This window comes from Chlorocebus sabaeus, chromosome 2 (assembly GCF_047675955.1).
Source record: "Chlorocebus sabaeus isolate Y175 chromosome 2, mChlSab1.0.hap1, whole genome shotgun sequence".
NCBI lineage: Eukaryota > Metazoa > Chordata > Mammalia > Primates > Cercopithecidae > Chlorocebus > Chlorocebus sabaeus.
Window position 1 is genome coordinate 39,432,157 of NC_132905.1, and position 241,443 is coordinate 39,673,599.

The 241,443-nt window shown below is 45.9% G+C and overlaps 6 protein-coding genes and 1 pseudogene across 13 annotated transcripts; 3 read left to right on the top strand and 4 right to left on the bottom strand.

Annotated features, from left to right (window-relative positions):
* Positions 1 to 1,436: 1,436 nt before the first annotated feature.
* CBFA2T2 (CBFA2/RUNX1 partner transcriptional co-repressor 2) lies at positions 1,437 to 163,638 on the top strand. 5 transcript variants are annotated; one of them, XM_008021011.3, is made up of 11 exons: positions 1,437 to 1,655; positions 118,248 to 118,391; positions 122,390 to 122,631; positions 131,052 to 131,141; positions 134,727 to 134,908; positions 136,363 to 136,616; positions 140,243 to 140,328; positions 141,950 to 142,145; positions 150,010 to 150,078; positions 154,422 to 154,612; positions 157,917 to 163,638. In XM_008021011.3, the coding sequence occupies exons 1-11, from the start codon at positions 1,622 to 1,624 to the stop codon at positions 158,214 to 158,216; spliced, it is 1,788 nt and encodes a 595-aa protein (XP_008019202.1). In that variant the 5' UTR covers positions 1,437 to 1,621; the 3' UTR covers positions 158,217 to 163,638. The 5 variants fall into 5 exon arrangements, with proteins under 5 accessions (XP_008019202.1, XP_072864036.1, XP_072864028.1 ...); XM_073007927.1 differs by lacking the exon at positions 1,437 to 1,655 and adding an exon at positions 13,739 to 13,936 and having other exon boundaries at positions 154,425 to 154,612; XM_073007926.1 differs by lacking the exon at positions 1,437 to 1,655 and adding an exon at positions 13,742 to 13,936.
* LOC103248576 (large ribosomal subunit protein mL51 pseudogene) lies at positions 24,086 to 24,817 on the bottom strand (annotated as a pseudogene).
* Positions 163,639 to 170,991: 7,353 nt separating the features above from the next.
* Positions 170,992 to 189,403, bottom strand: NECAB3 (N-terminal EF-hand calcium binding protein 3). Of its 3 annotated transcripts, XM_008021107.3 has the most exons (13): positions 187,986 to 188,230; positions 186,161 to 186,185; positions 184,456 to 184,564; positions 183,460 to 183,485; positions 183,148 to 183,245; positions 174,140 to 174,276; positions 173,766 to 173,884; positions 173,535 to 173,614; positions 173,379 to 173,432; positions 172,629 to 172,741; positions 172,383 to 172,460; positions 171,847 to 171,938; positions 170,992 to 171,761 (listed from the first exon to the last, which is right to left on the bottom strand). In XM_008021107.3, the coding sequence occupies exons 1-13, from the start codon at positions 188,130 to 188,132 to the stop codon at positions 171,733 to 171,735; spliced, it is 1,107 nt and encodes a 368-aa protein (XP_008019298.1). In that variant the 5' UTR covers positions 188,133 to 188,230; the 3' UTR covers positions 170,992 to 171,732. The 3 variants fall into 3 exon arrangements, with proteins under 3 accessions (XP_008019298.1, XP_008019287.1, XP_072864057.1); XM_008021096.3 differs by having other exon boundaries at positions 173,379 to 173,614; positions 187,986 to 188,233; XM_073007956.1 differs by lacking the exons at positions 170,992 to 171,761; positions 171,847 to 171,938; positions 172,383 to 172,460; ... (3 more) ...; positions 173,766 to 173,884; positions 174,140 to 174,276 and having other exon boundaries at positions 183,162 to 183,245; positions 184,456 to 184,709; positions 187,986 to 189,403.
* C2H20orf144 (chromosome 2 C20orf144 homolog) lies at positions 176,182 to 177,938 on the top strand. Its single transcript, XM_008021073.3, has 2 exons — positions 176,182 to 176,374; positions 177,411 to 177,938. The coding sequence occupies exons 1-2, from the start codon at positions 176,249 to 176,251 to the stop codon at positions 177,669 to 177,671; spliced, it is 387 nt and encodes a 128-aa protein (XP_008019264.1). The 5' UTR covers positions 176,182 to 176,248; the 3' UTR covers positions 177,672 to 177,938.
* On the top strand, positions 180,747 to 182,326 carry ACTL10 (actin like 10). The gene has a single exon (XM_008021062.3). It carries the CDS (start codon positions 180,837 to 180,839, stop codon positions 182,037 to 182,039), a length of 1,203 nt encoding a protein of 400 aa, XP_008019253.1. The 5' UTR covers positions 180,747 to 180,836; the 3' UTR covers positions 182,040 to 182,326.
* Positions 189,404 to 189,464: 61 nt separating the features above from the next.
* E2F1 (E2F transcription factor 1) lies at positions 189,465 to 201,440 on the bottom strand. Its single transcript, XM_008021122.3, has 7 exons — positions 201,027 to 201,440; positions 194,445 to 194,535; positions 193,874 to 194,093; positions 191,989 to 192,141; positions 191,206 to 191,320; positions 190,888 to 191,110; positions 189,465 to 190,763 (listed from the first exon to the last, which is right to left on the bottom strand). The coding sequence occupies exons 1-7, from the start codon at positions 201,285 to 201,287 to the stop codon at positions 190,516 to 190,518; spliced, it is 1,311 nt and encodes a 436-aa protein (XP_008019313.3). The 5' UTR covers positions 201,288 to 201,440; the 3' UTR covers positions 189,465 to 190,515.
* A 13,618-nt stretch (positions 201,441 to 215,058) lies between these two features.
* Positions 215,059 to 235,287, bottom strand: PXMP4 (peroxisomal membrane protein 4). Of its 2 annotated transcripts, XM_008021146.3 has the most exons (4): positions 235,052 to 235,287; positions 227,526 to 227,588; positions 223,139 to 223,337; positions 215,059 to 219,598 (listed from the first exon to the last, which is right to left on the bottom strand). In XM_008021146.3, exons 1-4 carry the CDS (start codon positions 235,162 to 235,164, stop codon positions 219,335 to 219,337), a joined length of 639 nt encoding a protein of 212 aa, XP_008019337.1. In that variant the 5' UTR covers positions 235,165 to 235,287; the 3' UTR covers positions 215,059 to 219,334. The 2 variants fall into 2 exon arrangements, with proteins under 2 accessions (XP_008019337.1, XP_037838798.2); XM_037982870.2 differs by lacking the exon at positions 235,052 to 235,287 and having other exon boundaries at positions 223,139 to 223,422; positions 227,526 to 227,567.
* Positions 235,288 to 241,443: the final 6,156 nt, after the last annotated feature.

The window sequence follows — 241,443 nt, forward strand, 5'->3', positions numbered from 1 at the left end:
CCATGTTGTCCAGGCTGGTCTCGAACTCCTGACCTCAGGTGATCCACCCACCTCCGCCTCCCAAAGTGCTGGGATTACAGGTGTGAGTCACTGGGCCTGGCCAACAAAAGAGTATTTAACAGATATTTATGGGGTACCAACTCTGTCACAGACACTGGAGATAGAATAGTGAACAAACAACAAAAAATTTTATGAAATTTGAGGTCCGTAGAAGCAGATAGACAGCAATCCAAGAATGAGGGAAGTAAATGCAAAATGGCAAATGGGATATATACCATTAAGAGAAAGTACATGATTTTACAGACTGATTATGTAAATCCCCTTCTTCTAATTCTCCTTTGAACCAGTTTTTTCATCTCATTGGTTCCCTTCTTAACTAATAAGTAAAATCATTGATATGTGTTTATTCTACTTTGCATAAGAACCTCGTGTTTTTTAAACTGTTTGAAAAATAATAATAATAATTTATTTTTGAGACAGAGTCTCGCTGTAGTGGCATGATCTCGACTTACCACAACCTCTGTCTCCCGGTTCAAGCGATTCTCCTGCCTTAGCCGCCGGAGTAGCTGGGACTAAAGGCACGCGCCACCACCCCCAGCTAATTTTTTTTTTTTTTTAGTAGAGACGGGGTTTCACCTTACCGGCCATACTGGTCTTCAAACTCCTAACCTCGTGATCCTCCCATCTCGGCCTCCCAAAGTGCTAAAATTACAGGCTTGAGCCACCGCGTCCGGCCCTAATTTTTGTATTTTTAGTAGAGACAGCGTTTGGCCAGGCTAGTCTCGAAGTTCTGACCTCAGGTAATCCACCCTCCTCGGCCTCCCAAAGTGTTAGGATTATAGGCCTGAGCCACCGTGCCCGGCCTATTTTTTATTTGTTTATTTATTTATTTATTTTAATAGAGACGCTAGTCTCAAATTCCCGAGCTCAAGTGATTCTCCTTTCTTAGCCTCCCAAAATGCTAGGATAACAGGCGTGGGCCACCGCGCCCGGCCAACAGTTATTAATATTATGATGATGAAATTTTAGGCACTTAGAACACTTTAGGCCAAAAACACTTTGGCTCGCTCAAAGGCATGCGCAAAAGCCATCAGGCCTGTACCTGGAGAACTCAGGTGAGACGTTGCCACTCGTTGTAATCCCTCCCTCTACGACTCCGCCCCCGAGCCCCGCTACCCTGCCCACACCGGGAAGCCTGGAGCTAGAAAGTGGGCCGTGCGCGTGACGGGCGCGCGTGACGCCGAGGGGGCAGGGCTGAGAAGCAGGCTGCGTCGGGATTCGGCGGTCGGTTCCCGCGGAAGGGGCGGGTCAGGTTAGGGGGCGGGGCTTAATGGGAGCTGGTCTCAGGGCCGGGCTTCCGCGTGCGTTGGCCTGGCGGCGAGAGCGCGCGGCGGGGGCGTGCCCGGCGGGCGGGGCGGGGCCAGTCGGGGGCGGGGCGGCGCGCGGCCTAACGGCGGCGGCGGCGGTTACAGCAGCGGTGGTAGTCCCTGGTTAGCTCGGCGGCTGCAGATCTCGCGGCGACGCCTGCGAGGGACCCCGGCCGCGGGTAGAGGCGGGCGGTGCCTGCGAGGGACCCGTGTTGCGGGTCGAGGCGGGCAGCGCGCGGTGGCGGCACTCGGCGATGGTAGGCGTCCCTGGAGCGGCCGCCTTCCAGCGTAAGTGGGGCGTGAATGCGGGCGGCCGAGGGGGGCGTGTGAGGGCCTGCGGCTCCAGAAGCACGGTGATTCCGAGTGCCTCGGGCGCGAGGCCGGGAGTGGAAACTGAGGCCTGAAGCGGGGCGGTGGATCCAAGGTCATGCAGCGGGGCGGGCCTTCCCGGGCTCCTGAGGCCACCCCGTCGCTTCCTGCGCCGCCCGAAGAGCTCGGGGTTCACGGCGTGAGGGAAACTGGGGCCCTCGGCCTCGGAGCCTAGGCCGGGCCGGCGTCCATGGGACTTGCCGGCAGACCAGAATCATTTTGTTCTCCCGGCGCTGGGGCCGCAAAGTCCGGCTCTTGAGGGAAATACTACACCCGCCCGATGTTGAGGGTTGGAGGAGACGAGAATGGCCCCTTAGAGGGCCTGTTTGAACGCAGGCTCAGGGGTTGGCTGCCTGGGTTTACATCCAGGCTTCCCCATTTACAGGTAGTGACCTTGGCTCTCTCTCCCGGTGCCTCAGTTCCCCCATCTGCAAAATGGGAGTGTGGAGCGGGTTCCCTCCCTCCCCCAGGGTTCTTGGGTTTCGTGAGGCCAGTAAAACGCTTGACACCGACGCTGGCGCACACACAATTGTGAAAACTGTCATTATTGTAATCATCTTTTATTAATCTGATCCAGTGTGCACCGCACTTGGAGAAGTCCGAAATTAGGCTCCAGCCGTGTATTTAAGATTTTATTTTGTTGTCTGTTAGTCCTGTTCCATGATCTAATTGTTATTCTTACTTCCATTTAGCCATTCCAGCATTTATTTAGTGTTCCTCGATGTGTGAGATCCTTGGGGGAAAGGTGGCTTCTCTGAATAAGAACAATAAAATTTTAATTGTTTGTCATTACTGTAATGATAATAGCCAACATTTTTTTGAGCACCATTTTGCATTCTATTCACTTAATATTTATTAAATCATCTATTATACTAAGTTTAAAAATACCATTCCAGGCCCTGGGAATACAACAATAAACAAGATAGACTGAACTGGGGTTAGTTAGGAGAGGGGAGAGACATAGTAAATGAGGAAACAGATAAACATATTTTGCATTTTTTAATTGTTTAATCTTGGTGACATCCTAAGTAAGACATTATTTGAGGATGCCCATTTTGCAGAGGATGAAACTGAGTAACAGATGGTACTCTGAGTACTAGTCTCAGAGCTGATGTCTTTAAATACGTGAAAGGGAGGCTTTAAGCCTTTTTTTTTTTTTTTTTGCATCCATTAAATGTTGGATTGAAGATAGAAAAAGTAGATACACCCAGCTTACAGTTACTGCTTTTGATGGTTTGATCCATTCCTCATGAAATTTCCAACTAAAGAGGCAGATAGTGATTACACTTCTAGGCCTGCAAAGGTGCAGTGTCTCTGTAAAATGAAAGGACTTTTTTTTTTTTTTTTTGAGACGGAATCTTGCTCTGTCGCCCAGACTGGAGTGCAGGGAAGTGATCTCGGCTCACTGCAACCTCCGCCTCCTGGGTTCAAGCTGTTCTTCTGTCTCAGCCTCCCAAGTAGCTGGGACTACAGGCGTGAGCCACCACGCCCGTCCTAGGTATGTTTTATAACATACAAAAATAGACATTTTACAGAAGGATGAGCTAAACTAAATGAAAGTTGCAGTTCCAATATTGTCTTTCCACACCCAGTGGTGAAATTTAACAATACCTCTTGGGGTGGAGATCATTGATCTTGTAGTAGTACCTTCTCAATCCATTAGGTTTATTGCTCTGATGAAAATCTAGCTTATTCGGTAGAAGTAAAATGTAATGGCTGGGCACGGTGACTCACGACTGTAATCCCAGCATTTGGAAGGCCGAGGTGGGCAGATTGTCTGAGGTTAGGAGTTTGAGACCAGCCTGGCCAACATGGTGAAACCCCATCTCTACTACAAATACAAAAAGAAGCTGGCTGTGGTGGCGGGGGCCTGTAGTACCAGCTACTCAGGAGGCTGAGGCAGGAGAATAGCTTGAAGCCAGGAGGCAGAGGTGGCCGTGAGCTGAGATCCCACCATTGCACTCCAGCCTGGGCAACAAGAGCAAAACTCCATCTCAAAAACAAAAAACAAAAAAACCCGGCCATGGTGGCTCATGCCTGTAATCCCAGCACTTTGGGAGGCTGAGGTAGACGGATCACGAGGTCAGGAGATCAAGACCAGGCTGGCCAACATTGTGAAACCCCATCTCTACTAGAAATACAAAAAAATTAGCCAGGCGTGGTGGCGTGTTCCTGTAGTCCCAGCTACTTGGGAGGCTGAGGCAGGAGAATTGCTTGAAAGAAACCGCGGAGGTTGCAGTGCACCGAGATCACGCCACTGCACTCCAGCCTGGGTAACGCAGCGAGACTCTGTCTCAAAAAAAAAATAAAATAAAATGTAATGGTTAAAATTGAAATTCTAAACTTTTGAAATTTAATTCTAGAGTTGTGTTGAGGTTAAAATCCTGGGGACCAATCCTAACAAGTTTTGAGACTTTAGGCTCATTACTTAACCTTCTTGTGCACGTCATTTTCCTCATCTGAAAAATGGAGATAAAATTTCTACCCCATTTGCAGGTTTATTATGATGCTTAATATATGTTAATATATGTAAATTGCTTAAAACTGCTTGACACATTCTGTTCTGGTGGTTGTTAGTGGCTGAGGGTATACCATCTGACTTAAGGTCTCAGTCTAGGAGGGCCCTGCACAAGTCAACAGGTAATGATAAAATGCTTTAAGTGCTTTAAGCATAAGGCTTTTGGGAAGGCAGAGGAGGCATAACTAATTGTTCCTTGAGAGTCCAGGTAAGGTCCAGCTACGGGGGTGACATTTGAACCAGGCTTTAAAGGAGAAGGGAGGCTTTTCCCAGGAGGAGGAAGGGTGAACTCTACTGGCTGAAGGTAGTTGAGGGCTTGTTGAGTAGTTCATCAGATCTGGACCTACAGGGAACCTGATTGAAACTTGTATACCTTGTTAATAGTGAATTCTGGCTGGAGTTGTTCCTGATAGGGGCCAGATGGCCAAGAAGCCTGTTCCAGAACTTTTCACAGTACCACAGGCCTTTCCTTCTCTCTGTGGCATGTACCTCATTCTGCCTTCTTAGTTATCTAAGAATATAAGCTTCTGAAATATAAACTCCTTGAGTGTTATGACAATGTTTGCATTTTTGTAATTTTATTTTGCCTAGTAAGGTAAGTGGGAAGTTCATTAGTGTTGAGAAAGGTGTATTGGACCTTCAAGAAAGTCTAAACAGTTACAGTTACAAGTGGAATGGTAAATGACCATATTTACTAGTGAAAAACTCGATTACAAATGTTTTGTGGTAGATAGGACCTGTGCATTACTATTCAAAAGGGGTGAGAATGATTGTGTTGGGTATCCCTTTCCTTATCTGGCACTTATCCATTAGGATTACAGAAGAGATCGGAAAGTGCACCAGAAAGACTTGTCTGACGTTGAGTAGGTACATTTCGTTTGCTCTTCTAGGTCTACTTTACATCCTTTTTCACCCTATCCTGTGCCCTGGGAAGCTGACTTACCTACATGGACTACATCAATGAGCTTCCTTCCCCTTTGAGGTTATGACATTTATTTTCCTGCCCCGGTCTTGTGGGTATTGCCCTTAGCTGACTCTGTCCCTTGATTGAAGGTCACTACTCCTCTAAATGTGGTCCTCTCGGCCGGGTGCGGTGGCTCATGCCTGTAATCCCAGCACTTTGGGAGGCCGAGTCGGGCAGATCACCTGAGGTCGATAGTTTAAGACCAGCCTGACCAAAATGGAGAAACCACGTCTCTACTAAAAATACAAAATTAGCTGGGCATGGTGGCGCATGCCTGTAGTCCCAGCTACTCAGGAGGCTGAGGCAGGAGAATTGCTTGAACCTGGGAGGCGGAGGTTACGGTGAGCAGATTTTGCGCCATTGCACTCCAGCCTGGGTGACAAGAGCGAAACCCTGTCTCCAAAAACAAAAAAAGAATGTGGTCCTCTCTATGTGACACCGTCCATGTAGGTTTTGGAAAGTTTTTGTTCCCTTTGTTCGTTGGGCCTAGAGATCTAGAGATGCTCTCATTAGTCCCAGGGTATTACAGCTATCCCTTGTGATTATCTTGTACCCTGCTCACATATTTTTCTAGTTCCATTATTAAACCCTCCTTGAATTAACCTTATTGGAGTATGCCATGTTTCCTGCTGGGACCGTGACTGTGTTTGAAGCGTGTATGTATGTGTGTATGTTTGTGTGTGTGTGTGTGTGTGTGTGTGTGTGTGTGTGTATATATTTTTTTTTTTTGGAGACAGGGTTTCACTCTTGTTGCTAGGCTGGAGTGCAGTGGCGTGATCTGGGCTCACTACAAACTCTGCTTCACAGGTTCAAGCGATTCTCCTGCCTTAGCCTCCTGAGTAGCTGGGACTACAGGCGTATGCCACCATGCCCAGCTAATTTTTGTATTTTTAGTAGAGATGGGGTTTCACCATGTTGGCCAGGCTGGTCTCGATCACTTGACCTCGTGATCTGTCCACCTTGGCCTCCCAAAGTGCTGGGATTACAGGTGTGAGCCACCACACCCAGCTTATTTTTATTTTTTTATAGAGACAGCATCTTGCTGTATTTCCCATGCTGGTCTCTAATTACTGGGTTCCAACAATTCTCCTGCCTTGGCCTTCCAAAATGCTGGGATTGCAGACGTGAGCCATTGAGTCCAGTCCTTTTTTGACTTTTGAGTAAGTTTATCCTAGTTTGGAACCAGTTAGTTTTCTTTTTATCTTATTGTAGTTTCAAAATTTTTGTTTATATATTAATTTTGAGACCAGGTTATGAGACCAACTTTTGCATTTTTGGTAGAGGCAGGGTTTCGTCATGTTGCCCAGGCTGGTCTAGAACTCCTGGGCTCAAGTGATCCACGTGCCTCAGCCTCCCAGCATGCTGGGATTATAGGCATGGGCCACCGCGCCTGGCCTAGTTAACTTTTTTTTTTTTTTTTTTTTTTTTTTTTTTTTGAGATGGAGTTTCCCTTTTGTTTCCCAGGCTGGAGTGCAGTGGCGCAATCTTGGCTCACTGCAACCGCCACCTCCCAGGTTCTAGCGATTCTCCTGCCTCAGCTTCCCAAGTCGCTGGGTTTACAGGTGTGTGTCACCACACCTGGCTAATTTTTGAAGTTTTTTTTTTTTTTTGAGATGGAGTTTCGCTTTGTCGCCCAAGCTGGAGTGCAGTGGCGTGATCTAGGCTCACTGTAAGCTCTGCTTCCTGGGTTCATTCCATTCTCCTGCCTCAGCCTCTTCCAAGTAGCTGGGACTACTACAGGCACCCGCCATCACGCCCAGCTAATTTTTTGTATTTTTAGTAGAGACAGGGTTTCACCGTGGTCTCGGTCTCCTGACCTCGTGATCTGCCTGCCTCAGCCTCCCAAAGTGCTAGGATTACAAGTGTGAGCCACTGCGCCCAGCCTAATTTTTGTATTTTTAGTGGAGATGGGATTTCACCATGTTGGCCAGTCTGGTCTCGAACTCCTGACCTCAGGTGATCCACCTTCCTTGGCCTCCCAAAGTGCTGGGAGTACAGGCGTGAGCCACCGCGCCCACCCGGCCTAGTTTTCTTATATACAGATTCAGACAGCAGAGAGGTCGGCAGTGATGGTGGTGCCACTCAGCTGTAGTCCCAGTTACTCGGAAGGCTGAGGTGGGAGGATCACTTGAGCCCAAGCAGTGGAAGCTGCAGTGATAGTGCCACTGCACTCCAGCCTGGGTGACAGAGAGAGACCCTGTCTCAAAATAATAAAAAATAATGATGGCCAGGCACAGTGGCTCACACCTGTAACCCCAGCACTTTGGGAGGCTAAGGCGGGTGGATCACCTCAGGTCAGGAGTTCGAGGCCAGCCTGGCCAACATGGCAAAACCTCGTCTCTTCTAAAAATACAAAAATTAGCCAGGTGTGGTGGCGGGTGCCTATCATCCCAGCTACTCAGGAGGCTGAGGCAGGAGAATCGCTTGAACCCAGGAGGCGGAAGGTTACAGTGAGCTGAGATCACGCCACTTCATTCCAGCCCGGGCAAAAGAGTGAAATTCTGTCTAGAAAGAAAAAACAAATAATAAGCAGATAAGCAGAGAGATTGACTTTAAGCTTGTTCTCAAGTGTTAAATGTTGTATAGGTTATGTGAGTCTAGACTTTTAGGCAGGAAGAATGGTTTAAATGATAGTGCTTAATGAATGAGTGCAGCACTGAGATCAAGGTGAGTTAATTTACTAAGTTCACACCTCTTCCAGGGTAATGAAAATAGGAGGAAGAGATGGGGAAGTAAGGTTTCTCACCTGCCAGTTTTGTTCTCATTCCTTAGTTTTAGAGTATTGTTTTGAATCTCATAGAAAGTGACCATTCTTTTGTAAAGATTTACTTCAAATTCCTGAAAGCTTGGAGGCTAATGAGGAAGAATCACTCTAGTTATTGTTTACGCTTTGGTAAGATTACCAAGGAAGGGGTCTCATAATGCTGTACTAATAGTTTACATGTGTGACATGAACTAGTGTTTGTACATGTGACAGACCCTGTTTCTGGATTTTATTAAGGCTGGTTAAGTAGCTTTTTGCTTCTGTCTCTGGTTTCTGTCTCTGGCCCCTTGAGGGCCTTGAGGCTATCTGAAATTTTAGGGGCTGGGGTACCATAACTTGAACTTTTGAGATGAGTCAATAAGCAGATATGTCAGCCAAGTATGACTTTAAGTATAGTTGAATTCTTTTAGGAAAAAGTCTTAGCTAGATTTTCTGCTGGGCATTTTTTATGTATAATCAATCATCTCGTTTAATTATAGATCAAACTTAGAAGAGAGTATCTCTATTTTACTGATAAATCCTGGGCGACAGAGCGAGACTCCATCTCAGAAAAAAAATAAAAAGAAAAAAGAAATAAGAAATAATTTAATTGTCCAAGATCACACAGTTAATAAGTAGTAGATTCACTCTTCCTAACTAGTTTAATCTTTTTTTTTTTTTTTTTTTTTTTTTTTTTGAGACGGAGTCTTGCTCTGTCGCCCAGGCTGGAGTGCAGTGGCCGGATCTCAGATCACTGCAAGCTCCGCCTCCCGGGTTCATGCCATTCTCCTGCCTCAGCCTCCCGAGTAGCTGGGACTACAGGTGCCCGCCACCTCGCCCGGCTATTTTTTTTGTAGTTTTATTAGAGACGGGGTTTCACTGTGTTAGCCAGGATGGTCTCGATCTTCTGACCTCGTGATCCGCCCGTCTCGGCCTCCCAAAGTGCTGGGATTACAGGCTTGAGCCACCGCGCCCGGCCAACTAGTTTAATCTTGGTGTCAAGTTCATTCATTATACATTGAGTGTCCAAGAACCTTTTTTTTTTTTTTTTGGAGACAGTCTCTGTTGCCCAGGCTGAGTACAGTGGTATGATCTCTGCTCACTGAAACCTCCACCTCCTGGGTTCAAGCAGTTCTCTGCCTCAGCCTCCTGAGCAACTGGGACTACAGGCGCCCGCCACCATGCCTGGCTAATTTTTACATTTTTAGTAAAGATGGGGTTTCACCATCTTGGCCAGGCTGGTCTTGAACTCCTGACCTTGTGATCTACCTGCCTCTGCCTCCCAAAGTGCTGGGATTACAGGCGTGAGCCACCACACCCAGTTAAAAACCCACTTTTTTTTTTAACCCTCTATCGCATGGCTTCTTTTTGCTAGACTAGGGGTTTTTAGACATGTGTTCTAGAGGAGCCCAGAGCTTCCTGAAGATAATTGGTTTCCCATAATCTTTCTTCAACTTTCTTTCCTTAACAACTCTTATTTTAAAAAAGTCCAGGTTGGGTGCGGTGGCTCACGTCTGTAATTCAAGCACTTTGGGAGGCTGAGGATTGCGGATCAGCTGAGGTCGGGAGCTCGAGACCAGCCTGACCAACATGGAGAAACCCTGTCTCTAATAAAAATACAAAATTAGCCAGCCATGGTGGCGCATGCGTGTAATCCCAGCTACTTGGGAGGCTGAGGTGGGAGAATCACTTGAACCTGGGAGGCAGAGGTTGTAGTGAGCCAAGATCGAGCCACTACACTTCAGCCTGGGCGACAGAGCAAGACTCTGTCTCAAAGAAAGTCCAAATAAGTGGGATATGATTTAAAGACAGCTATACGAGACCTTGTTCAGGGGTATGCTAAGTTGGCCTTAGAGATGAATTAAAAAAGGCAACAGAAACTCTCAGCAGTCTTTAACAATTCATCCCATATGTTTCCTGATCTTAGCAGTGAAGCAGATGATGGCAGTGAACATCAAAAGCCCAAGAAATGTCCATGCTAATTTTGCATGGCTCGATGAGGAGCTGTCAAATATGGATCATCAAATATAGTATAGACTATGCAATGAAGCTTTACTTTGCAATGTGGCTCTTTAAGGTTTGATTTTACCCTCCTATTTTGTGTTGTAATTAAATGCAGAAATCGAAATACAAATTCAGAATAACCCAGAGCTTGGTATCCTTCTGTCTGAATTTATAGCTTTGGAGTTGGCTAGACCTTTCAATCAAATTAGCTGATGGTGACAAATATGTAATCTGACCTCTGTAGCAGCTCCAGTGAAATGTTAATATCAGGCATAGCACAGCTCCCTTGATACACTACTTTGACCTTTTCCTCTCTTACAAATGTTTCCCTTATTTCTTTGTTAATTTAGCCATCTCCATGCAGAGGTCATGCCTGCTTTTAATTTTTCAAAGGCACATGAGAACAGACTTTTAAACAACACAGATTTATTCATTTTGGCCTTATATCCCTAGAGCTAAACTATCTTTATGTCTGGGACTAAAGGTAGAAGTAGCTGAGATGAGGGAAATTCAGAATGGTGAGGGAAAAGTACCGGGAGAGGTGATGGTTTTAGCTCTTGCATTCCCCAGCCAATTGCTTAAATTAAGCTCCCCATTAATTTTCCCTTGTTAAGTTGGTCTGGCTAAGTAATTGAAGCTATATTCTTAGCCCTTTTTTTTTTTTTTTTTTTTTTGAGACGGAGTCTCACTCTGTCTCTAGGCTGGAGTGCAGTGGTGTGATCTTGGCTCACTACAACCTCCACCTCCCTGGTTTAAGTGATTCTCCTCCTGCAGACTCCTCAGTACCTGGGATTACAGACGTGTGCCACCACACTCAGCTAATTTTTGTATTTTTAGTAGAGACGAGTTTCACTATGTTGGCCAGGATGGTCTTGATTTCCTGACCTTGTGATGTGCCTGCCTCAGCTTCCCAAAGTGTTTGAATTACAGGCGTGAGCCACTGCGGCTGGCCAGCCCTTAAATATATGACATCTATAAATATAATACTACAAGGTGCTTTAGAAAAACAAACATATGGCCGGGCGCGGTGGCTCAAGCCTGTAATCCCAGCACTTTGGGAGGCCGAGACGGGCGGATCACGAGGTCAGGAGATCGAGACCATCCTGGCTAACACGGTGAAACCCCGTCTCTACTAAAAAGTACAAAAAACTAGCCGGGCGAGGTGGCGGCGCCTGTAGTCCCAGCTACTCGGGAGGCTGAGGCAGGAGAATGGCGTAAACCCGGGAGGCGGAGCTTGCAGTGAGCTGAGATCCGGCCACTGCACTCCAGCCTGGGTGACAGAGCCAGACTCCGTCTCAAAAAAAAAAAAAAAAGAAAAGAAAAACAAACATATTCAAGGATCTTCCTGCCTCAGCCTCCCAAGTAGATGGGACCAGAGGTACGTGCCACCATGCTCTACTAAACATAAAGTTTTTTTTGTTTGTTTGTTTGGTTTTTGTTTTTGTTTTTTTTTTGAGACGGAGTCTCGCTCTGTCACCCAGGCTGTAGTGCAGTGGCACTATCTCGGCTTACTGCAACCTCCACCTCCCAGATTAAAGTGATTCTCCTGCCTCAGCCTCCCAAGTAGCTGGGACTACCGGCGCGTGCTACCGCGCCTGGCTAATTTTTTGTATTTTTAGTAAAGATGGGGTTTCATCATGTTAGCCAGGACGGTCTCGATCTCCTGACCTCATGATCTGCCCGCCTCAGCCTCCCAAAGTGCTGGGATTATAGGTGTGAGCCACCGCGCCCGGCCTGTTTGGTTTTTTTTTTTGAGACGGAGTTTCACTCTGTCAGCCAGGCTGGAGTGCAGTGGCATGATCGCAGTTCACTGCAACCTCTGCCTCTCAGGTTCAAGCAATTCTATTGCTGCAGCCTCCCCAGTAGCTCGGATTACAGGCATGTACCACCACACCTGGCTAATTTTTAGTATTTTTAGTAGAGATAGGGTTTCACCATGTTGGCCAGGCTAGTCTGGAACTCCTGACCTCAGGTGATTTGCCTGCGTCAGCCTCACAAAGTGCTGGGATTACAGGCATGAGCCACTGTGCCTGACCTAATTATAAAATTTTATTTAATTTTTTATTTTGTAGAGATGGGTCTCACTTTGTTGCCCAGGTTGATCTCAAACTCCTGGGCTCAAGTTATTCTCCCACCTCAAGCTCCAAAAGTACTGGGATCACAGGCGGGAGCCACCTTATGGGGCAGTAGCTGGGATTATAGACACATGTCAGCTAATTTTTGTTGTTGTGTCTATCAGTCCTTCCTTACTTATTAGTTAATATTCTTCTGCAAAACATGTTCTTATCTTTATATATATTAATATGGATTTATGGATTCTTATTTTAATAATCTGTTACTGTCATTATTTGTTGTGTTCACATTGTTCAGATTTGGCCAGTGAGATCCCCTTCAAGCTGGCTTTTGTGTCGTTTTGACATGTTTCCACATTTTTTAACTGCTTTTTTTGACACACAAAAAAGGTGTTGTAGGCTTAGCTTCTGCTCTTCTTACCCTCTTCTTGGAATCGGCCATTTCTCCAAACTGTTTCTCTCCTAATTCCTTTCAGTGGAGAAAATTATTTAGAAATCAAAATTTGGGTGCTGTGTGTGCTCATTGCTATTGGAGTATTGTTTTTTAGAACCTCTTAATGGACAGAGCTAGGAAATACATACACACACGTACATATACACACATATTAAAATATATATATCTAAATTTCTTTCTTTTTTTTGAGACGGAGTCTCCCTCTGTCGCCCAGGCTGGAGTGCAGTGGCGCGATCTCAGCTCACTGCAAGCTCCGCCTCCCGGGTTTACGCCATTCTCCTGCCTCAGCTTCCAAAGTACCTGGGACTACAGGCGCCCACCACCTCGCCCGGCTAGTTTTTTGTATTTTTTAGTAGAGACGGGGTTTCACCATGTTAGCCAGGATGGTCTCGATCTTCTGACCTCGTGATCTGCCCATCTTGGCCTCCCAAAGTGCTGGGATTACAGGCTTGAGCCACGACGCCTGGCCTTCTTTCTTCTTTTTTTTTTTGAGACGTAGTCTCACCCTGTCGCCTAGGCTGGAGTACAGTGGCGCAATCTCGGCTCACTGCAACCTCCGCCTCTCGGGTTCAAGCGATTCTCCTGCCTCAGTCTCCTGACTAGCTGGGATTACAGGTGCCCGCCACCAGGCCCAGCTAATTTTTGTATTTTTGTTAGAGACAGGGTTTCGGCATGTTGACCAGGCTGGTCTCAAACTCCTGACCTCGTGATCCACCCGCCTTGACCTCCCAAAGTGCTGGGATTACAGGTGTGAGCCCCCAGCCTGGCAAATTTATTTCTATTGTAACTATAATAAAAACCATGAGTTCATACTAATACCTTTAATTCTGGTCCAATACCACAAAGTTCATTTAGGGAGAAAGTCATTTGTAACCTTTTCTCTTTTTTTTCTTTTTTTTTTTTTGTGACAGAGTCTTGCTCTGTCACCCAGGCTGGAGTGCAGTGGCTTGATCTCGGCTCACTGCAACATCTACCTCCGGGGTTTAAGCGATTCTCCTGCCTCAGCCTCCCGAATAGCTGGGACTTGAGGCGCATACCACCACGTCTGGCTAATTTTTGTGTTTTTAGTAGAGATGGGGTTTAGCCATTTTGGCCAGGCTGGTCTTGAACTCCTGACCTCGTGATCCGCCCTCCTCGGCCTCCCAAAGTGCTGGGATTACAGGCGTGAGCCACCACATCTGGCCATTTCGTATGTATTTTTAGGAAAAAATTTATTGTATAAAACTAGATACAGTGAAAAATATTCATTTTGTATGATTTATTTATTTATCTCTTTTTCTTGATGCTTCTGTCTTGGAAGAGTCTCACAATAACTTGAAATTCTTTTTAAATTTTTTGTTTGTGACAGGGTCTTACTATGTTGCCCAGGTTGGTCTCGAACTCCTGGCCCAAGCGAACCTCCTGCCTCGATCTTGCAGAGTACTGGGATTCAGGCATATGCCATTGTGAGTGGCTGAGTGTAATTTATATGCAATCAAATTTACTTTTTTTTTTTTTCCTTTTTGTCACTGGGTAGAGAAAAAAACTTGCTCTTTCTCAGGGCATAGTTCTATTAGTTTTATATTATTAGTATGCAGTTGTGATCATCAATCAATCCAGATAGAGATAATTTTCATTCTTCCCATAAGTTTTCTCACACCTCTTTCTTCTTACCTAGTCTTTGGAAGCTACTAGTTTATACTGGATTTTGTCACTCATAGTTTTTTGGGGGTTTTTGTTTGCTTGTTTCTCTACTTTTTCTTTTCTGTAATGTCATATACATAGAATCATACAGTATGTAACCTTTGTGTCTGATGTGTTTCACTTACCATAATGCTTTTGAGATTCATCCACGTTGTGTCATGTATCTGTAGTTTATTCCTTTTTATTGCTGAGTCACGTTATGTTATGGACATTTGAATTTTTTCCCATTTTGATGATTATGAATAAAGCTTTAATATTCATATACAGTTCTGCATGTGGACATATGTTTTTATCTCTCTTGGATAAATACCTAGGCATGGGATTGCTGGGTTCTATGGTAATTTCATATTTAACTTTTTTTTTTTTTTAAGATGGACTCTTGCTCTGTCACTTAGGCTGGAATGCAGTGGCATGGCTCACGGCAACCTATGCCTCCTGAGCAAATTCTCCTGCCTCAGCCTACTGAGTAGCTGGGATTACAGGTGTGCACCACCACCTGTGGCTAATTTTTGTATTTTTAGTAGAGATGGGGTTTCACCATATTGGTCAGACTGGTCTCGAACTCCTGACCTCAGGTGATCCACCCACTTTGGCCTCCAAAAGTGCTGGGATGTAAGCCACCACGCCCAACCTATACTTAACTTTTTTAGAAACTGCCAAAGTGTTTTCCAAAATGGCTATACCATACCATTTTGCATTTCCACCAGTAATGTATGACAGTTTCACTTTCTTGTTGGTTATTTTTGTTTTGTTTTGTTTCAGAATTATTAAGGAAGCACTGTATCTGGGCAGAATCAATTTTGGTCATCTCATTTCTGCAATGAAAGGAATACTCTCTGTTACTTGCTTTAGAAGAATGTAGGGTCCCTTGCTATTTATACTCAGTTGGGGTTAGTGCAGTTCTTATTTACACATCATTTGCAGAAATAATAGTAACTACTGTTTGTGTATCAGAACAATTTTCACATATCTAATTTTTTTTTTTTTTTTTGAGACGGAGTCTTGCTCAGTTGCCCAGGCTAGAGTGTGGTGGCGCCATCTCGGCTCACTGCAAGCTCTGCCTCCTGGGTTCATGCCATTCTCCTGCCTCAGCCTCCCGAGTAGCTGAGACTACAGGCTCCTGCCACTATGCCTGGCTAATTTTTTTGTATTTTTAGTAGAGACGGGGTTTCACCATGTTAGCCAGAATGGTCTCCGTCTCCTGACCTCGTGATCCGCCCGTCTCGGCCTCCCAAAGTGCTGGGATTACAGGCGGAAGCCACCGCGCCCGGCCCACATATCTAATTTTTATAGCAATTAAGTAAGGTATCTAGTAGTGTCTTCATCCTCTTAACTTGTATAAGGAGATTGGTTCCAGTAATCAGGTGATTTACTCTCTGTCACACGGCTAGAATGTGAGAGTATGGCTTTTTGGATTTGGAGCTGTGAGGGGACATTCTGTCTCTGTTTTAAGTAGAGGTGTAATAGAGGAAGATATGGGTGTCATTCTAATCGTTTCTTTTATATCCAATTCATAAGCAGTGCAGTCTTGAACAATTCATATTTGGATTTTGAGTTAATTTCATCTTTTTGAAATGGGATAGCCATCCCTCACCTGTGTACTTGAAAAGGTGAGAATCAGTTGAGGAACTGTTAACGATGTTTTGAACACTGTATGTTACCTCATGATTAATTTTATAGTACTCTCCATTTGTAGTGGTTTCCATAGTTGTTTATGGGAACAAGTTTGCGGAAAAAAAAAGGTTGAATAGAAATAGAAGGGGTTGGCCAGGCACCGTGGCTCACGCCTGTAATCCCAGCACTTTGGGAGGCCGAGGTGGGCAAATCACCTGAGGTCAGGAGTTTGAGACTAGCCTCAACATGGAGAAACCCTGTCTCTACTAAAAATACAAAACTAGCCAGGCGTGGTGGTGCATGCCTGTAATCCCAGCTACTCGGGAGACTGAGGCAGGAGAAATTGCTTGAACCTGGGAGATGGAGGTTGGGGTGAACCAAGATTGCGCCATTGCACTCTAGTCTGGGCAACAAGAGCGAAACTCTGTCTCAAAAAAAAAAAAGAAAGAAATGGAAGAGGTCGGGTGTGGTGGCTTAGGTTTGTAATCCCAACACCTCGGGAGGCTGAGGTGCATGGATCACTTGAGATCAGGAGTTCAAGACCAGCCTGGCCAGCATGGGGAAACCCCGTCTCTACTATAACTATGAAAATTGGCCAGACTGGCCGGGCGCAGTGGCTCACGCCTGTAATCCCAGCACTTTGGGAGGCCGAGGCTGGCGGATCACGAGGTCAGGAGATTGAGACCATTATGGCTAAAATGGTGAAATCCCGTCTCTACTAAAACTACAAAAAATTAGCTGGGCATGGTGGCAGGTGCCTGTAGTCCCAGCTACTCGGGAGGCTGAGGCAGGAGAATGGTGTGAACCCGGGAGGCAGAGCTTGCAGTGAGTTGAGATGCGCCACTGCACTCCAGCCTGGGTGACAGAGTGAGACTCCATCTCAAAAAAAGAAAAAAAAAAAAAAAAATTAGCCAGACTGGTTGCATATGCCTGTAATCCTAGCTACTAGGGAGGCTAAGGCAGGAGAATTGCTTGAACCCAGAAGGTGGAGGTTGTGGTGAGCTGAAATTGCATCACTGCACTCCAACCTAGGGGACAAAGTGAGACTGTCTCAAAAAAAAAAAAAAAAAAAGAAAGAAAGAAATAGAAGGGGCTGTGGTGGCTCAAGCCTATAATCCCAGCATTTGTAGAGGCCAAGGTGGGAAAATTGCTTGAGTCCAGGAGTTTGAGACCATGCTGGGCCAACACAGACCCTGTCTCTACAAGATAATAATAGTAGTAATAATAATATAAATTAATACAAAAAAGAAGAGAAACAATTTAATACAAGAGCTGAATAGCAAAATGACCAGTGCTACTGCAGTACACACAGAGACACAGGACCCCTCTTTTCTCTTTTCTCTTTTTTTTTTTTTTGAGACAGTCTCATTGTCGCCCAGACTGGAGTGCAATGGCGTGATCTCGGCTCACTGCATCCTCCACCTCCCGGGTTCAAGCGATTCTCCTACCTCAGCCTCCCACGTAGCTGGGATTACAGATGCATGCCACCATGCCCGGCTAATTTTTGTATTTTTTAGTTGAGACTGGGTTTCACCATGTTGGCCAGGCTGGTCTCGAACTCCTGACCTCAGGTGATCCACCCACCTCGGCCTCCCAAAGTGCAGGGATTACAGGCGTGAGCCACTGCACCTGGCCAGGGCCCCTCTTTTTTCATATTTGCTTTGTTTTATGTGAGTGATACATGAACACATTGAAAAAAATTAAACAATGCAGATAAAATAAAAATCCCCTTCCTACGCTAAGAGAAACCATTCATTAACAACTGTGTTGTGGAGCTGTTAGATGCAGGGATTGCACTAAGTGCCATAGGCCTGCCAAGGTATGTAAGATTCAGTCCCTGTCCTCAATGATTTTCCAGTTTTCCTTCTGTGCCCTAACAGCTTGTTGATAGCTCTTTTTAAACAGATGTTTTAAGTTTAGATAGTGATTAACCATCTTTTCCTCTTGTAGTTGATGCCATTGAGTGAGAGTTCTGTTGGGAAATAGTGAAACAAGGATTCTGATTCAATCAATGGAGGCAGGGAATTTCTGAGGAAGGAGATGGGATGCCATCCATGCCTCAGAGCCACTGAGCACTTAGCTGCAGCTGTGGACAGCAATGCTTGGCTGGCTGTGCGTTTTCTGTAGGTCTCTAAATAGTTCATGCTAATTTTGTGGATGTTGGACTCTGAGGAATGATGTGGTCGATGGGGAGAATGTCCATAAAAACTGTTAACTAGTAAGTAGCCATTTGGAGTACTAAAATCAATTTCTGATTATGTGAATGTCCCTTTTTTGTGGATTATTTTAGCTTACTTGCCAGTTGAGTTTCTTGGTGTTATACCCTGTTAGTTAAATTCAATATTTCATTTATTTAAGGGCCTGATATTTGTATTCTATTAGAAAGACAAACAGCTGATTATACTAGAAGGTGGGCTGTAATGAATTCTCATTACGGTGACTAAAATTTATTGATTTTCCTTTTTTTTTTTTTTTGAGACGGAGTCTTGCTCTGTAGCCCGGGCTGGAGTGCAGTGGCCGGATCTCAGCTCACTGCAAGCTCCGCCTCCCAGGTTTACGCCATTCTCCTGCCTCAGCCTCCTGAGTAGCTGGGACTACAGGCGCCCGCCACCTTGCCCGGCTAGTTTTTTATATTTTTAGTAGAGACGGGGTTTCACGTTGTTAGCCAGGATGGTCTCGATCTCCTGACCTCGTGATCCGCCCGTCTCGGCCTCCCAAAGTGCTGGGATTACAGGCTTGAGCCACCGCGCCTGGCAAATTTATTGATTTTCTAGGATATTCTTGATTTCAGATATTTACTTTGACAAACATTTATTGAATTCCTTGTATCAGATCCTGGGGGACATAAAGAGAGTTCTAAGGTCCTGAAGGACTATGTAGTCCAGTAAGGGAGATAGATTGATAGCTTCAGTACCAAATGCTAAGCAGTGTTAATGGCAAGTAACATCCCACCAAGGATGGGCATCTGACCTATGTGTAAGTATGCATGTGTGGCTGTGTTTCAAAAAAGGCTTCTTAGAGAAAAAGATACCTGTTTTGAGCCAATCTGTTTTTCCTAACAACTTAAAAAAATAATGGACTGGCTGTGTATTTACCTAATTTAACATTTGAAATGAACAAATAATATTTATTGAAGTTTCTCTCACCTCTGCGCCAGCCAGTCTTTTCCCTTTCCTGGAAGCAACTACCATTACCATTTTTTTCTGGACCCTTTCGATACATTCCTGTAGGCCATATAATGTCAGTACATAAAGAACTTCCTCATTTTGCATTGTATTTCATTGTATGAATGCACCATACTTTCCCCCCTATTGCTGATGGACATTTACCTTTCAATCCTTTGCTATTGCAAACAATGCTGCATAACCTTGTAGAAATTGTCTTTTCATAGATCTGTGGAATAAATTCCTAGAAGTAGAATTGCTGTGGTTAAGGGATTTGCATATTTGTGTAATTTTGGTAGATGTTGCCAGAATACCCTCTGGAGATGTATATCAGCTTTTGTACTCCTATCAGCAAAGTGTGACCCAAGTGAAGAATGGGTAGGAGATGGGTGAAGTTGAGGTTGGGTCAGGTTTATGAGTATGAGGGGGACTAAAAGTGGTTATGTATTATTGAAGCGTGAAGTGCTGGGTAAAGAGTAGCAGGAAAAGAGTAGGAAGGAGACAGGGGCCAGGTCCCTTTGCCTTGTGTTGTTTTTGTTTGTTTGATAGCCTCTCACTCTGTCGCCCAGGCTGGAGTGGCGCAATCTCAGCCCACTGCAACCTCCGCCTCCTGGGTTCAAGCGATTCTCCTGCGTCAGCCTCCCGAGTACAGGCATGCGCCACCACACCTGGCTAATTTTTGTGTTTCTGGTAGAGACGGAATTTCACCATGTTGCTCAGGCTGGTGTCGAACTCCTGGGCTCAAGTGATCCACCCACTTTGGCCTCCCAAAGTGCTGGGACTACAGGCGTGAGCCACTGCGCCCTGCCCGCCTTTGTTTTTATACTTGGATTTTTTTTTTTTTTTTTTAGCTTTTAAGTTGAGGTGCAGATTTGTTACATAGGTAAACTTGTGTCATGGAGGTTTGTTGTACAGATTATTTCCTCACCCAGGTATTAGCCTAGTTCCTGTTAGTTATTTTTCCTGATCCTCTCCCTCCTCCCACCCTCCACCTTCCCATAGGCTCCGCTCTGGTGTGTTTTGTTCCCGTCTTATATGTCTGTGTGTTCTCATCATGTAGCTTCTACTTATAAGTGAAAACATGCAGTACTTGCGTTTCTTTTCCCATGTTAGTTTGCTGAGGATAATGGCCTCCAGCTCCATCCATGTCCCTGCTGCAAAGGACGTGATCTTTTTCTTTTTTATGGCTGCATTTATAAGACAAGAGGGGTTTATTTAAACTTCTGTTATCAGAAGTAGGAAATTGGGATCCTATTAGGGCTTAACTTAATTGGTTTGACTTCAGCTTTTTAGCTTGGAGGCTGCTGAAGAGTTAATTTATTGTATGAGAGTTTGGTCGTATGTGGAGCACAAACTTACTTTTTTTTTTTAAATTAGTTTATTTATTTATTTTGAGATGGAGTCTCACTCTGTCGTCCAGGCTGGAGTGCAGTGGCACGATCTCGGCTCACTGTAAACTCTGCCTCCCGGGTTCACGCCATTCTTCTGCCTCAGCCTCCTGAGTAGCTGGGACTACAGGCACCCGCCACCATGCTTGGCTAATTTTTTGTATTTTTAGTAGAGATGGCGTTTCACCGTGTTAGCCAGGATGGTCTCGTTCTCCTGACCTCGTGATCCACCCCCCTCGGCCTCCCAAAGTGCTGGGATTACAGGTGTGAGCCACCGCGCCTGGTCACATTTTCTTAATCTAGTCTATCATTGATGGACATTTGGGTTGGTTCCAAGTCTTTGCTATTGTGAATAGTGCTGCAATAAACATACCTGTGCATATGTCTTTATAGTTGGATGATATATAATCCTTTGTGGGTATATACCCAGTAATGGAATCACTGAGTCAAATGGTATTTCTAGTTCTAGATCCTTGAGGAATCGCCACACTGTCTTCCACAAGGTTGAACTAGTTTACACTCCCACCAACAGTGTAAAAGCGTTCCTGTTTCTCCACATCCTCTCCAGCATCTGTCGTTTCCTGACTTTTTAATGATCGCTGTTCTAACTGGTGTGAGATGATATCTCATTGTGGTTTTGATTTGCATTTCTCTAATGACCAGTGATGATGAGCATTTTTTCATGTATCTGTTGGCTGCATAAATGTCTTCTTTTGAAAAGTGTCTGTTCCCATCCTTCGCCCACGTTTTGATGGGGTTGTTTGCTTTTTTCCTTATAAATTTGTTTAAGTTCTTTGTAACAGATTCTGGATATATTAGCCCTTTGTCAGATGAGTAGATTGCAGAAATTTTCTCCCATTCTGTAGGTTGCCTGTTCACTCTGATGGTAGTTTCTTTTGCTCTGCAGAAGCTCTTTAGTTTAATTAGATCCCATTTGTCAATTTTGGCTTTTGTTGCCATTGCTTTTGGTGTTTTAGTCATGAAGTCCTTGCCCATACCTATGTCCTGAATGGTATTGCCTAGGTTTTCTCCTAGGGTTTTTATGGTTTTAGGTCTAACATTTAAGTCTTTAATTCGTCTTGAATTAGTTTTTGTGTAAGGTGTAAGGAAGGGATCCAGTTTCAGCTTTCTACATGTTGCTAGCCGGTTTTCCCAGCACCATTTATTAAATAGGGAATCCTTTCCCCATTTCTTGTTTTTGTCAGTTTTGTCGAAGATCAGATGGTTGTAGATGTCTGGTGTTGTTTCTGAGGCCTCTGTTCTTTTCCATTGGCCTATATATCTGTTTTGGTACCAGTACCACACTGTTTGAACAAAACTCTTAAAAAAAAAAGAAAAAGGTTTATGTAAAGAGAAAAGTAACAGAAAAAAGACTGTCTTTTAAAAAGGATTACAGATGTGAGCCATCACGCCCGGCCATAAACTTTTTATTAAACAGACAAAATGCATAAATCATAAATGTACAACTCAGTGAATTTTCACAAAATGATCATATCTTTGTAGCTACTATGTATGCAGTTCAAGAAATAAAACATTAGGGCATGGTGGTGCATGCCTGTAGTCCCAGCTACTCAGGAGGCTGAGGTAGGAAGATCACTTGAGCCCAGGAGTTCTGAGGATGCAGTGAGCCATGATCATGCCACTGCACTCCAGTTTGGGCTATGGAGCAAGACCCTGTCTCAAGAAAAAGAAGGCTGGGCACAGTGGTTTACGCCTGTAATCCCAGCACTTTGGGAGGCCAAGGCAGGCAGATCACTTGAGGTCAGGAGTTTGAGACCAGCCAGGCCAACATGTGAAACCCTGTCTCTACTAAAAATACAAAGATTAGCTGGGCGTGGTGGCGTGCACCTGTAGTTCCAGCTACTTGGGAGACTGAGGCGGGAGAATCGCTTGAACCCAGGAGGGGGAGGTTGCAGTGAGCTGAGATCACGCCACCGCGCTCCAGCCCAGCGACAGAGCGGGACTCTGTCTCAAAAAACAAAAATTAGCTGGGCATGGTGGTGTGCACCTGTTAATCCCAGCCTCTTGGGAGGCTGAGGTAGGAGAACCCTTTGAACCTGGGAGGCAAATGTTGCAGCGAACCAAGATCGGGCCACTGCACTCCAGCCTGGGCGACAGAGTGAGACTCCCTCTCAACAAAAAAAGAAAGTAAAAGAATATATTAGCAGCAACTATTTCAGAAGCCCACCTCCTTACTTGCAAGTCACTGTCCCTCCTTCTTCCAGGGGTAACCACTATCCTAACCTCTATTACCATTCATTAGTTTTGCTTTATTCTTTTTGAACTTTATATAGAGTCATATAATGTGCATTCTTCCATATCTGGCTTCTTTTGCTCAACAGTAATGATACATGTTCTTGTGTTAGTAGTAATAGTCCATTCTCATTTCTGTCTAGAGTTTTATTACAATGATATACCACAGTTGGTCCATTCTGCTGTTGATGTATATTCTAATTGTTTCAGTTTTTGACTATTAGGAATAAAGCCGCAAGGAACATTCTTGTATGTACGTATGCATGTCTTTTTTTTTTTTTTTTTGAGACGGAGTCTCGCTGTGTTGCCCAGCATGGAGTGCAGTGGCACGATCACTGCAAGCTTTGCCTCCCGGGTTCACGCCTTTCTCTTGCCTCAGTGTCCCGAGTAGTTGGGACTACAGGTACCTGCCACCGCCCTGGCTAATTTTTTGTATTTTTAGTAGAGACAGGGTTTTACTGTGTTAGCCAGAATGGTATCTATCTCCTGACTTCGTGATCCACCCGCCTCGGCCTCCCAAAGTGCTGGGATTACAGGTGTGAGCCCCTGTGCCCGGCCATGTATGTATGTATTTTTGTTGGGTGTATGTTTAGGAGTGGGATTGGAAGGACATACAGTATAAATATGTTCAGCTTCAGTAGATGTTGCTACTGTCAAAAAGTTTTCTAGAGTTGTATCAGCCAATGCTTGCATCAGCGGCCTGTGAGAATTCCATTTATTATGCATCCTCTCCAGACTAACAACTTGTTGTTGTTAGTATTTAACCTTTTTGAAGAGCCTCTGCTTTGTGAGATAGGTATAAGGCATACAGTCGTGAAGAAAACAGTGCTGCTTTGTAGACCTTAAAATTTTTTTTTTTTTTTTTTTTTGGGACAGAGTCTCACTCTGTCTCCCAGGCTGGAGTGCAGTGGCGCGGTCTCAGCTCACTACAACCTTCACCTCTCAGGTTCAAGCGATTCTCCTGCCTCAGCCTCCCAGTTACAGCTGGGATTACAGGCACCCACCATCACGCCCAGCTAATTTTTGTATTTTTTATTAGAGATGGGATTTCACCATGTTGGCCAGGCTGGTCTCGAACTCCTGACCTTGTTATCTGCCCACCTTGGCCTCCCAAAGTGCCGGGATTACAGGTGTGAGCCACCGTGCCTGGCTAGATTAGGCGGGGCATGGTGGCGGGCGCCTGTAATCCCAGCTACTTGGGAGGGTGAGGCAGGAGAATCGCTTGAACCCAGAAGGCGGAGCTTGCAGTGAGCCAAGATCGCGCCACTGCACTACAGCCTGGGTGACACAGCAAGTCTCTGTCTCAAAAAAACAAAAAAAGTGTGCCACCGACACCAGCCTAGGTGACGGAAAACACGTGTCCTTGGCCAAATAGTGGTATCCTGCTCAATGAAGGATAATGTTATTTATGCTATAATATCTATTATTTATTCTATAGTGTTCTGCATTGAGACTATACTTTTTAATTTTTTTAATTATTTTTATTTTTATTTTATTTTTATTTTTTATTTTTTTCCAAAGAAGCCCCATTTTATTACAGAGAAAATACAAAGCCGTTTCCTCACAGGGAAGAGTACAGTTTCCCTTCTCCAGGGTGACAGATGAGCCTTTTCTGAAGTTCTCAGCTTTCTCTTCTACCGAAACCTCCCATGTCGGTTAAAGTGTTTGTAGAGATAGCGGATGCGTTTATTAAGGTTGTGCAGGTCATCAGCGAACATTCTACTTCCAACCATTTTCTTCTTTCAGATACAACGTTGCAATTCATTCCCTTTCCAACCTCGAAGCCATATGGGCCCCCTGATCAGTTCTTTGGGGTGCTTTTCAAAGTTTCCCAGGATCCCAATGTTGTCATACACTCCGAACATGGCCCTCTTCTCGTTCCAACGATCAACCACTTTGGGGGGCGGGAGAGTGAGCCTTATACCGATCAATCTCGGCACACCAAGAAAGAAGCTTCTGCACGCCAGAGGCACCCAGTTCCACAGGCGCTTGCCTGCCCCAGATAAGAGGCTCCCTGTCATTTCTCTAGTCTCCCCGCTTCAACAACACACCAAATAAGTCCAGGAGTGAGGGCCAGACGTGGCCCTCAAGATGACGACAGGAACCGTCCCCACCGACTTCACACGAGGGCAGCCATCTTGGGCCTTACCCAGGTAGCCGTTAGTTTTTTATTTTTAATCTGAGACGGAGTCTCACTCTGTCATCCAGCGAGGCTGAGGCAGGTGGGTCAGAGACCTCAACAAGTTCAAGGCCAGTCTGACAAACATGGCAAAACCCTGTCTCTACTAAAAATACAAAATTAGTCAGGCATGGTGGCATGTGCCTGTAATCCCAGCTAATTGGGAGGCTGAGGCAGGAGAATCACTTGAACTCAGGAGGCAGAGGTTGCAGTGAGCCAAGATTGCGCCATTCCACTCCATCCTGGGCCACAAGCGCGAAAATCTATCTCAAAAAAAAAAAAAGGGGAATGTCTTATCATTACTTTCCTAAAATATCTTTCAAAAATTACAGTGTGGAGAAGGCTCATGCCTGTAATGCCAGCCCTTTGGGAGGACAACACAGGAGGATAGTTTGAGACCATCCTGGGCAAAGCAGCAAGAATTCGTCTCTACAAAACATTAAAAAAAATTAGTCAGTAGCGCACCTGTATCCCAGTTACTCAGGAGGGTGAGGCAGGAAGCTAAGCCCAGGAGGTTGAGGCTGGAGTGACCTGTGATCATGTCACTGCCCTGCAGCCTGAGACAGAGCAAGACCCGGCCTCAAAAATATAAAAATAAATTCAAAAAATGAACAACAATTTAAAAACTACAGTGTGAGACGGGCATGGTGGCTCACACCTGTAGTCCCAGCACTTTGGGAGTCCAAGGCAGGCAGATCACCTGAGGTCAGGAGTTGGAGACCAGCCTGGCCAACGTGGTGAAACCCCATCTCTACTAAAAATACAAAAATTAGCTGGGTGTGTGGTGGTGCATGCCTGTAATTCCAGCTACTCAGGAGACTGAGGCAGGAGAATCCCTTGAACCTAGCAGGCGGAGGTTGCAGTGAGCTGAGAGCGCGCCACTGCACTCCAGCCTGAGCAACAGAGTGAGACTCCATCTCAAAATATAAAAATAAAAAACTGGCCAGTCGCGGTGGCTCACTCTTGTAATCCTAGCACTTTGGGAGGCCGAGGCAGGTGGATCACCTGAGGTAGGGTGTTCGAGACCAGCCTGGCCAACCTGGGGACACCCCGTCTCTACTAAAAATACAAGTATCAGCCGGGCATGGTTGCGGGCGCCTGTAATCCCAGCTACTTGGGAGGCTGAGTAACGAGAATTGCTTGATCCTGGGAGGCAGACGTTGTAGTGAGCTGAGATTGTGCCACTGCACTCCAACCTGGGCGACAAGAGCGAGACTCCATCTCAAAAAAATAAATAAATAAATAAATAAATAAATAAATAAATAAATAAATAAATAAATAAAAAATAAAAAACTATAGCTGGGCATGGTGGCTCACACCTGTAATCCCAGCACTTTGGGAGGCGGAGGTGGGTGGATCACAAGGTTAGGGGTTCGAGACCAGCCTGACCAACATGGTGAAACCCCGTCTCTACTAAAAATACAAAAATTAGCTGGGCATGATAGTGCATGCCTGTAATCCCAGCTACTCAGGAGGCTGGGGCAGGAGAATTGCTTGAACCCAGAAGGCGGAGGTTGCAATGAACTGAGACTGCGCCACTGCACTCCTGCCTGAGTGATAGAGTGAGACTCCATCTCAAAATATAAAAATAAAAAACTATAGCCAGGCGCAGTGGCTCACGCCTGTAATCCCAGACTTCAGGAGGCCGAGGTGGGTAGATCACGAGGTCCAGAGTTCGAGACCAGCCTGACCAACATGGGGAAACCGTGTGCTGGGATTACAGGCGTGAACTACCGCGCCTTGCCAAGACATTCTTTAAAAATGCCTAGCAAATACAGTAAAAAGTAAAAATTCTCTTTCACCTCATCACTGAAAGTTTGTGTATATTTTCACGCTTTTTGGTATACCTTTATACACATCTATAATACTTAAATGCAGTGTTTTTCTAAATGGCATGATACTGTACATAATACTTTGCAGTTTTTATAATTTCCAGTCAGATGGGAAGGCCACAAAACTATTCTAGAAGATCTTTGCTTTAAACAGTAGTAAAGACATTTATCTCTTCTTTTGTTTTAAGTGCCTTGGAACAGATTTTATGAACAACAGCAACATTCAATATTGATTTGCTCAGTGTAAGTAGTGAGATGCCTTTAGTAGTGAGATCACACCTTTCAGAGAACTTTCTACATGCTCTGTAAAAAAAAAAAGCAGATATGCGATTGACTGACTGCTTCATGATTTTGCCAGGCACCATTCAAATCCTTTTCCCTTTCTCAGAAAGTGCAGTCATCCATTTTGGAGCAGTTAGTTCTTGCAGATCTACCAGTTACCTGTGGTTATAGGAGATGGTGTTTCTCTCTCTGACAGTGGAAAAAGGAGTTAATGAACCTGCGAAGTTCAGTTCTGTAACTAGACAGAGCTGTGCTGGAAATGAAAATAAGTTCTTTCTGTTATTTATGATGTACAGGAAGAAAAGCTTCAGGTAGATCAAGCTCTCCAGGCCTAAATCCATAGAAGCCTTGCCAATTTTCAGCTCATTATTGCCATCAAGGTATTTTGTTGATTATTTCCACTATTGTAAACTAATTCATAGGACAGATTTTTACATTTTGCGTTTTTTTCTTTTTTTTTTGAGACAGTTTTGCTCTGTTGCCCAGGCTGGAGTGCAGTGGCACGATCTTGGCTCACTGCAACCTCTGCCTCCTGGTTTCAAGCAATTCTCCTGCCTCAGCCTCCTGAGTAGCTGGGACTACAGGTGTGTGCCACCATACCCGGCTAATTTTTTGTATTTCTAGTACAGATGGGGTTTCACTGTGTGGGCCAGGTTGGTCTCAAACTCCTGACCTTGTGATCCACCTGCCTCAGCCTCCTAAAGTGCTAGGATTACAGGAGTGAGCCACCATGCCCGGCTTACATTTTGCTTTTATTTTTTTTGAGACAGAGTCTCGCTTTGTCACGCAGACTAGAGTGCAGTAGTGCAATCTCAGCTCACTGCAACCTTTGCCTCCCAGGTTCAAGCAATTCTCCTGCCTCAACCTCCCAAGTAGTTGGGACTACAGGCGCATGCCACCATGCCTGGCTAATTTTTTTGTATTTTTAGTAGAGACAGGGTTTCACTGTATTAGCCAGGATGGTCTCAATCTCCTGACCTCGTGATCCGCCTGCCTTGTCCTCCCAAAGTGCTGGGATTACAGGCGTGAGCCACCGCACCCCGCCTGCATTTTGATTTTAATGTCTTACTGTTAATGATCATGCACCAAATTCCCATGCTGTTAGTATTTTTCTCAGAATGACAAAGGAATTGAAATGCCATTGTGGAACAAAATTAAACATTGTCAAACAAAATTAAACACTGCTCTAAGCCAGTCTACGGACTAGGTAGATAAGTTGGGAGATAATGAAGTAGGCTCTTGTTGGAGACAGAGCAGACCAAACCAAACAGAAAATGAATTTGTCAGGCCAGGCACATCACTGCACTTTGGTAGGCCGAGGCGGGCGGATCTCCTGAGGTCAGGAGTTTGAGACCAGGCTGAATGAACATGGAGAAACTCTCTCTCTACTAAAAATATATATTAAAAAAACCTCGTGATCTCTTAACCTTGTGATCTGCCCGCCTCAGCCTCCCAAAGTACTGGGATAACAGGCGTGAGTCACTGCGCCTGGCCCGTGTCTCAGTTTTCAAGTAATGAAGGTGAATTCAACTGGTAAATGTAGCTTTATATTAAATAATGATTAAGGAAAGAAAAAATAACATTTGGCCCTCTGTTTCTGTGGGGTTTGCATCCATGAATTCAGCCAACTATGGATTGAAACTATTCAGGAAAAAATATATATAGATTGTGGCTGGGCACCATGGTTCATGCTTGTAATCCCAGAGCTTTGGGAGGCGAAGGTGGGCAGATCACCTGAGGTCGGGAGTTCAAGACCAGCCCGGCCTACAAGGTGAAACCCCATTTCTACTAAAAATGCAAAAATTAACCCAGTGTGATGGCATGCACCTGTAATTCCAGCTATTCAGGAGGCTAAGGTGGGAGAGTCGCTTGAGCCTGGGAGGTGGAGGTTGCAATGAGTCGAGATTGCTCAACTGCACTCCAATCTGGGCGACAGAGCAGCGAGACTCTGTCTCAGAAAATAAATGATTTAAATAAACAATATTAGAGGTATGGGCAAGTTATATGCAAATATTATACCATTTTATGTAAGAGACTTGAGCATTGGCAGATTTTGGTATCCACACGGATTTCTTGCACCAACCCACGGTGGATACTCAGGGACAACTGTGTATACGGTATACACCTTGGTGTGTATTCTAATCATCTGGTAAGCTTGTGAAATGTAGGTTCACCCCCTGGATATTTAAATCCTGGAAAGTCTGGGGTAGGGTCCAGGAGTCTTCATTTTCAGCAGCAGGGTTCCTAAATAATTCTCTTAGAGGTAACCTGAAGACTTCTTTGAGGAGCATTGGTGTCTCAGAGGGTGTCTAAACCTGACAAATACCATCTAAATCTAGTTGGCTGAGCCGGGCGCGGTGGCACACACCTGTAATCCGAGCACTTTGGGAGGCTGTGGTAAGCGGATCACCTGAGGTCGGGAGTTTGAGACCAGCCTGACCAACATGGAAGAAACCCCATCTCTGCTAAAAATAAAAAAGCCGGGCATGGTGGCTCGTCCCTGTAATCCTAGCTACTTGGGAGGCTGAGGCAGGAGAATCGCTTGAACATGGGAGGCAGAGGTTGTGGTGAGCCGAGATCACGCCGTTGCACTTCAGCCTGGGCAACAAGAGCAAAACTCTGTCTCAAAAATAAATAAATAAATAAAATTCTAGTTGGCTGAAGAGTTATGGCAAGGAAAAACTATTTTGATATAGCACAGTTTGTGATAAAAGTGATAAACGGAGATAACTGAGAAAGTATTAAGGAAAGAGATTAGTTAACACTCACTGAGGTAGGGAGGAGAGGCAGATGTCTGATTTTATGTTAAACTTGAGGAATATATCTTTCATTTGATTGCCTTTTGTTTTAGATACCTCATAATGCTATATTGTCTTGGTAACCAAGCTCTCATATCTGTATATTTACTGCAGTCCTGGGGCATCTCTAATTTCCAACATATCATACTACTTTTTTGATAAGCCATTGAACTGTCCTGAATTGGCCAGGTTTGGTGGTTCACACCTGTAATCCCAGCACTTTGGGAGGCCAAGACAGGTGAATCACTGGAGGTCAGGAGTTCGAAACCAGCCTGGCCAACATAGTGAAACCTGGTCTCTACTAAAAATACAAAAATTAGCTGGGTGTGGTGGCACACACTTGTATTCCAAGCTACTTGGGAGGCTGAGCCAGAAGAAGTGCTTGGACCTGGGAGGCAGAATTTGCAGTGAGCTGAGATCATGCCACTGCACTCCAGCCTTGGCGACAGAGCAAGACTCCGTCTCAAAAACAAAAAAAGAGAAATATCCTAAGTAACTTTTCAACATTCAAACTAACTTCTGGACTATGGCATAAAATCATTTATTTATTTATTTATTTATTTATTTTTTTGAGACGGAGTCTTGCTCTGTATCCTGGGCTGGACTGCAGTGGCCGGATCTCAGCTCACTGCAAGCTCCGCCTCCCGGGTTTACGCCATTCTCCTGCCTCAGCCTCCCGTGTAGCTGGGACTACAGGCGCCCGCCACCTCGCCCGGCTAGTTTTTTGTATTTTTAGTAGAGACGGGGTTTCACCGTGTTAGCCAGGATGGTCTCGATCTCCTGACCTCGTGATCCGCCCGTCTCGGCCTCCCAAAGTGCTGGGATTACAGGCTTGAGCCACCGCGCCCGGCCTAAAATCATTTATTACCTCATGAGTGTTTTTGTTTATTTGTTCAGGAAATAATCACTGTTTTTACTTTACACACACACACAATTTTCACCTGCCATCACACACACACAATTTTCACCTGCCATCCCAGGTAGTTTACCAATATTGATTAGTCTTTCTTAATGGGGGGACACTTCTCCGAGGATTTAAGTATAGGTTAAGTCGATTTAAGGCTCTAGGGGGACAAGAAAACATTTCTCTTTTTTTTTTTTTTTTTTTTTTTTTTGAGACGGAGTCTCGCTCTGTCGCCCAGGCTGGAGTGCAGTGGCCGGATCCCAGCTCACTGCAAGCTCCGCCTCCCGGGTTCATGCCATTCTCCTGCCTCAGCCTCCCGAGTAGCTGGGACTACAGGTGCCCGCCACCTCGCCCGGCTAGTTTTTTTTTTTTGTAGTTTTAGTAGAGACGGGGTTTCACCGTGTTAGCCAGGATGGTCTCGATCTTCTGACCTCGTGATCTGCCTGTCTCGGCCTCCCAAAGTGCTGGGATTACAGGCTTGAGCCACCGCGCCCGGCCAAGAAAACATTTCTCAATTATAAAGTATACAACTAGGAAGAAATTCTTATTTTTCATATTCTGTTTATTTAGCATTATCCATTCATTTAGCATATTTACTGGTATTGACACTACCATGCTTATGAAGCTGTGATGGCTAGGGAGTAATGAGCTTGTTTTGCTAGTGTTATCTTCTATAAATGTTCTAAATTAAGTAGTTGGGGAAGTGGTTAATAAGAACCAAATTTGTAATCTAGGATTGTTACACTCTAATCAATTCTTTTTAAATTTTTTCCTGACATTTATCTTGATATAATAATAACTCTCTGACATTATTATCGTAACTTAAAATTGTTGTATTTGTGTTTTGGGGATAAAAGGCATATTTTAGCATCCTATAGTTTAAAATGGTGTTGGTTTTAATCTGGGTGATAAGATGGAAATGCTGACCTGGGCTTGCCTGATCTACAGCTAACATTGTTCTAATAATCTGGGTGATAAGATGGAAATGCTGACCTGGGCTTGTCTGATCTACAGCTAACATTGTTCTAATAAACTGCATGGAGTCCAGGTGTTTTACTTTAACTGCAGCTGTACCATCTGTGGGAGCAGGTGGACAGATACTGTGTCATCAGGAAAACACAGCTGGTGAGACTAAGGAGAAGAGCTAATTGATTGCTTTTCCAGCTCACTCCAGTCATATATACCTAAGGATAGCATTTACCTTGGCACAGGTGTTGCCTTTGGTCTGGATAATAACAGCAAAATTGAACAAAAACAAGATGTAAATTTGGGCTGCCTGTGTGTGTGTGTGTGTTTCTTGGTTGGCATTGGGAAAGATAATTTAAGGGTTTTTTTTTTTTTTTTAAGTTTAGTTTTTATTTTTGTTTTTAGTTACTTGAAGATATTTCCAGCTCATTAAATTCTCTGAGTTCCTTGTAAGGTTACTTATAAATAGTCATATATATATATAGTTTCATGTTATGGCAGGGAAGATCTGGGAAGTAAGCAAAAAGAGCCTTCAGTTAGGCAACATAGAACAAAATAGAGGTCACAGGTTCCATGCACTGAAGAATACTGAAGAATGGAATGGAAATAGAGACTCCAGAGTCATAGACTCTTGGAAGGAAGACTAGAGTGCATTCATGCCCTTCATCCTTAATTACTTCACAGGTGAGAAAACCAAGAGCTACAGAAAATAAGTTATTCCTCAGTACCAGGGCCTGGTTCCTTTGAGAATTGGGTTAAAATTTAAAATAACCTTCTCAAAAATTCTTTTTTTTTTTTTTTTTTTTGAGATGGAGTCTCACTCTGTCACCCAGGCTGGAGTGCAGTGGCCCGATCTCAGCTCACTGCAAGCTCCGCCTCCCGGGTTCACGCCATTCTCCCGCCTCAGCCTCCGAGTAGCTGGGACTACAGGCGCCCGCCACCATGCCCGGCTAGTTTTTTGTATTTTTAGTAGAGACGGGGTTTCACCATGTTAGCCAGGATGGTCTCGATCTCCTGACCTCGTGATCCACCCACCTCAGCCTCCCAAAGTGCTGGGATTACAGGCTTGAGCCACCGCGCCCGGCTCAAAAATTCTTTCAGAAATGAGTAGTGAAAGCCTGTGGATCAAATTCAGTGATAGTTAACAGAGAAACAGTAGCATAGATTAGTAGGCCAATTTAATGTAGGGAGCAACCACTAGTGTACATGATCTCAGCTCATCTGGTACTACCAAGTAAAAATGAACCTAGGCCAGCCACAGTGGCTCATGCCTGTACTCTCAGTGCTTTGGGAGGCCAAGGCGGGAGGATTGTTTGAAGCCAGGAATTCGAGACCATCCTGGTCAACATAGCAAGACCCTGTTTGTTAAAAAAAAAATTAAAAAAATAAAAATTTAGCCGGGCTTGGTGATCTGTGCCTGTAGTCCCAACCTACTTGGGAGGCTGAGGCGGGAGGATCATTTGAACCCAGGAGTTCAAGGCTGCAATGAGCCATGATTGCACCACTGCACTGCAGCCTAGGCAACTGAGTGAGACCCTGTCTCACAAAACTAATAAGTAAATAAATAAAGCAGAACCTGTATTACAGTGTTATTTTAGAAACAATTATACCATTAGGATGCGTGAAGAGAGCTAGTAGTTTTGCCTATCATACTTAAGGTTAACCTCTTCAGCTTAAGAGATATATGAGAGCAGCTTTTGAGAGGATTTAAAAGATCCCTAAAAAAAGAAAATCCAATGGAAAGGTTCAAAAACTTGTGTCTGATGAAGAGAAAACATAGAGGTTTGATAAGCCTTTAAGGATTGTTTTGTAGAAGTTGGCTAGTTGTATACTTCTCCCTTTAGAACCGGACAGGAAGGGGCAAATTTACCTTAGCCATGGGGAATATAGGTATGCATTGTAGATTCTGGGTATGAGCAGCAGCAGTGCCACCTGGGAGCTTGTTAAAAATGCAGAATCTAGGCTCTGGCCCAGACCTACTGAATTTGCATTTTAGTAAGATTTCCCAGGTGATTTGTATGAACATTAAAATTTGAGTCATATTGGGGTAAATCATAGGCCTTATTTTTTATTTTTTTATTTTTTATATTTTGAGATAGTCTTGCTGTGTTGCCCAGGCTAGAGTGCAGTGGTATGATCTCAGCTCACTGCAGCCTCTGCTTCCTGGGTTCAAGCAATTCTCCTGCCTCAGCCTCCCATATATGTTTACAGCCTTACTCAATTAGATTTTAATTTCTTTTTTTTTTTTTTTTCTTTCTTTTTTTTTTTGAGACGGAGTCTCGCTCTGTCGCCCAGGCTGGAGTGCAGTGGCGCAATCTCGGCTCACTGCAAGCTCCGCCTCCCGGGTTCACGCCATTCTCCTGCCTCAGCCTCCCAAGTAGCTGGGACTACAGGCGCCTGCCACCGCGCCCGGCTAATTTTTTCTATTTTTTGTAGAGACGGGGTTTCACCATGGTCTCGATCTCCTGACCTTGTGATCCGCCCGCCTCGGCCTCCCAAAGTGCTGGGATTACAGGCGTGAGCCACCGCGCCCGGCCAGATTTTAATTTCAAAGTCTATCTTAATTAAATAATAATTAAGATCATTCTTATTTTTCAAAAGCATTTAAAAAAATGGGGTTCTTATTTAGATGAGAGAGGTTTTACTCCATAGGGATCACAGTCTAGTGAGGACGTAGCCAATAAGCAAACAAATGTGTACTAAAACCCCAGGTGGGGATAAATACTTTTAAGAAAAATAAGCTAAGATTGGAGAGTCTTTTCAGTTTAAGAGCTAGTTTATTCCCTATGTGTTGTGTTTTTTGTTTTGTTTTCTTTTTTTCCCAGAGACGGAATTTCACTCTTGTCGCCCAGGCTGGAGTGCAGTGTGGCACGATCTCGGCTCACTGCAACCTCTGCCTCCCGGGTTCAAGCAATTCTCCTGCCTCAGCCTCCAGAGTAGCTGCTATTATTGGCATGCGCTACCACGCCTGGCTAATTTTGTATTTTTAGTAGAAACAGGGTTTCTCCATGTTGGTCAGACTTGTCTTGAACTCCTGACCTGAGGTAATCCGCCCGCCTTAGCCTCCCAAAGTGCTGGGATTACAGGCATGAGCCACCACGCCCGGCCAGTGTGTTTTTTTTGTTTTGTTTGGTTTTGGTTTTGTTTTTTTTAGTTTTTAATAGTTATCACTTGTAGGTAGGTTTTAGAGCAGACTTCAGTTGTTGTTTTTTTTTCCTCTTTTTTTGTTTTCTCATGTTTTTAGACTTCAATTTTCAGGATAAAAATATGTACAGGTTTTAAAATTATTATTTATGTACAGGTTTTAAAATTATTATTATTAAAAGAATTACCTGTAACTCAGTGCCTGGCACGTAGTTGACATTTAACTAGGAGTGTTTCATAATAAATCTTAAGTAAGAGCTTAAGAAAATCAACACTGATTGTTACCTGTCACAAGTCACGTGGGCTGAGATTTCTGGCTAGGCAGGAAAGAAAGAACTAAAACTCCAATCTTTTGTTCTCTTTTTCATATTATTATGATTTTTTGATTCTGTGGATTCCAGAATCAGAGTTTGAACAGAGAAGTGGTTCCCATACTTTGTTGCATACCAGATGGGTATGGTTTTGGAATAATGAAGGGGCTTTCAGACTGTGGGTTCTTGAGTGATTTGTAACATGTCTCCTTCTTTGTAGTTGTTTTTCTTGGAACTTGCCTAGATGGGCATGCCATGAACTTGCTAAGGTTGTTCTCATTTTCAAATAAAATAATTTTGTTGCAATTTATTTTTAGGATTTAAAAAAAAATCCAGATGTTCACTTACATACATAAGAAGACAAACCAGGATCAATCTTAATAGGAGAAAGGTATACATGTAGAGGGGAGTTAACTTTGTGCTTGCTATGAAATGAGCTGGTTTAGTTGCACTCAGGTAATAATATGGTAAGGTATATATTTTTGGTTAATATGAAAAGAAAATGTGGTATATGTATGACTGCTGTATATGTCAGAAAATGTGACAAATTGTTTCTTTTTTTTTTTTTTTTTTGAGATGGAGCCTCACTCTGTCGCCCAGGCTGGAGTACAGTGGCACAATGTTGGCTCACTACAACCCTTGCCTCCTGGGTTCAAGCAATTCTCCTCCCTTAGCAGGAGAGTAACTGGGCTTACAGGTGTGTGGCACCATGCCTGGCTAATTTTTGTATTTTTTAGTAGAGAAGGGATTTCACCATGTTGTCCAGGCTGGTCTTGAACTCCTGACCTCAAGTGATCCACCTGCCTTGGCCTCTCAGAGTGCTGGGATTACAGGCATGAGCCACCTCATCTGGCCACTTTTTTTGTAAATGACTTTGTTGAGATATAATTCATATACCCTACTTTTTTTTTTTTTTTTTTTTAAAGAGATAGAGTTTCACTCTTGTTGCCCAGGCTGGAGTGCAATGGCTCAATCTCGGCTCACCACCACCTCCGCCTCCTGGATTCAAGTGATTCTCCTGCCTCAGCCTCCTGAGTAGCTGGGATTACTAGGCATGTGCCACCACACCTGGCTAATTTTGTATATTTTGTAGAGATGGGGTTTCTCCATGTTGGTCAGGCTGGTCTCGAACTCCTGACCTGAGGTGATCCACCTGCCTTGGCCTCCCAAAGTGCTGGGGTTACAGGTGTGATCCACTGCACCCGGCCTTACCCTGCTTCTTTAGGGTATACAATTTAATAGTTTTTAGTATGTTGACAAGGTTTTATAACCATCACTGCACATGGTGCAGTGAATATTTATATCACTCTGAAAAGAAACCCCATACCCATTAACAATTACTGTCTGTTTTTCCTTTTCCCAGTCCTTAATCTCCTAAAGTCTTACTTTGTCACCCAGACTGGAGCACAGTGGTATGGTCACAGCTCATTGCAGCTTTGACCACCTGGGCTCAAGCAGTTCTCCCACCACAGCCTCCCAAGTAGCTGGAACCACTGGCACATGCCCACCGTGCCTGTGGCCAGTTTTTAAATTATTTGTAGAGACGAAGTCTCACTTTGTTGCCCAGGCTGGACTCAAACTCGTGAGCTCAAGTGATCCTCCTGCCTTGGTCTCCCAAAGTGTTGGGATTACAGGCGTGAGCCACTGCGCCTGGCCACGTAGTCTTACTTTCTGTCTATGGATTTGGCTTTGTGTTTTTTATTGGTGATTTTTATTGGTGATTGACCTCCAAGTATAATGCTGAAGTGCTGTCTCCTGTTTCCAAGAGCTAGAAAGCTGTGCTGTACTTTAGAGGAAAATATATTAAATAAGCTTTGTTCAAGCTGTTTGACATATTAATGAATCCTCCCGCCTTGGCCTCCCAAAGTGCTGGGATTACAGGCGTGAGTGCCTGGCCTTACATATATTTTAAATAAGGTGTTACACTATGTAATTCATCTGTGTAACCCAAAAGCACTGTATCCCTAAGGCTATTGAAATTTAAAATAAGTAAATAAATAAGGTGTCTTTCTTCAGAAACACATAGAAAAGAAGGTATGTACAGATAATGTGTTGACAAAAATGTGACTAGAGGCTCATAGAAACCTAACCGTGTGTTTTCCTCTAGGAGCAAAGGTTCAGGATTTGCCAGTTCAACGTTTGTGGCAATAAAAAGAATCTACTATAACACATTTTGTTTAATCATTCATGAGTTGCTGGATTTGTGACCTGTTTTCACTTTTTGGCTATTATAAATAAAGCTGCTATAAATATTTGTTTACTGGTTTTTATGTGGACATGTGTTTTCATTTCTCTTGGGTATATACCCGGGAGTGGAATTGGCTAGGTCAAATGGTAATTCTATGTTTAACCTTTTGAGTAATGGCTAGGCTGTTTTTCAAAGTGACCACACCATTTTACATTCTCACCAGCATTGTATAAGGGTTCCAGTTTTCCCACACCCTCTGCCAATCCTTTTTATTTTTTTTTTGAGACAAGGTCTCGCTTTGTCACCCAGACTGGAGTGCAGGGGTGGGATTTCAGCTCACTGCAGCTTTCACCTCTTGGGCTCAAGTGATCTTACCACCTCAGCTTCCTGCATAACTGGGACTACAGGCGCATACCACCACACCCAGCTAATGCTTTTGGTTTTTAGTAGAGGCTGCTCTCGAGCCTCCCAAAATGCTGAGATTATAGCCATGCTGGCTTTGTCTTTTTCATTATTGCCATCTAGTAAGTGTGAAGTGGTATCTCGTGGTGGTTTTGGTTTGCATTTCCCTAATGGCTAATGATGTTGAACATTTTTCATGTGCTTATTGGCCATTTGTATATCTTTGGAGAAATGTCTGTTCAAATTACTTGCCCTAGAGATAGCTTTTATTTTATTTTATTTTATTTTATTTATTTATTTTTTGAGATGGAGTTTTGCTCTTGTTGCCCAGGCTGGAGTGCAATGGCTCGATCTCGGCTCACTGCAACCTCTGCCTCCTGGATTCAAGCGATTCTCCAGCCTCAGCCTCCTGAATACCTGGGATTACAGGCATGGGCCACCATGCCCGGCTAATTTTGTATTTTTAGTAGAGACAAGGTTTCTCCATGTTGGTTAGGCTGGTCTTGAACTCCCGACCTCAGGTGATCCGCCCCCCTCAGCCTCCCAAATTGCTGGGATTACAGGCTTGAGCTAGCACGCCTGGCCGGAGATAGCTTTTAAAGACACCAAAACATCTGTTTGATTAATACATTTATTTTACAGCAAAACTGAAAGTTTGTTGAACACCCAAATTCAGTATGATAAGTTAGCTTTTTATAGGATACTGACAGGTTATTGTGGGTATTCCAACCTTGTTCAGCAAGGCTAAATTTTCAAAAAGAAAATTTAGATTTATTACAATAAGGGAAGTATATATCTTAAGCTATATTTCCATGTGCTCTATGAAGAGAGGAAGTTAGCAGTTGGTGTGATTGGAAGCCTCAGAAAGTTCTCTTACTTCTATCTCTTCCTCACCTGGCTTGCATTGCAATATTTAGGGTAAGAGTCACAGACATACTCGGGTGCATTTGAATGATGGTCTAAGCAGATCTCTACACCTGTCATTATCTGGGTTTGTGATCATTCCAGTGTTTCCTAAGTTTATACGCTGAATTGGCAGTAAGTGACTTTTGTTCCAATCCTCAGCTGCATTACAAATACAAGACAAGACTATGTTGAAATAGCCACCTGTAAGTATGTTTAAAGTTTTGTAAACCCAGAAGCCTTTTAAAAAAGCATTGTTCTTCTTAATCTCTTAATTACAGTTTTTAAAAATCACATATCACTTAATTTTGTGTGTGTATTTTTTTTTGTTTGTTTGTTTTTTGAGATGGAGTCTCACTCTGTCACCCAGGCTGGAGTGCAGTGGTGTGGTTCCGGCTCACTCCAACCTCCATCTCCCAGATTCAAGTGATTCTCCTGCCTCAACCTCCTTAGTAGCTGAGATTACAGGGCTGTGCCACCAGGCCCGACTGATTTTTTTTTTTTTTGAGATGGAGTCTTGTTCTGTTGCCCAGGTTGGAGTGCAGTGGTGTGATCTTGGCTCACTGCAACCACTGCTTTCCAGATTCAAGCGACTCTCTTGCCTCAGCCCCACAAGTAGCTGGTGTCACAGATGCGTGCCACCACGTCCAACTGATTTTTGTGTTTTTAGTAGAGACGGGGTTTCATCGTGTTGGCCAGGCTAGTCTCAAACTCCTGACCTCAGATGACCTGCCTGTCTCAGGCTCCCAAAATGCTGGGATTGCAGGAGTGAGCCACCTCTCCTGGCCCTAAGTGTTTTTTCGTTTTGTTTTTATATTTTAGTAGAGACAGGGTTTTGCCTTGTTAACCAGTTTAGTCTCAAATGCCTGACCTCAGGTGATTTGCCTGTCTCGGCCTCCCAAAACGCTGGGATTAGAGGTGTCAGCCTCCTCTCCCATCCTGATTTGTATATATTTTATGTTGTTTTATTTTCTCTTTTTTCTTTGCTGTATTATTATTATTATTTTGAGATGGGGTCTTGCTATGTTGTCAAGGCTGGTCTCCAACTTCTGGGCTCAAGCAGTCTTCCCACCTCAGTCAGCTGAACAGTTGGGATTGCAGGCTTATGCCACTATATCTGGCTGAAGTGTTGGTTTTTCTTTTCTTTTTGTAGAGACAGGGCCTCACTCTGTTGTCCAGGCTGGTCTCAAACTCCTGGGTTCAAGCAGTCCTCCCACCTCAGCCTCCCCAGTAACTGGGAGTATAGGCTCTCGCCTCTATACCTGGCTTAAGGGTTTGTTTTCTGATTCTTCAGAGTTTATTTCTCTCAGATCTGGAGACTGTGATATGTATAAGACAAGTTTCCCATGTCTTAAGAAACTTGATAGCTAGTAAGAGAGGTAAGGCCTGTGAACTCAGGTAACTAATCCAGACAGAAAGACAGATGAAGATGAGGACATATGAGTAAAATAAGAAAGTGATCAGTAAAGGTTGCATGTGGAAAATGTTGTCTGAATCATTCCTTGAAGAATTGCCTTCAATGTGGTATGGAGAAGAGCAGATCATGACCGAAATCCAGACCTTTTGACTGGCTTGATTATGTGGTAGGCTATTTTTCTCTCTTTTTTGAATCAGAGGATCCCAGATGAGGGCTTTATTATCAGCCTTTGACTCAAGTCTCATTTATATTCCTGTTCCCAGCCCTTGCATATGGAATCAGGGATATAACTTAAGTGCCCTTTTAAGCTGCTCTGTACCTTTTTGCTAGTTATGTATATATAAAAAACTATGTTAACCTGCCTTAAAATGTCCACTCTGTGTGTGTGTGTGTGTGTGTGTGTGTGTGTGTGTGTGTTGTGTAGAGATGGGGTCTCACCATGTTGTCCAGGCTGGTCTTGAACTCCTGGGCTCAAGCAAAGTGTTGGGATTACAGGTGTAAGCCACTGCGCCAGGCCTAAAATGTCAACTCTTGGTTGAGAATGAAGGCTAATTTGCCCAAGAACCAACTTAATCCATCTGTTCCAGCCAGTACCAAGTTCTGGGCTCATGGTGCCACCAATTGGCTGGTGTGAGGAAGTGTTTAACCTTTTTCTTTTCCTTTTGGGAGTTTGCACTACCCATGGACTAGTTATTTTTACCTTATGACATTGTCTCGCACATTCGTGTTCTCCTTTGGTAACCTTCCATCAAGCCTCTTTCAACCCTGGTTTAATTAGTGCAGGAGCTCTTTCCATCTCTTTTCTTTACTTTGTTCTCTTTGTAAGTTACAAAAAAGACAAGCCAGGCAGGGTGGCTCACGCCTACAATCCCTGCACTTTTGGGGGCTGAGGCAGGTGAATCTCTTGAGCCCAGGAGTTTGAGACCAGCCTAGGCAACACAGCGAAACCTCGTTGTCTTTACAACAAATACAAAACGTTAGCTGGGCATGGTGACATGCCACACCTCGGGAGGCTGAGATGGGAGGATTGCTTGAGACCCTGTCTTTAAAAAACAAAACAAAACAAAACAAAACTAGGCATAAGATTACTTCTAGTGTCTTGTATCAAGAAAGAAGAAAGCAGTAATATATATATATATATATTTTTATGAGATGGAGTTTTGCTCTTGTTGCACAGGCTGGAGTGCAATGGTGCAATCTAGGCTCACTACAACCTTCCTCTCCTGGGTTCAAGGAATTCTCCTGCCTCAGCCTCCCAAGTAGCTGGGATTATAGGTGTGCGCCATCACGCCTGGATAATTTTCTGTATTTTTAGTGGAGACGGTGTTTCACCATGTTGGCCAGGCTGGTCTCAAAAGTCCTGACCTAAGATGATCCACCCGCCTCGGCCTTCCAAAGTGCTGGGATTACAGGCTTTAGCCACCTCGTCCGGCCTATTTTACCTTATTTTTTATAGAGATCGGGTCTCCCTATGTTGTCCAGGCTAGTCTCGAACTTTTGGAATCAGGTGATCCTCCTGCCATGGCCTCTGAAAGTGCTGGGATTATAGGCATGAGCTATCACACCCAGCCTCTTTGTTTCTCTTTTGTATCTTGTTCAGTCTCTGAATCTCCTTAAGGCTAGCTTCACCTCTGGTGGCAAAATGACTAAAAGCTACATGTCCTTATACCTCACTGTCATAAGGAGAGCATGAGAGGCAATGCTTGGCATTCCATGTAGGAGTCCAGCCAAATAGCCTGATTGAACCAGCTTTTAGATCTCATGCCCATTATTTTTTTTGAAACAGAGTCTCACTTTGTTGCCCAGGCTGGAGTGCAGTGGCACAATCTCGGCTCACTGCAACCTCTGCCTCCTGGGTTCATGTGATTCTCCTGCTTCAGCCCCCCAGGTAGCTGGGATTACAGCCATGCGCAACCACGCTGGCTAATTTTTGTATTTTATGTCAAGACGGGGTTTCACCATGTTGACCAGGCTGGTCTCGAACTCCTGACCTTAAGTGATCCGCCCGCCTCCGCCTCCCAGAGTGCCGGGATTACAGGCGTGAGCCACTGCTTCCGGCCACATGCCCATTCTTGACCTACTTGTGGGAAGCACTGTAAAAACGCATGAAGTGCAGTGGGTGTTCCATGAAAATAAAGATGGCGCCGGGCGCGGTGGCTCACACCTGTAATCCCAGCACTTTGGGAGGCCGAGGCGGGCGGATCATTTGAGGTCAGGAGTTGGAGATCAGCTTCACCTACATAGTGAAACCCCATCTTTACTAAAATACAAAAATTAGCCGGGTGTGGAGGCGGGTGCCTGTAATCCCAGCTCCTGTAATCCAGGTTGAGGCAGGAGAATCGCTTGAATTTAGGAGGCGGAGGTTACAGTGAGCCGAGATCGCGCAATTGCACTCCAGCCTGGGTGACAGAGCAAGACTCCGTCTCTAAATAAACAAACAAATAAATAAATAAGGCTTCTAGTTGCAGTAGCAGGGAAGAATTGAGAGCAAGGGTTTAAGGACTAAATGCAGGGTGCAGTACACTGTCAGTGTCAGCGTGCAGTGCTCAGGAAATATTTGTTGAAGGGGAAGAGTATGCTTTTTGAGTCCAAGGTGGAAACATGAAGGAAACTATAAGCAGACTGATCTAGACCACAGTTTCAGGTATAGAGGGGAGCGTTAACTAAAGTTCAGAGCGGGGAAAACACAGGGTGCTTACAAAATGGCAAATGCTGTCATTTAGGCCGGAATCTGACTCACATACTGTTAACTGTATATCCTCCTCATATGTGTTTAGGATTTTGAAATGCATTTTTGTTGGATTATTGCCCCACTGGATAAAACAGTTCAGATCTGTTGCAGTTTCACATTTGAAACTACTTTCATTCTGGAGTCCTTATTCTTGGACCTTCCTAATAATTTCTGTGGTCACACTGGGCCTGATCTCTTCCTGTGCTAAACGAAAGCACACAATCACAAAACTGTGTAGACATAAATGAGAGGCATATGGGAGTGGTGTAAAAGGAACTCAGAGTCTTAATATGCCTGGGTGGGCGAGCTAAACTAATAGCTCCCAGCAGTTTTTCTGAATCAGACATTGTGGAGCCAGGAGTCTAGCATTTGGAATTCCACTGCCTGTGCAAAGGGTCTGTCTTTTATCCTCCAAACCACCATTTGTTAACTGGCTAATGACCCAGTGGACCTGTTGACAACAAAGGAGGGAAAGCTGGCAAAGATCAAGTTAAAAGGAAAAAGAAAAGTTCAAAGGTAGGAAAGTAAGAAAAAAAAGGGTTTAATCGTATCTTCACCTACTCTTTATTTTTTAACAATTTATTGTGGTGAATTTTGAACATACACAAAGTAGATGGAATAATGTAGTGATCTCCCATGAACCTATCACCCCAGCCCCAATAAGCTGCAGTTACCAGACTTAATGAAGGGAAACCAGAACTCTGAGGCTTAGGTTTGGTTTCCAGACCTCTCTAGGCCTTGTCACTTTTGGCCTTATCCCATCAAACACCTCTTTTCCCTATTTTTAGCACCTAGTGTGCACAGAACACTGCGTTTAGGCTTGTGATGAGTATGACAGTACTTAACCTGTAATAGATTAAGGAAATAACTGTTATTGTTCAAGTATGGTTTTGAGAGCAGAAAAGTGTAATTCTGTCAAAGGTGCACAGTGAAGAGGGGACCTAGGAAGGCATTATTGAGAAGTTGACGTTTGAGTTTACAGCAGAAACGTTGGGCAAGGGTTAGGGAATGATCTCTGAGATGGCAGCATACCCGATCTACTAGCTCTTTTTCACCAGGCTATTCAGAGTTTGACATTTATGTTACATTTATAAAAAGGTATATTTTAAGTGTAGTTTTTCTTTTTGCTTTAAGCAACTGAGACATGTAAGTCAATTTCAGATATTTTCTGCTAAACCGTGTATCTCTTTGAATGTTCACTATCAAGGTGAATTATACAAGGTGTGTTAGATCCTTTTAACGTTTCAGAGCAACCTAAACTAAGTTTGAATGTCTCGTTTAACACTGTGAGAGGATGTATCTTGTCTGCATCTTGTGTTTCAGTTGTATTTATCGGTGAAATATGTCAGGGGAATATTCTGACTTGCAGTTTAAAAAGCTAACAGGCCTAGGGGAATGCTCCACAAAACAGTATATTTTGTATATGGCATGGTGTTATAGATTAATTAGCTGTTGTGCTGCCTGGCACCATCTTCTGCCTTGTGCTGTCTTGTGCTGTTTCTCAAGGAGTGATTCCTCTTTGTGTTTTAGAACGATGTTTCTCACTGCCTACAGATGATGTCCATTTGGCTTATTTCACTGTCATTTCATACACAGCTGTCTCAAACTGCGTGGAATCCTCAGAGAACTACATTCCCCTTCCTGAACAAACAGTGCTTCTTCCTGCATTTTCTTCTTAAACTTTTATCCCTTCCCCCCTTTACATATACTTTTGTTTTATTCTTTCATTAAAAAAAAAAATGAGGTATAATTGACTTACAATAAACGACATATACATAAAGTGTACGGTTTGCTCAGTTTTGGCAGGTATACCTGTGAAATGATCACTGCAATCAAGATAGTCAACGTATCGTTCACTCCATGAAGTATCCTTGTGCCCCTTGGTAATCCCTCCCTCCCATGCGCCCTCTGCCCTGTCTCTAAGCAAACACTGATCTGCTTTTAGTCACTGTAGATTAGTGCGCATTTTATATAATTTTACACATATATGTTTTATATAGATGAAATCATACAGTATGCACTCCTTTCCTTCCATCCTTTCTTCCTTTTTTGGTCTGGTTTCTTTCATCCAGCATAATTATTTTAAGATGTATGTATCAGTAGTTTATTCCATTTTATTGTTGAGTAGTATTCTGTTGTATGGATATATCACATTTGTTTATTTGCCTGTGGATACATGTTTCAGTTATTTCCAGTCTTTGGCTATTACAAATAAAGCTTCTTTGAACATTCATATATAAATGTTTATATGGACATATGCTTGCTTTTGTCTTTTCTTTTTAAAAAAAAAAGATGGGGTCCGGGCATGGTAGCTCATGCCTATAATCCCAGCACTTTGCGAGGCCGAGGCGGGCAGATCACCTGAATGTCAGGAGTTCAAGACCAGCTTGGCCAACATGGTGAAAACCCATCTCTACTAAAAATACAATTAGCCTTCTGTAGTGATGTGTGCCTGTAATCCCAGCTACTCAGGAGGGTGAGGCTGGAGAATTACTTGAACCCTAGAGGCAGAGGTCGCATTAAGCCAAGGTTGCAGTGAGCCAAGATCATGCCACTGCACTCCAGCCTGGGTGACAGAGCGCGACTCCATCTCAGAAACAGCAACAACAAATAGAGGTGGGGTTTGAGCCCAGGCTGGTCTCGAACTCCTGGGCTCAAGTGATCCTCCTGCCTTAGCCTCCCAAAGTGTTGGGATTACAGGTGTTAAACCACTGTGCCTGGCCTCTTTTTCTTTTGTAAATACATAGGAATGGTGTGGCTGCATCATATGTTTTCCTTTGTAAATACATAGAAATGGTGTGGTTGCATCATATGTTTTAACTATTTAAGAAATTGCCAAACTTTTTCTAAAGTGTTTTCAGGTACTTACCATCTATATATCTTCTTTGGTGAAACGTCTTTTTAAATCTTTTACCCATTTAAAAAAATTACGTTGTTTATTTTCTTGCTGTTGAGTTTTTTTTGTTTGTTTTTTTTGTTTTTGTTTTTGTTTTTTAAGACAGAGTCTCACTCTGTTGCGCAGGCTGGAGTACAGTTGCATGATCCCGGCTTGCTGCAGCCTCTACCTCCTGGGTTCAAGTGATCCTCAGCCTCCTGAGTAGCTGGGACCACAGGGATGCGCCACCACGCCCAGCTCATTTTTGTATTTTTACTAGAGACGAGTTTTCACCATCTTGGCCAGGCTGGTCTTGAACTCCTGGCCTCAAGTGATCCGTCCGCCTTGGCCTCCCAAAAGTTCTGAGATTATAGGCATGATCCACTGCCCCCAGCCTTCCTGCATTTGTGGTTAAGGTTTTTAAAAATCAGGTTTATGCTTTGCAAATATTTTCTCCCAATGTGGTACTTGTCTTTCTATTTTCTTAACAGTTTCTTTTAAAGAATAGAGCTTAAAAGATTTTTTGTATCTTTTTAGCTTTTGTAGCTTTTGTTGGATCTCAGGAATCTGCCTAACCCAAGTTCACAAAGATTTTCTTGTATGCTTTTTTCTGGAATTTCTATAGTTTTTAGATTTACATGTAGATCTAATATTTTAATACATGGTATGATATATTAAGGATCCAAGTTCAGTTTTTTACATACGAATATCCAGTTGTTTTACTACCGGTTGTTGAAAGGACTAATTTCTCTACTGGATTGTCCTTGTACCTTTGTCAAAAATCAGTTGTTTATATATCTGTGGGTCTGTTTCTGGACTCTGTTCCATTTATATGTTTACCTTATCTTTATGCCTGTACCACACTGTTTTACTATAACTTGAAATGAGGTAGTGTTAGTCCTCTAGCTATATTCGTTTTCAAAGTTGTTTTAGGTAATCTAGGTTCTTTGCTTTTCCAAATAAATTCTAGAATTAGCTTCTCAGTTTCTTTAAAAAAAAAAAAAAAAACAAAAAAAAAAACCAGCACGTTGGGATTTTGATTGGGACTACATTGAATCTGTTTGGGGGAAGAGCTGACATCTTAACAGTTTAGGAGAGATACAAATTAACAAATTGTTAATTTAGTGATTTTATCTTAATTAACTTTTCTCAGTAGTATTTTTGTGTTTTTTCTGTACAGGTTTTATGTCTTCTGTCAAATTTTTCTCTTAGTATTTCACAATTTTTGATACTGTTTTAATTTTTTCAAAATTTCAATGTTTGATCATGGCTACTATATAGCCATGCAGTTGATTTTTGTATATCAATCTTGTATCCTGCAACTTGGCTAAATTCACTTATTTTAATAGCTTTTTGGGGAGATTCCATTGGATTTTCTTTTTTCTTTTTTCTTTTTTTTTGAAATGGAGTCCCGCTTTGTCACCCAGGCTGGAGTGCAGTGGCCCAATCTCAGCTCACTGCAACCTCTGCCTCAGCCTCCTGAGTAGCTGGGATTGCAGGTGCCTGCCACCAGGCCCGGCTAATTGTATTTTTAGTAGAGACAGGGTTTTACTATGTTGCCTAGGCTAGTCTTGAACTCCTGACCTCGGGGGATCCACCCACCTCGGCCTTCCAAAGTGCTGGGATTACAGGCATGAGCCACTGTGCCCAGCATCCGCTGGATTTTCTGTACATCATTTGCAAATAAGGACAATTTTACTTCTTTACAATTATCACTTACTTTACTTATTTACTTATTATCAATATTTTCTGTGTTGTCACTGCTTCAGAGATTCTGTCCTTTTCAATTTTCTTTTGTTATCTTCTTGGTCTTAGAGGTTATATTGTTCTTTGTTTTGTTTTGTTTTGTTTTATTTTGAATTAGTTAATGACTTTCTATGAGGTGTTCTCTCAGTCTATGTTGTCTTCAGAAAACACTGGTTTCATTTTGTTTAGGGCCATATCATAATTCCTAGCTACCAATTACATGAAGTTCCAACTTATTTATTCCTCCACATTGGGACCAAAGATTTCTTCCCGTTAATAATTAGCATTTCTGTTAACCAGTGCAACTTATTCTAGCCTAGGTCCCACTTAAAATAATAGATGGGGAGAGAGCATCAGAGTTGAGGTTGGGAAATTTGGTTTGAATTGCCATTTTGCTGCTTAGTGTCTGTATAATCTTGGGCAAGTTTTTAAACTATTGGGCCTGTTTGCTCATCTGTAGGAAGAGAGTAACACAAGAAGATCTTTATAATATGTCACGTGAATTGAAGAGAGAACATAGAAATCATAGCCATGTGCCTGCAACACAGTGTAGGTAGTATGTAAATATTTAGTCTGGCACTAGTGTGAGCACCAAGTGAAGGAATGAATGTTTATTTGCATATCCTGTTTCTGCACTGTTGGCTTATGCTGTTCTCCCATCTCTTTTCAGGCCCTCTGTGTCTTCCTCATCTTTCAAGGTCAATGAAGCCCATCTTTATTACTTATTTCCTATCATTGTTTACATCCCTGTTGAGTTGATATCTTACTAAACTTAGGGACTGGGAGTATATCTTGGAAAATATTTGTATTCCTCAAAATGCCTACCATAGATGTATCATAGATCCCTAAAATAATTGGTTGATTGTATAGTGAATTTGGAAGCAGTGCATCAAAATGCTTTGTAGGATGACAGCCAAGTAAGATCTTTTTTTTTTTTTTTTTGGTAAAGGACAGTCTGTCTGTCACTCAGGCTGGAGTGCAGTGGCATGATCACAGCTTACTGCAGCCTCAAACTCCTAGGCTCAAGCAATCCTTCCACCTCAGCCTCCTGAGCAGCTGGGACTGTAGGTGCATATCACCATGCCTGGATAATTATTTTTTAAAGTTTTTATTTATTGTAGAGATGCAGTCTTGCTGCCTGGGCTGGTTTCCCAAAGGCCTCCCCAAGTGCTGGGATTATTGGTGTGCGCCACTGTGTCTGGCCTGTTTGGTTTTTGGTCAGATTTAGGTTTTAGGGGTGAAGTAAGTTGAATTTTATATGCTACAACGGAAGTGGCAGAAATATTTTTGTTTGATTAAAGGTAGCTTTAAGAGAATAATAATTAACTTTTTAATTTTGGCCATCAAACAAGGAGGGTCAGGGTCACTTATGAAACAGAATGGGAGTTTGGTAACTAAACCATTTCTTAAATGTTTTTTAAAAATCACATTGTTTTAACATTGAATATGGTAGAACATTCAGTATTTCCTTTAGGGTTACATGTATAGTCTTATATCTTTTTTTTTTTTTTTTTTTTTTTTTTTGAGACGGAGTCTCACTCTGACGCCCAGGCTGCAGTGCAGTGGCGCTATCTCGGCTCACTGCAAGCTGTGCCTCCCGGGTTCACACCATTCTCCTGCCTCAGCCTTCTGAGAAGCTGGGACTACAGGCGCCCACCACCACGCCTGGCTAATTTTTTTGTATTTTTAGTAGAGACGGGGTTTCACCATGTTAGCTAGGATGGTCTAGATCTCCTGACCTTGTGATCCACCCACCTCGACCTCCCAAAGTGCTGGGATTACAGGCATGAGCCACCGTGCCCGGCCAGTCTTATGTCTTTTAACAACAGAAATATGTTCTGAGGAATGCATCGTTAGGTGATGTACAAACATTATAGAGTGTACTTACACAAACCTACATAATGTAGCCTACTACACACCTAGGATATATGTAAACTTGTAATAGTAGCTAACAGCATGTTACTGTACTGAAGGCTGTAGGCAGTATTAACAATGGTTTTCTGTATCTAAACATAGAAACTGTACAGTGAAAATACAGTACTCTTATGGTACCACCTTTATTGACTGAAATGTCAGCTAAAAATGATAAGCCTGATTAATATGCAGTACAGCCCTTATAACATGCTTTTTCAAAAACAGCTTAAGACTTTTCAGATTTCATTAGAGTTACATGGTAACATCATGCTGACTAGAGAATGATTTATTGGGCTAGTTAACATTTTAAAGTAAAGGGAATGGAAACCAGAAGATGATGCAAGGGTACTTTTATTCATTGTGTTAAAAAGCCATAGTAAAAGCCGTAGTGATCATTCTAAGCTGTTGGACGCTTCCTTAGTACTGTGTATATAGAGTATGTTAATAAATCTGGTTATCTAGAGTACTTGTTGAAACCCTAACTGGCATAGCCTATAACTCCTGAATCACCGTTCTCATTGTATTCTGGAGTTGTGCTCTACAGTGGTGCTTTTCACATAGAATATCATGTGAAAGGCAACCCTAGAGTTGTGCAAGTAGAAGGTACTGGCTTAAGGCATTTGGCTCTAATAAGTTAATAAAGTAATTTGAACATTCTTTGAGAGGTAAAGTTTAAGATGCACTGTGGGACACTAGAAAGTAATTTGCAGGCAGCTGGGAAATCTGGGTTCTGGAACCAGTCAAGTGGCACCTCACTCTCCCCATAGTACCGTGGAAACTTTGATTAGATGTCTCTTCCATTGCTGATGTTTTGCATTTAGGTGATGGATTGGAGTCAGGAACTAGATCTAGCATTGAGGGCACTGAAAGGTGGTTGTCATGTAGTCCAGAGGTCAAGGGTCAAGTGATTAGAAGCAGTTTGTTCAGAGGTCAAGTGATTAGAAGCAGGTTAAGCTAAAGAATCATGATTTTAGTGGGGATTGTGAATGGAAATCCATATACCCGCCCATCGCCATTGGTTGGAGACTAGCGGGTCATCTTTCTTAAATTGTATATGGGTGTATGGAAGGGATTTGAAATTGACAAATCACATAACTGAGTCAGGACAGAGAAGCAGGGCTTTATTTTTCCATTAGGTCTAGGCCTTTCTAGTGCTTAAGATGAGTTCTTGCTCTTGCCCTGTTACTCAGGCCGTGGCTTGATTGTGGTAGACACTTATGACCTGCGCATTTTAGCCTAGGCTGATGCCTTGCCACCGTTATGTTCCTGGTTTTTTTGTTTGTTTGTTTTTAGTTCTTTCTGTTTCTGTCAGTTACAGGTACATTTTGCCAAATCATCTGAACTCAAAATTCTCCTAACTTTTCCATGAAGCCTTTATTTTTCTTTGCCTAGCTAGAAGATACTTTTTCTATAATTTTTGGCACTTTTTACTTGTTACTTTTTATTATATCTTGTGCTATGCATACATTTATCCCCTACTGTATTACCGAAAGCAGGGACTTTGTCTTAGTGCTACAGGTTTTTTTTTTGTTTGTTTGTTTGTTTGTTTGTTTTAATTTGAGACAGGGTCTCTGTCACCCAGGCTGGAGTGCAGTGGCATCATCATAGCTCACTGCAGCCTCCCATCTTCTAGACTCAAGTGATCCTCCTGCCTCAGCCTCCCGAAGTGCTGGGATTATAGGCATGAGCCACTGCACCTAGCAATTTTATCAAACTTCAGTGTATAGAGGAGTCACCTGAAGAACTTATTGAAGTTTGGATTACTGGACCCCCCCCATTCTGATTACTTGGTTCTGATTTAGGCCTGGGAACCTACATTTTAACAGGTTCCTCAGATGAGCTTAAGTATGTGGGCTAGAGGAACATGTGGTTTACAGCATCTAGCCTAGTACCTCGTTTTGCTCTTCTGTTGCCTGAGTGATTAAGTCAGTGATCAGTTAAACCCAATAATCATTGGTAAGTCTGCTAGAAGAACCAGTCTTAACACCTGTCAGGAACTAGATTTATTTTGTTCCTGGCTACCTAGTATTTTATAGGTTTTTGTGTTTACATGAACTTTTTGTACCCTCAGTTTAAGATGCCCTTTGATTTTAGTTTTTAATTTTTTATTATAATTTTTTTCATTAAGCCCTTTCCATTTTAGGATGATTGTAATTTTAAAGCTTCTGAATACTCTCAATTATCAATGTATATATACTGTGGACATAGGCATTTGAGTTTTTTGGGGGTTTTTTTGGCCTTTGAACTTATATGTCTTATTAAAATAAACTTTACAGAAATTGCTATCTTCAGTCTTTGTAGGAACTAGCAGAAGAGAAGAGGTCTTTCTTTCTAAGTCTTTTTTTGGCGGGGGTGTTGGAAACAGGGTCTCGCTCTGCCATCCAGGCTAGAGTGTGGTGGCACCATCTTGACTCATTGCAACCTCCTCTTTCCAGACTCAAGCAATCCTCCCATCTCAACCTCCTGGGAAGCTGGGACTATAGGCATACGCGGCCACACCTGACTAATTTTGTGTAGTTTTGGTAGAGACAGGGTCTCCCCATGTTGTTCAGGCTGGTCTCCTGGTCTCAAACAATCTGCCTGCCTTGGCCTCCTTGGCTGGAATTATAGGCCTGAACCACCATGCCCGGCTATTTCTTACTAATACTTAATTTGTATTAAATATTAGTAAGAAAAATTATTTATTTATTTATTTATTTTTATTTATTTATTTTTTTTGAGACAGAGTCTTGCCCTGTCGCCGAGACTGGAGTGCAGTGGCGTGATATTGGATCACTGCAACCTCTGCCTCCCAAGTTCAGGCAGTTCTCCTGCCTCAGCCCCCTGAGTAGCTGGGATTACAGGTACATGTCACCATGCCCAGCTAACTTTTGTATTTGTAGTAGAGACAGGGTTTCACCACATTGGTCAGGTTGGTCTTAACTCCTGGCCTCGTGATCTGCCTGCCTCGGCCTCCCAAAGCGCTGGGATTACAGGCGTGAGCCACCATGCCTGGCGAAAAATTATTATTTTATAGTGATATACTGTTGTATTAGATATTGTAGGGAAAACCAGAATAAGTATATACTTAGATTCTCTGGTGCAGTGGAGTGCTGAAGACAAACACATTAAATAGTTAAGAGAACATTCAAGGCAGTTCGCAACGTAGGACCAAATGAGTGATCTGCATCAATAAAAGTAAATAGTTTAATATTAGAGTTCAAAGAAGCAGGAGAGATGAACATGGACTAGAGAACCTGGAAAACCTCCAAGGAGAAGGCAACAGGAGCTGAACTTGAAGGTGTTTTAGATTTCAGTCAGAGGAAGAGAGCATTCTTATGGGGAAGAACATACAAATACTCATTTTACAGTTGAAAAAAACGGAAGCTTAGAAAGGTAAAGTTAGTGTGTGATGAGGTGCCAGTCTCCTGACCACTGCTCTGCTTTGTGCAGTATTTGGAGGTTTTTCATTGTTGCCAAGTAGAAGACTGGCAACGTTATGATAACCGTATTTCAAAGCACTGATAATTAAATTTATTTTATTTATTTATTTATTTATTTTGAGGCGGAGTCTCACTTTGTCTCCCAGGCTAGAGTGCAATCCTGTTTGTTCTACCTTGAGAATATATCCAAAATCCAGAATCCAAGTAACATCTTACCTTTACTCCTTCCATTCTTGTCCAAACCACTAGCATCTCTGGCCTGGATTATTGGAGTTGCTTCCTAGTTATTTTCCCTGTTTCCATTGTTGCCCCACCATCTGTTTTGAACATAGCAGCCAGAGTGATTCAATTTAGTCAGGTCATGTCAGTTCTCTGCTCAGACCCCTGTTAATGACTCCCATTTTACTGAAAGTGAGACCAAAGTTTTTCCAGGGACTGGAAGCTATGTGATCTGCTTCCCTCTCCCTGCCCACCACTTGACCTCTCAACTCATATCCTACTACTTTTCAGCTTCAGCCACACTAACTTCTTGCAGTTCCTTGAAGATTGTAGGCCTAGTCTTGCCTCACGACCTTTACCTAGACAATTCTTTTTTCACCTGTCCTGCGGCTCATTTCTTCCCTTCTCTGCAAGGCCAACCAGGTTACCTTATTTAAAACTGTGCCATGCATGCCCTATCCCACTTTACCAGCTTATTACCTTCTGATACACTGTATATGTTACTTATTAATTTTGTTTGTTCTTTGTCTCCTCTTGCTTGTTTCAGAGAAGACAGGGAATCTTGTCTATTTGATTTATTTTTAATTAATTAATTAATTAAGTTTTTGAGACAGAGTCTTGCTTTGTTGCCCAGGCTGGAGTATAGTGGCGCAATCTCCACTCACTGCAACCTTCACCTCCTGGGTTCAAGCAGTTCCCTGCCTCAGCCTCCCGAGTAGCTGGGATTACAGGCACCTGCCACCACGCCTGGCTAATTTTTGTATTTTTAGTAGAGATGGGGTTTCACCATATTAGGCAGGCTGGTCATGACCTCTTGACCTCCTGATCCACCCACCTTGGCCTCCCAAAGTGTTGGGATTACAGGTGTGAGCCACTGCACACGATCTATTTGGTTTATTGATGTATCTCCATTGCCTCAAACATGGTCAGGCCTACACAATAAATATTTGTTGCATGCATGAGTGAATAGAATAGAATGGTAAGCAAGGTAGACAGGCAGTCCTGACGCTCATGAAGCTTACAGTTTGTGATTTCTTTTTTTTTTTTTGAGGTGGAGTCTTGCTCTGTCTCCCAGGCTGGAGTGCAGTGGCAATCTTGGCTCACTGCAAGCTCCACCCCCTGAGTTCACGCCATTCCCCTGCCTCCGCCTCCCGAGTAGCTGGGACTACGGGCGCCTGCCACCACGCCTTGCTGATTTTTTGTATTTTAAGTGGAGATGGGGGAGGGGGGAGAGGAGGAGGGGGGTTTCACCGAGTTAGCCAGGATGGTTTCAATCCCCTGACCTCGTGATCTGCCCGCCCTGGCCTCCCAAAGTGCTGGGATTACAGGCATGAGCCACCGTGCCTGGCCGAGTTTGTGGTTTCTTTACTCCAAATGACATTAACCATGTTTTTCACATTTTTTGGTATGTGTAATTCAAAACCTTTGTGAAATAATAAGCATTTAAACTTTGGGAAGAAGTGTTTCTTAAAAAGAATGTGATTTTTTTTTTTTTTTTTTTTTTTTGAGACAGAGTCTCGCTCTGTCGCCCAGGCTGGAGTGCAGTGGCACGATCTCGTCTCACTGCAAGCTCCGCCTCCTGGGTTCACGCCATTCTCCTGCCTCAGCCTCCCGAATAGCTGGGACTACAGGCAGGACTACAGTCGCCTGCCACCACACCCGGCTAATTTTTTATATTTTTAGTTCAGGCCGGGGTTTCTTTAGTACAGATCGAGTCATGATGATCTCGATCTCCTGACTTTGTGATCCTCCCGCCTTGGCCTCCGCAAAGTGCTGAAATTATAGTCGTGAGCCACTGCGCCCGGCCCATTTTGGATCTTGATTCATTGCTGTGGAACACTTACTACAAAATTTCCTTGAAATAAAATTCTGTTTCCTTGAAATAAAAAGTAAATTATGTGGCCTGTTAGTGGGATTCCCAAATGAAATGATTTTTAGCTCTCATTAAGACTTTTTTCTTTTTCTTTCTTTCTTTTTTTTTTTTTTGGAGACAGAGTTCTGCTCTGTTGTCTAGGCTGGAGTGCAGTGGCACGATCTTGGCTCACTGCAACCTCTGCCTGCGGGTTCAAGGGATTCTCCTGTCTCAGCCTCCGGAGTAGCTGGGAGTACAGGCACATGCCACTATGCCTGGCTAATTTTTTGTATTTCACTGGAGATGGGGTTTCGCTATGTTGGCCAGGCTGGTCTTGAACTCCTGGCCTCAACTCAGGTGATCTGTCCCCTCTTCGCCTCCCAAAATGCTGGGATTACAGGCGTGAGCCAACGTACCCAGACTTTTTCTTATCTTTTTGCAGTCAACCATAGAAAAACACAGAATTTCATTTCTGTTCATTTAAAATTCTGTGGTAGAAAATCAAATATGGAAGACTTTTGAACAAATATCCAGTGTTGAAGCAAACGTAAATAGTAGATATTATATTGATGCCAACTGTGGAAATATGATTAGACTTAGTCAATAAATAAAGCTGTTAACATAATCTGTCATGTGCCAGTTTAAATAATGAAAGCATTACTGTAGTAGGATGTTTTGTTAAATGTCCTACAAGGCCTGTATCTTTCTATGCAAGCCTACCATGTGGTAGACACTTAATAATAGTTGATGATAATAGTGCTGAATTATCTGCCTCTTAAATTTGTTTATCTGAGGGAAGAGGTACTTATTTGTACATAAACTGCTAATTTATCTGTTAGTAACTGACATTTTTTCTTTACTTTTTCCTGAAGATTTGCAATGATTTAATAATAGAATAAACATTTTTGTGATTGTTTTTATACAGGATAAATAATGAAGCTTATAAAACCAGGCCTTAGCAGCTGCACTGTAAAGACTAAATAAAAGGACATTTTCAGTTGGTGTAAAGTTTGTTTTTTGGTGTAAATTTTGAATTTCTTGTGTTTTTGTTTTGTTTTGTTTTGTTTTGGTCTGAAAAATTAATTTAGCTCAGCATGGCCTATCTGGATTTCTTTTCTTTTCTTTTCTTTTTTTTCTTGGAGACAGTCTCGCTGTCACCCAGGCTGGAATGTAGTAGCAGCCAGGATCACGGCTCATTGCAACCTTGACCTGCTCAGCACAAGCAATCCTCCCTCCTCAGCCTCCCAAGTACTCCACAGGCATATGTTCCACAGGCACCTGCCACCATCCCTGGCTAAATTTTTTTTTTTTTTTTTTTAATTTTTGTATTGGATAAAATTTTTATTTTTTGTAGAGATTTATTTTTTGTATTTTTTTGTAGAGGTGTCCCTCTGTTGCCCAGGCTAGTCTTGAGCTCCTGGGCTCAAGTGATCCACCTGCCTCAGCCTCCTAAAGTGTTGGGATTACAGGTGTGAGCCACTGTGCCTGGCCTGGATATGTTTTCTTTGCAATTGAGTTTACCATTCGTAGCAGCAAAGGAAAAGAAAAATAACTCCACATTACCTATCTGTTTAGTTTCATTTCGGAGCCAGAGTTTGTTAAAAGTGTGAAATACCGTTCCAGGCTCAGTGGCTCACGCCTGTAATCCCAGCACTTTGGGAGGCCGAGGCGGGGGAAATCATCTGAGGTCAGGAGTTTGAGACCAGCCTGACCAACATGGTGAAACCCCATCTCTATTAAAAATACAAAAATTAGCCAATCATTGGGTGCACATCTGTAGTCCCAGCTACTCAGGAGGCTGAAGCAGGAGAATTGCTTGAACCCAGGAGGCAAAGGTTGCACTGAGCCGAGATCACGCCATTGTATTCCAGGGTGACAAGAAACTCCATCGGGGGGAAAAAAAAGGTGTGAAATATCAGGCCTTAAGTAATAATTATAATTAATTGAAGAATTTGTAGGATTTTCCAACAGGACATATTAATGATACATATGTGTGTAGACTGTATAGTCAGTCGTTTTAGAAAAGTGGAAGACCCATTATTAACCTTAATGTCTTATGTTTCCAACAGAGATGTTGACTGTACTTGAAGTACTGATGGTTTAATTTTTTTTATGTCCCATATATCTTTTGTTGAAAGACCGGAAATGAAGGCTGGGCCCGGTGGCTCACAGGCGCAATGCCAGCACGTTGGGAGGCTGAGGCGGGTGGATTTTGAAGTCAGGAGTTCAAGACCAGCCTGGCCAACATGGTGAAACCCCATCTCTACTAAAGATACAAAATATGAACCTGGCGTGTTGATGCACACCTGTAATCTTAGCTACTTGGGAGGCTGGGGCAGGAGAATTGCTTGAACCCAGGAGGCAGAGCTTGCAGCAGTGAGCCGAGATTGTGCAATTGCACTCCAGCTTGAGCAACAGGGTGAGACTCTGTCTCAAAAAAAAGAAAAAAAAAAAAAAGGCCGGAAATAAAAAGTCTGCTTGGGGCGAGGCATGGAAGATTATACCTGTAATCCCAGCTATACATTTGAAGCTGAGGCAGGAGGATGACTTGGACCCAGGAGTTCAAGGCTGCAATGAAGTATGATTGTGTCACAGCCCTCCAGCCTGGGTGACACATCTCTGAGAAATAAAACATGTAAAAATAAAAATATAATAAAATGGCCAGTACTATTGCTCATGTCTGTAATCCCAGCACTTTGGGAGGCTTAGGCAGGTGGATAGCTTGAGTCTAGGAGTTTGAGACCCCATCTCTACAAAAAACTACAAAAAGTTAACCAGGCATGGTGACATGCACCTGTAGTCCTGCTACTCAGGAGGCTGAGGTGGGAGGATCCCTTGAGGTGAGGAGGTCAAGACTGCAGTGAGCTATGATTGCACCACTGCACTCCAGCCTGGGCAACAGAGCGAGACCCTGTCTCAAAGAAGAGTGTGTGTGTGTGTGTGTGTGTAAAATTAAAAGTCTGCTTGGCAGAAAATTAGGTGTATATTATAAAAATCTGTATAGGCACTCCCAGTATTTGAAATGAAGGCACGTCGACGAAACTAGATGTAAAAACCTCTCTGTGAAGTGAACTTTATTTCTTTACTAATTTTTATTTATAAAACCAGAAATACTTTACTGAGGGGTAAGGGAGTTACACTTGTTTTTTGTTTTGTTTTGTTTTTTGTCTTTTTTTCTTTTTGTGGAGAATGAGGTCTTGCTATATTGCAGGTTTCAAACTCCTGGGCTCAGGCGATCCTTCCACCTCTGCCTCCTTAAGTGCTGGGATTACAGGTATGAGCCACTGGACAATACCCGGCCTGAGGTGTAGGAAGAAGAAATAATTTCAGTATATAAAGTTGGAAATTGTACAGAGAGGGCAAGATCTCTGGATTATTCTGCTTGTCTTCACCTGTAGGTTTCCTTTTGAGTACTGGGAGGTTTTTTGTTTGTTTGTTTGTTTGTTTGTTTTAAGAGATGGGCTGTAGCTCTGTCGCCCAGACTGGAGTGCAATCGTGCAATCGGCTCACTGCAACCTCCGCCTCCTGGGTTCAAGTGGTTCTCCCTCAGCCTCCCAAGTAGCTAGGATTACAGGTGCCCGCCACCACACCTGGCTGATTTTTGTAATTTTAGTAGAGATGGGGTTTCACCATGTTGGCCAGGCTGGTCTCGAACTCCTGACCTCAGGTGATCTGCCTGCCTCGGCCTCCCAAAGTGCTGGGATTACAGGCATGAGCCACCATGCCTGGCCTGATTTTTTAATTCGTTCTATAGTCTTTGGACTTGGTTTCCTCTGGGTTCAGCAGTAAGTATAGTTATCTTAATAAAACTAGTATTTTAGACTTTTCAACCTCAGATTTTCTGCATATATCAAAATAAATTCTGGACTGGGGGCAGTGGCTCACACCTGTAATCCCAGCACTTTGGGAGGCCAAAATGGGGAGATTGCTTGAGTCCAGGAGTTCCCATCCATCCATCAGTATTCGTTCATTGTACTTAAGAATGAACTATATAAAAGTGAAACCATGAGAGTTCTAGAAGAACATATAGGTGCCTATTCTTATAATCTGGGACAGGGAAAATCTTTCTAAACATGATATTAATATTAGATGACAAACTACTGATGACAGCATAATGTTATCAGAATAATCGAAAAATTATTAAAAACTATTTGGTTAGGGCAGAATTTCTGGAATGGTGGATTCAGGTGCTTGGGAAATCCTCCCTCTATAAAGCAGATAAAACAGATAAAACTGGACAAATTTGTAAAAAAAATAAAAAGAAAGAAAGAAAACCAAACCAACTATTTTGAACTTGTGTAGATTGTTCCCAGCAGCATTACTCAATAGCCAAAAATTGGAAACTATCCAAATGCCCATTAATTGGTGAATAAACATAATGTGTATATCATCAGTAGAATACTACTCAGCAGTAAAAAGGAATGAATCTTGATACATGCTAAAGCATGAAGCTCAGAAACATTTTGCTAAATTAAAGAAGCCACAAAAGATGACATATCTTTTCATTTATGTGAAATGTCCAGGAATAGCAAATTTGTAGGGACAGTGAAAGCAAGATTAGTAATGGCTGTCTAGGGCTGTAAAGGGACATGAGGGATCTTTTGGGGGTGATGAAAATGTTCTAAAATGGAATTGTGATGATTGTACAACTCAATTTACTAAAAATCATTGACTTGTACACTGAAAATAGGCAAATTTTATGGCCTGTATATTATACCTCAATAAAACTTATTTAAAATGTTGGCAGGGGCAGGGGGACAACAGGTTTTTTCCCCTGCTGCAAAGGAGTAGTCCAAGTACAGCACATGTCTGCAGATGGCATTTATGTATAATAGATGGCTGCTGCTTTTTTTTTCTCTCTCTTTTTTTTTTAAATCAGGTGTCCTGAGAGATTGGGGCCAACAGGGAGATAGAACACTGGCAGTTGGGGTTCATGTTAGGGTTTCAGGCACATCAAAGACAGCATCCTTCTTTGTTTTAAGTTTATAAAATAGGGTTCAATAAATACCTGTCTTATAGGATTTTGGACAGTTTTTCCACATAAAGCCTTCCAGAAGATATTAAGAGCTATAGATTTTAATAACTTAACAATGTAATAATGTTCTACATTGTCCTTGCAAATAGGTATATACTTCAAGTATGAATGATACCTTATTTTGGATGGGACAGGATGGTGAAAATGGCCATGATGTTTGGAAAAAACCAGTTCGGGGGCAGTAATTTTTAATACTTACTAGCAAAATAGTCTTGAAATTATTAATTTTTTGCCAAAATCCTCCCATTAAAAAATTATTGAAGAGAGCATAATTTGAATACATCGGATTTAATAGAAATTTAATTCAACCTTTCAGACCTTAACTCCCCTCCCCCTATTTTAATTAAATGGAGGGATTGGCTTACATTCTTTCTAAGCTAATGCTTTGTGGTTTGATCCTTTTAAATTTATTTTTTAAACAGCGTATTTCAATTTGTTTACCCAACAAATAAGCATTAAATATGTTAATCAAGACATACCACCTGTCCTTAGAGAACGGTAATAGGTACATTTGGTCAACAAATAACTCAAAGTCTTAACTACTAATGTGGTTATTTATTTATTTATTTAGAGATGGAGTTTTGCTGTTTTTGCCCAGGCTGGAGTGAAGTGGTGCGCTGTTAGCTCACTGCAACCTCCGCCCCCGGGTTCAAGCAGTTCTTCTGCCTCAGCCTCCCTAGTAGCTGGGATTACTAGCTACCAGTATGGTACCAGTGTGGTTTGTACCACCACACCTGGGCTGATTTTTGTATTTTTAGTAGAGACAGAGTTTCACCACGTTGCCCAGGCTGGTCTCCAACTACTGACCTCAGGTGATCCATCCCCTCTTGGCTTCCCAAAGTGCTGGGATTACAGGCGTGAGTCACTGCACTCAGCCTTAATGTGGTCTTATCTGCTGTCAAGCTACATGAGTTGGAAGCTACATGGGTTGGGGTGGAGAGTTGTCAACCCTGTTTCAGGAATCATTGCTCCTAAAGGGGAGCCATAAGTCCTTTAAGTAGGGATAGTTTTCCAGGTGAAGAGCTCGTTCGACGGAAGTGTTCATAGTGAAAGAAGGAAATCAGTTGGTGGTCTGATTTGAGTAGAATAACTGTATATCCCTTACTTAAAATATAGGATTAACTGTTGGTTTATTCCAGCAAGTGAAGTTTTTGACTTCCATTTATTTTTTTATTTTTTTTTATTTTTTTTTTTGAGACGGAGTCTCGCTCTGTCTCCCGGGCTGGAGTGCTGGAGTGCGGTGACCGGATCTCAGCTCACTGCAAGCTCCGCCTCCCGGGTTTACGCCATTCTCCTGCCTCAGCCTCCCGAGTAGCTGGGACTACAGGCGCCCGCCACCTCGCCCTGCTAGTTTTTTGTATGTTTTTAGTAGAGACGGAGTTTCACTGGGTTAGCCAGGATGGTCTCCATCTCCTGACTTCGTGATCCGCCCGTCTCGGCCTCCCAAAGTGCTGGGATTACAGGCTTGAGCCACCGCGCCCGGCTGACTTCCATTTATTTTCTGTGCTTTTTTTTTTTTTTTTTTTTTTTTTTGAGACAGAGTTTCACTGTTGTTCCCCAGGCTGGAGTGCAATGGCGTAATCTTGACTCACTGCAACCTCAGCCTCTCCCGGGTTCAAGCGATTCTTCTGCCTCAGCCTCCCGAGTAGCTGGGATTACAGGGATGGGCCACTACGCCCGGCTAATTTTGTATTTTTAATAGAGACGGGGTTTCTCCATGTTGGTCAGGCTGGTCTCAATCTCCTGACCTCAGGTGATCTGCCCGCCTCGGCCTCCCAAAGTGCTGGGATTACAGGCATGAGCCAGCTCACCCAGCTCTGTGCTTTTGTTCCATCAATTTTTGTTGTTGTTGACTGATTCTCACTCTGTCGCCCAGGCTGGAGTGCAGTGGTGTGATCTCAGCTCATTGCAACCTCCACCTCCTGGGTTAAAACAATTCTCGTTCCTCAGTCTCCCATTGTAGCTGGGATTACAGGTGCATGTCACCATCCCCGGCTAATTTTTGTACTTTTAGTAGAGACGGGGTTTTGCCATATTAGCCAGGCTAGTCTTGAACTCCTGGCCTCAAGAAATACGCCCACCTTGGTTTCCCAAAGTGCTGGGATTACAGGCGTGAGTCACTTCTCCTGGCCTGTTCCATCAACTTAAAAATCTTCTATCACAATTAAGTTGAATTATTGATTTTTTTTTCCCCCTTTCTATTCTTGCCCTCCCTGCTTTTTTTTTTTTTTCCTGCTTACGTAAAATTCTTGATTTTAAATGATGGTCCACAGCTGCTGTAGTCTGCCTTGTGTCCCATAAGGGCTGATGACTCAAACATCAGAATTGTTGTTCAGTTTTTAGTTTTTCAAGATCACTTTTGAGTTTGATAGCTTTCCTGTTTTTTTTAAGTTGACAAAATTTTTTCCAAGCTTTGTAATGCTCAGTGTGTGTAAAGCAAATACACAGCCATTTATGAAGTCTTTAATAACTAATAAAACTGGAATCTACACATTGTCATATAAATTGGAAAGTTAGAATATCTTGTTTGTGGAAAACCCCAAACCTGTTTTATTTTCAGGTTATTTGACTTAACAACGATGTTATGAGACTACATGGAAGAATAACTGCATCTTGAGTTGTTTAAACATGTGCTAAATAGAAAGAAACAAAGCTTCAGAGGACCTCAGGTGACACCTGGTCCTGTCTTCTGATTTTGACAGATGAGAATTTTAGGGATTTAGATAATTGACTTAGTAATTGAATCAGTGAAACAGCTACCAGGCTCTTTCTGCTGAATTGTAAGGGGAAACCAGTGTCTCTTGAAATGTTTGCTGTAAAAAAAGGGAAGACACTATTTTCTGATCAGTTGCACATTTCAAATTCTAAACATTTTTTTTGAGCATTGTTAAACACTGTCAAGCCCTGTGGATGCGAAGGTGAATAAGACAGAACAGTGAATAAGATAGCCTTTGTTGTCACAGGAGTTTGCAAGATTATCTAACATTTAGGAAGTGAGACAAATGGGCTCATGCTGACCCCTGCACCCCAGCAAAGCTCTGTGTGAAATGTCCCCTTGCTTGTCACTCCACTTCATTGTCCTTCTGCAGGTTTAATGCTGTCTAGACATGTGACTTCCTACTGGTTCTTTATGCTAGTCATACCTTTTGCCATCTCAGGGTTCCTATGTTATTCTGTTCCCTCTGCCTGAAATACTTCTGAATATTCTTCATCTCCACCCCATCCCCTTTTTTAACCCGATCTACTTTTCCTCTTTTAAATTTCATTTCATCAGAGATTATGTCTGTATAGCACACCCCTTACTCTAGCCCCTACTGTGAAGCTCATAGTTGTGGTTTTTTTCTTTATAGCACTTAGTTTATATTATTATGTTTGTTTGTATGATAATTACATTATTTTTCTCAATAGACTGTAAGCTTTCTAAGAGCAGAGACTGTTTTTCTTTACTATGTCTCCTGCACTTAGTATAACCTCCAGTAGGTGTTTGAATATTAGAACTTTGTTTTTGTAAAGTTACTTTGTTGCTATAAATCAGAGTTTAGTTTATGGTTTTTGTTATAGAGGAAGTTTCACTCTGTTACTCAGGTGGGAGTGCAGTGGCGCAGTCTTAGCTCACTGCAACCTCCACCTCCTGGGTTCAAGCAATTCTCCTGTCTCAGCCTCCCGAGTAGCTGGGACTATAGGTACACGCCACCATGCCCGGCTAATTTTTTTTGTGTGTGTATTTTTAGTAGAGACACGGTTTCACATATTGGTCAGGCTGGTCTCGAACTCCTGACCTCAAGTGATCTACCAGCCTCAGCCTCCCAAAGTGCTGGGATTACAGACGTGAGCCACCATGACCAGCCAGAGGTTAGTTTTTTGTAAAGGGTCATATAGTGACCATTTTTGGCTTTGTAGGCTACACGATCTCTGTCCCAACCCTGCTATTGCAGCAGGAAAGCAGCCATAGATAGGCCATATGTAAAGGAATGGGCATGGTCCTTTTCCAGTGAAACTTTGTTTACTAAAATGCTAAGCAGGCTATAAGTTTGCTGACTTCTACTATAAATCATCATCCCCTAATTTTGTTGGACTTGAAAGCCCTTGTTATGCAATCTTACAAATCCTCTCTTAGGGTTTTTTGAAAAATGATTTTATTTTTGTGTGGTAGATGTTAAAGACGTGATTTTTAAAAAGTCTGATCTTAAAGTAATGTAAAATACAATCTTAAATATATTAATTATATATTTTTAATTTCTCCAGTTAACTAGTAGACATATACTTTTGTTAACTTTACATTTCTATTAAAGTAAAACATGATTCTTGATATTGATTTTAAATTGAAAAGATTGGTTTGGTTTTGGGATAGATTAAAATGTAGATTGAAATTTTACAATGTGTTTCATTTTCAAAAAAGACTATTTTTGCAACCTGACGCTTAAAATACCATATAATATTATTTTGTTTTTAAGCGACAAATTAAGAAACATTCCAGGTTGCTGTTTGCAGAACTTCTGTCCAAGTAAGGAGTTATTACAATGAAAAGCAAGTTCACTATAACCACCATTGTTTATTTTTCTTATTTTTTTTCTTTTCTTTTATTTTTTCAGACAGTGTTGCTCTTTCGCCCAAGCTGGAGTGCAGAGGCATGATCTCAGCTCACTGCAGCCTCCGCCTCCTGGCTTCAAGTGATTCTCCTGCCTCAATCTCCTGAGTGGTATTATAGGCTTGTGCCACCTGGCCCGGCTAGGTTTTGTATTTTTAGGAGAGACGAGGTTTCACCATGTTGACCAGGCTGTTCTTGAACTCCTGACCTCAAGTGATCTGCCCACCTTGGCCTGCCAAATTGCTGGGGTTACAGGAGTGAGCCACTGCACTCGGCCAATTTTTCTTTTTTCTTTTCTTTTTCTTTTTCTCCTCCCTTCCTCCCTCCCTCCTTTCTTCCCTCCCTCCTTCCCTCTCTTCCGTCCCTGTTTCGCTTTTGTTGTCCAGGTTGGAGTGAGGTGGAGTGACTTCAGTCTCCCAAATTGCTGGGGTTACAGGTGTGAGCCACTCTACCCGGCTGTTTTTCTTTTTTAACATTGTTTGAAAGTCTAGAATCATTTTTATGTGCTAGATGAGAGATTTGATCTGATGAATCACACTCAGATGTCTGCATCTCAAGTGTATTTGTAGAATTATTTTTATGTTTTCTATTTAGATTGAATGTCAGAGTTTTTTATATTTCTCTTTAAGCAGTAACCCATTATAGGTATAAAATGAATATTACAGAAGAAAATAACTTAAAATAATGTTCAGAATTGTTTAAATAAAAACTTTAGACAGAAATTTAGCAGAATTTAGGTGAGCATTAAAGGATTCAGGCAGCATTCAAAACTAGAAGTAGTTCAGAGAGCTCTACGTTAGCAGCAGGCTTTTATAGGCTGAACACAAGGAGTTACTTGATTGGCTACAGCTAGGCATTTGCCTTATTTGGATGTGATCCAGTGGAAAGTTCCTAGTTAGAGGTTTGTTTTTGATTGGTTAAGCTTAAGTTTCATTTTATGTTTACATTGGGCTTCAGTTTGCTTACTAGGCACTGGAGCCAACTGTCTCAGCCTAATGATTGCCCAATTAAAAAAAACAAAATGGCATATAGTTGTCATCATCAGAGTAAGAAACCAAAGAAGAGACTGTCATGAATGTGATCATTAGATCATGGACTGACACACATGTTCACTTAATACCCACAAGGGTGTCTTCACACTTTCTTGTCATGGATGGGGACTTTTTTCTTTTTCTTCATTTTTTTTTCTTTTTGGATACAGTAAAATACTTAGGAGTTCTTGCAACTTTCTGTAAGTTGTTTACATTTTGCTCCAATTGCTTTATCATTGTGTATAATTTTGGAGGTATAATTTTTTTCCTGAACCACTCTGAAAGTGGAAATATGCCCTTTTATCCCTAAATATTTAAATCCATATTTCCTTAAAGACATTCTCTTACATAACCACAGTGCAATTATCAAAATCAGAAAATGTAATAATGATACCATACTGTTAACCTAATTCACAGACTATATTCAGATTTTATGAATTGTTGCAGTGATGTCTTTTATAGCTGTTATACCTCAATCCAATTCAGTCTGTCATCACACACTGAATTTAACTGGCATGTCTCTTTTTTCCTTGCCTTTCCTCTTTCATTTTTTCTTCTTTCTTAGAGACAGGGTCTCATTGTGGTGCTCAGGCTAGAGTGCAGTGGTGCAATAATGGCTCACTGCAGTGTTGACCTCCTGGGCTCAGGCGATCCCCCAGCCTCAGCCTCCTGAATACTTGGGACTATGGGTGCATGCCATCATGCCTGTCTAATTTTTTTACTTTTTGTAGAGATGAAGTCTCACTATGTTGCTCTGGCTGGTCTCGAACTCCTTACCTTAAGTAAGCTACCTTCCTTGGCCTCCCAAAGTTTTGGGATTACAAGTGTAAGCCACCGCAGCTCTTTAACTTTTCTTATTCTAAAACAGTTCCTCAGCCTGCCTTCCTCCTCTTCTCCCCTCCTGTTATTTTCCTTTTCTTGACCATTCCAATTTTGAATACAGACCAGTTGTTTTGGTACTTAGTTTGGGTTTCGTTGCTGTTACCTTATGATTACATTAATGTTATGAATTTTGGGCTGGAATACTATAGAACAGATGTATTCTCCTTTATGAAAGGAGAGTGTTTCATTTAAGGAGGCACATGATCATTGTGTCTCAATATTAGTGATTGGTTAGTCATTTTATTAAGGTCACGTCTGCCAGGTTACTCCACTGCAAAATTACTACTTTCCTCTTCGTGATTAATAAGTAATTTGTTGGGTATATTTAGAGATGATGAAGTTGTCCTGTGTTTCATTAGTTTTCTATTCACTAGTAGTCTCAGCATCTAGTGGTGATTTTCTTTTTTTTAATTTTTAATTTTGTTTTGTAGAGACAAGGTCTCACTATGTTGCCCAAGCAGATTTTAAACTCCTGGTGTCAAGTGATTCTTCCACCTTGGCCTCCCAAAGTGCTGGCATTATAGGCATGAGCAACTGCACCCTACTAGTGGTAATTTTCCAATTCCATCATTGTTTCTGTATTTACACATTGGCATTCTAATGAAAGAATGCTTTCCTTTCTTACTTGATTTATTAAAAAAAAATATGGATTATGCTCTAATCCATTACTGTCGTTATTTATTTTGATGGTTAAATTGTTGCACAATTCCAGTGGTAGTCCCTTCTAACTGGCTTTAGTGTTGTTTTGACATACCCCTGTCATTTTTGAGCAGTCTTTTACTTTCTTGCACAAGGTGTGGCATGCTTAATCTTTTGTGTTTTGTGGTTTTTTTTTTTTTTTTTTTGAGATGGTGCCTTGCTCTGTTGCCCAGGCAGGAGTGCAATGGCACGGTCTTGGCTCACTGCAACCTCCGCCTGCTGGGTTCAAGCGATTCTCCTGAGTTAGCCTCCTGAGTAGCTCGGATTACAGGCGCCTGCCACCACTCCCAGCTAATTTTTGTATTTTTAGTAGAGACAGGGTCTTACTCTGTCACCCAGGCTGAAGTGCAGTGGTGGGATCATAGTTCACTGCAGCCTCAAACTCCTCGTCTCAAGCAATACTCCCACCTCAGCCTCTCAGGTAGCTAGGACTGCAGGCATGCCCCAACACGCCTGGCTAATTTTGTGATTTTTTTTATAGAGATGGGATCTTGGTATGTTGCCCAAGCTGGTCTCAAACTCCTGGCCTCATGTGATCCTTCCACCTTGGCCTCTGAAGGTGTTGGGATTACAGGCATGAACCACTGTGCCCTGCCGCATTTAGGTCTTTTCTCTCTCTCTCTCTCTTTTTTTTTTTTTCTTTTTTGGGACAAAGGCTTGCTCTGTCACCCAAGCTGAAGTGTAGTGGCATGATCTCGGCTCACTGCAACCTCCGCCTGGCTGGGTTCAAGCGATTCTCCTGCCTCAGCCTCCCAAGTAGCTGGGATTTCAGTTGCCTGCCACTACGCCTGGCTAAGTTTTGTATTTTTAGTAGAGATGGGTTTTCACCATGTTGGCCAGGCTGGTCTCAAGTTCCTGACCTCGTGATCCACTCACCTCAGCTTCCCAAAGTGCTGGGATTACAAGTGTTAGCCACCACACCCGGCCTCAATCTCTCTCTCTTTTTTGCGGGGGGACTCTGTCTCACTCTGTCGCTCAGGCTGGAGTGCAGTCGCGCGATCGTGGCTCACTGCAACCTCCGCCTCCGAAGTTCAAGCGATTCTCCTACCTCAGCCACCGGAGTAGCTGGGATTACAGGAGTGCACCATCTTGCCCAGCTTATTTTTGTGGTTTTGGTAGAGATGAGGTTTTACCATGTTGGCCAGGCTGGTCTCAAAACTTCTAGCCTCAAGTGAGACATCCTCCTCAGTCTCCCGAAACGCAAGGATTATTGGTGTGAGCTGCCGTGCCAGGCCCTTATTTCTCTTTTAATGTATAGGTTCTGCTCCTAACTCCCTCCATCTCCCTTTTTTTCCCCTAAGAATCTGGATTGCTTGGACTATAAAGTTTTCCACATTCTAGACTTTGCTAATTGCATCATCGTCTTGCCCTTAACATGTTCCTATGTCCCCTCAATGTTTTATAAATTTGCTCAATCATATTGTTTGACTTTTGTTTTCATCAAGCATGCTTCATTGGGAGTCATATTAATTTCCAGGGGTCTCTCATTTTAAAATAGTGGCAATTGATGATCATTAGATTCATTTTTTCATTAGGGATTTGCAAAATGATGATATTCCAGGTATATTATTTTGTCATTTATTAGTTGGATTATTTCAATAGAGATCAGTTTTCACCAACAATTTGGTGGGGGTGAAATAGTTGATTTTATTTTATTTTAGATTCGGGTACATGTACAGCTTTGTTACATGGATGTATTGCATAATGGTGAGGTTTGTGCTCCTAGTTAGCCCATCATCGAAATAACGAACATTGAACCCAACAGTTTTCTCCAACTATTTGTTTAACTAGAGGTACAGTTTATATAGGAAAGACAGATGAAATGCTTGATTCACCAGATTTTAGAATGAGTTTGGTTCTTTAGTATTCTCCAAAAGATAAGTAAGTAATTAGTTTTTTTAATAGGTATTATTATGAACTCATGATTTAAACATTTTCTTGTGTTTTAATCAATTGCAGCTCTATTTTTCCCTTTTTTTTTTTTTTTTTTTTGAGATGTAGTGTCACTCTGTCACCCAGGCTGGAGTATAATGGCTCAATCTTGGCTCACTCCAACCTCTGCCTCCTGGCTCAAGTGATTCTCCTGCCTCAATCTCCTGAGTAGCTGGAACTACAGGTGTGTGCCAGCACGCCTGGCTAATTTTTGTATTTTTAGTAGAGATAGAGTTTCACTATGTTGGCCAGGCTGATCTGGAATTCCTGACCTGAGGCGATCTACCAGCCTCGGCCTCCCAAAGTGCTGGGATTACAGGTGTGATCCAACGTGGTCATTTTTTATTGCTCCTCAAATTACCCCATCTTTCTTAGTGGGAGCCTCTTCACATTAACGGTCTCTACATCCTTGGGACATAACTCCAGAAGTGATTGATAGCCTGATTGCTTTATGTTATGACAAGTTTTGTACATTTTCTGCTCCATACCTGGAGTTGACTGTTTTCCTGAAGAGCTCTGCTTCCTTTTATTGGAAAATGCTATTTAGGATCCATAATCTGGGTGCTGGAAGTGAAAGACCTACCTTTTTTTCCTTTTTAAATAGCGGTGTTTATCATCTCACGTGGTTTGTATGGGTCATAATTCTGAGGTGCCTTAGTTCGATGGTAGTGGCTTGGTGTCTGCTGTCAAGATGGCTTACTTACATTGTGAGCAATTTGATACTGGCTATTGGCAAGATATCTCAGTCTCTCCCCATGTGGAAGGCTCTTAGGACTGCTTGAGTGTCTTCACAATATGGTAGCTAGCTTCCTTGAGAACAAGTGATCCAAAACAGCCAGCAGCATCTTTGGATTCGTTTTCTTGTCAGCAGTGGGGTGTAGTGCTCTAGCTGTGGATTCAGACAACCTGATGCTGACACAAGCTATGTGGCATTGACTTGTTTGAACATTACTTTCCTTAGCTATAACTTTGAGACAATAATACCTACCTTATAGGCCCTTTAATATAGGACCTTGGTGGCAATACAGGGGATTAGAATAGTCTCTGACACTTAGTGAGTACACATGACAAACACTGAACCTGCTGCTGTTACTATTATTACCACCACCACTGGTATGAACTGAAACCCTAAAACCTAGTAATTAAGTTGCCCTTGACAGAAATAGCCTTCCTTCCTATTTGTCAAAAATTGTCATGATAGAAATATTGTTTACAGATTGCAGATACATCCCAAGTATGGTAGAAGGTTAAGGGTTAGAGAATTATAACCATACCTGTTTGACTATATATATATATGCAGGGACTCTTTCATGCTGAATCTGTGTTCATGTAGATTTTAGTATAGGATATGTGTCATATAATGTGACCCAGGAAGAAGCCAAGACCCCCCGACTTCCCCTGACCATCTTTTTTTTGCTTTTGCTTTTTTTTTCCCCCCCCGAGACTGAGTCTCTCACTCTGTTGCTAGGCTGGAGTGCGGTGGCATGATCTCAGCTCACTGCAACTTCCGCCTCCCGGGTTCAAGTGATTCTTCTGCCTCAGCCTCCTGAATAGCTGGGATTACAGGTGCACACCACGCCAGGCTAATTTTTATATTTTTAGTAGAGACAGGGTTTCACTATGTTGGCCAGGATAGTCTTGATCTCTTGAGCTTGTGGTCCGCCTGCCTCAGCCTCCAAAAGTGCTGGGATTACTGGCATGAGCCACAGTGCCTGGCATTTCTTTTTCTTTTAATTTTTAAAGATGGGGTCTCACTATGTTGCCCAGGCTGATCTCAAACTCCTGAGCTCAAGCGACCTGCCCGCCTTGGTCTCCTAAAGTGTTGGGATTACAGGTGTGAGTCACTGCACTCGGCTACCACCACCCACAATCTTTTAACTTTTTATTTTAAAATATAGATTCACAGGAAGTTATAATGAAAAATGTACAGGGAGGTCCATTGGACCCTTCACCCAATTTGCCCCAGTGGTAACATTTTGTGTAACTATAGTATTGTATCAATTGTCAACCATCGATTTTTATGTAGCAGAAATTGAGCAGCTATTATATGCTAGTTCTTTGAGGTATAAAGGATTAAACTCTGACCTTACAGGTTTCTGTCATCTGTCTGGATTTTCATTGTTATTGTTCTTAAAATATTTTTTATTTTGGCTACTCGTTGTTGACACTTTTATTAGCAGTTATTTTAATGTTAAATACTATGTTATTTCTGACATTTATATTTGCTCTGTTTTAAAACAATTTTGCATTGTGTCCCCATCTTCCATTTATAATCTTTACAGCATCAGAACCATGTTGCCTGCATTGTCTTATTTTAATCACGTGCCAGTTTTGCAGTGCTACCAAGTCTGGATCTGAGAGGCAGCTTGTGTGAATCATTTACATACATTTCTGTTTATATTCCCTAAATTAATTTGCAACTTTATATTTTTCATCCAATTACATGTTCAAAACAGATTTTTAATAATTTATTTTAAGAAGGAATTTGTTATATGTAGGATTTAAAAACTGGCTCAAAAAGCAGAAGCTATTAAACAATAGCAGAAACCAGACAGTATATAGGACTTTAAATGGTAATTGCTAAACATTTGAATGTTCCCACAAATGTGAGTCTGTGTGTCTTATGTGTGTCTCTACATGTTGTTCCACTAGGGACTTGCACAGATAGGTTTTTCACAATATCGTTGCTGTTATTGTCAGCCATAAACAAATTATACGTATTTAACAAGTTAATGTCAGATTGGCCAGGAGCCACTGGGAGGTGTATACTTAGTGACATCAGCTGGCAAAGAGCCCTGGTAACAGGGAGGGTTGGAAGGGGAGTGGAGAGAGAGGAAGCAGGAGGAAGGGAGAAAAAGAGAGAGACTGACTGTATCTGGGGATTCTGGCAAGGTGAAGAGCTGGTCTGTTTGGCAGGACCTTCCCATCTGGGATCCATCTGTGTTTCCCTGGAATGGGACAGGCAGCTCTAGTCAGTGAGAAATCGCAGATGTGAGAGAGCTGACACATGTCCAGCTAATGAAAGGAGGAGGAAGGCTGGTCTCCGATTGAGCTTTGAAGATTAGGAGGAGAAAAAGAGGAGCTTTTGAATATCTATTTCAAATAAATTTGGTGTATTTAAGAATCTGGATTGTTTATAATCTGGGCATTTGGCGTAAGTACATTTTAATTTAGTTTTGGGGGTTAAAAGTGCACAATTCTCTGCCTTTCAAAGCTTTTTACTTCTTTCAGATTACAATGGTATGAATGTTTCTTGGTATCTGATACAAGAGTTCAGCCTTTCTACTCAGTTTTGTTTCAGTGCTTCATTTTATTTATGTTTCTATTTTTCTGTTGCCAACTTTATATTTGAATGTCATGCTTTTTTGAACACAAGGTTTACTTAATAATTAGATGTAATATATGAATTCTACAGCTAGAAAAGTAGTCCCACAAATATTTCTGTAAGGTTTTCCACTTTGGATTGTTCTGTGATGTTTAGAGGAAATTTTTTTTCCCCTTTAGTATGCATAATACAAATAGGCCATGTTAAAAAGATGGCTTATAAAACACTCTTTTCTATTGTCAGATTCTATTTCAGTATATGCAGGCAAATTACAGCTAAAAGAGATGGAAGCAAAACTAGCAGCATCTCTTCATTTTAGATATATCTAACAGTTTTTCATTTAGATTTTGCTTCTATGCTGTTTTCTTCTATTTTCTTGCTACATATAAAATAAATAACGTCAACGAATCTGACTTGAATTGTGATTTTGGGGTAGTTTTGTGATGCAATAAATTCATGTGCATATAACTACGTACTGTGTTCTGTAGTCCTTGTTAGTTTGTGATGCCTGTTTTAGATTTTTGCTATTTCTTATATACAAGAAATAGAGATGGGTCTCACTGTGTTGCCCAGACTAGTCTCTTAAACTCCTAGGCTCAAGTGATCCTTCTGCCTCAGCCTCCCAAAGTGTTGGGATTACAGGCATGAGCCACTGCACCACTTCTTACTGTTTCCATACGTTGTCTTCATGTTTTTGAGGCCTCTGAATCCAGGCATCCTTTCCATGTTCTATGGAAAGAACATGAGTTTGGGAGTTACACAAACTGTATAGCCATTATTCACTAGTTCTGTAATCCCAAGCAAGCCACTATTCTCTTTGAATCTCTGTTTTGTGTAATTCCTGACTCATTATTGGGGAAATTTGTCTGGGACATAGAAAACATACAAGTTAGTTTCAAGAGCTCTAGATGTTCACTTTTTTTGCTGTGATAGGTTCCTAAACCCCTTGCATTTTTAACTTCAACTCTTGGGCAAGAATGGGTCTGGCCTGTAGTTCTTGTTTTCAGGGCGCCCTCCCTCTTGCTGTACTCATCTCTCAGATTGTCTGCATCTATTCTAAATGTTCTATGCTATCTTTGCGAAACTATACCAGAACAGAAGAACTTTGAAAAAGTCAACAAGCAGGAGTGAGGTACTGAATTGTACTGTTTTTGTGGCAACACTGTTTAAATTGTTCCCCTGACTCTGAGACCTCTCGCTGGAAAAATCTGGTTTTTTTTTTCTCCTGTATATTACAAGTCATGCAAAAATTCTACTATTTCTCAAATAGAAACTTTAAAAAATATTTTTATTCCTTAAAGTTCTTCAGCCTTTATTTATATTAATTGAGTAATTAAGTGGACAGTATAGTACTGTTCAATTTCTTCCTTCCATTTTACAGTCAGATTTATTGAGGTGGAGGGGACTTTTTTCTTTTTCTTTCTTCTTTTTTTTTTTTCCCCAAAATGGAGTCTTGCTCTGTCGTGCAGGCTGGAGTGCAGTGGCGCTATCTCGGCTCACTGCAACCTCCACCTCCCGGGTTCAAGCTATTCTCCTGCCTCAGCCTCCCGAGTAGCTGGGATTACAGGTGTGTCACCATGCCTGGCTAATTTTTGTATTTTTAATAGAGACGGGTTTTACCATGTTGGTCAGGCTGGTCTTGAACTCCTTAACTCGTGATCCACCCCCCTCAGCCTCCCAAAGTGCTGGGATTACAGGCATGAGCCATCGCACCTGGCCCTCTTCTTTTCTTTTCTTTTCTTTTCTCTTTTCTTCTTTTTTTGAGACAGGGTCTCACTTTGTTGATCAGTCTGGCATGCAGAAGCATGATCATGGCTCACTGCAGCCTCGACTCTTCTAGGCTCCAGTGATCCTCCCACCTCAGCCTCCTGAGTAGCTGGGACCACACGCATGCACCACCATGCCCAGCTAATTTTGGTTATTTTTTATACAGGTGGGGTTTTGCCATGTTTCCCAGGCTTGTCCTCAGACTCCTGGCTTCAAGCAATAGGGCCTCCTTGACCTCCCAAAGTGATGGATTACAGGCATGAGCCACCACACTGACTTGAAGGAGACTTTGAAAATGGAAGTTTTCCCAAGTTTTCTTTTCTTTTTTTCTTTTTTCTTCTTTTTTTTTTTTTTTGAGACGGGGTCTCGCGCTGTTGCAGTGCCGCGATCTCAGCTCACTACAAGCAGCTCTGCCTCCCAGGTTCATGCCATTCTTCTGCCTCAGCCTTCCTAGTAGCTGGGACTACAGGTACCCACCACCACACCTGGCTAATTTTTTGTATTTTTAGTAGAGACGGGGTTTCACCATGTTAGCCAGGATGGTCTTGATCTCCTGACCTCGTGATCTGCCCGCCTCCCAGAGTGCTGGGATTATAGGCATGGCGCACCGCACCTGGCTCCAAGTTTTCTTTTACACCAAATTGACTAAAATGATTTCATAAAAATTTGGGGGCATCTCTTTTGATAGGTGCGTTGTTCAGCAAGCATCTTTGGCACTTTTCTGAATACTTGAGAGGATATAGTGTTTATGCTGAATTCACATGGTACTCCTTCAGTGAGAAAACACTTTCCATTGTAGCCTAGGAGACATGAGTGGGGAGAAAAGGACTTAATGCTTTTCTGTAGGATAGGGCCTACTATAGAGGGCCTGAAAAGGGGATTTCATATGACTATGTCCATGCTAGGAATACTTCGGATGCTAGAGTTTCAAGAAACATAATAAGAAATAATATGTATTTTAGTATGTGAAGATTGACTCACTGTAAATAAAGTTGAGTGATTAAAAGTCCTGCTAGGACCAGATAGTTCAGGAGAGTATTGCTTGCTACTTAGGTTATAACCAAGATACATTTGAGTTGAATACTGGAGAAAATAATGGTTCTTTCCGAAGATTATGAAAGCATCATGAGAAGCTTACTACTATGAAATGAGGAAATTCTCCTAAATTGGTTTCCAGTAATGACCCAAGGATATTTTCATAGCGAGGGTCCTTGTTGGACTGGAGGCACATAATACAGTAATGCCAATAAACTGGAGATGAGGATAATGACATTTAAGTGGCTTTGCGGGAACATCAAAAAGTACTTTTGAGTGAACGAATATATTTAATACACAACTGGAAAAATTCAAGTGGATCCGAAAGATTGGTTGGGTCAGTTCATTGATGGTTATTGTAAGGCTACTCAGTGTTAGAAGTGCTCATAAGTCCCCAGAGATGACCTATGGACAATATTAGGATTGGAAAGGATCCTTTGGGTAATCTAGTCAAACACATTATTTTATAGATAAAATAGGAAAGTTGAGAGAAGGATAATGGGATGACAAATAGTCTCCCCAGCCCAGAGTTCAATATCTTCCTGGTTGCTGGCTGAGCTTAGACTAGAATTGTGTTGCGTTTCCAGGACACCCATTTGACGAATGTTATTTTGAATTGCCTGTTGTATGTGATAATATGGTAAGGGATTTTTTAAAAAGGTGAAATCTCACAGAGGAGATAAAATGTTCAAGAAGTGGCTGGGCGCAGTGGCTTACACCTGTAATCCCAGCACTTTGGGAGGCCGAGGTGAGTGGATCACTTGAAGTCAGGAGTTCGAGACCAGCCTGGCCAACATGACAAAACCCTTGCTGGGTGTGGTGACATGCACCTGTAATCCCAGCTACTCGGGAGGCTGAGGCACAAGAATCAACTGAACCCAAGAGGCGGAAGTTGCAGTGAGCCAAGATCGAGCCACTGCACTCCATCTTAGGCGACAGAGCAAGACTCAGTCTCAGGAAAAAAAAAAAAAAAGTACAAAAGTAGTAAGTCCTGAAAATTAGCACCAACTGTGGGAATCAGAGACCCTTCCTAAAGGAGGTAGCATTTGATCACAATTTAAAAGGACAGGAAGGATGTGGACTTCTTATGTTTGGAAGGAGCATAGTGGCAGGATGGAAACGTTCCCTTTCTTCTAGAGCCTTAAATTAAACTTTATTAAATGCATAATTACATAGTATTCATTTCTACCATGTTTTGAAGTATGTCTAGCTGTTGCTGTCTTTCCAAATCCAAGATCAGTTGTTTACTTCTAAGATACTTATCTTTATGCATACATAGCCATCTTCTCTTTTATATGTGTGATTTATATACCAGGAAGCTGTGATTTAAAAGGTTTCTACCATGATGGACTCTGTGGATTGTTTAATTTTCCCTCCAAGTTCAAGTCAGTAAATAAAGGAATTTTAGTGGTGGTTGTATCTCGCAGAAAAACAACGTATTATAACTGGTGGTTGTATTTTCACTGGCTGATGGACTTTCCAAACAGCGTTTGACTTTTAAGAACTTTATGATGACACAGATTGATGCTGGGAAATTTAAAATGCATATGGATTTAATTTTCCTAAAGCATGCCAAAACCTGAAAAAGCAACTCTTTGTGTTTTGTTTAAAGCAACAGCTCGTGGAAATCCTGTTACTGTTCAATCAATCCTCAGCAGCTTGTTAGAGATGCCTGGCAAGGTGGGATGCAGTTCTGTATATGTATACATCCTATCTGCAGTTGTCTCTCATAGCTGGAGCTCTGCAGTAAATGGAGTATGTACAGTAGTCTCCCCTTAGTTGAAGTTTCACTTTCCAGGGTTTCAGTTACTTGTGTTACAGTACAGTAAGACACTCTGAGAGAGAGACCACATTCACATAACTTTTATTATAGTATATTATAATCGTTATAATATTTTATTGTTGTTAATATCTTACTGTGCCTAATTTGTAAATTAAACTTTTTTTTTTTTTTTTTTTTTTTAATTTGAGATGGAGCTTCACTCTTGTTGCCAAGGCTGGAGTGCAGTGGCGTGATTTCAGCTCATAGCAACCTCCGCCTCCCAGGTTCCAGCAATTCTTCTGCCTCAGCCTCCCAAGTAGCTGGGATTACAGTCATGTGCCACCACGCCCCGCTAATGTTTTGTATTTTTAGTAGAGATGGGGTTTCACCATGTTGGCCTGGCTGGCTTCAAACGCCTGACCTCAGGTGGTCTACCTGCTTGGGCCTCCCAAAGTGCTGGGATTACAGGAATGAGCCACCATGCCCAGCCTGTAAATTAAACTTTATCATAGGTATGTATGTATAGGAGAAAACATAGTATATATAGGGTTTGGTACTGTCTGGGGTTTCAGGCATCTACTGGGGGTCTTGGAACACATCTCCTGCAGACAAGGCAGAGACTATTGTATTTTCATTTGATTGTGGTAGTTTGGACAGATGGAGAGAAGACGGTGAAAGATCGTGTGTGGGTTTTGACATTAGGCTGTGTAACCATAAGCTAATTTAACCTTCACCTCTAAGCCTCAGTTTTCTCAACTGTAAAATGGGAAAAAAATGAGTTCTAAGGATTTAATTAGAAAGAAACTAGCATGATACTTCCTGCATCAGCACTCAATAAGATTTCTCTTTCCATGTCCCCCCAAAACATTGAAGTCACAATAACTGAAAGATTTACTTAAAATGAGTGTCTTGGATATTTTTACTGTCTCACTTGAGACTGACAGGGAACCCACTTCCTTAACTAATTCTTAGTCATGAGAGAAGGGTGCGTGTAGAGAATGTGGCAGTCTTTAAAAACTCAAACCTGTTGCTGTGTGGCAAGCTGTTAGCGTTTAGGGACCTTTCATCAGTTACCCTGCTGGAAGAGCTGGGGGATGGGCTGCTTTGAGGGTGACAGATGTGTCCTCTGCTGCCGGCGGGCGCGTGCCGGCTCTGTCCCTCTGCTCCCAGCACCAGGTGCAGCCATTGTTCTGGCTGGTCTCTCTTCATCCGGCCTCGTCTGTTACTCTGCTCTTTCTAGCTCATTGTTTCTGTAGGAAATTAGCATTAAAAACCCATCTGAAACCCCCATGTCCCTCAACTGCAGGTGACTGTTATTGGCCCCAGCTGCCACCCTTGCGCTTGATTACTTCCATGTGGGTCTGTGCAAAGAAGTAGTAGCCATTTATTGATTTCCACCACAACCCCAACCTCTATTACTCAAACTATAATACCCTGAAATCTATTAGACCCCCAATAGGCTATATAGCTCAGTTGGCGCTACAACTGTGATGAACGTTTTACAAGCAAAACTAATTACACCCTTTTCCCCACCCCCATCACCTCCTCCCTAAATATTAAATGTAGAAACACCAGAGTGTCATAAGTGGAATAGTAAATCTTTTAAATGTCTGGAAATGAATCTGTTTCTGAGTAGTAAAGCTTTTAGACTTTGGATGGGATTTTATGGAAAATTTTAGTCACTGCTTTAATATTTCATGCCACACCCATAATATTCAAGCAAATCATGGCCCAGTAGGCCCCTAGGGTGGGGGTAGGGCACACAAAAATTTTCATCACTTGCTTTTTGGTTTGTTAAATTTAATCCAGTGGGCAGTATGTTAGGAAAGGGGCCTAGTTTAGAAGGATAATATGTTTTGTGGGAGAAAACAACATGCAGTCATTGTTAAATGCTTTAATTTTGCATTATTTTGTTGTTTGTGCTCGGTGTTTACACAAATAATTGTTCTAGTTTACTCATTAAAATAAATACCACCATGAGAAGGTCGATGTTTTAGACTTCTTTCTTCCTTCATCAGTAAACAAACTTAAGTGTTCCATTTTGGTTATTGTTCTAAATCAAGATTGTAATCTCAAACAGGTAATAAGTTATCAGCTTCAAACCCTAGATAGAATTTTAAGGACAATCCAAAGTTGTTACTGACTCCTGATGAATTGTATTGTGACCTTGACAAAGTCACTACCCCATCAGTGAAGGGTATTTGGTGGCCTTTATAAGTCAGTAGCCCAGGAAATCAAGGGGGAGGTCACTGACTTTTGCCTGTTCCGAGAGTTTAGCAGTGTAATCCAGTTTTAAAGTAAAATCTTGAGTTTACAGCATTTTAAATTAAATTATTTAATAATTCGCACATTTAAAGTAACAATTTCAATGTTTTAAACTTAGCTGCATAGAGCTTTTGTCATAATTGTGGAACATAGGGCCATTTCTGTTGGAATAAATGTCTTTTTGGCTTTCTTCTTTATATTCTATTTCTTTTGGAGTATAAAAAGGTACTAGAGCCAGGCCCTGTGTTGTGTGCCTGTCGTCTCAAGTACTCAGAAGGCTGAGGCAAGAGAATTACTTGAGCCCAGTCATTCAAGACAAGCCTGGGCGACATGGCCAGACCTCATCTCAAAAACAAATGGCTGGGCACAGTGGCTCACACCTGTAATCCCAGCAGTTTGGGAGGCCAAGGTGGGTGGATCACCTGAAGTCAGGAGTTCGAGACTAGCCTGGCCAAAATGGTGAAGCCCCATCTCTACTAAAAATACAAAAAAATGTAGCCAGGTGTGGTGGTGCATGCCTGTAATCCCAGCTACTGGGGAGGCTGAGGCAGGAGATCGCTTGAACCCAGGAGGCAGAGTTTGCAGTGAGCTGAGATCATGCCACTGTACTCCAGACTGGGTGACAAGAGCGAGACTCCATCTCAAAAACAAACAAACAAACAAAAAAATACTAGAATTTGAAAAGCCCCTGGCAGCCAACATTTTACCTGACAGCGCCTATGAAGGCAAGCCTCCAGGTAGAGCAATGTGATTATATTTAGAATAGGTTAGGATTTGTAGTATTTGAAGAGTTTTTTTCAGAGCTTTTTAATCTGCTCCTTCGTTTTAAGCAGTGGAGAAATTGAAAGGTAGAGAAGTCAGTAAAGGGGAAGAGTTGAGATTTGAAACAGAGCCTTCTCTGACTCCAAATTAAGTGTACTTTGATTTGAAGTTTGGAGCTAGTACATGTTGGGAATGTTGACCAGTATTGCTATAGATGTTATTGTCTTGAGGTGAGTACATGTGCTGTTAACCTTTCTTTTTGGTACTTAGGAAGAATGGAGGTTTCCTTCTGTGGCCTTACTGATTGTTTCGTTCTGTCATTGTACATACTGAGAAACAAAGTTGAATAGTAAAAGGAGTTTGCAGTCTAATGTGAGACTCATTTTCTTTTCATCTCTTTAAGCTTTATTAAGTTATCCTCTCTCATTCCTAGGGCTAATGCCACAGTGAAACTGGAAATAAGTTTTCTTGCACTGTGAATGTGAACTGAGGTTTCCACAAGCAAACTGTGCTTCTGTCTCCCCAAGGAGAGAAGCATGGCAAATAATCACAAGTGCTTTGTCTGGGCCCTAGGCTTCTCACTTGCCTTTCCCCAGTCCTGGCTCTGTTCTTCATGTCTAAAGTAGGGGAGGACAACAGACTTGGTGTGTATGTGATTGACCTTCTAGAAATGTTAATTTCCATCTTTATCTTGGAGAATGAATTAAAGTGTTTCCCTGCCTTTCCATCCAAGGGAACCATCTCTAACAACAAAGCTTTTAAACTGGGTCTGGAGGAGGGACAGAGAATTGGTGATTTGTCTTTGGAATTCTGTTGTTTTTCGGAGTCAGTTTCAAACACTTCAGTAAAAATGTTAAGGCTCTTTGACTTTTTTGGTTTGTTTCTTTTTAATGTACAACTTCATTCTATTTTCTCACATTTCATATGCACAAATCAATAGATACTCTTAATTGGATAAGTGAAAATTGTGGGTTAGTTTAAAGACAGATACTTCATTTTCCTTATTTTGATGATTGCTTTTAAAATTTTAACGTGTACTTGACATAAAGTCTAAAATGTCAATACACATATCCATTTTTTTCTTTAACAGAAGTCTTAGAACACTTCAAATTGAGTAACTTTTTCAATATATTACTGCTGTCTAGGATTTTGTTTCCATTTTGGGTGTTACTCTCCCAGCCAAAATAATAGTTACCATTATTTTCAAAGCTGATATTAATTTAGGTTTACCAATATATTTATTGAATTATCTGGTCACATTGCATATTTATCACAATTTCCCTTCTGGGTTAATTTTCCTTTCTACCAAGTGTGTCTGTTAATAATTCTTGGAGAATCTGTAAGTAGTACACTCTTTTTGCTGATCTGAAGATATCTTTATTTCACCTTTACTTGAATGATAGTTAAATGTGGTTAGAGTGTAAAGGTTGACAGTTATTTTCCATTAGCACTTGGGAGTGGTGATTTCTTTTCTTTTCTTTTCTTTTCTTTTTTTTTTTGGAGATGGAGTCTTGCTCTGTTGCCCAGGTTGGAGTGCAGTGGCACGATGCCGACTCACCGTAACCTCCGCCTCCCAGGTTCAAGCGATTCTGCCGCCTCAGCCTCCAGAGTAACTGGGACTACAGGCGCCCACCACCATGCCTGGCTAATTTTTGCATTGTTAGTAGAGACAGGGTTTTGCCATGTTGGCCCGGCTGGTCCTGAACTCCTGACTTCAAGTGATCTGCCAATCTCATTTATATGAGGAAACCCCCCATAAATTTTAGAATAATATCTGTAAATTAGATGGTGGTAGGGTATTAATGTTAATAATTTTGGTAATTATACTGTGCTTATGTAAGTAAATGTCCTAACTCTTAGCAATTACACACTGAAATATTTAAGCATAAGAGAGTATAATGTTTCCAGCTTGCTCTCAAGTGTTTTAGATAAAAATATAGGTAGATGGCTGGGCGCATTGGCTCACGCCTGTAATCCCAGCACTTTGGGAGGCCGAGGCGGGTGGATCACAAGGTCAGGAGATCGAGACCATCCTGGCTAACACGGTGAAACCCCGTGTCTACTAAACATATATAAAAAAATTAGCCGGGCGTGGTGATGGGCTCCTGTAGTCCCAGCTAGCTGTGAGGTTTAGGCAAAAGAATCACTTGAACCTGGGAGGCAGAGGTTGCAGTGAGCCAAGATCATGCCACTGCACTTCAGCCTGGGCGACAGAGAGAGACTCCATCTCAAAAGAAAAGAAGGAGGAGAAGGAGAAGAACAACTACTCAAAAAGTGAGAAGCAATGTGTCACATACAGTACTGAACATCCATCATCTCTTCACATTCTTAAAATAATCACCTTTCAGTGGGGACCCTCCTTAACTACCCTCCTCAAACTAACCTGGATCTCCTTAAACTCTTTCCCTTTCTCCTTAGCACTTTCATTTTTTGTAACATTATAAAACATCTTAAATATACATAAACATACATTTTAGGCTGCATATATATTAGTTATTAATCATCTTTACTGCCTGTGTTTTCTACTAGAATTTAATCTCCATGCTTTTTATGGTTGCTACCACGCTACCATATTGGCCAGGCTGGCCTCGAACTCCTGACCTCGTGATCCTCCCACCTCACCCTCCCAAAGTGCTAGGATTATACGTGTGAGCCACCACACCCCGCCCTATTATTATTATTTTGAGACAGGGTCTTAACTCTTCACCCAGGCTGGAGTGCAGTGGTACCATCATGGCTCACAGCAGACTTGACTTCATGGGCTCAGGTAGTTGTCCCACCTCAGCCTCCCGAGTAGTTAGGACTAGAGGTATTTGCCACTATACCTGGCTAATTTTTCTTATTTTTTTTGTAGAGGTGGGGTTTTGCCATGTTGCCCGGTGGGTCTCAAACTCCTGGGCTAAAGCAGTCTTCCCATGTTGGCTGCCCAAAGTGCTGGGATTACAGGCAAGAGCCACTATACCAGTTCCTGTCTAGATATTATGATGAAGATTGAGGATGGTAGTTTTTGTAGAGCACAATCCTGACTGTACGTGTGATGTTGCATTCATCTTTTGAAGCATAAGCAGATCACCAGGTGAATTACCAGGTGAATCTGAAATAAGATTGAAAGAAATACAGGTCCTGGCAAGGAAATGGAAAGGTGCGTGTGAAACATTCATTTCTAATAGAGGACTAATTTAATAACAGAGAAATATACTCTCCCCTAGAAACAATTTGCTTTAAAGGCCAAGCGCGGTGGCTCACGCCTGTAATCCCAGCACTTTGGGAGGCCAAGGCAGGTGGATCACCTGAGATTGGGAGTTCCAGACCAGCCTGACCAACATGGAGAAACCCCGTCTCTACTAAAAATACAAAATTAGCCGGGCGTGGTGGCACATGCCTGTAATCCCAGCTACTCCGGTGGCTGAGGCAGGAGAATGGCTTGAACCTGGGAGGCGGAGGTTGCGGTGAGCCGAAATCATGCCATTGCACTCCAGCCTGGGAAACAAGAGTGAAACTCCATCTCCAAACAAACAAACAAACAAACAAAAACTCTTATAAAGTTGTGTTCTTTTTAAGCAGGGAAGTGTGACTTCATTGGCTTTTTGAGATGGAGACTTCTGGGCAGAAGAATTTCATGGGGGTATTTTGAGATGAGTATGATCAGTCTAGTCAAGAGATGGGGAAGGTCTGAGCTTTGTTTCTTGTAGATGGAATGGAGAAGGGCAAAGGGTTTGAATTTGGGTTGTGTGATGTGAAGAATGATTGGTCTTAAAATACAGATTTAAAATGAAAAGATTAAACTGACCAATGTTTTTTGTGCTTTAAAAAAATGTGGCTGATAAAGCATTTTTGTGCTTTCAAAGGGAGCCTGGATGAATAAGCTTCAGTACTGTATGTATTTTATTAGACATTTGGAGTGGCAAAATAATTTCTAAAATATTTCTAGCAACTTCATTTTCATTTTATCTGCAGGATGAAAAAGTAAATTTGGGGATTGTTGATTAAATTTGCAAACCATATGGTGTTTGCGCAGACTGACTGCTATGCGAGGCAGCTGTGTTATTTTTCTCTTTCAGGATATGCTGTTTTACCTGATGCCAGTGTTCTGAAACACTTATTTTCTAGTCAACAGTAGGTGAAGCAATTATTTCTAGTCATTTTTTTTCCTTGATGCCTTAATTAATGTCACAATTTGTGAAGTGCTTTACCCTGCTTTTTAAAATTAGTCTAATATTTTAAAAGATTAAATCTTCACATTTATGTAATGCTTCCAAACCTCTTTTCACATCATAGCTTACATAGAAAGTGTTAAGTTCTGATTGGCTGTCCCAGGCTGAGGAAATCAGTATCTCAGTAAACTCAATCATTCTTCACAACTCTCTGGCATTGGTCGCTGACACACAGCTTGGAAAGTTCTGCCTTAATAGAAAAGGTATAGAAACCTTTCTGTACTGTATTGTAGTTAGTTAAGAGGAATTAGGAAAGAGTTATAGAGTCTTTCTTAATAGGGTTTTTTTTTCCTCTTTCACTAAAAGCCTAAATCTCACCAAATTACCAGGTGTTATACTAGGAGCTATGGTTGTAAGAGTGAAGAGCTCAAGGAACTCACAGAGAGACAGGCACAGAAACAAATCACCTGTGGCACAATATGACAAATGAAATCACAGAGATGTTTATAAGGAGCTGTTAAGAGTCCAAATGTGGGAGGATTTATTTTTGTCAAGGTGCACTTGAGTATCAGGTAGGACTTGGAGTTAGACCTTAAAGTAGGAGTTTCTAAAGTGCTAGAGGCAGGGGAAGCAGGGCATTGCAGGTGGAGAGCACAGCCTGTTTTGTAGACTTTCTGCCTGCCTAATGTCTAGCAGAGGTCTCATCTTAATATAAAAGTAGACACTGGAACTTAGGAGTTTGCTCTGATGGCAGAGATGGATACTTGTCCTGCCAGAGTGCCCATCTACCTTCCATTTATGTTGTTTGGATTCGGTCTCCACTATACTATAGCCTTATATTTGCATGGTGCTTTTAATTTTCAAAGCTTTTTATCCAAATAACAGCCCCTCAGGGATAGGAAATAAAAGCCAGCTAGTAGTGTTTTTATTTTTATAGAGGAGAAACTGAGACATCACCATCATATCAGCATTTCAGTTCCCAGATAAGAAGGTCTTTTTTTCATCTCTTGATTGCAAAGGGTGCTGCCCAACAGGAATAACCTCCCCCAATTTTCTGGGCACAGCCCAGAGTGCTAACTGAGGCGGCCACCAGGAGGGCGCCGGCAAGGCAGACAGCATGGCTGCTGATCACAGAGCTGACAGCTCGACATCTGCAGGCTGCAGCTGTACATTTTTGCTACAGCACATCCGTATTTCTGCTCACACTTGTGAAGAATCACAGCGTTTGGAAGAATATGAGTTAAACCATTCCAAGCGTATAAGTGTGCTCCATCTCTGGGAGTTTTATTCTGTACTGGGTGGTCTATGAGATCTTATAGCTGCTACTTTTCTCTGTTATTTATTGCCATATTTAGTCCATCTTCCCCGTCCCAATTTTAGTTTAATGCCAAAAAAAGATGGAGTGCTCCATAATAGATGAATTGAGTGGGTGCTAATTGTGTCACTGAAATGTTTGCCAAAGAAATTGTTTTTCTAGTTGATTTTGTTCTGCCTCCATCTTTCAGTCTATTTGGAAAACAGAGTACCTGGTTATCTTTCAGAGTGTCATTGTTAATCATTTCACTAAGCAGTGACGGCTGTTGTGCCTATACTAAGTATTTATCCATTTTTCTAATGTACCTGGGTTTTTAAAAATAGTAATGGAATGAACTTTCTGGATTGTTGATTTTGACGAGGTATACCAAGAAGAAAAGGGTGATCTTGGTGTGGAGCCAACATTTTTGAAATCGTGGCTTGTTTGTTCTTACTCCTTAAGGTACCCCATTGCCACTCCTTAAGCCCATTTATTTGACAGTGGGGCTTTTTGTCAGAAGCCTCTCTGACTTAAATGGGCTCCTACATAGCAGCTCCTATGCTTCAGTTTTCTAACTTCTCCAGGGTGTGCTTCAGCTATACACTGTGTATTTATGTTCATATATTTGTGAAGAAAGACAGGAACTATGTAGTAGAATGTGAAGTCTCTTTGAACTGTAGTCAATGTGTCTTATTAAATTCTTGGTCACAATGTGCAGACTTCATTGAGTCCTACAATAATTCTTTTTGCATTATTTATTTTGCTATAGTATGGTCTCTGGAGCTCAGCGGAGCTGCCATTTCTTAGCCATATAACTTGGGACATAATTTTTTTACTTCTCTGAGTTACTTCTGGTTAAATAAAGTGGTAGTGGCGATGGTAACTTCCATTGTCTTAGTGTCATTTAAATAAGAAAATATTTTAGCACCATTATTTGCGTGTAATAAGTATTTTGTTATTTCTAAATGAATACATAAAGATGGAGAATAATGGTAGCTATTTTAGTATAATTCTTTCCTGACTTATATTTATCCTTCCCAGCAAGAAAGTCTTGTCCTACTCAAATCTTGGGTAAATATGAAACTTGTTTCATTATCAATGTGGATTGAGAACGTGTATATGGTGTTCCTGGGCATCTGAAGAAAGGCATTTATTTATTTATTTATTTATTTATTTATTTATTTATTTATTTATAGACAGAGTCTCGCTCTGTCACCCGTGCTGGGCCCAAATTCTCTATTTGCTCACAGCTTGCTCGCTGCAAGCTCTGCCTCCCGGGTTTACGCCATTCTCCTGCCTCAGCCTCCCAGAGTAGCTGGGACTATAGGCGCCCGCCACCTCGCCCGGCTAGTGTTTTTGTATTTTTTAGTAGAGACGGGGTTTCACCGTGTTAGCCAGGATGGTCTTGATCTCCTGACCTTGTGATCCGCCCGTCTTGGCCTCCCAAAGTGCTGGGATTACAGGCTTGAGCCACCGCACCCGGCCTGAAGAAAGGCTTAAATCAGCTTTCCTTTGTGGTCAGTTGGTCACAAATAACATCAAAATATCAATTGTTAATATTTATATTTATTTTTTCCTTTACAGCTGACTACTTTAGTATTGGTACACCTAATTAAAATTTTTCCGCCTCTAAAATTTTTTCTAGGGCAATTTATATATGATTGAATTAATTTACATTGAGTATTAGTTTCCTTGGTTTTTAAGAATAGATCCCCCCAAAATGGTAAGGAGTTGATAAGTTAAGGCTGTGAGCAAATAGAGAATTTGGGCCTAAAGTTTAATATGGAAATGAGAAAATGATTTCAATTGATTTATAGAAAAAACCATAATTAAGGGAATTTTCTTAAGTAAACTTACGTTTGCACCCATTTGCTACTATTTTTCTCTTAGAGCTTTTAACACTTTCTCCCTGTTATAAGGTATAGAGTTGCCATACTCTGAGATGTCCCACAAAGCTAGCACAACAGCCCTCTGCTTGTGGTGCATACAGCTGTCATCCAACGGGGCCAACCACATGACATGGCAGTGTATTTCCAGATGTCATTCTCTCTGTTTGGATGACTTGGGAGCTTAAGAAGGGTATTTTCTCTTGAATAGGAGAAAAATTGTTACTTTGGCATAAGGCCCACTCTGGCACCATTCCCACATCTGTTATTGATTAGAAGTGAATGCTGGTCAGTCAGGATGCAAGAGTGCTGGTCCGATTATCAAGCTCAACCTTCAGGATGAAATACTGCAGGAAATCTGAAAGATGGCATAAACTGGCTCTTCACAATCTTTGTACAAAGACATTGTGTACACAAATAGCCTGAGTGATGTCTACATGTTAAGAAGATGCCATAACATCTACATGTAGGATCTGTTCTTAGAGGGGAGCAGTGGAATGGGTGGTGGAATCCTTTTGCAATGATTTAAAAAATATATCATAAACATGCACAGATACTGAGTGTTCAACCCACTGAGTGCCTTTAAAAAAAAAAAAAAAGTCTCTCTCTGTCACTCAGGCTGGAGTGTTCTGATTATAGGCATAAACCACCATGTCTGGTCTGTTCATTTTTTAATTTTTTAATTTTTATTCAATTTTTTTTTTTTAATTCGGAGATGGGGGTCTCACTATATTGCCTAGGCTGGTCTCAAACTTCTGGGCTCAAGCAGTCCTCCCATCTCAGCCTCCCAAAGCATTGGGAATGCATACATAAGCCACTGCACCCAGCCTGTTCATTTTCTTCATAGTGTCTTTTGATGAGCAGAAAACTTTAATTTTCATGAAGTCTAACTTAGCAGTCTTAAAAATTTTATGGTTTGTGCTTTTTTGCTTACCACCAGCTCATAAGGATATTCTCCTTTTTGTAGAAATTTTGTGATCCGGGGTATTAGTTTACAACCCATCACTCCATTTTTTTGTATGGAGTGAGAGGATTGAGGTTAGTTTGTATCTATTTGGACATCCAGTTCCAGCAATATTTGCTAAATAGACTTTTCTTTCCCATTTGAGTTGAGTTGACACCTTTATTGAAAATCACTTTATGTTGGGCCGGGCGCGGTGGCTCAAGCCTGTAATCCCAGCACTTTGGGAGGCCGAGACGGGCGGATCACGAGGTTAGGAGATCGAGACCATCCTGGCTAACATGGTGAAACCCCGTCTCTACTAAAAAATACAAAAAATTAGCCGGGCGAGGTGGCGGGCGCCTGTAGTCCTAGCTACTCGGGAGGCTGAGGCAGGAGAATGGCGTGAACCCGGGAGGCGGAGCTTACAGTGAGCTGAGATCCGGTCACTGCACTCCAGCCTGGGCGACAGAAAGAGACTCTGCCTCAAAAAAAAAAAAAAAGAAAAAAAGAAAAAAAAAGAAAATCACTTTATGTTTGGTAGTTCGTCCTCCAGCCCTGTTCTTCTTTTTTGAGATTGCTTTAGCTCTTCGGTATCCTGAACATTATTATATAGACATCTTGGTGTCTGTCTCTCTCTCTCTTTCTCTTTTTTTTTTTTTTTGAGATGGAGTTTCTCTCTTGTTGTCCAGGCTGGAGTGCAATGGCATGGTCTCAGCTCACCGCTGAGATTACAGACACACACCACCACACCCGGCTAATTTTTATATTTTTAGTAGAGATAAGGTTTCTCCATATTGGCCAGGCTGGTCTCGAACTCCTGACCTCAGGTGATCTGCCCGCCCGCCTCTGCCTTCCAAAGTGCTGGGATTACAGGTGTGAGCCACCGTGCCCGGCCCTATAATTTTGATGGAAGGAAATGGTGCATGTAAAAAAGATCCACCATCCTTGCTCAACTGGCTTTGTGGAATTGCTCCCTCTGCTCCATCCTGACATTCTCACTGCAGCCAGTCTCACCTTTTTTTTTTTAAATTTTTTATTTTTTATTTGAGACAGAGTTTTACTCTTGTTGCCCAGCCTGGAGTGCAATAGCATGATCTCAGCTCACTGCAACCTCCGCCTCCCAGGTTCAAGTGATTCTCCTGCCTCAGCCTCCCACGTAGCTGGGGTTACAGGCATGCACCACCATGTATGGCTAATTTTGTGTTTTTTTGGTAGAGATGGGGTTTCTCCATGTTGGTCAGGCTGGTCTTGAACTCCTGACCTCAGTTGATCCACCCACCTCGGCCTCCCAAAGTGCTGGGATTACAGGCATGAGCCACCACACCTGGCCTCATTTTTTTCTTTTTTTAATCTAATGCAGAGATATTCTTGAATTTTAAAAGCTTTTACAAACTTGGGAATACACATTTTAGGCATGTAAATTTTTAAATGTTAAGTCCTAACTGTATTTTAACTTTGGTAGCCTATTATTATGAAAACATGGTCATTCTGTGTAACTCAGTAAGAAATATCTAATAGTTGGTTTTACTTAATAAACTTACTAAATAAAGCCAATATGTACTATGTACTATATTCTGGCCACTGGACTTGGCACTTGGAATATGGTGGTGATCAAGATGAACACAGCCCCCACTCTCAGGAGACTTACATCCTAAGTGGCCAAAGTTGGCCTATTCTGAAACAAAAATAGACAAATGATGCTTTTCAGGCCTTGTGATGTGAACAGAAATTTTTTGATATTCTTCGTTACACAGCAGCTGATAGCAGCATCACAATTTGATAGGTACCAGGCACGGTGGTTCATGCCTGTAATTCCAGCACTTTGGGAGGCCCAGATGGGTGAATCACTTGGGCCCAGCAGTTCGAGACCAGCCTGTACAGTGTGGCAATACCCTGTCTCTACAAAATACACAAAAAATTAGCCAGGCATAGTGGTATGTGCCTGTCCCAAGCTACCTAGGAGGCCAAAGTGGGAGAATCACCCTGAGCCCAAGAGGTTAAGGCTACAGTGAGTGGAGATCACACCACTGTATTCCATCCTGGGTAATGGAATGCAGCCCCTAGACTCCATTTGGGTAGAACGGATGTGCAGTGTACAGATAACATTGCTGTTTGTTTTTTAATGAAAAAGTTTCCTGAAGCCATAGCATACAGCATGAATCATGAATATTGGAATGAGTATATATGTCTTCCCTGCCCTGCCCTCCCATCCCTTCCCCTCCCCTGCTCTGCTCTCCCTGCCCTGTCCCCTCCCCAGCCTGGTTCTGTCCCGTCCCGTCCCGTCCCATCCCTCCTCCTTTCCTTCTTTCTTTTCTTCTTTCTTTCCTTCTTTCCTGTCTTGAGACAAGTTTCGCTCTGTCACCCAGGCTGGAGTGCAGTGGTGAGATCTCGGTGCACTGCAACCTCCACGTCCCAGGTTCAAGTGATTCTCCTCCTGCCTCAGCCTCCTCAGCAGCTGGGACCACAGGTGTGCGCCATCATGCCCAAGCCCGGCTAATTTTTTTTTTTTTTTTCTTTTTGAGACGGAGTCTCACTCTGTCGCCCAGGCTAGAGTGCAGTGATGTGGTCTCAGCTCACTGCAAGCTCCACCTCCCAAGTTCACACCATTCTCCTGCCTCAGCCTCCCGAGTATGCCCGACTAATTTTTGCATTTTTAGTAGAGATGGGGTTTCCCCATGTTGGCCAGTCTAGTCTCAAATTCCTGACCTCAAGTAATCAATCCACTTGCCTCAGACTCTCAAGGTGCTGGGATTATAGGCGTGAGCCGCCGCACCCAGCCCATTATGTAGCCTTTTGTGCCCCACTTCTCCCACTTAGCATAGTGTTTTTGAGATTCATCTATATTACTAGTGCATCTGTAGTTCTTTCCTTTATATGACTGGATTGTTTTGTTTTTGTTTTTGTTTTTGTTTTGTTTTTGAGACAAGGTCTCACTCTGTCGCCCAGGCTGGAGTGCACTATCACAGCTCTCCACAACCTCCGCCTCCCGGGCTCAAGAGAGCCTCTCACCTCAGCCTTCCGAATAGCTGGGAATACAAGTGCACACCACCATGCCTGGCTAATTTTTCTCTCTCTGTCTTTTTTTTTTTTAATTTTTGTTGGAAGCACCATGGAGCCACCTTTTTTTCTTTTTGAGAGGGAATCTTGCTTTGTCGCCCAGGCTGGAGTGCAGTGGCGCAATCTCAGTGCACTGCAACCACCACCTCCCAGGTTCAAGTGATTCTCCTGCCTCTGCCTCCTGAGTAACTGGGATTACAGGCTCACGCCCCCACACCTGGCTAATTTTTGTATTGTTAGTAGAGGTGGGGTTTCACCATGTTGGTCAGGTGGGTCTCAAACTCATGATCTCGTGATCCACCTGCCTTGGCCTCTCAAAGTGCTGGGATTACAGGTATGAGCCACCATGCCCAGTCATGTGTGTCATTTTTTTTGTTACCTAATTTCTGAAGATTACTCATCTTTTAAAATATTCTTTGCAGCAACTTGTTCCATACCTGTGATTTTTACTGTAATTCAAGGTTTTTTGTTCTGTGTGTGTGTGTTTTGGTCGTCTTTGTTGTTTTGTTTTGTTTTGTTTGAATCCTGGGGAACCAGAGGTGTTAGCCTATGTTTTAAAACTCACATTTGGCAGTGGTATCAACAGCTGTCACACTGAATAATTGTCATGTCATTATAAGGGTTTCTGTTGCTCACTAATCTGTAGGTATAAATCTGGATTTTAACCACATGTGATTGGTAAAAATTAGTTCTTGTGAGATTCTATGCTGTGTAGGCCATCTGTTCCCTATTCTCAAACCCAGAATGAAAAGTTAGCCTTAGAATTTGCAAGTCAGTGAACTAAGAGGTATGTTATAATAGGAAGATGGGCTAACTGAAGTCTCTGGAGCTAAGTTGGGACCTGTATGTGGGCACTGCTGGCAGAAACATAAGTGTGTGTGGATAAACTCTTCATTAGTGGAAAGGAATCTTAGTTTTCAGCTGATTTTCAGTGGTGGACATGACCCCAACCAGAATCTGAGATATAATAATCATCTGTGATTTGATTGTACTTATAAGATTCAGCTAAATCTTCCCTTTTTTGTCCCAGTCTACTTGAGGTGTACCCTCCTTGAACCCTTATCACCCAGCTACATCATGAACTCCTTGCAGGTTGGAATATCAGCTTCATGTTTGTGTCCCAAACACTTCGTACAGTGTTTGGGTCATGTTAGCCTTTTGATGATGTTGATAAAATGAATCAGCGGCCAGGCTCGTTGGCTCACACCTGTAATCTCAGCACTTTGGGAGGCTGAGGTGAGTGAATCACCTGAGGTCAGGAGTTCAAGACCAGCCTGGCCAACATGGTAAAACCCCATCTCTACTAAAAATACAAAATTAGCTGGGCGTGGTGGCACATTCCTGTAATCCCAGCTACTTGGGAGGCTAAGGCAGGAGAATCACTTGGACCAGGAGGCAGAGGTTGCGGTGAGTCGAGATCACGCCATTGCACTCCATCCTGGGCAACAAGAGCGAAACACCATCTCAAAAAAAAAAAAAAAAAAAAAAATGAATCAGCAGGGTAACTTCTTGCATTAGGAGTGACAACACAGGCTGGGCGCGGTGGCTCACACGTGTAATCTCAGCATTTTAGGAAGCCAAGGCAGGCGGATCACATGAGGTCAGGAGTTCAAGACCAGCTTGGTCAACATGGCAAAACCCCATTTCTGCTGTGCCGGGTGCAGTGACTCACACCTGTAATCCCAGCATTTTAGGAAGCCAAGGCAGGTGGATCACATGAGGTCAGGAGTTCGAGACCAGCCTGGCCAACATGGCAAAACCTTGTCTCTGCTAAAAATATAGACATTAGCCAGGTGTGGTAGCATGCGCCTGTAATCCCAGCTACTGAGGAGGCTGAGGCAAGAGAATCACTTGAACCCAGGAGGCGGATGTTGCAGTGAACCAGGATCGCACCACTGCACTCCAGCCTAGAAGACAGCAAGACAGTCTTTAAAAAAAAAAAAAAGTAGGAAAGACAGCACTACCTTTTATTAAAGCCCACTTCTTACTTTCCCCATATTCCCTTCTAGTTTTTGCTTATACGTGTGCATACTCTTTCCATTTTATTTTTGTGAATGTACATTATATCCTGCTCTTTCCTTTTACATTATATCAAGACCTTTTCTGTGTTGCTATATATTTATCTGTCATTATTTCAGTGGAGAAGTAGACCCAGAATGTGCATTCTTTTCATTAATATCACATGCCATTGTTTTCATTAGGTTGTGTTACCATCTAACTATCCTTTGTACAAGAACACTGTTGTATTGATTTGAAAAATCAGTTGTTTTAGTTTAGTCACTACTACAAAGTTGTTGTAGGTACATGATAATTGACCTTTCCCCAGGGCCAAAGGCCAAGTCCCAAGCCATAACCTTGCCTGGATTTCATTTTCTTTATCTGGGTAGACTGGCTTTCTAGTTTAAAGTTCTTTGACTAATTGTTAACCTTGTTTGGGGAGATGAAATGATTTTTATGAACCAGTAATTTGAATATAATGTATGATGTTTGGGGCTTTTTTCCCTTTAAATTAAATAATTTAGTAAAATTTTAAAAAATTATCTTGTTTCCAAAAACGGATAATTACATATAATTGAAAATGAATTATTTGTTGAATTGTATATTTAAGTTCTTAAGTCAACTTGTTTGGATTTAGATGGTGACCCATGTCTACCAGCACTGCATTTAGTAACCATTTCATTAGACAGATGCTGTCTACGGGGCGAGCTGTTGTATTATGCATTCATCCTCAGTACTTGACTGTCCTCTGGGAGACCAAGTGTCTCAAAATCCTGGAAGTACTTTCCTGTACCCCTTCTCATACCAACCATACCACGCTGTGAACTTGCTGTGTATTTTTCCTTCTTGATTGCATACCTTCACCCTTGTCATTTGGTTTAAGTGACTTTTTTTTTTTTTTTTTTTTTGAGACAGAGTCTTGCTTTGTTCCCTAGGCTGGAGTGCAGTGGTATGATCTTGGCTCACTGTGACCTCCGCCTCCTGGGTTCAAGTGATTCTCCTGCCTCATCCTCCTGAGTAGCTGGGACTACAGGTGCCTGCCACTACACTCAGCTAACTTTTTGTATTTTTAATAGAGATAAGGTTTCGCCATGTTGTCCAGGCTGGTCTTGAACTCCTGACCTCAGGTGATCCACTTGCCTCGGCCTCTCCAAGTGCTGGGATTACAGGCATGAGCCACCATAACCAGCCGGATTAAGTTACTTTTTTTTTTTTTTTGGAGACAGAGTCTCGCTCTGTCGCCCAGGCTGGAATGCAGTGGCACGATCTTGGCTCACTGCAAGCTCCACTTTCCGGGCTCACTCCATTCTCCTACCTCAGCCTCCCGAGTAGCTGGGACTATAGGCGCCTGCCTAATTTTTTTGGTATTTTTAGTAGAGACGGGGTTTCACCATGTGTTAGCCAGGATGGTCTCAATTTCCTGACCTCGTGGTTCGCCCTCCTCGGCCTCCCAAAGTGCTGGGATTACAGGCGTGAGCCACTGTGCCTGGCCTTAAGTGACATTTTTAAGAGTATAAGATGTTTCCCTCAGCCCATTAGGTAAACTCTAGTCAGCTTCTTTAGCTGACTTAGTAGAAGTAATAACAATAATAATATAGATGATGATGGTCGTGATGACAATTATAACAATAATATATTCGGTAAAATGGTGTGCAGTTTAGAACAGGATTGCTAGCATCATTTCCTGATTACGGAACAGGTTGGAGAGAGAGGCAGACTTAATTGCTTATTTTATAGAGCTTGAGCCACTGTTTTGGTGTGTTTAAGCATTTACTATATACCAAAACATGATATCCTTTAAACTTCCAGTGGGATTTTGACAGGGTAACTGAGATGCCTTTTATCATACTACCAAGTTGCTGGGATTGTAACCCAAGGCCTTTGGTCTAATTTGGGAGCATGTTTCTAATTTGGGAGCAGAAGGACTGGGGTTTAGGGCTTCTGACCTGAATTTTAAATACCCTGTCCCATTGTTCCCTCAACCCAAACTACCTGCCAAAATTTTGGTTTTGAAAATGAGGTCCCTATAGCTGGATCATGCTGCCTGTGTGTGAAGAAAGACTAACATGTTAGGAATGCTTGGCATTCCAGTAGGTGTCTAAGAGTTCTTCTGGAGAAAAACAAATTTAGTCAAAAAGCAAATGAAAATATTTTATAAGCAATGTTTCAAAATGATTCAAGGAAATTGGTATTTACCTCTTATCCCCACTGTGTCATCAATTCCATTTTCATGTTCTTTGAATACTGTGAGCATGTGTCTTTTTTTTTCTATATATAAAAATAATTGTAATCATACTCTATATATATAGGACGGTCCCCCCATTTGGCGTTGTATTATATGCATTTCGCCAAGTGTTGAATGAACCTTCATAATTATAATTTTTAATGCCTTCACAATTCACATTGACATGCTGTTCTACCATTTAATTAACCATTCCCCTGTGGTATAAATTGCTGTTTCCCTTGAGTTATTTTCTTAAGGACAGATTTCCAGGAGTGAGGTCACACAGTCAAATATTATGAAATTTTTTTTAGCAGAGAAATGATTTTTTAACCTCACTAATTGAATGTTGGTACTTTGAAATACATTTATTTCTGTGCTTTTTCTTCCTAGTACATTAGTAATTGGATACTGGAACTAATGGAAGTGAACAAGCATATAGATAATCTAGAAAGCCTTACAGTCTTTACTGGAAATACATAATTATTTTCTCTCAAAATTCACCATCCCATTTTGTTATGCTTTGGCAGAGCAATCTAGAACTGTGGCAGAGTGATGGTTGAGGAAATGCGGGGAAATTGATATTAAAACCTTAGCCGTGGTAAATTGAAAGTTAACTTTTGAAGCAAAGCTTAACTGTAGAAGAAAAATATGATTATTTCTCATGGTTGTTGCTGAATTCTAGGTTTTATTCTTTTGTCCTTCTTTGCATATATCTGTCTCTAAAAAGGTAGCTAATTAATGTGTTATGGTAATTTACAGTATGCAAAAGGACTGCCAGTGCTGATGTGATCTGATCAACATTGTGATTATTATCGTTATTATCACTGGGTTTTTTTTTTTTTTTTTGGGATGGAGTCTCACTCTGTTGCCAGTCTGGAGTGCATGGAGTACAGTGGAACAATCTCAGCTTACTGCAACCACCCCCTCCTAGTATTGATTCTCCTGCCTCAGCCTCCCAAGTAGCTGGGTCTACAGGCGCATGCCACCACGCCCAGCTAATTTTTGTATTTTTAGTAGAGCCGGGGTTTCACCGTGTTGGCCAGGATGGTCTCGATCTCTTGACCTCATGATCCGCCCGCCTCGGCCTCCCAAAGTGCTGGGATTACAGGCGTGAGCCACCGCACCCAGCCTTGTTTTGTTTTTTTTGAGACGGAGTCTTCCTCTGTTACCCAGGCTGGAGTGCAGTGGCACAATATCGGCTCACTGCATCTTCCGCCTCCCAGGTTCAAGTGATTCTTGTGCTTCAGTCTCCTGAGTAGTTGGGATTACAGGCGCGTGCCACCATGCCCAGCTAATTTTTGTATTTTTAGTAGGGACGGGGTTTCACCATGTTGTTCAGGCTGGTCTTAACTCCTGACCTCATGATCCGCCTGCCTCAGGCTCGCAAAGTGCTGGGATTACAGGGGTGAGCCGCCGCACCCGGCCTATTATTATTGTTATGTCGGTTATAGACACAGGAAAACTGAGGTGCCTGTTGATATTATTTTGCCAGAACAGTGCTCTTGATCTCATTCTATCTTTCTCTGAGGTTTTAAGCAGAACCTGGATATATGTGAGCCATTTATATTCTATAGCAGATTTTTGCATGGGCTGTGAGTTCAAAATAGATAAAAATTTTAAGATTGCTTCAAAGTCAAGAGATTCTAAATAATCAAAAATACTTCTTGGTTAAAGCATAAAGGGCCAAGGTGACATGTTTGTAAAGTATAGATAGAAGGGTCTGAATTAGGGAAAAGTCCTGTAATTCCACAGAGGTATGTATTTTGACCCTTAATTTCTCTTTTCCTTGAAGGTTCATAATTAAGGCACAGAAATTCAGAATTGTCATAGTTTGGAAGCTATGAACTTGAGTGATAGCGTTCTCAAAGTATATTAGAGAGTTTCATAGAATTGTCTCTACCTAACTCTGAACTTCATTATTTATTTTATTTTATCTTATTTTATTTTACTTTTGAGACAGGGTCTTACTCTGTCACCCAGGCTGGAGTGCAATAGTGCGATCACGGCTCACTGCAGCCTCAACCACCCAGGCTCCAGTGATTCTGCAACCTCAACTTCCTGAGTAACTGGGACTACAGGCACCCACCATCATCCCTAGTGAATTTGTTGGCATCTTTTTTAGAGATGGGGTCTCCATGTGTTGTGCAGGCTGTTCTCAAACTCCTGAGCTCAAGCAATCCTCCTGCCTTGGCCTCCCAAATTGTTGGGATTACAGGCATGAGCCACTGCCCCCAGGTTTTTTTTTGTTTTGTTTTGTTTTTGTTTTTGTTTTTTTGAGATGGAGTCTTGCTCTGTTGCCAGGCTGAAGTGCAGTGGCATGATCTCGGCTCACTGCAACCTGTTCCTCCTGGGTTCAAGCAATTCTCCTGCCTCACCCTGCTGAGTAGCTGGGACGACAGGCGTGCACCACCATGCCCAGCTAATTTTTGTACTTTTAGTAGAGACGGGGTTTTACCATGTTGGCCAGGATGGTCTCAATCTCCTCACCTCGTGATCTGCCCACCTCAGCCTCCCAAAGTGCTGGGATTACAGGCGTGAGCCACTCCCAGCCCCATACCCAGGTTTAATTACATTTTCTTAACTGGACCTGTGTGGAAAAGAGGTTGTATGCATCCAAGACAAAAATTGAATTATTTCACATGTATTTCCTTTTAACTTGTTATGTCTGGGCTGTTTTGGCATTGAAAGCCATTAATCTCAACTCATGATTTCTGTCCCAAGAAAAATGAGAGTCAGATGTTCACATCTGGACCATTTGTTTCATTGAAATAGTTGAAATTGCATTAGAAAATTTTGATAGTGATGAAGTCAAGAATTTAGAATGAATCACTGAATCCTCCCATTGAAAGGTAAGATCAAAACCTCCAAACTTAGTGTGGAACTATAGACTGAGAGAACTATTATTTTTTGTTGATTTTTCTTAACATTACCGAGGTATGATTGACATGTTAAAAAGCTGTACATATTTAACATATACAACTCCATGCATTTGGGAATAAGTACACCCCTGTGAAGCCATCAACACCAAAGTTTCCTCTTGACCCGTTTATTATCATTATTTTTTTGTGTATGGTATGTAGCTATTTTAAAGTATTGTTAGTCTTTGTTTTAACTTTGTTCAAGTGTTAAAGTGATGAATTTGCAGAAGAAAAAGTGAACATTTTAAACTTTTTAATAAATAGAATAGAAACTTAGGTGCAAATGAACACATGTATATAAATATATAGAGATGAACAAATGAATAATGAACAAATATATATGTTAATGTAACATATATTAATATGTATGTTAACCACAAAAGTACCATGGCCATTCAGCTCATGATATATATTTCTTTAACCTTTATTTTTGGCTTGTTTGAAGATTTATGCTACATTATATTTTCCTTTATTTCTTAGATTAGTGTAAAGAACAACACTATATTTAAGAGCAGTACAGCCTAACCAAGTAAAGTTGATCACACAATGGCAAGGGTGGTTCAACATTAAGAAGCTGAAAAGGGCTGGGTGTGGTGGCTCATGCCTGTAATCCTAGCACTTTGGGAGGCTGAGGCAGGCGGATCACTTGAGGTAAGGAGTTCGAGACCAGCCTGACCAACATGATGAAACCCTGTCTCTACTAAAAATGCAAAAATTAGCCAGGCATGGTGGCAAGTGCCTATAATGCCAGTTACTCGCTGAGGCGGAGAATCACTTGAATCCAGTAGGCAGAGGTTGCAGTGAGCCGAGATCGCGCCACTGCACTCCAACCTGGAGGACAGAGTGAGACTCCCCCTCCAAAAATAAAAAATAAAAAACGAAAGCTGAAAGGAGGATAAAAAGCAAACCCGTTTCCATAAATACATCCCTTCCCCTAAAAAAATGCATTTGATTAAGCTGAAGACCTATTTCTAATAAAAACAAGTAAAAAACAAGTTTTTGGTAAGTAAAAACTTCAAGGTTATACATGCAAAACGTGGCTTAAATTAGAGCTGCAACATAAAAGTGGTGAAGAACGGCAGAGGACAGTTGGAGCTGTGGGAGATGCACAAATGAATGCCTCTGGCATGGAGCTTCAGGGTTGGAAATCAAACACTAGAAGCCCAGCCAGGCACAGAGAGCAGCCAGTTGCTGAGGGGACACCTCCCTTTGTCTTTATCTGTTGTGGAGTTGTTTGATAGTCCCATACCCCCAATGCATTGTAATAAAGCACTCCATTTGTATATGCATCTTATAGTCCTCAATGATTTAGGCCCCAAAAGTGATCAGTTAAGAGAATTACCTTTATTTTGTTTACTTTCAGAAAAGGAAGAATAAACCCAAACTCAATTCTTAATTTCTCAGCCTGAACAGTGTGAGGTCATAGTTGTCAGGATTTCTCTGGAAACAAGTAAAGATGAATTTGATTCTTTGTCATGGGTCTGTACTATAGGTTGTTCTCTTTTGATTTCATTTGATTGTAAACAACAACCCTGGCAGCTGGACAATATTGAATGATTGTTGTAAACAAGGAAACAGACTTTGAGGAGGAAATATCCCCACTATCAAAGAGCTAACAGAGCCTCAATTTCAATCCTGATCTGTCTGAATCCAGAGCCCATGTTTTTTCTGCCACTGCCTCATACCCACATCAGAGCTGTTCAATTGAAATATAATGTAAGCAGCAAATAGAGGCCACATATGTAATTTTAAATATTCTTGTAACCTTATTTTTAAAAAAAGAAACAGGTGACATTCCCTTTGATAATATGTTTAATTTAATATACTAAGAAATTTCAATATATAATCATTATAAAATTATTAATGAGCTTGTTGACATTCCTTAGTGTTTGAAACTTGGGGTCTGGCATGGTGGCTCACACTTGTAATCCCAGTGCTTTGTGAGGCCGAGGTGGCAGGATCACTTGAGGCCAGGAGTTTGAGACCAGCCTGGGCAACATAGTGAGACCCTATCTCTAAAAAGAAAAAAAAAATAGAAAAATTAGCTGGATGTGTTGACATACACCTGTAGTTCCAGCTACTTAGGAGGCTGAGGTGGGAGGATCTCTTGAACCCAAGAGGTTCAGGCTGCAGTGAGCCTAGGTTATGCGACTGCTCTTCCAGCCTGGATGATGCTGTCTGTAATACTTTCCTACTGTGCACAAAAAGCTTCCAGAAAATAGTTAAAAGAAACCATGAAACCCTAAGCTAATTTTTTAAAAGTACCTGTTGGCCCAAACAGAGGGCTTAATTAGTGAAAACTCTTAGAAACCAGATTGAGTTAAACACATCTAGCTTTGTTTTTTTTCTTGGCCCCCACAAAGGCTATGCACATGCCCCAGGAATATACTTGTTCTTTCATTAGGCACAGTAAGATGGCTTTCTTCAAATATTTGAGAGTGGTAGGACCCCAGAAGAACTCTTACCAACTGATGGCCAGTGCCAAGATCTTCTTATTTATCTGGCAGTGGCATATTTCATCTCTGCAGCAAGGCAAAGCCCTGGGTGCTAGAAGTTCCTTCACAGAATCTAGGTGTCAGTCAGTCATGGATATTGTGCTGTGGCTTCCCATAATAGAAGAAAGTTAGATCTTTGGTTCCTGCTACTCCTGAGCATGCAGTTTTGGTTATTGTGGTTCTCCCATCTCAAAACAAAAGCCAGTGGGCTGACTGGGCCATTCTTTACGTTGGGGGAATATAAAAACTCAGGTTTTCAAATATTAAGGTACATTGAGCCAGGTGGAACCCAGGTTGTTTTAAAGATTGATGAGGGCGGGTACAGTGGCTCATGCTTGTAATCCCAGCACTTTGGGAGGCTGAGGCAGGCAGATCACTTGAGGCCAGAAGTTCAAGACCAGCCTGGCCAACGTGGTGAAACCCCATCTCTACTAAAAATAAAATAAAATAAAAATTAGCCGGGTGTGGTGGTAGGTACCTGTTAATCCCAGCTACTCAGGAGGCTGAGGTAGGAGAATTGCTTGAACCCAGGAGGCAGAGGTTGCAGTGAGCTGAGATCACACCATTGCACTCCAGCCTGGACAACAAGAGTGAAAGTCTCATCTCAAAAAAAAAAGGTTGATGAATAGCTGGGCACAGTGGATCACACCTATAATTCCAGTGCTTTGGGAGGCCAAGACAGGTGGATCACTTGATGCCAGGTGTTCGAGAACAGCCTGGCCAACATGGTGAAAACCCATTTCTACTAAAAATAGAAAAAAGTTGACGCATGCCTGTAGTCCCCAGCTACTGCGGAGGCTGAGACACAAGAATTCCTTGAACCCGGGAGGCAGAGGTTGAAGTGAGCCAAAATCCCACCACTGCACTCCAGTCTGAGCAACAGAGTAAATTAAAAAAAAAAAAAAAAAAAGAATAAATATGTACAGACAGAAAAGAAAAATATTTATTACATCCAAGTTAACTGAGGGTGGCAATATAATTAAAAAGAATGTTTTGAAGTCACAGTTAGCTTTGTGGTTACCTTACTACTTGAAAGACGAGACTGGGCACATACACCATTTCATTGGACAAACTTATTTTTACTTAATAGAATATAATTAAAATGCAAAAGTTAATAGCATTTTAAAGTTTAATAGTTTTCCTTGAGACAGAGACTCTCTGCTCTGTTTTGCTCCTCAGAGTAGTCTTCTTAGTCTTCAAGTTTCTAAAATCTGATACTCTCCCACATCCATTCTCACGAACAGTTCTACATCCCAGTCGGTGGGATCTCCTGTAAATCATGGTCATTCTGTGTTCATGCTATCTCTATTTCCAAAAACCCTCCAAAATCTCTAGATACATTTAAATCTTCACCAACACACTTGGTCCAACATGTTACTTCTATTTTCATTGTCTGTCACCATGCCTAGGGCACAGCAAATGAGTAGTGGATTGATAACAAGTATCAGGTGATGAACATGAAAAAAATGACAAAGGCCGGGCAGAGTGGCTTTTGCCTGTAATCCCAGCACTTTGGGAGGCTGAGGCGGGCGGATCACCGGATGTCAGGAGTTTGAGACCAGTCTGACCAACATGGTGAAACCGCATCTCTACTAAAAATACAAAAATTAGTCGGGTGTGGTGGCAGGTGCCTGTGATCCCGGCTACTTGGGAGACTGAGGCAGGAGAATCAGGAGAATCGCTTGAACCCAGGAGGCAGATAATTGAAGTAGGAGGATCACCTGAGCCCGGGAGGTCAAGGCTGCAGTGAGCTGTGATCATGCCACTGAACTCCAGCCTGGGAGACAGAATAAGACGACCCTATCTCAAAAAAAAAAAAAAAAAGATGCAATGGCTCATGCCTGCAATACTAACACTTTGGGGAGGCTGAGATGGGCAGATCACAAGGTCAAGAGATCGAGACCATCCTGGCCGATGTGGTGAAACCCTGTCTCTACTAAAAATACAAAAATTAGCTGGGCGTGGTGGTGTGCACCTGTAGTCCCAGCTACTCAGGAGGCTGAGGCTGGAGAATCACCTGAACCCAGGAGGCGGAGGTTGCAGTGAGTTGAGATCGGGCCACTGCACTCCAGCCTGGGTGACAGAGCGAGACTCCATCTCAAAAAAAAAAAAAAAATTCAAGTATAAGATATTATTAGACAGCTATCCACCAGAAACGCATTAAGAATCATTATACCACTATGTGCTGAGGGTCTCTTCCAAAGATAATGATTTCAACATTAAAGATGTATTGTAGTTGCCAACTCTGTTGATAACATTAATGCAAGTTAAAAACAGTAGCAACACAGCTGACCTGAAAATGTAAATAGGGAAAAGTGAAATATGGATTGTTGCTTCCCAGCTCCAGCAAATGTTTATTTAGAATAATATAGTTATCTACTCCAACTGCACACCATCTGTTTCAGGTCTCCACCAACTTAATATTTCTCACATGAACAGAAAAGACTTAAATTAAATTTGATTCGCATCTTGCCTTTGTATGGAAGCCACCCCTACCACAGTCAAAATCGACTGAATCCCAGCCTCTTAACGGTGTGTCACATTACTGCCTGGACCACACATATTGCAGCCAAAGTCAGAGAACTCATAGAATCTGAGACTGATGGAGAATCAGCTAACTCTAGTCTTCTTGGCCAAACATAACCCTCACATTTTTTTTCTGAAGACGTAAAAACGCTATCAGTTTCTCACACAGCTCGGCAATGGCTTTCCTATGGTTCAAAAAGCCAGGTCTCTTGGGTTCCAGCATTTGATACATCTGTGCTAAATATCTCTGGAACACAGGACCTTCTAGAAGAAATCTAGCAGTAGGCCTGGTGCGGTGGCTCATGCCTGTAATCCCAGCACTTTGGAAGGCCGAGGCGGGAGGATCATGAGGTCAAGAGATCAAGACCATTCCAGCTAACACAGTGAAACCCTGTCCATACTAAAAATATAAAAATTAGCCAGGTGTGGTGGGTGCCTGTAGTCCCAGCTACTCGGGAGGCTGAGGCAGGAGAATTGCTCCAACCCAGGAGGCAGAGGTTGCAGTGAGGCAAGGTCGCGCCACTGCACTCTAGCCTGGGCAACAGAGTGAGACTCTGTCTCAAAAACAAAACAAAACAAAAAACAAGAAAGAAAGAAATATCGTAGCAGTAAATCCTGACAGTCCAGCTCTTAAATATATCACAATATGTCAGATCTCCCATCTCTACTGCTAGAATTTAGCCCCTGTTGTCTCTCTCCCTGAACTGCTGCATCTACCTCCTAACTATTCTTTCTGCTTCAGCTTTTAACCCCTTCAGTCGATTCTTCACGTAGTATCCAAAGTGCTGATTTAAAAGCCTAAAACAGACCTAAACTCTTGCCACAGACCTAAACTCTTCTAATGGCTTCCTATTGCTCTTACAATAAAATATAAACTCTTTACCTTGGCTTGAATGCCATGATCTACTCATGGCACAGTGCCTGGCCTACAGCACTTTTTAATCTGTTACTTTATTTGCCTTTTAACACCTCCCTTCCTCTGTTTTACAGATGAAGAAACCAAGGCTCTGGCGTGACTTGTCCAGGGTTCCGCAGTAGCTGATAAATTGGCAGAAAAATCAGGATTCACAGTCACAGTTTCATGCCCAGTTTTCTTTCTTCCACAATAACCTACCTTTGACTATTCAAGAATATAAATTTCTAGCTAGTCTGGAATTTGGCTCTTTTGCCAAACTGACTTTTTCATCTCATCTTTTGTTGTATACAGCTTTTTATATTTACTGTATATTCTGTTTCAGCTACGAGACATTGAGTAATGAAAATTTTATATTAACTCTGTGCTGACTTAAGGTACTGTAGCCACTGTATCTGTCCCAGTTAAGTTCTGGGTCAAGATCTGTGTGCAGTCTCTTAAATGTTAATATATCATTTGTTACACATAATATACTTGTTCTTACCTTCATTATACCTGTATTCTTAATGATACTTTGATGAAAGCAAGTTTTCAAATAAGTAGGTTTAAAAAGGTATTTTATTAATCATGGGTCTAATCATTATAATAACCTAAACAGCTAGCATGTATTCCTATGTTATTTGTATATTTAGTTTTGAAATCCACAGTGCTTACAGTAGCCCAGTAGATTATACTCTTTACTTGGCTTCTGGTTTTCCCCCTTATTTCCTTGGCTTTTCTTTTTAAGTCTCCTTTTTTAGTTTCTTATCTTTCATGATCTCTAAGAATTGAAATACCTGGAGATCTGTACCCACTTCCTCTAAGATACCTGTTCTCAGGCTTTCTGTAGAATCTATATGCCATTAATTGAAAATATTTCATCACAACCTCAGACTTTCCCACTGTAGGCCTCAGCTCCATACTTTTATATCCAGCTGCTTATCCAGCATTTCTATTAGAATATCTACTGAGCATTTTAAAGGTAATCCTGATCTTCACCCATTTTCCTTTACCAGTTCCCTCTTCTCAGTAAATGGTAACTTCATCCTTTCAGTTGCTTAGGCTAAAAACCTCAAAATTGTTTCTTGACCTCTGTTTTTTTTCAGTCTCACTCAGTCAACCAGGCTAGAGTACAGTGGCACAATCACAGCTCACTGCAGCCTGAAACTCCTGGTCTGAAGGAGTCCTCCTGTCTGAGCCTCCCAATCAGCTGGAATTATAGGCAAGCACTCTCACACCTGGCTAATTTTGTTTAGTTTTAATTTTCTGGAGTCAGGGTCTTGCCATCTTGTCCAGGCTGGTCTCAAACTCTGGACTCAAGCCATCCTCCCACCCTCAGCCTCACAAAGTGCTGGGATTATGGATGTAAGCCTCTGTACCCGGCCTTTTGACCTCTATTTTGTATTTATTTTTGATTTATTTACTGCTGTCGCCTCAGTAGTAGGAGACTTAGTAGTTACTCGAACATTTTTGAATAAATAGATGAAAAAATTCTAAGATTCAATTTAGGAAAAGTTACTCAAATTCCTTATTTAACTGCATTCCACTAACCGGGGGTTATGTTAAGACAGGGGTCCCCAACTCCCAGGCTGCGTACCGGTATGGATCTGTAACCTGTTAGGAACTCTGCGGCACAGCAAGTGGTGAGCCAGCGCATTACTGCCTGACCTCTGCCTTCTGCCAGATCAGTCATGGCATTAGATTCTCATTAGGAGTGCAATCCCTATTGTTAACTGGACATGCGAGGTATCTAGGTTGCACACTCCTTATGAGAATCTAATGCCTGATGATCTGAGGTGGAACACTTTCATCCTGAAACCACTCCCTACCCCACCCCCGATTAGTGGAAAAATTATCTTCCATGAAAGAGAAATAAAATATTTATAATAGAAGTCTTTCCATCCGTAAGTACAATAGATTTTCTAATTATTAAGTCTCCTGCATTCTTTCCCTCCCTACACTCACTGAATCATGTCCTGCCAAAATTCATGTGTTGGAAGTCCTGACACCTGATACCTCAGAATATGACCTTATTTGAAGATAGTCTCTTTGAAGAGATTATTGAGTTAAAATAAGGTCATTAGGGTGGATCCTAATCCATTATAACTGCTGTCCTAGTAAGAAGAGGAAATTTGGACACAGTTAGGTACATAGGAATACCATGTGAAGACACAGGGAGAAGACAGACAACTATAAGCAAAGGAGAGAAGCTTCAGAAGAAACCGACCTTGCCTACACCGTGATCTTAGACTTCTAGCTTCCAGAATTGGAAGTCTCCTTTTTGTCTTTCAGTCTACTTATGTTTTCATAAAGGTCTTATATTCCTAACTCGTTTTTGTGTGTGTGTGTATTTGAACCTTTTTGAAATTATTGTTTCTGTTTGCTAGTGTGTAGGAATGCAAGTAAGTTTTTTTTTTTTTTGAGACGGAGTCTTGCTCTGTCGCCCAGGCTGGAGTGCAGTGGCCGGATCTCAGCTCACTGCAAGCTCCGCCTCCCGGGTTCACGCCATTCTCCTGCCTCAGCCTCCCGCGTAGCTGGGACTATAGGCGCCCGCCACCTCGCCCGGCTAGTTTTTTTGTATTTTTTAGTAGAGACGGGGTTTCACCGTGTTAGCCAGGATGGTCTCGATCTCCTGACCTCGTGATCCGCCTCGTGTCGCCCAGGCTGGAGTGCAGTGGCACGATCTTGGCTCACTGCAAGCTCTGCCTCCCGGGATCACGCCATTCTCCTACCTCAGCCTCCCAAAGTGCTGGGATTACAGGCTTGAGCCACCGCGCCTGGCCACGCAAGTAAGTTTTAAAAGATTGGACATCTGTCTAGCAACCTTGCTGAACCTGCATATGAGTCCTAATAATTGGGTGGTAGATTCTCCAGTATTCTGTATAGAAAGTTATCAGGTGTTTATAAAATGACAGTTTTATTTCTTTTCAAATCCTAAACCTTTTATTGCTTTTTGTTGTCCTGCTGCTATATCTGACTCTTTTTTTTTTTTTTTTAATGTTTGTTTTTGTTTTTGTTTTCTTGAGACGGAGTCTTGCTCTGTCGCCCAGGATGGATGGAGTGTGGTGGCACCATTTCAGCTCACTGAAACCTCCACCTCCTGGGTTCAAGCGATTCTCCTGTCTCAGCCTCCCAAGTAGCTGGAATTAGAGGCCTGTGCCACCACGCCCAGCTAATTTTTGTGTTCGTAGTAGAGATGGGGTTTCACTGTGTTGTTGAGGCTAGTCTCCAACACCTGACCTCAAGTGATCCGCCCACCTTGGCCTCCCAAAGTGCTGGGATTACAGGCATGAGCCACCAGGTCTGGCTGGACTCTTGAGTAAATGTTGAATAGAAGCATTGAATCGGCTGGACGTGGTGGCTCATGCCTGTAATCCCAACACTTTGGGAGGCCGAGGCGGTCGGATCACGAAGACAGGAGATTGAGACCATCCTGGCTAACACGGTGAATCCCCGTCTCTACTAAAAATACAAAAAGATTAGCTGGGTGTGGTGGTGGGCACCTGTAGTCCCAGCTACTTGGGAGGCTGAGGTAGGAGAATGGCGTGATCCTGGGAGGCAGAGCTTGCAGTGAGCCAAGATCGTGCCACTGCACTCCAGCCTGGGCGACAGAGCGAGACTCCGTCTCAAAAAAAAAAAAAAGCATTGATAGTGGACATCTTTATCTTCTTTCTGAGTTGAAAGGAAATGTTTGTAATATTTCATCAATAAGTATGATATTTGGCTGGGCGCGATGGCTCACACCTGTAATCCCAACACTTTGGGTGGGAGGCCCAGGTGGACGGATCACCCGGGAGTTTGAGACCAGCCAGACCAACATGGAGAAACCCCTTTTCTATTAAAAATACAAAATTAGCTGGATGTGGTGGCGCATGCTTGTAATCTCAGCTACTCGGGAGGCTGAGACAGGAGAATTGCTTGAACCCAGGAGGTGAAAGTTGTGATGAGCCAAGATTGTGCCATTGCATTCCAGCCTGAGTAACAAGGGTGAAATTCTGTATCCAAAAAAAAAAAAAAAATGTGATAAAAAGTGTGATCGGCTGGGCGTGGTGGCTCATGCCTGTAATCCTAGCACTTTGGGAGACGGAGGCACGTGGATCACCCGAGGTCAGGAGTTTGAGACCAGCCTTGACAACATGGCGAAACCTCGTCTTCTACTAAAAATACAAAAATTAGCTGGGCAAAAATTCCTGTAATCCCAGGAGTGGTGGTGGGCACCTATAATCCCAGCTACTCTAGAGGCTGAGGCAGGAGAATCGCTTGAACTTGGGGGTTGGAGGTTACAGTGAGCCAAGATTGTGCCACTGCAATTCAGCCTGGTCAAAAGAGTGAAACTTCATTCCCCCCCAAAAATAAAAAAAGTGTGACATTGTATATAGGTTTTTGGAAAAGACCATTTATCAGGTTAAGGAATTGGTCTATTTTTCCCCCCACTATCGTTGTATTTCACTGTGTACCAACATTAGAATCATTATATATAGAACATTTTTATCAGTATAAAAAATATAAACTAGGCAACACAGCAAGACCCTGTCTCTACAGAAAATTTGGAAAAAAAAAATGCTATACGTGATGGTGCGTGCCTGTAGTCCCAGCTACTTGAGAGGCTAAGATGGGAGGAACATTTGAGCCCAGGAACTCAAGGCTGTAGTGAGCCATGATTGCATCACTGGACTCCATCCTGGGCTACAGAGTGAGACCTGGTCCGAAGGAAAAAAAAATAATAAGATAGATTGTGCCCTCTAACATCCCTGCCTTTTTATATTTGGTTTCTTCCCATCAGTTCGAGGCAGCCACTAATCTGCTTTCTGTAACTAGTTTTTTATGTCTGAAGTTTCACATGCATGGGATAATACAGTAGGTAGTTTTCTTAACATTTGGCATCTTTCATTTACTCTAACGCTTTTGACATTTATCTATGTTTCTTGGCTTATGTACCAGTAGTTTGTTCATTTGTTGATGTGTTAAAATTTGTGGTTTGTTGATGACTAGTATGTTGAGCATCTTAGCCATTTGTAAATAATTATTTTAGGAATTATCTCTTCAAGTCTTTTTTTGCTCATTCTTAAAATTGGGTTGTTGTTATCAAGTTGTAAGAGATATTTATATATTCTGTGTATTTCCGTGTCTGAGGTTTCATGGCAGTGATAGAAGACAGAGAGGTCATAGGGAGGAAGTTAGTGTATTCATGAACCAAGTGATCCTTCGTAGGTATGTTAGTCATCTTTGAGGTTCTTCCAAAAACCAGGTAGACCTAAGAGATGTGCCAAAAGCTCTGTAGGTTCCCAGGAGCTTTATGCTTGTATGGTTGAGATCACTAGCTATGACATTTAGAGAGAGTGAGTTTGTGTATGTGTGTGTGTGTTAAAAAACTGAGTGAAAAAAAAATGCTTTATTCTCCAGACACTTAATTATCTGCCCCATTTTTAATGAAGGTAGAATTACAGTATTCTCTCCCTGTATTCTTCTTTTGTTCTGATATTTTGTTTCTGTAATCGGCATGTCCCTAATTTGGTTTAGGTACTCTCCCTGACTTTTACAAGTGTTACATGCTTTTCCCCCCAAAAAATGAAGATATCTTTGTTATTGTTGTAAAAGGAAGGAAAAAAAGCACCCTGAACAACATAGAAAGTTATTTTAGTTAGAAACTAAACAAGCCTACAACTGTCTTAGTCCCACCTCCCAAGATATGTACTTCTACCAATTTGTTGTATATCCTTTCTGGCTTCTACAAGTGTGTGTGTGTTCATGTTATTCTGTAGTTCCTTTATGTAATAGGGACCCTACTTTATTTAATTTACTGAACTGGGATGGATAAAAATAAGACTAACCAAGAGTTGAGACTCTGTTGGAGAAGTGAAGGACATAATGAAAGTCATAGATGTCAGTTTTTTGTTTTTTGGGTTTTTTTGAGATGGAGTTTCCCTCTTGTCACCCAGGCTGGAGTGCAATGGCACGATTTCGGCTCACTGCGACTTCCTTTTATAGTTCTTTGGTAGGTACTCGGCCTCCCAAGTAGCTGGGACCACAGGTGCGTGCCATTGTGCCCAGCTAATTCTTTTATTTTTTGATAAGACAAGGTCTCACTTTATTGCCCAGGCTGGTTTTCCAGCTTTTTAAATCAGTTATAGCAGAAGTCAGTAAACTGTGGTCCACTTTCGACCAGGCATCGTGGCTTATGCCTGTAATCACAGCACTTTGGGAGGCCTAGACAGGTGGATAGCCTGAGCTCAGGAGTTTGAGACCAGCCTGGGCAACAGGGTGAAACTCTGTCTCTACTAAAATACAAAAAAATTAGCTAGGCTCAGTGGCATGTGACTGTAGTCCCAGCTACTTGGGAAGCTGAGGCAGGAGAATTGCTTGAACCTGGGAGGTAGAGGTTGCAGTGAGCAGAGATCGCACCACTGCAATCCAGCGTGGGTGACAGAGTGAGACTGTGTCTCAAAAAAAAAAAAAAAAAAAAAGCAAACAAAAAAAAAACTGTGGCCCACTGTCCATTTTTGTAAATAAAGATTGATTGGAACACAGCCAAGCACATTTATTTGTATATTGTCTATAGTGTGCTACAGCAGAGCAAAAAAATATTTACTGTCTTGCCTTTGGCAGGAAAAGTTTCCTGATTCCTGAGCTATAATAATGATAAATTAATTTTCCAGTATAAATATATAAACATTGAATGTAAAAGGTCCTTATAAAATACTTTCTGGTAATTTCCCTTTTTTTTTTTTTTTTGGAGACAGAGCCTTACTCTGTTGCCCAGGCTGGAGTGCAATGGTGTGATCTTGGCTCACTGCAACCTCCACCTCCCACGGTCAAGCAATTCTCCTGCCACAGCCTCCCGAGTAGCTGGGTTTACAGGTGCCCACCACCACGCCTGGCTAATTTTTTTTATTTTTAGTAGGGACAGGGTTTCACCATGTTGGCCAGGTTTGTCTTGAACGCCTGACCTCGGGTGATCCACCCACCTCAACCTCCCAAAGTGCTGGGATTACAGGCGTGAGTCACTGTGCCTGACCTCTGGTAATTTCTTTACTTTGAATCCTTATGTCTCCATTTTTGTTTGTCATTATGAACAGTTGTTCCTGACCATCTCGGCATATGAAGCCTGCATGTCATTAGGAAGTTGGATGTGTTGTCAGGTTTGTGGCAGAGTTACAAAGATGGTAAATGCTCATCCTTAAGCATGTACTGTGTCCATAATCAGTTTAGCCAACTTTATAAGGCTATAAATGTAACAGTAATTTTGACGTTCCTTCCTCCATCTTTAGCAGGTTAGAATTATCAGTTTTGGAAAGTCTTTTTTTTTTTGGTGATGGAGTCTTGCTGTTGTCCAGGCTGAAGTGCAGTGGCACCATTTCAACTCACTGCAACCTCCACCTCCCAGGTTCAAGCAGTTTTTCTGCCTCAGCCTCCTGAGTAGCTGGGATTATAGGTGCCCGCCACCATGCCCAGCTAATTTTTGTTTAGTAGAGACAGGGTTTCACCATGTTGGCCAGGCTGGTCTTGAACTCCTGACCTCAGGTGATCCACCTACCTTGGCCTCCCAATGTGCTGGGATTACAGGTGTGAGCCACTGCACCCGGCCTGGAAATTCTTATCATATGACAATTACACATTCAGAACATTTGCCTGTCTTTGGCAGAAACTGACGACAGACTATGGTCCAGGAAATCTTTTCCCTGATTTTTCCTTCTGCTGTGATACCACCTTTGGGGGCACTATTCAAACTATATCCCATGTGCTACCTGGAGAGCCCATGTAGCCTTTCCAACAAACACCTTAACATTGTGTTAAGACTTGCTTGGCCATCATACATGGTAATGTTTTTATTTCTTTATTTTCCCAGTACTGTATGTCTGTCTTTCCCATAAGTGAGGTCCCTCCCTTACCTTCATCTCTGAACTTCCCTAAGGCCTGGCAAATCCAGGACGGTCAAGTAGATTGGGATCTGGGATCCTCAAAATTCAGGACCAAATTATTGGAAATAATCCAATTGTTCATTGACAAGGGATTGTTTAAATGAACTATGGTACTTCTTCAAAGTGTATTATAATACTGTTTTTAAAAATTGTGAAATTAAGAATTCCAAGACATATTGTGATGTTATAAAACACAATAATAGAACAAAAAAAATAAGGAAGATTATAATTTGTATGTGGTGTAGATTAGTTGTCTATTCCTACATAACAAACCATGTCAAAACTTCATGGCCTAAAATGATAAGCCTCCCCGCTCCTTTCTCTTAGTCTGATCTGCCCACCTCAGCCTCCCAAAGTGTTGGGATTACAGGCACGAGCCACCACGCCCAGCCTGAGAGTCTGATTTTTGGTGTTTTTGTTTTGTTTTTGTTTTTGCTTGTTTGTTTTTAGACAGAGTCTTGCTCTGTCACCCAGACTGGAGTGCAGTGGCACAGTCTCGTTGCTCACTGCAACCTCCGCCTCTTGTGTTCAAGCAGTTCTTCTGCCTCAGCCTCCTGAGTAGCTGGGATTACAGGTGTGTGCCACCACGCTCAACTAATTTTTGTATTTTTAGTAGAGACAGGGTTTCACCCTGTTGGCCAGGTTGATCTTGAGCTCTTGGCCTCAGGTGATCCGCACACCTCAGCCTCCCAAAGCGCTGGGATTACAGGCGTGAGACACCGCGCTCGGCCTGGAGTCTTTTTTTTAATAAAGCAATGGATTTAATGGCTTCCTTGGCCACCTTCTTTGGAATGATCAATGTTCCTGTCATTATAGGAAAGATCTGTATATGGATTTTGATTGATTGACCTAATATAGAAAGATCTATATTCTGCACATTTTCTCAGTGATAATAAACAGGAACACTTGACCAAATCTACCCCACACAGCGCAGATAACATCTCAAAAGTTTGGTAAACTGTTATTCTAATAGATTATTATTTTTTTATTTTATTTTTGAGACAGAGTCTTACCCTGTCACCCAGGCTGGGGTACAGTGGTGTGATCACAGCTCACTGTAGCCTCGACTTCCTGGACTCGGTTGATCCTCCCATCCCAACCTCATGAGTAGCTGAGACCACAGGTGTGCGCCACCACATCCAGCTAGTTTTTTTTTTTTTTTTTTTTTTGAGAGATGAGGTCTCCCTGTGTTGGCCAGCCTGTTCTTAAACTCCTGGGCTCAAGCAATCCTCGTGTCCTGCAATTCTCCTGTCTCAAGGTGGTGTGGATTACAGGCCTGAGCCATTGTGCCCAACCATAATTCTAATATATTTTAAAATCTGATTCAAGTAAAACATGTGAGAGTATCTGCTGTATACCCATCATTGTTATATCCATTATGGTACCCTTCATATAACCTTATGTTGAATTATCCCCAGGGACAGATAAAGAAAATCACTGTCACATAACTAGTGAGTGATGGAGCATTCTTCACATCAGGCTTACCTTTTGCCTCAACATGCTTTCTCCTTGAGACCTATGTTTTTCTTCTTTCCAGTCACTTAGGAGTAGCCTTTCCCTTCAGATAACCTCATTATATTTTATCTTGTATTTATACCTCTGCTCTTTGCCAGTCTCTAATTTAAAAAAAAAAAAAAAGCAGTTTATAATGATTTGTAAATGCCCTTGTTTGTGGACAATTTATCATAGAAGATTCTTCTCAAATAGCATGTTTCTGAGATGTCTCAGTAATACAGTGGTTCCCCCTTACCCACAGGGAATACATTCCAAGACCCCCAGTGGATGCCTGAAACCATGGGAAGTATTGAACCCTACATACATTCTTTTTGAACTGTAACTGAACCCATATCATGCACTATGGCTGTAACGTTTGCTGTTTGAGATGCAGCAGCAAAACGAGCACAAACGTCTTTTTCCTTCTTACAGTAGATGTCAGCAACCTCAGCATAGGAATTTTTCTTTCCTTATGAAGTCAAGAACTTCCACCTTTTCACTTAGTACTTTATAGCTTCACTTTGGTGTATCCAAATTGCCAACATCACTCCTCTTTTACTTTGGGGCCATTAAGTAATATCAGGGTTACTTGACCACAAGCACTGCAACACCATCACAGTTCATCTGATGGTAACCAAGACGGCTACTAAGTGACTTATGGTCGGATAGTGTATACTCCAGACAAAGGGATAATTCACATCCTAGGTGGGATGGTGTGAGATTTCATCACAGTATTCAGTGCGGTGCTCAATTTAAAACTTATGAATTGTTTATTTCTGAAGTTTTCCACTTAATGTTTTTGGATCTTGGTTGACAGTAGGTAATTGAAACTGTGGAAACTGAAACTGCAGATAAGAGGGAGAGTGCTGGGTGTTCTGTTACTTTCCTGGGGAGCTATAGAATAGTTCTACTCTTTAGTTTAATCTTTGATTCTTTAAATTCCTATGTAGGAAAAAATATCACTGCTATCACACAGATAACTGTTTATTACTTTATTCTTTCATCTGTTTTCTGTTTTCACGATATCCTTAGCAAGTCGCGCACAGTGAAGAAATTATTCAGACATACTTTCCTGTTTTGACTCATCAAATTCTTTGGCTTCCCATGGTTTAGGTGTTGAACCATAAGTCATTTTAGAGGTACATGTTGTAATATCTGGGTTTTATTTTTTAATATATACACACATATATATGCACACATGCATTTATTTGTAATACACACACATGTACAAATATGTTCAGAATAATCAAAAGACAAACTCATGGGGTGACTAAATTGTCAGTTACTTTGAAATTATAATTGAGTTGGACCCTTATGGCAAAACCAAGGTTTATTTTGACTTCCTGGGACTAAATCTTTATGGCTGTTTGATATTTTAAGCAATAGTGTTTATGGACTCAAGCCACAATTGAGGGAAAAGAATTTTCTTCTTCTTGAACTGTATCTAAGCTTCTCCAAGATTGAAAAGAGTTCAATATATGGTTGATTCTTTCATGGGATCCAGTTAGAATGTAACACATAACTATCAGTTTCATAAAAATTCAAAAAGGAAGTCACCATTACTAGGATGACATGAAGGCATGTCATAGCCTTCTTCCTACAGGAACTTACTATGATCCTACTGTGACCCCAAGCAAAGGGTTAAAATGCCTACTTTGGAACATGCCTTTTCCCATCATCTGAGCAACTGCTGAATTTGTCACCTTGTAAACCACTTGGATACCACTTGTAAACCACGTGAAGGGCGTTCATGCCACCCAGCTTCCAACAAAAATACCACTTTACATTGTGCTTGGTGATTTTGCAGCTGTTAATTCTTGGATCATTCCATATAATATCTCTGAGGTTACATGGATAAATTGTTGATAGTATACCTATTTTCCACAGAAAACAGATGTTAATGTTAACTTGGTCAAGGTCACATACCTAGTTAATAGTATGTCCAGAATTTGACACGAGGATTTCTGTCTTCTAATCATCATTCCTGTTTATTAAGCACCTTCTTTATCCCTTGCAGTGATTTAGGCATCATCTTTAATCATTACATGTTTCTTGACAGGTAGGTCTTACTGTCATTCATTTTACATATGTTGAAAATGAGGCCTAGAAAGGTGAAATGAATTGGAAATTCAATTGCGTTGTAACAGAATGAGAATTCAAACCAAATCTCTCAGTCTTTTCATACCTGTGCTTTTTCTGCTTCATTCACTTGAAACATGAAGAAAACACTAGTGTTGTAGATTTTGGGTGGTGAAATGAAAAGTATCAATCTGTAAACAGTTCTTTAGTGGCTGGGTTTGGCCCACTATCGAAGCTTTTGGTTGGTTAGAGCACAGAGTTCAGCGTTCTGCAGTTGGACTGCTCTAACTTTTTTATTCTGCCAAGTGCTGAATGTTAAAACTCATCTCACTGCTAAGCCTTCCTCAAGCCTTTGGCACCCTTGCTATAGAGCCAGGTGGTCTGAAGAAAGGCTCCCTCTAGGTTGTTGCACACTGTACACAACACATTACAGTGCGAGACAACTGTCAGTTCCTTCCTTTCCTTCTCCCCTACCCTTCCAGAAAGCTGGGGCCCAGATGGAAGAGCTGGAAATGTGTCAGCTGTTCTCTGAAGGGCATTGAGAAAATACTGTCAGGAAGAAAAGGCAAGCGCAATAGCTCATTAGTCCACTAATCAGACAGGACGACCATCAATTTCACAAAGAAAATGTCCTGAACAGAGAGATGGGAAGGGCTGGCACAGTGTTGCCCACATGGTTCTGAGAACTGCACATTTTTGTCAGGGGATTTGTAACTTGGGGGCATTGCTTTCTTGATTGACTTTATTATATCCCTTTCCAAAGTGTGGCCACTGCAAACTGAAGCATAAAAAATAGTATTTGGAGATACTTTTCTTATTAAAAAGTGTCCCATCAATGCACAAAAATGTTCCTTGTTGCCAGGATCGTGACCACTCTTGTAGGTATTGTCTTTATAGCTGTGCTATCACAGAAAGAAAACTTGGACTTAACCTTCTCATTTGAGCCTTTGCTGCCCATTTTTTGCACTTGAATTTGAATTCAGCAGTTATTGGAGAATGAATGCCTGGTACTTAAGTGAAAAGCTTAGAATTACTGTGAGGAACATAGCTCAATTTAAAGGTGATTATGGTAACCCTGGTCCTATTAACCAAGTGTGTAGCAAGTTCTCTTTGATAGGGAAAAATAACTTCTTAGATATGTTAGACTATTACTCATTGGTATCGAGTCTGATTCCTGTTAGCTCAGACCTACCTAATTGTAGCATCATGAAGTTTATCTAATTTATCTTTCTGGAATTTTGTTGCCATTTAGTATTATCAAACAGCTGCCTATTATTAATTGTTCCCATAGATGAAGTAGCCTCTGCTTAATGTAGAATCAGCTCTACTTTTCGTCTTTTTGAACAATATATAGCATAAATGACATTTACATGTTTGAGGTCAGAGAAGTTGACTCCCTCTTTTATCCTACTTGATGTAGTTGATATGTGTATATATATATAATTTAGTACATCATTATTAATGGTGGTTGTTTTTTTTTTTAAGACGGAGTCTTGCTCTGTCGCAAGGCTAGAGTACAGTGCCATGATTTTGGCTCACTGCAACCTCTGCCTCCCAGGTTCAAGCAATTCTCCTGCTTCAACCTCCCCAGTAACTGGGATTACAGGCACCCACCACTACACCCAGCTAATTTTTATATTTTTAGTAAAGACAGGGTTTCACCCCGTTGGCCAGGCTGATCTCCTGACCTTAGGTGATCCACCCACCTCAGCCTCCCAAAGTGCTAGGATTACATGCATGAGTCACTGCACCAAGCCTATTAATAATTGATTTATATACAACTGATTGTGATTTTCTTTTCATGTCATGCAGTTGAGGCCTAAGTCTAGATAGTTTTTTAGCTTTTTAAATTAGCTTTTTCCCCCTCATAATTTGATTCATTTATAAGGAGAAGTTTAAAAAAAAATGCATTTGAGGTAAACTATATTTGTAACCTGGTTTCTTCCTTTCTCAGCCACTATCTAGAGACTGCTAACTTTCAGTTCATGTCACCTCTTGACCTTGTTTCCTCGTTTTAGTTCCTAGAATTGAAGTAACAAAGTGCCACAAACTGAGTGGCTTAAGACAATAGAAATTTATTCTCTCACAGTTCAGAAAGCCAGAAGCCCAAAATTGAGGTATCAGCAAGGTTGATTCCTTCCCGGGGTTTCAGAGGACAAATGTGTCTCCTGCTCCCTCCTGGCTTGCTGGTTACTGGCACTCCTTGGCACTCCTCGGTGTATAGATGTGTCACTCCAGTCCCTGCCTCTGTCGCCACTTGGCGTGACTGTCCTCACATCGGCTTCCCTCTGTATACGTCTCTGTGTCTGTGTCATGTCCCTTCTTTAGGGACACAATTCAGATTGGATTTAGAGCCCACTCAGACAATCTAGGATGATCTCCTCCTCTCAAGAATTTTAACTTAATGATATCTTCAAAGACCCTTTTGCCAAATCAGGTAACATTCACAGTTCCAGATGTTAGGACGTGGACATATCTTTTAGGGGGTCACTATTCAGCCTATTATACTAAGCAGTCCTCTAGGGAAATATGTTGGTATTTCAAATTGTTGTCTGTTTCTGCAACCTTTTAGAAAACCCTAACCTCCATTTCTCTGATTCTCTGCAGTTGGTCCTGAGAAAAGGGTGCCAGCAATGCCTGGATCGCCTGTGGAAGTGAAGATACAGTCCAGATCCTCACCTCCCACCATGCCACCCCTCCCACCAATAAATCCTGGAGGACCGAGACCAGTGTCCTTTACTCCTACTGCATGTGAGACCTCTTAGTTACTTATGTTTGTAGTTTAGAGTGACATTTGGATCTAAGTGACTGACTTGCATGAAGCCTTCCACATATATTATTCAATATTTTCAAAGTGCTATGAAAATATAGACACAGATATATATTTCTGGTTGTTTCTTTTCTAAATTACTTATACCCTCTGAGAATAATACTTAGTTTATTTGGATATTTAGTTTTTTAAATATTTTGTTTTCATATTCTTTGGCTGGTAACTTTTTATTTCTTTGACTCTAACAATAGTGAATTTAAATTATTATATTGCAATATGAGATTCAAAGTAAGTTTCCTAAAATTATGGAATTCGAAAAATGTTCCAATGCTGTCATGGTAAGACTTTTTACAAAAGAGAATATTGTTGTATTCGTTTACTAGGGCTACCATAATGAAATACCACAGACTGGATTTATTTTTATTAACTTTTTATTTATTTTTATTAACTTTTAATTAACTTTTTATTTTTATTAACTTTTTTACAGTTCTGGAGTCAAGAATGTAAAGATCAAGGTGTTGGCAGGTTTGGTTTTACCTGGGCCTTGTAGAAGGTTGCCTTCTTGCTTGCGATATCCTCACATGGCCATTCCTCCATTTGTGCGTGTCCCTGGTGTCTCTTCCCTGCCTTTAAGGATAATAATCGTATTGGATTAGGGACTATTTGTAATACCTCTTTTAACCTTAATGAATTTTTCAAAGTCTCTATCTCCAAATACAGTCATATTCTGAGGTACAAGGGGGTAAGACTTAAATGTATGAATTTGGCCAAGGCTCAGGCAGAATTCAGTCCATAACCATTATGTTAGCTAATAATATATGTAACAAGATATTCAACTTCACTAACCATCAAGGAAATGCAAACTAACACCCAATACAGTACCATTATACACCCACCAGGATGTTCAAAATGATACCAAGTTTTGATGAGGATGTAACTTGAATACTCATACAATGCTGGTTGGAGTGTAATTTAGTACATCTTTTGGAAATTGTTTGGCAGTTTGCACTAATGCCAAATTTCCACGTGCCCTGTAACTCAACAATTTCAGTCCTATGTATCTATAATCACCAAAAGAACCCCAAATAAACTTGTGCATACATGCACACAAGTGTGTTGATCTTCATTTGAGTTCTGCCTTTCCATGCACATGCTGCCACCCCCAGTTCACTTTGACACTCTGCACATCTTTTGCCTGTAAACCAAAATGTACTGCTATTTTTGGAATGCCCAAAGAGTGTTAGAGCACTGAGCTAAATGCTGTATGTATTGTTTCATTTAAATACCATTATACAAGCTTGCACACTGTCCTTGCTCAAAATTTTTTGGTTTGGGTGTTTATTGTTTTAAAAGGCAAGAGAAGAGAATGTAAGATGTACAGCTTTAATTGGAAGTTTATTATTTTCCCAAAACATTTGAATTGAGTAGCTGGTAACTGCAGCATTCAGTTTGAGCCAGAGTGAATGAAAAGAAGTATGATATCCCTTTTCTTAAATTCTACTATCTGTTAAACAGCCGAAGACATACATACTATCTTGAAAAGAAACAGATTTAAACCTCAGCCATCAATCAGATTTCAGGATACACCAATAGATATATGTATATGCAAATTCAGCCCTTTTTGCTTCCATATTTGGCTGCTTGGCAGTGGTTGTGTTTCATTTCAGAAAATGTGATCATACATTTTTTACTGAAGAGACTAAGAAAAAGCCTTTCTATACATCAGAGTAGCTAAATGCATGGTAATGTGTTATTTTTATTGGTTCCTTCAAAAGGGAGCAACTTTCCTATGGCAGTTGACCTTTCTGTGAAAACAAAGAAATGGCAGACTATTGGAACTAATTTTCTGGATTGAGTGTTCAACTTTCCTTTCTGTAGCTTTACTAATTTCCTTTAGTGGAAGACAAAAGAAAATTCACCCCTTTTCTCAGGCTGTTAGTCTTTTATGCGTGAATCATTCAGTAGCATTTTCCTAAACACTTAACCCTTTGCTAGCAAATGAACAAAGCAAAAGTATACACTGTTTACACAGCTTATAAAACTTAAGTGTGCACGTATGTTTTGTGTATTGTATTATTAATAAGTGAACATCTATTAAGGCAACACAAATATAGAAATAAACAAGCATAGGCCAGGCGCAGTGGCTCACTCCTGTAATCCTAACACTTTGGGAGGCCAAGGAGGGCAGATCACTTGAGGTCAGGAGTTTGAGACCAGCCTGGCCAACGTGGTGAAACCCTGTCTCTACTAAAAATACAAAAAATTAGCTGGGTGTGGTAGCGCACACCTATAATCCCAACTACTTGGGAGGCTGAGGAAGGAGAATCGCTTGAACCCAGGAGACGGAGGTTGCAGTGAGCCAAGATCATATCACTGCACTCCAGCCTGAGCAGCAGAGCAAGACTCTGTCTCAAAGTAAAATAGTGGAAGCATGCATATGCACATAGGCAGCACAGAGAGATGTAGTGAATCCACTAAGGTTACCTTCAAGTGGAGCAGCAGCAGCAGCATGTGTCAAGGAATGCTCCTTAACAGAGATGATACCTGAACTGTGTGGGATGAAGAAGAGCTTGCCTAGTCAAATTTGAATAAGGTTCAGTATAAGAAGAGGGAACAGAGATAGTTAACTGACTGTGACTGGCCTAGAGGAAGTAAAAGGGAAGTGGAAGATGTTTTATGATAATAAGTTTGTTTTTGGCAAAATATGATTAAATGTCATTTTTCTAAGCTACGTAAAGATTAAATGATTGGCTGTTTAAACATTGCTTATGTCTTAAATTGTTTCTTATGTTTTTAGATACAGTTTCACTATTTTAGTTTTTTAAGGCTGGATATGATTAAGTGAAAGCAGAATGACACTTAGGTACTAGATAATTTAGATTTTTACTTAATGCCAACATGAACGTAGCTCAATGCCAGGCACAGTGGCTCATGCCTGTAATCCCAGCCTTTGTGAGGCCAAGGCAGGAGGATCGCTTGAGCCCAGAAGTTTGAGACTAGCCTGGGCAATATAATGAGACTCCCTTATCTACAAAAAATTTTTAAAAAGAAATTAACTGTGCATGGTGGCATGTAACTGTAGTCCCAGCAACTCAGGAGGCTGAGGTGGGAGGACACCTGAGTCCAGGAGGTCGAGGCTGCAATGGGCCAAGATAGTGCCGCTGCACTCCGGCTTGGATGACAGAATGAGACCCTGCCTCAAAAAAACAAAACCGTAGCTCTAGGGTTGTTTTCCAAATTAAAATTTTCAAGAAATGACTATTAAGAACTAAATAGGAAAACTGTAATTAATCACATGTAGTATAATTTGAGCAAAAATGTAGGATGGGAGTGTCCTGCATGGAATCAGGAAGATGCTTTATTGAATGGCCGAGGGTTTGGCAGTATTAATCTAGCACCATTAAGGCAGACAGTAACTGGCTCTAATGGACATGAGTATTCTGGATGGCCAAAGAAATAGGTACCTTATTGTAGGAATAAGTCGTTAAATCAGTAGGCCTAAAAAATATCCCTCATATTATCATAACTTTCTTTGGTGTCTTGCTCACATACTACCTTCTGATTGACTGCCTAGTGTTTTGGGGGCCTTGAAATTGGGAAGGAGATGCGATGTAAAAGATGGGCATGAGTATCCCGTCACTGGAAAGATCTATTGGCCCAGACCCATCTCAAGCACTACCTGTTGCAGGAAGTCTTTCTTAAAACTACCCACCCCTGCCCATGGCACCTGTAGAGTTAGATGTCTCTTCTTATTGCTCTCGGAGCACTCTGCTTTCTTTTTAACACTCCACTGTTACTCTGTTACCATTTTTATCTGACAGCAATCTCATTGAGGACAGAACCAGTTTTGCATACTTTTATAACATGTACTTTACAAAATTCAAATGAACAAATGAAGGAGAACACAAACAAGAAAAAATGAACAAACGTCCCCTTGTTTTGCACGTAACCTGAGTCTTTCATTTTGGCTCTCTTTTAGTAAGCAATGGAATCAACCATTCTCCTCCTACCCTGAATGGCGCCCCATCACCACCACAGAGATTCAGCAATGGTCCTGCCTCCTCTACATCATCTGCACTCACAAATCAGCAGTTGCCAGCCACCTGTGGTGCTCGACAGCTCAGCAAGTTGAAACGCTTTCTTACCACTCTGCAACAGTTTGGAAATGACATCTCCCCTGAGATTGGGGAGAAGGTGCGGACTCTTGTTCTTGCACTGGTGGTAAGTACAACCTCACTGTTGTTCTCAGCTGCCCGAGTATGTGGTTCAGGTCCAAAGCCAGCAGAGAAGTTCTAGATATTTCTGCTCGTTTTCAAACCCATAGTAATATGGCAAACGCTGCAGACTAGACTAATTATTGAATAACTTGTATAAAACTGTTTAAATATAGGTTGTTTTCTTTCTTTCTTTCTTTCTTTCTTTCTCTCTCTCTCTCTCTCTCTCTCTCTCTTTCTTTCTTTCCTTTCTTTCCTTTCTTTCCTTTCTTGTCTTTCTTTCTTTCTTGTCTTTCTTTCTTTTTTGAGACAGGGTCTCACTCTGTCACCTAGCCTGGAGGAAGATGGTACGAACACAGCTCACTTCAGCCTTGACCTTCCAGGTTTAAGCAATTGTCTTGCCGCAGCCTCCTGAGTAGTTGGGACTACATGTGCATGCCACCATGCCCAGCTAATTTTTATATTTTTGTAGAGACGGAATCTCCCTATCTTGTCAGGCTGGTCATTCTGTGCTCCTTTGTATATGTTAACCCCTTTATATGGGATAGAAAGATGAATCACAGCACTAATCCTTGAAGCTGCCGCTCTCTAAGTGTAAATCTAGGGACCCCGAAGATTCTCCAGGATCCTTTCTGGAGATCCAGAAGGTGAAAACTATTTTCATAATATAGCAGTAGACTAAATGCAAAAGTAGACAGAATACAGCTGGCTTCTATTACGCTAGATATTAAAGAGACTTTCTATTATGCTACATATTAAAGAGACTGACAAAATGATAAAACAGTGCTATTCTTCTTACTGCATTTCTTTTGGAAAATTACAGATATTAAAAATCACACCTCAGTCTGAACCAATATAGTTATTTTTTATTTTAATTAAATTCTCAACTTTAATTTCTGATATGGTAATGTCAACAAATGTAATCCATATAAGTTAGAGCAATTCTGAGACCAAACAGTTTAACAATTACTGCCTTAAAAAATTTATTAGTCTAAGGCTGGGTGTGGTGGCTTACGCCTGTAATTCTAGCACTTTGGGAAGCCAAGGTGGGAGGATTGCTTGGATGCAGGAGTTCAAGACCAGCCTGGGTACATTGTGAGACTGTCTCTACAAAACGATTTTTTAAAAGTTAGCTGAGTATAGTGGCACATGCCTATGGTCCTAGCTACTCAGTAGGCTGAGGTGGGAGGATTCCTTGGGCCCAGGAAAACTGTGTTTGCACCACTGCACTTCCAGCCTAGGTGACAGAGTGAGACCCTATCTCAAAACATGAATTAAAAAAATTTGTCAGTCTATAATGAAAGGAACAACTTTCATACAAGGCAAAATGCAATAAATGACTTTTTCGTCATTTGTGAGGTTTAGTCCTTATTACGTTTGACTGTAGTTTATTTTCATTGCTATATAGTGTCATATCGTAGGAATACCCCCATAATTTATACCTTTACATATAAGTCATTTGTAATTTGGGCCAGTTTTGGGGTCTCCAGCATCAACCCCATGTTTGGAGATTTGCCAGAAGGAGTCACAGGACTTCACATACAGTTGTGCTCACAGCTAAGCTCTATTACAGAGGCATAGTAAGGAGAACATAGTGAGATCATAAAACAGAGACACAGGTGGAGTCTGGAGGAACCCATCTGCAGGTTTCCTTATGCTTTCTCCCTCTCCTGAATGGTAACAGAGCTCCCTTTCCTTAGCAACAAAAATACAGCAACATACATGCAATGTTTCTGTCAAGGGAAGCCTATTACAGACTCAACGCCAAGGTTTTTGTTGGGGCCTGGTCACATAGGCACTCTTTGCCTAGCACCTGCCAAATTTTACCCTCTTAGAAGGAAAACTCATGTTTAGCATGAACCATACTGTTCTCAGAACCACTCTACACATGGTCACCCTTATCAGTTAGGGAAGTTTAGTTCTTTTTTATTTTAAACCTGTTTATTCCTCAAATTTTAGACTACTATAGAAAAATCTTACTGGATCCAGAATAAGGTCATTGGAGTTAAATGTCAAAATGAGCTTGAACATAATTGGAAACAAAGCAGACATCAAAATGTTATGATGATTCCAGCAGCAAATTACTTTAAGTATTATCTATTCTTAAAAATAATTTCAAGCCTAAAAGTAAAAATGTCAAAAATTCATTTGTGGTGGGCGTATCACGAGGTCAGGAGATCGAGATCATCCTGGCTAACACGGTGAAACTCCATCTCTGTTAAAATTACAAAAAATTAGGCTGTAGTCCCAGCTACTCAGGAGGGAGGCTGAGGCAGGAGAATGGCATGAACCCGGGAAGCAGAGCTTGCAGGAAGCCGAGATTGCACCACTGCATTCCAGCCTGGGCTACAGAGCAAGACTTCATCTCAAAAAAAAAAAAAAAAAAAAAAAAAAAAAAGGCCAGGCGCGGTGGCTCAAGCCTGTAATCCCAGCACTTTGGGAGGCCGAGACGGGTGGATCACGAGGTCAGGAGATCAAGACCATCCTGGCTAACACGGTGAAACCCCGTCTCTACTAAAAAATACAAAAATCTAGCTGGGCGAGGTGGCGGGCGCCTGTAGTCCCAGCTACTCGGGAGGCTGAGGCAGGAGAATGGCGGGAACCCGGGAGGCGGAGCTTGCAGTGAGCTGAGATCCGGCCACTGCACTCCAGCCTGGGCGACAGAGCGAGACTCCGCCTCAAAAAAAAAAAAAAAAAAAAGAAAAAGAAAAGAAATCATTTGCCAAAAAAATTTGAATTTTTTTTAGTTATGAAAAGTATATGTAGATGTGTCCAATTATTTATTTTAAATGGCCACACTTGGGTTAACTGTTTTTTTCCATAGTAAAATATACAAAATATACATTATAGAAGTACACAGTTCAGTGGTCTTAAGTACATTCATATTGTTTTTCCTGTTCACCATGTGTCCCTGTTCGCCATTGTGTACTTAGAGCCTATGAGCATCACAGGGTTAAGGAATTTATACAATTGCTTTTTTTGAATTATGATGAAATTTACTATATTAACTATTTTTAGGTTTACAGTTTAGTGACAATAAGTATATTCATATTATTATACAACCATCATCACCATCCATTTCCAAAACTTTTCATCTTGCAAAATTGCACCAATTAAACAATAACACCCCATTCCCCTCTATCCCTAGACCCTGGCAATTACCAGTCTACTTTCTGTCTCTATGGATTTAACTACTCTAAGAACCTCATAAAAGTAGAATCATACAGTATTTGTCTTTTTGTGACTAGCCTATTTCACTTAGCTTAATGTCCTCAGGGTTTATCCATGTCATAGCATGTGTCAGAATTTCCTTCCTTTTTAAGGCTAAATAATATTTCATTTTATTTCTATATCACATTTTATTGATCTGTTAATCCCTCAATGGACATTTGGGTTGCTGCCACCTCTTGAGTTAAGAAAAGTTTTATATCAGTGTAGGAAACTGTTTACCATCCAGGGTCCTCGATGCCAGCCAATGGTCCAATCTTATTCTAAGGCTAGCAGTTTTAGGCCTACTAGGTTAACTCTTTTTAGTACAGGGCCATTACAAATAATGTTCCTATGAACATTCTTACACGTGTGGAAGCATCGCATGCAACAGTGAAATTGTGGTTTCATATGTGTGGTGGTGTGTTCCTGTAGTCACAGCTACTCAGGAGTCTGAGGCAGGAGGATCACTTGGGCCCAGGAGTTTGAGGCCAGCCTGGGTAACATAGCCAGATCCCCATCTCTAAAAATAAAGGCCACATAATTTAGTAGCTGGAGTTCACCTGTCTGCATTCTGTGTCCATGGTGTATAAGAAGTAAAGTACTGAGAGTCCCTAACTATACCAGGAAGCAAGCACGGGCAATTTCCACTTCAAGGTAATGGTAAATGTTTTGTGCTTCACTTACTTATTTGGAGAATGTACTTTCTGGAGGATAGTTTGGCAATGTTTCTGGTACCATTCATCCTAAGAAAATAGTAAACAATATACACCAAGATAATCAGTTCAACATTAAGTACCCCCTCCCCCATTGAAGCTAACTAAAAGGTCTGTAAAACCCTGAGTAAAGTACAATTTATCTGTTATGGAATAGGATATTACCATTATCATAATCAAGTCTCATTCTGGTTCAGAGGGAAGGTAGAAAGACAAACTTCTTCCTATTCCCCCTGATAAATAGCAAAAAGCCATGGACATTACATATAAAACAAAAATAATTAGACTCTTCGCCAAGTGTGGTGGAGTGCGTCTGTAGTCCCAGCTACTTAGGAGGCTGAGGCAGGTGAATTGTGAGCCTGGGGGACAGAGCAAGACCCATCTTTTTTTTGTTTTTGTTTAAATGGCCCAACCTTACAAGCAGGCCTTTAAAAAAAAAAAAAAAGACTCTTAAAGGTAGAGAGAAGACAGCAGATTCACTCGTGGGACCTAAGGGACTACATAAGCAGTGAGTTCCCGAGGTTTTCTGTTTTTCTGATATATCCCAGACCAGGGTATGCAGAAAATGTTAAGAGTTTAAGAGTGAAAATATAGATAAATAAATAAACTTTCCTTAGCCGGCACAGTGGAGTATGCCTATAGTCTCAGCTACTCAGGAAGTTGAGGCAGGAGGATCACTTAAGCCCAGGAGTTCGAGGCTGCTGTGAGCCATGATCACACCACTGTACTCCTGCCTGGATGACAGAGCAATACTCCACCTCTGTAGGTAGGTAGATAGGTAGGGGGATGACAGAGCAGTACTCCACCTCTGTAGGTAGGTAGATAGGTAGGTAGGTAGGTAGGTAGGTAGGTAGATACATACATGCATACATACATACATAGGTAACTAGCTAACTAACTTTCCTTCTCCTGAGTTTTCTAAATTATGTTTGGTATTGGCAGCAAAAATTACTTTGCCTGATATGGTTGTCAGTATATGTAGAGTAAATAATTGCCAATTTTTATTATAAACCAGGAGGATAAAGATAGATAAGGTTTCTATATTTCTATATTTTGGTCAGTGGTGGTTACATGAAAATACACATATGGCAAAATGGTATAGAACTATAAGTACATTGTGCCAATGTTAGTTTCCTACTTTTGAGATTGTAACCCTTTGGGAGGCCAAGTTGGGAGGATCACTTGAGGTCAAGAGTTCGAGATCAGCCTGGCCAACATAGTGAAATCCTGTCTCTACTGAAAATACAAAGATTAGCCAGGAGTGGCAGTGCACACCTGTAATCCCAGCTACTTGGAAGGCTGAGGCACAAGAATCACTTGAACCCGGGAAGCTGAGGTTGCAGTGAGCTGAGATCACACCACTGCACTCCAGCATGGGTGACAAAACAAGACTCTGTCTCAAAAAAAAAAAAAAAGATGTAAGCATTGGAGGAAGCAGAATAGGAGTATAAATGTTGCCCTTGAAGTCCAGAGACCAGGTTCCCCCAACATCTTACCTCTCAACATTCTTCTCTCTGCTCTGACACATCTTTCCCAAAGCTGCATTTCGATTTCCTCAAGGACAAACTGCTGTATAGAATTCCTTGACCCCCTAAGTTTGATTCAAATATATCTTCTCTGGCCAGGTGTGGGTAACACCCATAATCCCAGAATTTGGAAAGCCCAGGCCGACTTGAGACCAGGAGCTTAAGACCAGCCTGGGGAACATAGTGTGATTCCTTCCTCTACAAAAAAAAATTTAAAAATTGGCCGGGCGCAGTGGCCCATGCCTATAATCCCAGCACTTTGGGAGACCAAGGCATGCAGATCACGAGGTCAGGAGATGGAGATCATCCTGCCTAACACAGTGAAATCCGGTCTCTACTAAAAATACAAAAAATTAGCCGGACATGGTGGCAGGTGCCTGTAGTCAAAGCTACTCGGGAGGCTGAGGCAGGAGAATGGTGTGAACTCGGGAGGCGGAGCTTTCAGTGAGCCTAGATTGCGCCACTGCGCTCCAGCCTGGGCGACAGAGTGAGACTCTGTCTCAAAAAAAAAAAAAAAAAAAAAAAAAATAGCTGGTTTAGCTGTTCTGGAGACCAACGTGGGAAGATTATTTGAGGCCAGGAGTTCAAGGTTGCAGTGAGCTATAATCATGCCACTGCACTCCAGCCTAAGTGACAGAGCTAGACCGTATCTCTGGGGGAAAAAAAAAAAATTTAAGCAAATATATCTTCTCTGTGAGTCAGTAGTGTCCTGTATATGTGTGCCTCCATCATACTAAAATGAATAGCTTAGTTGCCTCTTTTCCCACTAGACTATGAGATCTTTGAGGGGAAGAAACAAACAATTATGCTCTTTAATATAAAATAAGGTTTAATAAACTAGCTGAAGGAGGGAAGTGTTTATCCCTGTCATGCAGGACTGCCCTACGCAGTAGATATACTGTGTATGTAGCCCCGAGTCCATTTCTTTGGCCTAACTCACGATTTCCCTGTGTCACACAATCCATCCTTTCCCCTTGTCTACCCACAAGTATACTTGAAATCATTCATGTAGGGCTTCCATACATTTAATCTATTTGTGTTTGCTTTTCAAGACCCGATTGCTTCCCTTGCAGTAGGTATAAAAGAGTATCGTTCTCTTACACTTAGTTTTTATTCCTGATTACCAGAATTACAGGTTTCTTTGGCTGTATTGTGCAAATGTCATATACTTAAAACAGATACACAGTTAACTTTAAAATAATTTTTTTGGTATGAAATGTGGGAAAATGTTCAAACATTTTCCTTTAATATGTTTAAATTAGACATACCCCTTTTCCCTGAAGGAAAATATCTTAATGTTTACCGAATAATAAATATGATATATTTGGAAAATCCAACATAATTGCATACTCAGAAATAACTGTTATTGTGATTATTCTTCCAGGAATTAAATATATGATATAATATAATATGTATGTGTGTTATTTTTGTAAGTGGATTCTTAGAAAATATAATGTTCTGTTTCTGGTTTTTCACTTAGCAGTATTGTGGATACCTTTTCTGCCTTAATGCATACAAATCTGCTCTCCCCCCTCCCTGCATAAGCATACATGACTCTTGTAATTTTAATGTAGCTTCCTATTGGTAGATCTATGTATTTTCCTTTTTTTTTTTTGGTTAGGAAAATATATTGAGATAGTGTGGGGGTAAGTTGCATGTTACATAGTTACATACTATGTTTTTGAACACTTGTAAAGTTTCTAAAAGTAAATTCCTAGAAATGGTAATAGCTCTTGCGGGGGAACAGGCAGGGATTCAGAATAATCCCCACATTTTGTTTTATTCGTTTGTTTTAATTTGCTATCATATAGTGTTATTAGGAATTGAAATACAAATATTGTGTGAACTTTGAAGAAAATATTTTTATTTGTTCATTCCCCTTCGCAGAGTTGCTGAGTCTCATTCCTAATTTGAGGCCTAGACTCTTGAGAAAACACAGAGGACGTGCACTCTTTTAGAGAACAGTAATAACTTACCAATGGAGGTTTGCCTGTTGGGAGTTATTTATATGCATAACACATACAGGCCACTTGAAGTCTTAGAAGGCAACTATTTTTTTTCTTTTGCTTTTGCATCTGTTGTTTTTTTGGGGGTTTTTTGTTGTTGTTGTTGTTGTTGTTTTTCTATTTTGAAGATTTGGGGGAAGTTATGCCAGGAGGTAGGGAGCAGAACTTGAAAAAGAAATGAACTAAAAATGTGACACTGGGTTATTGAGTCCAAAATGTCTTAAAAGTTGACATCCTAGGCAAATCAGTATCTGTATAACAGGAAACATTGTAAGCTTGATACCCTGTCCCTGAAGTGACTTGCAATGAACCTCTCAATATCAGGGACCTGAGTGCCTCTCTTCGTGGGTAGTGAGAAAGGCAGTGCCCTATTCTGCAGCCTAGGCTGCTTGGCAAAGGGGAGAATTTGGATTTGGGGTGGTGGTGAAGGGAATCAAGGAGGGTGAATTTCTGTCATAAGAAACCAGTGTGGTTTACCTTTGCCAGGCATCTGAGTTCCTGATAATGTTTCTGCAGTTATCCTTTTTCTTACGATTTAAAAGACTTCAGCAGCTGAGCACGGTGGCTCACCCCTGTAATCCCAACACTTTGGGAGGCTGAGGCAGGAAGATAGCTTGAGCTCAGGAGTTCAGGACTAGCCTGGACAACATAGCGAGACTACATCTCTACTAAACATTTAAAAAACAAAAATAAAAAGGCGGGGCGCGGTGGCTCTCCCTTGTAATCCCACCACTGTAGGAGGCTGAGGCAGGCAGATCACAAAGTCAGGAGTTCACCGTCAGGAGATCACAGGAGGTGGAGGTTACCGTGAGCTGAGACCGCGCCACTGCACTCCGGCCTGGGCAACAGAGCGAGATTCCATCTCAAATAAATAAATAAATACATAAATAACATTAAAAAAAAAAAGAGTTTGGCACTGTAAGTTTTGGAAGTCCAGTTTTGGAAGTTGAACAAGGTTATTTATCTTTTCAGAACTCAACAGTGACAATCGAGGAATTCCACTGTAAGCTCCAGGAAGCCACAAACTTTCCCCTTCGTCCTTTTGTGATTCCATTTCTCAAGGTAATTTGATAAGATAATTACTGAATATAATTTATCTTCAGTATTTCCGCAAATTCTGCTCATCCCTGTTATGTGATTTAAATCAGAGCTGCTTGCCACGTTTTTAGATCTTTATTTTGGGCTGGTAGAGAGGTCTGAGTGTAGTCAACAGATAAACCTCAGTTTTAATGAGATGAGAATTGCGAAAGCCTTAAGTTGTAGTCTGTATGCAAGACACTGCTGGTAACACACAGAAGTAGCTAGCATAGGAGAGAATAGGAGGTGCTTGGGCTGGAAGTGTCAGGGTGGAAGGGAGGCTGAGCTCCTAGCAGAAGAAATAACTGGTCACTAATCTTTTGGGTATAGTCAGAGTGTGGAGACTGTTATCTGAGAAGAGGCTGTCGGACAAAAGGCAAGGCTTTTGCAGTTTAGATTTACTGTAAGGTCAGGAGAGGATATAGGAAGACACTGTGTCTCCCCAAGCCCCAGATAGTCTAGTTTCTAAAGATGTCTTCTGCAATAATGTTCTATGGAGCATAACGTTTGGAGAGATTGTTCTGCATTATCCTGCTTACAAGATAAATGAAATGAGGCCGTGTTATATTTACATGGAACATAATCCTTTCAAACGGTGGTGCACACCTGTAACCCCAGCACTTTGGGAGGCCAAGGCAGATGGATTGCATGAACTCAGGAGTTCAAGACCAGAATGGCCAACATGGCGAAACCCCCGTCTCTCCAAAAAATTAGAAAAACAATTAGCCAGGTGTGGTGGCATACGCTTGTAGTCCCAGCTAGTTGGGAGGCTGAGGCAGGAGAATCGCTTGAACCTGAGAGGCAGAGGATGCAGTGAGCTCTGCCACTGTACCCCAGCCTAGGTGACAGAGTGAGACATCCTCAAAAATAAAAAAAAATAAAAAAAATAAAAAAGACTAAAAAAAGAAATATTTAAGAGTAAGCCGCAAGGCTGGGTGTGGTGGCTCACGCCTGTAATCCGAGCACATTGGGAGGCCGAGGCAGGCAGATTACTTGAGGTCAGGAGTTAGACACCAGCCTGACTAACATGATGAAACCCCGTCTTTACTAAAAATAGAAAAAATTAGCACATGCCTGTAGTCCCAACTACTCAGGAGGCAGAGGCAGGAGAATTGCTTGAACCTGGGAGGTTGCAGTAAGCCAAGATTGTGCCACTGCACTCCAGCCTGGGTGGCAGAACAAGACTCTGTCTCAAAAAAGAAAAGTAAGCTGCAGACATTATACATCTAAATACTTGAACACAGATATCAAATCAGGAAAGTAACATTCATACAACACTGTTATCTATAGACTTTATTCATATTTTACCACGTCCCACTAATGTCTGTGCACCTGGATTTAGTTTTCTCTGGTGTTGATTTGATTAGAATCATTTTACAGAAAAACTGAATTCAGTTGTCACTGTATTTTGAATTTTGTCAGTATTTATGGAAATTTGTTTTCTTTAATGAGTATTTCTATAATACCTTTAATTTTGCCTCTTTTTTGTTTTTTGGAGACAAAATCTTGCTCTGTCATCAAGGGTGGAGTGCAGTGGTGCGATCTCGGCTCTACAACCTCTGCCTCCCGAGTTCAAGCAATTCTTCTGCCTCAGCCTCCTGAGTAGCTGGAACTACAGGCATGCGCCACCACACCTGGCTAATTTTTGTATTTATAGTAGAGATGGGTTTCACCACATTGGCCAGGCTGGTCTCAAACTCCTGACCTTGTGATCCGCCTGCCTTGGCCTCCCAAAGTGCTGGGATTACAGGTGTGAGCCACTGCGCCCGGCATCTAATTTTGCTGCTTAACAAAGCCTGTAATATTTGCTGTCTGGTCAAATAAATATGCCTCTTTTGCTTTCTTTTACCTTATTTTCATTTCCTAAGAAAATGTAATAGCATCAGACAGATGGGTTATCTTACTAAAGTACTGATACCAGTTTTTTAAAACCTTATATTGGAGCACAGGAAAATGCATCAGTCTAGGGTGCACAGCCTGTATCATTGCTCAGTTCTAATGGCATTGAAGCCTCGGCTGCTCTGAGCAGCCTGTGGTGCCTTTTTGAGCCCTGAAACAGCTGTGCTGGTTCTATCTTGGTCTTCTTTATGTATGTTAGAGCTGGTAGACAATTATTTCCCCAAGACTCTAGAATCAAGAAAGATTTCTGAAATTTGTGTTAATAGGAAATAATTAGCATGTTTTTTATTCATCATGGGACACATGTCACCATTGTAAAGATCTAACATGGTGTTTTTTTCAATTAAGTTTTTACAGTTGCAACAAGATTGAGGTTATAGAACAGACTTTAAAAGAGTTTTATTTAGTCAAATTCCCTATTCTTAACTCTGTTATTTTGGAAAACAGCATGAGGTAGGTTGTTATGGCAGCTTTTTGGCTAGCATTTAGGGTTTTGTCAATTTATTTCTGCTTTAAAACAGTCACTAATTATGGTGCCTGCTAAATTAACCCTCAGTGAAGGGATGGCTACTTGCATGTATTAAAACTCTCCTTTCACTTGCTCATCTGTCCCTTGGGATTAAGCCTTTGCTTATGAGCTCAGACTGGATTGCTTTTAAATTTGGTGAGAAAAATATAATTTCTGCTTTATGGTTTTTTTGATAAAAATGGGAAAAGTAAATTCTGTGTATGAAGGAAATCAAGTTCTCAGCTTTAAAAGATGTATAGGGTTTTAAAATATGATTTGTTCCTATTACAGGTTTTCTAAGTATGAGAGAGAAAAATACTTAATGAATTATCTTTTTTTTTTTTTTTTTGAAGACGGAGTCTTGCTCTGTCACCCAGGCTGTGGAGTGCAGTGGTGCAATCTCAGCTCACTGCAAGCTCCATCTCCCGGGTTCATGCCCTTTTCCTGCCTCAGCCTCCTGAGTAGCTGGGACTACAGGTACCCGCTACCACACCCGGCTAATTTTTTGTGTTTTTAGTAGAGACGGGGTTTCACCGTATTAGCCAGAATGGTCTCCATCTCCAGACCTCATGATCTGCCCGCCTTGGCCTCCCAAAGTGCTGGGATTACAGGTGTGAGCCACCCCACCCGGCCATGAATTATCTTTTTACATTTTATATCACTCCCAGTGCTCCTTTTCAAACTCCCATGTTTTAGAATAATCACAGTTTGCAGAATTCCGTGGCAGCTTTTATACAGAACATGAAGGAAGGTTGAGTAGTGCTATCAGAGATGAGTTGGGGTTCAGAAGAGAGAAACCAGGGCTTGGAATGACTCCCACAGAGGCAGTAGTAATTCTCTCACTGACTAAAGTCTTCAGAAGTATATTACTATGTTTAACAACCCTTTATTGAGCTTTGACTGTATACTAGGCTGCAAAGGTAAATAAGGTGCAGTCTCTTCCTTAAGCAGATTTACATCTGATTTGGGCAAGAGGCAACTGAACCAGTAATTCAGGTGCAATATAAGAGATATCATTGACTCACAGAAGAAGTATATGAAAATCAGACTGCCAAGGAGAGAAAGACTTTTATCTGGTATCATCTGCTTTGTGAAAGCTCTTTGAGGTGCTGAGCCCTCTTGTGTAGGGCCCAACACTGGACAAACTGCCTCTTCCTTTCAAGGCCAACCTTCCCCTGCTACAGCGAGAACTGCTGCACTGCGCTCGGGCAGCCAAGCAGACCCCATCCCAGTACCTCGCTCAGCACGAACACCTTCTGCTCAACACAAGCATTGCATCGCCTGCTGATTCGTCAGAGCTGCTCATGGAGGTACACGGAAATGGGAAGAGGCCCAGTCCAGAGAGGTGAGCAGATGAACTTTGCTGTCCTTGCCTTCCTGGAACCACACTGGCCTTCCCCTTTGCTTATAAAATAAAGAGAATTTGATTGCTGTGGTTGTAATGTCTCAACCTTTTTTTGAGACAAGGTCTGGCTCTGTTGCCCAGACTGGAGCACAGTGGCACAACCTTTGCTCACTGAAGCCTCCGCCTCCTGGGCTCAAGTGATCCTCCCACCTCAGAGGCGTCCCGAGTATCTGGGACTACAGGCACGTGCCACCATGGCCAGCTAATTTTTATTTGTTTGTTTGTTTGTTTGTTTTTGGAGAGATGGGGTTTTACCATGTTGCCCAGGCTGGTCTCAAATTTGTGAGCTCAAGAGATCTGCCCGCCTCGACCTCCCAAAGTGCTGAAATTACAGGTGGGAGCCACCATGCCCAGCCCAATGTCTCAGACTTTCTATGGTTATTTTTGCTTTATTCCAATACCTCGCTGCAGAATACATCTAAAATCTATGGGAGTAGCTTCCAGGCATGAGTATTTTTCAGAAACTCCTCAGATGCCTGCACACCCAGTAAGAAACTCTACTCTAGAGAATTTATGGGATCGACTGTTCCAGAAGCCTCAGGAATACAGTTCTGCCTTTTCTTGGATGCTGTTTGTAGAAAGAATTGAAAAAGAAAAAAAAAAGAAAAGAAAGAAAACAAGCAATACAGTCTGCCAAATGCCTTTTATGTCAAATGCATTTTTTTCTGATATGAGAAGTTTTGAAAAAGTATAGCAATTAATTATTAATATTTGCCAATGGCTCACCTTTACTGAGATTGAAATTAATATAAATTTATTTTAGAAAACTCCCTATGAGTGGCTATCATAATATTCTATGGGTTATCAAAGAAGGCAATATTTTAACAATAGTGGATAGGCTTTAATGACATTTTTTTTTAAGTAAAAAAAATAAATAAATAAAGGTAGAAAACTTATTACAGTTGGATCTGAGTGACTAAAAACCCTGCCACTACACAATTAGACCCAGGGTTAATTTGACTGGCTTTAAAAAAAAAAAAAGATACAATTGGATTTGTTATATGAGCCTTTTTCCTCCCATGTAGTTTCTTTCCAGTAACTCACCTCCATGGTAACAAATTTGACCTTAATACTTTCCTAAGTATTGTTAAACCCATAACTTAGAAAAAGGCTGTCATCTCCTTAGTCTCTCCTTTGCTTTATGAGGGTTAATGTTTCTGTCTGGTTATGGATGGATTTGACCTCCTTTTTCATGCTAGTATAAGTCAGCAATTTACATGAGGTGCCTGGCCCCTGAAGACAGTTCAGTTCATGCCTCATGTCACACCCTTCCTTAGAGTCTTCCTGTTTATGCCAGTGTATAGCAAAATAGCTAACACACACTAGGTTCTCGGGAAATGTCTGCATGAAAACTTGTTGACAGGATCAAATATGCACTTCTGCTTCTTCTACAGGAGAGAAGACAATAGTTTTGATAGAGATACAATCGCTCCTGAGCCTCCTGCCAAGAGAGTATGTACCATCAGCCCTGCTCCTCGGCACAGTCCTGCTCTCACTGTGCCCCTAATGAATCCTGGGGGCCAATTCCATCCTACCCCTCCGCCTCTTCAGCATTACACCTTAGAGGATATTGCAACTTCTCACCTGTATCGGGAACCCAACAAGATGCTAGAGCATCGAGAAGTTCGTGATAGACACCACAGTCTCGGTAAGCAACCTAAGGAGCATGGTAAATTCAGACTGGATTCTTGGATTTCTTTCCAACTCAATGATAAAGTCAAATAATATCATGATTGCTTTTTCCCACTGATTGGATAAAACACTATTATATGTAGACTATTAGAATAGTAGTTGATCTTATTTGATATTAATCTTATTTGATACCTTGTTGCTATGATATGATAGAAGTACAGCTGGGTGTGGTGACTGGTGTCTGTAATCCCAGCTGAGGTGGAAGGATCACTTGAAGCCAGTCTGGGCAACATGGTGAGACCCTGTCTCTACAGAAAATTTTTAAAAACTAGCTAGGTTTGGTGGCATGCGCCTGTGGTCGCAGCTGCTAGGGAGGCTGAGGAGGGAGGATCACTTGAGTCCAGGAAGTCAAAGCTACATTGAGCCATGATCTTGCCACTGCATTCAGTCTGGGTGACAGAGTGAGACCTGTCTAAAAAAGAATAAAGGGGTATTGCCTATTCTCAAATGATTCAGAAAAAGAGAATGAAAAAGCAAACAAGATAAAATGTTAACATTTGAAAACTGTTTGAAGATATGTGAGAATTCTCTGTGCTCCTTTTGCAGTTCTTCTATAAATCTTTTTAAAATTAGGCCAAGCGGCCGGGCGCGGTGGCTCAAGCCTGTAATCCCAGCACTTCGGGAGGCTGAGACGGGCGGATCACAAGGTCAGGAGATCAAGACCATCCTGGCTAACACGGTGAAACCCCGTCTCTACTAAAAAAAACTAGCCGGGCGAGCTGGCGGGCGCCTGTAGTCCCAGCTACTCGGGAGGCTGAGACAGGAGAATGACATAAACCCGGGAGGCGGAGCTTGCAGTGAGCTGAGATCCGGCCACTGCACTCCAGCCTGGGCGACAAAGCGAGACTCCGTCTCAACAACAACAAAAGAAATTAGGCCAAGCTCAGTGGCTCATGCCTATAATCCCAGCACTTTGGGAGGCCAAGGCAGGAGGATCACTTGAGGCCAGAAGTTTGATACCAGCATGGGCAACATAGGAAGAGCTCATCTCTACAACAACAAAAATTAAAAATGAGGCAGGAGGGGCTGGGCGTGGTGGCTCACGACTGTAATCCTAGCACTTTGGGAGGCCGAGGCAGGTGGATCATGAGGTCAGGAGATCGAGACCATCCTGGCTAATACGGTGAAACCCCGTCTCTACTAAAAATACAAAAATTAGCCTGGCGAGGTGGCGGGCACCTGTAGTCCCAGCTACTCAAGAGGCTGAGGCAGGAGAATGGTGTGAACCCGGGAGGCAGAGCTTGCAGTGAGCCAAGATCATGCCACTGCACTCCAGCCTGGGCGACAGAGCAAGACTCCGTCTCCAAAAAAAAAACAAAAACAAAAACAAAAAATAAAAAACAAAGCAAAAAAATGAGTCAGGAGAATTGCATGAGCCCAAGAGGTCAAGACTGCAATGAGCCGTGATGGTGCCACTACACTCCCCTCCTGGGCAACAGAATGAGACCCTGCCTCAACACAACAAAAAAAACAAAGTTTTTAAAATTAAGCGAGAAAGATGCAAGATTTCACCTTGGAGGTGAAAGTGCATGGACATTTAGGTCAGGAGGTGAGGCATCTCGAAATCTCAGCTCTGCATCCTAACTAGCTGTGTGATCTCATGCAAGTTGCTTGGGCTCTCTGAGCCTCAGAAGAGTAATTTCTAAATGGAAATAACACCACCCCCTGTGCTGGGTTGTTGTTCCATTTGGAGTGCCTGGTATCTGGGTGCTCAGAAACCATTAAATTTAGGAAGAAACAGAAAAGAAACCTTAACAAACCTCTTCTAGTTTTGGACAGAGTATTTTGTCATGTACTCTTACACATTTTCAGTATAAGGTTTTTTGGAGTATAACTACTGAGCATCTGTCAGAGCAGGGAACCAAAGGGCTATCAGCTTCCAGGGTTTCCCTAAATTTCCGTTTGTACCTTGTTAAGTAAGAAATTGCAGCACATTTGCCCTGACTTCCTCTTATTTAGGCTCACTAGCATCTTTCAGATGCTTGGCCGCATTGGGGCCCCTGGCATCATGTAGTGGGATAGTAGCTGAATAGGGAAGGCTGTAGCAGCTATGGTGTTCTCAGAGCCAACATTTACTGAGTCATAGCTACCACTTAGTTTGTGTTGTACGTACATTGTCTCATTTAATCCTCACAGGAGTCCCAGGCAATTGTTATCCCCTTTTTACAGATGAAAGATGAAAGAACTATGGCCAAAATCACATAGCTGATAATTGGCAGAGACAAAATTCAGACCCTAATTGACTTATGCCCAAGGCTTAGATGTACTAGCAGTATGTTATGATACCAATCCTAGTGTTCAACCCCTGTTACTCCCATGCCTCTCTTTTATCTATTAAAAACTGCTTGTGGGGGTTGGGCATGGTGGTTCACACCTGTAATCCCAGCACTTTGGGAGGCCTAGGCAGGTGGATCATGAGGTCATGAGATCGAGACTATCTTGGCTAACATGGTAAAATCTCGTCTCTACTAAAAATACAAAAAATTAGCCAGGCATGGTGGCAGGTGCCTATAGTCCCAGCTACTTGGGAGGCTGAGGCAGGAGAAGGGCGTGAACCCAGGAGGCAGAGGTTGCAGTGAGCCGAGATCACACTGCTGCACTCCAGCCTGGTGACAGAGTGAGACTCTGTCAAGGGAAAACTGACTTGCTTTGATTGGAAATAGCACAGTGCAGGGAAAAAAAGCTGACTTGCTAATGGTTTCTTCTGCACATTTTTTGCCAGTTTGACTTGAGAAAAAAGTATGCCAAAAACTAGGTATGGGGTCTCACTATATTGCCCAGGCTGGACTCCTGGGCTCAAGTGATCTGCCTGTGTCAACCTCCTGAGTGGCTGGGACTATAGGCACGCCCCACCACACCTGGCTCTTATTACTACATTTTTGACAGATTGTACAGATCATGAGGAACTCAATATATACTGAAATAAACAGATTCTCACACTGATACATAGTCACTATGAATATTACGCCTATAAATTCAGACTGGTAACAGGGGTGTTGTGTTAATGACTCAAAGACTAAGCACTGTTGCTGTTTATGATTTGAGTTCTTCAAAATAGTAGACAGTTCTTATTGGTATACCTTTAATTCACACAGTTGTTCCATTCCTGGAAATTTCAGTATATATCAAAACTATCCCCCCACCAAAAAAATGTTTTTAAGTTACTGATAATGTTAAGCAGTTTCCAAATGTTTGTACCAGTAGACACTCTGGTTTTGGTGGTTAATTACTCGCATTGCACCACATCCTTGCCAACACTTGGTATTATCTGACATTTTAATTTTTTCCAATATGTTAGGTGTTAAATGCTATGTATAACATACCTGTTTATTTCTTTTACCTCTTTTTCTTTAGGGCTATTTTGTGTTTTACAATTGATTTGTTGGGGTTTTTTTTAATATAATCTGAATAGTGATCCTTTGTTGGTTGTATTGTCATTTTGTGGGTCCCCCACCCCATTGTGAATCATTGCCTTAATAGTGTGTTCAAAGTAATGATGAATATGTGTGTATTTACTTGGTAGAATTTGCTTCTATTGTGTTTTTCTTGCTATCTTTGAATTTAATCTCTAATTTCTAATAGGTCTAAATGGAGGCTATCAAGATGAGTTGGTAGATCATCGTTTGACAGAAAGGGAATGGGCTGATGAATGGAAACATCTTGACCATGTAAGAATCTTGTAGTGTGTAATGTCCCTAATTCTTTATTACTTTTTTTTGAAACAGGAGTCTCGCTCTGTTGCCCAGGATGGAGTACAGTGGTGTGTTCTCAGCTCATTGCAACTTCCACCTCCCGGGTTCAAGCAATTCTCCTGCCTCAGCCTCCAGAGTAGCTGGGATTACAGGTGTATGCCACCGCGCCCAGCTAATTTTTGTATTTTTAGTAGGGACAGGGTTTTGCCATGTTGGCCAGGCTCGTCTCAAACTCCGGACCTCAAGTGATCTCCCCACCTCAGCCTCCCAGAGTGCTGAGATTACAGGTGTGAGCCACTGCACTCAGCCTACTTTTGATTCTGTTTTTTTTTTTTTTTTTTTTTTTTTTTTTTTTTGAGACAGAGTCTGGCTCTGCCGCCCAGGCTGGAGTGCAGTGGCCGGATCTCAGCTCACTGCAAGCTCCGCCTCCCGGGTTCACGCCATTCTTTTGCCTCAGCCTCCAGAGCAGCTGGGACTACAGGTGCCCGCCACCTCGCCTGGCTAGTTTTTTTGTATTTTTTAGTAGAGACGGGGTTTCACCAGGTTAGCCAGGATGGTCTCGATCTCCTGACCTCGTGATCCTCCCGCCTCGGCCTCCCAAAGTGCTGGGATTACAGGCTTGAGCCACCGCGCCCGGCCCCTACTTTTGATTCTTAATGCTACCAATAATTAAAGGAACATGTATGTTTGAAGTGAATATAACCACAGCCATGGCATCCTTTGCTTTTAATAAAAGTTGGTTTAGCTACTACTCCCTCAGCTAAAGAATTACAGTCACTCCCTAATCTTTGTGATGGGATGATCACTTCAGGTCAGAAACCAAATAAAGTCATGTAGTATAATGGTTAAAAACAAAGGTTTGTAGCCAGGCGCAGTGGCACATCCCTGTAGTCCCAGCTACTCGGGAAGCTAAGGCAGGAGTATCTCTTAAGCCCAGGAGCCAAGACTTCCAGTCTAGTCTGGGCAACATAGCAAGACAGAATTCGCTTGTTATTTGTTAAATTTTTATCGAAAGAAACTTTCTTTTTATTTTTTTCAATTCTGCTCCTTCTGTAGTAAAGAGAATTGTTTTTTAGCCCACATATTCATGTTTCGTAGTTTTAGAACACAGGTCAGTAACAAACTTCTAGGTAATTCAACCCCCCAAAATTGTTTATATTCCAAAATTATTTTGCATTCTGAAAGATAGCAGCCTTCCTCATCTTATCAAAATTCATAATTTCTGTTAGAAATCTGTGTATACCTTATTTTATGGTTCAGCCACAGCAAACTTACAGAGTGCTGCAGACCCCAGGGATACAACAAATGCTGCAGCAACATGAAATCGTAGATGGTTGGCCAGAAGGCCATGCATCTGAGGTTCTGTCCAAACACTGGAAGCCCTGGTAGTTACTGTCCTCAATAGGTTTGTCACCCTCAACACCAGTGTCCTTCCTGGCTGATGGAGAAACAGATAGCAATAAAGGGTTTTAAATGTAAACTTGATATTCCTAAACCTGTACTTTAAGGAACCTGAATTCCTCATACTGCTTTGGCCTGATTTATGGTTGTTTGGATGTTCTCATCTCATCTTTGCCTGGCCCCCTCTCTGACTCAGGCGCTGAATTGTATTATGGAAATGGTAGAGAAAACAAGGCGCTCCATGGCAGTTCTGCGGCGCTGTCAGGAATCAGATCGTGAAGAACTCAACTATTGGAAAAGACGGTACAATGAAAACACAGAGCTGAGGAAAACAGGGACTGAGTTGGTCTCCAGGCAACACAGCCCCGGGAGTACAGATTCTCTCAGCAATGGTAAGGGGAGAGTCTGCGGGGAACCCAGAGTAAATGTCAGCCTTTAGAGCCCACCAATATGTCACAGAAGGCTTTTTCTGCTTGACTTTAAAGAAAGGTGGTGCTCGGCCAGGTGTGGTGGCTCACACCTGTAATCCCAGCACTTTGGGAGGCCAAGGTGGGCAGATCACGAGGTCAGGAGATCGAGACCATCCTGGCTAAAATGGTGAAACCCCTCTCCACTAAAAATACAAAAAAAGATTAGCTGGGCGTGGTAGTGGGCACCTGTAGTCCCAGCTACTCGTGAGGCTGAGGCAGGACAATGGCATGAATGAACCCAGGAGGCAGAGCTTGCAGTGAGCCGAGATCACACCACTGCACTCCAGCCTGGGCTACTGAGCAAGACTCCATCTCAAAAAAAAAGAAGAAAAAAAAAAAAGAAAAGTGGTGTTTGATTGTGGATTTGGGGAGACTCAGGTGATTATGAAGAGGAAGTGAGAAAATATATGAAGCCCCTGGCATGTTTTGGTGGGTGGCGGGTTTTGTTTTATATAGACAGGATCTTGCTGTGTTGCCCAGGCTGGCCTTGGACTCCTGGCCTCAAGCGATCTTCCTGCCTCAGCCTCCCAAAACACCAGGACTTCAGGCCTGAGCCACTGTGCCCAGACTGGTACCAGGCATGTTCAAAAAATGTTAATTCTTCTTCGTGGAGAATGAGAATATTTGTGATTTTGTTCTGTCTTTGACTCTCTACATATATGTGTGCTAGGTGTTGGTCAAAGAGTGTTTGGTTGTCAAATCCAGCCTGGCTGGTTGTATGTACTAGGCACTCTTGTGTCATCACTTTTGTTTCTCACAGTAGCCTTGAAAGTGTTTACCTTACCTTCCTTCCTCCTGTCCCCAGCCCACCATTCAGAACAATACCACTCAATCCTCCGTGGTCTGGTGGCCTCCTACAAAAGGATTTACTGTACCACACTAGGTTGCCCCCCCTTGCCTTACCAAGTCCGAAGCAGCAGTAATCCAGAGTACATCCAGCAAGCCTCAGTTATTCCCCTCAAAATGTTCCAGCACATTCACCCAGTAACTGAGAAGGTGCCCTATGCAAAGGCATAGCTGAGTGACAGGCCATCTGTGATCAGACTCTTTTCCCACGCACTCTGAGTTCCCAAATGTTCACCACGGAGAACAAGTCTCTTACGACAGACCTAGCATGTTCCATTGAAGGCAGCTATTAGTCTCTAAAAAGCTGTAAGGAAAACTCGAGGCAAAGCCAGAATTAATACAGTATGTCCAGACAGTGGGAGCTAAAGGCTTCCCTTTCCCTACCCCACCCACAGCAGCAGCTCTGGAGCCAACCATGGAATACCACCATTAGGTGGAATATCTAGCACAACAAGGCATAAACACGTACGTAGAGTTACAGTATTAGTATGATTCCTTTTGTAAAAACTCCAGAAACAGGCCAGATGCAGTGACTCACGCCTGTAATCCCAGCACTTTGGGAGGCTGAGGTGGGCGGATCACAAGGTTAAGAGATCAAAACCATCCTGGTTAACACAGTGAAACTCCATCTCTACTAAAAATACAAAAAATTAGCCAGGTGTGGTGGGGAGTGCCTGTAGTCCCAGCTACTCGGGAGGCTGAGGCGAGAGAATGGCATGAACCTGGGAGGCAGAGCTTGCAGTGAGCCAAGATTGCACCACTGCACTCCAGCCTGGGTGACAGAGACTCCCTGTCAAAAAAAGAAAAAGAAAAAAAAAAAACAACCTCCAAAAACAGACAAAGCTAACCTTCTGGTCTCCCTCACTTTCTGAACATTTGCAGATAGTCCCTGTGTGACTTTCAGACAGGGAGAAAGACTTTTGGAGTCTTAGCTAAAGTTTACACCCAAGCCATACCTCATCCGTTAGTGAGTCTACACATGTGCAGGCGAGAAGCATAGAGTACAGAGGGAGCTGCAGTTGTGAGCCAGTGGTTGCTGAGCCAAGATACAGATCTTGCTGGAGTCATTTAAACATGGCTGTGCATGACCACTACTCACCTTTCCCACCTTTTGTATCACGGATTAGCTCTGGTGACCATATTTTTTGATTTGCCTGAGATAGTCCAGTTTATGCCTGTATCCTGTTACAGTTGTTACTAGCACTTCCCTCATTCTCAACAATGAAGGCAATCTGGATGATAAGTTATATTGTCATTCTAGGTTTAGCTCTTCATGGATACATGTTTTCTTCTATCAGGTTTCTGAGAGCACTATCAACCTGATTTAAATAGTATATTTTAGTGTCATTTATGTGTTTATTGCATGTTTCTTTCTATGTTTATTGTCCATTTTAGTATAGAATGACAGTATAATTCATATCCTAAATAAATGTAATATGCAAAATGTGAACTATAATAACTCCAAAAAGTGCCACTGGTCTGTGATGACATATGAGGAGCTTGGGTACAGTTAGCTTCATCAAGAAAGTCTAACTGTGAAATGAGTTTTGTTTTTTGTTTTTTTTTTTTTTTTTTTGAAATGGAGTCTTGCTCTGTTGCCCAGGCTGGAATGCAGTGGCACGATCTTGGCTCATTGCAACCTCCTGGGTTCAAGCAGTTCTCTTGCCTCAGCCTCCTGGGTAGCTGAGATTACAGGCACCCACCACCACGCCTGGCTGCTTCTGTATTTTTAGTAGAGATGGGGTTTCACCATGTTGGCCAGGCTGCTCTTGAACTCCTGACCTCAGATGATCCACCCACCTTGGCCTCCCAAAGTGCTGGGATTACAGACGTAAGCCACCATGCCCGGCCTGAAATGAGTTCTTAGATACATAGTTGTTTTACATTCTGGCATATTTTTATACCAATAATAGACATTTCAAAAGAATTTCACGAATGACCTTTTTTTTTTTTGGAAACAGAGTCTAGCTCTTATCTCCCAGGCTGGAGTCCAATGACATGATCTCAGCTCACTGCAACCTCTGCCTCCTGGGTTCAAGCAATTCTCCTGCCTCAGCTTCCTGAGTAACTGGGATTACAGGCGCCTGCCACCATGCCCAGCTAATTTTTTTTTTTTTTTTTTAAGTAGAGACGGGGTTTCACTGTGTTGGCCAGGCTGGTCTCCAGTTCCTAACCTTGTGATCCACCTGCTTCGCCCTCCCAAAGTGCTGGAATTACAAGCCTGAGCTACCGCGCCTGGCCTCACCAATGACTTTTAAATAAGTAATTAGTGTTTTTGTTTGAGACGGAGTCTTGGTCTGTCACCCAGGCTGGAATGCAGAGGCATAATCTTGGCTCACTGCTCCCCAGGTTTGAGCAATTCTCCTGCCTTTGCCTCCTGAGTAGCTGAGTTTACAGGTGTGTCCTACCACAGCCAGCTAATTTTTGTGTTTTTAGTAGAGATGAGGTTTTACCATGTTGGCCAGGCTGGTCTCGAACTCCCAACTTCAAGTCATCTGCCCTCCTTGGCCTCCCAAAGTGCTGGGAATTAGTGTTTTTTTTTTTTATTTGTTTGTTTGTTTGTTTTTTGAGAGACGGAGTCTTGCTCAGTCGCCCAGGCTCGAGTGCGGTGGCGCGATCTCGGCTCACTGCAAGCTCCGCCTCCCGGGTTCACGCCATTCTCCTGCCTCAGCCTCCCGAGTAGCTGGGACTACAGGCGCCCACCACTACGCCCAGCTAATTTTTTTGTATTTTTAGTAGAGACGGGGTTTCACTGTGTTAGCCAGGATGGTCTCGATCTCCTGACATCGTGATCCACCCGCCTTGGCCTCCCAAAGTGCTGGAATTTCAGGCGTGAGCCACCGTGCCCGGCATAATTAGTGTTTTTAAAGTCTTGGATTAGCTGGGTACAGTGTCTCATGCCTGTAATGCCAGCACTTTGGGATGCTGAACTAGGTGGATCACGTGAGGCCAGGAGTTCTAGACCAGCCTGGCCAACATGTCAAAACCCTGTCTCTACTACAAATACAAAAAAGTTAGCCAGGCATGTTAGCACATGCTTGTACTCCTACCTACTCGGGAGGCTGAGGCACGAGAATCACTCGAACCTGGGAGGCGGAGGTTGCAGTGAGCTGAGATCACACCCTGCACTCCAGCCTGGGCAACAGAGTGAGACCCTGTTGCTAAATAAATAAATAAATAAATAAATGTATTGGGTTATGCGGAAATCCATGGTGTGGATGGTTAAAACCATGGTTATTTGGAGATAAATTGACTAGAGGCTTTAGATGGCATTATTACTTTTCCCATTTAAATTAATGCATTTTAGGTTTTCCTACCTGAAAATTTGTGATTCACAATGTTTTCACAAACAGATTTTGTCCAGGCAACAAGGAATGTATTTAGGTGTTATTAAAGGATGCATAAATAAGTGCAAAATCCATAAGGAAAAGAAGAAAATGCTTATCACAGAGATCAGGAGAATGGTTTCCTCTGGCTGTGTGGGTGGAGGGTGCAGAGTTAGTGAGTTCTAGCTACATCTATTCTTAGGACAGGATTGTCAGTCTGGCTAGCATTATTTAAATACTACTATGGCCATGACTGACCTCTTAGGAATTTGGGGTTGCTGGTACTGTTCACTTTCCTGAACTCAGGCTTATGATATTAAATTGTATATTAATATTTTCATTATTGCATGTTAATATTTTATGGACTGGTCAGCCATCTAATTTTGCAAGTAAAGAAAAAAAATTTTTTTTTTGAGACGGAGTCACCTAGTAGGCTGACATACAGTGGTGCAATATCAGCTCACTGTAACCTCCGCCTCTGGCTTCAAGTGATTATCCTGCCTCAGCCTCAGCCTCCCAAGTAGTTGGGATTACAGGTGCGTGCCACCATGCCCAGCTAATTTTTGTATTTTTAGTAGAGATGGGGTTTCACCATGTTGGTCAGGCTGGTCTCGAACTCCTGACCTCATGATCCACCTGGCTTGGCCTCCCAAAGTGGTGAGATTATAGATGTGAGCCACTGCACCCAGCCGCAAGTAAAATTGTTTTACTTCTTTTTTTTTTTCTCCTGAGACAAGGTCACTCTGTCACCCAGGCTAGAGTGCAGCGGCACGATCTCTCCTCACTGTAGCCTTCGCCTCCTCGGTTCAAATAATTCTCATGCCTCAGCCTCATGAGTAGCTGGGATTACAGGCATGCAGGCCACCACGCCTGGATAATTTTTATATTTTTTGTAGAGATGGGGTTTCACTCTGTTGCCCAGACTGGTCTCGAACTCCTGGCCTCAAGTGATCCACCCACCTCTGCCTCCAAAAGTTCTGAGATCACAGGCATGAGCCACCGTACCCAGCCAATTTTTTTTTTTTTTTTTTGGTGAGATGGAGGTGTGCTCCGTCGCCCAGGCTGGAGTGCAGTGCCATGATCTCACCTCACTGCAACCTCAGCCTCCCGAGTAGCTGGGACCACAGGCACCCGCCACCACACCCGGCTAATTTTTGTATTTTAGTAAAGACAGGGTTTCACCATGTTGGCCAGGCTGGTCTTGAACTCCTGACCTCTGGTGATCCGCCTGCCTCCACCTCCCAAAGTGCTGAGATTAACACGCCTGAGCCACTGCGTCTGGCCAAATTTTTAAACAAAGAAAAAAATACTTATTCAGCTATCAGTTTTTCCTCAGAATGACGGTCAAGATCCAGGCCCTTCTGGATGTTATGATTCTGAGACTCAAAAATCTGAATATAGTCCACCTGTGGTGGCTGATGCCAGTAATCCCAGCACTTTGAGAGGCGAAGTCTAGCAGATCGCTTAAACTCAGGAGTTCAAGACCAGCCTGGGCAACATGGTGAAACCCTGTCTCTACAAAAAATATGAAAATTAGCTGATTGTGGTGGTGTGTGCCTATAGTCCAGCTACTTGGGAGGCTGAGGTTGGAGGATGACTTGAGCCCAGGAGGCAGAACTTGCAGTGAGCTGAGATTATGCCACTGCACTCCAGCCTGGGCAACAGAGCAAGACCCTATCTCCAAAAAAAAAAAAAAAAAAAGAATCTGAATACATATGTTTAATGGGTTCAATAAGCAGGCAAATTTGGGAAAAGTGCTTCTAGTTAAGTCCACAGCAGATGGACCTCATCCACTGTCACAGGGCTTCCAGGCAGCTTTTTAGTGGCATGTGTGCACAGTTAAGGGTGACCACTCTCTCAAGGTAAGCCTCTAATATTGGAGATGGACATAAACAGAAATGCAAATTAATAGTAGCTCTTCAGGGAAAAGAAAACTGCCAATAATGTAGTATTGTTAATATCTCTGGTGAGAAAAAGAGAAGAACATTAGAAATCTACCCAACTCATGTATCCAAATCATGAATTTTAAAAAGAGTGAGCAGAACAAGTAGAGAGGATGGAATAGTTTTTGAAATAATTCCAAAAAACTACCAAGACCTGCAAGACAGTTCCAGGTTGAATCAGTCTACCAAGTAGACAACACAGGAAAATAGTCATTTAGCATCATCGAAAGTTAGAAGACAATTCTGAAGGAAAATTATTTGAATTTAGAATTCTACCAAAACAATTATGTGTTAGATTAGTAATCTACAATTTTTCAAAAAATGCACCTCCTGCCTACCCTTTCTCCGTGGTATCTACTATAGGATATGCCTCAATACGTGCAAGTAAACGAGAAAATGGGAGACACTGAATTGCTGAAAGAGGATCCAACACAAGAAAGGAAGGAAAGGAATCCCTAGGCTGGTGAAGGAGAGCCCCAAGCATTAGTGGGAAAGCAGGCCTAGAAAGCACCCAGTCCATGCTGGAACAGCCCCGAACCTTGCTGGAGATTTCCTTAAGAATGAAATTTATAAAAGATTTACACAACAGGAGGAGAATTTGAGATTGAATTGGAAGTAATTACATAGCAGCCTGGCACAATGGCTTACAACTGTAATCCTAGCTCTTTGGGAGACTGAGACAGGAAAATTGCTTGAGGCCAGGAATCCAAGACCTGCCTGGAAACCCTAAGATAGTGAAACCCTGTCTGTGCAAAAAATTTAGAAAGGAAATTAGGCGGTCATGGTGGTACATGCCTAAAGTCCTAGCTACTCGAGAGGCTGACGCAGGATGACCTGAGCCCAGGAGTTCGAGGCTGCAGTGAGCTATGATCAGCTGCATCACTGCACTCCAGCCTGGGGGACAGAACAACATCCTGTCACACACACAAAAAGTAATTTGTAAAAATGCTGCCTCTCCTCCCCCTACATTTTTCCATAGGCTCAATGGTTAACAATTAATGTATTCTTATAGAATTTTCTATGTACATATTTAAAGATAATGTTTCCTAATGTTATATTTTGAAATTTTTGAAACACATAGAAATTTTGAAAGAGACCATGGCCAACATGGTGAAACCCCAACTGAACTAAAAATACAAAAAGAATAGCCAGGTTGGGTGGTGTACACCTGTACTCCCAGCTACTGCTCGGGAGACTGAGGTAGGAAAATTGCTTGAACCTGGGAGGCAGAGGTTGCAGTGAGCCAAGATTGCACTATTGCACTCCAGCCTAGGTGACAGAGTGAGACTCCATCTCAAAAAAAAAAAAAAAAAAAAAATTCTGTGTGCACTTATGTTTGTATTTTAGGGAGTACTGTACCTTAAAAACCCATGTTGATAGGGGAAAAAATTAGGACATAATAGGTAAGTAAAAAGAAGAAAGTGAATATCACTTTTAATCTCACCACTTTGAAATACTGTTAATTTGTTCATTTGATGGGGATGTGTGTTTTAAAACTAAATATTTACTGTGTACTATTTTATAATCCGATTTTTAGCCCTTATATGAGAATTTTTTATACTAAATGAAATAAATGTTTGAGTCTAACTGGTGAATGAGAAATCTGATCAAAAATAAAACTGCTGATCATAGACAGCTTCTGACCCTATGCTTTTTATGTCTCTTGTGCAGATTCTCAGAGAGAGTTCAACAGCAGGCCAGGTACAGGATACGTACCTGTGGAGTTTTGGAAGAAAACAGGTATGTGTCTGACTACTCATAGGTCATGCAGACTCACTAATTTGTGGGAGCAGAGAACAGATAACTGGGCGAATGGTTGGTAACCGGGTCCTTTGGTTGTATAATAACTTGCTCCTCGTAGAGCTCTAGGCTCTTGCCTCTTCCACTCTGGCTTGTACTGCATGTCTCCTGATACCTGTCTTGTTACTTTGCTGGTCAGGAGTTTGGAATAGCTCCTTCCAGTCCCTTTCACACTCTTCCACTGGGTCACGCTGAGGCAATAAGTACCTCTTGACTTGCCCTGTTTCTGGGCCTGCAGCAGGGTTCATTTTGCCTAATCTCTTCACTGGTGTCTGCAGTATACTGTGTTCACACTATTGCCACATTTGTGCCCAAATTCTGCTCTAGGCACAGCTCTGTAATCCGTCTGTGCTTTCTTTCACCTTCACTGTGCCTACTATAGTGAAGGCTGTTCTTGCTAGGCCTTCTTTTTTACAAGAATAAAGGATGGTGGGGACTGCCTATTTTGTAAGTTCGGGAATGAACGTCACATCACTAATGTCAACCTTATCCAAATATTGGCATTCTTTCCCTTCTTGCCTCCCCATCCCAGTTTCATTTTTTAAGTCCAATACAACCTTTGGTTTTCTTACTAAGATAAAATTTATTTCTACAAAAACGCTATACCTACATTCATAAAGACTCTTTCAAGAGCATCTAGACAGTAGTAAGCAAATAAACAAAAGATATGAACAGATACATTATGCTATGAGAAATACAAATAAACATATTGCAAAATATTTTTCCTTATCAGTAGTCAGGATAATGTAAGATAAAGCATCTCTGATAAATTAACCTCTTGTCTTTAACCCTCCGTTGTTGACAATTTTAAAAGACCTTGTTGACGACACTCAATAATTGATCAGAGGCTTATATAAGAAATTAAGCGAGTACCTGCAGATTCTTGGAATCATTCCTTACTTTTCCTTTTTTTTTTTTTTTTTTTTTTTTTTTTTTTTTTTTTTTTTTTTAGATGGAGTTTTGCTCTTGTTGCCCAGGCTGGAGTGCAGTGGTATGATCTCAGCTCACTGCAACCTCCGCCTCCCTGGTTCAAGCTATTCTTCTGCCTCAGCCTCCCAACTTCCCCACTAGCTGAGATTATAGGCATGCACCACCATGCCTGGCTAATTTTATATTTGTGGTATAGACGGGGTTTCTCCGCCCGCCTCACCTCCCAAAGAGCTGGGATTACAGGTGTGAGCCACTGCGCCCAGCCACATTTCTCACTTTCATGCCTTTGAATGTTTCCTTTCAAAAGCAAATGGTCCAGACTTAAATACAAATTATACAAATTATTAAAGAAGAAACAGTATGGGTGGGGTGGGGTGTCTCACACCTGTAATCCCAGCACTTTGGGAGGCCAGGGTGGACAGACCCAGCTACCTAGGGGGCTGAGGGGGAAGGATCGCTTGACCACGGGAAGTTAAGGCTGCAGTGAGCCCCTGTGCCACTGTACAATAAAGTATTATTTCACCATTAAAAACAATTTGGAAAACTATATTAATTTGTAAAAATCCTTGCAGTTGAAAATGGGAAAATATATATTATGTTAATAAAAGGTGGAATAGAATTTTGGGAAATGAAGATAATCATAAGGTGAGAGAATAATTACTGTATACAAGATCTCTGTCTTTTTTTTTTTTTTTTTTTTTTTGAGATGGAATTTCATTCTTGTTGCCCAGGCTGGAGTGCAATGGCACCATCTTGGCTCACCGCAACTTCCGCCTCCCAGGTTCAAGCAGTTCTACTGCCTCAGCCTCCCGAGTAGCTGGGATTACAGGCATGCATCATCACACCCTGCTAATTTTGTATTTTTAGTGGGGATGGGGTTTCTCCATGTTGAGGCTGGTCTGTAACTCCTGACCTCAGCTGATCCACCTGCCTCAGCCTCCCAAAATGCTGGGATTACAGGCGTGAGCTACTGCACCTGGCCTTGTTTGTTTGTTTGTTTTTGAGATGGAGTCTTGCTCTGTTGCCCAGGCTGGAGTGCAGTGGCACAATCTCAGCTCACTGCAGTCTCCACTTCTCAGGGTCAAGGAACTCTTCTGCCTTAGCCTTCCAAGTACCTGGGATTACAGGCCCGCTCGACCATGATGCCCGACTAATTTTTGTATTTTTAGTAGAGATGGGGTTTCACCATATTGGCCAGGCTGGTTTCAAACTCCTGACTTCAGGTGATCCACCTGCCTTGGCCTCCCAAAGTGCTAGGATTACAGGCATGAGCCTGTAATGTGCCCGGCCACAAGGTATCTTTAAAACTAGTGACTTTGATTACTTGGGAGACACCTTTGGTTAACTATGGTTAAGAGCCCAACTTTGGTGTTGGGACAGCTCGATTTGAGTCCTTGCTCTGCTATAGTGTCATCTGTGACCTTAGATGACCTCCAGTAAGATAGCTAGCCAAACCAAGATATTACTAATTCATGGTTAAGCTGAGGGGATAAAATGTACCTGAGAGCATTGTTACGCTGGCTCAATAAGAGGCATCTGATAAGAGACTTTTGAAAGGTTCTTGGCCTCTGGGGTAAAGACTTTCTTTTCTTAAGGCCAGAGCCATAAGATGATGGAAAGTTGTTTCATTGCAGCCTCGAACTCTGTGTTTGAACCTTCCTTGAGCCCGTGCCATGTGCAAGAGGTAAACTGTGAGTGACTGTTCCTAGGCTTCTGGATTGTTTGGTCCTGTGGACTTATGTAGGGAGCTATGTATATTGGGACTCCACATTCACATTCTCATAGGACTGAGGCTCAAACACATGCAATGTGTTACTTTGCGGTGTCTACACTAGGGAAATCAAGCAGGGCATTGGTGATGGGAGGAAGTGATCAAGAACCAGGTAGCATGATGGTAAGTGGACAGCGTTTAAAAACCCAAGGCTTTTGGCCATCTGCCCAAATCTATGTCTTTAGCCCATGTTTCTCCACCTAGTCTTATTTATTTAATTGCCTCCTGGCCATTTATACCTGGATGCCCCAGAGGCACCTCTGCCTTTTCACTTGCCTCCATGCTAGCTTTGTGTGGACTGTCCATTTCATTGCCTAGCACTACCATTCTTCTCTTTCACCTCCACTTCCAGGCCCTTCGGTGCTCCCAACCTTTTTCTGTCTCATCCCTTCCTCAGTGCCACTTACTTCTGCCTAAATTCAGCCTCTTATATCAGTTCAATCATTGCACCAGTCTCCCAGTTGCTATCTCTGTCTTTATTCTTCCCCTTGCCTAGAAACCTTTATGGAGTTTCCTTTGAAAATAGGGTCAAGCCAGCCGGGCATGGTGGTTCATGCCTGTAATCACAGCACTTTGGGAGGCCAAGGCAAGCGGATCACAAGGTCAGGAGATTGAGACCATCCTGGCTAACACAGTGAAACCCCGTCTCTACTAAAAATACAAAAAAAATTAGCCGGGCGTGGTGGTGGGCACCTGTAGTCCCAGCTACTCGGGAGGCTGAGGCAGGAGAATGGCATGAACCTGGGAGGCGGAGCTTGCAGTGAGCTGAGATAGCGCCACTGCATTGCAGCCTGGGCGACAGAGTGAGACTCCGTCTCAAAAAAAAAAAAAAATGAAAATAAAGTCAAGCGGGGAGTGGTGTCTCACCCGTGTAACACTTTAACACCAGCACTTTGGGAGGCTGAAGTAGGAGGATCACTTGAGCCCAGGAATTTGAGACAAGCCTCAGCAACATAGTAAGACATCATCTCTACAAAAAAAATTTAAAAAATTAGCCGAGTGTGTTGGGACACGCCTGCAGTCCTAGCTCCTCAGAAGGCTGAGGTGGGAGGATCATGATTCAGAGAGGTCAAGGCTGCAGTGTGCTGTGTCTGTACCAGTGCACTCCAGCCTGGGCAACAGAGCAAGGCCCTGTCTCAGAAAAAAAGAAAAGGTCAAATTTCTTAGTTTGGCATGCAAGACTTTGCAAAAACTCATTTCCATCTACCATCTCAAGCACAACACGTTGTCTTGATTTCCCCTGCCCACTGAAGAGCTGATCACTTTTCTCCTTGGAACTCTAGTTTCTTATAGTGACATACACGATGGCACCTGAAACACTTTCATACTTGGTCACAAGCAGTCAGGAGAGTGTGGTCTGTGTCTAGTCACTTGTGTCCACAGCCCTAGCTCAGTGCCCACCTCCATCTCCGTACCAGCCAGCACCTGTGTGATGGGCACATGAGTGTGAAGATCATGTGTTCCTCCCTGTGGAGTTTTAGAAAAGATCATTTTGTGTCAGCTCTGTCCTTACTTAGAATTGCAGTGGGGTGGGAGGGAAAAGATTTCTCGGCCAGTTGATTTTACTGTCACTTTCTTCTAGAAGAAGCTGTGAATAAGGTGAAAATTCAGGCCATGTCAGAAGTACAGAAGGCTGTCGCTGAGGCAGAGCAGAAAGCCTTTGAAGTGATTGCAACAGAGAGAGCACGAATGGAGCAAACCATAGCGGACGTCAAGCGGCAGGCCGCGGAGGACGCTTTCCTCGTCATCAACGAGCAAGAGGAGTCCACGGAGGTCAGAGTTCTGCGCCCTGGGGGCCGGGGTGGGTGGCTGGAGTGACCACGCCCACTGCCTTCCTCTCATACACTGGGCAGGAAGACACAGGCAGTCCACTCTTGAGCTCAATGAGGATAATTTTTATCCAGTGCCAGAAGAGTTCTCACGCTAAAACTTTTTTACATGCCAAGATAGTGAATTGTTACATTGTATTTTTACATACATACACATATATATAGAGAGAGAGGCTCCATGTATTGGTTTAAATTTTGAGAATTCACCCTAAAGACAGAGTTTGTGTAATTGCATGATGATGATAATGACCAGCATTGACAGAGTAGGCTTACTGTGTGCCAGACACCAGCAAAGTTGTATATTTTCTTTTTGAGTCTCACAGTGGCCCTGTGAGGTGGGTAACATTGAATCCCTAATTTGCACATGAGGAGACTGTGGCTCAGGGAATGCAACTGTTATACTCCTTGGTGCTGAAGTCAGGATTCAGGAGTAAGAAAGTACAGGGTCCTATAGCACCTAGACTTTTTACAAAAAGGATAGCTGGTTTGTGGACTGAAGTAACAGGTTGGATATATCTACCTGATTGCCCAGGGCCCAGGACTTGGTGATGGTTCTATATAGGACGCTTGGGTACTACAGTAAGGAGAAAAATGAACAAACTGAAAAAGTAAACAACCTGTGACAACATGAGAGCAGCCCTTTTGGATTTAATGCAGTTTTTCTGTAACTTTCATTTCAGTCATTTTTCAGCTTTAAAACAAGAAACCAGTTTCTTTCTGTAAGTAGGTAGATCTCATCTACTGGATGGGAGACCAGCTGTCTTTGGGACATTCTCTTGAAGTTCAGCACTCTCTCTGTCACCGAGGCTGGAGTGCAATGGTGCAGTCTCAGCTCACTGCAGCCTCCACCTCCAGGTTCAAGCGATTCTCCCACCTCAGCCTCCCAAGTAGCTTGGACTACAGGTGCGTGCCAACACTCCTGGCTAATGTTTGTATTTTTAGTAGAGATGGGTTTTTGCCATGTTGGCAAGGCTAATCTCGAACTCCTAGCCTCAAGTGATTCACCCACCTTGACCAATGTGCAGATGAAAATGCCTAAATATCATATTGCTATCACAGAGGATGTGGTGAAATTCCTTATTATAGCTCTTCAATACAGATACTATGGATTGTGAGAAAATAGTTTCTTTAATCCCTCTCCCTTTTCATTCTCTCCTCCTCCTTTTTTTTTTTTTTTTTTTTTTTTTTTTTTTTTGTGGAGAACAGGGTCTCGCTATATTGCCCAGGCAGGTCTCGAACTCCTGGGTTCAAGCTATCCTCCTGCCTCTGCCTCCCTAAGAGCTGGGATTACAAGCATGAGCCACCACATCCAGCCTCTCCTCCTTTTTCTTTAGAATTGTTTTTGAGGCTGGGCGCAGTGGCCAATGCCTGTAATCTCAGCACTTTGGAAGGCCAAGGTAGTATGAACACTTGAGCTCAGGAGTTCAAGACCAGCTTGGGCTAGATGGTGAGACACCATTTCTGGGGGAAAAAAAAATTTAAAAATTAGCTAGGCATGGTGTCATGCACCTGTAGTCCAGTAGTTACTTTGGAGGCTGAGGCAGGAGGATCGCTTGAGCCCAGGAGGTTCAAGCCTGACCATGATCGTAACACTGCACTCTAGCCTGGGTGGGACAGCAAGACCCCATCTCTTTAAAAAAAAAGAAAATAGATGATGATGATGGCAAGATGAGGGGGAAAGAAAAGAGAATTGTTTTTGAGAGTGATATATCTGTTTCTGTTCTGTATGTTTAATTGTGTATCTGTAGCCATCCATATCAGTATCTGTATTTGTCCTTATCTATCTACTTTTATCTCTGTGTTTATCTTTAACTATGTCTGTCTCCAAAGAAAGAGTATAGCTTTTGGCTTAGAGCATAGATCCTGGATCTGGACGCGTAGGTTTAAATCCTAGCTCTCCATTTTGAGAATTGTGCTTTTAAGGAATTGTAATTTTAAACAAGCCACAGTGTAGCCTCCAGGTGAGGTGTACACCAGCACGTATCCCTGCAAAATCACTTTCCAAAGCAGGGAAAGGATAGAGGGCCCATCCTTTGGATGAGTTTGCATTGGACCAAAATGGCTGATTCTTGTCCATCAAGAATATTCACCTAGAATATTCCTGTTGAAATTTAGCAGGTATCCCTGGAGTTTCTTGTTCATCTTATGAAAGGTGGTTTGGTATGGGGGAGGAAGGAGGCCACGACTGGAGATTAGGAGCCCTGACTTCTAGTCCCAGTTCTGTCTCACACTGGCAGTATACCCTTGAAGGAGTCAGTCTGCATCTCTGTTCAGTGAGTATAGCAGCTCCTATCCTATTGGTCTGATAGTTATTAGGGAACAGGCACAGTGGCCCATGCCTGTAATTCCAGCTTTTTAGGAGGCCAAGGTGGGAGGGTCCTTTGAGGCTGGGAGTTCAAGACCAGCCTGGGCAATATAAGGAGACTCTGTCTCTACAAAAAATTAAAGAATCAGCCAGGCATGGTGGCACATGCCTATAGTCCCAGCTACTCAGGAGGCTAAGGTAGGAGTGTGGGAGGATCCCTGGAGCCTCAGCCTGGGCAACATAGCAAGACCCTGTCTCCAAAAAGAAAAACAAAACAGCAGCAGCAGCCTTGGTTAAGTCAGATTATTAGTAAAAACAATGAAGATTATTTCTCTAGTGAGGGAAGCAATATCAGCCGGGTGCTTGTAATCCCAACACCTTGGGAGGCTGAGACAGGCAGATCACTTGAGCACAGGAGTTCAAGACCAGCCTAGCCAACATGGCAAAACCCCATCTCTACTATATACATATGTATAATTATGAAAATTAGCCAGGCATGGTGGCACATGCAGAAAGGAGTAGGATAAATGTTCGTCTTAACACATGTGGTCTTAGGATAGATGGCGATTGGGGGATATTCTTGCACAGAGTTTGGCTTGGTTTCTATTAAAATGTGAGTCAAAAGATGAGTCCATGCCTTAAGCAGAAGAGATGGCCACCTGCCCTAGGCTGGTGCTGTGTAAAGTATTTTCACACACACTCCTCATTTCACTGTTCTGTCATCCTGCAGGGAAGTAGTTTTCTTGTTTTACAGGGGAAGGAAACTCAGAAAGGCAGTGTGTATTTCTCATAAACAGCAGTAGAGGGAGGACTTGACCACAGGTGTATGTAGCTCCATAGCTGGGCTTCTCTACATGCAGCCCCTTGCTTTACTGTGCAGGGAATGAATGGCAAGCCTGCCCCTCGATCCCAGCAACCACTAACTGATGCCTGTGTCTTGCAGAACTGCTGGAACTGTGGCCGCAAAGCCAGCGAGACGTGCAGTGGCTGCAATATCGCGCGATACTGCGGCTCTTTCTGCCAGCACAAGGACTGGGAGCGGCACCACCGCCTCTGTGGTCAGAACCTGCATGGCCAGAGTCCCCACAGCCAGGGTCGGCCGCTGCTTCCTGTAGGCAGGGGCTCCTCTGCCAGGTCTGCCGACTGCAGCGTGCCCAGCCCAGCCCTCGACAAGACCTCGGCAACCACATCGCGTTCCTCCACACCTGCTTCCGTGACAGCTATCGACACCAACGGACTCTGAGCCCCGGACTCTACTTACCCTGATGGCTGCTCAGCACCACAGAGTGCTTGGGCTGTGGGACTGGCTGTTGGAACCCGTGCATGTAGCTCTACTGGGTCATTAACAAGAAATGAATTGGAGGCAGGAAGAGTCCAAGCCTGAATAATAGTGCCCCACAGCCTCTCTGGACACTTGCTGTCTGCGGAGCCAGTGTGCCATTCTCTGCACGTGGGCAGCCGGCCCAGCCTGCCTCCTCCATGGCTTTCCTGGTTTGTTCCTCCCCACTGAAGCTGACTTAGCCAGCCCCTTTTCAGTGTAGACCACCAGCTCCCCTCCCCGTCTCCTTGAGTCAGCAGACTGTCCAATGTGCTCAGCCAGGCTGGAGGCAGCAGGCAGCAGGCTATGGAGGAGGCCCCTCGGACAGGGAGCTGCCTGCCTCACCCTTGAACAGGGAGCAGCCTGCCTCACCCCTGAACAGCTCTTTCGGCCTCATCTCCACCCTCAGCAGATGACACTGATTGGCCTCACGGGGACTTGGGTAAGCAACAGGCGGCACTCAGGACTCTCTTCTCAACCTTGCTGTTCAGACTTGTTAAGATCTCAGAGTCCACAGGAAAGAAGTCACTGTTGCAGTAAAAGCACCCGTAGTAGCAAAAACATAAACAAATAAAACTTCCTCCACATCACAGGTGATTTTGGACAAGATTTTCCAACCTTGCTGGCTACTTTAGTTTGGGACCCGTTTTTTTTCTCATTTGATTTTGCTTGTGCAGAAAATAGTTTCCAGCACATGGATTGGTCTGAGAGAGAATGAGACTCAGTTGTGGATAGTCTGTTCTCTCTGAGCATGTTGGCCAAACTAGTATCGTCAAATTATTGAGTGGATCATCTCTTGGAAATGCAGGACTTCTGCCACCACTTGGCTGTTTGCACAGTCGTCTTGTTCTGTGTCCTTTTATCTCTCAGACCACACACATCTGGAATGCTGTGGGCATCTTCTGCCCATGGGCTCTATTTGGCACCTGCTGAGCCACAGTTGTCCTGCTGGACGTGCTGTGGCAGGTTGGTAGGACTTGCCCCCACTGTCAAGGCCTGGTCTTGTCTGAAAAGCCCTCCTGGACCTCAAAGAATTCTTCGGACCTCATAGTTACAGGTCATTATATCTACTATGTTGATTTATCATCAGGCACACAACTTCTGTTTCCTTCTCTTGTGTTATCTGATAGCTTCTCTCCTTGAGCTCATCAGAAAGGTTTTATGAGATGTGAGAACCATTTTGGGAAAAGTTGATCAATTTTTCTTCCTAGCTTCCCATTTTCAAATGGTACATCACCTATATCCCTTTCAGAATGTTAGGAACTGCCTCCCACATTCTTCCCTGTCTTTTTGGGTTTTGTTTGTTGTTGTTATTGTTGTTTTTTAACACAAAGTCTCGCTCTGTCAGCCAGGCTGGAGTGCAGTGGCATGAACTTGGCTCACTGCAACTTCTGCCTTCCAGGTTCAAGCAATTCTCCTGCTTCAGCCTCCCGAGTAGCTGGGATTACAGGCGCCCACCACCCACCATGCCCAGCTAATTTTTGTATTTTTAGTAGAGACAGGGTTTCACCATATTGGCCAGGCTGATCTTGAACTCCTGACTTCAAGTGATCCACCTGCCTTGGCCTCCCAAAGTACAGGGATTACAAGCGTGAGCCACCACACCTGGCTTGTCCTTTTGGTTTTGATGGGAGTCTGAGGACCCCGACTCCTCCGGCTCTCCATCTTTGAGCTTCTAGCATCCTCTCATACCCAGAAATCAGTTGGAGTAAGTCTGATTGGCCCTGCTCCAGCTGGCCTTTGAAGCACAAGTTTAAATCTCCATCTTCTGTGCACTGACCAGAGTCTAAAATAAAAGCTGTCAGTACCATAAAGGAAAAGGGATCCACACAGGTAGCCTTGTCCTTGCCTACAGGTACATCTTACTTTAGAATTTCAAGTGCTGGCCGGGCTCAGTGGCTTACTTCTGTAATCCCAGCACTTTTGGAGACCGAGGCAGGCAGATCACTTGAGGTCAGGAGTTCAAGACCAGCCTGGCCAACATAGTGAAACCCTGTCTCTACTTAAAAAAATACAAAAATTAGCCGGGCATGGTGGCACTCAACTATAATCCTAGCTACTCAGGAGGCTGAGACAGGAGAAGCACTTGAACCCACAAGCCAGAGGTTGTGATGAGCCGAGATTCCGCCACTGTACTCTAGCCTGGGCAATACAGCAAGACTCCGTCTCAGAAAGAGAAAAAAAAAAAAAGCAAAATTTGAGAATTTCAAGTCCCTAATTCACTCTAACCAAACATTTTCAGTCTTACAAAGAAACCTAGTGCACGATACCTTTAAAATGCCTAGATTTCCATTGCCTAAAGTAAGGTGTGGCCAGGGGAAGAACAGCAGGGAATCATGTTCCTTTGCTGTGGAACACATAAGCCCCACAGTTTTCCAGTCAGCCTAATACATGGGTATCCCCCACCCCCATCTGTCTCCTTAAGCCTCAGTCCTTAGTGGGGAACCCTGACTAAGGGGGTTGGAGTCAGTACCCCGGAGAGGGCCACATTTGCATGAGACACAGCTGTCTCACAAGGAAGTCACAGAGCCTGTACGCCAGCTTACTGGTTTTTCATGGATTTGTTGGATTAACAATGTAAGCAGGTTTTGTTTTCATTGTTTTGTTTGTTTTGAGATGGAGTTTCTCTCTTGTCGCCCAGGCTGGAGTGCAATGGCACGATCTCAGCTCACTTCAACCTCTGCCTCCCAGGTTCAAGCGAGTCTCCTGCCTCAGCCTCCCGAGTAGCTGGGATTACAGGCACCCGCCACCACGCCCAGCTAATTTTGTATTTTTAGTAGAGATGGGGTTTCTCCATGTTGGTCAGGCTGGTCTCAAACTCCCGACCTCAGGTGATCTGCCCGTCTCGGCCTCCCAAAGTGCCAGGATTACAGGCATGAGCCACTGTGTCCGGCCTTAAGCAGGTTTTTAAAATCTCCAGTGGCCATAAAACAAGACAGGGTAGCTCATGCTTTTACTGGTTGGAATAAGGAGCCAAAACCAACAAAATAATATTTATTAGGGCTCAATGCCCATTTCTATGGCTAAGGCTTAAGTTTGGTGTGCAGAACCTGGCCTACTTTTATGGGCTGTGGTTCCTGTGACAGTTTCGTTTTCTGAATCTTTGTAATGCTTTTCCATGTGCTGCCCAGAGGCTGATCTGCAAACCTGCGCAGTATTCCACACTGAAGCTCAGTTTGCAGACCTTTTGCTGTGTTAATTCTGGTCAGTTTCACACAGAAGTCACGAGGGCCTCTGCCCAGGACCTCCTATTCACATTTCAAGAATCCCTTTCTGAAATTATCCAAGTCTCTGGTCAGGAGGAGGAGCACCAGTGGGGTAGGGTGGGCAGCGGCTAGAGGGGCAGGAGCGAATCCAGGTTCCTTGTGTGGTTTCCAGCCTCTGCTGACAGCACCTCAGCTACCAGGTGGGGAGTGGAAATTCAGGCTGCTTAGAGGACTGACCTCTACAGTTAATATTTGCAGTGACATAAAAGGCAAAGAGGGGCTGGCATGGTGGTACAGAAGGTATCAGTCAAGCACAGGCTCCTCAGAAACCTAGAAACCAAAAAGCAGATGCAACATGTGACTGGCCATCAGCCAGACATGTCTAGGGTGAGACCAGTGCTCAGCACCACCTGCCAAAGGACGCTGATGAGTTGTGGGACATAATGATCTGCCAAGTGAGGAATGACTGCAGGAACCAAAGATGCCACATGTCCCAAGAGTTTCTTGAGGGCTGGGTTTCACATCTCTGATTGTCCTTTTTGTCCCCACCTGCCTGCACCTTGCCTGACTCCCATCTTGTGGGGAAGGTGACTCAAGAAGTTGTTTAAGCCCAGGCCTAGGCAGTCCACCTCGGGAGGTGGGGGCACTCCACCCTGGGGGGCCTGCAGCCCCAGGGCTGGTGCTCTAGCAGATCCACTCAGGCACGGTTGGGTGACTGGGGGGGTCACCGATTGGGTAGATTATTTCTAGGGCAGTGCTGGGTTAGAAATGTCTGCCAGTGGGTCTGTCTGGAAACAGGACACATCTTCCCACCACAAGTCCACACCTGGCCTTGGCTGCTGCCCGCTCTCTGCAACGTGGACTTCCTTTGCCCATTTGGGCCAGAAGGTCACCAGGAGTTCATCATCACTGCTTGGTGTCAACTTGACATCTTCAGCTTCCAGACAAAATCAACTCTTTACTTTGTACAGCCCTGTCCCAGAGTTAGTGACCCTCGGCTTGTCACCTGCTTGCAAAGGGTATAGATGTCGTCCTGGGTAGTTCTAGAGAATATCTCAGCAAGTGCGTTTGAAGGTTCAGCACAGCTGGAATTGTGTGGTAGTGAGCTCTTCAGAGTGAAAACAGAATGACCGGATGGCCATCTGTCCTGGAAACTGAAGAGTTGAATAAATCACTGAAAATAGAACGCTTCGTGGAGGTTTTCTTCAGAAGTGAACTAGAAGTAAGTTTTCCAGGCTCCCAGGTCAGTAGACCAAACTAACTTCCTTAGATTTTTTTTCTTTTTAAAGCTGTTTGCAGAAAACTGGGTGGTAGCATGTCTGAACCAAATGGAAGAAGAGCCAGCAGAGCATGCACTGTTCCAGCTCGGGCCACATGGCCAACTGTCGAGAGCAGCCCTGCCCAGACTGCAGTGGGGGCTGTGCCAGCAGCTCCGCAGGGCCCTTCCAACTCTGGAGTGTCTATAGTTCTTGTGAAACCAAAACATTGACTACCTGCCTCTTTCTTCGGGCATCGACGTGCTCATTTCCAAAGATGATGGTGCAGGTGACCTTTTCCATCGTGAGCCAGGAGAAGGTTAGGAGGCCTGAGGGGCAGGCGTTGCGTCCCCTCCTCCCCCTCCATAGCCCCTGAGGTGGAGCTTCCCTCACAGATCCCATCTGGTCGAGCCTACGGCTGCCCAGTGTACACTCAGTGATGCTTATACCAAATAGGGCATGTGTGCTGGTGTCTGTTGGGGACAGCCCCATCCCTACCTTGGAGAATTGCAGAGAAGCAGCAATAAGCATTAGGCGAATGATTGAAAGGACTGCTGGGCCGAGAGGCCCTCAGTCCCCTTACGTGGCTTTCCAAGTTCCTGATGAGGCTACAAAGGCTCCACTCATAAAAGAAAGCCAATAGTGTAAATAAATTAAGAACGAAGCCTCCACACGTGATTTTTAAGGGGGATGATGAATGTGAAACCACCCACAGAATGCGTTAGAGTCTGGTTTTTCTGTGCTTTGTCATTTTACTCTGATAGGAACTTTTGTTACCTAACTCTGTGCATAACTTATTTAATGTACTGTATAAATGAACCAAAACTGTTAAATATGTATTTAGTTTGTTCTACTTAAAGTAGTCAATAAAAAGGCTATATTCCTTTTCTGCCTCAAGCTGGAATGGGACCAGGAGGAAAGGTGGTCCCTACACTAGGAGGTGTCCCCTCACCCTTATTCCCAAGTCCTTGAAGAAGGGAGAGAGAGGGGCCCCAACTGGTTCTAGTCATGGCCTGAAGAGTGCCCAAGGGCATGAAGCAGGGGGTGCCTGCACCCCATGTGCCTGGAGCTGGCCTCTCTGGAAAACCAGCTGCACCAACTGGTCAGTGCCCTGTGGGGACCAGGCCCAACCAGGCTGGCTACTGGAGCCCACCAGTGGGCCTTATGGTCAGGGGCCAACAACAGCTTCCAGATACTCCCCATTACTTCTCTCTCAAGTGTTTTTTTTGTTTTGTTTTTGGGGGCGGGGGCGGGCAGGGTCTCTGTTGCCCAGCCCGGAGTGCAGTGGCGCAATTACAGCTCAATGCAGCCTCCACCTCCCAGACTCAGGCAATCCTCCCACCTCAGCCTCCTAAGTAACTGGAACTACAGGCATGGGCCACCACGCCTGGCTGATTTTTTGTATTTTCTGTAGAGACAGGGTTTCACCATGTTGCCCAGGCTGGTCTCAAACTCCTGGGCTCAAGTGATCTGCCTGCCTCACCCCCGTCAAAGTCCTGGGATTACAGGCATGAGCCACTGCACCCGGCCAAGTTATCTTGTAATAAGGAAAAATGAACCACAGAGAGTCTGACCATCTGTCCTGCCTGAACAGGGTGGTGGACTTGTGGATATATTTTCTAGTAACTTATGTATTTTCTTGTAAAATTTTAACACAAATGTCAACAGACCTAGACTTGTCAATATTCACTTATGTCCTTATGACACTGATGTTAAATCACAGATAATTTTACTGTTGCCTTCCAATTTATTTGCTTAATGGTTGCATCATTTAATTGAGGCCATAATTTTTTTTAACTCTTCACCTCCTGTTGGGCAATTGGATCGCTTTCGCGTTTTCTGGTGCAGCATACATCTATGCGTTCTCTTCCTTTGCATTATTTATTTCCTTAGGATAATTTTCCAAAATGGAATTTTTGATACTGAACATTTCTTGGATCCTTGAAATCTGTACAAACTACTCTCCCTAAAAGCCCAACAGCTTGCATTGCCTCCAGCAGCCCCTGGGTGGTACTTTCTGTGGCCCAAAGGCTGGTGCAGGCACACCTTTGTGTGGAATTTCAGGCTGCCAGTCTGGTTTACCAGCCGGTGAGCTGAGGCCTCAGTTCTGTCACTTGAATACCCATCTGTGCTCTCTCCCTGAGACCCGCCTCTCCTGAACAGCCTTGCCCAAGAGGCTCGTTGCCACCACCAGCTTCACAGTCCCCTAGAATGCAAGGGGAGACGGACTGGTTACTAGGTCTGGAAACAGGGAGAAAGGCTGGCCTGTGGCCTAGGGCTTGGCTGTATGATCTTTAATGCAGGTGGTGCCAACTGCAAACCTTTCTGGGCTGCACTGCAATCTGCCCACCTAGAACAATGACAAGATCTCAGCCATGGGACTGTCAGCCCTGCACAAGAGCACTATGTTGGCGGAAAGGGAATGTGCCATAGAAATGGCAGGCTGAAAATCTTTTCGTGACTGCAAAACACCCAGATGCCAGATAAATTATAATGAATGTACTTTTAACTGCATTGCTGAGGTCACAGATAGGACGTTCCAAGAACTCAGGAGTTGGAGGGAGACTACCTCTAGGCACAATGTGAGACTTGGTTTTGAGCATATACAAAGTGCAGAAACAAAACTGGGGCCTTTCCCCAAAGGCAGATAGCTCAGTACCTTTGGCACCGTGAAAAGGCAGCAGGGAAGATCTGCCCACCTGCAGTGGAAACTGAATTAGAAACAGCTCTGTCCCTGCTTGAGAAAAAGGAAAAAAGAACTGGGACGGGCATGGTGGCTCACACCTATAATCCCAGAACTTTGGGAGGCTGAGATCACCTGAGCCCAGGAGTTTGAGACCAACCTGGGCAACATAGTGAGACCCCCGTCTCAACAAAAATTAAAAACTTGGCTGCGCATGTCAGATTTATACTGAAGGAAAGTCAGGGAATCCTGGTGCTGAGAAATTAAGATAATTAAGGACCTTCAGGATCAATATTGTGTGTCAACCAATTATAAGCTGTCCGGGGCCGGGCGCGGTGGCTCAAGCCTGTAATCCCAGCACTTTGGGAGGCCGAGACGGGCGGATCACGAGGTCAGGAGATCGAGACCATCCTGGCTAACACGGTGAAACCCCGTCTCTACTAAAACATACAAAAAACTAGCCGGGCGCAGTGGCGGCGCCTGTAGTCCCAGCTACTCGGGAGGCTGAGGCAGGAGAATGGCGGGAACCCGGGAGGCGGAGCTTGCAGTGAGCTGAGATCCGGCCACTGCACTCCAGCCTGGGCGACAGAGCAAGACTCCGTCTCAAAAAAAAAAAAAAATAAGCTGTCCGGAAATGACACTGAACCTTCAAGGAAATGAGCCATTGTTAGCAAAGTCATCAGGAACAATAATTGATTTAGACCCCTGGGACTTCAGATATTACAATCACCAGATACAGGCTGGGCACAGCAGCTCACGCCTGTAATCTCAGCACTTTGGGAGGCTGAGGCAGGCAGATCACAAGGTCAGGAGTTTGAAACCAGCCTGACCAACATGGTGAAACACATCTCTACTAAAAATACAAAAATTAGCCAAGCATGGTGGCACATGCCTGTAATCCCAGCTACTCAGGAGGCTGAGGCAGGAGAATCCTTGAACCTGGGAGGCGGAGGTTGCAGTGAGCCAAGATCGTGCCACTGCACTCCAGCCTGGGCGACAGAGAGACTCAAAAAAAAAAGGGGGGGGGCACCAGAAACAGAAAACAAAATATGAAACCTCTAAAGATGGCACTGAAAAAGAGCAAAAAGAGTCTGAAAATGACTAGGCAGATTTGAAAATAGAATTCTGGAAATGACAATCATTGAAATAATGCATTATTCAACAATAGATTACACCAACCTGAAAAAGAAAATTAGTGGTGCGTTACCTTTGTCAGAGAGACAAGAGAGGCCGGGCGCGGTGGCTCAAGCCTGTAATCCCAGCACTTTGGGAGGCCGAGGCGGACGGATCACGAGGTCAGGAGATCAAGACAATCCTGGCTAACACGGTGAAACCCCATCTCTACTAAAAATACAAAAAATTAGCCAGGTGTGGTGGCGGGCGCCTGTGGTCCCAGCTACTCGGGAGGCTGAGGCAGGAGAATGGCGTAAACCTGGGAGGCGGAGCTTGCAGTGAGCTGAGATCGCGCCACTGCACTCCAGGCTGGGCGACAGAGCGAGACTCCGTCTCAAAAAAAAAAAAAAAAAAAAAAAAGAATTGGGAACTATGAGAGATCTGTCCCTCTGGAAGGTTACGAGGGGAAAGCCTTCTCATGTGTTACCAAGGGCAGCATCCAGGAGCCTGCTGACTGGTGTTTCTCAGCAGAAAGGGGACTGTCCTGAGGTGGAGGCAGGATCTTGGGAAGCAATCATGTCTCTTGCCCATCTCTGCTTCTTTCTGACTGCTGGTATTTCAGGGTCAGGGTCACGATTAGGCATGTCCTCCTCTTAGCCTTCCTCCCAAAGAGGCTTGGAGGAACCAGCGACTGACCGTCCCCACTCCTCAGGTGACTTCATTGCCTGCTGCCAGGAGCCCTCTTGTGGACAGAGCTGGGCTTTCCCCCTGGGTTGCCACCATCCCTGAGCCAGATTCCTTTCCAGAGTACACACCAGCAGCTTTTCCTTCCCCTTCGCAGTAGCGTTTTCTCAGGCCGCCTTTCCACCCCATGAGTTAACATTCTCTAGGTTCCTCCTAGGGAGTTCCAGAAGCTATCGGGGCTCAGTCTCCCCACCTTTTGAGGGCTGGCTCACCCATCCCCTCGCACTGGGCTCGTCCTTGCACCCTGTCTGCCATTTTGCAGGTCCCAAGGCCTGGCATTGTTCCTCTTTTTGGTGTAGCTGCCTCTACCTCCTCCAGCCAGGGCTGGTTTCTGCTACCAGAGGGTGCCCTGTCCCAGCACTGTTCACTCCCGACAGCTAGCAGCTGTTGGTGCCAGGGAGTGGATCCCTCCTGCATGACCTACTCACTGAGCTTTTTCCTCCGTAAGCTGGGGATGCTAACAATGTGTACGCCTCTGGGGTGTTGTGAGGGTAAGATGCAATCAACAACATGGGTATAGCCCCTAGCACAGAGCTTGGCACCCAAGGCGTCCCTGTAAACTGGTTGCTGCCATACCTGTTTCTCTCCCTGCCAATCTGTGGTTTCCTTGAGGATTGGTGTTTGTGTCCAGCACTCTATGTGGATCCTGGTGTCCTGCACGAGTAGTATGTTTCAAGAATAATTTTTTGAAGACCACCTAGTTCTCAGTCCCTTTCGGCCCATCAGAGGCTGTGTTAAGGGGACTTGTTAGGAGAGCTGTAGGGCATTGGCCACCGTCTAGACTGTTGCTGGCTGCAGCCTGGCCTGGCACTGGGCCAATCCCCAGGACAGGTTTGAATATATACAGGTGAGTCACAGGTGCAGGTGTGAGGAACGGGAGAGGGCAGGTACAGGGAGTGGGTGGAAGGGTGGGGGCGGCACCTGGCTAAGGAGCCTGGAGCTCTCCTGACTTCAGGGCTCTGCCTGCCCTTGACCGAGTGCTGTCACCAGCCCAGGACATCTGATCATCCCCAGCACCTGCCACAAAGCAGGTGCCCAGTGGTTGTCAAAAGGAGTTGAAGAGCCACCAAGAGCAGGATTGGGAAAGGCGCCCCAGTGCAATGGCACTCCCTGCTTCTTACAGTGGAAGCGTTGCTGTGGTGGACAGGGGTGGCTTGGGACAAAGGCCACGGACAGGGTGACTGGGGTTGCAAATGGCCCAGCTCAGCTGGAAAGCGCCTCGACTGCCAGGACATGAAATTATGACCTTGATGCTGAAGGCAGTGGGTGCCACTGAAGGGTCTTCGCCAGAAAGGTGCGTTTTCAAAACGGCAACATTTTGAAAACCCCCTCTGGCTGTGTCTTTATAGGGAACGGATGGGGTAGGAGCCAGGTGAAGAAGTTGCTGCAGTCTTCCAGGCCAGAGAGAACAGTGGCCCTGACTTGGGGGCTGGGGCAAAGCACAATGGTGAGGATGGCAGGCTACAGGTGAGGTGGGCTCGTGAGATTGACAGACAAGGCAGAGGCTTAAGGGCTTCCTCCGGGTCCCCACAGCCCCAGCCCAGCTCCGACATTTGTTCTGTGGCTGCGACTCCAGCCCCGTCTGCGCTCAGCTCCACTCCCACCCGCTCCCTGTCTGGCACCCTCCTGTCTCCCTGTCACCTGCAAGACAACATTCCACTCCCATGCACCCGGCCTCCTCAGCTGGCCCCAGCCCTCACACTCCAAGGCTCCCTTCTGCCCTCGCACCTGCCCAGAGACCTCTGCTCAACTTTCACAGCTCAAACCAAACACTCTCCTAAGTGGCCCCCTGACCCTGCTGGACATCCCCGCCTGCGTGCCCTCCCCTGCAGCTCCAGCCTTCAGGAGGGAAGGAGGACACAGCCTCTATTAAAAATCATAATAAAGAGGTGTCCACCTCTTTCAGAACTGCACTGCAGAGGGAGGCAGGCATGCTGCCCAGGGCACAAAAACTAAGACACCCACCACAGGTAAGTCAGCCTGAGGGTTTGGGCATGTTTAAAGATGGCAGTGGGCTGGGCACGGTGGCTCATGCCTGTAATCCCGGCACTTTGGGAGGCAGAGGTGTGCAGATCACTTGAGGGCAGCAGTTCGAGATCAGCCTGGCCAACATGGTGAAACCCCATCTCTACTAAAAATACAAAAAAATGAGTGGTGTAGTTGTGTGCACCTTTAATTCCAGCTACTTAGGAGGCTGAGGCAGGAGAATCACTTGAACTCAGGAGGCAGAGGTTACAGTGAGCCAAGATCGCACCACTGCATTCCAGACCGGGCGACAGAGCAACTCTGTCTCAAAACATAATAAAAAAAAAAGATGGCAGTGGGAATTATTTTTTAGTTTTGAGGATTTGTTGCTACAGTTTTTGTGGAGGACAAAAGCAGCCTTTACAACACAGGGCAACTTCCTCCTCAGCTGTCTTCTCTAACAAGAAGACACACTGCCCAGCCTGGGCAACATGACGAAACCCCCATCTCTACAAAAATTAGCTGGGCGTGGTGGTGTGCACCTGTAGTCCTTGGTGCACTGCAACCTCCGCCTCCTGGACTCAAGCGATTCTCCTGCCTCAGCCTCCCAAGTAGCTGGAATTACAGGCACACACTACACCCGAACAAGCCTCAAGCCTGCTCAGAGCCCCGTGTGGTTCAGATGGTGGCAGCACTTTCTAGGAGCTCCCAGGGATGTGAAGTGGGGTGGCAGGAGTATGGCCTGGCACTGGACTGGCCAGGATGCCACCAGGAACCTCTGTGCAGGTGGCCCAGGCAGCCAGGCTGGTGGAAGAAACTGTCTCCCGCAGGGGCTGCCGGGGAGAAATCGCAGGGAATGCCCTGCCTGGAGTCCCAGATGGGGATGCCCACCCTGAGCTGGTGCCATCTGAGTTACCTTTCTAGCCAGGCCCCAGCCCAGTCAGGACCTGGCGCCATCAGGGCATTCAGGAACATGGAAACAACACTCACCCCATGGGCCACCCCTCACGACTTAAAGCCTCCTATGGCCTCCCCGTGATGTAGCACCTCAGAGCCCCGCCTCGCCCAGCCCTCTCCCCTGCACCCTCAGCTCAGCCCTGCTACTGGGTCGCCGTTGGTTCAACCAGGCAAACCCTCCTCCTCCTCAGGGCCCGTGTGCCGTCTCCTTTGTCTGGAAAACTGATGCCAACACTCCCAGGCCAGGTCAAATGCCATCCTGTGCCCCTGCGGTGCCAGGGGCTTCCTCTTCAGAGCAGCTGCTTAGATGTTAGATGTCCCTCTTGGCCGGGTCACCTCCCCTCCATGCCCCCAGTAATGGAGGGGACAGGAGGACACCCCCAGGGGCTAGTAGGACTGGCTTGGCCTTTGTCCTCCTGGAACCACTCTATGTGGGGTGGCGGTGACAAGTCCAGCTTGGTGAGAAGGCCAAGTCTTCCCACAGGAGTGTGGTCGAGCAATCTGGGCCCGGAGGAGGCTCTGTGTGGGTGACACTAGAACCCCTGTAAAATCTGCAGAGACATATCACCCCTCCCTCAGGCAGGACCCACCACCAGGGTGTCAGGGCCGGGGACCCTGAAGTGGGAAGACTTGTGTCAGCTCTTGTGAGCATCCACTCTGCAAGCGTAAGGGCATGAGGTGGGAACCGGGGGGCTTCCCAAGAGAGGTGCCCCCGGGGAGCTTTTGGCCTGGGAGGTACACAGGCCCCGCAGCCCAGACCTGTGAGAGACAGGAGGTGACACTGGAAGGGACCACTGCCTTTATTGCCTCTGTGCTGGGGTTCCAGCCTGGGCTTCAGAGGCCTCTGGGGGCAATAGGTGACCCTGGGCCCAAATTATTGCTACTTGGCCAGGTCACCTTGGGGCTTCCCATAGTGCCCTGAGAATGGGTGGGGTGAGGGCATGCAAATGATAAGAAAATGGCATGCAAACCAACCCAGAGGCCTCTGGCACATCCATGGGTGCTGGAAAAGTCAGAGCCTAGTGGCCTGGGAGGGCAACAGGGGCACCCAGGTCCAGCCCAGCCTCAGGGGCAAGGTTTGAGGGGTTGGGTCCCTGAGCATCAGCCCTGCTTCTGCTGCTAGCTGGGAAGGAGCAGAAGCCTGGCCCCAAGACAGCGGGAAGAAAGCAGGACCCTTGCTAGGCAGCCAGATGGCCCAAGGCCCACCCACACAGGGACAGAACCTGCCCTGGGTCGCTCAGCCAGGAGGGACCAGAATCCAGGTCTCCTGAGCCAGGCAGAAGCCAAAGTAGCTTGGAAGCTGCAGTGACAAACAATAAAATACATGGATAAATAAATCAATAATAAATAGAAAGCAAGCAGCCCAGTCCCTGATCCCTGGGCTGAGAGCCCTTCCACCAGGCCCAGGTCCAGGAGGAGGCAGGCCCTGGTCTTTGCGCTGGGTGGGCTGGCCAGGGCAGAAGGCTCCAGAGGGAGGGAGGCAGGGTCCCGGGGTCCTCGGCGTGTGAAGGTCTGGCTCAGTTGTTATTCATTATCCACCAGGAGGCTGGGGGTCAGAGGTCAGGGGGTCAGGAGCCCTCAGGAGCCCACTGCCCCTCCCAGGCGACAGTGAGTGGGGGTCTGCCGCACACCTGGGAAGAACACAGTGGTGAGGGTGTCCGGAGCCCGCAGGTGGTCGATGAGGACGCGCTGGAAGGCCTTGCTGCAGGGCGACTGCTGGTGCCTGCGGAGAGACGCAGGCTGCCATGACCTCGGTCTCCCTACTCCTGCCCCACCCTGCTGCCAGGATCAGACCCCGGCCCTTCTCACGCTGCCTCTGAAGCCTCAGTCCTCTCCTCTTTGACACGGGGACGCTGTGCAGGTAGAACAAAGGGCACCGCACACAGTGCTCGGCATAGGCATTGTCACATGCATGGTGACAAGTGTGTGTTCACTGAGTGCCTCCCGTGTCCCTGTGCTGTATTCAGCTCTTCCCAGTCACCTCCTTTAGCCCACAGGAGTTGGAACTGTTATCACTTCCATTTTGGAAAGGACTCCGGGGTCGGGCAGGTGGGGTCACTCATCTGAGGTCACAGAGCCAGTGAGCCGGAGAACAGGATTAGAACCCTGGCCTGACTCACTCCAGGGTCACAGTCTATGGTGTTAGCGGCCAGACTGGCACTCATACCTTCTCCAGGAGGCCTCATCCTGCCAGAACTCATACAGGGTGAAGGAGGCACCGTCCGGCATCTTCTGGGCAGACACACTGTGGGGCCAAAGAGATGGGCAGGCCAGGCCAGGGCTGCCACCACCTCTGCCTCCCTGGCCTGGGGTCTCATGGGAGCCCTGGCCCAGGACGGCCAGCCCCAGAACCCCTCTATGCCCCAGCACCCCTCCTCCCCTCAGCCATCCCACCTGCCAGCTGGGGACTCACTGCAGACAATGGCTCTGGGCCCCTGTGAAGTCCACATAGCAGCGCAGGGCTCGGTGGAAGTCCTGCAGACCTTCCTCTGCCACCTGGACCTGCCTCTGGGCCACGAGGATGTGCTGGTGGGAGAGGCAGTCGGTCAGCCGGTGTGGGGCTGGGCGCAGGGGAGGGACTGGCCGTGGCCTCTAGGAGGTTCTCAGCTATTTTTTTGTTTGTTTGTTTTTAAGACAGGATCTTATTCTCACCCAGGCTGGAGTGCAGTGGTGTGTGGGATCATGGCTCACTGCAACCAGGCTCAAGTAATCCTCCCACCTTGGCCTCCCAAGGTGCTGGAATTACAGGCATGAGCCACCTACACCTGGACCCCAGCCTTCTTGACTGATGCCAGATCCAACCTACCCTTTAGCTGGGTTCCTGCTGCCAACCTGCCCCCCAACCTCCCTGTCTCCATCGTCTCCCTGTCTCCAAGGGTGCTGCTTGATCCAGCCACTGTCCCTCCTGCAGTATGCCACCACTTCCTTCCTCCCTCCAGCTTCTGTCCACACTGCCCCAGACCTGGCTTTCAGAAATGCTGACGGGGAACCAAAGCCCAGAGAAGGGTGGCGGTTCCTGCAGGTTCTCAGAACCTGCCTGCCAGGCCTGGGGGCAGGGCACATGCGCATGGCAGAGAATGGGCGCAGCTGGCCCCATGAACCCCCAATTCATGAGCACCCCCAGACATGGCCATCCAGCCGCTTGCCCCTCTCCTGGGCTCACCGAATCAGGTCCCTTGGCCAGGTCCTCTTCATGCAGGGGTTCCAGCCGGGGGGCCTGTGAGGGCACAGAGTATGGGCCGCGCCTCCAGCATGGGCCTGGCTCGAGTGGATACCAGGAGGGTCCTCCCTCGTGGGGCCCTGGCCCCATGGCCCTCACCTTGCACTCGAGCTGGTCGATGAGCTCCTGGAGGCGGTTCACCTGGAGCTGCCACTGATTCTCGGCCTCTGAGCTGTGCCCTGTGGGTGGGGCCCGTGCAGGGTCAGGCAGGGGCCTCTCAGGCCTGGCAGGTTCTCAGAATGAAGTAAGGGGCAGTGAAAGAGTGGGCCTGGGGGAAGAGGGGATGCGGTGCCCGCCTTGGCCAGGCCTCCCACCCCGCCCCAGGCGCACCTGTGTCAGAAGAGCCGGGGGACCAGGTGGATGACCGGCTGACGCTCCTCAGGGCCCGGCGTCCTGTCCGCCGGCTGCCGCAGGGCCTACTCTGCGCCTCCATGCTCTCTGCATCTGACCTAGAGAAAGTGAGGCTCACAGGGCCGAGGACTGGGGCCCCAGGACGGGACAGGCCTGGGTGAGGAAGACAGGCCTCCTGAGACTCCGAGGCCTAGCCCCAAAGCCAGTCTCATCTCACCCCACCATGGCTTCCCTGCCATGGCTTCCGTGCCCAAAAATACAGGCTCTAGGATGCTGAGACTGTGGGGATTTGGAATGGGGGTACAGTGGGCGCTTGAGCACTAGCCCAGCAGGTCGGCAGCGCCCTTACATACCGCCAGCCACGGGCCTGGGCCTCCAGGGTATCTGACGCCCCCTCCAGCGAGCTCTGCAGGGCTTGCAGCTGGCTCACCGTCTCCCGCAGCAGGAAGCGCGTCACAAACTGGTCCACCTTGGAGGCCCTCTCGTACGCCTGCAGGCCAAGGGGGGACGGTCAGCATCTCCCAGCCTAGGCATTGATCTCTGAGTGGGTCCTCTGCCTCTTGCCCATCAGAGCAGCAGTGGCGGCGCCAAGAGCAGGGGCACGTAAACCCGGCACAGGCAGGAGGGTACTGAGACCCGATGGGCAGGGAGGGTCTGGATCCCTCCTTGTCCGGGCCTGGCCTCCCTCCCCGGAGGTGTGGAGCCAACACACAGCAGGCATCTGCCTGCCGACGTGCCTGGCTTTTCTGGACTTCACGGCCCTTTCCCTGATGGGGCTACCACCTTCAGCATTGTCATAGCCAGTGAGTCCCAGGCACAGCTAGGCTGGGTGGGGCTGTCACAAGGTATCCAAGGGCTAATGTTGACACGAAGCAAAATGATGGCCTGGTGTGGCCCCAGACTCACAATCTACGTGTTCACTCCCTCATTCATTCACTCATGCACACAACACTGGATGCTTTTTACTAAGAGCTGCTGATAAAGACAATCAGGTCACCGTCCTCACTCACACAGACACACAAACACACACCCGCTGGCACTGACCCCAATCGCCACTGCCAGCCTCCTCTCAGCCCCTCTCAGGGTGGCAGAGAGGCAGGGAGGCTGCCCACATGTTAGGCCCGGCGTGGCCCAGCATGGGATTCTGAGGCTTCTCAACTACCTTCACTTCCTGGAGCTTCTATTTCCTCATCTATCAAACAGGAAAGATGAAACTCAGCATATGGAGCTGCGAGAAGCTCCCAGGAGTTAATTCCTGCACAGGACTCAGCCCAGGGTCTGACACGTAAGCTCTCAATGCTAGACCTGCCAGCCGTCTATCGTCAAGGGTAACACAATAAAGGGCCTGCCCACTTACACACCCAGGAGTCACAGACGTCCTGAGAATTGCCTAACCCCCACCACACATACACACATGCAAACACACACACGTGCGCACCAGGGTGGGAGTCCTGGGGAGCTGTGGTCCAGGTGTCTGCCCTCTCCGAGGGGACTCCAGAGGTCCCATCCATCAGAGATTTCATCTCCTGCCACAACCTGCCTCAGTTCAGCCATCAGATGGGGCCTCCTGGGCCAGGCTTATGAGTTAGGAGGCAAGGACAGAGAAGAAGGTGGGTCTTTTCATTCTCAGACAGGCCAGGGTTTCTATCTCCATGAAATCTTTCCAAAAAATTCCTTTTTGGGTATTTGAAATGATTAGTTTCTGTTGCTTGCAACCAGAGAACACACAGAAGCACCCACTCAGAGCCAGGCACTGCTACAAGAATTTCATTTAGTCTTTTGTTTTTCCGAGACAGTCTCACTCTATCACCCAAGCTGGAGTGATATGGCATGATCTTGGCTCACTGCAATCTCTGCCTCCCAGGTTCAAGCAATTCTCCTGCCTCAGCCTCTTGAGTAACTGGGATTACAGGCCTGTGCTGCCACACCTGGCTAATGTTTGTATTTTTAGTAGAGACAGGGTTTCACTATGTTGTCCAGGCTGGACTCGAACTCCTGACCTCAGGTGATCCACCCACCTTGGCCTCCCAAGGTACTGAGACAACAGGCATTAGCCACCGTGCCGGGCCTCATTTAACCTTTGTAACAATTTATAGGAACCATAATTGACCCCATTTTGCAGATGAGAAAACAGGCCCAGAGAGATTTATTACCTGGGCTAAGGTCACATAGTAAGTTAGTGGCAGGGCCAAAATTCATACCCAAACCACAGAAATCCCCCTCTGTTGGCCACTAAGCACCTTACATGCATTGCCTCATTTATGATCATTAGCCCAGTTTTACAGCTGAGAAACCAAAAGTGACAAAGTGAGTGGAGCCCAGATTCACCTTTAGGCCCTGGGAGGCGGTGCTCAGAGCCTGCAATTGGTGAGGTCAGCCCATGAGGTCACAATGTTGCCAGGGCCCAGGGGGCAGAGCAGACGGAGTGTGGGCCATGGTCCCCAGTGGTGACCAGCCCTGCCATGGGAAACAATAGTTCCCACAAAAGGACCAAAGCACCCAAGCAGGCCCACAAGGAGAGGCCAGCTGACATGGACAAGGCCTGGTGGAAACAGTTTCTCAACCACCTCACTCGGAAGAAGCCGACTGTGAGTGTGGGGGATGGGGAACAGGGCTGGGGAGGCAGATGGGGGTCAGGGAAAGCTGGATAGGTGGGTAGGAGTCTAGGCCTTGTGTGCAGAAGTCCTAGGGGGTGAGGGAGGAATTCGAAAATCTCTCCCAAGGATGAGGATCCCAGGGGCCCATATGGGTATGGATGGGGGTCTTTTCAAGGTGGCTCACGCCTGTAATCCCAACACTTTGGGAGGCCAAGGTGGGTGGATCACTTGAGCCCAGGAGTTCAAAATCATCCTGGGCAACATAGGGAGGTCCCATCTCTACAAAAATAAAAAATTAGCTGGTTGTGGTGGCGAATGCCCATAGTCCCAGCTACTCAGAAGACTGAGGTGGACTGCGTGAGCTCAGGTCAGGGATGCAGTGAGCCGTTGACAGCACCACTGTACTCCAACCTGTAGGACAAGACCCTATTTGACTCAGTCTTTAAAAAAAAAAGAAAAGAAAAAAAAAAAAAAAAGCCCAGAAGGGAGGGCAGAGATTCCAGAACCAGAAAGTGTATGAGACTGGAGAGCCCAGGGAGGTGAGCACGAGTGGGATTCTCTCCCAACCCTGGACAAACGGGTGGAGGTCCCAGCACGGAGAATCAGTCCTAGTTGGTACTACTGAAGCTAGGAGCAGGTGGGATTCCCTTGTGTCCTCTCCCCAGCTCCTAGGCTCACAACTTCCCTGCCTCCCTCTCAAATGAGCAGAGGCCCTGGACCAGGCAGGGGTTGGGGGTGTTGAGAGCCCCCAACATCCCAGGGCCTGGAAGGGATCTCATAAACTTAGACGGAGCTGGTCTCAGGAAGTCGGTCTGGGATGGATGAGGGTTTCCAGAAGGGAGGCGGAGTCCAGGGCGCCACGCAGGGAAGGGAGAGCTTCCCCGCGGACAGGGGTCCCCTCCAGCCCTGTGCATCGGAGGATGACAGGACCCGGTGGATGAGGGTCCCAGGAGCAGGGCGGGGCGGCCCCGGGTCGTGGGCTCGGCCCTGGCGCGCTCTCCCCCTCACGCTCCTGTTCCACCCCCAGGCCAGGATCGTGCTGATCCTCCACCTGGACAAGCGACAGCCGCTGGCCAAGGCTGGGCGACCGATTGACTACGCGTCGGGTGCCGGGCTGGGCTCCCCGGCGGCACCCAGGTTGCGCGGAGCGGGAGAAAGCTGCGAGCGCGAGCTGAAGATGCCGGTGCTCCTGCTGCTGCTGCGGTCCCCGGGAAAACCTCCCAGCGAAGCCGGGCCTGCAGAGGAGCAGCCACGCAAACGGTGCCGCTGCCCTCGCCCGCAGCTCTAAGCGCTTGGCCCAGACCCCGCCCAATAAAGAGTGCGTGGCAACCCTGGAGCCTGTGAGCCCTGTCGGAGGCGTCTGGGAGGTGGAGTCGGGCTGGGCAAAGCTGAGCCCAGGAGCCGCACAGGGTTGAACGGGGCGTATTGAAGGCAGAGCCACCGCCACGTCTGGAGCCAGGGCTGTCTTTTGCTTTCTCCTTACATGTGCCAAGGGTCAGAACAGAACCCCACACCTTGCTACAGTGGCGGGAGGCAGTTTCCCTTCCCCAACACTCCAAACCCTGGTCACATCCCGCTCAGTCTGCAGGCTCAAGGGAGGTGGGCTTGGGCAAACCCAGGCGTGGCCACGCTAGTGAGGGGGACCTGCTTCCGGCAAAGCCTGACATCCCCCCACAGTAATCCCTCTTAGGCATGAGGGAGGCTCCCAGGCCAACAGGCACCATCCTGGGTAAGAACAGCCAGGGCGGCAGTCAGCTGGGGCAAGGCCTGAAACGTGGATTCTGCCTGTGGACGCACCCAGGAGAAGCTGGAAGCCCTCTGGCACTTCACTCCTACACATCGTACTTGGTAACCCCAAAGCACTCAGGCCCTCCAGTCTTCCCCAAGGTACCTCTGTCTCCCAACCTACCCTGTATCTCCTTCCCCACATGACAAAGACTTCTTCCAAACCACTCACCTGTCTAGAGCAGCTCACTCCCCTGCTCATAAGCTTTCAATAGGTCTCCATTACCAACAGGGAAAAAGCCCACAGCCTCAGTCTCACTCCCCAAATCACTTAGAAGCAGCCCTGCCTGCCACACTTTCTGTGTGGGATCCTGCTGCTGCTTCTCACTCTCCCAGGTCCCAAATCCAGCTCCACACGCAATGCCACTCCTGGCCTGCTGAACCTGCAGCCTACCTTCCTGTCACACCCTGGTAACCAACCTCAGGATGCCCTCTTTTGGGGGCAGATGCAGCAGGACTGAAGTCCCAGCTCACTAGAGCCACCAGCCCAGCTTCTGCTGAAGATATACTTTTGTCACCGTCACCATGATGAACATCTCCTCCACCTTGCCTGCACCAGGCTGGAGGCTGCATAACATCACCCCTGCTAATTGTGAGAACTGACTCTTCCCTACCATCCACATGGTTACAATCAGGGTAACCACCTTCTTCCATGGGGCCGCACCTCCTGCCCATACAGTGATTGGCCCAAGCTGGTCCTGTCAGCCCCTCCCCCTAGGACTGTAGTTCAGAAACTGTATGAGACCATGCTCTCTACTTGAACATGCACAGGCTAAGTCAATCTTCAGAATAAAAACACAATGCAGGCCAGGCACAGTGGCTCACGCCTGTAAACGCAGCACTTTGGGAGGCTGAGACGGGCGGATCACGAGGTCAGGAGATCAAGATCATCCTGGCTAACACGGTGAAATCCCTTCTCTACTAAAAATACAAAAAATTAGCCGGGCATGGTGGCGGGTGCCTATAATCCCAGCTACTCGGGAGACTGAGGCAGGAAAATCGCTTGAACCTGGGAGGCAGAGGTTGCAGTGAGCTTAGATCATGCCACTGCACTCCAACCTGGGTGACAGCGAGACTCCGTCTCAAAAAAAAAAAACCACCACCACCACCACAATGCAGTGCACATCCTGGGTTCCCTACAGCCCTGCAGTCAGATTCTGTTCCTGAAACCTGATTTCACCCTTGCTCTTGGTATCCATAACATATAAGATCCTTGTAATAAAGTCCTTATTTTGGCTTACATTCACCCGAGTCTTCTACCTGCAACCAAATTGGTCCTGAAGAGGATGAGGCTTTGCCGAGACAAGAAGTGGCCTCTTTCCTGTGTGGTGGGATTATTACTACCTTTTGGAGAAAACCAAACCCAGAGAAAGATCAAGACTAGGTTAGGACTGCACAGTGAGTCAGCTTCAGAACTGAGTCTTGCTGGGTGCGGTGGCTCACATCTGTAATCCCAACACTGTAGGAGTCCAAGGCAGGTGGATCACCTGAGGTCAGGAGTTCCAAGACCAGCCTGGCCAACGTGGCGAAACACTGTCTCTACTAAAAATACAAAAATTAGCCAGGTATGATGGTGCACGCCTGTAGTCCCAGCTACTCAGGAGGCTGAAGCAGGAGAACAGCTTGAACTCGGAAGGCAGAGGTTGCACTGAGCTGAGACTGCAACACTGCACTCCCAGCCTAGGAGACGGAGACGCTGTCTCAAAAAAAATAAAAACTGAGTCTCAAATTCAGGCCCACGTGAATCCATCCATGGAAGCCCCTAAAGGTAGGGCCAGAGCCTGTCGCGGCTCTTCAGGGAAGCTGTAGATCTGTGACTAAAAGCTTTTTCTTCAGCACTGGGAAGGTAAGGGCCACACATCTGGCCAGAGTACATCAGATAACTCTAAGTGGTTTGAGAAAGGAATCAGATTGATTGTGCTGGGCTGCTGAAGCCAGACCCCTGGATGCCAAAATCACTGCCCTTGGCTCTGTCCAGGAGAGAGGATGGGTCCAGGGAGTTGTCATAGGGTAGGGGGCTGTGGAAGGGCAGCTGCTGGGGAGTGAGGTCACAATGAGACCAATCTAAGTTCTTTTCTGCCTTCTGACCAGCTAGCTCCTCCCCCCTCCACAACCGGGAACTTCCGTCAAGCCCAGGTGAGAGGTGCCAGGAGGCTGCCTGGGTCCCCAAGGGGGATATATGTCCAAACAGCCTTATCACAAGGCCCCTTCACCTTCAAAGTTCTGCTCCTCCTGGGGGCTTCTTAGGATCTAAAAGGATCAGTCCTAGCCATCTCGTCAGCCATCTCAGCAAGCGCTGACGGGGAGGAACAGCAAAGGAGAGGCGAGTCCGGAGAGTGTGGGGGTCCCGTGCAAGGCGTGGAGCCTGGAGCCCGGCGCCGGAGGAAGACGAAGAGGGTGAGATGCGGCTGGAACCCAGCCAGAGCAGAGACTGAAGCCTGAACTAGGGGCCGGGCCTCAGGCCTAGGGACTAGGCACGAGCTGAAGAGGCGGCGGACGGCCCGGAACAAGAGGCGGGCCTTTCAGACCAGAGGGCGGAGCCAAGAGCTGAGAGGGGTGGTGATCTGGTCCAGAAGAGGAGGAATTTAGGCCCCGGAGGCAGAGCCAAGGGCTCAAAGGGACCACTCCCTAGCACAGAGGCCGGGAGGTCTCGAGCCGACTAAGCCGAATGGCACGAAGGAGCGGAGCCTTCAGCCCCGGGGCTGGACGGAGCCCGAAGGTAGCGTCGGTGTCGGGGAGCCGCCGTGTGCACCGACCGCCCTCCCTGGGCCGCATCGCGGTGGTGGTGGACCAGGGCTCGGGTTTCACCAAGGCGGGCTTCGCGGGCGAGAACCAGCCGCGAATAGTGCTGAAGAGCTCCAGCCTGGTGCCCAGCTGGGACCGGCCGGTGCTGCCCGGCGCGCCGGGCTGTGAGCTGGCAGGCGGCGTCGCGCGGGCACACCCCATCAAGCACGGCGTGGTGGCGGACTGGGAGGCGCTGGAAGGGCTCTGGGAGCGCCTGCTGGTGGGCGGCCTGCGGGTGTGCCCAGAGCAGTGGCCTGTGCTGGTGAGCGACTCGCCGTCGGCGCCACCCGCAGGCCGCGAGAGGGTGGCGGAGCTGCTGTTCGAGACCCTGGCAGTGCCCGCGTGCCACATGGCTAGCACCGCGTTGTTGGCGCTCTGCTCCACTGGCGCGTTCAGCGGGCTGGCCATAGAGGCGGGCGCAGGCGTGTGCCACGCCACGCCCATCTACGCGGGTCACTCGTGGCACCAGGCCACCTTCCGGCTGAACGTGGCAGGCAGCACCCTGTCGCGCTACCTGCGGGATCTGCTGGTGGCGGCGAACCCTGACCTCTCGCAGCACGCCCTGCCCCGCAAGGCCATCACACATCTCAAGAAGCGCAGCTGCTACGTGTCCCTGGACTTCGAGGGCGACCTCCGCGACCCCGCCCGCCACCGTCCGGCCAGTTTCAGCATGGGTAACGGGTGCTGCGTCCGCCTTAGCAGCGAGCGATTCCGCTGCCCCGAACCCATCTTCCAGCCAGGCCTGCTGGGCCAGGCTGGGCCGGGGCTGCCCGCGCTGGCCTTCCGGGCGCTGCAGAAGATGCCTGAAACGCTGCGGACACGACTGGCAGATACCGTGGTGCTGGCCGGCGGCTCTACGCTGTTTCCTGGCTTCGCGGAGCGCCTGGACAAGGAGCTGGAGGCGCAGTGCCGGCGGCACGGCTACGCGGCCCTACGGCCCCACCTGGTGGCCGAGCATGGGCGTGGCATGGCTGTGTGGACCGGCGGCTCCATGGTGGCCTCCCTTCACTCCTTCCAGCGCCGCTGGATAACCCGGGCCATGTACCAGGAGTGTGGCTCCAGGCTGCTGTACGATGTGTTCAACTGAGTTAGGCTGGACTGGGGGGTGGCACTGCCGTGGGGGACAGCTATCTAAAGAGTCAGGTGTTTGGAGCTGGCAGGGTCCTCCTGGAGGTTGGAGCTTACTGGATGGGTCACCCCCAAACCCTTTCTGGGCCAGAAGGAGGTATTTAGGACCCGTGGGACCCTCATTTTCAACTGCAATTTGAATCTCCCCAACCTCTGTCAGTTCAGAGAATGCCAGTCCAGCCGCCTACCCCCAGGGCCCTACTTCATGGCAATAAAGGTGATGCCCCCACTTGTGTCCATGCCACAGATATGGGAGTTCCTCCAATCCCTCGTCATGCCAGGCCCCAAGGGGCAATCCTTTGAAAAGCTACTAAATCTCATGTGAAAGTCACCAGCAGGAGGAGCCCTGTCCCTAGCTGCGTGCTCAGGTCATTGTTGACGATGAGTGCCTGCTTCCCCTTCTGTAAAAAGTGGGGTCAGACGCACTCCTGGGCCTGCTCACTCCCCCTTACAAGAGCCATGGAGCAAAGGGAGGTGGTGATATTTCTTGAACACACAAAGTGAAGGGCAGCTTAGTTTCTGGAAGTCACCACTCAAGGGCCTCAAGCCCTGGCTATCAGCCCTGTTTGTGCTTGTGCATACACATGTCCACATGTGCACACAAACGCGTGGGTGCTCACGTACCTGCCTACTCACGTATGTCCTCGGGCCAGGCCCTGCCCTGTGAACCTGTGAGCACAGCCTTCCACACCTAGTCCAGCCCTGAATGATATCCCACGACAGTTGTGACGGGCCAGCAACTAAAGCACCAGCAGCCCCTAGTATGAAGCACCTACTGTTTGCCAGATATTATTCTGGGTGCTGGAGACAGAACAAAACGACAAAAATTCCTGCCTTCGTTCTCACTTGTCACAGTGATGTATGGAGAGCAGCTCTATTGTTACGATGGTTTACAGATGAAGAAACAGGCCCAGAGAGGTCAAGGGGCACAGCTACAAAGTGGGAGCCAGGATTTGAACCCAAGCCCCTAGCTCTATAACCCTGAGTCAAGACTGTGGAGGATCCCACAGCACAGCAGATGCCCGCTGCCTCACAGTGGGCCCCCCACCGTCAGCCACTCCACTCACCAGCTTGGTGGCATCCATGGCAGCGAGCACTGCACGGTTCAGCGATTCCAATGCAGCCAGCACCGGCCGGTAGACACCCAGGTGCTCTGCGAAGTAGTCTGCAGGCAGAAGAGGTGCTTGAGGGTTCCTGGACCCCCACCCATCTACCCACCCTGGGATTCTGGCCCCCTGGAATTCCTCAGCAGCCAAGCAGGCCTTATATCCTGAGCTCAGCCCAACCTGTCCCATCAGGAGACCAGCAACAGTCCCTTGCCACACCTACCCTGGGGCCCAGGGGCCCCAGGAGACAAGAGCTCCCGTGGGCCTACTCACCACACAGTTTTTCCGTTTCTAAATTGCTGCAGGGAAAAGAGAAGGCACACTTCAGACCTGGGCCTGGTAAACTGGGACTACTGGGGCCAATACCCCATCTCCCACCCCACCAACTCCCAGCTCAGTCTAACATGAAGGCCACTTCTGCTCCGCCCCAGATTAAGTTGCTCCTGCGGACAGAGTCCTTGCAGGGTCGCAGAATGGGTTCTACTGCCCCAACTAATCACTCTGAGGGCAAAGATTCAGACCCATTCTTGGCTTCCAAGAGGATCTCAGGCCAGGGGAAGACGGATGTGGACACAGGCCAGCGAGAAGTGGTCAGAGCTGCGAAGGGGAAGCCAGGTGCAGGGAAATCCAGGGACAGCACGGGGTATTTAGTTGATAGGTTAGGGAGGGTTTCCTAGAGGAGGAGCTGCCTAAGTGAGGCCCTGAAGGACAAGGAACTGGCTGGGGAGTCGGGCCAGGAGGGGAGGGGGAGTACTGTAGACGAAGGTTCCAGCCCAAGTCTCAGGAACCTGAGACTGACCCTCAGGAAATGGGAGAAGGGAAGTAGAGGGAGGTACAGCGGTTCGTGCATGTGCACCCCTGGGAGCAGGCACAGGGAGGAGCGTGCACACTCCTGCCAAGACGTGTAGATGTGGGAGCACACACGGGGTAGATGGTGTGCGTGTTCGTGCACTGCATTCTTGGGTGGAAGCAGGCGGGGCCCAGCTGTCCCCAGGCATCCTCGGGTCGCTGTGGGAAGCGGGAATGGGGAGCTGAGCCATGGGTGGTGACTCAGACTTGGCTATTTCGGAGTCCCAGCTGGAAGCAGTGTAGTGGGCAAGGCTGTAGCTGGAGACGGGGTAGGCAGGCGGGTAAAGCTGGAACCGAGCCCTGGTACCTTTCTCCCTGCCCCCCTTCCTCGTCCTACAAAAGGAACCAAGGCAGCAGGGGACACAGTGGGGTAAAGACAACCCGGCCTGGCATCTACCCACGGCCCCTTCTCGTACTCACTCGGTAAGATGCCCATCAATGCCGCTGAACAGTTCCTGCAGCTCCCCCGGGCTGAGAACCCCATCAGCAAAGTAATTCTGGAATTCCTCAAATGAGAGCTTCCCATCATCTGGTGGCAGGGGGAGGACAGGGAGCAGAGGAGGTATCCCTGACCCTGATTGCACCCCTGCCACCAGGTCGAGGGTCCCAAAGGCCTCATAGCATCTGACAACCACCTAACCAGGTGGGATGGGATTCTGAGCTCAGTGGGGAGCCTGTTTGGGACAAAAGGACTGGGGTCCTCAAAGGTGTCCAATGAAGGCAACAGAACCTACTTTGCAGGCACCAAAGGGACAGGGCAGTACACAGCATTGGGTAGGAACTCAGTAAACATTTGCCAAACGAAAAAACAAGCAACAGGCTGTGACATGGCCACAGTGTGGCAGGGCCTAGACGTCACCTGGAAGGATTTGGGGACCAGCCTCACTACAGGGCACAAGGAACCTCCACTCTCTGGACCCAGGACCTTCACAGAGAAGCCACGGGGAGGCAGATGGAATCTTCCTACTAGTTGGAGCCTCTGTAGGCAGCAGCAGGCTGGTTCAGAAGGGAAGGAGCTCCCCATCACAGGCGCATGTGAGCAGAGGCTGGGAGCGCTTATGTGGCACAAAGACATGGGATGTGGTCTGAATGATACATGAGGTCTCTGAGCAGATGGATGTGGCGAGCTGAGCCGGAGGAGAATCTGAACCTCCACAGACAGAATGCCCTGGTCCAAGTGAGGGCATGTGTCCTGATCAATGGGTTGGGACAAACAACACCCATCAATTTGAAGAGACCCACAGAGAAGGGCAAGGAGTGGGGACAGGACCCCGTCTCTAGGAGGATGAAACACAAGAGGGCATGAAGACCCAGATGAAAGGCGTCCCAGGCTGATTGTGAAGCTCAGACCCTCCACCGGCCACACAAGGTACAGTGGGCTGATCCAGGTCACCTAGGAGGAGCAGCCTGTTGCTGGATGGGTCCCCTAGGGCTCGTGCTTTAGCTTCCAAGGTTCTCCTAGACCAGGGTCTGAGACTGCCCGGGACCCAAGGCAGGAGGAGCCGACTCCTTTGGCACTGGACCCAGCTTTATCCTTGCCCAAGGCATGGGTTTAGTTGCGTCCTCCAAGACCTCCCTGGTCCAGATGGTTGGTCACGTGACAAGTTACTGAGCCCTCTAAAAACCTGAGTAAAATCTCCAAAAAGGTCTCACCTCCATTACCTCACTCTTCCAAGTGCCTCACACAAGGAGCCTGGGACTAAACACTGCAAAGACCCAAGTTCAAGCCTATCAATTAAAGGCTGTGTGACCTTAGGCAACCTGCTTCACCTCTCTAGGCCTCTGCTCCTTTACGAAATAGGGTGAATTCCAATCTAGCTGGTGGTTGTGAGGACAACAGGAGGCCATGAAAAGGAAGTGCCCATCGCCGTGCCAGGGTGCTGTGTGAAAGTCAGCCCCTACCTCTAGCCCCTGGCCAAACCACATTCCCGCCACTCTCCATCCTGCCAAACTTGGCTGAGAACAGCACCTCCTCTGGGAAGGATGCCTTGATTGATTCTCCTGTTTTGGGCCTCCAAGATTTGTCTTGACTCTTGACTTCCCACCCAACCTTCCAAGTCTCCCTGGGCCTTCTGGATGCTTCCCACCCTGCCCCACTCTGGGACCCAGGGGAAGCCACACTCACCATTCTTGTCTGCTCTGCGGAAAACCTAGAGGACAAAGGGACATGAGGGGAACTGTGAGTGCCACCCAGGAAGCCAGAGGCCCCCACTCAACCCAACAGGGTCCCAGCTGGCTGGCCTACCCCCTGCCTTGCCTTTCCTCCTGCCCAGCCTGGTCCCAAAACCCCTGCCCAGCTCAGCCCTGCAGGAGCTTTTCCTGCAAGCAGGGCGCAGGAAGAGCACGCAGCGGGTGCCACCTCCACTCACTTCTCCTGCAGGGCCTGGCCTCGTTGGGGGTGCTCCTGGCCAGTTCCCTGTGTCCCCACCTCCCACACCCAGAGTGCAGCCCAAGTTCTATCTAATACCTCAGCCCCTGGCACAGTTCCAGCATGAGGAAGGTTGAGGAAATGGGCCGGCTTGCGGCCTAGGAATCCTGCACAGCCGTCCTAGACCTGAGCCCCGAGCTCTGCTGTGTGGCCATGGTCTATCCCAACTGCCCTCTCTGAGTTGTTTCCTTGCATGCTGTTGAAGACAGCAGGCAGTGGCTACTCTGTCTCTGCAGGTGCCTGAGTTACCCACTAGCAAATAGATCAGGAGCAGCTGGGGTTAACTCTTTCAGGGCTGGGGCTTCCTATGGGGCTGATAGTGAGGACCTTTGGCAGGCATGTGTGCACACACACAAGTCCAAGGGGGAGTGCGGGTGGCAGAAGGCAAGGTCAGCAGATTTCATTTATGAAGTGAAGATGAAGAGCAACAGAGGCAAAGAGGAGCAGAGTCAAGACAGGTCCCCATCTCTCTTAGTGACCTGCTCCCAGGTCACCCAAAGCAGCCCAGCAAAGGGGAGACTGGCAGGCCTGGCAAGCAGGGGTGGGCCAAGCCTGGGCTGAGAGCCCCCATGAACTCCAGGTCCTGAACGCCAACCCCCTCCAAGATCCTGTTTTTTCAGCGTCAGCAGGGCTCAGAAAGACTCTAACCTCTAGCCTAACTCAGAGAAGCTCTGCCACTGGCTGAGGGACACACAGCAAGCCAGGGAGGCCCAGGTGGGGTAGATGGAGATCTTGGGAGCGGGGAGGGGTGCTAAGCTGGGAATGGGGACACCTGGGGTCACCCTGTTGTTCCCCTGCCTCCATGACTGACCTGGGACATATCCCCTCAGGCCTTGGTTTTCCTACCTGGGAAGAGGGAGGGTCAGGTCCCTTCCAGCCAGGGATGTGGTCAAGGTGCTGAGTCACTAGGGGCAGTGGGACGGGGGCGGGAGACAGCTTTGCCTCCCTCTGGAGTTGGGGCATGAGGGGGCCAGGACAGAGCGTAGCACAGGTGGAGATAGGGCTCAGGGCCGTGGCTGGTGCCCATGGGGGCTGCAGGGCCACCCGTGGTCCCATGGGAGGGTGACTCTGTGCAATCCTTACCAACTGTAGGACTCTGCTGCCCTGGAGTGGGGCCTGAAGGACTCTGGGGGCGGCACCAGAGTCAGAAGTGAGGGGCCCCTTGTGCTTCCAGGCTCCCCTTCCCCAGTCAGCCCAGCCTGCGGCTGCTACAGAGTGGGGTGACCGCTGCTGTGATTGTCGACAGCTCCCCCCCAACACCAGACACACAACTGGGGTGGGCTGAGGGGTGGGGGGCAGCAGGGGCAGTGACACTGGAGCAGGGACAAGCGGAGACGTAGACGAGACAGAGAGACAGAACAGGGGACACAAAGGCAGAGAGGTCAAGAGAAAACAGAGACAGCAGGGCCAGAGAGAGAGGCAGAGACCCAGAGACAGCGGCGGGGCCCGAACAACCCCGGAGGGTGAGACTAACAGAGACTCGGGCGGGGAGACACCGCGAGCACAGCCCGCGCCCACTCACGTCCTGGAAGAGCGCATGTCCGGCGGGCCCGGGGTCTGGCGCGAGCTGCGGGTGCCGCGGAGGCGGGGGCGGGGGCTGGGGCTGGGGCTGGGGCTGGGGCGCGGGCGGCCGGAGCAGGCACACGGTGAGCAGCCCCACGCACGCCATGGCGCCGCCGCCCGCTCGCTGGGGCTCGGCTGCGGTTGCTCCCGACCCTGGACGCCGCGGCGGACTCAGTGGGGCTGGGGGCCGCCCCTTGGCGCCGGCGCCGACGCGCGGGCTCAGGCCCCGCCCCCGCCCCGCCCCCGCGGACGCCGGGTTCCGGGTCTGGAGATTGAGCGCCGGGTTCCCTCGCCTCAAGGTCCAACTCCAGCGTCGCAGGCCTCCGCGCTTCCGCGGCCACGGCGGAGGGGGAGGCGCCCGAGGGTTCGGGTTCCGCGACGGCCTGCCTGGAGCAGAACCTAGGGGCTGCGCGCCCACCCGGAGGGACAGGGTGACCAAGCCAGTGCCGAAGAGTCAGGGTGCTACGAGTGGGTAAAACCCACCAGGACTTCACCTTTCGGGGCGTCTGTATCCTCATTTGCAAAAATGGTACTGGTAGACACCCTATGGGATTGTTGGGACTCATTCAGTGTCAAGTGCTTACAACGGGGGCTGGCGTAGAGGAAGCCCACAGGTCCGTGTGGCCGACTCCCAGGCATCCCGACGCCCGCCCTCTCTGGCACTCAGCGCGGCCCTTTCCCCTCCTCTCGGTGGCTTTGGCCCTCCCTTCAACCCGTTCTCCACACAGCAGCCAGGGGGAGCTTTTAAGATGCGAAAGAGGTACCACTTCGGTCTCCAATGACTCCTTGGCCCCCGAATAAAGCTTAAGACTGAACGCCCCGCTCCAGGAGCACCACTCTGACCCTCACCTCAGGACCGCAGCCACACTACTTTCTCCGGTCCTCTGTCCCTCTCCCTCCTGCCCACGGCCTTTGCCCGTCGTGTTCTTTGCTTGTTTTCTTCCTCTGGTTAACTCCTACCTATTCTACAGCGCTGAACTCAAGCACGCCTTCCAGGAAGCTTTTCCTGATTTTCTCATTTAAGTAGATCTCCTTCAGACCCTGAGAGCACCAAGAAGGGAGGTTAACACTCATGTCCCCAGAACTGCTAAATACCTGACACAGAACCAGTCCACTGTCATTTGTTGCATGTTTACTAATGTCCAGAAACGTCTGGAAGGAAGACAGCAAACTGGCTGGCTGGGAAAAGGAGAGGCCACTCATTAAGCTGCACTTCGGGCAGCACTGAGTAGCATTCTTGGCTTTCTACAAAAACCTTTACTGGATCGGCTTTTGAGTTAGGACCAAAATAGCGATGAAGCTGACCTTTCTTCGAGTTCTGAGACAAATCAAATCGAGCAGGGACGGAGAGAAGGGAAGCGGAGAATGGGCATTTCCCCAGCAACCTTGGCTTCTCCCGCCCCGAACTGTTCCCAACAGAGTCCCAAAACCCGGCCCAAACGTCATCAAAATATTTATTAAAACCAAAGCAGGAGGGGACAGAGCTGTTAGGAAGCAAATCAAAGTGCAGATTGGAGGGTGGGGCAGAGCAGTGGGGAGGCAGGCGCTTCAGACACCGCAGGAGGGACCACAGGGTCTGGGCTGGGGGAGGCCTTCACCACCCCTCCTGCCCACCACATCAGTGAAGGTCCCCCACTCACCTCTCCCATCTCATATCCATCCTGGGGGGCAGCTGGGGTCCTGAACTGGCCCCCTGGAGAGGCCCCACCCCACCATCCGTCCACCCATGGCTGTCAGTCAGTCTGTCTCCCTCCCTCACTTTCCCAATAAATAAATCACCTAGGCCTCAGCTCCTTCGGTGTGGGGCAGAACAGCTCAGGGACCCCTGTCCTTGCTCAAGGGTAGAGGGAGTTGGGGTATCAACCCCACACCCCTCCTCCCCTATGCTGATTCCCCAGGCTTGCCAAAGAGGCCTCGATAAATAAATAACGCTCCATTAAAGCTTCAATCAGAAAAAACCTTTAAGACAGAAGTGCTCTCGCCGTCCTACAAGCCCAGCCAGCCAAAGCCTCCCCACCTGGCCTGGTCAGAGCACCAGATTCTGGGAGCAGGCACTGCCCTGGGCCTTGTGGGACCCCCAGAGCAAAAGGGCCGAAAGTGCAGTTAGAGCCCCCCCACGCGCACACATGGACTCATGCACACACATGTGGACACACTGGGGCGTGTCTGCAGTGCACACACAGGTGTATGTTCACCTTCATTCCCCGGTACATGCACACACACATGCTCACACACATTCACCCCGGGTACACACGTGTGGGTGTAGGCTGCATGCACATACACACCACAAACACAGACTCCTTCCCTTCCTGGCTTGCTCAGCCTCCTAGCGGTAGCCAGACCCCAGAGCTAGAAGCTTCTGGAGATAGGAGAGAGGGGTATAAATTAAATGTTTCCAATCAGGCTGGGAGGATGGCCAGGGACAGGGGGCTCCAGGGCTGCAGAGACAAGGTGAGCATCTCTGGAAACCCTGGTCCCTCCAAGCCCTGTCAGAAATCCAGGGGGGTGAGGTCCCCAAAGTCACAGTCGAAGAGGTCTCTGATGCCCTCGCCCTCCTCGAGGCCGAAGTGGTAGTCGAGGGCCTCGTGGGGTGGGGAAAGGCTGATGAACTCCTCAGGGAGGAGGCCGGAGAAGTCCTCCCGCACATGCTCCAGGAGCGAGTCGGCCGCCACCAGCGGGGACAGGCGGTCCTCGTCCACGGGAGCCCGCAGGCTGCCCATCCGGGACAACAGCGGTTCTGGGGAGACGGGGAGCATCACAGGCCGGGGATGCCCCAGCAGGAAGGAAGGCAGGGGCTGTCGTGCCTGCCCACCCCCAGAAGAGGGGCCCTGCCCCACCCCACCCACCTACCCATCACCCACCTTGCTCCAGGCTGAGTAGAGACTGGCTGGGATCTGTGGTGAGGGATGAGGGGGGAGATGATGGTGGTGGTGACACTATGGTGGCAGAGTCAGTGGCCCTGTTCTCCTCAGAAGTGGCCTCCTGGGACGGGATCTTCCCAGGGCTGATCCCACCCACGGTCTCCTCAGGGCACAGGAAAACATCGATGGGGCCTTGTTTGCTCTTAAGGGAGATCTGAAAGGTCTGGGTGGAAGCAGCAGGCAGGGTAAACTGAGGCCCAGGTGACTACCAGCGCAGCCCAGCCCAGCCCAGTTGGGCCTGGAGTTCCCAGATCTCACCTCCGAAGAGTCCACGGCTTGGAGCTGGGTCTCGGGAGGGGCTTTGATCACCATAACCATCTGCTCTGCAGGGTCTGCAATGCTACGAAGGTCCTGACACGTCACATAGGCCAGGGTTGGCAGAGTCAAGGACCACATGACCTTTGACTTCTAGGGGGTCACTCACTCCAACAGCTTACAAGGCAGGGCTCACACCTGCCTCGTCACTCCTGTCCACCCAACCTCCTACCCGCTCAAAACCTACCTCATTCCTGAGTTTCAAGTTCCACATCTATATAATGGAATCACTCTACCCATTGAATCCCAAGGTAATGATAATAGCTACCGGGAACGATTCCATGTAAAATGTTCAACACAACTCCAGGCCTGGTGCTGGGAATTCATTTTTTAGAGGCAGGGTCTCACTATGTCACCGAGGCTGGAGTGATGTAGCTCAACCAGAGCTCACTGCAGCCTCAAACTCCTGGGCTCAAGTGATCCTCCCACCTCAGCCTTCTGAAGCACTAGGATTACAGGCATGAGCCACTGCACCTAGCCACTTTTCTTTTTTAATCCGTACAATTTCAGAATTGGATATTATTATTTCACTTTTATAGATAACACTGAGGCCCAGAGAGGTTAAGCAATTTATCCAGTATCACAACAGTGAGAAAATGCTGAGCCAGGACTTGCAACCAAAACCACCAGAGCCCTCTCCTGAATCCAAGCCTCTCTAGTCCCACTTGGGTGGAGCCCCTGCCTGCTAAGCCTGCCTTCCACACCCTACGGCCAATCCAAGGATATCGCTGGCTGTCAGTATCCTCGGAGAGCAGGCGCAGCTGCGTAGTACAGATATTCATCAGGTGGTCCAGCTGCTGCTCGCTCTCCTGCAGCTGCCGGAGGTCCTCGGTCAACCCCTCAAGCCGCCCGCTGACGCCCACTGTGGTGTGGCTGCCCCTGTGGGGAGGCACCAGGGAGGGTAGGGTTAGCAGCACTTGGCCCCTCTGGCCAGGAGCCCTGGCCCTCAGGACAGAGTCTGCTGCCACTTCTGTTCTGTGAGGCCCAGGCAAGCCCTTGCTTCTCTCTGGGTCTGGTTCCTCAGCTGGGCTCCAAATCAGAGTGTCATGGGCTTGAAGTCTGGCCCAAATATAAACACCTTCATGTCCCTCAACCAGGGCGGGATAAATGATGGAACTGACATGCCACGAAATATTAAACACACACACACAAGCATTTCCAAGACATGCTGTCAAATGAAAAAAAAAAAAGGCTGGGCTTGGTGGCTTATAACTATAATCCCAGCACTTTGGGAGGCTGAGGCCAGAGGACTGCTTGAGCCTCAGGAGTTTGAGACCAGCCTGGGCAACACAGTGAGACCCTGCCTCTACACCAAATTAAAGAAATTAGCCAGACATGGTGGCATGTACTTGTAGTCCTAGCTACAGGTACAGGGCTTGAGCCTAGGAGGTTGAGGCTGCAGTGAGCTGTATTTGTGCCTCCATACTCCAGCCTGGGCAACAGAGCAACACCCTGTCTCAAACCGCGCCCCCACCCCGCCAAAAAAAACACAAAAGATGCAGAATGGAACAATCTACCAAAAAATGAAAAGGCAGGTGTTTGAATCAAAGAAAGGGTAGTAGCAGGATGACTGGGACGAAGGCGGGAGGGGGAAAATAAAACAAGTAAAAGAATAAAACATCTATGCCAGACAGACCTCATGAGGGCATGAGAACCAGGATAGTGGTGACCTGGCGGTATGAAGGCTTGGCAATGACTGGAAAGGGGCACAAGAGAACTTTCTGGGGTGTTGAAAATGCTACTATCTTGATCTGAATGGTGGCAACCCAGATGAATAAATATGTAAAGCTGCGCCAGGCATGGTGGCTCACGCCTGTAATCCCAGCACTTTGGGAGGTTGAGGCAGGCAGATCATCTGAGATCAGGAGTTCGAGAGACCAGACTGGCCAACGTGGTGAAACCCGTCTCTACTACAAAATACAAAAATTAGTTGGGCGTGGTGGCAGGCGCCTGTATCCCCAGCTACTAGGGAGGCTGAGGCAGGAGAATCACCTGAACCTGGGAGGTGGAGGGTGCAGTGAGCTGAGATCGCACCACTGCACTCCAGCCTGGGTGACAGAGTGAAACTTCATCTAAAAAGAAAAAAGTAGAGGCCGGGCGCGGTGGCTCAAGCCTGTAATCCCAGCACTTTGGGAGGCCGAGATGGGCGGATCACAAGGTCAGTAGATCGAGACCATCCTGGCTAACACGGTGAAACCCCGTCTCCACTAAAAAAATACAAAAAATTAGCCGGGTGTGGTGGTGGGCACCTGTAGTCCCAGCTACTCCGGAGGCTGAGCCAGGAGGATGGCGTGAACCTGGGAGGCGGAGCTTGCAGTGAGCCGAGATCATGCCACTGCACTCCAGCCTGGGCGACAGAACGAGACTCCTTCCCAAAAAAAAAAAAAAAAAAAGAAAAAGAAAAAGAAAAAAGTAAAGCTACAAGTGAGGTGGATATGTAACATTTGTGTGCTTTTTACCATCTATCATCTCAGGGAAGCTACCTCTCCTCTCTGAGCCCATTTCCCTAGCTGCAAGATGGGGATGCAGGCAGCCACAGTGGATATTACTACCAGCTCCTCCAGGCTGGCATGGGCAGGTGTGCCTGCCCTCCTGTGTGGCCGGTACCTACAGCCACTGGATGTGGTTCTTGGACTTCTTGGCAATGAGCTGGATGCCCTCGAGGACGTTGGTGATGTCATAGATGCGCCGTTTCTGCACTTTCAGCACCTCAGCAGCCCAGTTCAGGTCGACGACACCGTCGGCCGAGCGGCTCAGCAGCTCCAGGAAGCGCTTGGTGGTCAGATTCAGTGAGGTCTCATAGCGTGACTTCTCCCCTGGGGATTTCACACCTGCAGGGGTGTGGTCAGGCAAGACAGGGCCCTTCAGCATCCACCCCCACCTCCAGCCAGGCCTGCCACTCTGGCAGGGCAGGGCCGCAGGATGATAGGGGCTGGGGGACAGCCAGCTCCTGCCCCTTGACGAGGCCAACCACAGCATTCTTCTTCTGGCCGGGGAACTCCTCACCCCTCAGGGCCTGGAGAAACCAAGCCAGGTGGCCACTCCCACTGCCCATCAGGGTCCTCAGAGGCCTGGCTCAAGCCCGACAAGCCAGATGTTAGCTTGCAAACTTGTTTGTCTGTTCACACTCCTAACCTGGGCCTGGTCACAGGGGGCCTGCCCAGCCCAAGCTTCATAGTTACCTTTTCCTGGATGGCGGCCTCTGCCCCGAGCTGGCCCACTGCTCTCCGCCAGGTACTGATGGTCAGTTTCCAGGTCCAGCCTCCGCTTCACCTGTGGCGAAAACAATGGGAGGATGCCCAGTAACCAGAAGTGAGGCCAGAAGAGACCTGGCTGAAGGTTGGGTGCCTCTGGACTACCCCCGCCTCAGTTTCTCTAGCAGGATGCCTGAGTGTGTGACTGAGGGAGATCAGAGAGGACACAGCCTGAAAGTCACAGTCCTACTACACAGGACACTCAATTTTCACCACTTCTCTGGGGTCTAGTGGTGGATTTAAAACACATCTGCAAACTTTTTGATCCTTCTCCTTCAAAAGATGAAGCCTAATTCTCCTCCCCTTTATGAGCTAGATCTGGTAACTTGCTTCTGATGAATGGAATGTGGTGGAAGGGATGGCGTGTCACTTTTGAGACTGGGTCAGAGGCACTGGAGCTTCCTCCTTGCTCTGTATTAGGTCACTTTGCCATGTCATATGGACATTCAAGTAGCCCCAATGATGGGCAAGAAACCGTAGCCTCCTCCCAACAGCAACACTTAGTCACAACTTCTGTTAGCAGCCAGACCCCAAACACTGGCTGAACCTCCAGAAACCCCAAGCCAGAGCTGGATAAGTCTTCCCTGAATTCCTGACCCACAAAAACTATATAAGAAATGTTTAGGCCGGGCGTGGTGGCTCACGCCTGTAATCCCAGCACTTTGGGAGGCCAAGGCGGGCGGATCATGAGGTCAGGAGATCGAGACCATCCTGGCTAACACAGTGAAACCCTGTCTCTACTAAAAACACAAAAAAATTAGCCGGGCGTGGTGACGGGCGCCTGTAGTCCCAGCTACTGGGGAGGCTGAGGCAGGAGAATGGCGTGAACCTGGGGCGCCACTGCACTCCAGCCTGAGCGACAGAACGAGACTCCATCTCAAAAAAAAAAAAAAAAAAAAAAAAAAGGAAACGTTTGTTGTTTTAAGCCACTATTTTTTTTTCTTTTTTAGACAGGTCTCACTCTGTTGCCTATGTTGGAGTACAGTGGTGTGATCACAACTCTCTGCAGCCTGGACTTCCTGGGCTCAAGCAATCCTCCCATCTCAGCCTTGCAAACAGCTGGGACCACAGGAGGACGCCACCACGACCAGCTCATTTTTGTATTTTTTGTAGAGATGGGGTCTCCCTGTGTTGCCCAGACTGGTCTGAAACTCCTGGGCTCAAGCCATTCTCCCACCTCAGTCTTCACTGTAGTTGTGCTGGGATGAGTCAGCCACCATGCCCAGCTAAGCCACTGATTACCATAGGTCCCTTGGCCAAATCACCTTCTCTCTGGTTTTTGACTAATCTATACGCATGACTAATCTATAGCAGCTGGTGCTCATCAAGTTCCTTGCATCCATTAGTTCATTCCATTCAATGGACTAGCAGCATAAAAATGGCCCCATTTTCCAGATAAGGCAACTGAAGCCCAGGGAGGCCCGGGAAGTGGTAGAGCCAGGATTTGTACCCAAGACGGTCTGAGGAAGAACCCAAGCTCTAAGCACTCTGGCTTAGTTCAGACACTCCAGGATTGGGACGGTCCTGGAGGTATCACAGGCTGCTCAAAAGCACCCAGACCAAAACCAGATTGATCTTCCCCTCCACCATCCACAGGGTTTCCTGAGCTAGAGTTGTATTCAGCCCCACCTGTCACCCTCCTCACGTGCAGCTGCCAAGAACTCCTCATCACCGCGGCGATCACCACCTCCCCCGTGGGCTGCTGAGCAGTCTCCACACTGGTCTCCCTGCCTCTGCTGCAGCCAGTCCTCCTACAAACCTTACCATGCTGCCGCCCCTGCTTAAGGCCTTCCTCCAGCTCCCCATTGCCTTCGTACTCTCATCTGCCACTGCTTCTCTAGAGGAACCTAAGTCACGTTTTCCCAGAAATCTAGACTGTCCTTGCATCCCTCCCACCCGCCCCACTTCGCGCCTGATCCCTCTACCTCTGTGAGCAGAAACCTTACCCATCAGCTAGGAGATGTCACCTCTTCTCCCTCTGAACTGCCTCAAACCCGACCTTTTGCCACATTCTGTCTCTCCCTACACATTTCTGCAGATGTATCTGTCTCACCCTCAGAGGCATCTGAATCACCTCAGAATCCATAGCGTCTGCCCATGGAGCCTGGCATCAACAAATGTTTGCTGAATGAACTCCCTCCATGCTGACGAACCACTACCTCTTGTGCACATTCACCGACTTTTGAAGGGGAAAGAAGAGCTACTGTGCTCTGAGCACGGTGTACTCAACTGCTTCCCCTGCAAACCTTCCGCCACCTTTTGGCAGGTACTATGATGGCCTCCACCTCGAGAGGCCAGAGTGCGAGGTGGACCCAGGACTTACACCCTAGCAGGCTGGTACAGAGCCCACACTCATACCCACCATGTGCCCCACTTCCCCAGAGCCCAGCCAGAATGCACCCCCCTCCATACTTGCCCCTGGGGCCCAAACCCTAGCATGCTCCTGCCATCTGCACCCCTTGCCTTCTCCCTGGGATCCCCGCCCTTGGCCACCCCTGAAGGCAGGTCAGTGCCACGCCCTAAAACAAAGGCTTAAGTGGATGCCATTTCTGCCACTTCGCCCTAGATAAACACTGGCACAGGGGCCCTGAAACGCAGGGGTGAAGACATTCCCTGGTGAAAAAATCTGGATGACTCGAACACCCAACCATGAAGGGGGTCATGAAAGCTGTTTGTTTAGCCCCTCGAACACCACACAGCTGTCAAGGACCGAGGCAGGTTGACAAGAATCCCCTCACACATACAGACAAGCAAAACACTATCAGAGGGCAATATATTTATATGATCCCTTTTGGATTAAAAAGTTCATGAAACTTTTCTCTGGTACGGTTTCTATTATGATAGAATACATTTCGGGGCAGCCTCTGGGAGGACCGTGGGAGACCAGTGCCATATTTGAATGGTGTGAATGATACAGGGAAAACTACAATTTTTAAAACTTTATTTATTTTATTTATTTTTTTTGAGACGGAGTCTTGCTCTGTAGCCCGGGCTGGAGTGCAATGGCCGGATCTCAGCTCACTGCAAGCTCTGCCTCCTAGGTTTACGCCATTCTCCTGCCTCAGCCTCCGGAGTAGCTGGGACTACAGGCGCCCGCCACCTCGCCCAGCTAGTTTTTTGTATTTTTAGTAGAGACGGGGTTTCACCGTGTTAGCCAGGATGGTCTCGATCTCCTGACCTCGTGATCCGCCCGTCTCGGCCTCCCAAAGTGCTGGGATTACAGGCTTGAGCCACCGCGCCCGGCTTTTAAAACTTTAAAAAACAAAAACTGTCACAACCACCACAAAAAAAAATAGCCTTAGGGAAAAAAAAAAGAAAAAAGAAAAAAAATGAATAGAGCTGGGATCCTGCCATCAACTTTCTAGGTTCTTAAGAGTTAAGCAGGCCGGGCGCGGTGGCTCAAGTCTGTAATACCAGCACTTTGGGAGGCCGAGGTGGGTGGATCACGAGGTCAGGAGATCAAGACCATCCTGGCTAACACGGTGAAACCCCGTTTCTACTGAAAAATACAAAAATCTAGCTGGGCGAGGTGGCGGGTGCCTGTAGTCCCAGCTACTCGGGAGGCTGAGGCAGGAGAATGGCGTGAACCCGGGAGGCGGAGCTTGCAGTGAGCTGAGATCCGGCCACTGCACCCCAGCCTGGGCGACAGAGTGAGACTCCGTCTCAAAAAAAAAAAAAAAAAAAAGAGTTAAGCTTTCGGCCAGGCGCAGTGGCTCACGCCTGTCATCCCAGCACTTTGGGAGGGTGAGGTGGGCGGATCACTTGAGGTCAGGAGTTCAAGACCAGCCTGACCAATATGGTGAAACCCCATCACTACCAAAAATACAAAAATTAGCCGGACATGGTGGTGCATGCCTGTAGTCCCAGCTACTTGGGAGGCTGAAGCAGGAGAATCGCTTGAACTCAGGAGGCGGAGGTTGCAGTGAGCCGAGATCGCGACACTGCCCTAGGCAACAGTGCGAGTCTCCATCTCAAAAAAACAAAAAACAAAAAAGAGTTAAGAGTTAAGTTTTCAGCTGAGCATGGTGACTCATACCTATAATCCCAGCACTTTGAGAGGCTGAGACAGTCAGATTGCTTGAACTCAGGAATTCAAGACCAGCCTGGGCAACATGGCAAGACCTTGTCTCTACTAAAAATACAAAAATTAGCTGGCGTGGTGGTACACGCCTGTAATCCCAGCTACTTGGGAGGCTGAGGCACAGAATAGCTTGAACCTGGGAGGCGGAGGTTGCAGTGAGCCACAATCACGCCACTTCACTCCAGCCTGGGTAACTGAATGAGACCCTGTCTCCAAAAAAAAAAAAAAAAAAAAAAGTTAAGTTTTCCATAGTAAACACGTATTATAGTTATAATACTTGAGTTTGTGGAAGTGGACAGGCAGGGCCAAGACGAATGGCCAAATCGCACAGAGCCTTATATACAGGTGTTCAACGAATGCCTGCTGGTATAGAAGCTAAGCCTGTAGCTTATTTCAAGGACTGCCCCAGACAAATGCCAGTGCAGACAGGCCAAAAGCCGAACCTGTGGACTTTCTGGACTTCAGCTCCAGAATGGTGCTAGCCTCCTGGCCCTTACGTATTCTGGGAGCCGGGGCTCCTTGTCTCTGTGCCTAGTGCCTCCTGGGCATTCACTAACTCAACAACCGGTGAATGAATGCAGTGCCCAGGCCAATGAGCCTGCCCCTGACAGGTGGCGCAGAGGGCATTTTTCTTTGCCCCTGTCCCTCCCTTTGATCCTAGAACCCATAATCCTGTTCAGTTCTTTGAGGACAAGACCCTCGGGTTCTGTTAGGTTTCTGCAGACCTGAGCCTGCTATATGCTTGTCACACAGCTGAATGGAAGATGCTTGCCCAGGTCCCAAGCGGTACCCACAGGGACAGGTCCCTGGAGTACAGGAGACAGGCCACCTGGTCCACCCCTGGTACAAACCCCTCCCCCCACCCACTCATTAAGAGGAAGGGCCCCTAAAAGCCCTTCCTGCCCTTTCTCCAACCTCTATCAGCATCTCTAGGAAGCAAGGCGTCCCAGAGGTCAACCTCACAGAAAATGCAGACTGGTCTCCCCACTCAAGAGCAGAATGACATGGGAAGATTCTAACATCTCTAGGCCTCAGCTTCCCAATCTGTAAAAAGGGGCTGCTGCTGATAGGGTTAAATGAGTTAATTAGGTAAAGTGCTTGGCACAGAGCCTGGCACACAAGACATACTCAAAACAATGGTGGCTGCTATTGTTATTATTATTAGCATTGTGGTGATTCCGGAAGGCAGCACTGGGCATGGGGCCAAGGGGGTTGGGGGAGCCTCCTCAGGATGCCTCAGGGACCAGCTGCCACCCACACCCCCATCAGTAGTTAGGCAGCTTCTACCTCCTTGTCCTGAGTCCTGCCTCACCCCTTCCACTTGCTTCAAGCTCCCTGCTGAGACCCCATCCTGCCTGGCCAGGCCCCGCCTGCACACCAGAGCCCCACCTTCACCCATAGGCTGCGCCAGTCAAACTGGTCTCCACACCCTGCCCTGCGCCCCACAGGTCCTAGCTCTACACCTCCAATCCCTTCTCCCACTGTAATTCAGCCGCCTCTTCTGGGCCCCCCAGTCTGAACTGGTCTTGAGCTCAGCGATCAGGGAGGACTTTATTAGGACATTTTCTCTCCTGGCACTGGGGGCCTCTCCAGCTCCCAGAGGCCCAGCCCACCTAGTCCTTCTACAGAGACTCAGGGGTCGGCCTGCCTGATTAATGAGGTTCCATGGCAACCAGGGCCTGGGAGGGTGGAGGGTGGCAGATGGAAGGACAGGCAGAGGGAGGGGATCTGCAGCTGGTCCAGCTGCCCCGCCCCTGCAGAGAAGGCCTCCCAGCCAGGAGGGCTGTCCCCAGAGGCCTGGCCAGCCAGGCCTGCACCTGGCAGTCAGCATCGAGGCAGAAGGAGGGTCTCCTCAATGGCTCACTAACGGTTAGGCCCCAGGACCTTCCTCCGCCCCGCCTTCACTTCCCCTAGCAGCTGTGCTCACTACCGAGATGCAAATTCTGAGCTGACGCCAGCAGGCCTCAGTTCAAATCCCAGCCCCACCACCTGCAGCTGTGTGACCAGGGGCAAGTCACTTCCCCTCTCCGGGCCTCAGTTCTTCCTCCGTCAGATGGGCACAGTGACAACACAGCTCACAGCGGGGTTGTGAGTTTTAGCCGACTTGAAGTCGGCCGAAGGCCTGGCATGCAGTAAACGCCAGTTGAATACACGTGGGCTATTATTATCACTGAGTCTGACGCTGGGGAGCCTCCAGTGAGGCAGCTGAGGCCCAGAGCACAGAGGAGCAAACAGGGACCGGCCCGAGGTCACCCCGCACCCCAGGGCGGGGCCCGCAGGCCCAACCCCGGCTCTGCACCGCCCAGCCTGGGCGCCTCAGTCAACCCCTCCCCCGCCCCCTGCCGCCTCCAGGCCAAACACGGTGCCCTCCCGGGTCTGCGCGGGGGGCACAGGAGGCGCGGTCGGCATGTCGTCCCTGGGGTCCGTACCGGCGGGCGGCCGAGCGCGGGGCGCGGCGCACTGGGTGTGGGCCGGGGCGCCTGCGGTGTGGCGAAGAGCAGCAGGTCAGGGTCGCAGGGGCCGGCGGCTGGCGCCGCGGGGCCGGTGGGAGCCGGCGGGGCGCTGGCGTCCTGCGCGGCAGAGATGATGACGATCTGCGAGGAGTCGAGCAGCCGCAGCGCGCCGGCCCCGAGCAGGGCCTCCAGCGCCGGCGCGCATGGGCCGCCCGCAGGGGCCCCGGCCAAGGCCATGACGCTCACGGCCCGCGCGGCCCAGGTGACAGGCGGCGGCGGCGGCGCGGGCCCATGGCGGCAGGCCCCGGCGAGGGCTCGATCCCGCTCCGCCCCCGGCCGCCGCTGCCTGCAAAGTCCCGGCCACTTTTACGCGCCAAATCCTTTTTGCCGCGAAAGAGCCACGAGCCGCCGAGCGCCGCCACAATTGGCTGCCCGGGCCGTGACGAGAATGACGGCGGCGGCTCCTATTGGCTTTAGCGCGCCGGACCCGGCGGCGAGGGGCGGGATGGGGCGGCGGCGCGGGGCGGTGCGGCCAATGGCGGGGCGGGGCGCGCGCAGGCTTTGTCCGGATGGTGCCAGGCGCGGTCTGACTCCCCGCCCCCAGCCCGGGCGTCCCCTGTTGGAGGCGTGGGGACACGGGAACACGGGCCCCGCCCTGCCCCGCCCCGCCCCGATGCTCCCGCATCCCACTGCCCTTTCTATAGTGCAGGTTCAGAACAGAGCCTGTGTTCTGCACGTGACCCTCAACCTGTAGCCTTCCACAGCCTCAGCTTAGATTTCCAGAGACTGCCCCCTCTTTTTTTCGGGATCATCAGTTCCACAGCCCAGCCATCAGCCACCTCTTCCATCCTCAACTTGCCTCACCCATGACATTATCCTAATCCTGCACCCGGCCCTATCCCGCTCACCCAGAGCCCAAGCTGAAGAGCGGTGGCTAGAAATGGCGGGGGGACGTCGAGCTTTCCTGCAAGTCCCATTTTAGCCAAAATCTCCAACAGCCAACGTATTGCGTCGGCCTGAACTCATTCATTCCCTCACTCATTCAACAAACGTTTGAAGAGCCTGCTCTGTGCCTCATCCTTAAATCTGCCCCATCCTTAACTCATAGCCCTGAGGAGCTCACAGTCTAGTAGACGGGGAACAGAAAGGTAACAAACGTTTACAATAAGATGAAGCGTCGTCTGGGCGCGGTGGTTCACGCCTAGAATCTCTGTAATCAGAGGGCGGGGTGGATCGCTTGAGTCCAGGAGTTTGAGACCAGCCTGAGCAACATGGTGAAAACCCGTCTCTACAAAAAATACAAAAATTAGCCAGGCATGGTGGCGCGTGCCTGTAGTCCCAGCTACTTGGGAGGCTGAGCTGGGAGGATTGCTTGAGCCCGAGAAGTCGAGTCTGCAGTGAGCTATGATCATGCTACTGCACTCCAGCTTGGGTGACAGAGCGAGATCCTGTCTCAAAAACAAAACACATCACTTCTGGGGAGCCCTCCCAAGGATTTACTCACTTCCTCTATTGCCCACTGCTGCCTCTGTTCCAATGCTGACCACACACACTCCTTTTCTCCATCTGCCTCCCCTACCAATCTAGGAGCTCAGTAGTGACTCCTCCCATCACTGGTCTGACCCAGAGCAGGCGCTGAGAAAGGTTATGAAAGAAACAGACGCTAAGCCAGAGGCTGCTTAGACTGTGACAAGGAGACCATGGTTCTGCAAGGGTGGTCCTTAGGCCACTGACTTCAGAACCACGTGGTCACTTGCTAATTTTGGGCCCACCCTGGCCTTGCCAATTTAAAATCTCTAGGTGCCCAGGAATCTGCATTTTAACAATGTCATATTCCCATTCCAGGTGATGTTTTTCTCTTTCTTTCCTTTTTTTTTTTTTTTTGTTTTTTGTTTTTTGTTTTTTTGTTTTTTGACACTTAGGGAATTAGAAAAGCCAGTATCTTATTTTTTTTTTTCCTACTTATTTTATATAGAGGAGGTCTCACTATGCTGCGCAGGCTAGTCTCAAACCCCTGGGCTCAAGAGATCCTCCCGCCCCCTCTCCATAAAGAAGCTGAGGGCTAGGTCCCATTCTAAACAACCAACCCGGGCACTGGCAGAGGGCAAGAGAAACCGGCACATTCCCATTACAGATGGAAAGAATGTCCTTTCCCTGCACCTTCCCACAGGGGCCCAGTAAAACTAACATTCATTTGTGTAAAGCCCTCTCGAACCCAAGTCATTCAACAAACACTTATTGAGCACCTGTTATAGACCGAGCATTCTGCTGGTGTAACTGTGGTGGCTGGCAAGGAGAGATGGCTATTATTATTGCTCCATTTTATGATGAGGAAATTTGAGGCCCAAAGGGCCTGAGTTTACCAAGTAGATGAAAAGGTTATTTTTCAGGCTTGGTGAGGCTGAGTTTGGGGGTCTTCCAAAGTCCTGCCCTCCCCAGAATATTCAAGTACAAATCTAGGTAGAACTAGGCGCCCTCCTTCCCACAATCCCTCAGGTCCTGCTGAAGCAGAAAGGAGTGAAGACCAGCATTCCCAGCATGAAACCAAGGAAGAGATAAGGGCCTTCTGTACCTATTAATACGTACTTGAAAGCAGAAGAGCCTGATAGATGAGGCCCCTTGGCCCTAAGCCTGGCAGCTCCCGATAAGGCTGTTCTCAATGTCAACAGTTTTCAAAACATGGCTTCCAAAAAATCCACAGTCACTGGGCAGCCACTTCCATTGATGATCTCCTTTCAACCCCATAAGCTTGTTTATCCACATGGTGCAGGAAGGAGGAGGCTCAGAGAGGGGCACTCATAGCTCAAGGTCACACAGCAGAACTGAGATGAGAACTTCACTTGTCCCACTGCAAAACCCAGGACCTGCCCTTGCCACCCTCTGTAAATACCCCAAAAGCCAGGCTCAGGGCTGTCAAGATTATAACGTGTAGTTTCCAAAGGGTATTATGGTGGATAGTGGCTTGGTTCCTAGGTGCTTTTTCCCATCACCACCTTCACCAACCAAACTAGAGGAGTTCAAGGGGATGCAATATCTTGGGCCCACAATCCTGTGCCTGGAGACCTCTTTCCCTTGGTTCTTTGCAAGAGGCAGAGTGGTGCAGAGGTGATAGCATGGGCTTCTAAATCAGGTGGGTGTAATCAGAAATCTTGGTCAACATGACTTTGGACAAGTCAATTCACTCCATTCAATCCACAGATATTTACTGAGCACCTATTATGTGTCAGACATTGTGCTAGGTGCTGGGGACACAGTTATAAGTAAAACAGACCCCTGGAATTCACAGTCCAGTGGGAAAGTTAGGAATTATTTCTCTGTCCCTGCACAATATGCTTGTTAAGAAGTTTGACAAGTGACACAAACAATTCAAACCTATTTATTCCACAAACAGCACCTCCCCTAAGCATACATTTTAGCTTACAAAAAAAAAAAAAGTCACCAAACACGAATATCCAATCATGACACGGAATGCATAATTGGGAGAAATGATTCTCTGATGACTTAATTTTATGAAGGGCACAGAGATGTCCATTGTTGAGTTCTGGCAGAAGGAGGTGGGGGGTTTTGCATCTGCAACGATCCCTCAGTGCTACCCTGACTGACAGTTTACTGTCCCTGGAGATATCCTGTCACTGTGCCAGTTCTGGCTATGTCTGAACAGACCTCTTGCACATCCAAAAGGTGGTCTAACATAGAAACAAGCCTTTGGAGTCGGATGGCCCCCAACCCTGTGGCTTCCCGCCCGCCCGTGTGATCTTGAGGAAGTGATTCACCCTCTTGAAGAGCTTCACTTGCCTCATCTGCAGAACAACAGATAACAGCTTCTTTACAAGATGAGTGTCAAAGTTTAAGAAAACAAAACAAGCAGAGTTTGCAAACTGGCCCCCAGATATAACTCAATTTGCCCATAGAAGATTTTTCTTAAAGTATGAATTCATTTTAAGATTTGAGGAAATTAGAAAATACCATATAAAAATTAAAATGTCTGGCTTTTCTTTCTTTCTCTTTTCTTTCTTTTTTTTTTTTTTTTTGAGACGGAGTTTCGCTATTGTTGCCCAGGCTGGAGTGCAGTGGCGTGATCTTAGCTCACCACAACTTCCGCCTCCCAGGTTCAAGTGATTCTCCTGCCTCAGCCTCCCAAGTAGCTGGGATTACAGGCGCCCGCCACCATGCCTGGCTAATTTTGTATTTTTAGTAAAGATGGGGTTTCTCCATGTTGGTCAGTCTGGTCTCAAACTCCTGACCTCAGGTGATCTGCCCGCCTCGGGCTCCCAAAGTGCTGGGATTATAGGTGTAAGTCACTGTGCCTGGCCTTTTTTTTTTCTTTCTTTTTTTCTTTTTTTTGAAATGGAGCCTCCCTCTGCCACCCAGGCTGAAGTGCCGTGGCGTGATCTCAGCTCACTGCAACCTCCATCTCCCAGGTTCAGGCAATTCTCCTGCCTCAGCCTGCCAAGTAGCTGGGATTACAGGCGTGCGCCACCACACCGGGCTAATTTTTGTAATTTTAGTGGATGGGGTGTCACCATGTTGGCCAGGCTGGTCTGGAACTCCTGACATCAGGTGATCCACTCGCCTTGGCCTCCCGAAGCGCTGGGATTACAGGCATGAGCCACTGCACTCGGCCTCTGGCTTTCTTTTCAAACAGCAGTATCTGGCTATACTGGCCAGGCCATCACAGTGCTAAACAGTTGCTGTCCCCCAGCTAGCCAGGGCCTTACCCTCCAGGCCACCAGAATCCTTCTCTGGCATGCCTCACTCAGTTCTTGCCCTGCCATTCCAGGGATGAGCAGCCACCCTTCATGTACAGTGCCTGGCACAGAGTGAGCACCCAAAAACTATGAGCTACTGTTAATCTTATTACTGCCAAGGAACTGACTGGTACCAGCACAGCTTCTCTGCCTTGCAAGTAACTAAAGATAACATATGGACAGGCCGGGTGTGGTGGCTCATGCCTGTAATTCCAGCACTTTGGGATGTTGAGGCAGGTGGATCACCTGAGGTCAGGAGTTCTACTAAAAATACAAAAATTAGCCGGGCGTGGTGGCAGGCATCTGTAATCCCAGCTACACAGGAGGCTGAGGCAGGAGAATTGCTTGAACCTGGGAGGCAGAGGTTGCAGTGAGCCAAGACTACACCATTGCATTCCAGCCTGGGCGACAAGAGTGAAACTCCATCTAAAAACAAACAAACAACAACAACAACAAAACATGGACATAGAAGAGAGGGAAAAGTGGGTATTCGTGGCTGGGCGTGGTGGTTCACGCCTGTAATTCCAGCACTTTGGGAAGCCGAGGTGGGCGGATCAGATGGGTCAGGAGTTCGAGAGTAGCCTGACCAACCTAGTGAAATCCCATCTCTATTAAAAATACAAAAATTAGCTGGGTGTGGTGGCAGGCGACTGTAATCCCAGCTACTTGGGAGGCTGAGGTAGGAGAATCACTTGAACCCGGGAGGTGGAGGTTGCAGTGAGCTGACATCAAGCCATTGCACTCCAACCTGGGCAACAGATTGAGACTCCATCTCAAAAAAAAAAAAAAAAAAAAAAAGTGGATATTTGTGATCAAACAGCAGACAGGGGGTTTGGTGCCAGCCAACAGCCTGGCTGTGTGGCCCTGGCCAAGTCCTTCACCATCAGTCGGTTCATATGTTCCGTGGGTATGGGCCAGAGCCAGAGGGTCTGAGGTCCAAGGTAACTGCATAGGTCTCAGTCGACTCTCGAGTCTCCCCCCAGCACTGGTCACTCCCTGAGTGCAAGCTCTGGGGAACTCCCTTCTCTCCAAGCCTCACCCAGGGCAACTTCCTTTCTTTTCATCACCCAAGCCTCTCAGGAGGGGTCATGCTTTTCCAAGGAGTGGGGCAAAACTGGACATATTACTATTGCCTCCCCTGACCGGGGCCACAGTGAAGGTGGGAGTAGGAGGCCTTTACAGTTGAGGGGCTCAGTTTTTTCATCTGTAAAATGGTGATGATAATAATCATAGTGTTTACCTGATGGAGTTGTTGGGACATTGAGTTATTAACATGCCTGGCACATAGGGAGTGGTCAATGTGAATGTCGGCTGTTGTGAAGAGTGCAGAATGACTCCCTGAAGCGGCTTGCCTACATTCCTCTCTCGATTTTTCCTCTGAAGAAATGCTTCTTGCTGGGTGCAATGGTTCACACCTATAATCCCAGCACTTTGGGAGGCCAAGGAGGGCGGATCACCTGAGGTCAGGAGTTCGAGACCAGCCTGGCCAACATGGCGAAACCCCGTCTCTACTAAAAGTACAAAAATTATCCGGGCGTGGTGGCAGACGCCTGTAATCCCCACTACTCAGGAGGCTGAGGCAGGAGAATCGCTTGAGCCTGGGAGGCGGAGGTTGCAGTGAGCCAAGATCACACCAACTATACTCCAGCCTGGGTAACAGAGCAAAACTCCGTCTCATAAAAAAACAAAACAATAAAAAAAATTAGCCAGGTGTGGTGGCACACGCCTGTAATCCCAGCTACTTGGGAGGCTGAGGCAGGAGAGTTGCTTGAACCCAGGAAATGGAGATTGCAGTGAGCTGAGATCGCGCCACTGCACTCCAGCCTGGGTGACAGAATGAGACTGTCTCAAAAAAGGAAAAAAAAAAAAAGAAAAACTTCTTGTTAGGCTGCCGAATAGGAGAATTTTCATGAAGCAATTCCTGCACTACCTCCCACATTCTATTAGCCACAAGGAGGAAAAAAAAAAAACCCTATGTTTGGAGGGCAATGAAGCATGTAAAATGAAATAATACCATAATCCATTGATTCTGAGACCTTTTCTTTCATATTTTAACCTCTCTGAAATTGAGGTGCATCCTAGGATCAGTGGAATATCCATTTGTAGTCAGTAACTATTTTTCTTAGGGGCTCAAAATGGCATATCTCATATTGGATGGCATCTTAGAAGTGACAAGCTGTGGTGTACAAAAAGTGCCAGGCTCAGGGCCTGCTGCGTCACAGGCCCTCAGGTTGTCCTCATGACCTTCAGCATCCCCAGCACATTCGAGGCTGGTCATGGTGGAGCGATCAGCTTTTCTTTCTTTTTGTCATTTTCTCACTGACACCTGCTGACCTGCATTTGGTCCCCGGCTTGACAGGCACATGGCAAAGGCAGTCAGGGAGGCGTATGGGGAGGGCTCAGGATGGGAAGAGAAAGACTTTTTATAATATATTAAGATATTCAAAGAGGAGGAGCCAGAGATTCTTTTTTTTTTTTTTTTTTTTTCCAAACAAACAAACAAAAAAGTCCCTGCTGGAAGCCAGAGTTATATATATGCCACACAGACCAGGAAACCCAGCAGGCCTCCCGGAGCTGGCAGCAAACCGAAACACGGGTATTGTGTCCAGGCCACTGGCTGGCTGAGGGACATTGTTAGGGCCTGGCCCTGTCTGGGAAGAGGGGGGTGGCGGGGGAAGGGGGAGTATGTTCCCATGACTCCCTGGGGAGTAACAACAATCGGGCCAGCTGGGAAGCCGGGGATGCCAGGGGCCCAGTGGGCAGGAGGCAGGTCCCCGAGGGGCCATAGAGGGCACTGAGGGGGCTGAGGAGGTGGGGTGCGAGGGAAGGAAGGTCAGGGTCTGTTTCTTAGCTGTGAGGCAAGGCCTAGGAGGGGAACTATGGGCGTCCTTCACTACACCCCTCTCCCTCACCCCCCGCCAAAGCCCTGGGCCACTGTGTCTCTCTCCAAAGTGCACCCCAGATGTGCCCACTCTTCTCTACCTCTGTCGTCGCCCACCCTGGTCTCCCTCCAGGACCACCATGTGGCTTCCTCACTGGGATGTATGCCGCCGGCCTGGCCCCTACACTCTGTTCTATACACGAGCTAGAAGCATCTTCCCCAAACATAACCATCACCACGTCACTCCCCAGCCTAAACCTGCCACAGGCTGCCTGCCACACTTAGAAGAAAACCCAGACCCCTTGCCCTGGACCATGAAGCCTGCCTGGTGGATCCAGCTGGCCTCCCGGCTTCATCTCCAGCGAGCCCCACCCCTGCACTCAGTCAGTCACGCTGGCCCCTTCCTGGCCTTGGAATGCCTTGGGCTGCTCCCTCCTCAGGGCCTGTGCACTTGCAGAACCCTTGATTGGAACGCCCTTCCTCCAGCCTTGCAGAGCTCCCTTCTCAGTATTCAGGGCTCAGAGCAAACATCACCTCCTCAGAGAGGCCTTCCCCAGAAAACAGCCTCCCATTCTCTCCTCCCAAGCCCCTCTATCACACTGCCCTGTATGACTTCATGGCACCCACCACTCTCCAAAGTTCTGGAATGTGGTCATCACTGGTCAGTCTTCCCTCCTTAGGCTATGAGCCCCACGTGGTAACTGCCTTCTTTTGTCACTGAATCCTGGCCTCCACCATCACCTGGCACTTTCTAAGAATTCAGCCAACATTAGCTAGTATTTGTATGATGCCTGTGCTCAAGGCTCGGTAAACCATGCCAGCTGCGGCTGGGTACGGTGGCTCATGTCTGTAATCCCAGCACTTTGGGAGGCCAAGGCGGGTGGATCACTTGAGGCCAGGAGTTCAAGACCAGCCTGGCCGGCCAGGAACGGTGGTTCATGCCTGTAATCCCAGCACTTTGGGAGGCCGAGACGGGCAGATCACAAGGTCAGGAGATCGAGACCATCCTGGCTAACACGGTAAAATACAAAAAATTAACCGGGCGTGGTGGCAGGTGCCTGTAGTCCCAGCTTCTCGGGAGGCTGAGGCAGGAGAATGGCGTGAACCCAGGAGGCGGAGCTTGCAGTGAGCCAAGATCGTGCCACTGCACTCCAGCCTGGGCGACAGAGCAAGACTCCGTCTCAAAAAAAAAAAAAAAAAAAAAAAAGACCAGCCTGGCCAACATGGTGAAAACCCGTCTGTACTACAAATACAAAACTTAGCTGGGCGTGGTGGCACTTGCCTGTAATCCCAGCTACGAAGGAGGCTGAGGCAGGAGGATCACTTGAACGCAGGAGACAAAGGTTGCACTGAGCCGAGATCAAACCACCACACTCCAGCCTGGGAAAGAGAATGAGACTTCTTCTCAAAATAGATAAATAAATAAATAACAACAACAACAAAAAGACACAATGCCAGCTGCTATGTGGTCAGGTGGGGATGACTTTTTTTTTTTTGAGACGGAGTTTCACTCTTGTTGCCCAGGCTGGAGTGCAATGGCATGATCTTGGCTCACCACAACCTGTGCCTCCTCCCAGGTTCAAGCGATTCTCCTGCCTCAGCCTCCCTAGTAGCTGGGATTACAGGCATGTGCCACCACGCCCAGCTAATTTTGTATTTTTAGTAGAGACGGGGTTTCTCCATGTTGGTCAGGCTGGTCTCGAACTGCCGACCTCAGGTGATCTGCCCGCCTTGGCCTCCCGAAGTGCTGGGATTACAGGCATGAGCCACTGCGCCCGGCCAGGGAAGGCTACTCTTGAGCAGAGACTCAGAATCTGGGACCCATGGACCTCAAGTTCCATGAACTTAGACAGAAAAAAAAATTACATATTTATTTTCACTAGCCTCTAACTGCAATGGAACATTTCCTTCCATTTTGAATGTAGGCAACGAACCAGAGGGCTGTTGGCAGCATGTGGGACTTTGTCCCCAATAGAAATCACAGCTGTTTCCATCTCCCCTCCCAGTGCTGCGGGTACCCTGGGATATGCTCATGCTTATCCTACCTTTGAAATCATGGCCATTCTGAACCTGATGCTAGATCCTTTTATTTTATTTATTTATTTTGAGACGAAGTCTCACTCTTGTCCCCAGGCTGGAGTGCAATAGCGCGATCTTGGCTCACTGCAACCTCCGCCTCCCAAGTTCAAGTGATTCTCCTGCCTCAGCCTCCCGAGTAGCTAGGACTACAGGAATGTGCCACCATGCCTGGCTAATTTTTGTAGTTTTAGTACAGATGGGGTTTCACCATGTTGGTTAGGCTGGTCTCAAACTCCTTACCTCAGGTGATCCACCTGCCTCAGCCTCCCAAAGTCCTGGGATTACAAGCATGAGCCACTGCAACTGGCCAGATCTTGTTATTTAGTGTGTTAAAGAAAGAACATGGCGAGGCACTGTGGCTCATGCCTGTAATCCCAGAACTTTGGGAGGCCGAGGCAGGCGGATCATGAGGTCAAGAGATCAAGACCAGCCTGACCAACATGGTGAAACCCCGTCTCTACTAAAAATACAAAAATTAGCTGGGCGTGGTGGCACATGCCTATAGTCCCAGCTACTTGAAAGGCTGAGGCAGGAGAATCGGTTGAACCTGGGAGGGGGAGGTTGCAGTGAGCCTCAATCACACTACTCCACTCCAGCCCGGCAACAGAGTGAGACTCCATCTCAAAAATAAATTTAAAAAAAAAAAAAAAAAAAAAGGAGTGTCCTAAAGGAGCTGATGTGGTCTGGCCCTGATCCTTCTTCCAGCTGACATCCAGCCCATGAGGAGAGGCTGGAGGGAGAGGCCGGAAAAGCAATGAGAATGAGGCTTCTGACACAGACACTGGGACCCACACTTCCATTCCGCCTGGCTTCTGTCTTCTTTATTAAATTATGACATCTGTAGCAGTTTTGAGAGTCCCAGCACAGAAAACAGGGGGCCTCCGTTCAGAAACCATTTCTCAGAACAAAACTCAGAAGAGAGCTCAGCTCTCCCTCTGTCTTCTTTATTTTTTAATTAATTTATTTCACTTTTAGTTTTTATCGGAAGGACTACATGATCATTATCTCCCTCTGTCTTCTATCTGGGTGGCTGAGACCTCCAGCTCACCAGCATGGGTCCCACTCTACAGGGCACCCTCTGCTGAAAATCAAAACTTGCTCACCCCAAATGCCCTTCAAGGCTGAACTAAGACAAACTCTCCCCCTGTGAATCTGGAACAAGACAAGGAAGGGGAAGAAAAAAAAAAACATTTCTTTTTATAAAGATCCTCAAATTTGTCATAGAAAGCAACCCATCTGAAGTCACAAATTGTGGTGACGTGGGCTTCGTTTTGAGAGGTTGAGTACAGTATGGCATTCTGGTTTAGGAGAGAGCCACGTTCAAAATCTGATTCTTATACACCCCAAATGCACTCATGGGAAGGGAAAAGTGAACAATGTGGAAGGAAACACTGTCACCAGAATCCCTTCTGGAGCCTCAATGTGGAAGACTGCAGTGGCGAGCATCAAACAAGGCAGCTTCTTGGCGTCTGGGCCTGTGAGTCACCGCACTCACATGGGTTCACTTAGCATCTCTAATCTGGGAGCAGAGCAGCAGAAGAGGCCCAAATTAACTTGAGTTTTGTCCTTCCCCTTTTACTTGGAGTTCCGTGGGCCTGAATGCTTGGTGTCATCTACTGTAAGGCTCAGGACACCTGGGACCATCATCTTCACACTGATCACGGCAAGGATCTGCCCAAGATATCTGGGAGGGGAAGTTGTCAGGGGTGTAGGGGGAAACAGGCTCAAAGAAAGGACTCACTTTTATATCGGATTCTTGATCAAAGAGAAACCAGACACACAGAGGACAAGGAAGAAATGCCAAAGAGTTGAGACGACATTGCAATGTAAGTTTAAGACAAATAAACGTGGCTGTGCATAGAATATTCCAGGAAGGCTGTATGAGAAAGTGCTAACAGTGGGTGCCACAGCAAAGGAAGGGCCTGGGGGTGCAGCACAGGTATAGGAAGGAACCTGACTCTTCCCTGTTATACTTTTTACTATTTTTTTTTTGAGACAGAATCTTGCTCTGTCACCCAGGCTAGAGTGCAGGGGTGTGGTCTCGGCTCACTACAACCTCCGCCTTCCGGGTTCAAGTGATCCTCCCGCCTCAGCCTCCCAAGTAGCTGGGATTACAGGTGCGTGCCACCATACCCAGCTCATCTTTGTATTTTTAGTAGAGTTGGGGTTTCGCCATGTTGGCCAGGCTGGTCTTGAACTCCTGACCTAAAGTGATCCACCTGGCTTGGCCTCCCAAAGTGCTGGGATTACAGGTGAGAGCCACCATGCCCAGCCCCTTTTTTTGGAGGGGGCAGGGAAAGGGTCTCACTCTGTCAGCCAGACTGGAGTGCAGTGGCATGATCACAGCTCACTGCAGCCTCAAAGTCCTGGGTTCAGGTGATCCTCCCACCTCAGCCTCCCCAGTAGCTGGGACTATATGTGCATGCCACCACACCAGGCTAATTGTAATTTTTATAGAGACAGGGTCTCTCTATGTTGCCCAGGCTGGTCTTGAACTCCTGGGCTCTAGCAATGAGCCTGCTTCAGGCTCCCAAAGTGTTAGGATTATAGCATGAGCCACTATGCCTGGCTATAGACTTTTTATAACTTTGAATTTTGTACTGTGTGTAGTATTGATTTAAAAATGTATTTTTTAGGTCGGGCATGGTGGCTCACGCCTGTAATCCCAGCACTTTGGGAGGCCAAGGCGGACGGATCACGAGGTCAGGAGATCGAGACCATCCTGGCTAACGTGGTGAAACTCCATCTCTACTAAAAAAAATACAAAAAATTAGCCAGGCACGGTGGCAGGTGTCTGTAGTCCCAGCTACTCGGGAGGCTGAGGCAGGAGAATGGTGTGAACCTGGGAGGAGAAGCTTGCAGTGAGCCGAGATCATGCCACTGCACTTCAGCCTGGGCGACAGTGTGAGATTCTTGTCTCAAAAAAAAAAAAAAATATATATATATATATATATGTGTGTGTGTGTGTATATATATATTTAGTCTTACACGTCAAAAGAATTAACAGGATTATAGCAGGTGTTTAGTAAGTAGAGGTTAAACCATTCTATTTCAGGAACTAGAGTTTAGGAAGCATAGTGCTTACTGTGCGACAAGAGCCCTCTGGCCATCCCTGTTTTACAGGTCTTAGAGAATGGAGCGCAGCTAGGAAGGCGCCAAACGGGACTCCTCTCAGATCTGCTGGAAGCCAAAGCCCTGTTCCCTGGCGCGGACCACACCGCCTTCCTCCCTGGAGCGTGCAGTTGGAGGCACCAGATGCTCTAGCAGCATCCAGAGAGATGCCATCTGGGAGGGAAACCTATTCTTAGAGAGCAGAGACAGTCGGTGGCGGAGCTGGCCAACCCCCAGCAGCAGTGGGGGGACTTCAGGAGGGCAGGCGGCCAAGGTTTCACCTTCAGCTGGGGGCAGGACAGGCTAAAAGCAGGGTGTGCTCAGTCCTCAGGGGCACCCTTCCTCTACATTTGGATGCTCTATTGGAAATAACAGCATTTATTGAGGACTCACTTTAACTGTGTCATAGTCATTAACCCTCCAGACCACTCGATGAGGTGTGTGCTACAACGCCTACTTTATCAATGAGGAAACAGAGGCACAGAATAGCTCAGTCACTTGCCCAAGGAAACTGTGGAGCCAGGGCTTGAGCCTAGGCACTCTGGCTCCAAAGCCGATGTCCCTGACCACCATGCTATACTGCCTCTCAACCTACTGTACAGAGGCCAATTTTAGTTTGGGTTCCCCCAATAGCAGACTCTAAGATAAGGATTTGAGTGCAAGTGGTTCATATGGGAAGTGGTCCCAGGAAGCACTCATAGGGGCATGAGGAAGGGAGACGGGGTGTTTGAGGCTCAGCCCTGCTTGGCTGTGAGTCCATGTGGAGCACACGCTTCTGAGTTATGCCACCTGAGGGCTGAGGGCTGCGGGCTGTGGGAGTGGGGTTATTTATCAGTCATTGGTTGAGGGTTGCTCCAGGGATGTGTTCATTCCCCAGTCCTCCAGGCCTGCCAAAGGCTGGCAAAGGAGGCACCAGTGACAAGCTAGAGTCCTCAGGCAGAAAGACTGAGGAGTAACCACTGGCAAAGCTGGCTGGTGTGCACGAGAGTGGTCAGTTAGAGGGGCTATAGGCAGGGCACCCCCACCATCTGCTATAAAACCTGCTTGGTGATGGCCCAAGCCCTCTGCCCCCCGCAATCCCTAGAGCAGCGGTCCCCAACCGTTCTGGCACCAGAGACCAGTTTTGGGGAAGACAATTTTTCCATGGACCGGTGGGGAGGGGACATGGTTTCAAGATGATTCAAGCACATTGCATTTACTGTGGACTTTATTTCTATTATTATTACCTTGTAATATATAATGAAATAATTATACAACTCGCCATAATGTAGAATCAGTAGGAGCCCTGAGTTTGTTTTCCAGCAACTAGATGGTCCCAGCCAGGGGTGACGGGAGACAGTGACAGATCATCAGGCATTAGATTCTCATAAGGAGCGCACAACCTAGATCCCTCGCATGTGCAGTTCACAATAGGGTTTGCGCTCCTATGAGCATCTAATGCCACCACTGATCTGACAGAAGGCAGAACTCAGGTGGTAATGTGAGCAGTGGAGAGTGGCTGTAAATACAGATGAAGCTTCGCTGGCTCGCCCACCTTTCAACTCCTGCTGTGCGGCCTGGTTCAGAACAGGCCATGGACCAGTACCAGGGTTGCAGACTCCTTGCTCTAGAGCTCATTCAACCTTTACAGCAAGTTAAAGGAGCTTCAAAATCACCTGCTCCACGTTTGCAATAAATGTTGTGGCTGAAAACACAGCTTACAGAATCAGACTGATCCCACCTCAATTACCTTAGGGCTCTGTGACTCATTTGTCAGATGGGATAACAATGGATGGCTCCATATCATTCCCCACCCCCTTGTTACTCAGACCAGCATCACTGGCAGCACCGGGGGAGCCTGGGAGAAATGCAGACTCTCAGGCCCCACCCCAGCTCACTGAATCAGAAGCTGCATTTTAATAAGGTCTCCAGTGACTCCCGTGTACATTTCTACTAGTAACTTCTGAAACAAAGAAAAAGACTGATGGAGTAAGTATATTAATAAAAGTATATCTACCCAGACCAGTGGTCTCAAATTGGTAGCCCATGGACCAAATTTTCCTGGAGACTTGTTTGATTTGTCCAGGATTGTGTGGTTTTTTGGTGGTGTGTTTTTTTTTTTTTTTTTCCGAGACAGAGTCTTACTCTGTCACCCAGGCTGAAGAGCAATGGCACGATCTCAGCTCACAGCAGCCTCCCAGGTCCAAGAGATTCTCCCACCTCAGCCTCCCGAGTAGCTGGGATTACAGGTGCCCGCCACCATGTCCAGCTAATTTTTGCATTTTTAGTAGAGATCGGGTTTCACCACGTTGGCCAGGCTGGTCTCCAACTCCTGACCTCAGGTGATCCTCCGGCCTCAGCCTCCCAAAGTGCTGGGATTACAGGTGTGAGCCACTGCGCCTGGTCCAGGATCGTGGTTTTGAAAAAATCAGACTTGGCCGGGCATGGTGGCTCAAGCCTGTAATCCCAGCACTTTGGGAGGCCGAGGCGGGCGGATCACAAGATCAGGAGATCAAGACCATCCTGGCTAACACGGTAAAACACCGTCTCTACTAAAAATACAAAAAATTAGCCGGGCGTGGTGGCAGGCACCTGTAGTCCCAGCTACTCAGGAGGCTGAGGCAGGAGAACAGTGTAGGTAAACCCGGGAGGCAGAGCTTGGAGTAAGCCGAGATCGCGCCACTGAACTCCAGCCTGGGTGACAGAACGAGACTGAGTCTCAAAAAAAAAAAAAGAAAAGAAAAAATCAGACTGGCACACAAGTCTCCAGTTCCCCTATGTCCCCATCACTCCCCATTGCATAGCACTATGTCATTGTAGGCCCCTGTGGGCATTTGAATTTGCACCCCTTTCTGGCCCATATCCTATGATAAGCTAACATTTGCATAGCATGGCTTAGGTTTCTAAATTTGAAACAAGGCACTGAAAAAAACATGGGCTTTGAAATCAGATGAATCTGAGTTCAAATCTTGATTTGGCTGTTACACTAGTTACATCACCTTGGGCAAGTTACTCCTCTTTCTGATTCTCAGTTTCTTTTCCTTTTTCCTTTCCTTTCCTTTCCTTTTTCTTTTCTTTTCTGACACAGTCTCGCTCTGTGCCCCAAGCTGGAGTGCAGTGGCGTGATCTCAGCTCACTGCAGCCTCTGCCTCCCAGGTTCAAGCGATTCTCCTGCCTCAGCATCCCAAGTAGCTGGGATTACAGGGACGTGCCACCATGCCTGACTAATTTTTGTATTTTTAGTAGAGATGGGGTTTCACCATGTTGGCCAGGCTGGTCAGGAACTCCTGACCTCAGGTGATCTGCCTGCTTCAGTCTCCCAAAGTGCTGGGATTACAGGCATGAGTCACCACACCCGGCCTGACCCTCAGTTTCTACATCTGTAAAATGGGGACCAAAACACATATTTGCAAGGCCACTGTATGATTTAAAAATATGTGCAGGTGGCCAGGCGCGGTGGCTCAAGCCTGTAATCCCAGCACTTTGGGAGGCCGAGACGGGCGGATCACGAGGTCAGGAGATCGAGACCATCCTGGCTAACACGGTGAAACCCCATCTCTACTAAAAAATACAAAAAACTAGCCGGGCGAGGTGGCGGGCGCCTGTAGTCCCAGCTACTCGGGAGGCTGAGGCAGGAGAATGGTGTAAACCCGGGAGGCGGAGCTTGCAGTGAGCTGAGATCCGGCCACTGCACCCCAGCCTGGGCGACAGAGCAAGACTCCGTCTCAAAAAAAAAGGAAAAAAAAAAAAAAAATGGCCGGGCGCGGTGGCTCAAGCCTGTAATCCCAGCACTTTGGGAGGCCGAGATGGGCGGATCACGAGGTCAGGAGATCGAGACCATCCTGGCTAACATGGTGAAACCCCGTCTCTACTAAAAACACAAAAAACTAGCCGGGCGAAGTGGCGGGCGCCTGTAGTCCCAGCTACTCGGGAGGCTGAGGCGGGAGAATGGCGTAAACCCGGGAGGCGGAGCTTGCAGTGAGCTGAGATCCGGCCACTGCACTCCAGCCCGGGCGACAGAGCAAGACTCCGTCTCAAAAAAAAAAAAAAAAAAAAAAAAAAAAAAAAAATGTGCAGGCTAGGGGCAGTGGCTCATGCCTGTAATCATAGCACTTTGGGAGGCTGAGGCAGGAAGATTGCTTGAGGCTAGGAGGTCGAGACTAGCCCTGGTGACAGAGCGAGACCCTGTCACTACTTAAAATAATAATAATAATAATAATAATAATATGTGGAAAACACCCAAGTGAGAGTATGAATGCACTAAATGAAAGTAATTAGAAGTAGTGGAGCAGTGGTAGTTGCACAAGTCCAGTGAGGACCAGGGCATTATGATTATCCTCATTTTATGATAAATTGAGGCTCTGAGAGGTCCAGAACCTTCCCCAAGGTTACACAATGGGGGAGTGGGGACTCAAACCCATGTCCTCTAGCTCTAGATCTGCACTGTCCACTAGAATCTTCTGTGAGGATACAAGTATTCTATATCTGTGTTGGCCGTCATAGCATCCACTAGCCACATGTGGCTACTAGGCCCTGAAAACGTGGGTGGCAAAACATACACCCAACTTTGAATACTTAATACAAAAAAGAGTATAAAATATCTAATTATGTTAATTATATGTTGAAACAGCTTCTAGAAATTTGTGTTAAAATATATAGTTAAGATTCGTGGTTTTTTTTTTTTTTTTTTTTGGTGAGACATGGTGTCACTGTCGCCCAGGCTGGAGTGCAGTGGTGTGATCTTTGCTCACTGTAGCCTTGACCTCACAGGCTCAAGTGATCCTTCCACCTCAGCTGGAACCACAGGTGATAGAACCCGGCTAATTTTTTTGTATTTTTTGTAAAAACTGGGTTTCACCATGTTGCCCACACTGCTCTCAAGCTCCTGAGCTCAAGTGATCCACCCGCTTTGGCCTCCCAAAGTTCTGGGATTACAGGAGTGAGCCACAGTGGCCAGCCTTCTACTTTTTTGTAATGTGGCTACTAGAAACATTTTAATTACATATATGGCTCACATGTTTCTATTGGACAGTGGGACTCTAGAACTTCTCCAACAGAACAACATGAGATGAGGAACTTAAGTGTTTTTTTAAAAAGTATTTACAACCCACTGCCCACCAGCAAGGAGCCCTCTGTGATGTAAGAACAGTTGAAGAATGAACATTCCCACCAGAAAGAGACCTCAGGGCCCTCCTCTGAGCTCCATGACCCCTGAGGCCTAGAGAGTGGTGTGGCTGGCCCCAGTCTCACAGAAGTCAGCTGCACAGCTGGAACCAAGCCCTAGATTCCTCAGCCTGATTCGGCCACTCGTGCCACCATACAAAGGTACCCACTGGGATTTGAAAATCAGTGTTTTTACTTCAGCAAATGGAACCTGGATAACACCAGTTGGAGTCTGAGCTCCATGATCTTGAGAAGGCAGGATCCTTTGGGAGGGTCTGCATGGAGCCACATCTTGAGCCACAGCCAGACACCTCAGGGCTGCATTAATTGGAGGGGCGGCTCTTGTTATAGATGAGGAAGTCTGAGATGCCATGCCATACATTGCTGTCCTCATAGAGGTAGGTCATGGAGGACTGCAGTGAGGGCTGCAGGGTGGATCGGTGATACTCAAAGAGCCACAGCACCAGCCCCCACACCACTGCGGTGAGCAGCGGGAACGGGTCCCACCTGGGTTCAGGGATGTAGCCCTTCTCTACAGCCAGGCGGCCCAGGGCAAACAGGACACGTGACAACAGGTACATGTTGATCTGCAAAGAGGGAATGATGGGAATTACTGGTGATCAGTAATGATGTCCCTCTTTTGTTTTTGATATTAATAATTTGTTTCATTTCTCTTTTTTCCTGGCTAAGGGTTTATTTTATTTATCTCTTCAAAGAATGAGCCTGGCTAAGGGTTTATTTTATTTATCTCTTCAAAGAATCAACTTTTGGTTTAGTTCCTTTTCTCTATTGATTTCGTGTTTTCAGTTTCATTGATTTCTGCACTAAATTTTTAATTTTTTTCTGAGATGGAATCTGGCCCTATTGCCCAGGCTGGAGTGGGCTTACTGGATCTCGGCTCACTGCAACCTCTGCCTCCTAGGTTCAATCGATTCTACTGCCTCAGCCTCCAGAGTAGCTGGGATTACAGGTGTCGTCGACTACGCCCAGCTAATTTTTGTATTTTTAGTAGAGATAGGGTTTCACTGCGTTGGCCAGGATGGTCCTGAACTCCTGACCTCAGATAATCCGCCCACCTCAGCCTTCCAAAGTGCTGGGATTACAGGTGTAAGCCACAGCGCCAGCCCATTTTCTGCACTAATTTTTATTGCTTCTTTTCTTCAGCTTACTTTGGATGTAGTTAAAAAATAATAATAATAATAAAAATAAAACTTCAGAGATGGGGTCTTGCTCTGTTGCCCCAGCTGTCTCAAACTCCTGGCCTCAAGCAGTCCTCCCGCCTCAGCATGCCAAAGTGTTGGGATTATATCTGACAGCCAATAAAAATTACGGTTAAAAAATGGTTAAATTTTTTTTTTTCTTTTTTTTTTTTTGAGACAGAGTCTTGCTCTGTCACCCTGGCTGGAGTGCAGTGGCACGATCTTGGCTCACTGCAACCTCTGCCTCCCTGGTTCAAGCGATTCTCCTGCCTCAGCCTCCCAAGCAGCTGAGACTACAGGTGTGTGCCACCATGCCTAATTTTTTTGCAGTTTTTTTTTTTTTTTTTTGAGAAGGAGTCTGGTTCCCAGGCTGGAGTGCAGTGGCGCGATCTCGGCTCACTGCAAGCTCCGCCTCCCAGGTTCATGCCATCCTCCTGGCTCAGCCTCCGGAGTAGCTGAGACTACAGGCGCCCGCCACCTTGCCCGGCTAATTTTTTGTATTTTTTTTAGTAGAGACGGGGTTTCACTGTGTTAGCCAGGATGGTCTCGATCTCCTGACCTCAGGTGATCTGCCCGTCTCAGCCTCCCAAAGTGCTGGGATTACAGGCTTGAGCCACCGCGCCTGGCCATTTTTTTGCATTTTTAATGGAGATGGGATTACCGGCATGAGCCACCATGCCTGTCCTAAAAAATATTTTTACAATTTAAACATATTTAAGAAATTTGAGGGAGGCAAGTAGAGAGAGGCTGCCAACTTTGCAGGATGCCAAAGAACATTAAAAAACAACTAGCATTCCTCCAGGTGCGGTGGCTCACGCTACACTTTGGGAGATCAAGGGGGGCACCACCTGAGGTCAGGAGTTTGAGACCAGTCTGACCAATATGGTGAAACCCCATCTCTACTAAAAATACAAAAATTAGCTGGTATGGTGGCAGGCGCTTGTAGTCCTCCCAGCTACTCGGGAGGCTGAGATAGGACAAACGCTTGAACCTGGGAAATGAAGGTTGTTGCAATGAGCCTAGATCGTGCCACTGCACTCCAGCCTGGGCAACAGAGCAAGACTCTGTCTCAATAAAAACAAAACAGAACAAAAACCCAACAACTAGCATTTAGTCTCTTATTCATCATCATCTCATAGCAAAAGGGAATTTTAACCCAGAAAAAGGACAAGTCACAGAATGACAGAGAGTTTTTAAGAGTGTATTAAGTTTTCTTTTATGAAAACCTTACTTCAGGGTCATTTTTTCCCCTCATTTCACTACAGAGTGGTTTTCAAAAACAATCTCTGCCCCAGAGAGCAGCACATGCATTGATTTTTGGGAACCATGAAATTACAGATGGAAAAACTGAGAGGGAAGTGACCTTCCAAAGTCACAGAGGGACTGGTGAGTCACAGACCTCAGACATGTAAAAGAGCTAAGAGCTTATCATCTTCATCACCTCCACCCCAACCTCTATACAGAACCATGCCCGCTACCCGCACCCCCACTTCTACACTGAACCACGCCCCCTCCCACTCCCATCTCTACACCGAACCAGGCCCCTTCTCCTACGCTTACCTCTATATGACACCACGCCCCTTCCCCAGCCCCACCTCTATACTGAACCACGCCTTCTTCCACCACCTCTACACTGAACCACGCCCCTTCCCCCCACCTCCACCTCTACACTAAACCACGCCCCTTCCCCCACCCACACCTCTACACTGAGCCACGCCCCTTCCCCCACCCACACTTCTACACTGAACCACACCCCTCCCCCCACCCACACCTCTACACTGAACCACGCCCCTTCCCCCACTCATAACTACACTGAACCACATCCCTTCCCCCACTCCTACCTCTATCCAGAACCATGCCCTTTCCCCCACTCCCACCCTAATCCAAAACCACGCCCTTCCCCCCCACCTCTGTATAGAACCATACCTCTTCCCCCACTCCTACGTCTACACTGAGCCACGCCCCTTCCCCTACACCTACCTCCATACAGAACCACGCCCATCCCCCCACCCCCACCTCTACACTGAACCACGCCCCTTCCCCCACCCACACCTCTACACTGAACCACGTCCCCTTCCCCCACCCCTACCTCTACACGGAACCAGGCCCCTTCCCCAACTCCCACCTCCACACTGAACCACACTCCTTTCCCGCCTCCTAACTGTACACTGAACCACGCCCTATCCCCCACTCCTACCTCTATACAGAACCATGCCCCTTCCCCGACTCATAACTCTACACTGAACCACACCCCTTCCCCCACTCATAACTCTACACTGAACCACATCCCTTCCCCGCCTCCTACCTCTTATCCAGAACCATGCCCTTTCCCCCACTCCCACCCTAATCCACAACCACGCCCTTCCCCCCACCTCTATATAGAACCACACCTCTTCCCCCACTCCTACCTCTACACTGAGCCATGCCCCTTCCCCCACGCCTACCTCTATACAGAACCTCGCCCATCCCCCCACCCCTAACGCTACACTGAACCATGCCCCTTCCCCCCACCCCCACCTCTACACTGAACCACGCCCCTTCCCCTACCTCTATACAGAACCACGCCCCTTCCCCCACTCCTACCTCTACACTGAACCACGCCCTTCCCCCCACTCCCACCTCTACACGGAACCACACCCCTTCCCCCACTCCCACCTCTACACTGAATCACGCCCGTTCCCCCACTCCTACCTCTATACTGAACGATGCCCTCTTCCCCCATCCCCACCTCTACACTGAACCACGCCCTCTTCCGTCACCCCCACCTCTGTACTGAACCACTCCCCCTTCCATCACCCCTACCTTTGCACTGAATCACGCTCCCTTCTGTCACTCCACCTCTATACTGAACCACTCCCCATTTTGTCACCCCCACCTCTGTGCTGAACCACGCCCCCCTCACCACCCCCACCTCGGGAGGATCTTTACCTGGCTGTTGATGTTATTGTTTTCTCCAAACACCAGGATACCCCCGAGGAAGGCCGCCAGGAATGCGTGCGCTGGGTAGGTCTTGCCTTGTATGCAGGACTGCAGGGCACGGAGACCCTTGTAGGTGAACACAAACCATGCCAGGTTCCAGGAGTGCATATACGTGGCCTGCAGGATGGCCCACAGCTTCTCCTGGAGGCTGCACAAACACAGGTGCCCCTGCCATGAGTGCAGGCTCGGCAGCCCCACTGAGCACCGGGCATGCCTAACAACCTGCCAAAGAGCTGAGAGTAATGCTCATTCAGTCACTGGCCTCTACCCTTCATGCTCTCTCTCCCCTGATTCAGGCCTTGACTCAGTGCCACTTCCCCAAGGAGACCTTCCCTGATCACCCTACAGAATAGAATACCCATCACATCCTGTCCTGACCCTAATTTTCTTTTCCTTCCTAGCTATGGTCACCAGCCGACATTTATATGCTTGTTTATTATCTTCCCCCACCCCAGTAGCAGCTACGGGAGGGTGGTGTCTGGATCTGGCTTGTTCATCTGCAGGGCCTGGCACATAGTAGGTGCTTAATAAATGTTTTTTTGAGTAAAAATGTGAAGAAGTGAAGGAGTGAGTGTCTGCCATGTGTTGGATCTGGGAATACAATTCTGAGAAGAAACAGATCTTCTCGCCGCCCTCAGGGGCTTGAGATCTACTGGGAGAGGAAAATGTGAAATAAATAATCACAGAAAGAACTTTGACCTTGACGGTCAAGAGATCGAGACCATCCTGGTTAACACGGTGAAACCCCGTCTCCACTAAAAAAATACAAAAAACTAGCCGGGCGTGATGGCGAGCGCCTGCAGTCCCAGCTACTCGGGAGGCTGAGGCAGGAGAATGGCGTGAACCCGGAAGGCGGAGCTTGCAGTGAGCTGAGATCTGGCCACTGCACTCCAGCCTGGGCGACAGAGCGAGACTCTGCCTCAAAAAAAAAAAAAAAAGAACTTTGACCTTGACAAGAGATGGTGCTGGGATCTTCCCGATGAGAAGTCAAGGAGGTCAAGAGGGGAGGGGAGCTGCATCCCAGGCAGAGGGCTCAGCGTGTGCCAGGCCCAGAGGAGGGGCAGAGAGTATGAGGAACGGAGCAGAGAGAAGCCACAGTGGCCATGGGCAGAGAACCAGAGAGTTTGTGGGGAAGGTGCAGGGCAGAGGCAGTGGGGCCATGCTGAGTTTGGTCTTTATCCTGAGAAGTGAACATTTAAATAGAGGAGGCTATTCTTTTTATCCCTTAAAAATCACTAGAGGTCAGGTGCAGTGCAGTGGGTCACGCCTATAACCCCAACACTTTGGGAGGCTGTGCTGAGTAGGCGCCACTGCATTCCAGCCTGGGCAACAGAGAGAGACTACCTTAAAAAAAAAAAAAAGTTACTAGGAGGCCAGACACAGTGGCTCACACCTGTGGCTCACACCTGTCATCCCAGCACTTTGAGAGGCCAACACGGGCAGATTCCTTGAGCCCAGGAGTTCCAGACCAGCCTGGGCAACATAATGAGATCTCGTCTCTATAAAAAAAAAAATAAAGAAAAAATTAGCCTGGTGTGGTGGCACATGTCTGTAGTTCCTGCTACTCGGGAGGCTGAGGAAGGAGGTTTGCTTGAGTCTGCAGTGAACCATGATTGCGCAACAGCACTCCAGTCTGGGTAACAGATTCCCTGTCTCTAAAAATTAAAAAAAAAAAAAAAAAAAAAATCACTAGGGGGCAGGAAGGACAACACAGAGAAAGAGCAGAGTCTACTCCTCCCAATTCAGGAATGGCAAACTCAGGTGCTCTTAAAGCTCGACGAGGACCCTGAATGAGTGAGAGGGTCCATGGGGAAATCTTCCAGGTGGCTGGGGACAGCCGGGAGCAGCTGGCTGTCACCCCATGCAAACACAGGCCCCAGTGTTGCCAGTCCTAAGGCAGGAAAGCTCGATTTCCATGTGGAATCTACCAGTTTTTAAATGTTGGCACTAACCCTGCCTTCAAAATGTGTCTAGAGACTGACTACTCTTCTCACCTGCACCAGCACCACTGAGGTCCAAGCCCGACATTGGCTCACTTGCATCACTGCCACAGCCTCCTGGAGGGAACCTGCTTCTGCCCTTGGGTGGCCCCGCTCCCCTCCCCCCACACCAATCTGTTCTTAACCTGGCAGCAATTTTTTTTTTCTCTGAGATGGAGTCTAGCTCTGTTGCCCAGGCTGGAGTCCAGTGGCATGATCTGGGCTCACTGCAACCTCTCCTCCTGGGTTTGAGCGATTCTCTTGCCTCAGCCTCCCAAGTAGCTGGGACTACAGGTGTGCACCATCACATACGACTAATCTGTTTGTTTATTTATTTTGAGATGGAGTCTCACTCTGTGGCCCAAGCTGGAGTGCAGTATCGTGATCTCGGCTCACTGCAACCTCCGCCTCTCAGGTTCAAGCAATTCTCCTGCCTCGGCTTTCTGAGTAGCTGGGACCACAGGCGTGTGCTGCCGTGCCCAGCTAATTTTTGTATTTTTAGTAGAGACAGGGTTTCACCGTGTTGTCCAGGATGGTCTTGATCTCCTGACCTCACGATTTGCCTGCCTCAGCTTCCCAAACTGCTGGGATTACGGGCGTGAGCCATTGTGCCCAACCTAATCTTTGTATTTTTTGGTAGAGACAAGGTTTTGCCATGTTGGCCTGGCTGGTCTTGAACTCCTGACCTCAAGTGTACCACCCACCTCGGCCTCTCAAAGTGTTGGGATTACAGGCATGAGCCACTGCGCCTAGCCTGGTAGCAGATTCTTAACCCTCACGCTGTTAACATGTAAGTCAAATAATGGTGCAGCCCTGCTCAAAATCTTACAATTTCCCATTGCACTTAAAGGAAAAGTCAAATTCCTCTCTATGACCCAAAGCTGGAGAGGACTGACCCAGGTCAAGCTGTGACCTGCCTCTCTGTCCTCTCTCCCCTTCAGTCCCTCTGCTCCAGCCTCCTCACACTTATCAGGCAGGATCCTACCTCAAGGCCTTTGCACTGGCTATGCCCGTGGCCTGGAACACTCTTTCCCCTCATATCCACCTGGACAACTCTGTCTCCTTCAAGTCTTTACTCCAATGTCACTTTCTCATAGAGGCCTTCCCTATTTAATTGTGCAACCTGTCCCCTCAGCACTTCTGATGCCCTTTCCCTTTTTCCCTGCTCTAATTTCACTTTTCCATAACCATATCACCTTCTAACATACCACAGACTCTCCTTACTAGGTTTATTTTCTGCCACCCCCTGCTAGAATGTCAGCAGGAGTCACTGCCTGTTTTGTTCACTGCTGTATCCCCAGTACCTAGAACAGTGTCTGGCACATAGCAGATGCTCAATAAACACCTGCTGAATACACATGAGTTCAGTTTTTTAAAAAATGACTTGGAGGACAACAAAAACAAAACAAACAAATAAATAAGATAAAAATACAAAATGAGCACATCTTGAAAGTTGGAGTTGGCCTGGAGGCTAGCAGTGCATGATTCCTGTACATTCCACGTGAGCCTGTATGCATTAAACACTAGACTGCAACCCGTTTTCTGAGAAGTGCCTTGAGGGAAGAGCTACGGGAAATGAGAGGAAGGTGAAGAGGCTTGAGCAAGAGACGAGAGATCAGGGAGCTTTGAGGAGGAAGTGATCCTCAGAGAACTGGTCTGGATTGCTAGGAGGGAAGTAAAGGTGGAGTGCGAGCCAAAGGCTCTCCTGGCGTGAGTGCTGCATGAGCAGACGTGTGCAGGTGGAGCTACACATGGCACGTGCATGGAATGGCAGTGAGTTCTGTGTGCCAAAGGCACCCCAGGGTGGACACAACAGGGGGTCAGCTGAGGCCAGACTGCAGAAGGCACTGAAGGCCAGGCCTGGAAGCTGGGCTTCCTTGGAGGGCACAGGAAGTTTTCAAGCAGGGATAATGGGATCACAGTTGGACTTTAGGGCCAGGCACGGTGACTCACACCTGTAATCCCAGCACTGTGGGACGCCCAGGCAGCTGATCACCTGAAGTTGTGAGTTCAAGACCAGCCTGGCCAATATGGTGAAACCCCATCTCTACTAAAAACGCAAAAATTAGCCAGGCCTGGTGGCGGGTGCCTGTAGTCCCAGCTACTCAGGAGACTGAAGCAGGAGAATCGCTTGATTCCCAGAGGCGGAGGTTGCAGTGAACCAAGATCACCACTGCACTCCAGCCTGGGCAACAGAGAGAGACTCCATCTCAACAACAACAAAAAACAAAAGAAAAAAAGAGTTGAACTGTAGGAAGCGTGATGGGGGGGACAGGGTAGACCCAGCTAAGAAGCTATTACAATTGTCCTGGCACTGAGGGCTGATCACCTTCTCTCCCAGTTTGAGGGATGTGTACCTGCCATTCCGGAAGAGAAAGGTCATGACCAGTGCATGAGGGGCCCGGATTTTGGCTCCATAGCTGTAGAAACAGAAGAAAACAGTTACTATAACGTCACTGTGTTGCACTTTCTTTTTGGGCTCTCCTTTTGACCGCTTGTTCTCTCTCCCCATCCCAAATTCTGACACCACTTTGGGAGGGGAGATCATGCTGGATGCAAATCCTGGCTCTGATACTTCCTGGTAGTATGGTCTCAGGCGTGTCCTTTAACTTCTCTGAGCCTCAGTTTCCGCACCATAAAAAGGGATGTTATTTTTAATTATTCAACAACAGAGCCTCATTCTGTCTCCCAGGCTGGTGTGCAGTGGTACAATCATAGCTCACTGCAGCCCTGAACTCCTGGGCTCCAGCGATCCTCCAGCCTCAGCTCCCTGAGTAGCTGAGACTACAAGTGTGTGCCATCATGATCAGCATAAAAAGGGTTGTTTTTTGTTTGTTTTTTGAGATGGAGTCTCGCTCCGTCACCCAGGCTGGAGTACAGTGGCGCAATCTTGGCTTACTGTAGCCTCCGCCTCCTGGGTTCAAGCAATTCTCCTGCCTCAGCCTCCCAAGTAGCTGGGATTACAGGTGCCAGCCACCATGCCAGGCTAATTTTTGTATTTTTAGTAGAGATGGGGTTTCACCATGTTGCCCAGGCTGGTCTGGAACTCCTGACCTCAGGTGATCCGCCAACCTTAAAAAGGGATGTTAAATGTCACAGGGCTCGTTGTAATTTCTTTTTTCTTTTCCGAGACAGAGTCTCTCTCTGTCGCCCAGGCTGGAGTGCAGTGGTATGATCTTGGCTTACTGCAACCTCCGCCTCCCTGGTTCAGGCAATTATCTTGCCTCAGCCTCCTGAGTAGCTGGGATTACAGGTACACGCCACCACGCCCGGCTAATTTTTGTATTTTTAGTAGAGACAAGGTTTCTCCACGTTGCTCAGGCTGGTCTCGAACTCCTGACTTCAGGTGATCCACCTGCCTTGGCCTCCCAAAGTGCTGGGATTACAGGTGTGAGCCACCGTGCCCGGCCCTATAATTTTGATGGAAGGTGATGGTACATGTAAAAGGTCCACCATCCTTGCTCAACTGGCTTTGTAGAATTGCTCCCTCTGCTCTATCCTGACATTCTCACTGCAGCCAGTCTCATCTTTTTTTTTTTTTGAGACGGAGTTTTGCTCTTCTTGCTCAGCCTGGAGTGCAATGGCGTGATCTCGGCTCACTGCAACCTCTGCCTCCCAGGTTCGAGCAATTCTCCTGCCTCAGTCTCCCAAGTAGCTGGAATTACAGGCATGTGCCACCATGCCCGGCTAATTTTGTATTTTTAGTAGAGATGGGGTTTCTCCCTGTTGGTCAGGCTGGTCTCGAACTCCCGACCTCAGGTGATCCGCCCGCCTCAGCCTCCCAAAGTGCTGGGATTATAAGCGTGAGCCACCCTGCCCGTCCTAGCCAGTCTCATCTTTTAAAAACATCAATCTCATCACATCACGCCAGCTTAAAATCCTCTAACATCTTTCCACTACTCACAGAACAAATTCCAAGCTCCTCCCTGCAGCCTTGAAAGTGCTACAGCCTTGGCCCCTGCTCAATGCTCCCACCTCACCCCAGAGCCCTCCTCAGCTGCTCCAGCCACACTGTCCTTCCTGGACTGCGTCTGACACATCAGGTCCTTCTCTGCTCCTGGCTTTGTCCTGGCGGTTCCCACTACCTGGCGTGCTCCTCCCCAGTCACCTTCCCTCAGCCTTCCAGTCTCAGCTGGGCCCTCTGTAAAGGCCTTCTGTTACTCCAGCCTAGGTTTGCACAATTTTTCATTGCCACAGATCCCAAAACTTCTCTCCAGCACTTCATCTTCCCAGTTTAATGACTCGGCTATTAACTATTTATTCTATTGTAATGATCTCTTTCCTGTGCTAGACTGTGGGCTCTGTGAAGACAGGGAATGTGTCTGGCTTGTCATCTGCATAGTCCCTAGCACCCCACATGGTACCTGACAAATAACATGTGCTTGATAAATAACTGTTGACTGACTGATGCCAGAACAGCCCTTACCCATGACAATGTCATTTCTAGAAGGTTCTATCTTCAGCTTGGCTCATCTTAAAGTTAACAAATTCCCTAAAATAGCTGTTAGGTAACACTATACCTCTTTCTAACTATTATACAAAGGAGGACCTCAACTTTGTAAAAATGCATTTATAAAAAGGCTGGTACTTTGGAAGGCCGAAGTGGGCAGATCATTTGAGGTCAGGAGTTTGAGACCAGCCTGGACAACATGGTGAAACCCTGTCTCTACTAAAAATACTACAAAAATTAGCTGGCTATGGTGGCAGGCACCTATATTCCCAGCTACTCGGGAGGCTGAGGCAGGAGAATCTCTTGAACCCGGGAGGCGGAGGCTGTGGCAAGTCGAGATTGTGCCACTGCACTCCAGCCTGGGCAGCAGACTAAGACTCTGTCTCAAAAACAAAAATAAAATTTAAAAAACTGGAAGGAAATATACCACTGTTATTAGCAATGCCCACTGCACTGGAGGAATATAAAATTTATTTTTGCTTGCTTTTTAAATTTTTCTATACTTCCAAAATTATCTGTGATTAAGCATTGCTTTTAAAATTATTAAATATTTTAAATGTTACATAATTGCCTCTTTTTAAGATTCAAACCTCTTCCCCCACCCCTCCTTTCTCCTCCTCATTTAGGGATCTAGGAATGATGTGACCATGTTTACTTTCATTGTTTTAACTATACTCAAATGAATAGTAGAAAGACAGTGGTATTTGGTGCCGAAGCCCTGCCATATTTTGCTGTGTGAACTTGGATAAATCAGTTAACCTCTCTGAACCTCCCTTTTCCCATCAACAAAAGGTATTCTCCATTTTACAGAATGGCTTTTGGCAGTTACACACATGTAGAAGTTCCTAGCTCAGTCAATATTAGTATCTCTTCTTTTTTTATTCTTTATTGGACAACTCCACCCCTACCCCTATCTCTGACTAAGTTCTCCAGGTACCGACCCTGGTCTTACCAGGCTACAAGGTCTAAAAATCCTGGACAGCCCCCTTGAGACAATGGTCATGAGCCACATACTACTGTCTCCCCAAATATACATGAATGTTCACTGCAGGCTTGTTTGAAAAAACAAAAGACTGGAATCAAATCTATGTCCAAGGCTGGGTGCAGTGGCTCATGCCTGTAATCCTAGCACTCTGGGTGGCCAAGGTAGGAGGACTGCTTAAGGCCAGGAGTTCAAGACCAGCCTGGGCAACATGGTGAGACCCCATCTCTACAAAAAATAAAAAATTTGGCCAGGTGCAGTGACTCACGTCTATAATTCCAGCACTTTAGGAGGCTGAGGTGGGTGGATCGCTTGAGCCGGGAGCTTGAGACCAGCCTGGGCAATGTAATGATACTCCGTCTTTATAAAAAGTATGAAAAATTAACTGGTGTTGTGAACCTATAGTCCTAGCTACTTGGGAGGCTGAGATGCGAGGATTCCTGGAGCCCAAGAGTTCAAGGCTACAGTGAGCTATGATCACACCACTGCACTCCAGCCTGGGTGACAGAGCAAGACCTCATCTTTAAATTTAAAAAAAAAAAAAAGGCCCAGCACGGTCGTTCATGCCTGTAATCCCAGCACTTTGGGAGGTTGGGGCAGGTGGATCACCTGAGGTCAGGAGTTCAAGACCAGCCTGGCCAACATACCGAAATCCCATCTCTACTAAAAATACAAAAATTAGCTGGATGCCGGGCGCGGTGGCTCAAGCCTGTAATCCCAGCACTTTGGGAGGCCGAGATGGGCGGATCACGAGGTCAGGAGATCGAGACCATCCTGGCTAACACGGTGAAACCCCGTCTCTACTAAAAACACAAAAAACTAGCCGGGCGAAGTGGCGGGCGCCTGTAGTCCCCTCTACTCGGGAGGCTGAGGCAGGAGAATGGCGTAAACCCGGGAGGCGGAGCTTGCAGTGAGCTGAGATCCGGCCACTGCACTCCAGCCCGGGCGACAGAGCAAGACTCCGTCTCAAAAAAAAAAAAAAAAAAAAAAAAAATTAGCTGGACTTGGTGGTGCACACCTGTAATCCCAGCTATTCAGGAGGCTGAGGCAGGAGAATCGCTTGAACCCGGAAGGTGCAGGCTGCAGTGAGCTGAGATAGTGCCATTGCACTCCAGTCTGGGCAACAGAGCAACACTCCATCTCAAAAAAAAAAAAAAAAAAGAATGAGGCAACTTTATGCACACTGATATGGACGTACAACTTATTAGAGCAAGGTGTACAGATGTGTGTGCAGCACAGCAATAACTGTGTAAAATGAGGAAATTATAAATCCAAAATTATTTCAACATAAAACTTTTTAAAAAGATGTGTGGGGGTGCCGGGTGTAATGGCTCACACTTGTAATCCCAGCATTTTGGAAGGCCCAGGCAGGTGGTCACGAGATAAGGAATTCGAGACCAGCCTGGCCAGCATGGTGAAAACCGTCTCTACTAAAAATACAAAAAAATTAGCCAAGCATGATAGTGCGTACCTGTAGTCCCGCTACTCGGGAGGCTGAAGCAGAATTGCTTGAACCCGGGAGGCGGAGGTTGCAGTGAGCCAAGCGAGATTACACCACTGCACTCCAGCCTGGGTGACAGAGCGAGATCCTGTCTAAAAAAACAAAAAAACAAAAAGGGCCAGGCGCGGTGGCTCATGCCTGTAATCCCAGCACTCTGGGAGGCCGAGGCGGGCAGATGACGAGGTCAGGAGATCAAGACCATCCTGGCTGACATGGTGAAACCCAGTCTCTACTAAAAAATACAAAAAGTTAGCCGGGTGTGGTGGCAGGCACCTGTAGTCCCAGATACTCAGGAGGCTGAGGCAGGAGAATGGCTTGAACCCGAGAGATGGAGCGTGCAGTGAGCCGAGATCATGCCACTGTACTCCAGCCTGGGCAACAGAGCAAGACTCTGTCTCAAAAAAGAAAAAAACTTGGCAAAAGGGTCACTGATGATCAAGCAATAGCTGACATAATCTGGCCAGAACCAGTGGGAACCAGTTCTACCTGACTCTTGAGTGTCCATGGGAGCCAAGAGCCTGGCACTGGGGCCAGGCATCCTTGGGTTTGAATCCTGGCTCCAACCCTGACCAAGTGCTGTGGCCATGAGCAATGGGTCTACCTCTGAGCTATAGCCTTTTTTTTTTTTTTTTTTTTTTTTTTTTTTTTTTTTTTTTTTTTTTTTGAGACGGAGTCTCGCTCTGTCGCCCGGGCTGGAGTGCAGTGGCCGGATCTCTGCTCACTGCAAGCTCCGCCTCCCGGGTTCACGCCATTCTCCTGCCTCAGCCTCCAGAGCAGCTGGGACTACAGGCGCCCACCACCTCGCCCGGCTAGTTTTTTGTATTTTTTTGGTAGAGACGGGGTTTCACCGTGCTAGCCAGGATGGTCTCGATCTCCTGACCTCGTGATCCGCCTATCTTGGCCTCCCAAAGTGCTGGGATTACAGGCTTGAGCCACCGCGCCCGGCCGCTATAGCCTTTTCATCTGGAAAATGGGGACAATGGCAATTCTGATCTTGCACACTTATTCATTCATTCAATAAATATTTGAGAAACTACTAAATACCAGGTGCTAGTAATACACCAAGGAACAAAATAGATAAAGTTATGGCCTCATGAAACTTACTTTCTTTTTTTTTTTCTTTTGAGACGGAGTTTCACTCTGTCTCCCAGGCTGGAGTAGAGTGGCCCAATCTCGACTCACTGCAACCTCCACCTCCTGGGTTCAAACAGTTCTCCTGCCCCTCAGCCTCCCATGTAGCTGGGACTACAGGCACATGCTACTACACCCAGCTAATTTTTGGTAGAGATGGGGTTTCGCCATGTTGGCCAGGCTGGTCTCGAACTCCTGACCTCAGATAATCCGCCTGCCTCGGCCTCCCAAAGTGCTAGGATTACAGGTGTGAGCCACCGTGGCCAGCCTGTGCTAAGCATTTCACACATATTGACTCAATTTTGATAGTATAAGTACTAGTACCATCCCCATTTTACAGAAATTGAGGCTTAGAGAGGCTAAATGACTTCCTCCAGATCACAGAGCAGGTGGGACCAGGGTTCAAGCCAAGGCATCCATATCCTCCCCACCATCCCACGTTGCCACTAGGATGCCGATTCCGGGGGGCACAAACCACTTTCTCTGGTTTGTTCTCTACTTTGTCCCGGGTTCTGGCACTATAGGACCTCAATAAATGGTGGCGGCCGGGCGCGGTGGCTCACGCCTATAATCCCAGCACTTTGGGAGGCTGAGGTGGGCGGATCACGAGGTCAGGAGATCGAGACCATCCTGGCTAACACGGTGAAACACCGTCTCTACTAAAAAATACAAAAAATTGGCCGGGCGCGGTGGCTCAAGCCTGTAATCCCAGCACTTTGGGAGGCCGAGACAGGCGGATCACGAGGTCAGGAGATCGAGACCATCCTGGCTAACACGGTGAAACCCCGTCTCCACTAAAATACAAAAAAAATTAGCCATGCGAGGTGGCGGGCGCCTGTACTCCCAGCTACTCGGGAGGCTGAGGCAGGAGAATGGCGTGAACCCGGGAGGCGGGGCTTGCAGTGAGCTGAGATCGGGCCACTGCACTCCAGCCTGGGCGACAGAGCCAGACTCTGTCTCAAAAAAAAAAAAAAAAAAAAAAAAATTAGCCGGGCGTGGGGACAGGCGCCTGTAGTCCCAGCTACTCCGGAGGCTGAGGCAGGAGAATGGTGTGAACCCAGGAGGCAGAGTTTGCAGTGAGCCGAGATTGTGCCACTGCACTCCAGCCTGGGCGACAGAGCGAAACTCTGTCTCAAAAAATAAATAAATAAAATAAAAAAATAAAAATAAAAATAAATGGTGGCTGTTAAGCACTAGGTTTAAAGGAGGCTGAGCTCCCCTCTAGGCACCAGCCAGGGCAATGACCCCAAGACCTCCTCTCTTGCAGGTAGAATGCCAGGATAGTTGCAGCTTCTTTTACATTCATTGTCAGTCCCAGGAGCCCCCTTAGCCAAATGGGACTTTGCGCTGGAGTCCCACAGGTGAGGAGTGAGAAGCAGGATGCAAGTCCACGGGCAGCTTCATGGGGACAGTATAAACAGGAGGCTTCTGCCTGCCAGCTAGAGGCCAGAGCCTAGTTCCCCATTGTGCAAACAGGGCCGTTGAGGCCAGTCAGGCCCAAAGACACACCGCGAGGCGAGGTGAACTGAACCCAAATAAGGGGATACAGGAGCTGGCATGGGAGGAGGTCAAAGCAAGAGGGCCAGGCTGCAAAGGTTGGAAGACCCAGAAAATGTGCAGTGGGAAACCCAGTTCAGGGCTGGGAAGGCGCGCAACCCAAAATCCAGCTCCCATTGCATAGATAGTGACCTCCGAGACTTAGAGACAAAAGAGGACTGCTCCAGGGCACACAGCACTGCGGCGTTGGACTTTGAACTCGCGCCTCCGACCCCAGCCAGGACATCCCTCAGCCCCAGCCCGGCCCGATGGCCCCACTCACACAGCCCCGTTCCGGAAGCCCTTAAGCACGGCCAACGCAGCGTGGTAGCGGCGCTTGCGCAGCAGTGCGTTGACGGCTACGAGCAGAGCCCGCAGCTGCGGCGGGGCTGCCATAGTGCGGGCGGCGCACCGGCTCGGGGTGCGGAGCTGGAAGCGCACTGACAGCCCGAGGGTCCAGCTGCAGCGCCTACAGCCCCTCGGTAGCGCCGCCAAGTCGTGGCGTCTATAAGCTGTTTCTGCCGTCACTCATGCATGGAAGGCCAATCAGAGAGCGTACTTGTGTCATGGGGCAATAGCACTCATCGAGATAGTTGTCTGACTGGAAGAGAAAGGAAAGCCTGTAACCAATCACAGTGGGATCCGCCCAAGGACACACACACACACACACACACACACACACACACACACACACACACGATTTGTCCAATCAGAAGGCATTTTCCCTTGGGCTATGTTCGGTTCACTAGTGGGTTTGGAAGGAGGCGTGTACTTGGAAGGAGGGCTTCAGAAGGAGGAGTCGCCCTGCTTAGAGCTGGGATGGGCGACAGGTGATGATACAGGGAGGAGCAGATCCCCATCTGACTGGGGTATCCTTTACCATAGGGATCTTCTCAGAGTGTCAGTCACATGGCCCCCAATGGCTTCCATGTACGTATGTATGTTTTGAGATACAGCCTTGCTCTGTCACCCAGGCTGGAGTGCAGTGGTGCCATCTGGGCTCACTGCATCCTCCGCACCCCAGGGTTCAAGCAATTCTCCTGCCTCAGCCTCCTGAGTAGGTGGGACTACAGGCACCCGCCACCATGCTCGGCTAATTTTTTGTATTTTTAGTAGATTACAGGTGCCCACCACCATGTCCAGCTAATTTTTGTATTTTTAGTAGAGACGAGGTTTCACCATGTTGGCCAGGCTAGTCTCGAACTCCTGACCTCAGGTGATCCACCTGCCTCGGCCTTCCAAAGTGCTGGGATTACAGGCGTGAGCCCAGCCGGCTTCCACTTATTCTTAGAAGCCAAACTCCTCCCCAAGGCCCAGGAGAGAAGACGTCCTGTGATCTGGTCTCTGCCTCTCCCTCTGACCCCACGTTCCAGCACTTGCCACCTCACTGCTCCCCAGCCAAATGGCCTCCCTTCTGTTCCTTGGGCCAAGAACCCTTCTACCTCAGAGCCTTTGCACTGGCTGTTTCCCCGCCTGGTATTCGCCATCCTGGGCTCTTCCCATGATGAGCTTCTTCTCATCCTTCAGGTTTCAGCTCAAATGCCACCTCGCCTGGCTAATTTTTGTATTTTTAGTAAAGATGGGGTTTCACCATATTGGCCAGGCTAGTCTCAAACTTCCGACCTTGTGATCCGCCCGCCTCAGCCTCCCAAAGTGCTGGAGTTACAGACATGAGCCACTGTGCCTGGCAACCCTGGTTCTTATGTGGTTTTTTTCTTTCACAAAACTTTTGACACTTTGGACTTACTTGTTTACTACGTGTTCATTGTCCATTGCCCTTACCAAACTGTAAATTCTATGAAGGAAGAATGTCTCAATTTCTGCTATAACCCCAGCACTGGGCACATGGTGGGTACTCAACACTTGCTTGTTGAAGCAACACATAGTTTTGGGTTGTCATCTCCCAGAGCATTGATAGGTGACATTAACATATGATGTCACTCACTGTGTGGAGTTGTCACTGAATAACAGCTACACATTGAGTGGTGGCTGTGACTTGTGAGGGTGTCCCCTGGGACTTGGGCCATATGGTATTTACCAGTGATATTATTGCCTCGGTGTCAGGGGACAATTTCAGAGGTCAATAAAGGAGGGAGTTGTGCTGGGCCTATTTTGTCACTGAAACTGGGTTTTCCGGGATTTTTCTTTTGTAATGGTAGGCTACTTTATTCAGTTAATCCTTCCTCTGAAGATAATGACTATGTTAGACAATATATTAAAATATCCTCTTAAAAACACTGAAGTTCCGTGACTGGGCGCACTGGCTCATGCCTGTAATCCCAGCACTTTGGGAGGCCAAGGCGGGCGGATCACTTGAGGCCAGGAGTTCAAGACCACCCTGGCCCACATGGTGAAACCCCCGTCTCTAAAAAATTAAAAAACAAACAACAACACACACACAAAAAACAAAACAAAAACAAAACAAAACAAAACGCTGAAACTCTGCCAGGTGCAGTAGGTAGCTCACGCCTGTAATCCCAGCACTTTGGGAAGCCAAGGTGGGTGGATCTCTTGAGCCCAAGAGTTCGAGACCAGCCTGGGCAACATGGTGAAAACCCATCTCTACTAAAAATACAAAAATTAGCCAGGCCTGGTGGCACACACCTGTAGTCCCAACTACAGGCGTAGGAGGATCACCTGAGCCTAGAGAGGTCAAGGCTGCAGTGAGCGGTGATCACGCCACTATACTCCATCCTGGGTGACTGAGTGAGACCCCGTATCAAACTGAAGTGCTTAAAAGTATGAGGAATGTGGCCGGGCACGGTGGTTCACGCCTGTAATCCCAGCACTTTGGGAGGATGAGGCGGGTGGATCACCTGGGGTCGGAGTTCAAGACCAGCCAGACCGACACGGAGAAATCCTGTCTCTACTAAAAATACAAAATTAGCTGGGTGTGGTGGCATGTGCTTGTAATGCCAGCTACTCAGGAGGCCAAAGCAGGAGAATCGCTTGAACCCGGGAGGTGGAGGTTGCAGTGAGCCGAGATCATGCCATTGCACTCCAGCCTGGGCAACAAGAGCGAAACTCCATCTTAGGGAAAAAATATATATATATATGAGGAATGCTCAGGCCAATTATGGAGTGAAAGCTGGTAGCCAGATGGTTAACAGGAAGAGTGGGGATATTGGAGCACCAAGGCTACTTATGACATGAGGGCATTTACCAATATTAAACCTGCGAGTTTCAGCTTGTCAACCACACAGGGCAAGGGGGACACAAGTGAAAATCCAGGGCCTCCCAAGGTGGGCAGCCAGATAGCAGATCTCCTCACATTAAGCTGAACCCCCAAAGGGTACCACCCTCAAGTCTAATGTGAAATGAATCCACTGTACAATCCTCACCACCAGCCCCAAGGAACTACAGAAAAGGCTGCCTTGGAGCTAAGCAGAACAGTTGAAGGAAAAGGAAAGAGGATTTTTTTTTAAAGCTCTTCCTTAGGAAGTTGGGATCGTTGATGAGTTTTTTGTACCCCAGGGAGTAGAGCCTGATATAATAGATCAAGAAAGCTCATGCTAAGAACTGGGAACCTGGTTTGAGATGATAACCAAATAGATGTGCTCCCCAAACCCTTGGCAAAAAGGAAATACAGGCCGGGCGCAGTGTCTCATGCCTGTAATCCCAGCACTTTGGGAAGCTGAGGCAGGTGGATCACCTGAGGTCAGGAGTTCGAGACCAGCCTGGCCAACATGGTGAAACTCTGTCTCTACTAAAAATACAAAAATTAGCTAGGCATGGTGGCGCACGCCTGTAGTCCCAGCTACACAGGAGGCTGAGGCAGGAGAATCGCTTGAACCCAGGAGACGGAGGTTGCAGTGAGCCGAGATCACACCACTGTACTCCAGCCTGGGCGACAGAGCAAGACTCCATCTCAAAAAAAAAAAAAAAAATTGTGCTTACAAAATTTAAAACGTAAAAAATCAATATTGGGAGCAAAAAACTATTTATTTAATGGCAGATTTGAAAAGGAACCCAACAGAACTTCTAGAAATCTACTTCTACTGGTCCCATGAAGAGTCAATCACTAAGTCCTGACACATGACCCGGCATCAGAAGGTGTTTGGAAACTATCTGGTTTTGCAAGTTCTTCCTGGGTGCTCTCTTTTGCTAAGCCCTTTCTCACGTAGATAAATAAGTTTCTGCCCTCAAGGGGCCACACACAGTGCTAAGGGTAAAGAGTTGCAATAATGGGGACACTTATTGTCTGGTGACTATTTTAATTTTATGTAACTCTGAGTTCCTCAGGGCAGGGCCTGTTTGTTCACCTTTGCCCAGTGAGCACTTAGTTGAGTACTGAGTACTGCCTGTGTGCCAGGGATTGTTTCCTGAGTGCTTTCTTTTCTTTCTTTCTTTCTTTCTTCTCTTTTTTTTTTTTTTTTTTTTTTTTTTTTTTTGAGACACAGTCTTGCTCTGTCATCCAGGCTGAAGTGCACTGTGGCGTGATCTTGGCTCACTGCAACCTCCGCCTCCCACGTTCAAGCCATTCTCCTGCCTCAGCCTCCTGAGTAGCTGGGATTACAGGCACCCACCACCACGCCCAGCTAATTTTTGTATTTTTAGTAGAAATGAGGTTTCACCATGTTGGTCAGGCTGGTCTTGAACTCCTGACCTCAAGTGATCCCTCACACCTGGACCTCTTAAAGTGCTGGGATTACAGGCGTGAGCCACAGCACCCGGCCCTAACGTTTTTTTTTTGTTTTTTTTTTTGAGACAGAGTCTTGCTTTGTCGCCCAGGCTGGAGTGCAGTGGCGTGATCTTGGCTCACTGCAACCTCCGCCTCCCGAGTTCAAGTGATTCTCCTGCCTCAGCCTCCTGAGTAGTTAGATTACAGGTGCCCGCCACCACGCCCAGCTAATTTTTTTTTTTTTTTGTATTTTTAGTAGAGACAGGGTTTCACTGTGTTGGCCTGGTTGGTCTTGAACTCCTGACCTGGCTGAACTCCAAGGCCCACCTCGGCCTCCCAAAGTGCTGGGATTACAAGCGTGAGCCACCGTGCCCGGCTGGACCTCATTTAACCTTAATTAGCTCTTTATTTATTTGTTTATTATTATTATTTGAGACAGAATCTTGCTCTGTCACCTAGGCTGGAGTGCAGTGGTGCATCTGCCTTCCGGGTTCAAGTGATTCTCCTGCCTCAACCTCTTGAGTAACTGGGATTACAAGTGTGCGCCACCATGCCCGGCTAATTTTTGTACTTTTAGTCGAAATGGGATTTCACCATGTTGGCCAGGCTGGTCTCGAACTCCTGATCTCAGCTAATCTGCCTGCCTCAGCCTCCCAAAGGGATTACAAATGTGAGCCATCGCACCTGGCCCCTTAATTAGCTCTTTAAAGACTCAGGTTACAGTTACATTCTGAGGTACTAGGGACTAGGATGTCAACATATGAATTTTACAGGAAAGATACAATTCAATCCATAACAGTCACATGCTTTGCTGCTTACTATCAACACCAACCAACCTAACAAGATGTCAGGACCCAGCATTGCCTTGTGTGTCAGCACGTTCTTCCCCTTGTGGGGACTCAGCTGGGAGTCTGATTTCACCTTGAGATTCTTCCCTCCCCATGGAGAAGTTAACTTTTCTAGGGTGGCTGGAGCACTCATTGTGGAGTGGGACATTGGACATTTCCCACTCTCCCTCCTCCCTGCTTGACCCTTTGCCTGGAATTATTACATTACTTACCCCAGGAGTCTCTAAGCTGTGATTGGATTCTGTTCAGCACCACTCAGGTAGCCCCAAGGGAATTGGACATGTGACTGATAAGTGTTTGCTGGATGAAGAGATGCCAGTTAGGGGTGGAAAGTTTGGAGTGGGGGCAGCCTGACTGGGGAGCCTGCCAGAGGTGGGGCTCTATGTCCCTGAAACTCATTCAGTTGTTCCATCGGTCAAGCTTTCAGTCAAGCATTTCCCAAGTTGCCTCTGTGCTAAGCCTTGGGGTCCAATTTGTGTGTGTTGGGGTTCTTTTTTGAGATGAAGGCTTGCTCTGTAGCCCAGATCTCGGCTACAAGTAGCTGAGACAACAGGTATACTACAGGCATATGTAGCTCATATCTCGGCTCGCTGCAGCCTCTGCCTCTCAGGTTCAAGCGAATCTCCTGCCCCAGCCTCCCAAGTTGCTGGGATTACAGGCACGCACCATCATGCCTGGCTAATTTTTGTATTTTTAGTAGAGACAGGGTTTCACCATGTTGGCCAGGCTGGTTTTGAACTCCTGACCTCAGGTGATCTGCCCACCTGGGCCTCCCAAAGTGCTGGGATTACAGGCATGAGCCATGGCGCCTGGCCAAGCTCCTGTTGTTCTAGGCATTTTAGCAAGAGCAAATAGCATGTGCAAAGGCCTGCAGAGAAGATGAAAATCTACTCTGCATATGCACCTGGTGGTATGGAAATATATGGGAAACTGCCAAGGCTTGAGTTAGTGAATCTTTTACTGTCCAGTGCCTCTCATCACCCTCAGAATAAAACCTCCACCCTCCTGTGGCCCAGTCCATCTCTCTATCCACATCTCCCTCTACCCATACATCACTTGTTACCCTCGGCTGCCCCTTTACAGTTCTTGGCTTCCTTTCATTTTGGCCTCAGGGCCTTTGCACTTGTTGGTCTGTCTGCCTTTCCGTTCTCTTTTCACATTGCTGACTCCAGCTTATTTCTCAGGTCCACTTCCTCAGACAGGCTC

Bases quoted from the DNA above. Each gene is read 5' to 3' on its own strand.
- PXMP4 (XM_008021146.3), bottom strand. From the start codon at position 235,164: ATGGCAGCCCCGCCGCAGCTGCGGGCTCTGCTCGTAGCCGTCAACGCA. The intron at 227,589-235,051 runs GTGAGTGGGGCC...CTGTTTCTACAG, and splicing joins GGCTTCCGGAACGGGGCTGT to CTATGGAGCCAAAATCCGGG. The intron at 223,338-227,525 runs GTACACATCCCT...GTGTTTGTGCAG, and splicing joins TTTCTCTTCCGGAATGGCAG to CCTCCAGGAGAAGCTGTGGG.
- ACTL10 (XM_008021062.3), top strand. From the start codon at position 180,837: ATGGCACGAAGGAGCGGAGCCTTCAGCCCCGGGGCTGGACGGAGCCCG.
- E2F1 (XM_008021122.3), bottom strand. From the start codon at position 201,287: ATGGCCTTGGCCGGGGCCCCTGCGGGCGGCCCATGCGCGCCGGCGCTG. The intron at 191,321-191,988 runs ATATCCTTGGAT...GACTCTGCCAAC, and splicing joins GAGGATACTGACAGCCAGCG to CCTGGCCTATGTGACGTGTC. The intron at 190,764-190,887 runs GTGGGTGATGGG...CCGTCTCCCCAG, and splicing joins TCTACTCAGCCTGGAGCAAG to AACCGCTGTTGTCCCGGATG.
- CBFA2T2 (XM_073007926.1), top strand. From the start codon at position 13,849: ATGTTGCCCAGGTTGGTCTCGAACTCCTGGCCCAAGCGAACCTCCTGC. The intron at 131,142-134,726 runs GTAATTTGATAA...CTTCCTTTCAAG, and splicing joins TTGTGATTCCATTTCTCAAG to GCCAACCTTCCCCTGCTACA. The intron at 136,617-140,242 runs GTAAGCAACCTA...AATTTCTAATAG, and splicing joins TGATAGACACCACAGTCTCG to GTCTAAATGGAGGCTATCAA.
- NECAB3 (XM_008021096.3), bottom strand. From the start codon at position 188,132: ATGGCGTGCGTGGGGCTGCTCACCGTGTGCCTGCTCCGGCCGCCCGCG. The intron at 184,565-186,160 runs GTGAGTGTGGCT...CCCTGCCACCAG, and splicing joins CCGCAGAGCAGACAAGAATG to ATGATGGGAAGCTCTCATTT. The intron at 172,461-172,628 runs GTGAGTCCCCAG...TTGGCCCCACAG, and splicing joins GCCCAGAGCCATTGTCTGCA to TGTGTCTGCCCAGAAGATGC.
- C2H20orf144 (XM_008021073.3), top strand. From the start codon at position 176,249: ATGGGAAACAATAGTTCCCACAAAAGGACCAAAGCACCCAAGCAGGCC. The intron at 176,375-177,410 runs GTGAGTGTGGGG...TTCCACCCCCAG, and splicing joins TCACTCGGAAGAAGCCGACT to GCCAGGATCGTGCTGATCCT.